Source organism: Myotis nattereri (assembly GCF_964212035.1).
Source record: "Myotis nattereri genome assembly, chromosome: 1".
NCBI lineage: Eukaryota > Metazoa > Chordata > Mammalia > Chiroptera > Vespertilionidae > Myotis > Myotis nattereri.
The window spans coordinates 54,608,126-54,816,423 of NC_138075.1; the positions used below are offsets into that span (position 1 = coordinate 54,608,126).

General features: G+C 40.2%; 1 protein-coding gene across 1 annotated transcript; it reads left to right on the top strand.

Annotated features, from left to right (window-relative positions):
* Positions 1-47,089: 47,089 nt before the first annotated feature.
* On the top strand, positions 47,090-174,981 carry RFX7 (regulatory factor X7; the record flags this gene model as incomplete). Its single annotated transcript, XM_081093154.1, has 9 exons — positions 47,090-47,256; positions 104,470-104,503; positions 136,107-136,189; positions 137,622-137,744; positions 157,965-158,099; positions 159,334-159,406; positions 160,261-160,468; positions 165,026-165,321; positions 166,422-174,981. The coding sequence occupies 9 exons, from the start codon at positions 47,090-47,092 to the stop codon at positions 169,695-169,697; spliced, it is 4,395 nt and encodes a 1,464-aa protein (XP_080949280.1). The 3' UTR covers positions 169,698-174,981.
* Positions 174,982-208,298: the final 33,317 nt, after the last annotated feature.

The following is a 208,298-nucleotide window of genomic DNA, read 5'->3' on the forward strand; positions in this document are numbered from 1 at the left end:
TTCCTCATATTCAGTTTCACTTGTTCAAATCACTTTGCATCTAAGAATCATAGATCTCCATCCCTCTCCATGCGGTATTTTCCCTTGTATCATCAAGTGCTGGTTGTACAACACTTGCTAAGAATGCTCTACAATTTTCTCCAGAATTTACTTTTATACTTCTGACACCCATTCTGCAAGTTTTATTTTTAATATATTTTATTGATTTTTTACAGAGAGGAAGGGAGAGGGATAGAGAGTTAGAAACATCGATGAGAGAGGAACATCGATTCAGCTGCCTCCTACACACCCCCTACTGGGGATGTGCCCGCAACCAAGGTACATGACCTTGACCAGAATCAAACCTGGGACCCTTAGGTCCGCAGGCCAATGCTCTATCCACTGAGCCAAACCAGTTAGGGCCCATTCTACAAGTTTCTATATGAATGTTCAAGCAGTGATAATCACATTGCTTCTGCCAGTTATCTGACTGTGACTATAAATGCCTTCTGACTTCAGATATTTTAAACTGTGAAGAAAAACAAGGACATCTTAGTATTGAAATGTGGTAGAAGCAAGTAAGTTTTAAATACTGGTGAAATGAAACCTTTTATCATAATGCAATAATCTATCTCCAATAATGAATTCTGGTTTGTCAGTTTTATCTGATATAAATATAACTAACGTGGAATTTTTTAATTCATTGCCCTGGTCTATCTTTTCCCCATCTCTTTACTTTTGGAGATCGGACCTGCTTTGACAATTCAAGGGTTCTAAAGAGTCCATGCTGGTGTTCAGCTGAATCCACAATGCTTGGTGGGAGGAAGGGGGATAGTACCTCACAGAGCAGCAGCAGTACCTTTAAAGTAAGATGTGTTTGTAAGTACCAGAGAGACCGCTCTAGGGACTCCCAAAAATATTTGAAGGATACTGCAGAAGTGAGTAATGTCCTCTGTAAGTACAGATTGCGAAAGCAAGCAACATCTGAGTATTAATGTAAGAATGATTCCTATCTCTGGTCCCAACTGCCATAACTCAGGATAAAAACGTGTGAAGTATAGAAGAAACGTGTTTAAAGGCCAGGCCAGATACCACTAAAATGTTATCCTTGGTTATCTATCACAAATGATTTTTAAAATCTGTATGTCCTAATCCACTGCGAAGAATGCATATTACTTTTGTAACACTTAGAATGCTAAAAATAAAATGAAATCAACATGAGGCTACCCATCTGAAACACAACGGAAAGATTAGGCAACAGGCAGCCTGAGAAAAGGCCTCCGGGAGGATATTTACGGTAAAGAAGAAGAAATGGAAGCCATGTTACAAGGGAATGAGTGGGAGTCAACTACTACAACAATATGTTTGAGGAATTTGGTGCCAAATTATGGTGGCATATTTCTTTCGCCTCAGTCCATGTCCAAAAGTCTGAGGCTGAGGCCTAACCGGCTAACCGGCTGCATGTTGGTTTCTTTATGTGTCACTTTAAATTTTTACCACATTATCGCTTTTTGTTAGATTTCGTTTTCAATAAGTCATTTAAAATGGCAATTTTAATCATGGGTGCTAATCTCTTTTAATAATTATTTGATTCCTTTTACATTAATGTAACTTTAAAAGGAGCTATTATCCCCAACTCAGGAAGCTGTAAGTTGTCATTTTCAAAAATGCTTCTTTTTGTACTGGTATGATTTTATATTTCCCCAAATAGTTTTATAGAGAGATCAGAAATTAGGTAATGGTTGTTATTTTCATTTATTGTTTTACTTAAAAATATCCAAAGCTAAACATTTCTTTGAGGCATCTGTGGGAAGTAACTATTCATTTTTCACCATGGTTGTCATGAAGGGGAATAGCCAGAACCCAAAACAAGAGTATATGCATTAGTATAATTACACCAAGCAAATGCAAACAATATAATAAATCAAATGTACATTAAAATGTATAAAGTAGTTATAAGTGGATAAAAAGAAAACAAGGCCAGTCCAGTCAGGACAATAAGAGGATTATGAAACCAACTTAATTTATCTCTTGGTGTAAGTTTAGTTGAAAAACTTTAACTCTATTTTCAGCTTCAGTTATCAAAGAACTTGTAACAAATTCACATAGTTTCTCTTCACCTATAAAAAAAGCTACTGTTATTAAAATATGGGTTACCTCTTCAATATTTTTTATAAATGTTATAGATGCCTAAGTAAAACCCATATCTTTACTGAAATGACTTACTTTAGAATTATTACCAGAAAATATTAAGTTCTAAGAAACAGACTAGTCTAATGGTATAGAAATTCAACTTCCTACAAGAGCCATGCTGAATACATAAAATGAATAGTTAAGAAAAAATTTTCCATCTCTCTGCTGCCCCTAAACATGTTTATACAATCTATTTCGGGAGGGAGGGATGATTTCTGGATGTTCTTCTTCAACAGACTGACAATTGGCAGCAAACAGCAAGACTCATTCACACCCCTTATTCTTTGCTATGTATTTTTCAGCAGCTGTTCATGACCTTCAAACATTGTGTAATTAATGTCAGGTGAGGTCAGGCAAGAGCGTGTTAAATCCTTCCTGACCAGAAGCAGAGTATTAGCTGTAATTATTAAAAAATCTCCTAACTATGACAATGTTTATGGACAATAATTATTAGATCTGGTGGCAAAGCTGCACCATACTTTGATCTGTCATCCCCCAAATGACAAAGGTCTCCTCACGTCCTGCCTTGATAATACCAATTTTCTGGTGTTTTTCAGATAATCCTTGTCTACCTATTAAATGACTAAAAGAATCAACTATAAGTCAAGTCATGGCTGACACACATCTCTCACAGTGCCTTTTTTGAATAAGGAAGAACTCTGTGAAAGCAATGGTTTTGATTACTTCTACTATAAATGGAAATTGCAAAGTCAAAACTAGTTTTCTATCATTGAATTCTACAAATATTTGAACATTTTTATATAAATTTATATACAATACAGAATCTCAGGCAACACCCCAGACCAGGGTGGGCAAACTTTTTGACTCGAGGGCCACAATGGGTTCTTAAACTGGACCGGAGGGCCGGAACAAAAGCATGGATGGAGTGTTTGTGTGAACTAATACATGTTAACACTGCTGCTGGTGAAGGAGCGGAGGGGAGAGCAGGAGAACCCTCCACTCTTTCGGCTCCATGGGCCAGATAGAACAGCCGAACGGGCCGGATCCGGCCCGCGGGCTGTAGTTTGCCCACGGCTGCCCCAGACCTCCCGAATAGAATCTGCATTTTTAACAAGGTCCTCAGGAGATAGGACTGCGTGTTAAAGTTTGAGGAGCACTGCCCTGGGCTTTGTAAGATTGTAAGAAATATTCTCATGTTATTTCAATTAATGAGCATCTACTGTTGATATACAGTTGGCCATTCAGTAGAAGGAAAGAAAATTGTCTCAATAACCATACAACCAGGCAATGGAGAACTGGGGTATCCTTATGGCAACAACATTCTCGCAATCTTCGCAATCTTCTTTCTTATATCTTACCAACAATAGTAGACTTGCACTGCTCCCAATTCTAGTGCTCTGCTTCTCAGTAACTATCTTTATTGTTACTCTTCCTGTCACTAACATTGAAATAGCCCTTTCACAGCAGGTGTCTCATTCAAACTCTCTAAAAGAAGCCTCCATTGGTATTGGCCAGTATTGGGCATCAGGGAACCACTCTTACCCAAGGTTCTCATAATAGGCTCATTCACCTGTTTACAGGTCGTTTGTTACCTTTGGGTCTAATCAACTATAGTCACTGTATTGAGATACTATAAACCCAAGCATGGCCAGCTATGCTTAAGGGCTGCTTCTGGTCTATTTGTTCAGAACACGGCTGTAAGCAGGTTAAGTCCCCAAATATTTTGCCCTATATCACGAGGATCTAAATATTTGTTCATCAGCTTTACATAAGAGTAGGGAAGAACTTACTTTAGGTAGTTTAGATAATGAGCTGAGTTGGAGAGAAGATGGAGAGGAGAAAATGATTCAAAGATAGTTACAAATGTATTTTTCAAGCACTAATATAGTATGAAGTTATGAAACAGAGCTAAATCTTTATAAACTGACTGAATATCTTATTTTAAAGTTTGGGTGGAGTAACTAAAATTTTCCTGAAAAGTTTGTTTTTTAGTCTTAAAGCAATACATTTCTTTTTTATAAATTAAATTTAATTTTTTCTATCACCTTTTATCCCCTCTGTCCTCTACTCCCCCGACCCATCCCCCTCCACATCTGCAATCACCACACTGTTGTTCATGTTCATGAATTCTTTCTCTTTATTTTTAACTTTTTTGCTCAATCCCTCCACACACACCCCCACCACACTCCACTCCCAACCCCCAGGGCTATCTGACAGCTCACTATCTATAAGTCTGTCTCTATTTTGTAAAGCAATGTCTTTCTTTCTTTCTTTCTTTCTTTCTTTCTTTCTTTCTTTCTTTCTTTCTTTCTTCCTTCCTTCCTTCCTTCCTTCCTTCCTTCCTTCCTTTCTTTCTTCCTTCCTTCCTTCCTTCCTTCCTTTCTTTTTATTGCTTAAAGTATTACAAAGGGTCTTACATATGTGTCCTTTTAGCAACGTATTTCTAATGTGACAAATATATTTGCCACTTTCCAGTAACCTGATATAAAGCATCACGTGGTAAGAACACTGAAAACAGAGACAATAAACAAGAATAGAAGTGCTATCACCACTGCATTGTCAAAAGAAGAATAAATTATTTAAATAGGTTTATACTAATGAAAGACACAAGGCAAAGTTTGAAATAGAAATGCAGCAATTAACATTTGGGTGTGCCTTTAACACCTCATCACTCAACACTTTCCAGCTCACTCCTGCCTGGGATTCCCTTTAAACCTACACATGCTAACTTCCTGGAAATGAAGTTTATTGCCCCAAGTATTGAAGTTGCACCTTTTTTATTTTATTTCATCTTTATTGTTGAAAGTATTACAGTCCCCTCCACCCCCGTTGACCCCTTCCATCCCACTTGCACCCCCTCCCCAGGCCTTCACCACACTACTGTTTGTCCATGGGCCATGCATATCTTCTATATATATATAAAAGCCAAGTGACCTGAATGACCAAAACGACTGAAACGGTCGCTATGATAGGCACTGCAGCTGGCCAACTGACTGGATCAGGAGCAGGGCTGGCTGGGCAACCTCCTGCAGCCCCTCCCCCTGGCCAGCCTGGCCCTGATGGCCCCGATTGGGGTGGGCTGGGCCTCTAGTATGCATATAAGTTCATTGATTAATCTCTTTCTGCCTCTTCCCCCTTCCCTCTGAAATACATTGTCTATTGCATACTTTAATGTCTCTGGATCTATTTTGTACATTTGATTCCACATATAAGTGAGATCATGTGATACCTGTCTCTGACTGACTCATTTCCCTTAGCATAATACTCTCTAGGTCCCTCCATGCTGTCTCAAAGGGTAAGAGATCCATCTTTTTTACTGCTTCATAGTATTACATGGTGTAAATGTACCACAGCTTTTTTATCCACTCATCTACTAATGGGCACTTAGGCTGTTTCCAGATCTTAGCTATTGTAAACAATGCTGCTATGAACATAGGGGTGCATATATTCCTTCTTCTTTTTTGTTTTCTTTTTTTGATTTCTTTTTTATTATTATTTGTTTTAATTAAATCTTTATTGTTCAGATTATTCCATTTGTTCCTCTTTTTTCCCCCCATAACTACCCTCCTCCCAGTTCCCGCCCCACCCTCCGCCCTCACTCCCCACCCACTGTCCTCATCCATAGGTGCACGATTTTTGTCCAGTCTCTTCCTGCATCTCCCACACCCCTTTCCCCCCCAAGAATAGTCAGTCCATTCCCTTTCTATGTCCCTGATTCTATTATGATCACCAGATTATTTATTCACTTGATTCTTAGATTCACTTGTTGATAGATGCATGTTTGTTGTTCATAATTGGTGTCTTTACCTTTTTCTTCTTCTTCCTCTTCTTAAAGGATACCTTTCAGCATTTCATATAATACTGGTTTGGTGGTGATGAACTCCTTTAGCTTTTCCTTATCTGTGAAGCTCTTTATCTGACCTTCAGTTCTGAATGATAGCTTTGCTGGATAAAGTAATCTTGGTTGTAGGTTCTTGGTATTCATCACTTTGAATATTTCTTGCCATTCCCTTCTGGCCTGCAAAGTTTCTGTTGAGAAATCAGCTGACAGTCGTATGGGTTTTCCCTTGTAGGTGACTGACTGTTTTTCTCTTGCTGCTTTTAAGATTCTCTCTTTGTCTTTTGCTCTTGGCATTTTAATTATGATGTGTCTTGGTGTGGTCCTCTTTGGATTCCTTTTGTTTGGGGTTCTCTGTGCTTCCTGGACCTGTAAGTCTATTTCTTTCACCAGGTGGGGGAAGTTTTCTGTCATTATTTCTTCAACTAGGTTTTCAATATCTTGCTCTCTCTCATCTTCTGGCACCCCTATAATTCTGATGTTGGTATGCTTGAAGCTGTCCCAGAGGCTCCTTACACTATCTTCGTATTTTCGGATTCTTTTTGCATTTTGCTTTTCTGGTTGGGTGTTTTTTGCTTCTTCGCATTTCAAATCTTTGCCTTGATTCTTGCGCTCCTCTGGTCTGCTGTTGGGAGTCTGTATAGTATTCATTATTTCAGTCCTTGTATGCTTAATTTCTAGTTGGTTCTTTATCATAACATCGAGGGTCTCATTAGATTTCTTGAGGATCTCACTACATTTATCGGCGGCTTCTAGACAGTTCTTAAGAGACCTTAAAAGTGTGGTTCTGAACTCAATATCCTCCATTGACAGTTTTGTCCTGTTTCTTTGTCTCCGCATTTTTTATGCTTTCTGGGTGCACCCCCTAGTGGTCTTTGTGCGCAGTATTGTTGTAGTTAAGCCTTGATTGTTGTCGGCAATACCGGGGGTGATTTGACCTCCAGGCTAACTGGCTATGAGAGTCGGCTGTGTCTGCAGTGGGAGAGCTTCTGTGCTGGATCTCTAGGGTGGTGCTAATCTAGCGTTTGCCTGAGGCTATCCGGCAAATGGCTCTGCGCAGGGCTTGGGTGGGGCGGGTCCCCGGGGATCTACAGGGCGGGCCGGAGCAAGCAGTTATGGCTGCTCTCAGTTCCGTCCCCAGGGGCTCTGCCTTACAGAGTCCCAGCAACTGCTGCAAACCTCGGAGAGAAAGCTGCCTTTGAGTTCCGACCGAAGCCAGACAGTCCCGCTTCTCCTGTTTGAGTCTGGGTCCCTAGAGACTTGCCCGGATCTGGAGCTCAGAGTCTGAAACTCCCTCCCGATTGAAAACAACAACCGCGCCCTCCGCCTCCAGCCCGCTCCGCGTGCACTCCGCACCTGAGTATTTCACTTCAGCACTGCGCCTCCTCTGAGTCTGGGTATGATATTCTCTTTCCTCCTAGTTGTAGAATTTCCACTCAGCCAGCCTTCCTGTGGTTCTGGATGATATCCGTTCCGTCTTTTAGTTGTTTTTTGAAGTGGTTGTTTGAGGCAGCAATCTCCAGCCTTAACCTATGCCACCATCTTGGTTTCTCCTCCCTGATGTTGATTTCTTATGCCCATATATTCCTTCTGATTGGTGTTTCAGGCTTCTTATGATATATTCCTAGAAGTGGGAATAGCAGTTCCATACTTAATTTTTTGAGGAAACTCCACACTGTTTTCCATAGTGGTTGTACCAGTCTGCATTCCCACCAACAGTGTACTAGGGTTTCTTTTTCTTCACATCTTCACCAGCATTTGTTGTTTGTTTATTTATTGATGGTAGCCATTCTAGCAGGTGTGAGGTGATACCTCATTGTTGTTTTAATTTGCAGCTCTCTAATAATTAGTAACATTGAGCCATTTCATAAGTCTCTTGGCCATTTGTACTATAGATTCAATGCAATCCTTATTAAAATACCAATGGCATATTTCACAGATGAGGAACAAATATTCCAAAAATTCATATGGAACCATAAAAAGACCCTGAATAGCCACAGCAATCTTAAGAAAGAAGAACAAAATTGGAGGGATCACAAACAGCCTGATACTGGCACAAGAACAGGCATATAGATCAGTGGGATAGAACACAGAACACAGAAATCAACCCAAGCCATTATGCTCAATATTTGACAATAGAGGCAAGAGCATACAATGGAGTAAAGACAGTCTCTTCAATAAATGGTTTTGGAAAAATTGGACAGGTCCATGCAAAAAAATGAAACTAGACCACCAACAAACACCACACACAAGAATAAACCAAAAAGACTTAAACGTAAGCCACGAAACCATAGAAATCCTAGAAGAAAACATAGGCCGCAAAACATCAGACACCTCACGTAGCAGAATTTTCAAGAGATACATCACCCAAGGCAAGCAGAACAAAGGAAAAAATAAACAAATGGAACTACATCAAACTACAAAGCTTCTGCACAGGAAAAAAAAACCAGCATCAAAATCAAAAGGGGACCCACTGTATGGGAGAACATATTTGCCAATAATATATCCGATAAGGGGTTCATTTCCAAAAGAAAGACAAACAACCCAATTAAAAAAAATGGGGAGAGGATCTGAATAGACATTTCTCCAATGAAGTTGCTTCTTTTTCAATCTTGTTCACTTTAGAATAGCTGTAAGCTGTTTACAGCGATAACTTCAGACGAAGAGGTTCAGTATGTACTTCTTATGCATCCTCTCCAACTCATCAAAGTACTAAGGAAGATGTCAATAATATCAAAGTGCCTTGTTAGCAAAGTTACATACTGAGACTTAAAGAAACCAAAAGGAAGCATTTTGTATACCTGATCTTGGTACCTTAGTTGAAATACTATTTTGAATGAAAGAAACACACAATGCCAAATAAAATAGCAGTTCTTTCTTTCACACATAGGATATTATTTTTTTAAATATATTTTATTGATTTTTTACAGAGAGGAAGGGAGAGAGATAGAGAGTTAGAAACATCGATGAGAGAGAAACATCGATCAGCCGCCTCCTGCACATCTCCTACTGGGGATGTGCCCGCAACCCAAGTACATGCCCTTGACCGGAATCGAACCCAGGACCCTTCAGTCCGCAGGCCAACGCTCTATCCACTGAGCCAAACCGGCTTCGGCCACACATAGGATATTATTAACCAAAGCTTTATGACTACATTTAAAATGATTTCATGAAACTAGAAACTTTTAAAAAAACTTTATTGTTGAAAATATTACAAATGTCCCCCACCCCCACCCCACATCCTGCTTCTGCCCCTGTCCCCAGAAACCAGAAACTTTTTGAGCTCAATATTTGGCAACTGCTAAGTCTGATTGCTTAAGACATTTGATGAAACTAGAGTTGATAACCTCTAGCTAGGCCTAAGTTTTTGTCTAATTTTTTTGCCTAGCTAGAGACCTAAAGATCTGTCAAGGGTTATCCTGCTGTCCCTTCATTCTTCTCCATTCAAAACAATGTTACACAATAGGCAGATACCACCACTTTGACTGCAATCCAACTTTTGTGCCCTTTTACTCCCCTGCTTGTGACAATTTTTTTATGTTCAAATGGAACTACACACCCTGACATTTTGGGGGCAAATCCAGACTCTTTTGCCTACAATCAGAAATCTTCTCTACAGGAGGGTGGAGCTCTGAGCCTCTTTCAGTTCCTTTTTGGGCTGAAAGGTTCAACAGTGATGGTATCCTATCATAACTCCGTATCTCATTTGAGACAGGTTTACCAGGCAGACCTTCCTTTGCCTTTACTGCAGACAATAAACAGCAGCCTGGCATATGTTTCCGATAAAGTTACTCTGGATCCGTGATGTCCTGCTTATTACTATAATGTGAAATTTATCTTTCTTAGAAAGATACACAAAATGTGGATAAGACTTACTCAGAAATCATGGTTAACAAGCACAAATTACTTTCACTTTCTTTTTAAGAGGGAGGGAAAAATTATTGTATCCTAAATGTCTGGGATTTGGTAGCCTATGAAGGGAAAAATGACCAAGGGTCTCCTGAAACAGTGACTCTCAGTGAAGCTATGGACCTGTTTTATAGTTGTTCTTCTTCCTTTTTATACCCACTCTACTGCCACGTGTGTCACAAACACTTTCTTTAAATATTCATCATGTGTCACATTGCAACCTGGTCCTGGCCTCAGGTAGCTATCAGTTAACTGACTATCATGTAAACCCTTACCTGTCCCACAGGTTTTCTCATTTTAGTTAGAGGCCTTTTAAAGACAAGTGTGTGTGTATGTGTGTGTGTGTGTGTGTGTGTGAGAGAGAGAGAGAGAGAGAGAGAGAGAGAGAGAGAGAGAGAGATTTTGTGATTATGGCAAAAATATTTAGCCTATGGACTGATCTTATAGTAGACACTAGAGCAGTGATGGCAAACCTTTTGAGCTCAGCGTGTCAGCATTTTGAAAAACCCTAACTTAACTCTGGTGCTGTGTCACATACAGAAATTTTTTGATATTTGCAACCATAGTAAAACAAAGACTTATATTTTTGATATTTATTTTATATATTTAAATGCCATTTAACAAAGAAAAATCAACCAAAAAAAGAGTTCATTTTTTTGTCATAGGTTCACCATCACTGCACTAGAGATATAGAGATAAATACATTAGGGTCCCTGAATTTAAGTTCTCATAATCAGTTGGAAAAGAAATATATACACAATAAGCACATTTGACACAAGATCCTATGAAAGCCCAGAGGAGAAACACCTAACCAACACCCTGGGTAGCTAATTAACTTTCAACTTTTTTTGAGGAAGTAATGTCTTAGCTCATTCTTGACGAATGAACAGATGTCCTTTTAGTTAAAAAGAGAGGAAGGGGGCTCAGATTCTGGTACAACTGAGCAATCTATTGGACCAACCCTTTTGCAGTTAACAAGTTTAAACTCTGGGCACAATAAAAAATAAAGACACTGGAGGGTGACCAAAAGCAGTTAATTTATGGTAGTAAAATTATACTTCAGCGAAGGTAATGACATGGAATGAGTTTCCCATCTTAATAGATTTTACCCTGAGGTCAAGCTGTCATTGGCACAGCACAGGGTGGCTAACACTCTGATAAAGAAATTCCATAGTCTTCCACGAAGGAAGAACCAGAGAGCAGAGTTTGGAGCAACTGAAAAAGAGCACGATAGAGGGAGCGCCCATGTATAAACGCTGCCTGAAGCGCTAGCTGGCCACCGGATCACATTCGCATGAACAGATTTTGAGCTGATTTGTTGTTGTTGGATGGGGTAACAGATAAACAAACAAATTAATAAATGAATAAGGATGATTTTCCAGTGCCAGTTTCTGTAAAGCAGTTTCTTCCAGCCTTGTTTTCTGCTTCCTCAGAAATCCCTATACTCCTGATCGTCCCATTGCTACTCCTGTGTTACACTCAACTCCATTGCCTCACATTTCGTGAAGTTCCTCGAACGTCTGTATTCTTTCCAAAAGGTCTGAAATTCTCAGAATGTAGCCATACCAGCAGTGGAAATGTTTTGGGAATCTGGAAATCAAGCAGCCTCTACAAATATTAACAGCTTGATAACTTGAAGACGTCATGCCATGACTACTCAAATTTTGGAGGCTACACCCCTTCTGGAATCACTCATTTTCTTCTGAAAGCACCTGTGTTCCCCTTAGTATCAAGTCTCTGAAGGCTTCATTTGGTAGTTCTTCAGGCTCGAGATCATTGTGTTCTATTTGGATCACAGCCTACGTAAAATGAGTAATCAGGATAGTGCCCGATCATTTCTACGGAAAGCTCCCTGTACACCAGCTCTAAAACACTGACACATTAATTTCAGAATAGCATAGCAAAGTGTCTGAGCCAGGAGCACAGATCTCTAGCACAGAGACTCCAAACTACACTAGAAAAGTATTCTCCTTCTGCATCTGCACCCTTGAGTTAAATGGAGGAATAAAGAAAAGTCTTTTCTTTAAATTGTTTTAAATGCTTAGATTTGCATACTGTTTCATATTTTTCTTCACGGAGGAAATTAGATAGATGAGGAAGGAAACAAAGGTGAGAAGTCTGTCATTGGAAAGGAATATTAAAGGATGGAAAAACAGAACAAACTTGTCAGTTCTTTAAACAATTAAAATGATTGAAATAATTATAGCCAATTATTTCTGAATTATCTAGCTATGACTTATACTCAAATCTTTATGACCTTTTTTCCTCCCTTCAATTTTATCTAAGGCATGGCATCTGAATTTCATATGCCCCTTCGACAAGCATTATCCCCTTCACCACACCATCTAGTGTGAATTATAAGAATATCATTTTGGCCTCTGTTCATCCCTCACACACATGTGGCAAAACCTTGATTCTAGATTAATTAAGCCCTCTGCCTTTTTAATTCATACACCTGGGCTTCTGAACATTGCTAAACAAAATCATATAGCCAGGAAAAATTCTTAGTCTCCAACTTCAGCTAGGCTGCAAGTTGCCTAGCAGCAATTCTACATGTACTACAATATCTACTTAAGGCCCAAGTGAATAAGGAATCCTAAGTTATTAAATATACGATGAGCCAGAGATGGTGTTGTGGCCAGGCAATAGAACAAACCTTTCCCTCTCACTCAATCCTTCCATACTCAAACCATTTCATACTATCACCATTTCTGCACAGTGCAATCAATGGCTTTCTTGCTTTCATACTTGCCCCCAAATGTCTATTGTCTACATAGCAACCAAAAGTGCAAATCACACCAGTTAACTCCCCTGCTTACTCTTGATGGCTTCCTAACATACTTAACTAAACCCACTTCTTATTAAGGCCTTCCAGACTCCACGTGATCTGGCTGCTCCACACCACTTGCCTAATCCTCTCCCTCCACACTGGTAGTCTTGCTGATTATCAAGGTTAAAGCATGTGCCCACCATCCCTGTTGCCCTTGCTATTCCCCCTGATTAAAACACACTTCCTTAGAGTTTGTGATGGTTCACTCCCTCACTTCATTCAGGGCTCTCTATTCATATGTCACCTTTCTCTACCTTCATACCTAACCTCTTTCTTACTCCACTAGCCTGAATGTCAGTACTTCAAGTCCTATTAACTACCATATAAAGAAATTTTTGATGCTTCAAGTTACATTCTTCCATGTTCTATTTTTACAGTGCCATATGCTCTACAACATGCCTACACCTGGAAAGGTGGATATATCTTTGTGTCAGCAGAAAGATATAAAGTAATAGTCTAGAATGGCAAGGGCGGGGGGAAGGAGAGTGTTCATCTGGTTTTACCCATTTTAGGCTTGGGATTCTTTTATTTCTTTAATTTTTATTTATTTATTTTTATATTTACACACAGTAAGACCCACTCTTTGTGATGTACATTTCTATGAAGTTGGACATATGCTTGGAGTCATGTACCAACACCCATAATCAAGACATAAAGCAGTTTTATCACTCTCCATAATTCCCTCATTGTAGGTCCTTTGGAGTCAACAACTTCTCCTACCCTCCCTCCAATACCTACAGCCACTTAGATGTTTTCCATCCCTATATTTTTAGAATTTTGACTGTAAGCAGTATCCAAGGTCTAGCAAGTCCTAATATCTTCAGGAATTATTCAAATCAGTTCTTGATAACAAAATAATTAGTTGAATGTGACTAAATATGGATATAGTTAATAAACTACATATGACCTTTCATAGGAATATAGATTCTCAGGGCAAAACCTAAACTGGAGTGGTTAGAAGAATAATTTCTGCCCTGCTTTGGCTTAACTCATGTTCTTCCTCTCCTATTTCATCAAAGTTTTGCTAATTCCCTTCCTGATATCTGATCCTACCCTTCATACAGTCACCTCTTTAGGTAATACCCTTAATACTGATGGCAGTATTTTCTTTCTTTGAATTTACAAACACCCCTTTTAAGCACAGAATGAATTGCTGAAGATGACTTTCAGGTGACTTTTGCAAAATGCCAGCTGCCTATTCAGTTCCTGCCACTCCCTGCCCCTTTCCACCTGAGTCTGTGCCCCTGGCTCAGGCAGAGTCGCTTCTTAGCTTGAGTGTTCCATGCTCTGCCTTGGCTCTCTGGTTGGCCACATTTGTGTTTTGCATCAGGCCTCTAGTTAAAATATAAATTAAAATATATCTAGTTCTTATTCCAGTGTGTAGGCTTAATCATTTCCAGCACATCTACCATTAGTTTCATAAAAATCTTGAGTTAAATAGGCCTTAACTCCGCTGTGGGGGCCCTACCTGAGTTTTACCTGAAACTGAAGGTTGAAGCGCCCGTTTTTAACTTCCAGCCTGGTTACTGCAGTCCTGGAGTCTTCTTGTTTGACCATGTCACACCCACTCATCATTCACACCCATTGGGAACTTTGACCCATGAATTCATAGAGGGATTGGGTTTCCCAGGAGTAGGAAATAAGAAGTAGGAATAACAAGAAAGCCCACACGTTAGCTTCTGTGACTTCTGTACCTACATCAACACCAGGGGTTACCATGTTTGGCAGGCTGTGATTGCAAAGTAGCTGAACATCCATTGATAAGTCACAAATCTGCCTGAGCTTTGTCCATGCATATTAGAGGGGCTGCAGTGGGTCCTAGCTCTGAGTTCACCTTGGAGGCCCCTTCATTTCCTAGATCCAGCCACTGCTTCCCACAAGATCTCTGAAGGAGATATATGCCCAAGCAACAAGGGCAAAAGAAGACCAAGCAGCACTTTAGTCTTAGACTAGTAGTACCATTGACCTGGCTTGCCAGGATAGTACTGGTTGTCCAGGAGTAATTATTAATAGCACCTTTTTTGCTCTCAAAACGTATCATTTTTTATTATAAATTTTCTGGCTACTCTAAGTAGATACAGCACACACACACACACACACACACACACACAACATATAACTCACCCCCTCCCCATCTGGAGGGAATATGGAGCCATTAGAAATTAGACAGACGGAAATAAAAGGGGGATATAGAGCCAAAGAAAGGACCAAATCATTCCTATTATTGACAAGTACAATTGGCAGCCAGAATTTTGTAATGCCTTTTGGAGTGGAAACAACATACCCATAAAGGCAATTCTCAGAGTAAAATTTGACTTTTCACAAATACAGGGACTAATGGAAGGCACTGAAACTAGAGAGTAACATCCCCCAAAAGAAGTGTGGCCAAGCAGGAAGGAGATGCAGCAAACCATGCAGAATGAACTAGAGACTGATCCCTTAGCCAAAATGGCTGAAGATATCAGATGCCATTATATGGCAAAGGCTCTTATCTTGAGCTCTGTGGATAGGCTTGGGGTCTATGTCAACTTGCAAATATTAACAACTAAAACTTCTCGTGTATATAAAAATTTCTAGCAGGTCTATCCATGATTTTCATCAGATTCCCAAAGAGTTCCAAAAAGTTAAGGACTATTGTTTTATGTTTTCAGTTCTGGTATAGATCCTATATAATAAAGAGCTAATATGCTAATTAAACCAGACAGCAAAACAACCTTCCAGAAGGACCTTCCAGAATGACTAGTAGGTAGAGGGCAGGGCCGCAAGGCAATTGGGGCTCCAAGGGCCTAGCTCCTTGCATGAATTTCTTGCATCAGGCCTCTAGTTAAAATATAAATTAAAATATATCTAGTTCTTATTCCAGTGTGTAGGCTTAATCATTTCCAGCACATCTACCACTAGTTTCATAAAAATCTTGAGTTAAATAGGCCTTAACTCAGCTGTGGGGGCCCTACCTGAGTTTTACATCAATTCCAGCACTCAGTGGAGAAAACCAGATAAACAACATTGTTAGCAAAATGTTCTCTTAGCTTATTTCTGTCTAGACACTTTGTACAATACAGAAGCCCTTGGTAATTCTATGCTTTGTAGGATAACATAGAGACACTTTTGCAAGTAAAATACCATATCAGATAAAGATGAGAGAGATATGTCATGTGTAAGAAAATAGACTGGTTCTGCAATGCCATTTGAGGACACTTTTTTTTTCCTTTTGACTTTTGGTTTAGTTTATTCCTCTGTGTACTGCAACTATGTGCCAATTAAGCTCAGATGTGATTGGTTTATATGGTTCTTACTTGTAATAAAATACCAAGTTGTAGACAGCTCTACCTCTACCCTTAAGTATCTGGATGCCCTTTTGAAAATCATCTAACTTCTCTGGGGCTGGGGTCCCTTATCTCCAGGCATGAATGAGAACATTGGATTTTATTAGATGTTATCGAAAGTTCCTTCCAGGTTGGTAGTTTTATGGCTTTGTATTTCTAGGAATGCACCTGTGTTTATCATTCTTAAGTTGATGCAACACACTCCTGAGGAGGAGAGGCACTTTATGTTCATTCAGGATGACAAAAAGTAAATAAAAGAAAAAAACATTGATTGAGCACTTTTGGCAGCTGGGAAGAATGCCTCTTATGGAAGCCTTCCTTCGCCCAACTCTTCTCCCTCCTCCTGAAAAAGACTGATTGGTCAGATTCCAGGTGTCTCTTTGGACCATTTACCATAGTAGATGGGACCATCATGCACCAAATATCTGTGTCTGTGTGTGTATGAGGGGGTGGGGGAAGAGAGAAAGGGAGAGGGAGAGGGAGAGGGAGAGGGAGAGAGAGAGAGAGAGAGAGAGAGAGATACCCCCCCGCCCCCCCCCCACACACACACACACGAATGCAGCATGAATTCTCTATTCCTTCTTATACCTCCAAGGCCGATCTAGCTTGCTCCTTTGTTTCATCTTTCCCACCCTACAAAAACAAATAGAAAACTAAACCAAGTTCCACTCCTCAGTGGGAGGGATGCTGGCCTTCCTGCCCTCTATTGTCTCCTGGGCACTGAAGTGCTCCTTGCAGGTCTCCCCTCCAGCTGGCCTCCTCTTTCTGGAACATGAAGAGGTCCTGATATTCAGAGATGGGACACATGCCCCTTTTGAGAGCACCAAACATGGCATGTAGCAGGGGGAGGGGCATGTGGGGTTAGAGGTCCAAGTAGGGTTATTCTATAAATCTGATAATCCTACACTAGTTATATACAATATTCTCTTGAGGCAAAAGAATCACTTCCTGGTTACAGTCAGAACTGAAAATTGAACGGAATTATGAGACCTTCATGTCATCCCCAGCCCTAGCCCAGCAGTAGCCACATTATAAGGATTATTATTTAATTACACATGAGCCCTTTTTATTCTGACATTTGTGATGGCCCTGAAGAATGATTACCCCGACCGAAGAATGATTAACCCCCTTTACTTTATGGCTCTTAGGTCATCTTAGGTGATGTCACCGGAAGTTCAAAATCCAATATGTTTCACCCTAGAAGTATAAAATCTCACAATTTATTCCAGAAAAGTGACTTTTGGTATGTGTCATGCCACACAACATCCATATCCACTTAGTCACTTAGTACTGCTTAAAGACCAATTTCCGCATCGGTAACAAGAAACTTTGGTTGTTGTTGTTAATCCCCATTAGAGGACATTTTCCCATTGATTTTTAGAGAGAGTGGAAGGGAGGGGAAGAGACAAAGAGAGAGAAACATCAATTGGTTGCCTCCTGACCTGCAACGAAGGTACATGCCCTTGACCAGAACCCAACCCGTGGACCTTCAGTCTGCAGAACTACGCTCTATCCGCGCAACCAAACCAGCTGGGGTGATAACAGAAACTTTTGTTGACAGAAGTAGATTGGAAACGGAGAATAAAAGCAGGGTGGCACTCCTGGGGATATAATATACAGCCTGGTGACTGCAAATAAAAATACTTTATTGTATGTTTGAAAGTTGCTAAGAGAGTAGATCTTAAAAAGTTCTCATCATAAAAAAATATTGTAACTGTGTGTGGTTACACCTGAAATTAATACTATGATGTCCTATGTCAACTATGTCACAATGGAAAAAAATAATAAATTTTAAAAAACATATAGGAGCAAATAAAAAATATCCGTTCCCATGAAAATTGAAATCTTGAACTTCATTTATACTCTAGGCTTCTCCTCCACACATCTGGCACAGATTTGCTGCACCCAGAGAAGCCAAAAGTCAGGAGAGGGAATATGATTCACTTCTCTCCCCTTTCATTGCATTTCTACTGCGTCTCCCCCAACTTTATAAATCTCTAAGGCTGGAGTGCGGAGAGGAGAGGAAAGCAGGCAGGAAACTTACTTACTAGTAACTGATGCCGATACTGGCGGCTCTTGGCCACTTTAGACTCGGCAGATATTTACATCTGGCTCTTTCTCTCCTGGAGGATGTTTGGGTTATTTTCAAAGCCTACCATCATCACCACCACTGCTGGGTATCTGGAATTCATCTCTGTTCTAGCTGGTCATTTGTGATTTGTTCCACACGCTTGAGGTCTATGGGGGGGTCCGCTTTTGGGCCTCCTGTACATAGGCTTCCTCTTGAGCAGGAACTAAGAGAACCCCAGGCTAACTTTCCCTCACATTATCTATCCAAATCTGATCGTTGGGGAACATCACAACTCTAGCTGTGACAAACTCTGAAAGGGCAGCTACATCCCAAGCTATAGCCAATGGCCACTTCCTCTAAGGTCAGCTCTCATTCTTTAGAGTTTTCAGGTATAATTCTGACACCAGTCTTCTGTGTCCCATAAACTGCAGGAATCACAAACTCTTTAAGCGGTTTCCCTAAGTTCTTCTTTCTTGCTTAAGGTAAAACAGAAGCACACACAACCTCAGCTCTTGCCACCATAGTGGTATAATCATACTTATAATTTACATAAAAGTATGCATGTATACATTAAAATTTTAAAATAAAAAACAAATAAGATAAGGCACTTAAGGAGCCAACTACAGTGCTGGGAAGATAATAACCGCTAAAAGAATATTAGCTATTATTGCTAAATATCAGTTTTCCTGAAGAGATCATCTATATGATTGTTAAGAAATGGGGAAAAAGTCGTCTTTTAAAAGCCTAGCTAGCTACACACCAGTAAGTCAATTCCCTTTATTAAATTATGATTAAGAATATTAAGGACTATCCCCTATGTCTTAAATTTTTGCAGCAGAGATGGTCTGACATAGTCAAGGGAGGTCAGCACATTTGCAGAGGCAAAGGAAGTTTTACCAAAATATGAGCCGCTATGAAAGAAAAATTAAACATACCTGGAACAGCATTTTGAAAATGGTTAGCATTAAAAACAAAACAGCTGAAACTGGTTTGGCTCAGTGGATAGAGCGTCGGCCTGCGGACTGAAAGGTCCCAGGTTCGATTCCGGTCAAGGGCATGTGCCTGGGTTGCGGGCACATCCCCAGTGGGAGATGTGCAGGAGGTGGCTGATCTATGTTTCTCACTCATGGATGTTTCTAACTCTTTATCCTTCTCCCTTCCTCTCTGTAAAAAAATCAATAAGATATATTTAAAAAAACACACACACACACACAAAGAAAAAGCTAGAAGACACCAGGGGAGCAAGTCAATAGAGCAATTTTTGGTGCCATCTAAATACTTTTCTATAAACAAGGTAGACTATAAATAGAAGTTGCAAAAGCCGTAATTGTTCCCTGCAGATCACACAATCGGCATAGAAGAAGCCATTTGGTGGCATATTAAAACAGCTGAAATGACCAGATTTCTGTGTTGTTGCTCATGCCGTTCAGGCCCAATCAGAGATATTCATGCTTTCAGTATCCATCATTCATTCAAAAAATATGCACCTACTATGTGCAAAATGTTTTCCTAGAGCCTGTGATGAATATTAACCACTGTGACACAATCACTGGCCTCAAGGCATCCCAGTCTAGTTGTAAAAGGTAAACAAAGCCTGATGTCTTTCAGTTTAGAAATGTTGTGGAAAACTATGCTAGGTAGGTAGACTGTTAGGTCCTTGTCATTAGGAGGAACATCTGCTGTTACTGTTAAATGCCATACATTTTCAAATCCAAGATGTCTGTTTTCAAGTTTGTTACTGTTGGGTAGTAGATAAAAGATGCATATGGTAAAAAAAAAAAAAATTATTCAAATAATATGAGTATTTGTTTTAAAATATCATGTATATATTCATTTCTTATATACCAGGACACGAGAAATACCCAATTTTTGAAGACACTAGTTTTTACTTTGTTAACTTATTACTTTATTTCCTCCTCCAGTTTACCTCTCCCCACAGCCTGTAATATGCAGAACTTGGTAGGTATATTGTAAGCAAGCATAATGCTCTGCCAGATGTCATTCCCTGTTTTCTTTACAGAATTTCTGAAGTATTTTCTGTAAATATTTTTTTCGCGATATAATCTATCTTCCTTTTTTTGTTGTTTCCTCCATTTCTTTCTTTCCTGAAAAAAAGCCTAATCACATAACCCGATAGGGATCTAAAAATCCTTATTTCAGCACCTTCTAATCTGCTACTGAATTCTTCCCAGACCCATGATTTAACATCTGTGTTCAATATTCTAACCTACCAGAGGAATGGAGCACAGCTTAACTTGCTTCTTTCAACCTGGGAGAGCAACTAAAAAAAAAAAAAAAAAAAAGAATTGAATTTGTTAGCTTTCTGATTTAAAATTTTTATAATGTAGCTTCATTATGAATTCCCTAGATTTCAGAGTCACCCATATTCAAATTTAAGCACAAAACCACCCCAAAGACAAATATAAATTACTCTTGGATTACTCAACCTCTGCTTCTCCTGATACAATTGAGTTGATGTTGTATTTTACACAGTTAAAAATGGCTAATGATTAGCTTTTTATATAACTTTGAGATATTGTAGCCCAAAGAGAAAGAGTACAGACTTGTTAATAATTATTTTTAATGCTATATTTAAAATAACTTTAAAATTGGGTCATACTGAGTGATTCTTGAAAAATCCCCAGCTAATTTTAATGCCCCAGCTTTAAATAATACTAAAACACAATGGCTTCATCTTGAAAATTTGACAACCAAATTGATACTAATTAAAACAATGTGTGCAATTTTCCTGGAGTTCTAAAACAAAATGGAATTTGAAACTCAGTTACAAACTAGAATGACTATCACAAAATTAGATAATTAGAAAATTTCAAAAGAAGCACACATGTAATACAGCAGAGAGCAGGTAAATCTGCAAAGCATTATATGAAACATAATTTATGTGAATTTTAAAAAAGATATAATAGCTGAGTGCACTTAGCAGAGATGATGCTTGTATGAGCGTCACCCTGAGACATACTGGGACCTGAATACAGATGGGACAGGAAGAGAAACTGATCCAATTATAGAGTTGAGTCACAGGGGCAGCAAGCTAGTGTTCAAATGGCAAATTCACCACTGATTTAGACTGGCATTGAAACGTAGTTCATTCCAGTGGGAAAGGGTATAGAGGCTAGAAAATAATGAAATCAGGAGAGGCAATGATTTTGGATTTCAGGAGCAGCAATCTCACAAAGCTTTGGGTTTATGGAGCACAGGATTCGGCCCCTCAATTCACATGAATTTGGCTCATTGCTCCTGTTCCAAAGAAGGAGCTTGAATTCTGAACAGTTGACTGAGAAAAAAATCCATCCCAATTGCCTGGGATCACACACAGGGGTGAAGAGAGGCTTCAGCTTTGGGGCATATGAGAAGCCAAGCCACTCCCCAGGCATGCAAAACCCAAGACTAATCCAACAGTCCATCAGCTCTTGTTTGAATCTGATAAAATAGTGCCTCTTAGGTACAAAGATAAAAGCAATGGCTGCAAGATGGCCAGGACCCTGATGAGGCTGAGGTCATGCCTTCCAAAGAGCAGGGCCAGAGAAGGCAGACACCTATGAGTTCAGTCCTCAGGAAGTTATTCATGATGTAGAGAGAACTGAGTACTCAGAAAAGAAATGATTTGTACTTGGATAGAATTCAAAAGAGAGTGCTTCTTTTTTAAAAAAAAAAATATATATTTTTATTGATTTTTTACAGAAAGAAAGGGAGACGGATAGAGAGTTAGAAACATTGATGAGAAAGAAACATCGATCAGCTGCCTCCTGCACACCTCCTACTGGGAATGTGCCTGCAACCAAGGTACATGCCCTTGACCGGAATCGAACCTGGGACCCTTCAGTCTGCAGGCCGATGCTCTATCCACTGAGCCAAACCGGTTAGGGCAAGAGAGTGCTTCTTAATCAGTATATCCAGTTAGGACAAGAGTGGTGCCTCCTTCAGGATACTTGGTGAATTAATTTTTTAAACCCAAAATGTTATGAGAGCTAATAATAACTACATTTACTGAGCATCTCTACTGAGCCAAGCACTTTTCATTAATTATCTATAATGCTCTCAACAAACTATAAGGTAGTTAGACTTATAGCTATTTTACAGGTGAGGGAAACAAAGACTCTGGTACAGTAAATGGTCCTCAGGCACTCAGTTAATTAAGTGTAAAACTGGGTCTGCTTTCAGTAAATCAGCAGAGGGAAATAGATTAACATCTATATTAATAAAATGGTAATATGCAAATTGGTCACAATGCCCTCACAGTCATGACTGGATATGTTAATTAGTCACAACCAGTATGCAAACTTACCACCGCAATAATAAGAGAGGGATATGCTAATTAGCCCCAATATGCTAATTAGTCACGACCAGTATGCAAATTGAACATCACTCCAACACACAAGATGGCTGCCCCCATGCAGCCACAAGATGGCAGCCACAAGATGGTCAGCAGGGGAGGGCAGTTAGGGGTGAACAGGCCTGCAGTGGAGGGCAGTTGGGGGCAACTGAGCCTGCAGGGGAGAGCCTCTGGGGGGGACCAGGCCTGCAGGGGAGGGCAGTTGGGGACAACCAGGCCAGCAGGGGAGGGCAGTTGTGGGCGACCAGGCTGGCAGGGGAACAGTTAGGCGTCAATCAGGCTGGCAGGGGAGTGGTTAGGGGGCAATCAAGCTGACAGGGGAGTGGTTAGGGGGCAATCAGGCTGGCAGGGGAGTGGTTAGGGGCAATCAGGCAGGCAGGCAGGCAGGCGAGCAGTTGGGAGCCAACAGTCCTGGATTGTGAGAGGGATGTCCGACTGCCCATTTAGGCTTGATCCCACAGGGATCGGACCTAAACAGGCATTTGGTTATCCCTCGAGGGGTCCAAGATTGGAGAGGGTGCAGGCTGGGCTGAGGGACACCTCCCCCCCAGTGCACGAATTTCATGCACCAGGCCTCTAGTTAGTTTGAACCAAAAACTCATTTACATATATATTAAAACTCACTTTAATAGATGTACTAGTACATGTAGTACTATGAAATACAGGCTTCACTACTGTGATGTTCTAATGTTCACTGGTCCTTTTTCATTCAGATACTAGTGCTTTCTTTAGATAATGTCTACCCTGTTCAATTTCTTCCTTATTTTCTTTTGTATCCAACTTTTTTTTTTTAATATATTTTATTGATTTTTTACAGAGAGGAAGGGAGAGAGATAGAGAGTCAGAAACATCGATGAGAGAGAAACATCGATCAGCTGCCTCCTGCACACTTCCCACTGAGGATGTGCCCACAACAAAGGTACATGCCCTTGACTGGAATCGAACCTGGGAACCCTCAGTCCGCAGGCCGACGCTCTATCCACTGAGCCAAATCGGTTACAGCGTGTATCCAACTCTTTACTCCCACAACTAGTCTATAGACAGACATATTATCCCAGTTCCTACATTAATCCTAAGCAAAGTAGAACTTGTGTTTAAACTCTGATGGTATTCAAATTTTAACCTACATTTCCTCCATGTCTTTGGGTCACACCCAAACGATTCCATGGAGCCTCCACCCAGCTGCTCTCAGGGACCTGACATCAACTAATACTTAATGATGGGAAAAGCTAAGGAATGAGGTAATATTATTAGCTAGAATAAATACAAATTTAGATGAAAATGACATCGACTCCTTAAAATAATAAAGGAGGTGTTATGGATGTCATACTGCATCTATTTACAAAGAAGTCTTATTACAAAGGAATATTTATAATTAAAATCTACTGTTCATTGGAAACTCCCTATCTAACTAATTTTATTTCTATATAAAACTGCTGGTTACCTCATTTTCCAAATGAAATAATTGATTATAGTGATAGTTTCATATTTATAAGAATATCATATATTTTGAACTATATTCCTTTATAGATATTCTAGCCTTATACAATAATTCATTTTTCCTGTACTTAAAGTAAAATAAATTTCTGACTTTGGTCTCTCTTTTCAGATTCCAATCTTATATTTTTCTTGGCTCTTTGTTGGACAGATTTAGGTCCACAGTTGTATTTCCCATTATTATATTATCTACCTTATCAGAGGAGAATTTTTCCTCAGGGCTGGTATGTATCTTTAGAAATCTCTTTCTTTTTATTAGATTCCACACAAAAAAAGTCCAAACTCACGTTATTGTAACCACTACCATTAATTTGATTTGGTGGTTTTCTTGATACTTTTCACAGAAAATCATTTCCTCCTCAGAAATCTTGTCTTCTTGAAAATTGTGTAATATCTTCTGAAGAATAGTTTCCAAAGAAATTTTGGAGTTTTGCAACATTCTCTAACCAAATGCTAAAAAAAATCCAACCTGATATAAAAGTTCTGTAAGTTCAGAGGTGGGACAGACTGGGATCCATGCTTGAGATGAAATGAGGAAAATATTTCAGGAAAACAAGAAGAACTGAAAAAACTCAAGATGTGTTCAGAGGATTGGGGAACTAGTTTATATGGAGGGTTTGGAGAATGAGACGTGAGAGTTAAACCTGAAACAGGAATGTGGAGGACTTACTAGTACACGCCAAGCTAAGAATTAAGATTATTTTTCTGGAGTTAAATGCAAGTCTTAGCTGGTATTTAGAAAGCGAATTGACATTATCAAAGATTTATTTTGGGAAGATGTGTGATGGCATGAAGCAGAACTATTAGAGGGAAAACTAATGACAGAAAAATGTTTCAAGTAATTCAAGCATGGGGAAAATAAGGCCTCATGCTCACCAGAGCAAAAATAGAAATGATAGATGGGAAACCCATTTCAAAACACAGGGCTTGTTTGGATGTGCCTGAAAAAGTTAAACATAGAATTGCCATATGACCCAGCAGTTTCACTCCTAGGTATGTACTCAAAAGAATTGAAAACAGGCATTCAAACAAAACCTTGTATACAGATGTTCATAGTAGCACCAAAAGGTGGAACCAATTCAATTGTTCAAATAATGAATGGATAAACAAAATGTGGCATAGTCATATGATTTAAGTCCCCATTGCTTTAAGAATATTATTTGGCAAATAAAAGGAATGAAGTACTGATACATACTTCACAGGTGAGCCTTGAAGACATTATGCTAAGTAAAATAAGCCCTATGCAGAAAGGCCAACATTGTATGATTTTATGTATTTGAAATATCCAGGATAGCCAAATCCGTTGAAACACAAAGCAAATTAGTGGTTGTTAGGGATTGGGGAAAGGAGAAGATGAAGGGTGACTCAAGGATACAGAGTTTCTCTTCAGAATGATGAAAACGTTCTGGAACTAGATAGTAATAATGGTTGCACATCTCTAAATGTACTTACTAGTAATGCCACTGAATTATACATTTTTAAATGGCTGCCCTAGCTGGCCAGTGTTGCACAGTGGTTAGAGTGCCGGCCTGTGCATCAAAGGGTTGCAGCTTTGATTCCTGGTCAAGGGCACATACCTGGGTTGTGAGTTTGCTCCCCAACCCCAGTCAGGGCATGCGTGGGAGGTAACCAATCGATGTGTCTCTCTGGCATTGATGTTTCTCTCTCTCTCTCTCTCTCTCTCTCTCTCTCTCTCTCTCTCTCTCTCTCTCTCCACTCTCTCCCTCCCTTCTACTCCCTCTCTGAAAAGCAATGGGGAAAAAATATCCTCAGGTAAGGATTAACAAAAAAACCAAATAAAATGGTTAAATTTAAAAATTTTATGTTATGTGTATTTTGCCACACACCCACAAAAAGAAACAAACAAACCAATAAAAAACAGGACTTGCCTCTGATTGGAAATATTAGGGAGAAGGGGGAGTCAAGATATTAGCATTTAAAGTATGGTTGATTAAGATACTGATGACACCATTAATTGAAAGAAGGAAATTAATTAGGGAGCTTATTTGGGTGGAAACTATGTTGTAGTCCCCTCCCTGTATGGCAAGAGGGGCAGTCATAGAACATTAGACTTCTTTGGCTGACTTATTTAATGTGGGTATTTAATCCTTGCAGCCTATTGAAAATCATGAAGGAGGAGACTTCCACCTCAATGCTACTGCCTCACCCACTGTGCGGGATGCACCATCCAGATCTACCTTCTTGGAAGGAGTGAAAGTGCTGGCAAAGTGCTGTCAGGCAGGCTGTAGCTGTCCGCACTTACGAGGTGTGCCTCCGCTACTGAGAGCACCTAGCCCAAGGTCATGCCCTTCCCAGGGCAGCCCATGGACAATGACTCATTAACAAGGACATATAAAGGCTCTGCTGTTGGATTATTTAGCTCCAGAGCTCCTCCCAAGGGTCCATCAAGACTGCTGTTTGGGCTTTCAAGGCTGTCATTTGTGCCTGCAACAAGGCTCAACTTTTCCCTCTGCCTAATCCTGTTTCTTACCCCTACCTTCCACAAGTATTGATCACAATGGCATTCCCTAATAAACACCCTGCACCCTAAATTCCAATTCAGTGTGCTTCCCAGAAAGTCCGACCTGCAACCTTTGGCACCAGGAGTGGTCTAAGAAAACAGATAAGATGGGGATTTTTTTTTTTTAGGGCACATGGATTATTTTTTATTTTTTTTATCATTTTATTTTATTTTATTTTTTATTTATTTTTTTTAAATTGTTTTATTGCTTAAAGTCTTACAAAGGGTATTACATATGTCTCCTTTTTTCCCCCACCCTTGACAATCCCCTGGCCTCCCCTACCCCCCCCCAGTGTCATATGTCCATTGGTAATGCTTATATGCATGCATACAAGTCCTTCGGTTGATCTCTTACCCCCCGCCCCGGGCCCCCCACCCTCCCAGGCCTTCCCGCTGTAGTTTGACAGTCTGTTCGATGCTGCTCTGCCTCTGTATCTATTTTTGTTCATAAGTTTATAATGGTCTTTATTATCCATGAATGAGTGAGATCATGTGGTATTTTTCCTTCATTGACTGGCTTATTTCACTAAGCATAATGCTCTCCAGTTCCATCCATGCTGTTGCAAATGGTAAGAGTTCCTTCCTTTTTAGAGCAGCATAGTATTCCATCGTGTAGATGTACCACAGTTTTCTAATCCATTCATCTACTGATGGGCACTTAGGCTGTTTCCAGATCTTAGCTATGGTGAACTGTGCTGCTATGAACATAGGGGTGCATATATCCTTTCTGATTGGTGTTTCTGGTTTCTTGGGATATATTCCTAGAAGTGGGATCACAGGGTCAAATGGGAGTTCCATTTTTAGTTTTTTGAGGAAACTCCATACTGTCTTCCATAGTGGCTGCACCAGTCTGCATTCCCACCAGCAGTGCACGAGTGTTCCTTTTTCTCCACATCCTCTCCAGCGAAAATTTCCCTTCTTCAGCCTACTCTATTTCCTTCTGTACAGTCTACCTCCCCATTTTCTTAGCATCTGCCTTCTTCCCTACAGAACTCACTAACTCCTAACCCCCACCCCTCTTGGGACCGATGTACATCCATTGCATGAGCAAAATCTACCTGATCCCACCTCTGTATCACCTTTATGGAATTTGGTGTGCCATGAGTAAACTTTTTTACTCTCTGACCCAGGAGTTTTGTGTCTTCTGCCAGCATCCTGGAAACTGTGTAAGGCTGACTTTTAGCATGTGAGTATGGCTCAACAGATCCTTTACTGCTCTTGACAGTTTTGTTTTGTCCCACGGAAAGTGGAGGAAAGAAGAGGAGTCGGAAGTGTCCATTCCAGCTGTGGCTGGGCTTCTTCTAAGTAATCATCATCAAGCGCCCATCTACCTTGAAGTTTAATTTTCTTTAACACAATCTCTCTACACAAAAAGTACATAATTCTATTGGTATTACTCTGCTTTTATTTATTGCAAACTTGGGCTGTATGTTAAAAGAACATAATATCCTCCTTGACCTGGGTTAAATTACAAAGCATTCAGACATTAAGTAACCATAAGGGAAACTCTGCTCATATTGCTTTTCCCTATTCCTGAGTTTCTCCCCTGATTAAAGGAAGGAGAGTATAGAGGTAATTGTCTCCACTGGCACTGCCTCAGTGGGAATACTAGTGTTATAGTTATATATATATATATATATATATATATATATATATATATATATATATGCCAATTTTGAAGTGATAATCAAATACCTAACTACAAATTTCCAGTACTCACTTAGATGGAACTTGGGGAAAATGTCAGAAACCAGAGATAAAGATGTAGCAATTTGAATGTCAATCACAAGCTTGGCTAAGATACATTGCTTATTATTGTTATTATTATTATTATTATTATTATTGGTCTACATTTCAATTTACTTTCTGATCCTGACTTACTTTCTAACTCCATCCCATTGGGCTGACTGGAAAATTGACCTCAGCCATTCTTGGGGATCCACGTCTCCCTGGGTTGTGCCATAATTTCAGGGTTTTATACAGTGCCAGGGCACGGAGGGGACTCCCCCTGGGAGTTCATTGTCCCATCTCCATGTCCCTTCAGTTCTAGAAGCTCTCTGCTTTTTTGTGCCAGTTTAGAGCCTGGGAATCTACATTCCATCTGTCTAGATGTTCCAAGGGCATTTCTCTCTGGCTTCTTCTTTCCTCTCTGCTGTCTCTCTGGTGGCTCTAGTTGAAAGGAGTACCCCAAATGTCTAAGCACTGGGCCCCACAGATCTTGTCATTCCTACCCTCAATCCAACAGGATATCCTTTTAGTCTGAGGTAGATCTTTGTTCTTTCCTGTTTCTTCTGAGATATGCCATTTATGCCTGGGAATTTTATTCTCCTTTTCTTTTAACTTCCCCTTGAAGTTTTCCTAAGGACTTACACTTTGGGATTGCAAAAGCCAAGGAGACGTGTGGGCTATTTCTGCTCTCCCTTCTGCTGCATACCGCCTTCGAGGCAATGATCACAGAGCTCCATGCTTGAATGGGAAGTAAGAAGGGGAAATTCAGAGATGAAAACCCCATAGATTCATATCTCAAAATAGCTTCCAGCCACATAGATTTGATCATAAGCTAAATAAAGATGAAGCCATGAAAATTAAAGCAATATTTTTTATTTTATTTCATCAAATCCATTGGTCTATCATGCACTTTAAATCACACTTCTGCCATTAAACTTGTCAAACTATTTCAAACCATGGTGAATTCATTTCCTTTTGAACTCACAAGAAGAATATTGCTATTTTCATTCTTTTGGCAATAATCATAGGCAATCTCGGGACTAATCTTGCTCTTCAAATATTTTGATGTTTTTGTCCATATTTATTTTTAATTACAAAACTAATATGTGTTCATTTTAAAGAATGTGTTTGGGAGCTTAATTTTATATCATGTCAGGTAAGTATTTGCATTAATGCTCTTACTGAAAACACCAAAAAATGTTGAATAAAGTAGTTGTTTTAATTAAGAGCACTGAAGAACTGACAAGATCATAAAAAAACTACCAATCCAAAATCCAAGGAAAAGCCAAAATCCAGAAAGAGAAGTCACAACACCAAAGCCACTCTTTGGCCTGAGGGTTTTTATCATTCCTGGAAAACTTGAATTTGGTTTTGGCAAACCTGCAGGGTGTTGGGGACACATGTCAAATCCCAAGTGGGAGGTGGGGTGTCTCGTAGGAAATTTACCCAAATTAAACTGAGGCCCCAAAAGGCTATACTCTCAGGGTACAGATAAAACAAGTACATCTGCTCTCCACCTACTTCCAGGGGACTATAAAAACATTGTTTCGATGCTGATAGGGGGAGGAGGAGGAGGAGGAAGAGGAGGAGGAGGAGGAGGAGGAGGAGGAGGAGGAGGAGGAGAAAAAGAAGAAATTAAAAACTTCTCTAAGAATTTGTGATTACACAGCGTATCCTTCCACAAACGTGAGCCTGGATTTACTAGTATAACACCTAGTCCAGAAAAATACTCTCTGGAGAAGCTACTGTGGCAGGCTGAATCACCCCTCCTCCCCCCAAAACAAAAGATGTCCACGTTCAAACCTGTCACCTGTGAATATGTTACCTTACTTGGGGAAAGGGACATTGCAGATGTAATTAAGAATCTTGAGATGGGGAGAGTATCCCAGGTTATCCAGGTGGGCCCAATGGAATCACAGGTTCTTATTCGAGGGAGGCAGGAGGATCAAAGGCAGGAGTCAGTCATGGTAACTGAAGCAGATGCAAAGAAAGGGCCATGAGCCAAAGAATGCAGGCAGCCTCTAGAAACTGAGAAAAGAAAGGAAACGGTTCTGGTAGATTAAAAGCGCACATTGTTGCTTTCTCTTTCTCACTGTTTGTTTAGCATTTTTGCAATTTTATGAATAAGAAGGGTTAGTAATATCTTTTTTATGATTTGAGAGAAGTATCTTAGAATGAGAGAACATCAATATTTAAAGGGTAGGTAATCTCTAAATATGGCAGAAATGCCTTTTGTTATAAATGAAAAACAATTGATATTCTCATACATAAAAGCAGTGTCCTGTGAATTTGATTAGCATGAACCCATATCATCTCATCATCCCTGAGTGAATCAAATTCCTCAACCTGTAGTTCTTAGGAGTGGGTACTGTTTAGGGGAAGAGGTATAAATTGTAATAGCCAAAAAACTGACTGCAAGCAGTTAGCCACAGCAACTCTCACTACAAATTCCTAGGTCAAAGACCGTATTTTCAAGTGTAAAAAAATATTATCTAATTACTTTATTATATAGATACTATAGATTTCTTTTGCTTTCCAGTTATTTATTTATTTTTATCAGAGAGAGAGAGAGAGAGAGAGAGAGAGAGAGAGAGAGAGAGAAATATTGATCTGTTGCCTCCAGCACACACTCCAATCAGGGATTGAACTCAAAGCCTGGGCATGTGCCCTGACCAGGAACTGAACCCACAACCTTTTGGTGCATGGGACAGCGCTCCAAACAACTGAGCCACACTGGCCAGGACACTTTTCAGTTATTTTGACTACTGAGTGTTTGAACCTATATGCTAACCTCTGTTAACGAATACAGTTTAGGGAATTGTCTTTTCATTTGCCTTAAAAGGATTCTATTTTTCTCTTTTCCATTCTATGACACAAACATATTTTAAGGCATATCAGGCATTTAAAAGCCCATATATTCAGAAATACCAGCACTTTTACAATGTTCAAGGTAATATGCAAGCAACTCATGTCACTCAACCTCTTCAATACAATATTTCTAACACACACACACACACACACACACACACACACACACACACACACAATAATCTGGAGTACCTCTCAACTCAAAAGGAAGGATCTTAAACCCATTAAGTCCTTCCTAAGCTATAAATGCCAACTTTGCTTGGGTTTCTTGTTTAATTCACTTACTGATGCCCGAACACTAATCTTTGGTTGAAGTTACTTTAGTAGATCTATGTCAGGCATTAGTTATTCATCTGGCTTTAAAATAACATTGGTTTTTCTAATTAATGCTCACTTTTAGGAATAAAATCTAGGTTGAGAATTTAAATGATTCAGCCAGGGACTGACAGATGTGGAAATTATTCCCAGCTCCAATGACTGTTATGTCCCTCTTTAGATAACTTTCTTCAAGACATCAATTCTCTGAAATTAAAAATATCCTGTTGGAGTTATGTTCTCTTGTATCTTTGTGTGGATGAGATTTCCTTTTCTTATAAATCTGTTTGAAAATGAATAGAATAGGCATAAGCTTGCCTTTATTTGTAGCAACCACATTCATACATTATTTTACTTGGCTCGTGTGATTTATTCCTTACGCACAGAAATTATATCTGCCATTACCCCTCCAATCTTTGCCTTTGGATAGAATGTTCAAAAGATAGGGGGAGGGTTATCCCTCTGGTAAAATTATCCTGCATGAGAATATATATATTTTTCAAGGTTTACACAATGTGAGAGTTTAACAATTAAATAAATTTCATCTTCATTTCCCTGACACCAAAGTCTCTTCCCACAAGACCAGCTAAAGTTGTTAGCAAGAATGGTAGGGGAGCCGGGCTGGCGTGGCTCAGTGGTTGAGCATTGACCTATGAACAAGGATGTCATGGTGCAATGTCCTGGTCAGGGCACATGCCCGTATTGTGGGCTCAGTCCTCCAGCAGGGGTTTGCAGGAAGCAGCTGATCAATGATTCTTTCTCATCATTGATATTTCTCTCTCTCTCCCTCTCCCTTCCTGTCTGAAATCAATAAAAATATATTAAAGAAAAGAGAATCATAGGGGGAAAATGTCTCCAAATTATCACTCCATCCTTATAGTCATACCACATCTTCTACTGTTGTGCCCAGATTTCAAAGTTCCCAAGACCTCCAGGGAGCCAGTCAGTCCGATGCAAAAGCAAAGAGTCATTTATTTTCAAACCTAGGTTTGGCTCCCCTGCCACACTCACCGATGCAACGGTAAGCTCCAGTGGCCGAGAGAGCGAGGCCTGATGGGACAGGAGGTTTTAAAGGGGGGTGGAGTGAGGGCAGGAGAGGGGACTGTGGGTCCCGCCGATTGGCCAGGCGCGAGTCAGTCTTAGTGATGGCGTGTACTTCCCTTGATTATTATTGGTCAGTCCAGAGAAATCCTGGGTGTGGCTAGCAGCGGCGTCTTCCGGGAAGAAGCACATGGCACCCTCCCAAAATGGAGGACCCAAGGCAAGATGGAGGGCGCACGTGGCTCTGTCCCAAGATGGAGGACCCAAGGCAAGATGGAGGGCGCAGTCCTTGCCCAGCTCCTGCTGCTGCCGCTCGAACTCGCCACAAGTCAGGATGGCCCTCCTGCATAGCACCTGCAGCTGGCCCGCAGGCAGACTGGGACTCCAGCGCGTCTGGGCGGCACAGGCCCAGCAAACGGGGTGCGGCCGGTGGAGCGGCCCAGCCCCGGAGGAGCGGCATCCGCCCGGAGCAGGCCCGGCCATGGGGCCGGTGCACTGCAGCATGGCTGCCTCCCGGAGCTAGGGCACGCGCCCCAGTCCGCTGCCGCCGCTGCACCGGGCCGGTCCGGGGGGGCAGCAGGCGGGTGGCAGCCTGCGCCGGGCTCCCGCCGTTGGTCAGGGAGCCAACGCCCCCCCCCCCCGCCCCATGGGGCCCGGTGGCCGGCCCACGCAGGCCCCGGTCCCCCTGACCGGGCCCCGAGGGCCGCATGGACCCTCAGCCCCAGCGCGGGCAAACGGGGAGCCGACCATGGGGGGGAGGGAGGAAAGAGCCAAGCGGTGAGGCCCTCCGCTCCCATGACCTCCCCCGTGGTCGGTCGCCGCCCGGCCCCCACCCCTCGGCCCGCTGCCGCTGGCCACCACGCAGCCGGTCCGGACACCAGGATCCGCTCCGGGGAGGCCAGGCCCCACGGCGGGCGCGGAGGGATCCCAGAGCCAGCGGCCAGACTCCTCCTCCCGCACCGCCCGGAGAGGCGGGCGGCGCGCCTTTCACTACTTTACTGTACAAAAACTTAATATTTCTGAGATGTTTGCTTAATATAATTCTGTTAAGAGAAATGTTGTGACATTTGAAACTAAGGCAACAAGATGAGTACATATCTTTTAAGAGTAACACCAAAGCACTAATGGCTCTATCCAATAATTACTTAACTAAGTACAAGATTTTACTTATGCTTGACTTAGTATTTACTCTTGATTAAGTACTATGTTCTGTGAAATTTGGTTTTAACTTTAGATTCCTTTCTTGAAGTAAAGGTAAACCCAATAGTTATAGTTTCCTCTGTTACTGGTAAGACATGCACAGGGTTTCCCCCTCCCCATAAATTTATATATGGGGAGCATTATCTCAATCCCCTGAGAATTTGCTTCCCAGAAATTGTCAGTATGGCTCAAATAAACTCACAAAAATTCTCTTTTTTTTTTAAACTTTTTTTAAAAAAATATATTTTATTGATTTTTTACAGAGAAGAAGGGAGAGAGATAAAGAGTTAGAAACATCGATGAGAGAGAAACATCGATCAGCTGCCTCCTGCACACCTCCCACTGGGGATGTGCCCACAACCCAGGTACATGCCCTTGACCGGAATCGAACCTGGGACCCTTCAGTCCGCAGGCCGACGCTCTATCCACTGAGCCAAACCGGTTTCGGCAGACAAGAATTCTTAAAAAAAAAAAATTATATATGTGTGTGTGTGTGTGTTATGACACCAGCTAATGGGCCGACCAGCTGGTAGTTATGATGCGCACTGGCCACCAGGGGGCAGATGCTCAACGCAGGAGGGGAAACCACAAGCATGGAATATTGAACAGACTGATGAATCTCAGAGGGAATGGGGGAGGGGGGAGGGAAGGAAGAAATTAACCAAAGATTTTAAATGCCTACTAGAGGCCCCGTGGGTCCCTCGGCCTGGCCTGCGGGGATCGGGCCAAAACCACTCTTCGACATTCCCCAAGAGGTCTTGGATTGTGAGAGGGCGCAGGCCAGGCCGAGGGACCCCACTGGTAAATGAATCCACACACTGGGCCTCATATATACATTGAGCGGCCAGATTATTATGAACACCTGATGTTTGTAGGCAAATTAGCTGTACACTGCATCATATGGGATATGGAAGCCGAAGGCCTGTTCGAACACCTTTGCTGTCTGCAGTTACCAAGATAAAACGTCTCCAATTCGCACAGGAACACAAGGATTGGACAGTCAAGCATTGGGAAAAAGTCATGTGGTCCGATGAATCATGTTTCCAGTTGCATCATGCAGATGGCAGAGTAATAATTTGGCGGAAATAGCATGAAAGCATGGATCCCACATGCATGAGTACAGCCCTTCCAGCTGGTGGGGGCAGTGTTATGGTTTGGGGCATGTTTTCCTGGCATGATTCGTGTGGAACAACGTCTGAATAGCACAACATACCTAAGTATCGTTGCTGATCAAGTTCATCCTATCATGTTGATGGAGTATCCCAATGGAGATGGCTTCTTCCAACAAGACAATGCGCCATGCCACGGTGCTCGTGTTGTGCAGGAGTGGTTTCAAGAACATGAGGGAGATTTTACCTTGCTTAGGTGGCCCCCACAAACACCAGATCTCAATCCAATTCAGCATTTGTGGGACGAAGTTAATAGAGCCATCAGGCAGCTGGTTCCACAACCATCAAATCTCACAGAACTGGGCAGTGCTATTCATCAGGCATGGTTTCAGATTCCTTGCATCACTTTTCAACATCTTGTGGAGTCAATGCCAAGAATAATCGTTGCAGTATTGAAGGCAAAAGGTGGCCCAACGAAGTACTGATGGGATGGTCATAATAATCTGGCCACCCAGTATATATATATATATATATATATATATATATATATATATATATCCCACGTTCCAAGGCTGTTAACTCGTGTTGTTTACCCGTATCTTCAGAAAAAAATCACTTCTACTGTCGTGGTAAACAACCTGCTTCCATATTTATAATGGTCTGGCCCAGTGGTCGGCAAACTCATTAGTCAACAGAGCCAAATATCAACAGTACAACGATTGAAATTTCTTTTGAGAGCCAAATTTTTTAAACTTAGACTATATAGGTAGGTACACTGTTATTAACTTAATTAGGGTACTCCTAAGGCTTAGGAAGAGCCACACTCAAGGTGCCAAAGAGCCACATGTGGCTTGCGAGCCGCAGTTTGCTGACCACGGGTCTGGCCCTCTAGCAACTTCAGCATGAAATTATAGCTGATTTGCCTACAAATGTCAGGTGGTCACAATAATCTGGCCACTCAGTGTATATATGTTATGGGTAGAGTTTAACAGATGGTATAAGGCCAATGTTCCAAGTGAAACAATTAGAAAAAAATGAATGTGACAAAAATAATATTTTTTAATGCATCAGAGTGATGTGGAGACAAAAAGGACTGGATAATATTCCAGAGAGGAGAGAACCTTTTCTAATAAGTTTATTCTGGCAAGCAATTTTCTTTCCTGAGAAAATTGGCTAATTCTGGCCTTGGATTAAGGATTGGATTTATGGCAGATAAAGGGACTTCTAACATGGGTGAAAGAAAGCAGGTGGATCTTTGGGTAGTTGCAGAGGCTGGCATGACAGATTGGAAATTTGAGGAGCCCATACAAATGCTAATCAAAAGAAAGCTAGCTGAAGTGGCAATATTAATATCAGAAGACTGGACTTCAGAACAGGAATACTTCCTGGGATAAAGAGGAAAATTACATAATGACAAAGAGATCAATTAACCAAGAATACACACACACACAAAAGTGCACATGTACTAACAACAGATCTTCAGAATACCTGAAGCAAAATATGGTAGAGTTGAAAAAATAAAGACAAATTCGAAATTATGGGTGGCAATTTCAACATGCTTCTCTCTGTGATTAGTAAAACAATTGCATCAAGGCCTGTCCCGGTAGCTCAGTTGGTTGAAGTGTCATCCCCGTACACCAAGGTTGTGTATTTGATCCCCAGTCATATATAAGAATCAACCAATGAATGCATCAGTAAGTGGAATAGCCCTAGCTGGCTTGGCTCATGGACTGAAGGGTCCCAGGTTCGATTCTGAGTCAAGGCACATGTCGGTGGTGTTGTGGGCTCAATCCCCAGTAGGGGGCATGCAGGAGGCAGCTAATCAATGATTCTCTCTCATCATTGATCTCTCTCTCTCTCTCTCTCTCTCTCTCCCTCTTCCATCCTCTCTGAAATCAATAAAAGTATATATTAAAAAAAGAAAACTAAAAGTGATAGACTGGAAGAAAAATATTTGAAAAACACATCTGTAGAGTGAGATGATAATGAAAGCAAGCTCTCAGGATTACTGTAATAATAAAATGAGATAATCCATGTAGATCATTTAGTACAATGCTGATTAAAAGAAATGTTTAATAAATTTTAGGTATTGCTATTTCTAAATAACTGAAATTTTATTTCAAATTTCTATTAAAGTTATTCAAAGTTAATGATATTTAAAGGAGTGTTTTTTAATTTCTAAGTTTATAAAAATTGTATATCTTTGTTTAGTCCAAATTTTATTGCAGTGTGATTAAAGAATGTGACAGGAATGATTTCTTTTCTGGGAATTTATTAACGTTTTCTTTGTTTTTTAGCAGCTAGTTCATGTTGCATGTATGTTTGAAGAGATTGTGCATTCACTGTTTATTGCATAAAAGTCCTTTACACCTATTCAATCACGCTTCCTTTTATTTTAAGTAATATTTTAAATCCTTACTTGACAATATGTTTATTGATTTTAGAGAGAGGAAGGGAGGGGGAGTGGGAGAGAGAGAAACATCTATGTGAGAAACATTGATTGGTTGCCTCTAGTATGCACCTCAACAGGGAGGAAACCCATAACCTAGGTATGTACCCTCACTGGGAATTGAACCTACAACCTTTTGGTGTATGGGATGACAGTCAACCAACTAAGCCATACCAGCTATGGCCAATCAAGCTTCTTTATTGTGTTATTCAAATCCTCTCTGCCCATATTTTTTTTTCTACCTGATCTGACAATTTCTGAGATATTTTGAAGTCTTCCAGAATGGTTTGTATTTTATTTTTATCTTTATTGTTGAAAATTTTACAGATGCCCCCCTTTTTTTCTCTTGATTGACCCCTTCTAGTCAGCAGCTGCCCCCTGCTCCAGGCCTTCACCACACTATTGTCTGTGCCCATGGGTTATGCAGCTATGCATATACATTCTTTGGTTAATCTCTTCCTACCTACCCACCCACCCATCTCTGAGATTTGACAGTCTATTTCATGCTTGTATGTCTCTGAATCTATTTTGTTCATCAGTTTATTTTGTTCTCAATGTTCCACATATGAATGAGATCACGTGATACTTGTCTTTCCCTAACTGGCTTATTTCACTTAGCATAACACTCTCCAGGGCACTCTATGCTGTCTCAAAGGGTAAAAGATCCTTCTTCTTTTTTTTTTTTTTTTAAATATATTTTATTGATTTTTTACAGAGAGGAAGGGAGAGGGATAGAGAGTTAGAAACATCAATGAGAGAGAAACATCGATCAGCTGCCTCCTGCACATTCCCCACTGGGTATGGCCCGCAACCAAGGTACATGCCCCTGACCGGAATCGAACCTGGGACCCTTGAGTCTGCAGGCCGACGCTCTATCCACTGAGCCAAACCTGTTAGGGCGATCCTTCTTTTTTATAGCTGCATAATATTCCATGGTGTAAATGTACCACAGTTTTTTTATCCACTCATCTGCTGATGGGCATTTGGGCTATTTTCATATTTTAGTTATTGTAAATTGTGCTGCTATGAACATGCAAAAAAATGAAACTAGACCACCAACTTATACCATATACAAGAATAAACTCCAAATAGGTAAAAGACTTAAATGTAAGTTGTGAAATCATAAAAATCCTAGAAGAAACCATAGGCAGCAACATTTCAGACATCTCTTGTAGCAATATGTTTGCCGATACATCTCCTATGGCAAGGGAAACAAAGGAGAGACTAAACAAATGGGATTACATTAAAATGAAAAACTTCTGCACAGCAAAAGAAACTATCAACAAAATGAAAAAGGAGCCCACTGTATGGGAGAACATATTTGTCGATGATATATCTCATAAAGGGTTAACATCCAAAATATAGAAGGAACTCATACAATTTAACTAAAGAAAGACAAACGATCCAATTAAAAAATGGGCAAAGGACCAAAATAGATACTTCTCCAAAGGGGATATAGAGATGGCCAAGAGACATATGAAAAAATGCTCAATGTCACTAATAATCAGAGATGCAAATTAAAACCACAATGAGATATCACCTCATACCTGCTCATGGGAGGACAACCAATCGATGTGTCTCTCTCACATCCATGTCTCTCTCTTTCTCTCTCTCAACCTTCCCCATCCCTTCCACACTCTCGATAAATCAATGAAAAAAATATCCTCAGGTGAGGATTAACAAAACAAAACAAAAAAAGAAAGAAAGAAACTGAAACACAGAGAGGTGAAGAACTGGCCTGAGACTATAAAATTGGCAAGTGGTAAGGCTGGGATTTGAATCCTGGATTTATCTAAGCTCTGAAGCCCAGGGGATTTCCCTGAGAGTGAACCTCAAGCCTGGCCGACCCAAGAGTGTGGATCTGAATTCAGATGAGAAACTGGAGGCTGAAGGGAGATCATAGCAGACTCTTCTCCTTAAAAGGAGTAGCTACAGTACCTTTAACACTGGAGAATTGTAGCACCAGATGTCAAGCTGAACAAAGTCAGCTGCTTGGGAAATTTCTGTAGACCAATGGAGACGTGTATTTTAACTATGAATTAACTAAGTTCTCAGCTCCTGCACTATTATTATGGATAAGCTATTGAGTTTTCTTATTAACCCCTTTTGCTTTTTCTTACATTTTGCCTTTTCCCCCCTTGGCCCAAATAATTCCATAACTCCATTCCATAAACAAGTTATTGTTTGGCTTCTTTATGGTAGCGACTATGCTATATGTTGGAGATACATAGAACAGTACCAGGAGCCAGGGGTGGGAAGGGTAGATACAAGAATCTACAAGTATCATATAACGAGATAGTGTCTGACAGAAGACTATGGAAGTACTATAGGACCACAGAAAGGAGACAGCTAGCTCAACCAGGTAGGTAGGTGTGGAGTGGGGAAAGGATGAGAGGAGACTTCTGAAAGGATGCAATTCTTGACATATGATTGAGCCCTTCAGATGATAAGGACCATAACTAAATGGGCAAGACTTTTCTGGAGGAAGAGAGATTCACGCTATAAAGTAAGGGAGCAGTGAAAGCCTCCTCCTGAGGGTCTGAGAACATAAATCAGTTACTAGAACTGCATTGGAACCTAAATGACCTCTAGTTCCCGAGTTCTCTTCAAGTCTATGAAGTCACTGTATGCATGTTTCTGGATTTCTGGGTGGTTACTCTGGATTTCCCAGAATAAGACCTGGCCAATGATCTGTTCTTACTGTGTCCCCTTCACTCTGGAGCGCCATCAGAAAAATCTACCCAGCTCCAATAGGCTATTGCTCCTACCATTACTAAGCAGCTACCCTGTCTTCTGTAAGCCTTTTCAGCTTTTCTTCTCGCAGTTTCTGCTTACTCATTGCCTCTGCTGGATCCTGTTGTCTAACGGTTTCTGAGATCTGCCTTCTCTGTGTGTCAACTACTGTTCTTACTGCCAACTGCCTAACCCTTTCTCTTTATCATATTTACATTCTCCAAGAAAGAAATCATTTTGTTAATTAATTATTAACCTCTTCTTTGGGCAAAACGAGAGGGGGGGGGGGAGAGAGAGAGAGAGAGAGAGAGAGAGAGAGAGAGAGAGAGAGAAAGAAAGAGAGAGAATGTGACAGAAACATCAATTGATCAGTTGCCTTCTGTATGCACCCTGACCGGGGATCAAACCTGCAATCTGAGCACGTACCCTGACCAGAAATCGAACCCGAGACCTTTTGGTGAACCAGAGGACACTCCAAGCAACTGAGCCACACTGGTCAGGGCTCCAGTTTGGGGAATTTTTTTTTTCCTCTGCAATTTTACCTACCCACACCCCCACTTCCTTCTCTCTCTCTCTCTTTCTCTCTCTCTCCCTTCTTCCCTCCCTCCTTCTCTTTCTCCCTTCCTTCCTCTCTCTTTCTTTTCTTTCTTTCTTTCTTCCTTCCTTTCTTTCTTTCTTTCTTTCTTTCTTTCTTTCTTTCTTTCTTTCTTCCTTTCTCTTCTTTCTTTCTTCTTTCTTTCTTTCTTTCTTTCTTTCTTTCTTTCTTTCTTTCTTTCTTTCTTTCTTTCTTTCTTCTCTCTCTCTCTTCCTCTCTCTCTCTCCCCTCTCCCTCCCTCCCTCTTTCTCTCTTTTTCTTTCTTTCTTTCCCTTGCTCCCCAGATCCTCTTATCTCCTTAATCTCCTGGCAAAATCTCAAGGAGCAAGGAACCTGGAAGGCAGATTGCTGGGCACAACTCCAGGGATAATACTGACATCGCATTCTAAGGAGCTGAAGTCCAGGAGGTTTATTTAAAATGTGACTGGTGCCTGCTGGAGTTGTCTAAGGGAGAGGCCCTGTCAGACAATTTCTTTATGCCTGGGAATGCTCCCTTGAAGCCTTTTTGGAATGAATGGGAGGGAGAATATAAGAACATAAACCAAATTACTAATCCAATAAATTATCCTGTCACATACTTATTTTTTTATTTGTCCCCTGTATTTGTACTTCACTTTAAAAGAGATATATCAGCTGATATGTCTAGTGTTCCAATTAGGTTGCGAACATCTTGAAGATTAGAACACTACTGTGTTTACCACTTATTTTTAAATCTTTCTGAGGTCGCAGCAGGATAATTTGTACACAATAGGTACTAATAAGTGCCTTGAAATGAACTGAGGAATAACAGAATTTGACTAGGCTCTACCAGTTCAGACTGACTGCACTGGTGCTGACTTCCTCATTGTAGGGCTCGAGGGCCTTTTCCTTGTCACGTTTAGAGTTAGGCAAATATGCTTTTGCTTTACCTGCTTCTGTTCACAGCAGCTGCTGGCCTGAATTTCCGAGATATCGAATTTGTATTTGGGACCTTTCTAGCCGTAAGTCAAAATAAACACTTCTTTTAAAATTCAGACAGATGATATTAACTTGAACCTTCTTTAATAAAAGGAGAATTGTGGGTCACAACACAAACATGTATGTGGTTCTAACAACAGTGGAAAATTTCTAAGTGAAATCAAAGCAGTACCTGGCATTCATTTTCATAATATCTTTCACTTGAAGAGCCAAGTACATTGTGAGAACTTTATCCCGTTAAACCTCAGAGATAAGTAAAGGGACCTGAATGAATGGCTTGTATAGAAAGGGCCACACAGCCAGGTAGTGACAATGTTGTAAACAGCCTGCTGCCTTGCCTAGTTAGGCTACTTTGCCTGAACATACCACTGTTTCTTTGTGTTGTTTTAATATATTTTTATTGATTTCAGAGAGGAAGGGAGAGGGAGAGAGAGCTAGAAATGTCAATGATGAGAGAGAATCATTGATTGGCTGCCTCCTGCATGCCCCACACTGGGGATTGAGCCCCCAACCCCAGGCATTTGCCCTTAACCGGAATGGAACCCTGGACTCTTCAGTCCACAGGCCAATGCTCTATCCACAGAGCCCCACTGGCTGAGGCCCTCTTCTGAAATCTTACTTTCTCTTTTATTGGCCCTCTCCCCCATTCTCTCTCCTCACCCCTTCTAAAGCTATTAAAATAATGAAGACAAAATCATATTACAGCATTGAAACTTAATATATCAGCCCTTCTAGGAATACATGCATTTTGAAAACCACCAGCTTAGACCAAAGAAATTAACCATTACTTTCTGGTATGAAGAAATATTTTTTTGAAGGTGGAAAGCCTTCCTTCCTCATTCCCTCATTAGTAATAATAACATGCTGGTGATTACATATTCCTCTTTCAGCTCCTAGGAAAAGTTTTCAATAATAAAAAAAAAAAAAGCAGAGGAAGTAATGATGAAGGGGAAAGAGAAGGATAAAACATTTTGTTTTTATTTTTAAGGGGAAAAACAGGAGAATAGAGTAAAACCTTATCTTTTCTGTATCTGTAAATGACCATAATCTGTGAAAATGAAATATACACTTTAAGCACTTAACCAATATGTATCACTGACAAAACCTATTTTAGGCCAAATCTTTTGTCAGAACAATCATCACTAATAACGTAGAGTAAGTCTGTAAAATGGTCTCTCTCCCCTCCTTTCCCTCTCCTATACGCTTCATTAAGGATCTGAGCACAGAGCTAACACTGGGCCATGCATCACTCACACGTCCCATGTGACCTGTCACGACTTCACGCCAGTGCTCATGCTGCTCTTGACCTGAAATTCTCTTCCCTCAGTGCTCTGCCAAATGAACTTCTGTTCACCCAAGGAGACCCAGTTCAAATGCTAGCCAAGAGGCCTTCTCAAACAGCTCCTTTATCCTAAGCTGGACCAATATCTCCCTCCACTATGTCTCCATAGCATTAGTAGACACAATTCTGTTTTAGAGCTCACCATCTTGTATAATAAATATATATTCATGTGTCTCTCTGCTCCGAAGAATGTAACCTCCTACAAGTAGGGATCAGGTCTCTCTCTTTCTTGTTTTATATTTTCTGTGCCCAATACTATTATGCATGTTAACTGAAGGATACACGTATATGCTATAGTCTGGACAGCATAAAAAGTTTACAGTTTCATAAAGGAGACAAGGTTTACAGACATAGGAGAGGTATAATGTATTGGGCTAAGAAAATTAGATAACTACTGAATTCAACAAACATTTACTAAACACCTAGGAGTAAAGAACTATGCATGAGGGCTACTTAGGATAAATACATAGTCACTGCCTTTGAGGTGCTCACAACCCATCCACCTTATAGATTGCCTTTATAGGTATGTGTGCAGCACTCCTGTGGTTTAGATATCAGTTTCCATGTTGTTCCTCATAACAACCCTGTGAGGTAGGTCATTATTTTCCTTTTTATGGAGATGTAAACAGATGGTTAGCATTCCCAAGTCTTCTGACTCCAAGACCGAAGTCTTCCTTCCCCACTACATCAGTGTTTCTCAAAATTTTCCATTTCTGATACACTTTTACAGGGAGGATAGACTTATACTCCCCAGGGTTGGGAAATATAAGCTCAAAATCTAATGTCTAATCTTAAAATTCATGCTTACTATAATATTTTCCATTATTTCTCACTGAGTCAAACTGAAGGTCTGAGAAAAATAAATCCCGTTGGTTCTGGGTCCTTGAAGGACCTTAGTACAAAGTTTCAATACCAGAGGGTGGCACTTACAATTTCAGAAGCACAGGGCTACGCTGCTACCTTTACTCAGGGTGTCTGGGTTTGGCTGAGTCCCAACACAAGATTGTGTCATTTCATTATGCTTTCTTTATGTTTCCAGTGGCATAATTGTATTTGCAGCCATCTCTGTAGACTGTAACAAAATGTACATTCCTCTCCCAGGTATTAAGTGAGCAGTGGGGGCTGTCCCTTTCCTCCCTGCGAGGGTTCTCATTCTGGCAATAAGATCTCTTCAGTCCAAACTGCCACCCCTCTCATTGCCAATCGAACCTGAAGGAGTCCCAGATGTCTCCTTCAACTACCTGCTGCTGGTCCTTGCAGGCCCCAAAGGCTAAACAATCCCCTTTTTTCAGCACTGCCGCTAGAGGGCAGCCCAGGGTTGCAGCTATGCTGAGCCCTCTAGTGGCTGCCGGGGTGACATGGTTCTTTCATGGAACCCATAAAAAACTCAAAAGTTGTACTCAGGAAGCCAGCCTAAGTGACACCCGGTAGCGAACTTTTAAAAAAAGTCTTGGTTCTCAGCTTCGTTTTTTTTTAAGGCCAGGTCTCAGATACATTACCTTTCTTGGATGAATCCCCCACTCCCTAGGATCTCCCCTTCCCAGGGTACGGCAATGTAGAGCCATCATTCTCTCTGGGCCAGGTAAAAAACTAGAATCTGAGAGACTTGGCAACTGTCCCCAGTGCCCTTTGACTTCCTTCATCTCCCCCACGAATATAGAGCTTACACATACATTCAAGATTTCTCGGTATAACCATCGCTTGCAGGTTCTGCAATTAGACTTGCAGGCTTCAGCTCCTGGCTCTTTCATTTACTAATAGGGTAACTTTAATAATGCTCTTTAACCTAAGCTTCTGTTTCATCTGTAAAATATGGAGACTAGCACCTGCCATATACAGTTTGGGGAGGAATAACTACGATAATGTATGAAAAGTGCTAGGTCTGGCACACTGAAAGGGCTCATCATGAGCTATTTTTATTCTTCGAAGCTTCTGTCTAGTGCACAGCAGGTCTATCAACTTGGTACAGAAAAATACTATCTTTACCTAGGACTCAGGGTACATATGCAAATGAATTCATAAACAACCTTTATTTCCCTAAAGTGGCCACCACGCTACAGGTTATGGAAAAGGGGGCCTGTTTGTGTGAAACAGTGCACAGGGTATTCAGGGTGCAAAGGAATCCAAGAGGCCTGGAATCTGCATGGAGGAGCTGTGTTTTGCACACAGGTGTCCTCCCCGACTCTCCCCCCGCACCCCAACCCCACCATGTGCAAGCATTCAGGGTGAATCTGGGAGTGGCGTCCAAGTGCACAGTGGTGCAAAAGTAAGAGGGTTTCCGGCCAAGGAAGGGAACGGAGCTCTCCAAAGGCCAGGAACGCAAGCCAATCAGATGCCCCGCCCACCCGGAGTCGAAAAGGTGGCAGAGCCTCATGGCCCAAAGTCCAAGCACACAGCAGGGAAAGTGGCCAGGGAATCTTGTCAGGTAGAGAGACCTGATAGAAACTGTCAAAAAAAAAAAAAAAGTGAAAAGCTGAAAAGCTCAGAACACCCACGGGCCCAGAGAAAGGTCAGTGTGAGCGCAGCAGCTGTTGCATCTGGTGCCAGGGGCCCTGGCTGTCGTCTTCTACACCCAGGCAGCGGAGGCCTCCCTGATCAGCCCCACCTAGGAAAGCCAAATCTGCGCTTAAAGGGGACTGGCTTGTTTCTGGTCGGGAATCTTGCTCTTGGTGGGCAAAGCTCTCTCTTACATATGCATGGGGGGCGGGGGGGAAGGGGGCAGAGAGTGCCACCGCGGGTTCCACTGGCTCCAAAGGAAGGGGCTGGCGGCCGCAGCCCGAGCCTCCATGTTGAGAGAACCACGCGCGCTTCTTTGCAGAGGCAGGCGGGGGCCTTGGCTGCCGGGGACCCTGACAAGCCGCGACTTGAGCTGTGCCTTCGAGCCTGGGTTGGCTTGAGAGCGGCACCGGGGAGGGCGGGCGATCCCGGCACGGGGGTGCGACGGGAGGCGAGGGGAACAGCATGGGCGAAGGCACGAAGGAAGAATGAATCTGCTGCGCGTGGAGAATGGCATGGAGACTCCCCTGATTGGCGCGGGGAGCGCCGGCGGGGGGATGGCGGCCGCGGTGATTGGACGGCTGAAGTGGGGCCAGATTTGGAGGGCTTCGCGTGCCGGCCGAGGAGCACGCAGCCCCGCGCCCGGCCGGCGCTTTCCGCTCCCGGCCGCATCCCCTACGAGGTGGTTAATCCCAACGGGTGTTTGCCTTCGGGGGCTTCGGAGAAGCCAGCGGCGTACGCGCTTACCTGCCCCGGTTCTCCTCACCGGCCCCGGGAGAAAGCCATCCTCCCGGGTGGAGGGGCGGGGAAGGGGGTCATGCGGATGCATTTGACTTTCCTGGCTTTGAAGATGGGGGAAAAGAAATCCCATTTCCACGCCAAACATTAAAGTCGGTTTCTCCTCTCCCTCCTCCTCCTCCTCCCTCGGGCCCTCTTTCTCTCGCCAGCACCACCCCCACGTTTTCCTGCCCCCTCCACCCGCGCGGCCAGTGGCCTCCTCGCCCGGCGGCGGCGGCGCGCGTTCCGGGCCCGCCTGGCCCGCGCCCGCCCTCCGCCCCCCGGGCGCCCCCCTCCCAGCCCCCCGCGCCCGCGCCCGGTCACCCGCACACGCGGGTCCACGCCCCCCCGCCCCCCGCCCGGCCGAGCGGCCGGTGTTTTGCCGTCTGCGCCGGGCCGCAGTGCGGCTGCGCGCACGGGCTGCCTCCGGGCTGGCAGCGCAGCGGCGGCCGCGCGGCGGCGGGGCCGGGAGCGAGCGGCGGCGGCGGCGGCGGCTTGGGGAGTGGCGTGGAGCGGAGCCTGGGGCTGCAGCCGCGCGTGGCTCCCGGAGGAGGAAGCCCCAGGGGCAGGAAAGGAAGGCCGGGCCGTGAAGTCCCTGAGCAACCATTCTCCTTGGACCGGGGGGAGCCTCGCCCCCCCGACCTCGTCTTCTGACGCCCCCTCCTCACCCCCCCTAGCCGCGGCCGCTGACGAGAGGAGGCGGCGGCGGGGGGCTGAGGGGCGCCGCCATGCCTCTCCCGCGGTGAGGCGCCCCAGCCGTCAGGAGCTCCTCGGTCTCCCCGGTGATGTCCCCCAGGCGGCAGGCGAAAGCGACTCACTCGAGCCCTGGGGTAAAGGCCTAGCTTATCCAGCTTCCTTCCTCCTCCTCCTCCTCCTCCTCCTCCTCCTCCTCCTCCTCCTCCTCCTCCTCCTCTCCCCCTTCGACCTCCCCTCCCCGCCTCTCCCCTCACCCTTCCCCGCGCCCCCATCTCCCCTGCCTCCCTCCCACCCTCCAGCAGCGATGGCAGAGGAACAACAACAGCCGCCGCCGCCGCCGCCGCAGCCCGATGCCCATCAGCAGCCTCCCCCCAGCACCCCCAGCCCGGGGGTGGCTCTGCCAGCCCTGGTGCCGGGGCTGCCAGGGACAGAGGCCAGCGCGCTGCAACACGAGATCAAGAACTCCATCTGGTAAGAGGATCCACCATCGCGGGGTGCAGCAGCCCGGGCACATTTCTGCTGCAAAGGGGGTGGGGGCGGCGGCGGCGGGCGGGCGGGGAGCGGCGGGCGCCCTCGCTGAACGTGGGGGTCCAGGGTCAGATGCATATTCATGGGGCCTCGGGAGGGTGGGAGACGCGCCTCGGCCCCGGGTCTGCCGAGCCCCCCCAGGCGTGCACCCCCTCCTCCGCGGGGAGGGCAGATAAACAAATTATTTGTGGTTTTCACTTGAATACGGGTCGGAATTAAGTCATCTGGCGGGATGATAGCGTGAATTTGGGACCGAGGGATGGGAGATGTGTTTACTCCTTGCTGCAGTCGTACGGGGAGGAAGAAGTGTATGGTGAATTTTCACCAAACAGACACCGTGCGTAAGAAGATTCATAGGCAGCACGAAGCCCAACGTGCCTCTTCCTTTCAGTTGGTGTAGCTGCTGTTTCTGAATGTTTTTGCTTTCTTTATTCAGAGATTCAGTTTCTCTCCCAGGGAGTTCATTCTTTGCATTGATTGTCAAGAAAGGGCTTCTTTAGGATAAGGTATTTTTTAAAGGTGGTAGTTTACACTGTAAAATGTTGTGGGTTTTTTTTTTTAATTTAAAAAGATATCTTTAATTTAAAATAAATGTTTTACCAGCTCGTGTGTGTTTTTTAGAAACCATAGATAAAATACCCTTTGCTGTTCCTTGTACGAGAATGTCCAATGTTTCCGCATTAGATTAAACTCTGAAAGACTGGTGCCAGCCTTTTAATAAGTACACCGAGTTAAGTCTGTCCTTCTAGAGCCATTGCAAATATTCTTTGAACATGAACTTGCATTTTTTAAAACTGACATTTTTTTAAAAAGTGTAGTGCTGTTTTAAAAATGGAAAGCAATATTTGGAATTCGGTTTCAGAGACTACTTTTAATAGAACTTTTAAAATAGAATTGTGGTATAAAAAAGCTCTGATTTAAAAAATGAAATCTTGCACGTCCATCATTGAATATGACTACTAAAATATCAAAACTCCTTTTATATTGCAATTTAAAAAGAAATGTATCGTAAAATAACTGACATTGCAGTACAATATTTACACTTTTGAAAACAGTGACAATTTCTAAAATACAAAATTAAGGTTTGTTATATAGTAATTTCCATTATTTTCTTGGTGTATATCCATATTGTCATGATGCTAATATGAAGTAGGTCAGTGCAGGCTTTAATAGTTTTATACTAGCAGTAGTGGGCAGCTGAGTGATGCTTTCAGTTTTAATTTTAAAATGAAGTTTAAATGTTTTAAAGGTAATTTTTTAGACTTTGACAGTAGTCATGTTGTGGCAACTTGAATAGGTCAGGAAAATAGTAATGTGTGTATACTGTATGAGTGAGTGTGTGTGTGACAGGGAGAGGGAGAGGAAGAGAGGGGAGAGAGAGAGAGAGAGAGAGAGAGAGAGAGAGAGAGAGAGAAGGCTTTATTCTTCAATGGTGATACCCTCAGCTCCCTATTGAGGCTGTAATTTAAAGGAAAAGATGGGTAAGCTTCTGCTCACCAGAAACCAGAATGCCCCCCATTCCCGTTAAGTAACTTGATGTAACTTAAGTGTCCCTGAAATCATCATTAAATTGAATAAGCACTTTGTTTTTTTTCATTCAGATAAGGGGCACCCAAATTAAAAAAGACTAAAATCTTTTAAGAAAGACATATTTAAAAAGTTGAATTAGTGATGTATATTTTGACTTATTATGAGAGCAATAGGGGAAAAGGAACCTTCATTTTATAGTATTTTAAAAATAAGAGTAAGTTGTATAAATAACTGACTGAAGTGTTTGAATAATAATGATCGTGGAGTGCTCTTTTTGGTAAATCATGTGATTTAATAATTCTTTCACTGATAATTTATGTTTACACATCCATTACAATTTAACTCCACTGACTTTAATGTGAGAAAACTTATCCTGAAGCAGAGTGCACTTTAGGTTTTGATACTTGCTCTGGAAAAATAATGGCCAACAAAGACTTTAATTTGCAAATGTACAATTTTAATCTTTATTTTTAAATTATAATGGCACACTTACTGGCATTTAATTTTCAACTTTAGAAATCCTATTTGCAAAAATTGCTCCTTTATAATATATTTAAAACTTCGGAAAAACATTAGTGATCGTAAACAACATTAGGGGATATATTTAATATATAGTCTCATGTCCGATGTTCCGCAAGACTGGATTTATAGATTCATCAAGTAATATATAAAGACATTTAAAAGTGAAATACCTTCAATACCATCTATGAAATAGGGTGTCCCAAAAAAAGTATATGAACTTTAATAGCAGATAGCTCAATTTTGAAAATGAAATTTCCTTTAATAAACACTGCCTTTATAATTATTCAAAGTGTATGTATATATTTTTTGGGATACCATATACATATATACCATGTATATATATATATGTTAAATTAAAATCTCTTTTAATAGATAAGATTGCAATTCTTTAGGCGTCTCATTTTACATTTCTTTCTTTTTAAAAAAATATATTTCATTGATTTTTTGTAGAGAGGAAGGGAGAGGGATAGAAAGTTTAGAAACATCGATGAGAGAGAAACATGGATCAGCTGCCTCCTGCACACCTCCTACTGGGGATGTGCCCACAACCAAGGTACATGCCCTTGGCCAGAATCTAACCTGGGACCTTTCAGTCCACAGGCCGAAGCTTTATCCACTGAGCCAAACCGGTTAGGGTTCATTTTACATTTCTTGAAGTAACAATGCCTTCTTATCAATTTTTTTTATCACCTGATAATATTCTGAGAGATTATCAGTTTTGTTGCTTCCTATATCAATCTTTGGTAACATTACTAAGGAGAATTTTAAATTACATTAAACAGAAATAGCTGAACATTACTAATGACAGTTTAAAATCACATTAAGTAGAAATTGTTAAATGAGTTTTGCATTTAAGGTTGATCCCAGAGTATATTGGACTTGCAGATCACAAACATGTCTGTACTTGTTCTCCTATTCTGCAAATATAAATATAGTATGCGATGTCGGCCTTTAGCTGGACAATAGAGTTATTTATTATCTCAGTTCATAATTACTTATTTTTGTTTGTTAAACTAAAGTGATGTTTGTCAAAAGTATGTCCATGATAATTTCAAGCATCAAATTAGCCTTTGAAAAAGATTAAGTGGATGGTACGTAATGGGATCAGAAATTATATTTCTTAAGAATTGGAAATATGTATTTTAAAGATAGTTCTAGAAAATAAAGCTGCTACTAACTTGATAGTGGTGTTATATTTGTTTAATATATTTATGACTATCTTTAAATGAAGTCCAAGTTAACAAGCCGGCATGTACCTTTCTTGACCTTCCTCATTCCCAATCCATAGACTCCAGGTTGCTTATACTACTCACTTGAAAGGGAATTTATTTGCAGAAGTGTGTTTAATACTGAATATACTGTAAGAAATGTTACATATATTTTCTAAGCAATAGAATTATAATATAAACTTTTCATAAAAAAAGAAAACTAGTAACCTGTCTCCTTTTCGTAAATGAGTATTCATAGTGACAGCCTAAAACAAAGCCGCAACCTAATCCCTCTGCAAACTGCTTTTACTTACATCGCACCCCTCCTTAGTTATCTAAAAAAAGAAGACCAAGGCAAGTTTTTCTTTCCTCTTATCTCCAAGTGTCTTAATCGGTGTTGTTTTTTTTCTATTTAGCTTAAACAAGCAAAAATTTACTAAGTGTTTTTCTTTGTGTTTTTGAAGCAGGTTTTACTTGAAACCCTGATAGAATAAAATTGCCGTGGAAAAAATAGAATAGAAAAAATTATATTTGCATTCTATTCTGCCTGTTTGTGGTTATTTTTAAGAATAATCATACCTACATGGGCAGGAGCGATTAACATACTTGCAGTTAGGCTACAATGTGTAGACTACAAACCTTTTCCTAGAAATTCAAAAGAATCCCCGATGTTTTATTGTAGATAATGTTCTAATACTGTATTTACTCAACAAACAAATTCAGGGATTCTTAAAAGAATTAGTGGTTATTAACCATTGTTTTTATTTATGTAACTTTATTTTCAAGTAAGGCCTTGTAAACCACTTCTTAAAACAGTCTTAGAAGTTGTGTCATTGCTTTACCCACTTCATAAGAGTGAAATTGAATGACAGGTAAACTGTAAGATTCCTTTGATTCATTATCAGACCTGGAAGCATTGCAGGGACCAGAGCTCCTTGTCTTTATTCAGTCTTGTGAGTCATATAGATTTCCGAATCTGGCACATTTTAGATTTACAACTATAATCAAAGTAGAATTATATATGTGGACCATTAGGGATGTTATCTAAATTCTAATTTAATCCCACATTGAGCAATTTTGTTTAACTTTCTTATTTCTCAGTTACAGTGAGCAAAGTATGGTGATCCTAAGGTTTACATAGTGATTCCATATTAGTCCTGATTTCTGTCCCCTGTCTTAGAACTTAGTAGTTTTGTCCTTGGTTCTGGGTCAGGCAGTTTATTAACTCTGTCTGAAGAACAGTTATATTTTCTTCAACTGCAGTGGGAAACATTTACTGTAAAGCTCCTAACTGTGAAGTTTACGTTAACCGTAGCCCATGACCTTCATTTTACTTTAAAGTTAGAGGCTGACTAGTACATCCACTGGCTTTCATATATTTTCCATTAATTGGTTGACATGCTATCTGCCCTGAGTTCAGTCTGTCTTACATACCAAGCACACCAAAAACTTAAGGTGCTTTTTGCTTGTCTATATTGAGGCCAGCTGTGATGGTTGCATCCCAACACTAAGTGTTTCTGATTCCAGAAAGAAGGCAGTTCCTGTTCTCCTCTATGATTTGAAACTGATGAAATTGTCTGCTCTATTGACCAGAAAGGCAAGTTAAGCAATTTCAAGCCCCTTGACTTTCTGGCCTTGTTTAGCTTAGGCAACGTGTATGTGTTTGTGTGTTTATGTATGTTTGCATAAATAATTGACCAATTTGCTTTCCCCATTGGGAGTTGTCTTTAATGATGTTATGTACAGAACTGATTTAGTTTCTATATCACTATTATTTTTTGGTTGTATTGGGGGAAATGAGCTTCACAGTGATAGAAAAAACAGAAGTGTCTCATTTGTTGTGAAACATGCTTTGAATAAAAACTTATGTCTAGTCACGTTTTTATATTAGAAAAATAATGTTGCACATTTAAAAGTGTTCAAATGAAAGTAATTAAAATGAAATGTTGACATTTGCTCAAATTTGAGCACTTTGTGCAAGATCATTGTGTAAGTACTCGCCTGAGTACCTGCTATATATGAAGTACTATGCTAGAAACTGGCATTTGAGGAATGTCCATTTACTTGTAATATTAACCTAAGCAAAAATGTGCAATAAAATATCTCTTTTATTCAGTTAGGGGACCAGGGAAGGAGGTGACAAGTGCAAGAGTGTTAATTGTGGGAAAAATAGACCTTAGTTTCCTTGTCTAGAAAATGAAAGGTTCAATTAGATGACCTTGCAAGTTCCTGTAGGTTAAATTATGACTCTTGTTACTAAATTAATATTGACAACAATAAGAAAGCATACCATAAGCACAGTGAAAACTAACAGCATTAACTAATCATAGGCAATCAGCAGAACATTTTCACTGAACGGATTATTAGGATTTGTCAGCCTTCCCTGGGGTTTTAGCTCTGGAAGACTATCTGAAGGTGTTATTCACTTATTGTTACCTTGTGTAAGAGTTCTTTTTTGTGAAATTCAGTCTGCAAATATTTACTGGGCATGTATTTCATTTAAAGTTAGGAGTTGTTGCTGATTATACAAAAATAATGTATGTAAAGCTATGTGGTATCCCTGTTGTTGGGAAGTATAATAGTTGTTAGTTGAGAGATTGCACTGGGGGGTGGGGGTGGTATTTGTGTGCTTGATTTGTTTATAAACTGGTGCTCAATTCTTATAAACACCTCATACAGGAACTTTTTTCTATAGTAATGATTTAATATTTTTCAGGCAGTGGTGAATATTATATTGTAAATTTGGTTATGTAAATAAGAAAGGTGTGTATTCTTTTCAGAATAATTCAGGCTAGGGTGGACGTTTTAATGTGTAGTTGTGACAGAATATTCTTTAAGAACAAGACAATGAGATGGTTACTACTCCATATCGCCCACAAAACTAGACCACTCTTATCCAGTGCCTCCCTTTCCATCAGTCTTTCTATATCTAGTTTCTTTCTCTTCTGCTTTCTCAAGGGTTGTAAGAGTTCAGGTTAAAGATGAGCATCATGGAGCAGTAGGAAGAAGAATCTTCCTGCCTTGGGCAGGATAGTAAATAAGGAACAATAAGCTCTGAAGTCTAATGCACTTGATTGCTGACTATGAGATTAAGATAGTTAACACTTAACTTTAACCCACATGAAAAAAAAGTAAAATGAATAATTTTTTTTCTTGATGCATTTACTTTTTTTCTGTTTCATGGCTATGTGCCTCCAATTTATAAGAGGAAATAGAAAACAACAAGGCTTGGTTAATTATGCACACAGTACCTCTATCAGGCATCTATTAAGGTAACTCCTATATACATTACAAAACATTGTGTGGGAGGTGGCATTTTGTACTTGTCATATCATAAACTGAAAGCACAGAGATATTTGCTACCTGAATCTCTTATTTGGTTTTTGAATTCAAAGAGTGAGAGGTCAGAATGACAGATTGCAGTCTGTCATGTCTTAGAATTTTGGAAAATAAGAATCCATATGCTGTGAAATACCATCTCCTGCAAATAGCCTTATCTAATATGTGTGTGTGTGTGTGTGTGTGTGTGTATATTTTAAACAGAATTTATTCATAATCTGGGTTTGGATAGCAAGGGTTCATGTGGCAAAAGGTACTTTCTTGCTCATTCCAACAAAGGATTAGCAAATTCACTTGAATTTGAATGCTAAATCTGATTAATTAGTGATGCTTACCAAGGGCATAGGAATAGGAAGTGGTGGTAGTACATATGTACTATAATTATCTACCCCTTGCTTTCTGAAATCTGTAATTTTTAGAATTTGAGTTCTATTATAGGTACAACATCAGAACTATTGGTTATCTTAGAGGGTATTAGTCCCTAGGGCTATGTGTTTACATTTTTCTACTTGTATTTTTTTCTTTTTCTTTTTTTATGACTTTCCTACTTTGGTCACCTGATACTGCCAAGTAGCTATAGGATGAGAATAGGGAGATTACTGTATGAAGTGGGTACTTCAGTTTGCACTATTCATAACCCTTTTTCTTTGCTTTAATTATCTTGTATCTCTAATTATGTGCTGGTCTCTTTACCTGCTACCTTAAAAACCTTTCTCTTTTTTTCTACTGATATAAGTGTCTAACTTGAAGATCCAGTTCATGTGCTACCCTTCAATGAAACTTTTTCCAACTCGCAGGGAACAATGACCTGAGTTGTAGAAATTAATTTTTTTTCTAGTAGTTTAGACTGGCCTTATCTGAGATTAGTCTATTTTAGCGAATTTTTACTGAATTAATGAAACATGTAAACATTTCTAATATGTAAAGTTCATAGGAATTCAGAGACTGTATATGCCTGAAACAAAGCAATCACTACATAATAAGTAATTTATAATATGACAATAAAATATTGTGGCGTAGCCAAGAATTTGCCATTGTTTTTTTGCAGTATATATGAAATTTTAAAAATTTAATTAGATAAATTAAAGTTTGGAGTAAAGTTGGTGCTTTTGGGAAATTTATTTGAATAAGATGCTTTAGTTGATGTGACTCACTTGCCTAATTTGATTGCAGTCATTAGATTTATGCAATGTGATCTAAAAAATTAACTGTCAGATTAGTAATCCCTTTTTCTGAAGGAGGAGATATTAGCAAGGAGTGTGTGGCCAAATTCTGTACACATACATTTTAAAGAAGTGAGAAGGTCAAAAACGAATCCTGAGTTTACAGAAGATAGTGGTCAAGATAGTGGAATTTCTACCAGTATCAATCCTTTTACCTAAATTTTAATGTACATACAAAGGTAGAAGAATGAATGTAAAGTAATAATGGAGAAGAAAAAAAAGTTGGGGGTGGGTGGGAACTCGGGCAGAGGACCAGGAGCAATCTCTAGCAGTCTAAGCAGTCTTGGAAGAGGACTGTGTACCCTGAATTGACTCTAAGTGACGGACGGCACTTCATGAAGAGTATTAGAATATTTGGTGAGGTGTCCTCTCATTCAGCCCATATCTCCTGTATCTTGGCACCTATCGATGTACTTTTCCATTATCAGAGGCAGTTTATTTTCCCCTTTTGGATTCATCTCTTTCCATGTATTTATGGAATTTATTCTAACATATACCCTGTTTCTGTCAGCATTATCAAATTGTTTTTTCCCATTGGCTGCTTTTCCTGTTACTTTGTACATTCTTACGACGTCCTTAAAGCAGCAGCAAACAACCTTGGAGAAAAGGTTTTGCAGTAAACAAAGAGTTGATCTCTCAATGACCTAAAGAGTTCATTCATAGTCCTAAGAAAAAAATGTCATTAGGTAAGTGAATGAATAATGTAAATACTCATTTTGTAAGATGACATATAAACAGTTAAAATGCAAAAATCATTACTGTCAGTGATAAAAAAATAAAGCAGAAAACTACTATTTTTAAAAAATATGTTTTTATTGATTTTTAGAGAGAGGGGAGGAATAGAGAGATAGACACATCAGATGAGAGCTACATCATCAATCAGCTGTCTTCTGCACACCCCCTACTGGGGATTAAGCCAGCAACCAGGGCATATGCCCTGACTGGAATCAAACCAGTGACCGCTTGGTTCATGGGCAGACATTCAACCACTGACCCACAGTGGTTGCCGGGCAGAAGACTATTTTTGACCACTAAGAAAAAGATTGAACTATAGTAACCATTCGCTAGCTGATCTTGTCCAGGGTTTTGCTGTTTTCCATATTCCTTTCTCTCCCCTCCAGTCTCTCAATTTCTATCCTGTTGTACAATATGTAAGCCCACTCATATTTTTGGTGGAATAGTTGTGAACATACATCTTACAAGCGTTAACTGTATTTGCACTTAGGTGGTAGAACAATGTATGATATTTTTCGCCCTACTTTATTATATTTTCCAAATGTTTTTGAATGAGCGAGTGTTATTTTTAGTTTGGAAAAATACCCAAACAAGTAAAATAATGCCCTTTGTCTATCCTGCTGCTTTTCCTTTTAGCTGACGTCTGTCCACCAGGCTTCCACCCCCACACACTGATAGATCTCTCTGCTCTTGTCCCTTTTAATTCTTGCAGCCTGGCTTCCTGCTTTTCTTGCCAACTCAGTGGCCCTTTTCCAGTCTTTATCTTTCATTATGACTCTAACTTTTCTTGTCATTATGATTTCTTTGCACTTTTGAAATTCCCATTCATTCCTTTTTCAGAGCTGCCTTTGTATCAGTTACTCTGCCTGGCATTGGGGATTCCATGAGCAAGAATGTGAAATCCTGTTTCATGGACCTTACCTCTGATTGATTGACATTTTATTTTTCCTGCTCCCTTCTCAGTGGTTCTCAACCTTCCTAATGCTGCGACCCTTTAATACAGTTCCTCATGTTGTGGTGACCCCCAAATTATTTTATGTGGTGACCATAAAATTATTTTCGTTGCTGCTTCATAACTGTAATTTTGCTACTGTTATGAATCGTAATGTAAATATCTGATGTGCTATATGTGTTTTCCAATGGTCGCGACCCACAGGTTGAGAACCGCTGCTTTAGATGCTCTTTAATTGTGAATATCCAGACACTTATTTCTCAACCATCTATTGTTTTTCTCTTTTCACTTTGCTAAAATCAAGAAATAATTGGGCTGGGCTTGGCCAGTGTACTTAGTTGGAGTGTTGTCTGTGCACTAAAAGGTCGCAGGTTTGATTCCCTGTCAGGAGGGCACATACCCAGGTTGCAGGTTCAATCCCCATCAGGGTGCACGTGGGAGGCAATTGATGGATCGATGTTTCACTCTTATATCAATATTTCTCTCTTTCTCAAATCAATAAAGTCATGTCCTTGGGTGAGGATTAAAAAAAAAGAAGAAGGAATAGATGGGCTGAACAGACAACTCTACCATATCTACTCATTCATTCACCAGAATACAGGGAGCTACCACTATTATATTAAACTTGGCATTTTCTTTCTTTCTTTTTTTTTCTTTAAATATATTTTATTGATTTCTTACAGAGAGGAAGGGAGAGGGATAGAGAGCCAGAAACATCCATGACAGAGAAACATGGATCAGCTGCCTCCTGCACGCCCCCCACTGGGGATGTGCCCGCAACCAAGGTACATGCCCTTGACCGGAATCGAACCCGGGACCCTTGAGTCCGCAGGCCGACGCTCTATCCACTGAGCCAAACCGGTTCTGGCTAAACTTGGCATTTTCGTAGTAACCCTTCTGTGCCATGGTGCTTTGCGACCTCAATTTGCTTTCATTTCCAGTTCTACCTTTGGTAGTAGATATCACTGTTCCTTCAGGCCGTCAGACTCGCAGTCATGATTTCGTATTTGATTTTTCTCTCATTCCCATGCCCAGTATTTTAACAAGTTGCCAAGTTTGCATTGTCACTTGAGTTCCTCCTTACTTTCCTACTTATACTCCAGGACCATAATTCAGTGCTTTACCGTTTCATTCCTGGATTATTATAGCAGCAACATAGCTGCCCTCTGCTCCCCAAGCCCCACTGAACTATGCTGTATATTGCTGCCAGAATAAATCTAAAATATCCTTTTTCATGTAGTCCCCTTCTAAAAAACATACAACTTCACCTTACCCACCATGTCATGTCTAAAGATTTTCGTCAGGTTTCAATGTGGGGGTAATCTAGCCTAATACAATCAATCCAACCCTATTTCTTGCTGTAAACCAACATTTAACTCCACTTCAGTCGAGTGGACACTTCACTGTCTGCCTTTTATTTTGTGGTTCTGCTTTTATTCCTGCTTTATATTTTTGTGGAATCTCCACTTCCCTGTCTCCAAAACCTACTTAATCATATTTTAACCGTTTTAAGTCATAGCTCAAATTACAGCACTTTAAACATTCTTTAGCTACTCTAGTCCAAATTGGCCTTTTCTTGATCTCATGTATAGTGAGTTCTGTACAATTAAGCACTTAAGCACTTTTAATATTTTTTAGTATGCTGTTGTTGTTTTCTTTGTCAATTTATATTTTTCAATTACAGTTGACATATAAGATTATATTAGTTTTATTATTTTTTTAAATATATTTTATTGATTTTTTACAGAGAGGAAGGGAGAGGGATAGAGAGTTAGAAACATTGATGAGAGAGAAACATCAATTCAGCTGCCTCCTGCACATTCCCCACTGGGGATGTGCTTGCAACCAAGGTATATGCCCCTGACTGGAATCGAGCCCGGGACCATTCAGTCCACAGGCCGACGCTCTATTCACTGGGCCAAACCAGTTAGGGCTATATTAGTTTTAAGTATACACTTGTGGAGGTGGATGGGTGGTGCTCTGATGTGTTCTGAAGCTGTCCACCAGTTGCACTAGCTAAGGGGCTTCCCAGGAGGTGCAGGCTATGGTCAGCTACTACTTGTGTTCTGCCTGGGGCTACCTAGCATGAGCTACAAAGCAATCTGCAGATGACTGCTACTTCTGCTGGGCTTAGAGGTGCTCAGGAGAGGTCAAGCTGCAAACCAAGGCTGGCTGCCGCTAGTCGGGCCTGGGTCAATTTAGCAAGAGATATGGTGAATGCCGAGGCCAGATGCTTGTTCAAGAGATTTTAGGAAAATCTGAAGCTTGAGCCAAGACAGGCCATTCATAAGAAAAGGAGTCAGCAAGCTTTCTCTGCAAAGGACCAGATAGTAAATATTTTTGGCTTAAATATTTTTTGCTTTGGAGGACATAGGGTCTCTGTTGTATCAAGAAAGTAGCCAGGGACAATATATGAAGGAATGGATATGGCCAGATTTGTTCCACTGCTGGCAGGATTTGGCTCTTAGGCAGCAGTTAATGGACTCCTATATCCCATCACTGGGAAAACTGCTCAAAGAATACAAATAATCATTTCAATTTTCACTCCCTTTTATTGACAAACAGTAGATGATAGTCATCTGCTTAATATTACTTATATTGTAATTCTCCCTTGGATAAACCCAGGATGATGTGAAAGCATATTAGAATGCAAACTGAGTGAGGAATACTCTTAACTCATCTCCCAGTGATGATGATAAAGTATATTGACTTTTGGTTTCTGGCCTGACACATAAAAAGCTTGGGAGGCCTCACTCCTGTCAGTACTAGGAAAAAAGCTGAACAAACTCAAAATCAACAACTCTTCATAAATGCATCAGAGAATTGAGGTCACAGGGCCCTGGAAAACAGAGGCAGACAGGCAAATAGAGAGAATCACAGCTTACAGATAGATGGCAGAAGCCCAGGAGTAGAAGCCCAAAGCTAAAGCCACTATACATAGTAGCACTGTAAACTATAATTTGCTGGAGGCTTAGTGTGAGCTAGCTTGAGAATGTCCTGCTTTTAGGGAAATCCCCACATCTTCCTGAGTTTTGCCCCCAGAAGCCCTACCAGGTTCTCCCTGTGAGATGTGAGAAAAATCTCTTATTTTCTACATGGGGGGAGGAGGGGTGAGAGAGGTAGTGGGAAGAGGCAAAAAGTAACCATCCTATATAATAAAAGGGCTATATGCAAATCGACCGAATGGTGGAATGACCGGTTGCTATGATGCACTCTGAACACCAAGGGGCAGACTCTCAACGCAGGAGCTCCCCCCTGGTGGTCAGTGCGCTCCCACAAGGGGAGCACCGCTCAGCCAGAGGCTGGGCTCACGGCTGGAGAGGACAGCAGTGGTGGTGGCAGGAGCCTCTCCCACCTCTGTGGCAGCACAAAGGATGTCCGACTGATGGCTTAGGCCTGGGAGCAGGTCTAAGCCGTCAGTCGGACATCCCCCGAGGGCTCCCGGACTGCGAGAGGGGACAGGTCGGGCTGAGGGACTCCCGGAATTCACGATTTTCGTGCACTGGGCCTGTAGTTTTTAAATAACCTAGAGCTCTCTCTTCTCTTTAACTAGGCCTGCCTTAAGGGAACCTGTTTTACCACAGTCTAACCAACTGGAGGTTGGGAAATACCCAATTCCAGGCCTCTCTAATCTTCCATGTGGGGCAAGGGAATCACAAGACAATAGCATCCCTCACCCTCACTTTATCATCACATTAGTAGGTATAATAATAGGATAACTGATGAAACAACCATAAACCTCAGACTAAGCTTTAATATGAAACAGAAACTATGGACATTGGCTTTTGTTTTGGGCTTGATGAAGACAAGATTGGACTTTTTCCATGGTGGAATGGATGGAGATGGGAAATTGGAAACCCAGGAATGGCAGCCTTTTATTTCCATCCAAATAAATCTTGCCACATCACAGTCTTCCGTGCATGGGTCTGTGAAGTGCTTTTCTCGTGGAAGAACATGATTTCCACTGACATTGCTAGTATACCTGTTTTGCAAGAAATGTTAGAAGTTCTATAGAGAAGGAAACTGACATAGGTCAGAAACTCAGATCTATAGAAAGAAGAGTGAGGCCTGGCTGGTATGGCTCAGTTGGGTGAGCATCTTCCCTGCACCAGGAGGTTGCTGGTTTGATTTCAGTCAAGGGACATACCTGGGTTGCAGGCTCAATCCCCAGTAGGGGGCGTGCAGGAGACAGCCCATCCACATTACTCCCTCTCCTTGATGTCTCTATCTCTCACTTCCTTTCCCTTCCCCTCTCTGAAGTCAATAAAAACATATTTTTTAAAAAATAACGAAGAGTAAAAAGGAATAAATGAAGATAAAATCTTTATGTTTACTTGCTCTAACAGATAAGTTTGTTTTTTGTGATTATAGCTTATGGATAAGTGAAATGAATGATAGCAGTGTTATAAGGGATCAGGGGAGGAATTGAGCATAATCTTAAAAGGTACTTGCACTAACTGTGAAGCAGTATAGTGTTTGAAAAGTGGAGTTGGATTAGTTATAAGAGAACATTGAAAACTCTAGAGTAAGTAACCCCTAAAATAATTTTATTATTTTTATTTTTTTAATAATTAGTTTTATTTTATTATATTTTATTAATTTTTTACAGAGAGGATGCGAGAGGGATAGAGAGTTAGAAACATCGATGAGAAAGAAACATAGATCAGCTGCCTCCTGCACACTCCCTACTGGGGATGTGCCCACAACCAAGGTACATGCCCTTGACTGGAATCAAACCTGGGACCCTGGAGTCTGCAGACTGACACTCTACCCACTGAGCCAAACCGGTTAGGGCCTAAAATAATTTTAAAAGGAAGTATAATTAATATGTCAAGAGACCAGAGAAAAAAGAATCATATAAAATGTAGAATAAAATCAGAGAAGGCAGAAATAGAAGACAAAAAGAAAAAAGAAAGAAAGAAAGGAAGAAAGAAAAAGGACAATGAATAGAACTTAATTACAAATATGGTATATATTAATCACTTTAAATGTGAATGTTCTAAATATACCAATTTAAAGACAGATACTATCTAAATAGATTAAAAAACACGCAAGACCCAACTATATGTTGTCTACACGTATATCATTCACAGACTTTGGTACTTCATCATTTAGTAACCAATTATTTATAACATACTTCAGAACATTTGCTATAAGGGTTGCAAGCAAATAGTGAGGTACTTAAATTATAAAGAACTCAAGGGAAAATGGCCATATTTTGTGCCCAGTTTAGTATATAAATTATATAATTTCCTTCATTTAGAATTAATTTTACAAGTAATTATTTAGCACTTCTTATGTAGATTCTGTTTTTTTAAAAAACTGCGTGAATAATGTACATACCATTAAATTTGCCTGTTTTAAGCATGTACTTCAGTGATTTTTAGTTATGCATTCATTACCATGATCTGATTTTAGAATGTTTTGATTTCTTTTTAAAGCATTTGAAAAGTGAATTATAGTGACTGACTGGATTGATTAGAAGTGGAAAGGTTATTTAATTGTAGCATTGAAGGTTCAAAGGCAATAGGAGAGGTAGAGTTTTTGTTTTACTAGTATATGTGGATGAGACTTAACAATAGGACATGGGTTTCTAGAAACTTAAAAGATGAAGTTGCTCTTGGTTTTTTGGTGTTTTTTTCTCTCTCTGAGGTCTTTCCTGAAGTCTTTTTATCCTCTGTGGATCAGGCTTTCATTACTTTAGATGTGACAAAAAGCTCTCTTCTATTTAGATACTTACTACTAAAAGAATTAATTAAATGCTGCTTTGAGCTTCATTATAACTGGTCAAATACTTGTGTGAGTCTTATTCCTGTGGCGCACATTATTTTCAGACATTTCTACTTCACGTATTTGTAATTATAGAGCACAATGTGAACTGTCACTTTTCTGTAATATTTGAATACAGTGAGTTGATTGTACTTTCTTTAATTTTCTCTTTAAGATGGGTAGAAAATTTCTCTGCCAAGCATGAACACTTAACAAAATAGAGTTACTTTATTTTAAAAACCGTGCATATGTGACAGTTTTAAAGAAAAATAATCAGAATCACAAAGAGGTAGTCCAATGCAGTGGTATACTGGTAAGTCATTGTAATACATTCTGAAATTAGTTGCCTGGGTTTGCTACCCAAATCACATAATCTTTTGATGTTGTTTCCTTTTTTCAGTAAAATAGAAATAGAAATAGTGCCTATCTCATAAGGTTGTAGTGAAGATTAAATGAGATAATTCATATAAAACATTTAGTATAAAATCTGGCATATGGTAAGTGTTCAATAAACATTGGCTGTTATTTTTTAACCACAATAAAATTCAAAGAACTTACCATCTGTTTATAAGATTATATGATTATTTCTGAATCTTATTACTCTATTACTGTGCCTATAATAGAGGGAACCATGATGATATTTGAAGAAAGAGTTTTTCCAGGCTGAAGAAATAGCAAATGCAAAGGTAGTGAGAAGGCCTCTCCAGGACGCCAATTGGCAAAAGTATGATGGAGTGTAACTAATCTTAGAGGTAGTGGAGGGGCAGATTTGTGTAGGGCCTTGCAGGTCTAATAAGCACTGAGATTTAGGCTTTATTCTGAGATGAGAGCCATTGGAAGGCTCTGAGCATAGGAGTAACATGACCCAACTGGTGATTTAAAAAGCTCAGGTGTGACTCAGTGGTTGAGTGTGGACCCATGAACCAAGAAGTCATCAGTTTGATTCCTTGTCAGGGCATATGCCCAGGGTTTGGGCTCCATCCCCAGAAGGGGGGTGCAGGAGGTAGCCGATAGATGTATCAATGTTTCTATCTCTTTATCCCTCTCCCTTCCTCTCTCTCTAAAAAATCAGTAAAAACCTTTTTTTGTTTTTTAAAGGCTCAGTAGGCTGTTGCTATGTTGAAAAGAGACTATAGAGGAGCCAGGGCAGAAACAGGGAGAACAGGTTATGATAGGTTACTGACATTTTACATTAGGGGTATGTGTGTGTGTAAAAGACGAAATAAATACTTCGAAATAGTGGTCTCAGGGTGTTGCAGTTAGCTTGAGTGATTTCATTTTCTTTATACTGTTCTTTTATAAATAATTTAACTTAAGTATTTTTATAAGCATAAACAATTTATAATTTTCTTTAAATAGAGCTGTAATAAAAAATTATGCAACATATTAGACTCTGATTAGAGGGACATATTTGCATATTAAGTACAGTATCATAAGTGCTATTACTAAATTTGCAAGATTTGCCTTCAAAGAGACCAAATGTTCATAATCTGTCTATTGGAATATAGTGACGTATTAGCAATTTGGAATAAATAACCTAACTAAATTAGTAAAAAGTGAGAATTAGATTGTAAAACATCCTATATAAAAAGCTAATATGCACATCGACCAAACGGTGGAATGACGGGTCACTATGACGCACACTGACTGCCAGGGGGCAGACGCTCAACGCAGGAGCTGCCCCCTGGTGGTTAGTGCGCTCCCACAGGGGGAGCACTGCTTAGCCAGAAACTGGGCTCACGGCTGGCGAGCACAGCAGTGGTGGTGGGAGCCTCTCCCACCTCTGCAGCAGCTTAAGGATGTCTGACTGTAGGGAAAGGGCCTAAGCCAGCCGTGGGCAAACTACGGCCTGTGGGCCGGATCCGGCCCGTTTGAAATGGATAAAACTAAAAAAAAAATAGACCGTACCCTTTTATGTAATGATGTTTACTTTGAATTTATATTAGTTCACACATACACTCCATCCATGCTTTTGTTCTGGCCCTCCAGTCCAGTTTAAGAACCCATTGTAGCCCTCGAGTCAAAAAGTTTGCCCACCCCTGGGCCCTAAGCCATCAGACATCCCCCGAGGACTCCCGGACTGCAAGAGGGTGCAGGCTGGGCTGAGGGACACCCTCCCCCGAGTGCACGAATTTCATGCACCGAGCCTCTAGTTTTACATATAATGCAATTATTTTAAATAACTGGAATGAAACTATGGATTAACAGTAGAGGTTCTATTTTTATTTTTATTTTTTTGTTAATCCTCACTAGAGGATATTTTTTCCATTGATTAGAAAGAGTGGAGGGAGGGGGAGAGAGCGACAGATAGAGACAGACAGGCATCGATGTGAGAGACAAATCAAATGGTTGCCTCTCCACATGTCCTGGGGTCAGGGATGGATCAAACCTGCAACCCAGATATGAGCCCTTGTCTGGTAATCGAACCCATGACCCTCTGGTGTGTGGGCCAACGCTCTAACCCAGCCGCGGGCAAACTACGGCCCACGGGCCGGATCCGGCCTGTTTGAAATGAATAAAACTAAAAAAAAAAATAGACCGTACCCTTTTATGTAATGATGTTTATTTGGAATTTATATTAGTTCACACGAACACTCCATCCATGCTTTTGTTCCGGCCCTCCGGTCCAGTTTAAGAACCCATTGTGGCCCTCGAGTCAAAAAGTTTGCCCACCCCTGCTCTAACCACTGGCCAGGGCTGAGGTTCTATTTTAAAGACATGCAAATGATTATCATTATAACAATCTAGTAGCCTTATTACTACTGATTTCCTCTAGCAGTGGAGTTTTGTAAATAAATGTTTTTGAACTCGAACTCTTGTTTAAATAATTGCATACTCTTTGTTTAAGTAATTTAGATAATGGTTTCAGACTCTAGTATTCGATTCTGGGATCTCTAATTGGCTTTATTCCTACCTTCTTTCACCTGCTGTTCTTTAGTCTGGCCCACACTCTGCCAACACTGACACCCATCCCACCCCCAGTAAATTTCTACTTGTCCTTCAGGGTGCAATCTGTTAACTACAAAAGGAAGGAGTCTTTCCTGAATCTTTAAGGTAAAGTAGGTCCTTAATCACTCTTCTCCTAGGCTCTAATTCTTGTTTCTATGCATTACAATGCTAATCAGTTGTTTGCATAATTTCTTAGTCTCTTCTGTTAGAATGTCAGTACCTTAAAGACTGGGGTTGTGTCTCTTTCACAGGTATTTTTCCAGTGCAGAATGAGTGCATGAATGCATAAGCTAACTCAGTAACTAGCATGCTTTTAGACTTCATTTGGGGATCTGATACAGTTTTCCTCCTCCAACTTTCCACTGTCCACCCCACCCCCTGCTGCTCCCCATGTAGTGTTTTAAGTTATAAGTTACAGTGTAGAAGTTATAAATAAAAATAGCAAACTTGTTTTTACCATTAAAAATCTTAAGTTTTTGCCCTAGCTGTTTTGGCTCAGTGGATAGAGCGTTGGCCTGCAGACTGAAGGATCTCGGGTTCCATTCCCATCAAGGGCACATGGCCAGGTTGCAAGCTTGATCCCCAGTAGGGGGCGTGCAGGAGGAAGCCGATCAATGATTTTCTCTCATCATTGATGTTTCTGTCTCTCTCCCTCTCTCTTCCTCTCTGAAATCAATAAAAATATATATTTTAAAAATCTTAAGTTTTCTTGATATATATCATTTTCAACAGTATAAAAGTATAACTTATTGTACATTTTTGTTTACAGATAACCTTTTTAAGTGTTTAATTTAGTGTTAAAATATATAGACAATATTACAAAATAAACCATTTTATCAGGATTCAAATTAGTATGTATAATCCCAAGTTGGGTATTTTTTAGTTTAAAGTGTGAAATATTTTTTCTGAAACTTATCTACATGTTCCCTTTTTCCCTAGTATGGTAGATTTTCCTGGTATATGTTGTATACTGCCTTATAATATAATGTTTTATTGTAAAAAAGTGCTCTTTATAGAGATTTGTTAAATTTCATTATAAGGGCATGAGAGGGCGGGATAGGGGGTAAGGTGGGGATAAGGACACATGTAATAACTTAATCAATCAATAAATAAATGCTCCATCAATTTAAAAAAATTTCATTATAATTTCTCACTGGGGACATAGAGGAGGAGAGAAAACAATGTTGTGGAGTCAATGCTACACTTTTTTATTTTTAACCTCGGAAGTTATAACACGTCTGATTTGTGTAGCTTGACTTCTTACTGAAAAGAAAGTATGAGGGAAGGTCTGACATATTGACAACCTATATACTTAGCTGTGATCCTTAAGGCTTACTTTGGGGTGATGTGGTTTCTTTCTCAAAGGCCATTCCCAGAGAATTCAAGATTAACTACACACTTAATTTTTTTTTTAAATACATATATTTTATTGATTTTCTACTGAGAGGGAGGGAGAGAGATAGTTAGAAACATCGATGAGAGAGAAACATCAATCAACCGCCTCCTGCACATCTCCCACTGGGGATGTGCCCGCAACCAGGCACATGCCCCTGACCAGAACCGAACCCGGGACCCTTCAGTCCCCAGGCCGATGCTCTACCCACCAAGCCAAACCGGCCTTGGCTACACACTTAATTTTTATGTCTGTTTCAGTTCGTTAAAAAAGTCTTTCTTACCAACTCCCCCACCCCACCCCCCCCCAGAGAGGGGGGCAAAATCCCCAGGATGTTCAGAGTTTTTCTTGTTTATTTGTTTGTTTGTTTTTAACAAAACAGAGAAAAACTCCAGAGTTTCTCCAATATAAAACAGATTTGTTGGTCAAGGAACCCTTACCAAGGTAATGTTTGAATAAAGACCTGAATTATGGAGTAAAACATGTGGGCATCTGTAATGCATTTATTGGTGGGAACTAAATATCCAATAAAAAGAGAATGCTTATTATTTTAATACTAGAGGCCCGGCACATGAACTATATGCGTGGATACGGTCCCTAGGCCTAGCCTGCGATCAGGGCCATCTTCCCTGGCTGCCAGCAGCCGGCCCGACCCCCACTGCCACCCATGTGGGTTTCCAGTTTGCCATCAGGTGATCAGAACCTGACGGCTGAGGGGAGGGACTGAGAGGCCGGCTGTACCCACCGGCTCGCTGGCCCCACACCACCTCGGGTCACCCTCTGTGTGTGGGGCAGCCAGCAGGGTGGGGACCTTGGCCTGGCTCTGCCCGCATCTCCCACCACCCACCCCCGCATCCCCATTCACCATCGGGCGATGGGAGTCTGCTGGCCGGGGAAAGAAACTGAGAGGTGGTCAGTGCACCTCATAGTGACTGTTCGAGCTGTTGTTCTGGTCGTTCTGCCGTTATGGTTGCTGGGCTTTTATTATGTAGGATTACTATTAAGATTCTGTTATATAGCCATAAAGATCCTCTGCCATATAATATAATATGACTTGGGAAAATGCTTGCCTTGCAGTATTAAATGGGAAAAGCAAAATATAAAACTAATTTCACCTACATTTTTTTTTTAAGGAATAGTTTATTGAATTTTAGAGAGGAAGAGAGAGGGAGAAAGAAATATAGATGTGAGAACACAACATTGATTGGCTGCCTGCTGCAAGCCACCTACTGGGGAGTCATACCTACAATCCAGACATGTGCCCTTGACCAGGAATTGAACCAGCAACCTCCTGGTGCATAGGTTGACACCCAGTCAACTGAGTCACAATGACCAGGGCCACCCTAATTTTTAAAAATATTTTTATATGCATGTATATATGTAAATAGAACCAGAGGAAAAACACCGCAAATTAGCAGAAGTTGTATATGGGATGGGGGTCTTGGTTTAAATGTTTAAAAATTATCTTTATTTCTCAATTTTCTTAATGAGTATATACTAAGATAACTTTTTAAAGTACTTAAAATTAATTTTTATATATTTTAACTACTAGATTCTGCCATAATGGAGCAATAGGTTTTGAGCTTATCCTTTCTCCATAATCAACTATAAAACTGGAAAAAATATGTGAAGCAACTGGAACTTTTCTTAGCATTAGAAAGCAAATTATTGGGCTGTGATATTTTGTTGTGGTTTTACATTTTGTTTAGTTTTGAAACAAATAGGTTTTATGTTATTTTTGCAGCATGCAGGTTCCACTCTCCGTGTTTAATATAAAGTGTAGAATAGAGGAGTTTTTGTGTTTATAGAGGTATATTTTATATATATAGTAGAGGTTTTTAAAATGAGAATTGATAGGTAATTCATTCAGCAAATATTGTTTGCTCACTTACTATGAAAAACACAATTTAGTTCTGACAGTATGTTGGCAAATTAGTCTAACTATCCCTAACATTACTCCCTTTCTTCTTATTATCTGTTAACCCCCTTCACCCATTTCCCCTATACTCCCACCCCATGCCTCTGACAATCACCAATATGTTTTCTATGTTTGGGTTTTTTGTTTGTTTGTTTTTAAGGTTGCACATATAAGAGAGATAATAACATTTTTTGCTTTCTCTGACTTATCTAACATAGCACAATACCATCCAGTGCATGCATGTTGTCGCAAGTGGCAAGATTTCATTCTTTTTTATGGCTGAAAAATATTCCATCATATATATCACAATTTCTTTATCCATTCATCCATTGAAGGATATTTAGATGGTTTTCACATCTTGGGTATTGTAAATAATGCTGCAATGAACATGGGGGTGCTCATATCGTTTGAATTAGTGTTTCTGTTTTCTTTGGATAAATACCAAAAAGTGGGATTACTGGGTCATATGGTAGTTCTATTTTTAATTTTTTTGAGGAACCTCCATACTGTTTTTCATAGTTGCTGAACCAATTTACATTTTCACCAATGGTGCATAAGGGTTTCCTTTTCTTCACATACTTACCAGCATTTATTATCTTTTGTCTTTTTTATATCAGCCATTCTGACAGGTGTGAGGTGCTATCTACTAGTAATTGTGGTTTTAATTTGCATTTCTCTGAGGATTAATAACATTGAGCATCTTTTCATGTACCTGTTGACCACCTGTGTGTCTTCTTGGAAAAAATCCCTATTCAGATTTTCAGCCCATTTTTTAATCGGATTGTTTGTGGTTTTTAGTAAGGGCTCTGACTCTTAATAAGTAAAGGAAAACTCAAGAGGTGAACTCCCTCTGGCTTTTCAGACTGCAGCTCTGGGAAGTAGAGCCCAAACAAAAACCAAAAATCTAGTAGGATGGAGGAAATAGTGATTGGAGTACATGACTGCTGAAGCAGGTGGGCTTTGGGTTTCTAGAAAGGAGGGAGATGCTTTCAGAAATCTCCTCAGGGGTCCTTGATTGTTTGGTTAAATACTGAACTCCACATGTGCAAGTCTTTTTTCAGGAACAACTATATATTGTTGCCTGAAAGTCAACAGGAGATTCTGGAGGTCACACAGTGCTAAGAGACAGAATTTCAACCAGCCAGATTAGAAAGTCCTTGCTGAGCACCTTAAGCATTAGTTGAGACCTCAGAAAGTCATATTTTAGGACTAAGGCTAATCTACCCATAAATAAGAGCTATTCTAGACACATTCTAACAAAGCCCAAAACTAACCTTCACATTTATCGGTTGAACTGGCAGTGAATTAACTTAATGCCAGAACAAAACCGACTTTGAAGGACTTCCAGACCTTCAACAACATAATACCTACAATGTTCAGCTAAATAAAATATCATTAGACATATGAAGAATCAGGAAAGTGCACTCATTCAGAGGGAAAAAAAAAACCAAAACAAAAACAAAACAATCAATTGGAACAGACCCAGAGATGACAAAGATGTGGGTTTAGCAGGCAGATATTTAAATTTTTTCTCTGGTAAATATGTTCAGGGATTTAAAAGAAAAGACGGGCATGAGCATGCACAGATAGGGAATTTCAGTAGAAATGGAAATTTAAATAAGAATCAAATAGAAAAAATCTAGAACAGAAAAATTCATTATCTGAAATGCACAGTTGACTGTATACGTTTAATGGAAAATTGGAATATGAGAGGGGTAGAACATATGTGTAAATGTAGTCCCAGAAAGAGAAGAGAGATTGGAGCAGAAGACTATTTAAAGATACAACAGTTGAAAGATTTTCAAATTTGATTAATACCCATAAAGCTGTGGAGGTCATCAAACCCAAAGCACAATAAACACAAAAGGAGGGCTTCAGTTCAAGAGGGCAGAGTACCAGTAAGTAAACTCTGTGCTTGCTTCCTCCCATGACCACATCAAAATTAGAACTAAAGTATAGAACAAACATCATAGAGAACCGCTTGAAGTTTAACTGAACAGAAATCCTATAACTAAGGATATACACAAGAAGCAACATAGAGATTAGTAGGAGTTATGGAGACACAGAATAGGCTGGTTCTACACCCATGTATGGTGGTTAAAAATCAGTAGGGTTATCTCAGCTGCAGAGGTCCCCCTGAGGAGCGAGGGGTCCCAACCCCATATCAGGCTCCCCAGCCCAGGATTTCAGTGCTAGGAAGAGAAGTAGTCCCCATAACTTCTGTCTGAAAACCAGTGGAGATTGTGGCTGAGTGAGACGGAAGGCTGCTGGAGTCCTAGGTGTTACTTTTCAGTTGTTCTTTTTCAATCCTCACCTGAGGGGAGATATGTGTGTGTGTGTATTTTTCCCTAATTTCTTTTAGAGAGAGTGGGAGGAAGAAAGAGAGAGAAACATCGATGTGAGAGAGACACATCAATTGCTTGCCTCCAGTATATGTGTGACCTGGGGGCAGGGAGCAAACCTGCAACCCAGGTACATTCTCTTGACTGGGATCGAACCGGTGACCCTTTGGTGCACAGGCTGATGCTCTAACCACTGTGCACACTAGCCAAAGCCCAGGCATTACTTTTTATTAGTAATTTTAAGTTTTTAAAAATAATTATTTTTTTAAAGTATTACATATGTCCCCAATTCTCCCCCATTGACCAACTCCAGCCTGCCCCCCCGACCCTGCCCCAGACCTTTACCACCCTATTGTCTGTGTCCATTGGTTATGCATATATGCATACAAGATCTTTGGTTGATTACCTCACACCCACCCACTCTGCCCCCGGCCTTCCCTCCGAGATTCTGCACTCTGTTCCATGCTTCCAGGCTTTTTAAAATTGCAAAGGTTAGAGACAGAGATAATCTTAAAAAGCCACAAGAGAAAGACAGCTCATTATCTACAAGTGAGCTCCTATAAGACTCTCATCTGATTTCTCAACAGAAGCTTTGCAGGCTAGAAGGGAGTAGTGATGAAATATTCAGAGTGATGAAAAGCAAGAACCCAGCTAAGCTATCGTTTAGAATTGAAGGATAGATAATTTCCCCAAAAAGATAAAGCTAAAGGAGTTCATCACCACCAAATCAGTATTACAAGAAATGTTAAAGGGACTTGAAGAAGAAGAAGAAGAGGAAAGAGAAGAAGGAAACTTAAAATATGAATAAAAATAATAACTACATTATCTATCAACAATTACTTTAAATGTAAATGGATTAAATACTCCAATCAAAAGTCCTAGGGTGGTTGAATGGATAAGAAAACAAGACCCTTAGGTATGCTGTCTACAAGAGACACTTCAGATCAAAAGACACACATAGACTGAAAGTAAAGGGATGGAAACATATTTCTTGAAAGTGGAAATGGAGAAGAAAAACAAAAAACTGGAGTAGTAGTACTTACACCAGACAAACTAATCTTTAAAACAAAAGCTATAATGAGACAAAGAAGGGCCCCACTTATGGGTATTTATCTGAAGAAACCCAAAACACTAATTCAGAAAGACATATGCACCTGTATGTTCATTGAAGCGTTATTTACAATACCCAAGATATAGAAGCAAACTAAGTATCCATCAATAGATGAGTGGATAAAGGAGAAGTGGTACATATATACAATGGAATATGACTCAGTCATAAAAAAGAATGAAATCTTGCCAACTGCAACTACATAGATGGGCAAGGAGGTATTTTAGTAAATAAAATAAGACAGAGAAAGACAAATATCATATGATTTCACTTATATGTGGAATCTAAAAAAACAAAATAAACGAACAAACAAACTCATAGACACAGAGAACAAACTAATGGTTGCCAGATAGAATGCGGCTTGGGGGATGTGGAGAAAAGGGTAAAGTGAGCCCCAGCCAGTTTTGCTCAGTGGATAGAGCATCAGCCCAAGGACTGAAGAGTCCTGAGTTTGATTCTGGTCAAAGGCACATACCTCAGTTACAGGCTGGATCCCCAGCCCTGGTTGGTGTATATGGAGGAGGCAACCAGTTGATGTGTCTCTCTCACATCAATGTTTCTGTCTCCCAGTCCCTTCCACTCACTCTAGAAATCAATGGAAAAATATCCTCAGTTGAGGATTAATAACAAAAAAAAAGGGTGAAGTGATTAAGAAGTATAAATTGAAACAAGTCACGGGGATATAAGTACAGAATAGGGATTATCCTATATAATAAAAGGCTAATATGCAAATTGTCCCCTCAACTGGGAGTTCAACCAGGAGTTCAACTGGGAGCTTGACCAGGGGTCGGGGCCAGCTGGCCAACCACCGTGGCCCCTACCCCTGGCTGGCACCGCCCCTGATTGCGGCCTCCCCACCCCCACCCCGCCCAAATTCATGCATTGGGCCTCTAATAGTCAATAATATCAAAATAACTATGTTTGGTGCCAGGTTGATATTAGACTTATCAGGGGGGTTTGTAAATTATATAAATGTCCAATCACTGTGCTATACATCTGAAACTAATATAATATCAAATGTCAACTGTAATTGAAAAAAAGTTTTTAATTGGTAAAAAATTAAAAAATAAATACAAAGGATGGTATACTAATGCATCTCAAGTCAAATTTCTGAAAAACAAGCATAAAGAGAACATCTTAAAAGTAGCAAGAAGTTGGGGAAAGACATATTGCATTACACATAGGGGAACAGTAATAAGAATGAACATGGACTTCTCATAAAAATAACAGAGACTGAAGATAAAGGAGTATATTCTTTAAAGTGCTGAAATAAATAACCAGGAATTATAAACCCAGCAGGATATTTATTAGCATTATAAGCAAATAAGACATTTGCAGATGAGCAAAAGCTAAGAATTCGTCACTATTGGACTTCACAGAAATAATACTAAAGAAGTCCTTCAGGCTAAGGGAAACACCAGTCAGAAACTCAGTTCTAAATGAAGAAATGGAGAAGGCCAGAACCGATGTTTATATTGGTAAATAATATTTTTTCTTGTTTTTTATTTTCTATGAAAATTCTATAAAACATTGCCTTCTTAAAACAAAAATTGATTGTGCATTTATAACATACAAGTAAAAAACATGCACAATAGCATGGAGGATAGTAGGAAGGCAGGTTGAATTGCATTGTTGTAATATGATGAAATCATATAATACTAACTAAACGTAGACTATGATAGGTTAAGGATATGTATTGCAAATCCCTAAAGCAGTCACTAAGCAAAGTGGTTTGGCTAAAAAGCCAATAGAAGTGACAAAATGGAATATTTAAAAAAATACCAGATGAAGCAAGGCAACCATATTAATATGTACCTTAAATGTAAATGTACTAAACACTTCAGTTATAAGGCAGAGATTTTCATACTGGATAAAAATGCAAGGCCCAGTTATATATTATCTATAGGAGACACACTTTAAAGATACAGATTAAATATGAAGGGAAGGAAAAAAATGCTAATTATGAGAAAACTGGAATGACTCCATTAATATCAAACAAAATATCTTAAGACCAAGTGTATTACCAGTGATAGAAAGGGACATTTCATGATGATAAAAGAGCCAATTCATCTAAAAGACAAAATCTTGAATATGTATTTGTGCCATACAAGGGAACTTTACTAAGCATCACACAAGACCTGATTAAACTAAAGGAAGAAATAAAAGTAAATATTGTAGTCTTACCAGTTAATAACTGAAGAATTATTACATTTTAGCTTTTTATAATAAACTGCCATATGTTGTCAACCTCTTTTTCTTGGTGTCATCCTGGTCACTAAGTTTTGGAGGGGAACTAAGTTTCTTCACTCATTTACGTTTGTTCATTCAATTTTAATATGCATTAACTCTAATTGTGCAAGTAGGTCTTTCTGTTATCTGGTATTGGTAGTGAGAATATAGGTTTGTCATAACAGACATAGATTTTCTGGTTCTTATCTTCTAGATTTGTATTTCTTTGTACCTCGCTTTATAATTAAGGTATATAAAATACTATGTATTGGAACTCAATACAGGATAGCATTATTATCTGAGAGAGTTTTTTATTTTATTTTATTATATATATATTTCATTTTATTTTATTTTTTTTATATGGCAGTTATTAGAGCCTTCTTGTTGCTCACTGCACATACTGTAAAACTTGGGTCTCTGCTTCCTTCCTAAATGGAGAATAACTATACTTTTCTTTGTTATCCCTCCTTCCTTTTGGATGCTATAGATCTATAAACCAAGCTTACTGTGTTTTTCAAGTCTCCCGGTTCATAAGTCTAGCAGTATATGGCTCCAGCTGTGGTTTTCCAAATAGGCTATTCACAGCTTAGAGACACTGTGCTTCTTCTGTTTTGGATTTAAGACCTAGGAGACTAATGATGTGGACAATAGTCATTAGTCAGTGAATTGTTGAAGGACTTATTGTTTAGGACTCCTCTTTTAGAGAAGGTAGAAGGAAAGATTAGTTCAAATCTCAGTCATAAAGAGGAAAGCAGGAACAAGGAATTTGGACCTTTTTAATATGTGAATAATTGAATCTGAGGATTAAACTCTGTGCTATTGTTCATCCTATATAACAAAAGGCTAATATGCAGATTGACCAAATGGTGGACTGACTGGTCACTATGATGCGCACTGACCACCAGGGGCAGACGCTTAACACAGGAGCTGCCCCCTGGTGGTCAGTGTGCTCCCACAGATGGAGCACCGCTCAGCCAGAAGCCCTGAGCCGGGCTCATGGCTGGTGAGCACAGCGATGGTGGTGGGAGCCACTCCCACCTTTGCAGCAGCACTAAGCCATCAGTTGGACATCCTCCAAGGGCTCCTGGACTGCGAGAGGGCACAGACCAGGCTGAAGGACACACACCACCCCCGCCACCACCCCATGCACGAATTTCGTGCACCGGGCCTCTAGTGTTTTAATAGTAATTGGTGCTGGCTCATTGCTGGAGAAATAATAAAAATGAAGGAAAAACTATGACAAATTGGTTTGGCTGAGTAAAAGAATATTGATCACGTCATTTACATGAGCTTTTTAGCATTCGTGCCTGAATACTTTGCCACAAAAAACAATTATGCATATCATTATATTTGTATCAAATTAAAGTTATAATCAAATAAATTTCACATATCATGCAGTTCAGTTAATGTATCCTCAGACATCCTAACTGGTACTCAAATTATATGGATATATGGACATTGGCGCATAATTTAAAATGTTTAGTGTGAAAAATAAAATATTTGTTTTAAAATAGTTCATGGATCATTCACTTGTGCCATCAAGAGGAAGCAATCACACAAATCCAGAGTATGTAACACCCTGAACTCATCTGTCCTGGGCTCTTCTGAAAGTAAATAACAGGGGGAGAAGGTGGGAGGACTGTTCTAGACAAAAGATACAGGAGCCACTTATAATTCATGAATCTGATTTGATCTGTTCTGGGATAAAAGCTCTATAAGGCATTCTTGAGATAATTAGGGAAAATGTGAATGTGAACAACATGAAATATTGTGGAATCATTCCTGGGGAAACCAGCTATTTATCATGAGGACTCTGAAGCCCATGGTGAGACCTATGGATGAGGAACAGCCTGTGAATGGGCCACCCAAAGTAGATACTGCAGTCCCTGCTGCCATCCTCACTGAAACCTCATGAGAAACCCCCTTAGGCAGAACCCACCCACTAAGCCACTCCCAAGTTTCTGACACACAGAAATGGTTAGATAACAAACGTTTGTTTAAACCACTAAGTTTTTAGGTAATTTAATACACAGCAATAACTAATATATACTCCTCATTTTATGAAGCTGTTATAATCTTGGCACCCAAACCAGATAGAATATAAAAATGGCCTTTAATTCTACTATCCAACTCAAACATAAGAACAGAAAAGTAAAAAAAAAAAAAAAAAATTAGAAAATTGGAGCCAGAAATGTATAAAAAAGGTAATCTTAGCTAGCTTGAGTTTATTACTGAGTTCAAGGTTAGTCCATTAGAAAATTTATTCATATAATTTACCACTTTAACAGGTAAAAGATGAAAAATTATTGATTATCTGAATTGATGCAGGAGAAGAACTTTAATAACATTCAATGATAAAACTCTTAGAAAGCTAGGAATAGAACTTCCTTAACCTGATAAAGGATACATACCTATTAGTGAAAAAGACATAAAACACCCTTTTAAAGTTAGAACCAAAATGGGGATGCTTTTTATTACTATACCCACATTTTACAAAGTTCTTAACACATTCAGAAATAAGGAAAAGTAAAATAAAATAAGTAAAAGGAATAATTATTGTAGGTTAATAGATATGGTAAACTCATTCTGCATAAAAATTATTGAAATTAAGATAATCTGGCAACAGTCATTTGCATTTGTATATACAATGATAATTTTATGTAAACTATAAACTGTAATTTATTGATTTGAGAGTAAGAGAAACATTAATTTATTAGTTCACTTATTTATGTATTTATTGGTTGCTTCTTGAATGTGCCCTGCCTGGAGATGGAGCTCACAGCTTTGGTGTATTGGGGTAATGCTCTAACCAACTGAGCCCTGCCAGGACTTGTAAATAAATCTTAAATAGAGATGTGCAAGCCTTTATTTTTAGAAGATTTTAGGACCTTATTGAAATACTTAAAATAATTTAAATCTAAATAAATGGAGAAACATAACAGGCTCATTGAAATAAAGACTACCATAAATACTTTTAAATTTCTTAAGGAGGTCGACAGAGTCAGTGCAGTTTTAATTGAAATAGTGTTTTTCAGTACACCACACAATCGGATTTTAAGCTTTTCGTGGAAGAGAAAATGGTCTAGAATAGCCAAATACTCTTAAATGAAGAAGGGCAAAGTTTAAAAACTTACAATACCAAATGCTAAGACATTACAGTTATAACTACAGTGGTAATAGCACAGGATTCCAGTTTCTCCATATACTTACCAACACTTGTTTTATTTTTTTGATGGTAGCTGTTCTACTGACTCAAGGTGGTATCTCATTTTTTAATCTATGGACGTCCATTTTTTGAAAATCTATCTTTCCTTTGTGAAATTGCTTTTGTACCTTTGTCAAAAGTCAATGGATCTGGTGCTCTGTTCTGTTCCACTGACCTGGGTGTCTGTCACTCTGCCAATGCCATGAAAATGTCAGCTTCATAACATGAATTGGGAGGTTTTCTCACCTCTTGTGTTTTCTGGAAAAGATTGTGCAGAATTGGAGTTCTTAAACGTTTGGTAGAATTCTTTAGCATTTCTGGGCATTTCTACTTATTGTAAAGTGTTCTTAATTTTGTGTCAATGTAATGAAAGTGAAAGGATAAGTCACAAACTGAGAGGAGATAGTTGCAGCACAACTGAAAGGTTAGTATTTAAAATAATATAAAGACATCTAAAGAATTTAAGAATTTAAGTAACCTTAAATTACTAAGAAAGGCAAAAAATTGGGCAAAAAGCATAACCAGGCATTTCATAAAAAGGAAACATGGTAATAGAAAAGAATACAGCAGCACTAGAACTTGGTTTGTTGTTAGTGCTCAGGGGAAGACAAATTGAGACAACCTTTTCATGCCTGCCAGATTGACAAAAATTAAATGTCTCCTACTACTGGCAGCTAAAACTATCTGTCCTGAATATTTGGTTAAGCATCATCTTCATTTTATGTTTTCTCTCCTTTGATCATGCAGGGGGAGCATTTAATCCAGATTAGGGATTTGGAAAGATCACAGAATACTTCTTGGTGTGTTTTCTTTTTTTTACCCTCCACAAACTAGAAAAATCTCCCTCTTTTGGGAATATAACTCTTTTTTACTCATATTGTTTTAATTGATAAGTTAAACAATAACTTATAAGTTTTTTATACATGACTGTTGTAGATGTTTCTGTGTACATTAATTATTCTCGTTGCTTGGTTACTTATTTAACTTCGTGTTGTGAAGTTCACCAAGTTTGTAAACATGCCTAGTTTCAACTGCAGCAGTTTTAGAATCAGTTTAACCACTCCATTTGATTTTATAACATTTCTTTTTTAGTTTATAGGAGCATAGGGCAAAATAAGATGTTTTTGATAGGGTTTTAATTAAATTATTTTTTATTTTATAGCCATAATTGTTTGAATGCAGGAATAGGGTGAATATTATAGCTTGACAGACAGACCTTTTATATTTGACCAAATTAAAAAGGTGTTCCTGATCATTTAGTCCTTAGAATTTGTGTTAGAATGTTAGGAACTAGATCCTCAAAGCTAGCCCAGCAATATACTTTTTTCTTAAAGCCCTTACCAGTAAAGCATTTTTCCCTGGGGTTATGGGAGTAGTCTTATCTATACTTCTAGATCATTATTTTCCAACTTGGGATACTAGTTCAAGATGATCTATGAAAACAGTTCTGCATTAAATGAGTTGGAAAATGCTGCATACTATAAATCTTTTTCTAACCCACCCTAAAATGGGCAGAGTCCCTGATATCGAATTAAGGTCTATAAATAGTTCTATAGGGATGGGGGAACCTAGAATATGTTTAATTTTATTTAACTCCAAAATTCCTAGATTTACTTGAATATCGGCTACTTTTCCCATGGGATACCTATTTATATTGGGAGGAACAGGCCTCACTAAAAGAGCTGTAGTCACTAATGTATGCGTGCTAATTTTGCAGTTCTTTATTCCAGATGGGTGGCTTCTAACATTTTCATATACCTTTATACTAGACAACTGTCTTCTGCCTGTTTTATGCTATAATCCCTTACTGACTACAACATATAAATGCTTTATCATCTTTGCCTGTGATTTTTGGCTGTAAGTGAAGGACACTAGCTCTGACTTCTTGTGGGTGGAGGGAAGGGAGATACCAGATACTGATCACTTTACTGTTCTAGTAAAATCTAGAAAGGACTTACTCTGCATGTATCATGATTGAAGGCAGTCTACCCAAGAGATTGATAGTTTGATATACTTTTTAAGGAGTAAGTCCTATAATTAATAACTGATAATTAATAACTGATAACCTGTTTTGTCTCTGTATGCTTGTCTCTAAGTCAGTTATCAAACTTTCTTACATTCCTTTAAGTATAGCCCATGAGATGTACTGTGCCATAGACCTGTATTGTCAGTACACCAGCCACTAGCTCCTTGTGGCTGTGACTAAACATATTGAGATGTTTAAAATACATACTGATTTCAAAGACTGGGTATGAAGAAAGGATCTAAAATATTTCATTGTTATTATATTGATTACATAGTGAAGTGGTAATATTTTTGATGTATTAATAACATTGCAATTAATTTCATTGTTTTTTATTACTTAATGTGACTACTAGATAATATAAGGTTACTTATGTGTCTTAAATTATATTTTTGTTGGAGGGTGAGACTGTAGACACTATTCCCATAAACTGACAGTTCTTGGAGACGGAACCTCATTATTTAGGTTTTTGTAAAGCTTTCTTCCCCAGGAAAGATCTCTGTTTTTGTTTATGTTTTGAAAACTTTTGGCCTAAGATTAAATGATTATATCCCATAGTGTCTTTGAAGTATCCCAAGAAGAGATTATTACCAAACCTTCCTATGTGGAATTATACTTTAGACACAGGAAGAAAGATGGGAAATCTAGACCTTTCATGCTATGTCATTGATAAATTATTTTACCTATTTCCATTGATAACTCTAATATCTTTTTAAAATATATTATTTTATTGATTTTAGGTTGGAAAGGAGAGGGAGAGAGAGATAGAAACATCAATGATGAGAGAGAATCACTGATCGGTTGCCTCCTGCACAGATGCCCCACAATGGGGATTGAGCCTGCAACCTGGGCATTTGCCCTGCCTGACCAGGAATTGAACTGTGATCTCCTGATTCATAGGTCAACTCTCAACCACTGAGCCACACCTGTCGGGCAACTTTTCTACCTTTAAAATATATTAGTTTTGCCCTAACTAGTTTGGCTCAGCGGATAGAGCGTTGGCCTGCGGACTCAAGGGTCCCAGGTTCGATTCCGGTCAAGGGCATGTACCTTGGTTACAGGCACGTCCCCAGTGGGGAGTATGCAGGAGGCAGCTGATCGATGTCATTGATGTTTCTAACTCTCTATCCCTCTCCCTTCCTCTCTGTAAAAAAAATCAATAAAATATATATTTTTAAAATATATCAGTTTTGGTATCTTCCTCTCTAAAGCATTGTTTATACCTTGAGTAATCTTTGAACTCCTTAGATAGCCTTCTACTCTATAGATTGGAGTGTTTTTAGATCAGGCTTCCTGCTTTTGTTTCTTTTAGTGCTTTGGGGGAGATAATTTTAATATTAACTATGACACTGGTTTTCATGTTTGTTGCCTTATATTATAACAAAAATCCTATGATTCTTGGATTAAATGGAAGACAATAGGACATCAAACTTGGCAGCTTCGTTTTTTTTGGAATAGCTATCGGGATATTGAACCTTCCCTATACTGTCCAAATAAAATCTAGGAAAAAGTAGTAAGTCATGTCTCAAGAGTAAAGGCAGTATACACAAGGGTCATTTTTAACTTCAAATTATTCTTTTTTATTATTAATCCTCCCTGGAGGACATTTTCCCCATTGATTTTTAGAGAGTGTGGAAGGGAAGGAGGGAGGGAGGGAGGGAGGGGAGAGAAAAAAAAAGAAACAAACAAACATGTGAGAGAGACAAATGAATTGGTTGTCTCTGAATGCACCCCGACTGGGGCTGGGGATTGAACCTGCAACTTTTTGGTGCGTGAGCCGATGCTCTAACCAACCAGGACAACTTTGAATTATTCTTGTAGCAGTTTACATGAGATATTAACATAGTTTCTAATCCGCGTATCAAGCATCATTGCCTGAGTCTGCCATCTTAGAGGAAATTTCATTTAACTTTGGTCCTCTATAGCCATTCCCTCTTTGGTTTCCTTCCTTGTTTAGGAGAATCTCAGTTAAGTGTCTAATAATAAATACCATAGTTTGGTTTAATGCTTTTCAGTTTAAAAAGACAACATATTGCTGCAAGTATATTGATGGCACATAAGGTACATCCTGAGAAAATAGGTCAATTACCTTTATTCCCATGTTTTGTTTTCTAATTTAAAGATCTGCCTTCTGCCCTAGCTGGTTTGACTTAGTAGATAGAGCGTCAGCCTGCGGACCGAAGAGTCCCAGGTTTTATTCTGGTCAAGGGCACATGCCAGTGGGGGTCCTACAGGAGGCAGCCAATCAATGATTCTCTCTCATCATTGATGTTTCTATCTATCTATCCCTCTTCCTTCCTCTCTGAAATCAATAAAAAGATATTTAAAAAATAATGAACTGTTTTATCTCTGACTCAGCTTTCTCATAACGTACTTAAGAAGATACTAAGCTGCATGCCTGTGTAATTCTTTTTCTGGAACTATGCAGTAGGGGAAGAAGAGTAATTTTCCCCACAGGGCTGTCCACATTATTCTCTCTTGCTCTGTGTTTTAGTTTGCTTTTAAAAGTTTCATATGTTTATTATAAAAATTCAAACAACAGCAAAAAGTGTAAAATGTTGTTTAAAGTATGAAAAGAGTAAAACCTCAAAATCTCATCTTCCTATAGATGGTCTCTATATACATGCACCCACCTCATTTTTCATTTCATTATTTTTTGGGGCACTGTTACCTGTTTTATGCACCAGGTAAATTTGCCTGTATTAGGAACCTGAGGCTGCCTCTTCGGATTAGCACTAGAGGGCATTGAAGCCCAGCAAAGAGTGTAAGACTTGGAAAGTAGCCAAAACCTTTATCTTGCTCACTTACTGGCAATACCTAATGTTTTTTGGAGAAGGAAGTTCGAAACTAATGAGACCAGAGCACAATTTATTTTTTTCTTAATTAAAAACCCAGTGAAAAATAGAAGCATTAGTATCAGGTAGAATAGTAGCAGTGGTATTAGATAATGGGGCCAAATAAAAATCAGTGTATGATCTTGAACAAGTCACTTAACCTTTTTGATTCTCAGTTTCCTTACTGTAAATGAAAGGTTTAGACTAGATTTAGTTTCACTTAACATTTACTAAGAATCTATTACTTCCTCGATATTGCCATATGACCATTATAGAAACCATCTTGTTTAATTTTCACAAAAACTTTGGAGCAGATGTCATATACCTGAAGAAGAAAACATTGCAGGCATAGAGTAGTGGCAAAATTAGAATTCTTCCTTTTACAAACAATGTTTTTTTCTTGCTGTATTTACCATGGTGTTTCTTACTAGATAAATTTAGATAAATTGAAAGGTTCTTTTTAACTTTCAAACGTTTGTATGAGAAAAATGCCTTTATAGTATTTGACTGTACATTTGAATCTTATTGACTCTGAATTTTTATTTTATTTATTTATTTAGTTAGTTAGTTTTTAAATTTTGTTTTATTGCTTAAAGTATTACAAAGAGTATTACATATGTCTCCTTTTTTTTCCGCCTTGACGTTCTCCTGGCCTCCCCTCCCCCCCCAGTGTCTTGTGTCCATTGGTTATGCTTATATGCATACATACAAGTCCTTCGGTTGATCTCTTTTCCGCCCCCCAAACCTCCCCACCCTTCCCGCTGTAGTTTGACAGTCTGTTCTATGCTACTCTGCCTCTGTATCTATTTTTGTTCATCAGTTTATAATGGTCTTTATTATCCATAAATGAGTGAGATCATGTGGTATTTTTCTTTCATTGACTGGCTTATTTCACTTAGCGTAATGCTCTCCAGTTCCGTCCATGCTGTTGCAAATGGTAAGAATTCCTTCTTTTTTTACAGCAGCATAGTATTCCATTGTGTAGATGTACCTCAGTTTTCTAATCCATTCATCTGCTGATAGGCACTTAGGCTGTTTCCAAATCTTAGCTATAGTGAATTGTGCTGCTATGAACATAGGAATGCATATATCCTTTCTGATTGGTGTTTCTGGTTTCTTGGGATATATTCCTAGAAGTGGGATCACAGGGTCAAATGGGAGTTCCATTTTTAGTTTTTTGAGGAAACTCCATACTGTCTTCCATAGTGGCTGCACCAGTCTGCATTCCCACCAGCAGTGCACGAGTGTTCCCTTTTCTCTGCATCCTCTCCAGCACTTGTCGTTTGTTGATTTGTTGATGATAACCTTTCTGACAGGTGTGAGATGATACCTCATTGTTTTGATTTGCAACTCTCAAATGATTAGTGACTTTGAGCATGTTTTCATGTCTCTTGGCTTTCTGAATGTCCTCTTTTGAAAAGTGTCTGTTTAGTTCCTTTGCCCATTTTTTTATTGGATTGTTTATCTTCCTTTTGTTAAGTTGTATGAGTCCCCTATAAATGTTGGAGATTAAACCCTTATCAGTGAAAACATTGGCAGATATGTTCTACCATGCAGTGGGCTTTCTAGTTGTTTTGTTGATGGTTTCTTTTCTGTGCAGAAGCTTTTTATTTTGATTTAATCCCATTTGTTTATTTTCTCTTTAGTTTCCAATGTCCTAGGAGATGTATCGGTGAAGAAATTGCTTCGGCATATGTCTGAGATTTTGTTGCCTTTGGATTCCTCTAGTATTTTTATGGTTTCCCATCCTACATTTAAGTCCTTTATCCATTTTGAGTTTATTTTTGTGTATGGTGTAAGTTGGTGGTCTAGTTTCACTTTTTTGCATGTATCTGTCTAATTTTCCCAGCACCATTTATTGAAGAGACTTTCTTGACTCCATTGCATGTTCTTGCCTCCTTTGTCAAATATTAATTGAGCATATTGGTTCGGGTCGATTTCTGGGTTCTCTATTTGATTCCATTGATTTATATGTCTGTTCTTGTGCCAGTACCAGGCAGTTTTGAGAACAGTGGCTTTGTAATACAGCTTGATATCTGGTATTGAGATCCCACCCACTTTGTTCTTCTTTCTCAAGATTGCTACAGCTATTTGGGGTATTTTTTTATTCCAGATGAATTTTTGGAGAGTTCGTTCTAGGTCTGTGAACTATGTCGTTGGTATTTTAATGGGGAGTGCATTGAATTTATAGATTGCTTTGGGTAGTATGGACATTTTAATGATGTTGATTCTACCAATCCATGAACATGGTATGTTCTTCCATCTGTTTATGTCTTCCTCTATCTCTTTTTTCAGCGTCCTGTAGTTTTCTGAGTAGAGGTCTTTTACCTCTTTAGTTAAGTTTATTCCTAGGTATCTTAATTTTTTTGGTGTGATGGTAAACGGGACTACTTTTTTACGCTCTCTTTCTGTAAGTTGATTATTGGTATATGGAAATACCATAGATTTCTTGGCATGAATTTTTTATCCTACTACATTGCCAAATTCATTTATTAAGTCTAATCGTTTTTTGACGGAGTCTTTAGGGTTTTTTATGTACAATATCATGTCATCCGCGAATAAGGACAGTTTTGCTTCTTCATTTCCAATTTGGATGCCTTTTATTTCTTCTTCTTGTCTAATCACAATGGCTAATACTTCCAGTACTATGTCGAACAGGAGTGGTGAGAGTGGGCATCCCTGTCTTGTTCCTGTTTTTAGGGGGAATGGTTTTAGTTTTTGCCCATTGAGTATGATGTTGGCTGTGGGTTTGTCATATATGGCTTTTATTATGTTGAGGTATGATCCTTCTATTCCCACTATGCTGAGAATTTTTATCAAAAATGGGTTTTGGATTTTGTCAAATGCTTTTTTTGCATCAATTGATATGACTATGTGGTTTTTTTCTTTCAATTTGTTTTTGTGATGTATTACGTTTACTGATTTGTGGATATTGTACCATCCTTGCATCCCTGGGATAAATCCTACTTGGTCATGGTGTATGATCTTTCTGATGTACTGCTGGATCCGATTTGCTAGGATTTTATTGAGGATTTTGGCATCTGTGTTCATGAGGGATATTGGCCTGTAATTCTCTTTCATTGTATTGTCTTTATCTGGTTTTGGTATTAGGGTGATGCTAGCTTCATAGAATGAGCTTGGAAGTGTTCCTTCCTCTCGAATTTTTTGGAATAGTGTGAGGAGGATAGGTTTTAGTTCTTCCTTGAATGTTTGGTGAAACTCCCCTGTGAAGCTGTCGGCTTTTGTTTGCTGGAAGCTTTTTGATGACTGCTTCAATTTCCTCCATAGTTATTGGTCTATTGAGATTTTTAGAATCTTCCTGATTAAGTTTTGGAAAGTTGTATTTTTCTAGGAATATGTCCATTTCCTCCAGGTTGTCTAGTTTGTTGGAGTAGAATTGTTCATAGTATTTTCTAACAATCCGTTGTATTTCTGTGTGGTCTTTTGTTATTTCTCCTCTTTCATTTCTGTTTTTGTTTATTTGGGTCCTCTCTCTTTGTTTCTTGGTGAGCCTGGCTAGAGGTTCATCAATCTTGTTTATCCTTTCAAAGAACCAGCTTTTGGTTTTGTTGATCTTTTGTATTTTTTTTTTGGTCTCTATGTCGTTTATCTCCGCTCTGATCTTTATTATTTCCTTCCTTCTGCTTTCACTGAGCTTTTCTTGTTGCTCTCTTTCTAACTCTTTTAGTTGTAGGGTTAGGTAATTTATTATCATTGTTTCTTGTTTCTTGAAGTAGGCTTGTAGAGCTATGAACCTCCCTCTCAAGACTGCTTTTGCTGTGTCCCATAGGTTTTGGATTATTGTGTTTTCATTGTCATTTGTTGCCATGATGTTTTTTATTTCTTCTTTGATCTCTCTGGTGACCCAGTCATTGTTTCATAGCATGCTGTTTGGTCTCCATGTGTTTGATTTTTTTGGATTGTTTTTATTGTAATTGATTTCTAGTTTTATGCCACTGTGATCTGAGAAGATGCTTGATATGATTTTTGTCTTCTTGAATTTGAAAAGACTTTGCCTGTGACCCAATATATGGTCTATCTTTGAAAATTACCCATGTGCGCTTGAGAAGAATGTATATTCTGTGGCTTTGGGGTGAAATGTTCTGAAGATGTCAATTAATTCCATGTCATCTAGTGAATCATTTTGGATTGATGTTTCTTTGCTGATTTTTTGTTTAGAGGATTTGGCCAATGGTGATAGTGGGGTATTAAAGTCCCCTACTGTGATTGTATTGCTGTCAATCTCTCCCTTGATCTCCTCCAGAAGCTTTTTTTATGTATTTGGGTGCTCCTATATTGGGTGTGTATATGTTTACCAGAGTTAGATTGCTCACTTTAGTATTATGAAGTGGCCTTCCTTATCTCTTTTTATGTCCTTCACTTTGAGATCTAATTTGTCAGATATAAGTATTGCTACCCCAGCTTTTTTTTCGTTTCCATTCGCCTGAAAAACCTTTTTTCATCCCTTCACCATCAGTCTGTGTGCGTCTTTTTTTCTGAGGTGGGTTTCCTGTAGACAGCAGATATATGGGTCATGTTTTCTTATCCACTCAGTTACCCTATGTCTTTTGATTGGGGCATTTAATCCATTCACATTTAAAGTTATTATTGATAGATACTTGTTTGTCGCCATTTTTATTCTTTACCCCTGTGTTCCTTCTTCGTTTCCTTTTTTTTTTTTTTTTACAGCAGACCCTTTAGCATTTCTTGCATTGCTGGTTTGGTGGTAATAAACTCCCGTAACCCTTTTTTGTCTGTGAAGCTCCTGATTTCACCCTCAATTTTGAGTGATAGTCTTACTGGGTACAGTATTCTTGAATTCAGACCCTTCCTTTGCATGACTTTGTATATTTCATTCCATTCTCTTCTTGCCTGATGTGTTTCTGTTGAGAAATCAGTTGCTATTCTGATGGGGGATCCTTTGTAGGTAACTTTCTGACTCTCTCTGGCCACTTTTAAGATTCTCACTTTGTTATTGGTGTTTGTCAATTTAATTATAATGTGCCTTGGCGTCCGTCTTTTGGAGTTCATTTTGTTTTGGACTCTGTGAGCTTCTTGGATTTGTGTGAGTTTTTTCTTCACTATCAGGGAAGTTTTCTGTCATTATTTCTTCAAACAGGTTTTCTATTCCTTGCTCAGTATCCTCTCCTTATGGCACCCCTATTATGCGGATGTTGTTTCGTTTCGTTTTGTCCCAGAGTTCTCTTAGGCCAGCTGTGGGCAAACTACGGCCCACGGGCCACATCCGGCCCGTTTGAAATGAATAAAACTAAAAAAAAAAAAAAAGACCGTACCCTTTTATGTAATGATGTTTACTTTGAATTTATATTAGTTCACACAAACACTCCATCCATGCTTTTGTTCTGGCCCTCCAGTCCAGTTTAAGAACCCATTGTAGCCCTCGAGTCAAAAAGTTTGCCCACCCCTGTCTTAGGCTCTCCTGCTTTTAATTTTTTTTTCTAGAAGCTGCTCTGCTTAGGTATTTTTTCCTGGCTTGTCTTCTAGCTCACTGATGCGGTCCTCTGCTTCTTCTAGTCTACTGTTGATGCTTTCTATTGAGTTCTTTGTAGCAGTGATGTCATTTTTCATTTCTTCTTGGTTCTTTATTTCTTCTTGGTTCTTACACATATTGTTGAATTTGTCTTCCATTCTTTTCATCCACCTTATGACCATGTCTCTGAATTCTTTCTCTGACAGGTTGCTTGCCTCCATTTCATTTACTTCCTTTACTGGTGATGCCTGTTTTTCTTTCATATGCGGGCTGTTTCTTTGATCTCTCTTCTCCAGGTGTTTGGTTATGTAGTTCTCTCTCTGCTGCGTTGATTTAAAGGCACAAAATACAACACAACAAGGCACAACGCACATGGCAATGAACACAAATGTATTCATGATACTAATAACCCCAAATAAAGGTGACCACCAGAGAAAAGAGAATTAGGGGGTAAGGAAGAAAGAAAAAAATAGAAAAAGGAAAAAAAAAGAGTGCAATATTGAAATTGGGAAAAGGAAAAAGTAAGAGAGAAAAGAAAGAGAATGAAATAGAAGAGGGGAAGAAACTATTTATATGGGGAGAAAACTTCAATAGAACAGCCACTAATCCCAACAAATTCCAGCAACAGATACCTAGAGATGATTGCAAACTACAAACAACAACTAATATCAGAGGCTATAAATAACCGAAAAAAAAACAAAACACAAAAAAAAAAGAAAAAGAAAATCAATCTCACAAACAAGCATTAAAAAAACCCCAATATAATCAACAATCAAGCAAACAACAAAATGACAGAGAGAGAAAAAAAAATTTGGATAGTGAAGAAAGAGAAGAGAGAGGTGTAGATGTATTTAGAGCAGGGGGTTGGAAATTAGATATATAAGTAGGGTGAAATTTTAACGGGGTAAAAAGAAGGAATAGGGAAAATCTAAAGCAGGAATAGGGTAAGAGAAACAGGACAACAAAAGGGGAAAAGTGAGGAAGAGAGTTTTGGCATAAAGGTAAAGTTGAGATAGAGTAAAATGATGCTAAGGAAAAATGAAAATAGAATGTAGAACACTAATCCCAAAATAAAGAGAAAATAAAATGACACTTTAAAAAAAAAAAAGGTAAAATGGTAGTAGTAATAATACTGGTTAAAAATAAAAATGTACTAATTGAAAAGATAAAATCAGGTGATAAAAAAAAATTTAGTTTCTTAAGTGAAAGGTGAAAAAACTAAAAATGTGCAGTAGTGAAGGTTCTTTACTTCTTCTACTCTTCTGTTTGGCATGCCTTAGTCCTGCCAGGTATTCAGGAGAGTGTTGAAGTTCCCTTGATACACTGTTCCTCCGTATTGTAAACCACAGTCCTGATTTTAAAGCAGGCAGTATTTCTTTGTTTCCCAGTCTGCCTTTATTTGTGTTTACAGAAGAGTCAGTTCGCAGTTCAGCCCCTGGTTGGCAGTGTTTCTGGATTGACCTCCTCGGCTACAAGTCCTCTCTAGCCAGTATTTAGTTTTCATTTTCCCTATCGCACTTAATACTGGTTTGGGAGAGTCGACTGCCCCAGAGCTGGTTCCTTGGTCGTCACTCCCCGCTCTGATTCCCAGGTTCCACAAAAACAACTTTCCCCTGCAGTCTCTGTGAGTTACCCCAACTGGGCGATCTTACGTATTGGGTTTAAAAATCAAAAGCAAAGATTTAAGAAGAAGAAAAACAAAAGCCAGAGTGCGCAATTCACCCAAAGTCTCTTCCGCACGTCCTCTCTCCTCTGGCACTAAGCAGCCAGCACACTGGCAAAATCCGAGGCTGCCTTTTTGCACCCAGTCCAGCTATGGGCTGATTTTTAGAGTTCCCTTCTGCCAGCAGCCCTGTGGATCCCTTCCACACTCGCGGATCATGCTGGACCCAACGGCCGCGGACTTCCCCTGCGCACGAGTTCCTCTCTCCAACCTGAATTACAAACCACACCTTTATCTAGGCAAAATCTGACCTTTCCGTGAAGAGGAGCAGGGTTTGTCTGAGTCCAAGTATTTGCGCTGCTTGAGATCCGGTGTTCCTAGGTTTGTAGCTAGACCCTGGGTGCCATGGTTGCAGGGTCTCTACATGTATACACTTTTGATACAAGATGGCATGGTCTCCGCCACTGAGCCGGCGCTCCGGGAGAGATTTCAGCAGCAGTGGAGGCTGCCCGGTTAGGGGAACCCGATCCAGCAGTCTCCAACAGTCCCCTGGAGTATAGCTACCGCTCACCCACAAATTTACACTCTCGGTACATCCACACACTCTCCTTTCGTTCTCTCACTCTCACACTGTTGCAGTCTGCCTTCCCTTCAGCAGCCATCTTCTCTGGATCTCTAAATATATTTGAATTTTTATTATCAATCTGAAAATCTGTTTGCATTGGAAAAAAAAATGGGCAAGTAGATTGAGACCAAAGAGAACAGCAAAATTTGTTTACTAGTACTACCCTGCTTCCCCAAAGTACAGATTTTCACAGTCCTTTTAGAGCAAATTTTAATGGCAAGATTCAGCATTTGGAGTAACCAACAATCGGTGGCTGTTCAGAAAACATGATTAACAGTAACTCAGTAGACATTGGTTGTAGTTGGTGAATCCATAATTCATAGTTTTTATATAGTCTTAGAGAGTTTAAGTTCTTCATATTTTTAATTAACATGAGAAGTTTTTAGGTCTCAAACTAGTCTCTTAGCTGTAGGACCTACATGGTTGATGTGCTTTTCTTTTCTTCTTCTTTAAGAATCTTTATTGTTGAAAGTATTACATTAGTTCTCCCCCCCCCCTCCCCGCCACCCTCCATTAACCTCTTCCAGCCCACTTCCATCCTCCCCACCCCACCCCCAGGCTCTCACTACCCCATTGTCTGTGTCCATGGGTCATACATACTAGTGTATCCATACAAGTTCATTGGTTGATCTCTTCCAACCCACCCTCCCCTCCCTTCCCTCTGAGATTCAATGGTCTGTTCATGCTTCTGTGACTCTGGGTCTATTTTTGATCATCAGTTTATTTGGTTCATTAGATTCCACATATGAGTGAGAGCATGTGACACTTATCTTTCTCTGACTGCCTTATTTTGCTCAGCGTAATACTCTCCAGGTCCATCCCTATTATTGCAAATGGTAAGAGTCCTTTTTTGTTGCTGTGTAGTATTCCATTGTGTAAATGTACCATAGTTTTTTTTTTTATCCACTCATCTGCTGATGGGCACTTAGGCTGTTTCCAAGTCTTGGCTATCTTAAATTGTGCTGCTATGAACATAGAGATGTGTATATTCTTTCTGTTGAGTGTTTCAGGTTTCTTAAGTTATAGTCCTAGAAGTGGGATGATTGGGTCAAATGGGAGTTCTATTTTTAATTTTTGAGGAAACTCCATACTGTTTTCCACAGTGGCTGCACCAGTCTGCATTCCCACCAGCAGTGCACAAGGGTTCCCTTTTCTCCACATCCTTACCAACACTCGTGGTTGGTTGATTTGTTGATGGTCGCCATTCTGAAAGGTGTGAGGTGATAACTCATTGTCGTTTTGTTTTGCATCTCTTGGATGATTAGTAACTTTGAGCATTTTTTCATATGCCTCTTGGCTTTCTGTATGTCCATTTTGGAGAAGTGTCTATTAAGACCCTTTGCCCATTTTTTAATTGGATTGTTTATCTTCCTTCTGTTAAATTGTATGCGTTCCCTATTCGTTTTGGAGATTAACCCCTTATCTGATGTGTTGTTGGCAACTATGCTCTCCCATGTAGTGGGCTCTCTTGTTATTTGGATGATGCTTTCTTTTGCAGTTCAGAAGCTTGATGTGCTTTTCTTTTGACCAGGATCTGCTAAGAACTACCCCCTTTCTCAGCTTTTTTGTCCCTTTCTCAGTTTTTAATTTTGAAAAATGTTAATTATATACAAAAGGAGAAAAAATACGGTGAACCCTCATGTCCTTATTATTCAGCTTCAACCACTAGTCTCTTATCTAATCTTATTTATATATAGCTCCCCCATTGTTTTGAAGGAAATCCCAGACATCATATAATTTCATATAAAAAAAGTTATGTGATTAACCCACCCAAAAAAATCATAGGAATTCCTTAATACACACTTAATATTAGCAAGCATACAGTCAGTGCTCAAATTTCTGTCTCAATTTTTGTTTTCTTTAAAGTTTGTTTGAATCAGTACTCATATATTGCTATTGGTTAATATCTCTTAATCTATAGATCTTTTAAATTTTTTATTATAATTTTAAATTTATTTTTTATTGTTTACTAGAGGCCCGGTGCACGAATTTGTGCATGGGTGGGGTCCCTCAGGGTGGCCTGTGGAGATTGGGCTCCAGCCTCGCAACCCCAGCTTGCGCCTCCAGCCTTGCAGCCCTGCAGCCCCACTTGGCACCCCGCCTTGGCCTGGTGCCACCCCCTCACCTGCTCCACCATCCCACCTGCGGGGCAACCGATGGGGACTGGGCCCCCCGCCCGGCTCCCTCAGTGCTTTGGAGCCAGGCGGCAGCCCTGCCCCCCATTGCCACTGCTGGTCACCATCTGCAGGGTGATCAATCAGAGCTGGGCTTCCCGCCTGGCTCCCTCAGTGCCTGGGAGCCGGGTGGCGGCCCTGCCTCCCACTGCTGCTTGTCTCCGTCTGCGGGAGGATTGATCGGGGCTGGACCTCCCACCCGGCTCCTTCAGCGCCTGGGAGCCGGGCGGCGACCCCAGCCCCTGCCGCCAGTGCTGGTTGTCGTCTGCTGGGCCATTGGCAGGGTGATCAGGCCCCTGCTTGCACCTGCCTTGACCTAGCGCCATCCACTCACCTGCTCTACCATCCTGCCATGGGCCTGCACTCATTGGGACCTGCTAATGGCGCCCGCGTCGCTGATGCCCACCATGTTCTGCGCCAACCCCTGGTGGTCAGTGCACATCATAGCAAGCGGTCGAACTCCTGATTGAACAACTGCCTGAGGGGACAATTTCCATATTAGGTTTTCATTATATAGGATGATTTTATTTACTTTTAGCTTGAGAGGAAGGGAGAGAGAGAGAAAAACATGAACGTGAAAGAAACATTGTTCAGTTGCCTCCTGCATGTGCCCCGACCAGGGATTAAACCTGAAATCTGGGTGTATGCCCTGACCGGGAATCGAATTCACTACCTTTCCGTGCACGGGAGGACATTCCAACCAACTTAGCCACATCAGCCAGGGCAGATCTGAATTATTTTTATGACAACATACTAAATAAATGAATCAAAATGCTCAGGAGGGGGATTCGGGTTAGTTTCTGTGGCTTGTTTTTGGTTTGTTTTTATAGTTTTCTGGCGACCCTTTGTAGTCTTTATAGAATTAGTCACTATTGCTATAGTTATTTTTAACAATTGTACAATTTTGCTCTCATTTCAGCAAACTAAAAGTGAATGTGTCCCATTTGTTACAGATAAAGTATAAGGTAAAAATATGTTTTAGGCCCTGACCGGTTTGGCTCAGTGGATAGAGCATCGGCCTGCAGACTGAAGGATCCCAGGTTTGATTCCAGTCAAGGGCATGTATCTTGGTTGCGGGCACATCCCCAGTGGAGGGTGTGCAGAAGGCAGCTGATCGATGTTTCTAACTCTCTATTCCTCTCCCTTCCTCTCTGTAAAAAATCAATAAAATATATTTTTAAAAAAATATGTTTTAGTATACAAAAAGGATCTGAAGTCAATAGTATTTATTTATGGGCGAGTTTGATTTTTTTTCCTGGTAAGGCTAGAATGTAAGAGCTTTTTACATTAGGTATATTGCATTGTACCTCAGATTTTTTTGTGGGTGAAGTCTAGTATCTAGTGTCACACATCTCTATTTCTGCAACACAAGAACTTTGAATCAAATACAGGGTGTCCCAAAAAGATGTATACACACTTTAACAGCTAATAACTCACTTAATTTTCACTCTTTTTCAGGTTTAACTGATTTGAAATAATGGGTGAAGCCAGACTAAGTTTTGAACAAAGAAAATTTATCCTCAAGTGCCACTAGACTTTTTTTATGGGGACACAAAAGATAAAGTTTACAGCACAAAACCAGCAACAGTCCACAAATTGAAGGCATACAAATAAATGATGCTTGATGTTTGTGATTCCATTGCTTCACATTATCAGTTGTGCCTGGACCGGAACGGTCATCAGTTTAAAAACAGGCACGGACAACAGAAATTACTCATTTTTGTAGACTCTTTTAAATTTTGAAAATGAACTGTATGTTAATAAACACTGACTTTATACTAGTAATCATTCAAAATGTGTATATCCTGTATCTAGGGATTATGAGTCACTCTGAATCCAGACTTTAGGACTCCAAATAAATGTGGAAATAGTATTGAACTTTTGGATCTAGGCCAAGCCTGGTGCTAGAAGGGATGAGTGGGAGTGTCTTAGAATTATATTATCTGCGACAAACAGATAATTTATAAACAATTTGTTGAAACAGGGAGATAGGTTCTGAAATGTTCCTTTAGGCATACTGTTACTTACAATGTATTATATACTATGTTTGGCTCAAGACTTAAATTATTTAATTGTATCATGTTTAACTCTGAAAAGGGGGAAATATTACCTGGTATTTTGGTGTAGTGTTTCTGTGAGGTAAATTAAACTAAATGGTGTTTTCTGTTTGGTTTGATTTTTGTTGTTGTTTTTAAACATATGCTTCCTAAATTTACTATCTTGTTTAGGCCCACTTATTAAAAATGTTTTCCTCCAACTTCACTGTGTAATTTGATTTATCTCTCTTCCTTAAATTGTTCTGTGCTCTCCTTATTGGTGTGTTTCCCCCTTTTTCATAAGATTGAGGTTTACTTTATAATATTGTGGTGATTTGACTTGATATGTAAAAGCTTGAACTGAAAGATTTAGAAGATGAGTGATTAGTATGATCAAAGGGTGGGAAGTGGATTTGGAAGGGCAAACAAAATAGCTAGCCCAATAGTTTTAATTTCTAAGACATCAATTTTTGGCTCTCTGAAAGTTGCATATATGTATATTTCTATATTAATAAAAGGGTAATATGCTAATTAGACCGGACACCTCCCGGACATCCTTCTGGACATCCTTCCAGACAAAGCCACGGTGGCGGTGGACAAGGCAGAGGTGGTTAAGGGCGACCAGACTGGCAGGGGAGGGCAGTTAGGGGCAACCAGGCAGGCAGGCAGAGTGGTTAGGGGTGATCAGGCAGGCACGTGAGCAGTTAGGAACCAGTGGTCCTGGATTGCAAGAGGGCTGTCGGACATCCCCTGAGGGGTCCTGGAATGGAGAGGGTGCAGGCCTGGCTAAGGGACTCCCCCATGCACAAATTTCGTGCACCGGGCCTCTAAAATACATCATATATATATATATATATATATATATATATATGTATGTATGTATATATATGTGTGTGTGTGTATATATATATATACACACACACATACACATACACACATATGTATACACATATATATGTATGTGTGTGTGTGTGTATATATATATATATATATATATATATATATATATATATATATTTATTTTTTTTATCCAGTTTTTGTGTTTACTTTTGTGAGGATTTAACTTTTCTTCTTCTTCAAAGTAGGGATTTCATACCCCCCTTTTAGGAGAATGCTCTGTCTTAACACATTGTGTACCGCATAGAAATCTCTAAGACATACGCCAGGGACCGCACGTTTTTGGGCAAACTGCACATTATTTAAATCATCATAATGCACTTTAGGTGTTGTTTTTCAATAATTATAACATTTTTATTTACATAAACAATTAAACAATTAAAGTTCCTAGTACTTTTTTAACGTATGGTACTGTGTGAAACATTTTCCTCTATGAAGAGGGACCAAACAAAATTTACGCATCTAGATTCCCTCCTTTTTCCATGGGCGTGAAAAACGAGAACACTCGTGAGCGGTCCTTAACAGATGGCGCACGAAACACGAGAAAACTCCTGAACAGTACAAAATGTGTCACTTGTATACCCATCTGAATATGTTTAAGAGAGAGGCACAACAAGCTAATAGGCAGCTCTTTGCACATGGATGGGGCTTCTGTTTTCTGATTCAGTAGGTCTTGGGTGAGGCCCACAAATTTGCTTGTCTAACTAGTCCCAGGTAATGCTAATCCAGGAACCTTACCCACTTTGTTGGGGAATGCTCTTGAGATTCACATCTATGGAAAAATGGACAGGAAAAGAGCAGAGAGAAAGTTAAGCTGCAGTGCTGGAGAGTTCTGAAGCTGGAATGACCCTTCAGAGTTGCCCCAAGTTGGAACAAAGAGCTGGGCCTTTGAAACCCCATTGATCAGCCACTGGATGTGGGCTGTCTCTGGAAGAAGGTGTGAAGTTTTTTTCAGCATAGGCAATCCCCATAGGGGCTGACAGCTGATGGCATTCTGCTGAAAGCACTTCCAGCGGCTGGAGGACAAACCCCTTCTTTCCTGAAAAGGGGAAATGGGGCAGTATATTACAAGGCCATACATGCTCTTTCCTAGCTAACCCCTTACCCCATCCTAGGACAGCCATTGTTTCTAATTTTTCTTTCATCATAGATTAATTTTGCCTGTTCTAGAACTTTATATAAATGGAATTGTACATAATAGATTTTTCTTGCTAGTGTCTTTGGCTCAGTATAATGTACACTAGATTCATTTATGTTCTGTGTATCAGAGATTTTTTTTAATTGCTCAGTATTCCATTCTATGAATATATCATTTTTATTCATTTTTATATTGACTTGTGTTGGATTGTTTCCAGTTTGGGATTAAAGATTAAAGATTCTGTTCATAAACAAATCTGTTTTGGGGGTCACACAGTGTTATCATTTCTTTTGCATAAAAACATAGGAATAGAATTGCTGTGTTATAGGATAGGTTTATATTTATTTTTTAATTGCTTTTGAGAGAGAAACATTGATTTGTTGATCTATTTATTTATACATTCATTGGGTGGTTCTTGTATGTTCCCTGACCTGGGATTGAACGCGCAACCTTGGCGAACTGGAACAAGACTCTAACCAAATGTACTACCCGGCCAGTCCCTAAGTCAGTGATGGCGAACCTTTTGAGCTTGGCGTGTCAGCATTTTGAAAAACCCTAACTTAATTCTGGTGCCGTGTCACATATAGAAATTTTTTGATATTTGCAACCATAGTAAAACAAAGACTTATATATTTTTTCTTTTTATTAAATCTTTATTGTTCAGATTATTGCATTTGTTCCTCTTTTTTCCCCCAATAACTTCCCTCCTCCCAGTTTCCACCCCACCCTCCGCCCTAACTCCCCACCCACTGTCATCATCCATAGGTACACGATTTTTGTCCAGTCTCTTCCTGCATCTCCCACACCCCTCCGCCCCCCCCCCCCAAGAATAGTCAGTCCATTCCCTTTCTATGTCCTTGATTCTGTTATAATCACAAGTTCGTTCTGTTCATCAGATTATTTATTGACTTGATTCTTAGATTCACTTGTTGATAGATGCGTCTTTGTTGTTCATAATTTGTATCTTTACCTTTTTCTTCTTCCTCTTCTTAAAGGATACCTTTCAGCATTTCATATAATACTGGTTTGGTGGTGATGAACTCCTTTAGCTTTTCCTTATCTGTGAAGCTCTTTATCTGACCTTCAGTTCTGAATGATAGCTTTGCTGGATAAAGTAATCTTGGTTGAAGGTTCTTGGTATTCATCACTTTGAATATTTCTTGCCACTCCCTTCTGGCTTGCCAAGTTGCTGTTGAGAAATCAGCTGACAGTCATATGGGTATTCCCTTGTAGGTAACTGAGTTTCTTTCTCTTGCTGCTTTTAAGATTCTCTCTTTGTCTTTTGCTCTTGGCATTTTAATTATGATGTGTCTTGGTGTGGTCCTCTTTGGATTCCTTTTGTTCGGGGTTCTCTGCACTTCCTGGACTTGTAAGTCTATTTCTTTCACCCGGTAGGGGAAGTTTTCTTTCATTATTTCTTGAAATAGTTTTTCAATATCTTGCTCTCTCTCATCTTCTGGCACCCCTATAATTCTGATGTTGGTACGCTTGAAGCTGTCCCAGAGGCTCCTTACACTATCTTCGTATTTTCGGATTCTTTTTTCATTTTGCTTTTCCGGTTGGGTGTTTTTTGCTTCTTCGTATTTTAAATCTTTGACTTGATTCTTGCGCTCCTCTGGTCTGCTGTTGGGAGACTGTATAATATTCTTTATTTCAGTCAGTGTATGCTTAATTTCTAGTTGGTTCTTTATCACAACATCAAGGGTCTCATTAGATTTCTTGAGGATCTCACTATACTTATCGGCGGTCTCACCAGTCTTTTCGAAGGCCTTACTAAGTTTATCGGCGGCTTCTAGACAGTTCTTGAGAGACCTTAAAAGTGTGATTTTGAACTCTATATCCTCTATTTCTGTCATTTGTGTCCTGTTTCTTTGTCTCCGCATTTTTTATGCTTTCTTGGTGCACCTCCTTGTGGTCTTTGTGTGCAGTCTTGTTGTAGTTAAGCCTTGATTGTTGTAGGTAACACTGGGGGGGATTTGACCTCCAAGCCAACTGGCTGTGAGAATCAGCTGTGTCTGCAGTGGGAGAACTTCTGTCCTCTAGGGAGGTGCTAATCTAGTCTTTGCCTAAGGCTATCCTGCAAATGCCTCTGTGCAAGGCTTGGGCAGGGCGGGTCCCAGGGGATCAACAGGGCGGGCGGGCGGAGGGAGCAGTATGGCTGCTCTCAGTCCTGTCACCAGAGGCTCTGCCTCTCAGAGTGCCAGCAACCACTGCAAACCTCGGAGAGAAAGCTGCCCTCGAGTTCCGACCGATGCCAGACAGTCCCCCTTCTCCCGTTTGAGTCTGGGTCCCCAGAGACTCGCCCGGAACTGGAGCTCAGAGCCTGAGACTCCCTCCGGATTGAAACAGACAACCGCGCCCTCAGCCGCCAGCCCGCTCTGCACGCACCTCCGCACCTTTGTATTTTCCGCATTGCGCCTCCTCTGAGTCTCGGTATGCTTTTCTCTTTCCTTCTAGTTGTAGAATTTCCCCTCAGCCAGCCTTCCTGTGGTTCTGGGTGATGTCCGTTCCGTCTTTTAGTTGTATTTTTGAAGTGGTTGTGCGAGGCAGCAATCTCCGGTGTTTACCTATGCTGCCATCTTGGTTTCTCCCTTCTTACATTTTTGATACTTATTTTATATATTTAAATGCCATTTAACAAAGAAAAATCAGCCAAAAAAATGAGTTCATAGGTGTCATAGGTTTGCCATCACTGCCCTAAGTACTAAACTTTTCCAAAGCAATTTCACCTTTTACATTTCCACCAGAAATGTATACATCAAACATTTCTTTGATTACTAATAATGCTGAACATCTTTTCATGTTTTTATTGGAAATGTGTACATCCTCTTTTTGTGAATTATCTATTCTGGAACATTTGTGCATACTTTCTTTATGAGTTAAATATTCCAGTTGTTTTCTCATTAATTAATGAGTTACCTGTCTTTATTATTGAGTTGTGTCAACCTATGGTCATTGGCATCAATTTAACACCAACAGGAGTCCCCAGTTTGGGGTGTGGTGAAGAAGGAAACTATTCAGTGTGATATAGCACATCTGTGAGAACAACATTGAGCTATAGAACAACTCACTCATGTCAAAACTCAATATGAAGCAGCAGTCTCTGAAACAGCATGTCAGTGGAATGGCTTTGGGTCCAGGCCCCTCTCTGGCTTGACAGTTATGCTCTGCTCTGCCTGCTGTTCTCCACTCTGGTCTCTTGAGACATCTTTGGAGTTTCAACTTCTGTGTTTCAGCTCCAGCTGGGGAACTTCAGTCTTCAGTGGAAAGAGAAAGTACTCTCTGTGCCAGAAGGGAGCTGACTTATATGGACAGAGGTCCCCATCCTTGATCCCTGATTGGTTCATCTCATGCAAAGAGGACTCCAAATCCTTGCAGTTTGATTGGTCCAAAAAGCACTGTCCTTATTGGTCAGAATGTAGCCTCACTGATTGGTTCGTGAAAATGTTCATGGGTAATATAGCTATGCAGCTCTGATTGGCCAGAGAAAACCTCAGTACTGTTGGTTAAAATACTATTCCCAGAACTCCTTTATAAGGGCTGGCTCAGATGGCAGGAAGACAGTGTGGAAGCCTGGCAGCTTAGTGCATGCCTCTCCCTGAAGTGTGGTTTGTATGAGAGGTGTCTGTTTAGGAAAGGCTACTAGACTCTGCTTTTAAATTTGAGCCCAGTTTACCACCAGGCATCCTTATTGGTAGGCTGTCTTCTTAGGATCCACAATTGTATGAATTCATTTAATATTCTGGGTATAAGTCTTTTAGCAGATATACTAGAGGCCCGGTGCACGAACTCGTGCACGGGTGGGGTCCCTCGGCCTGGCAGGTGACCAGGGCTTCTTGCCCAGCCCCCATCTGGGCCAATCGGGGCCGGCCGCCCGGGGAGGTGGGGGGTAGGGCCCACGGGAGGTTGGCCGGCCAGGGGGGAGGGGCCGCAGGAGGTTCTAATAGGGCGATTGGGGTCGGATGGCCGAGGGAGGGGCCGCAGAGGTTGACCAGCCACGGGAGGTTGGCTGTGGGAACACACTGACCACCAGAGGGCAGCTCCTGCATTGAGTGTCTGCCCCCTGGTGGTCATTGCGTGTCATAGCGACTGGTCTACCAGTCGTTCCAGTTGTTCAGTCATAACAGTCTTAACGGTTGCTTGGGCTTTTATATATATACTAGGGGCCTGGTGCACGAAATTCGTGCACTGGGTGTGGGGGGGGGGGCGGAGAGTGTCCCTCAGCCCAGCCTGCCCCCTCTCACATACTGGGAGCCCTCAGGCGTTGACCCCCATCACCCTCCAATCGCCTGATCGGCCCCTTGCCCAGGCCTGACGCCTCCGCCAGAGGTGTCAGGCTTGGACAGGGGACCCCCATCTCCCCCCCGATCACTGGCTCTGGCCCCCGCCCAGGCCTGAGGCCTCTGGCCCAGGAATCATGCCTGGGCAGGGGACCCCCATCTCCCTCTGATCGCTTGCTCCACCCCCCACCCAAGCCTGACGCCTCTGACCCAGGCTTCAGGCCTGGGCAAGGGGACCATCATATCCCCCCAATCCCCGGCTCCGCCCCCCACCCAGGCCTGATGCCTCAGCCAGAGGAGTTGACCCTCATCACCCTCCGATCACCAATCACCGGATCGGCCCCTTGACCAGGCCTGAGGCCTCCGGCAGAAGTGTCAGGCCTGGGCAGGGGACCCCCAGCTCCCCGCGGTTGCAGGCTCCGCCCCTGCCCAGGCCTAACGCCTCTGGCCTAGGCGTCCGGCCCAGGCAGCGGGGACCTGCAGTGGCAGCGGGGGGCGCCGCGATCGTGGGCTTCGCTTTAGGCCCAGGCAAGGGACCCCTAGCTCCCGGGACTGCCAGCTTCGACCATGCCCAGCTCCCATCGCTGGCTCCACCCCTACTTCCTGCTATCACTGGCCAGGGCGGCAAAGGCGCCTGATTCTCCGATCATGGCTGGGGGGCAGGGCAAAGGCGGCCCCAGGGCCGCCTTTGCCCTGCCCCCCAGCTCTTAGCTCCCCCCTGGGTTTCCGATCACTGTCAGTGGCAGGGGGCTTCTTCCTGCTTTCCCTTTCACCTCCCTGCATTGTGCCTACATATGCAAATTAGCCGCCATCTTGTTGGCAGTTAACTGCCAATCTTAGTTGGCAGTTAATTTGCATATAGCCCTGATTAGCCAATGAAAACGGTATCGCCGTACGCCAATTACCATTTTTCTCTTTTATTAGTGTAGATAGATGTTTTGCAAATATTTTCTTTTGGTTAGTGATTTGTTTTCTAATGATGTCTTGATGAATAGAAGTTGATTTTCATTTTGATGATGGCTAATTTATTTTTTTTAAATGCTATTGCTTCTGTACCCTAAGACACTTTTGTATAGTCTCAGGTCATGATATTCTCTAATTACTTCATAGTTTGAGCTCTTGTGGTTAATTTTATGATCCAACTAAGAATTTTCTATAGAATGAGGTATATTCATCTGTTTATAGATATATCCAGATATTCTATCAGCCTTTGTTGAAAGGATTTTCCTTTATGCCTTGAAATGCTTTGGTACCTCTTTTGCAAATCAGTTGAGTAAATAGAAGTTAGCTGTCATTCATATAACCTTTTCACTGCATATAATGTCACTTTAGTCTGGCTGCCTTAAGATTTGTGTTTTCATTCCTTTAACTGTGATGCAACTTTGTGTGATTTTCTTTTTAATGATCCTTCTTGGAGTTTGCTGAGCTTTTTGGATATCTAAGTTTGCATGTTTCATGAAATTTGAGGAAATTTTGGTTATATATCAGATATTTTTCAGTCTCATTATCTCTCCTCTCCAGTTGTACATAAGTATGTATCACTTGTTGTACTACGAATCTCTGAAGGTCTGTTTATTATTTTGAAATCTTTCTCTTCCTTAGATTCAGTAAGATGTTTTGATATTTTTTTCCGTTTAATGACCTTTTTTCTGCTTTATCTGATTTTCTGTTAAGATAACTGAATGTATTTTATTCATTTCAGATATACTCTTATTTTCTAGAATTTCCATTTAGTGTTGTTTTTTCCCCATAGCTTCCATTTCTTGGCTGAGATTTCTCCCATGCATACATTTAACATGATTATATTTTACTTTAAATACTTGAACATATTTATAATACCTCCTTTGAAGTCCTTGTCTGCTAATTCTGACATCTAGATCATTTATGATTTGGTTTCTATGGGCTGTTTTTGTTTTTCTTTGACTCTAGGTCCCTTTTTTCTATTCATTCTGGTAGATTTTGCTTGTGTAATGCACATTATGGGAAATATATTGTAGACTTTGGATTTTGTTAATTTTCTCTGATGAATCTTATTTTTTGTTGTTGCTGTTGTTCTGGTAGACAGTTAACATGGTTAGCTTCAACCTCCTAACATTATTAACCTCTCCTGTGATTAGGCAGTAACGGAAGGCTCAACTCAGATCTCTTACCTTTTTGCTGGAAACCTTGGAGTCTTCTCTAAATGAAGGTTATTCAAATATTTGGGCATAGGTTATACAGAAATTTTGAGGCACCTTCCTTTCTGGGATTTCATCTCTCACTTTACAGTGGCTCTGGCAGCCCAAGTCTTTGTCCTCTGGCTCCTCTGCTGGCAAGACGCAGATTGCTGCTTCAATCCTGAGTGATCACTGCTTTGTGGGCAGATCAGTGCCCTCAGACAACAGCCTTATAAATACAAATCTTACCCGGTTCCTTTCTTTTAAGGATTCCCTCTAGTTGCTTTCTGCTTTTGTTCACTCTCTTTCACCTTAGCGTTTGTTTTTATATTTTGTCCACAGTACATAATTGCCATGTGTGGGAAAGTTACTCCAATATAACTTAATTATGTCATTTTCCAAAGTAGAACATTGCAGTATTGAAGCATTATTTTATTTTGATTCATTCAAAGCATCCAATATTCAAAGTGTAAAGTTTTGAGGTTATTGGTTGCATTAACTGAAATGGGATTTAAATGCTAATTTTTATTTACTCTATAGCTATATGCAAAGGCACTTTTTAAAAAACATTTATTTGGCTCTAAACATTTATGGAAGATAATTTGGTTGGTAACATCTTTTAAAATTATATAAACTACTGTATATCTAGACTTCATGCTTTCATTGCATTTTTACTTTAATTATTATATGAAAAAATCCAAATGACAGTTCAATTACTTTATACTGGCTTTATTTGTATTATGTATTCATAGTTCACTTATATATAGTAGCTCACTTAAATTTATGTATACTGGCTTCGTTCGTGTTATTTATTTCTAAATATACCTTTTTCCTCCAATTGATTACCATATTAATCTTTGCTATTATTTTTATGGCCAGGGAATCCTTTCCTGGTATGTGTTGTATATGTATGTGTATATGTGTATACACATGAGATGGGGTGGGAGAGAGAATCTACTTTTTAACAAGTTTTTAGAATTTTAGATAATATTATACCATTATGGCTTTTAAATACTAAACAAATTATTGTCCAGAATAGCAGACATACAGTAAAAATTATAATTCAGTGTAAACTGTGTCCTATATCTAAGTATAGTACATTTGCACTTTTACATATCATTGAAAACTTGTTTATTCAGAGCATCTGTTAAAGTGATATTGTGTAATAACAACAGGTTGTCTGTAGCAATGAATTCAGAAAACATTCTGATCATGTTTTGGGATTCACTATAGCACAGTGAATGGTAAATAGATGTGTGTGTGTGTGTGTGAGTGTGTGTGTGTGTGTGTGTGTGTGAAAAATGCAGTTTTAGTATGTAATGCCTGATCTTAATAAGGAGTTTTTACTTATTTTTTTTTTCATAGTAGGGAAGACTACCGTATCATTCTTATTAATCTAACTTTCTTTTTCTTTCAGCAAAACTGTACAATCTAAAGTGGACTGCATTTTGGTAAGTAAAATAACTAATCTTAAGATTCTATTTTGTAATAAGGCTTTTAATTTAAAATATATTGTTCCTGAGTCAATATTTATTTTAAATCTAACCCAATTTTAGTGAATACAGCTTGACATTTAATTACAGCCTATGTGGCTATAAGCTATCTATTTCCCTATATTTCATCAATAATTAAGTCACAATCTGAGGTAATTGTATACTTTTGAAACATACTAAAGATCATGTAAACATTTAATAAAGTGGATGTTTATTTTTCTGTTCTAATAATTCTAGAGAATTTGTTTAAAGATAAGATTTAACATGTTTGATAGGTTAGTTTTGTTGTGATAGCATATTTTGTCATATTTCGGTTGCTAGATTTGGGGAATTAATCCCACAATAATAGTTTAAATTTAGGTTGTAGTTACAGAGCTCTAACAATTTGTTTAAATGAAAGCTTTTTAAAAATGTTTCATGGGACCCTGGCCAGTGGCTTGGTTGGTTGGAGCATTATCCCACACACCAAAACGTGGTGGGTTCAATTCCTGGTCAGGGCACATACCTAAGTTGCAGATATGATCTTTAGTCGGGGCACATATGATAGACAACTGATAGATGTTCCTCTCTTACATTGATGATGTTTCTCTCTCTCTTAAAATCAGTAAAACATATCCTCAGGTGAGGATTAAATAAAATAAAATGCTTCATGGGTTAGTTTTTTGTTGCTATAATATACATTTCATGTTTGGATTGTTGGTCATTAGGAATTAAAGCCACCATAATAATAGTTTAAATTTAGATTGTATTTTTAGTTCCTGATATCTTCTCATAAACATGTAAGGGAAGCAGCATGCAGCTACTAAGGCTACTGGAATAGAACTGACTTCTTTCATGAAATTTCTGCTGATGGAATACTCCCTAGGTTCTATAATATTCAATGACTACACTGTTAGATTCCCTCAAGTGTCATTATAGTTAGTCCTCTTGCTCTACTTGGGACAGAACTTTCTTATTCAGATTTGGGTCTTCTTATGAGCTAACTTTTTTTTGTGGAGAAGGGAGGTTGTTTAGTACCTGGTGTTAAAATAGTACTTGATACCTTATGATATTACTAGAGGCCCGGTGCACAAAATCGTGCATGGAGTTGGGGGGGGGGGGTCTCCTCAGCCCAACCTGCACCCTCTTCAATCCAGGACCCCTCGGGGGATGTCCGACTGCCGGTTTAGGCCCGATCCTCACAGTTTAGGCCCGATCTTGAGGATCGGGCCTAAACTGGCAGTCGGATATCCCTCTCACAATCCAGGACCGATGGGTCCTAACTGCTCACCTGCCTGCCTGCCTGATCACCCATAACTGCCGCCCCCCCTGCCGGCCTGATCGCCCCCAACTGACCTCCCCACCAACCTGGTCGCCCCCAACTGCTCCCCCTCCGCCTGGTCGCCCCTAACTGCCCAGCCATACCCTGCCAGCCTGGTTGCCCCCAACTGCCCCCCTCTGCCGGCCTGGTTGCCCCTAACTGCCCCCCTGCTGGCCTAGTCGCCCCCAACTCCCCTCTGCCGGATCGGTCGCCCCCAACTGCCCCCACCCTGCTGGCTTAATCACTACTCACTGCCCCCCCCCCCCCCGCTGGCCTGTTCACCCCTAACTGCCCCTCCCTCCACCCGCCGGCTTGGATGCCCCTCATGGACCCCCCCAGACCCCCGCCCGCCAGCCTGGTCGCCTACGTGGCCTGTTTGGTCGTCTGTTCGGATGTGATGGCCCCTGGTTCTTTATATATATACTAGAGGCCCGGTGCACAAAAACTTGTGCACTCTGGGGGGAGGGGGGGTACCTCAGCCAGGCCTGTGCCCTCTCGCAGTCTGGGACCCCTTGGGAGATAACGACCTGATGGCTTAGGCCTGCTCCCGGGTGGCAGAGGGTAGGCCCAATCCCTAGGTGCAGCCCCTGGTCGGGCTCAAAGCAGGGCCGATGGGGAGTTGGGGCGCCGCCCTCTATCACCCACAGAGCAGGGCCGATAAGGGGGTTGGGGCGCCGCCACTGTCACACTCAGGGCAGGGCCGATGGGGAGGTTATGGCTCTACCCCATCACAAACAGAGCAGGGCCCGTGGGGGGGGGAGGGTTGGGGCGCCGCACCCTGTCACACACAGAGCCGCAGGGCGATCAGGGGTTGGGGAGCTCTCCCCTATCAGGCACAGAGCATGGCTGATCAGGGGTTTGGGGTGCCTTCCCCTGTCACGAACAGAGCAGGGCAGATAGGGAGGTTTTGGACCCGCCCCCTGTCACACACAGAGCCACAGGGCGATCAGGGGGTTCGGGTGCTGCCCCCTGTCACGGTGATCCTGGTGCCGGGAGGCCTTGCGGCTCCAGTGATCCTGGTGCTGGGAGGCATATTACCCTTTTACTATATAGGATAGAGGCATGGTGCACGGGTGGGGGATGGCTGGTTTGCCCTGAAGGGTGTCCTGGATCAGGGTGGGGCTCCCCACTGGGGTGCCTGGCCAGTCTGGGTGAGGGGCTGAGGGCTGTTTTCAGGCTGGTGGGTGACTGAAGCTCCCAACCGCTCCTTTTTTTCCTTTTTTTTTGTATTCTGGGCCAGCTTTAGCTCTGAGGCTTGACTCCAGCTCTTAGGCCTCTGCTGCTGAAAGCAGGTATCTGTTTTGTTTGGGTTCTATAATCGAAACACTGTTTGAACTCCAGCTCTGAGATTCTGGCTGGCTGAAAACAGGTTTCTGTGGTTTTGTTTAGCTTCTATATTTGTAACAATGTTTCAAACTGCAAGCTCAGAGGCCGGCAGCGGCAGGCGGGGAACGTTGGAGTCCTCCGTCACTGAAGCAAGCAAGCCTCATGTTAGTTTCAAGCTGCCTGGCTGCCGGCTGCCATCTTGGCTTGCAGTTAATTTGCATATCGCCCTGATTAGCCAATGGGAAGGGTAGCGGATGTATGGCTAATTACCATGTTTCTCTTTTATTAGTGTAGATAGATTAGGTTACTAGAGGCCCGGTGCACAAAATACGTGCACTCAGGGGCGGGGGTAGGTCTCTCAGCCTGGCCTGTGCCCTCGCAGTCCTGGAGCCTTCAGGGGATGTCCGAATGATGGCTTAGTCATCCCTGGGGGAGCAGGCCTAAGCCAGTAGTCAGACATCCTTAGCATTGCCACAGAGGCAGGAGAGGCTCCTACCACTGCCGCTGCGCTTGCCAGCTGTGAGCCCGGCATCTGGCTGAGCGGCGCTCCCCCCGTGAAAGTGCACTGACCACCAGGGGCAGCTCCTGCGTTGACTGTCTGCCCCCTGGTGGTTAGTGCACATCATAGCAACCGGTCATTCTGCCATTCAGTCTATTTTCATATTAGCCTTTTATTATTTAGGATTAGGTTCTAGGTAGGTGAATGATTATTAAGTTCAGAGGGAAAAATGTATCTTGATCAGCTCTGTGCTTTTTTAGCCTAATAGTTGAGAAAGTGGACTTTATGGGGATGTTTTCCCCTTTCACTTACTCGTTTTTATATTTATTTACTTATTTACTTATTTATTTATTTAATTTTTGCCTCACAATAACCCTTGGAAGTAGGTAATCTTGTTACCTCCCTTTTACAAATGATGAAATTGGTGCTTTTGCATTTACTTTAAAAATCATTGTTGAATACCACATCTTGGCCGATGCTAGATATAAGAGATACAAAGTAAGATACTCCCTTGCTCTCATGAAATTCAGTCTGACCCTGGCCGGGCTGCTTAGTTGGTTGGAGTGTCGACCTGTGCACCAAAAGGTTGTGGTTCGATTTTCCATCAGGGCACATACCTAAGTTGCGGGTTCTGTTCCTGGTCAGGGTGCATATCGAAGGCAACCAATCAATGTTTCTGTATCCACATCAGTGTTTCTCTCTCCCTCCCTCCCCTTTCCCCTTTCTGTCTCTCTAAAGTCAATAAAAGCATATCCTCCAATGATGATAAAAAAGAAAAGAAAGGAAATTCAGTCTATCAGAATATATTCAAGAGTGCTATTAAGACTTTTGAAGGTGGTGACTGGGATATTGATTGAGATCAGAGTGAATTTATAGGTAAATTCAGGGACTGTTGATATTTTAATGACAAGTCTTCTAATCCATGAATGTTATATAGCTCCATATTAGTTGGTTCTTCTATAATTTCAGCAGTGACTTGTAATTTTCTGTATATAGGTTTTGTATATATTTTACTTAAATTATTTTGCTTAAAATAAGTATTTCAAGATGTTGGATGCTGTCAGGAATGGCACTTAAAAAGGTTTTGTTATCCAGTGTTTTATTGCTAATATTTACATTGATCTAGTAGTCTGTGAAGTTATTAAGTTCCCATATTAGATCTAGTAGCTTATATGGAAAGTCCTTTGGATTTTCTACCTACTTAATCATATTGCACATGAAAATCATTCCAACCTAAATGTCTTTTTATTTTTCTCACCTTGTTGTACTGCTAGGACCTCCAGGACAATGTTGAAAAGAAATGGTGAGAGTGGATTTCCTTCCCTGTTGTTAATCTTAGGGGGAAACCATTCTTTCATTCACCTTACAGTATGACATTAGCATCATCTTTTTCGTGGATGCTCTTTTCAAGTTGAGCATGTTCCCTTCTATTCCTTTTTTGCTGAGGGGAGTTTATCATAAATACTTGTTGGATTTTATCAAATTATTTTTCTGCACTTATCAAAATAATCACATGGTACTACTCTTGTATGTTATTAATGTGGTAAACTACACTGATTTTTTAAAAATAAACCATCCTTACATTCCTGTGATAAACATACGTTGCATTATACATTTAAATATTGCTACATTGGATTTGCTATTTTTTTAAAGACTCGTCTGTGTTAATTAGGGCTTTTGATTTGCTGTTTTCTTATAAAGTCTTTTTCTGTTTTTGGATATCTGGGTAATGCTGGAGTTATGTAATGAATTTGGAAGTGTTTTTCCATTTTCTATTTTCTGAAGGAATTATTTAAAATTAATTATATTTCTTCTTTACTGAGAGATTTCACTAGTGAAATCACCTGTGAGAAAGAATTTATAAGGCTATTAACTTCTATTCTTAATGCAGTTTTGATATTTGTGTCTTTCAAGGAATTTGTTGATTTTTGCAGTATTATTAAATTTGGTGGTGTAACATTGATAATATTACCTTATTGCCCTTTACTAGCTGTAGGATCTGTAGCAGTTATCTCTTATTCCTGATAATGGCCATTTGTATCTCCTTTTTTTTTTTTTTCTTCATCAGTTTAGCTCCAGGTGTAATAATTTTATTGATCTTCCCTTATAAATCAAGTTTTGGCTTCACTGATTTTTCTCTCTTGTTTTTTTCAGGTTTCCATTTTGTTTCTTTCCTAGTATGAATTGTTTCTTCTGCTGACTCCTATTTTAACTCCCAAGTTTTCTAATAAGAAAACTTCAAACATTTTTCTTTTCTATTAAAGCATTTAAAGCTATAAATTTAATGCTCTGAGCACTGGTTTAGCTTCTTCCCATACATTTTATGCTGTGTTTTCATTATTTAATTAAATTTGTTTGCTATTTTCCATTTTGGTTTATTCTTGTACCCATCGAATACTTAGATGTATGTTGGTCAATTTCTAAATGAGTATTTATTGAAACTTGTTTATGGTATATCTTAGCGTTTATTTCATATCTATTTGAAAAGAATGTGTATTTTACTGTTATTGAATGAAATGTTCTTTACATATCAGGTCCAGTTACTGTTTTTTAAAGACGGTATTTATCCTGATTTTCTTTGTTCTTGTTATTTCTATTACTGAGAGGGATGCTAAAATCTCTCACTTGTTATTGTGAATTCTTTTTTCTCTCTGATCCTGTTAGGTTTTGCTTCAGGTATTGAAGCTGCTATTAGAAGCATAATTATTAAGGTTTGTTATGTTTGATTTATTAATTGATTCTTTTATTATGGTATTTTCATTTTTATCTCTGGTAATATTCTGTGCAGTGCTTATTTGCATGGTATATCTTTTTCCATCCTTTTACTTTTAAGCAATCTGGGTCTTTACAATTAAAGTGTTCTGTTGTTACATCATATAATTGTGTCTTTCTTATTTAGTCTGACAAGCTTTGTGCTGTGATTACCTGTATGGTTGATATATGTATATAATTTTGATGTTGATTTCCTTGCTGTGGAAAAGGTCTTTAATTTCCCTTTATTTACAAAAAGTATTTTCCACTAAAACTATTTCAAACTTCTTTAACTACAGCTTCTAAAACCACCTCTTCTTCCATTGTCAGCAGATAATCTTACCTTCCATTTCTCTGAGAAAAGTAGGTATTCCACAAAATCAACACTGTTTCTTATTCCCAATTCGATAGTTGCTTATTTCTGTACCTGTTGTCTTCCTTCCCTTTTTGCCCAACAGAAGAAATATTTTTCTGCCTGTCTTACAGTTAATCTCTTTCTGTGTAGGCGCTAGATTTTGTCTCTTTGAGAATGCACTTCATTTATTCTCTTTCTCTTGTTTTTTTTTTTATCCTCTCATTTTCTACTTGCCTTTTCTTCTTAATAGTTAAATGTTTAATATTTTCCCCATCTATAATAAAAACATTTCCTGCAGCCCTTCTAGCTACCACCCTGTCTTGTTTCTTTCTTTTTAAAAAGAAAGTCAAAGTTAGGTAAAAATGTTGATTAAATTCAGATTCATGCTTCACTTTCCATTCAGTCTTCAACACCAGTAACAAGTCTTCTAGTAACTACCCCTTTGAAACTGTGTCTATCAAAGATACCATAGCCTCTTATTGCTAAACGTAATAGATGACCTCAGTCCCTAACTGACAATCATCTTTCAGTTAGCTCTCTTGATCATCCCCTTACTCCCCTGGTTCAAGTACATTCTAATTGTTTTAATTCCTTAGCTGCCACATTGTCCTGGTTTTCCGATTACATCTTAGGCTGTTCATTTCCACTTTTCCTTTAAGGCCCCCGCTCCTTTATTTAAGTCCTCTGCATTCTATATTTGCCCTTGGTGATCTTACCTACTTTGATGGTTTCAGTTAATCTCAATATACTGATGATTCCTAATTATACATCCCCAACTAGACCCATGTATCCATATCCATCTATTTTTTAAAAATAGATTTTAGAGAAAGAGGAAGAGAGAAGGAGGGGAGGGGAGGGGAGGGAGGGAAAGAAAAAAAGAAAAACATGGATCAGTTGCCTCCTACACATACCCTGACAGGATTGAATGTGGGTATGTGCCCTGACTGGGAATCAAACCCCATGACCTTTTGGTGTACAACAGCCGTGGGCAAACTACGGCCCGCGGGCCCGATCCGGCCCGTTTGAAATGAATAAAACTAAAAAAAAAAAGACCGTACCCTTTTATGTAATGATGTTTACTTTGAATTTATATTAGTTCACACAAACACTCCATCCATGCTTTTGTTCCGGCCCTCCGGTCTAGTTTAAGAACCCATTGTGGCCCTCGAGTCAAAAAGTTTGCCCACCCCTGGATGACACTTCAACCAACTGATCCATGCTGGCCAGGACTATCAATCTATTTGTTATTTGACTAATTTTACCAGGATGCCTCATAAGTACTTGAAACTCAACTTTTTAAAAGCCAGTCTCATTGTATCATACTCCAAATTCTGAACCTATCTTTGTTAGTTTCCTATTGCTGCTATATCAAAACACCATAAACTTCATGGCTTAAAACAATTCAAATTTATTATCTTTTAGTTCTGTAGGTCAGCAGTCTGACACAGGTCTCACTAGGATAAAATGAAGGTATCAGCAGGGCTATGTTCTTTTTGTAGGCTCCAGGAGAAAATCTGTTTCCTTGCCTTTTGTAGCTTTTAGTAGCTGCAGCTTCAAAGCCAGCAGTTGGCTTCTGGAGTCTATATTGCATCACTCTGAAATCTCCCCTCAAACTCTCTCTTATCTGGACATTGATGATTATGGTAGGCTACTGGATAATTCAGGATAATCTTCCATCTCAAGGTCCTTAATTTATATCTACAAAGTCTCTTTGTCATGTAAAATAACAGATTCACAGCTTCTGGGGATTAGAGGATTAGGATGTGAACTTCTTGGGAGAGCCCTTATTCTTTACCATACTATATTATGGTACTCACTCATATAACCTAAAAACCTAGTGCTTGTTTTTCACTTCATCCTCTTCCTCACCCTACCTCACATTTAGTCATTCACCAAGTCCTATCAATTCTGCCTCCTTAATTGCTCCATCTCTGTCCATCCCTACTACCACTGCACTAATTCAGTTCACCACACTTGTTGGAATTATTACTACAGCTGTTTTTCTGCTTCTAGTTTCTCCACTTTCACTTCATTCTTCACAGTAAAATCACAGTTATTTGTATAAAATGTGAATCTGTTTATCTTATACCCTTGCTTATGACCGTTTACTGGCTCCTCATTGTTCTATCTTAAGGCACTGAAGACCCTTCATCCTGAGGCCTTACTTGTATAACATCATCTTTCTCCACTCCCTCCATGGGCTGTCAGCAAGCTGTTATAGAGAACCGTTGTAGAGTTAGAGAAGAGACTGTATATGCTTAGTCTAGAACAGCATTGTCAATTAGAACATTCTGTGGTGGTAGAAATGTTCTCTATGTGCACTATTCAATATTGTAGCCACTAATCAGATGTAGCAATTGAGCTCTTTAAATGTGGCGAGCATGAGGAACTGAACTTTTATTTCATTTTAATTCATTTGAAGTTAAATACCCACATGTGGGTTGTGGCGACCATTTTGGATAGTGCTGATCTAGAACAGTGGTTCTCAACTGGAGGCAGTTTTGCCTCTCAGGGGACATTTGTCACTATCTAGAGACATTTTTGGTTTTCACTATTAGCATCAAGTGGGTAGAGGATAAGGGTGCTGTTTAAACATCCTGTAAAACACAGGACATCGCCCCACAACAGACTTAACCCACAATTCTCAGTAGCGCTGAAGTGGAAAACTCTGGTCTAGTGGTCTAGACTCGCCCACCCCCACTCCTTTTTTTTTTTTTTTTTTTTTTTTGGCTATACCTAGTTATATTTTAATATTTTAGGATTCATCTTAGCCCTAACCGGTTTGGCTCAGTAGATAGAGCTTTGGCCTGCAGACCAAAGGGTTCCAGATTCAATTTCCTGGTCCAGGACATGTACCTAGGTTCCAGGCTCCTCCCTGGCCCAGGCCCTGGTTAGGGGTGTGCAAGAGGCCACCGATTGATGTGTTTCTCTGTGTCTCTCCCTCTCTCTTCCACTCTCTCCTAACCCCTAGAGTGCCAGAAAACGGATCGCGCTCCTCCTGTCTTTCGCCAAAAGTGCTGGGAGCGCTATCGCGCTCCTCCTGCAGTGTCACTGTTAGATGCTAGTAGTTCACTCTTTATTGACAGATGGTACCTAAGTGCAGATTACTTATGATGCTGAATGTTGGTAGTTCTAAAATTGACCACTGGTATTTATCTGCCTAATTTTTTACAGGTACTACGATTTTATGAAGTTTTACTCAGATTTTGTAGCCCTAAAGCTTCGAAATGGCGTCCAGTTCTAAGTCTGCTTTTATTAGTGATGATGATATTGCTAAATATGTCAATTCTTGCTGTGAAGATGACGATTTTGTGGAAGATATTGGAGAAGGGTGTTCCTCTATTTTAACATTATACGTTTTGTTCAAATTTTTTTCTACTAGTATTTTATAATACAATCAGCAAACAATATATGTCAAAGATGAAAACAAATGTAGTAAAATTTTCCTTAAGTTTTTGAATATGTAACTTCATTTACTTGTGATTCATAATTTTTTCCCTAAACTGCTGTAAAATCAGCAAAAATGCCTTGGCAATTTTAGCATAGTTCCTAGGATATTGGTTGGCACTCAAAGGGTTAAAAATCAATGGAAAAATATCTTTGGGTGAGGATTGGGGGAGGGGGGGTAAAGATTCATCTTAGATATCATCCTCTCTGGAAAACTCTGTGATTTCTCAGGTCTGAATTTGATACATCTTCTGTCCCATAATATCCTGTGCTTACCTTTCTTTTGTGTTATGTAGTCACTTCTATGATAATTATAATTTCGTTTTTATTTGTTCTTGGCTTCTTATGTGTAGGAACCTATTCATTGGATTATGCCAGAGGCACATGAGGATGATCAATAAATATTTGTTAAGTGTATGAATGAGTATAAACGAATGAATCAATTATTAAACATATTGCAGTTTAAAATATTAAGAAGTGTTGCCACCTTCAGTTTAGGCCTTGTAGAAACCATACATTTGCTAACATATTGGGATTTATTTTTTGGAATTCACAGTTTGACAGAAAGAATGGAACTTGTCACATCCTCTAGAGCAGTGGTTCTCAACCTTGGCTGCACATTAGAATCACCTGGGAATCTTTTTAAAATCCTGATTTCTGGGCCTCATCCTCCGGAAATTCTGTTTCTTTGTTATGGGGTGAGGCCACCACATTAGTAACAAAGAAACAGAATTTCTAGAGGATGAGGCCCAGAAATCAGGATTTTAAAAAAGATTCCCAGGTGATTCTAATGTGCAGCCAAGGTTGAGAACCACTGCTTTAGAGAGAAAGACCTGTTTTTTCCCCTAGCATCCTTCCCTTTTCTCAGCTTAAGAATGCCACTTCCTTTCCCTATTAAGAGATAACCATCCTAAATCACCCACTCTCATGCCAAGTACAGATGGAGAGCTAAAACTTTATTGTGTAGATTCAGGGAGGATTTAAGCAAGTGAAGTGGAACATACAGGCCAGAAACTAAGGGAAACTGATCAGCAGTTTAGCAGAATGGCTCAGAGCTAAGGCTGTGGATGAAAGAGACCTGAGTTTGAATCTTTGCCCCTGCCATTATTACTGTGGTTGATTCTGGACAGTTTTAACCAAATTTCTGTAAGTAAGTAAATAAATAAATAATAAATAAATAAATAAATAAATAAATAAATAAATAAATAAAGTAATAGTGCAGTGATGGCGAACCTTTTGAGCTCGGCATGTCAGCATTTTGAAAAACCCTAACTTAACTCTGGTGCCGTGTCACATATAGAAATTTTTTGATATTTGCAACCATAGTAAAACAAAGACTTATATTTTTGATATTTATTTTATATATTTAAATGCCATTTAACAAAGAAAAATCAACCAAAAAAATGAGTTCGTGACATAGGTTCGCCATCACTGTAATAGTGCCTAACCTACTGAGTTGCTGTGAATACGTATTAAGTGAAATAACTAGTGTAAATACAGTGCCTGATACATAGTAAGTATACAGGGCAGCTTCATTTGAGGGCATTGTATGTATGTGTGATTGGATAAGTGTGAATCTAATTGACTTAATTGCTACAAATTTATGTTTCTAGAAGTTTAACTTTAGTCAAGGGTCACATTTTATATTCATCACAGAACTTACCACTTAAAAATGAATGTTCACTATATGGAACCACTGAGAGTATTGAATCCCTCAAACATAGGAAGTAGAAGATAGAGAAGGGAATCACTTGGCTAAAACCATCCAGGAAGCCAGAAGGTGCATATTGTAGAACAGATACCAGTATCAACACTCCATACTCCCTCCCCCTCCTTCTTTTCAATTTGGCTCAAAAATCTTTTCAGAAAGCTTCTTTTATCTACTAGGAATGCATTCAACTGCAGATAAAAGAAAACTTCAGCTATTGGTGGTTTAAAGAAGTAAGAGTTCATGTCATCCAAATGTCCGAAGTGCGGCATTCAGGAAGTGGTGTAATAACCAAGCGTTGCCACCAAGAGTCCTGTGCTCTTTCTTTTTTGCTATGTCACTTCTGTCCTGTTGCATCATTGATGGCTGCTGCACGTCCCCTCCTTTGGTCCAGAAAGAAGGAAGAAGGGCAAAGGGCTTTCTTCTAGGGAAGCTCTGTCAATATTTTCAGGATACTTGCTTTTATTTTGAAAACCCACTTCAGGAATTCAGAGTAATAACCTCTAGAGTAGTGATTTTCAACTGGTGTCCTCCAAGAATTTTTAAAAACTGCAATACTTGACTATTTAGTCAGGAGCACTGGATCTCTTTTCCCTTAGAACAGTGGTTCTCAACCTTCCTAATGCCGCAACCCTTTAATACAGTTCCTCGTGTTGTGGTGACCCCCAACCATAAAATTATTTTCGTTGCTACTTCATAACTGTAATTTTGCTACTGTAAACAATATGTAATTATATATGTGTTTTCCGATGGTCTTAGGCGACCCCTGTGAAAGGGCCATTCGACCCCCAAAGGGGTCGCGACCCACAGGTGGAGAACCGCTGCCTTAGAATGTCAAATTTAAAAAATGACAACAGCCAAAACAATAGCCGACCAGTGTGAATGAAACAAAAGTATACCTTTTTTTTTTGGGTCAGATCAGCAAAAAAATATGGTTTTTTTGTATGTGTGTGCTGCAGAATTTTAGTAATTAGTTTATGTGTGCCATTGGATGAAAATGGTTGAAAATCGCTCTTCTAGAGTAATGTCACTTGGGCACCCCTAGCTGCAAGAGAAACTAGGACATAGAGTATTTTGTTTTCTACCCTATTTATCAGAGCAAGATACAAGAGCTGGTTAACAATATGCATGAGTCCAACCTATATGCTATACCTGCTTTCATGCCCCTGCTTTTATGCACCCCCCTAAAAAGTTCTGTACCCCTGTTAAAGTTTTTGCCATATAGTATGCTAATCACCAGATTCATTTTTCTTCTCCAAATATCTTTTGGAAAGAAGGACAGTGTTTTATGGCTTTGTATCTCCAGTGCTTTTCACAGTGTCTGGTATATGGAAGACACTCAGTAAATAATTGAATGATTATTCACAAGTAGTAATTATAAAAAAGAATGTATAATATGCACATAATGTCCTCTAAACAAAGTTTCTTTGCATTCTTTGTTGTGATTATTATTAGCATTTATTGAGTATTTATTACCATGTGCCAGACATTACATATTTCACCATTTAGTTCTCATAATTTGCCTATGAGGTTAATCTGTTATCATCTTCATTTTACAGATGAAGAAACAGGCTCAGACATGTTAAGTAACTTACCCAAGGTCATAAAACTTGCTAATTGGTAGGATTAGGCTTTTAATCCAGACCCCAGAGCCCAGGCTTTTAAAAACTATGATATACTATGTTGTTTTTTCAAATGTCTTCAATATGAGCTTACCTGTGAATTCTTTAAATTTTACTTTATTTAATAATCAAGAAAATGTTTCTGAAATTAATTTTCCATCTTTAAAATTGACCTGAAATTAAAAAAATTAAAAGTTGGCTTTAGCTTACTGAATTTGAATATCAGTAATTTTAAATGCAGTCTGTTTTTTGCAAGCAGGTTGTTTGAATGCCATTTTTAAAACTTACAGTATGCTCAGTAAAAATAGCTCAGTAGTTTTAGTTATTCAAATTATTACAGTTGTGAAGACTATGGTACTATGAAATATGCTAAAAGTGAAAATATAAAATTGTACCTATGGTTTTTTTAAATACATATTTTTATTGATTTTTGAAAATAAGGGAGAGGGAGAGAGAGATAGAAACATCAGTGATGAGAGAGAATCATTAAATTGGCTGCCTCCTGCATGCCCCCTACTGGGGATGGAGCCGGCAACCCAGGCATGTGCCCTTGACAAGAATCTAACCTGGGACCCTCTGAGCCAGACCAGCTAGGGCTATGGTATTTTTAAAGTCTAGCACCTTGCCTGCTTATCATTAAAGACAAGTGAAAATATTTGTAGCATAATTGTAAATAAAAAAATTTTTTGTTAATGTTTTGATGCTTTTGCAATAAAACAGTTTATTTTAGTTAATTTTAATAATAACCAACATGTCTTAAATTTCTTGAGTTGTAACAATTTTAGATCTATAATATTCTACATTTATAAAGCTGATCCAATTATATTTCTCATAACCAATGTATTAGTCAAGGTAAAACCTTACACTTGACATGTTCAACATTAGAGGATTAACTAGACCCTAGCAGAGTTTGAAAGCTGCTCAATTCATATTAACTGTCTTTATATCTTAGTTCAGTTAAATTGGTCTTACTTGATTGATAGCCATAGCAAGGCCTAAAAGTGAGAGAAATAATACTGAACGTTTGGTGTAGAAAACGTTTGGTGAGAGTCAACCACAGGAGGATGGGAAATAATAGTTCATGTTTCCCAAAATGTGGTTGTTGGAAGAGTAATTTCATAGGATGTTAATGTTATGCAAAAAAAGGTTTCAGAAGTCAAATATGTTTTATGAACTCTGGAACAAAAGCTATTACTAATATGCTGCTGTATATCATGAGTCTTAGAAAGTATTCAGTGTGTTCCAAACTTTTCCCCCTCTTATAACTGGTGATCTAGGGCCTACTGTTTGTGAAGTGATGGGTAAAATCCGTAGGGCAAGTTTCTAGAACAGAGAAATGATTTCTCACATGTTACCATTCAGAACTATCAGGTGAACTTTCTGTTTCTATTACTGTGTTTTAGGTTTGTATACCACCAGGAAACAATCTTCCCACCAGTTTGGATATCCAGATCCCGTAAATTGATTAGTTTTGCTTTGGGGTTATTAGAAGTAATAATAGTTAAAAGGAGTAGGGCAAAGGGAAATGGCCATGTATTTTGATTTCCGTTAGGAATGGCTAATGCGAACAGTAAATAAGTTTCTACTTGTCAGGAAATCAGTTGAAAGCAAGAAGAAAAATATTCCTGTTTGATGAACTAGTCCCGTGGTCGGCAAACTGCAGCTCTCGAGCCGCATGCGGCTCTATGGCCCCTTGAGTGTGACTCTTCCTAAGCCTTAGGAGTACCCTAATTAAGTTAATAACAGTGTACCTACCTATATAGCCTAAGTTTAAAAAATTTGGCTCTCAAAAGAAATTTCAGTCGTTGTACTGTTGATATTTGGCTCTGTTGACTAATGAGTTTGCCGACCACTGGACTAGTCCATTCAGCAGCAATCCTCCTAAGATTATAAAAGTAAGAGTAGACAATCTTTGTTTACTTTTTCTCCCCATTAGCTGGAGAAATAAAAGGCTTAAATCCAGGAATAGGGGAGGCTGTGTATTTTAAATCCATTAAGTTAATATTTTAAACCTCCCAGGAAAAGTTTATTCTGCCTATTTTTAGAGCTCCGTAAGTGACCAATGTTCTAAGAGAGGACTCTTACATATTGCCAGCTACTTCTAGGTTTTAAAAAATGCAGTATTGGCCCTTTTTGGCGACTGAGCCTAATCTAATAAAACTATTGCTTTGCAGAGAATGCTGTATTTTGCACCTGGAAAGTCAAGTAAACTCACCTGGGCAAAAATTGAAAATGTCCACTGAGTTTCTTGTCATAGCTGAGTGTATGGGCTTCCTGGCTTGTCAGCTCTGCTGGGATAGAGTTTATTCGTGAGAGTTGACCAAAGGAGGACTTTCTAGGATTATCATTAGGAGAGGGAAGTTAAAAGTGATGTGAGATTGCCAGAATGCCAGTTCCTTTTGGAGGTCTAAAGAAACTTGAAACTAGGTGACAGAGGCCATCATTCAGATTATTCAATAGTGAGATAGGTTCCCTCTAAGGGAAAACTCTCAATAGGGTCCTCTTGCAAAGGAATACAGTAGGAAACTCGAAAGGTTGAACTTGTGTTGAATCTGTAGTCAGTGTATCTGGTAGGTCCTGAATACTGATTTAAGTAATCTTTAGGGCCTATGCTTTCTACCTCCTACCCCCACTGGAATAGTTTGTCCTCCCTAAGGAGGTAAACAAAAATTAACAGCCTAAGCCAGGGGTGGGCAAACTTTTTGACTCGAGGGCCACAATGGGTTCTTAAACTGGACCGGAGGGCCGGAACAAAAGCATGGATGGAGTGTTTGTGTGAACTAATATAAATTCAAAGTAAACATCATTACATAAAAGGGTACGGTCTTTTTTAGTTTTATTCATTTCAAACAGGCTGGATCGGGCCCGCGGGCCGTAGTTTGCCCACGGCTGGCCTAAGCTATGTTCTATAAAAATTTTTCTTCTTTAGAGGCCACCCAAGCCTGTTATTAGATAAACCTTAAGAACCAACTTTCTGGGCACACAAGTTGTCCATTACAGATGTAAAGGCTGAAAAGGAAATCACAACAGAGGTACTAACTAGCCCCTCTGAAAAATCCTGGTAAGCATAGTAATAAGCTAGTAGAAACAGGTAAGGGGAAAGCAGGGCAAGCAGTCTATCTGTAGAGAGTCTGTTCCTTTATCTTGGATATCTATGTGGAAGTTCATATCAGGAATGCTGCAATAATGAATATTCCCTGGGCATAACCTTTCTAGTATCATTTCATCTTGGTTTGTGGCAACTTATTCATATGGCTTGCTCTGAATCTTATAAGTATATTTCAGAGATCCTGGATCCTAAAACATATGGTTGCTCAGATATGGACTGAATGACAATATCAAGCAGGCTTGGTCCAGCTAATCAAGTAGCCTACTGCTTATGGCCTTGGAAGAACTCATTCCTTGACCCTGTAAACCAGAGGAGCTATACTGGAGACCACAGACTAGATTTAAAATTTCAAATTGGTTGGCATATTTCAGTATTAAAATTTCAAAATTTGAGAGTTCACAGAAAAAATTAGGTGTCTGGTTTCTCTTGAAAACCTAGGACACAGAGTTCTGTCTACATGACCACAGTACAAGCTATTCCTTTAACACATGACATACACTCTCCAATCTTCTCAGTCCCTGACATGCGTTTAGCTCCTCCACGTAGATATTTCTGCTACCTACAGCCTACGTTAGTCATTTGCATTATCTGCCTGGCCATTGAGCTTGTGACCTCTGTGTTTGATTGCTTTGGGGTAGGTTCTTCTGAGAGCCACAGGGTTGGAGAGCTATCACAGTATTCGTAAGGACAGAGAGAGAGAAGAAAGCTTCTGTTTTTGTCTCTTTGTAGGTGGCTTCTCTTTACTGTCAGTTCTTGCCCTGCTGGCTTTACAACAGCCAGTCAATAGGAAGCCAAAGTAGAAGAAAGAATAGCAACTCTCTTGAGTCTTTCACGGTGCAAAACATTTTTATCTTTTTACTTCCATGAAACCTTTCTTGATAACTCTTGTTTAAATTATATCCCCTTCCAACACTTTTTCTTTCTTTCTTTCTTTCTTTTTTTAAATGTTTTTATTGATTTCGGAGACAGAGGAAGGAAGAGGGAGAGGGAGAGAGAAACATCCATGTGAAAGTGAGAGGGAAACGTCGATCGGCTGCCTCCTGCACACCCCCTACCAGGGATTCAGCCCAAAACCCAAATGTGCCCTGACCAGGAATCAAACTGGTGACCTTTCAGTGCGTGGGAGGATGCTCAACCAACTGAGCCACACTGACCAGGGCCCAACACTTTTTCTTCATAGCATTTATCATCACGTAACATATTTTTTATGAGAACCAGACTAGTATTATTGGAATGGAACTTTCTAAGATAGATTACACACTCTCAGAAATAAATGTGAGTAACTCACTCAAGGAATAATTCTTAACAAGAGGCACCCCTCCCAGATCTTTTCTGCCCTCCCAGATCTATAATGTGTCTTTGAGGCATGTATAATGTGTATACAACTTGAAAAGACTTCCTCCCTTTTTTCCTTATGGGAGAAAGCATGCTTTCTCACCTCAGATCCTTGCTGTAATGAATGCTAAGTGATGACCAATGTCAACTTAATGACCCAGACTTAATTGAAATTAAAAATGTTGTTTGGGATGGCTAATTAAAATTTATTATGCCTCAAAAAGGACTTATTGTTGAATAGAAGACAGGGTTTATCTTGTGGTGGGGCACAGGGGTTACTGTTAGTAAAGACCTATCTCAGAATCTCATGTCTCCCCTTCAGTTACTTGCGGAGAAAAAATGGATGACTTTCAAAAGAAAGAGGTATAGAATTTACTTGGAGGGGATTGGACTTGACAAGTGAACCAGATTTAAATAGCTGGTTTTGTTTTGTTTTGTTTTTTTGAGTGTCACAAAAAGTAATAATCTGTATAAGGCCATGCCATTTGGAGGGTATTTTAAAACTCCTTTTATAATACATTAAGCAGATGAGGTTTTTTATCTTTAGTATGGGAGGACACCACAGGGTGTGGCAAAGTAAGTTTACAGTCGTGAGTACATGAAACAGTTTATTATTGTATTACTATTTATTATTATTTTTCATACAACTGTAAACCTATCTTTGCCACACCCTGTATAGATAATACTTTTGTTTTATTTTTTTCTCCTTGCTAATTTTTCTGTTTCATAATTATAAAAAATACTGTAACCATTGTCAGCTAGCTTTCAAATTCATTTTATTGTCTCAAAGAAGAGTAGGAAAGGATACAATGGAAATCTCTCACCATTACCTGAAAGAAACTCAATTTTCATTAATACTGTATTCAGAGATTGGCATAATAAATAAGCATTTGCTCTGGTAGACAACAAATTCATTCTTACAGTATTCTAGTTTTTCTGTCTCTTTAATGTAAGTCATTTCAGACTTACAGGAAAGTAGACTAAGAGAGAAAGAAGGAAAGGTTTACTGGGAGCAGAGACAGGAATTAAAGAACGGACTTTTCCTCTCTGTGGCCTACACCTTTGTTGAGATTGTAGCTTTATAATTTTGAAGAATTGATTAGAAATTCAATTTTTTGGAAGCATGGTAGTAGCTGGGCTCTCATCTTTTCTTTCCATGCTGAAAGTTAAAAACTGACTAGAATGATCCAACCTCCTTCTCTCTACCACCCCATCCCTATCCCCAACCACTGGTGCATAGTGTCTTCTCAGGCAGCATACAGAAACATAGATAATCACCAGAATAATCCAGAGAAATATTACATGATCAAAAAGGATGGTCACTTTTTGTAGAATTTAACTATGGACAGAGTCTTCTCCCTATTTCACAGGGACACAAATCTATGGGTATTTGAGCCCTCTGCCTGTTAAACCATAGTACCTTGCTCTGTTAGTATTTTAGCAATATGCTCTTGTCTCAACATTTTATTTGGTCATTAGTCATTTGGGCACTTATGTAGCCATGAAACTTATTACCTTGTTGTTCATTATTTCAGTTTCACAGATTCAACTTCCTTTTTTATTAGTAAGCCCTGGGGAGAGGAGGGATCAAACCGTATTTTGGAACACATTCATAAAAATAACCACTGTTTAAGTACAATTAATGTCTTGGCCATTCTTTAACTTTTTTAAAAAATACATATAATTAAATCCATTCTCAATTTTAGGTGCAGAACCTTTCCAATATACACAGAATTTACTCAGAAATATCTTACATATCTACCTTGGAGTGTGAATTTTTCAGTGCTTATATTGCAGTCCCTTAGTGCTCCTTGAAATTAGAATTCCTCTAGGCTTGGTTGTAGTTCAGGCAAGTTGAAAAGGGTTTTTGTTATTTTTTTTTCCAGATGGTTGTGAATTCTGTAGGTTACCCAGCGGAATTAGTAAAAAGAAAGTGAGAAACAGATTTTGAGTTTTGCTGAAGTTTACTTATCAGCCTTGCTATGCCCTAGTAACGGATGTCTTTTAAATGAACTCAGATCACATTCCTTATTTCAGAAGATTTTGAACAATTAAAACCATTTTCATTTTACATCTGATTTAGTAGGTTTATACAGTAAATCCTCACAATAATACAAGTACCGTAACAATTACTCTTTGCATTTGATTTATATTTTTTGAACTGAGAATAGAAAAAACAGTTTCCCCTTATAGTTTTACTAGGGGCCCACTGCACGAATTCGTGCACCTTGAAAGGAACTGTGGGCGGCGAGGCTACGGTAGGCACAGGGTCAGGTCTCGGCCCATCCTCTGTGCCCTGCCCGGCCCCTCCCGCCCCAGCTCCCCCACTCTCTCCCCCGCCCCCAGTCCCCGGTCTGCTGGCAGCCCCACTCCTGCCGCCACCGCTCCCACGCGCTGACAGCGCCTTCCCTGCTTGCATCCACTGAAGGCTTGGAGCCATTGGGGCTGGCGCCAGCAGTGGGTGTGAGCAGAGTGGGCACCATCAGTGGCTGCGAGCGGCAGCTGCTGCCCCAATCACCCCTCAGGAGCAGGGGGAGGTGGAGAAGTCCTCAGGGGCAATCAGGGCCGCAGCCACTGCTCGCACCTGCTGATGGTGCCAAGCGATTGGGACCAGCACTGGGCACTGGCAGCGGGTGCAAGCAGCGGATTTGGCACCGGCTGCAGGTGTGAGCGGGGCCCATCGCCAGCAGCAGGTGCAAGAGGCAGCTGCTGGCCCAGATCTCCCCTCAGGAGCAGGGAGAGGTGGAGGTGGAGAAGCCCTTAGGGGCGATTGGGGCCGGCAGACACAGCTTGCACCCACTGGCAGCACTGAGCGATTGGGGCCAGCGCTGGCAATGGGTGCGAGTGCTGGGCAGGACCGCGGTGTGCGGTAGCAAATAATTTTCAGTAACCATGAGAGGCTTGCTCTGATGACAGCAACCAGCGCCCCACCTTGGTCTGGTGCCCCCACTCACCTGCTCCACCATCCCACCACAGCTGACGCCCACCATGTTCCACAAATGCCACCTGGTGGTCAGCGTACGTCATAGTGACCGGTTGTTTGGTTGTTCCAGTTGTTCCTCCGTTTGGTCTATTTGCATATTAGCTTTTTATTATATAGGACTAGAGGCCAGGTGCACAAAAATTTGTGCACTTGGGGGGGAGGAGGAGGTTGCTCAGCCCGGCCCGTGCCCTCTCGCAGTCTGGGACCCATCGGGAGATAACGACCTGCTGGCTTAGGCCCGCTCCCGGGTGGCAGAGGGCAGGCCTAATCCCTAGGTGCAGCCCCTGGTCAGGCTCAGAGCAGGGCCGAATGGGGAGTTGGGGCGCCGCCCTCTGTCATGCACAGAGCAGGGCGAATTGGGAGATTGCGATGCCACCCTCAGTCACGCTCAGGGTAGGGCCGATTGGGGGGTTGGGGCACCGCCCCCTGTCACACTCAAGGCAGGGTCTATGGGGAGGTTGTGGCACCACCCCCTGTCACGCACAGAGCAGGGCCCATCAGGGGGGTTGGGGCTCCATACCCTGTCACGCACAGAGCAGGGTCAATCAGGGGGTTGGGGAGCTCCCCCCTGTCACTCAGAGAGTAGGGCTGATAGGGGAGTTGGGGCACCGCCCCCTGTCACACACAGAGCCGCAGGGCAATCGGGGTTTGGGCGCTGCCCCCTGTCACGCTGATCCCGGTGCCAGGAGGCCTCGCGACTCTGCTGATCCTGGTGCTGGGAGGCATATTACCCTTATACTATATAGGATAGAGGCCTGGTGCATGGGTGGGGGCTGGCTGGTTTGTCCTGGATCAGGGTGGGGGTCCCCACTGGGGTGCCTGGCCAGCCTGGATGAGGGGATGATGGCTGTTTGCAGCTGGTCACACACCCTTCAGGGTGGGGGTCCCCACTGGGGTACCTGGCCAGTCTGGGTGAGGGGCTGAGGGCTGTTTTCAGGCTGGCGGGTGACTGAAGCTCCCAACTGCTCCTTTTTTTCTTTTTCTTTTAATTCTGGGCCAGCTTTAGCTCTGACTCCAGCTCTTAGGCCTCTGCTACTGAAAGCAGGTATCTGGTTTGTTTGGGTTCTATAATCGAAACACTGTATCAACTCCAGCTCTGAGATCCCGGCTGGCTGAAAGCAGGTTTCTGGGGTTTTGTTTAGCTTCTATATTTGTAACAATGTTTCAAACTGCAAGCTCAGAGGCCAGCAAGGCAGGCGGGGAGCGTTGGTTTCCTCCGTCACTGAAGCAAGCAAGCCTCATGTTAGTTTCAAGCTGCCTGGCTGCTGGCCGCCATCTTGGCTGGCAGTTAATTTGCATATCGCCCTGATTTGCCAATGGGAAGGGTAGCGGACATACGCTAATTACCATGTTTCTCTTTTATTAGATAGCATAGTAGATAGCTCTCAAAAAAAAATCTCTCTCTCTCTCTCTCTCTCACACACACACACACACACACTCACACACACACACACCATATAGCTCTCATAACAAGTGAGGAAATTGAAAATTAAGAATTCTAAACAAAAAGCATTGACAGACAGAGTCCTCATACCTTGACCTTTTCTCCATCTTCCTTATTCAGTCATGTGGAAGCACAGCTTTCACAACTGCTGGGGCCTGAGAGAGTATATATATATATATATATATATATATCAGGCATGTGGATTGTTTCTGTAAATTAAAGAAAGGCTATAGGGTAAGGTTAGATTTTCCCCTTCTGGTCCTTCAGTCCTGGGCACTGGTGAAGAAAGAGGCCTTTTAGTAACTATGCTCCTGAATTAGTGCCCCCTGAGGGGAAAGATAATTAGCATTTTTTTCACATTTTATTTTGTAGTTTACAAAATCAAGGGCAGACAAAGTCAAATGTGATTATACTACCAGTGGATACATTTTCCCTCCAGACATGGTAGCTTAACTGAAAAAAACAAACTGGAGAATTTCGGCTTCTGGATTTTAAGCTGACTGTTCTAAATACAAATTTAAATTAAAAATTTTTTAAAAACCTTTTTTTGATACCAGTTTGAAAAGTAACGAATAAAGATCTAATTATGATACCTGTTGGTCATCTTCCATCGAAACTCAGCCATTGTCAACCTGGGCATCTTCGAAAGGAGTGTATGCATCTCAACAGGAGAGTTTCTGCTGCTTCTGGAAATAACCAGTACACCTTGGATGTAATGTCACTGTCAAGAGTTTGCATGGAAACTTCTCTATTAAGTCTTTGATTTCTATAGTCTTTGTAAGCATCAGCCCTTCCCCAATTTTATGACCTTGAAGAAAAAGAACTTAACACTTTAGGCAAGTGTCATACAGGAAATACATCACTGCAAAGAAATTTATGTCAAACAGGAGAAATCCTTTTTTATTAACATTTGAGAAATTGATTCAAGATGGTCTCGAAAAACGGGAGCAGATCTCCACTCATACTGTGCCAGTGAAAAGTGGGAACATATTTCCTTACCATCTGCTTGAAGGTCTTCAAGTTTTAGTAATAAGACATAAAAAATTCTTGCTGGTTCTCTCCCATCCGTCTGGTATGTATTGACAGTTCAGACACAGATGTCTTACACAGACAAACAGAAACACTAAAAATTAACTCTTTTTAAAACATAAAATATTGTTTTAGGTATTGTTTTCATGACAGAAGACAACATGTGGAAAGTTACATATTTTGTTCCCAGTTCAACCTGGGAAAAGCTTTTATTTCTGACCTATTCTGCTTAGATTGATTCCTTTTCTCTCTAGGAGCCCAATTATTAGAAATATTTTCTAACTTGCATTTAATTAATGGCTCAGGAGGAAATTTGAATTATTTTACTCTCACCCCGAGGAAAGTCAGTGCTAGTGGAACGTTGTCTTCAGAACTATAGCCAAGTCTGATGCTCAGTAAAAATCTAGGAGCCTTGCTCTTAATGATGTAGCTCCCAAGTTAGTAGAGGCCACCAGGCTAAATATTTCCTAAATTTCTTTAAATACTTGCTTTTTCAAATAAAAGATTCTATACTTGTTGATAGAATTGAATTATAAACCCTCCTGCCAAATTTGATTTTAAGCAAATCTATAATTCAGAATGTTTATGTAATAATAATAATAATAATATCTGTCATGCATTTATTTTAGAAATTGCTTTTAATACTCCCAAATTCACCATTTACCACTGTTTTACATATTTGAAAATTAATAATCAGTTTGAATGGCTTGCTTAATGTCACAAACTAGTGAGTGGCAAATCTGGGATCAGATACAGGACTTCTGATTCTGTATACTATACCTTACCGTTGTCCTACTGCTTTAAGTAGATTAGACTTAAAGGGTCAATCAAGCTCAAGTAGCAGCTGCTTCATTCATCTATAATATATAATAGAGGTCCTTTATTTTTGTTAGCTGTTAATTTATCGATAGGATACATGCCTCTTAACCTCAGATTTATAAAAGTTTCATCAAAGCTGCTTGATTACTCTGCTAATCAGCTACTGGGTAATATTCTTATATGAAAAGTTTCTATGACATAAGTTCAAGAAGAGTCAGTGAATCATTTAGATGGGGCATGAAAAATTAGAAGAGAATCAGTGAATTATTCAATAAATTATATTGGGACAATTAAACTAGCCTTGTGGAAAACTTTTTATTAGATCCCTCCCTTCTTTATATCTTAAGTTCCAGAGAAATTAAAGACCTAAAAACCTAAATGTGAAAAACAAAGCTTTAAAAAGCAAACATTGGATATCTTTATGGCATTGGGATAGGGGAGGATTTCAAATCAGGATGCAAAAATCACAGTTTATAAATGAAAAGATTGATATATTTGCCTGGAAATTATCACATGACTCCAAAACAAAATGAAAAAATAAGCTACACCTAGGGGAAGATATTAGCAGCACTTATAGCTAGTAGAGGATTAATATACAAACTACAGAATAAATATTCTCATATATTTTTTTTAATCCCACTTTTAAATGTGCAGTGATTATTTAGATGTGGTCCTATGACCAGCATCCCTGGGGACTTGTTAGAAATCCAGGTTCTCAGGCCCTCACTTTTGACCTACTGAATCAGAACCTCTAGAACTCTGGAGGTACAGTCCTACAATCTTTATTTTTTTATTTTATTTTTTTTAGTCCCACAATCGTTAAACAAGCTCCCCAGGTGTTTCTGATGCATGATAAAATTTGACAGCTGTTGTATTAAACTCAAATGATAAATAATATGAAAAGATACTCAACTCAGTTTGATCATCAATCAGAAAATGTGAAATAAAACAATGAGATACTTTGGGTAATTGTATCCATGAGATTAGCTAAATTTTTTTTTTTTTAAATGTTGGCTTTATTTTATTTTTTATATATTTTATTGATTTTTTACAGAGAGGAAGGGAGAGAGATAGAGAGTTAGAAACATCAATGAGAGAGAATCATCGATCAGCTGCCTCCTGCACATCTCCTACTGGGGATATGCCCGCAACCCAGGTACATGCCCTTGACCGGAATCGAACCTGGGACCTCTCAGTCCGCAGGCCGACGCTCTATCCACTGAGCCAAACCGGTTTCGGCGAGATTAGCTAAATTTAAATCTTAAATTTTCATAAGGATGTAGGGAAATTGTAGCATTGCTGTAGGAAATATAAATTGGCATAACAGTTTTGGGGAGTAATTTGGAAAAACCCAATAAAATTGATGATGTATATCCTTTATGACCAAGTACTTCTTTTAGGTATCATAGAAAACACTTGCACAGGGACATTGCAGTCACAAATAAGGATTTTCATTGCAGTAATATTTGAAATAGTGAGATTTTATAATAACTAATTACTTACTAGAGAAATGAATAAACTGGTTTCAATCCATATAACATCTATACTAATAAAAGCCTATGTAGTCATCACGCTATCACGCCCTGATGCCCTCGTGCCCTCATGTCGTAACAATCCATCACCAGGAAACGGTGCGCAGCGGGTGCGGGGCGGGTCGGTGGGGAGCTGTGGGGGCAGGTCCCGCGATGCCAGGGCTGGGACCCCCGCTCCAGCCTACCTCTTTGGGGAGATCGATTGTGGGGCTCTGGCATTGTGAGAGGGCACAGGCCAGGCTAGGGAACTCCCCCTGCCCCTCCACCCTACCCCCTTGAGTGCACGAATTTCATGCATCGGGCCTCTAATTATTGAATAAATCTGTTTAAAAATCAAAGAATTCTGAACTAAATGTGGCAAAAGTTTGCATCCTTTAAATATGGATAGTGATACATGTGCTTCTACTTTGTAGACTTCCTTTTAAATACTTTAACATTTTACATTTTAAGTGGAGTATTAAAATAATAAAAGCATTCCCATCTGGCTCTGTTTATCTTTCAGGATTTTCTCTCAAAAGGTGATTGAGTTTAGAGGAACCTTGATTTTCAGTCTAGTTGAGCGGGGAGGTATATCCAGACACTGAAAAACATTTTTAAAACAATCAGTAAATGTGAGTTTATTGAATATAAATTCCTGAGTAATTGCTATGGCCCAAAGTAGAGGGACAAACAGGAATATTGTAGGATCATGTGTAAAAAAGTTACTAGAGTTTAATTTTTCACTAGTATTTTTATTAATAGTAGTAAAGTAAAAGTGGAAGAGAGCATGAAGGTTGTTCTGTGTTCTAAACTGGTATTTCCCGACTATTTTTAGGTCATGCCTATTTTGATAAACATGAATATCATATATTCTTGTTTAATATAATTTCAAAATAAGTTAAATATTCTAAAAATGAATGAATGAAAGCTTTTCTTAATTACAGAGAGGAGCCCTTTTCTTCTCCCCACATTTTTATCTGCATATATAAAAGGGATTTTTAGTGGGTTAGGCTATGCTGCATAACAAAATAGGCCTGAAATATCAATGGCCTAATCACAAAATTTTATTTTCATTCACATTATGTGTACTGCACAAGTCATTGGAAGCCCCTGCTCTACATAGTTCCTCAGGAACTTTATTGACAGACACATGGCTTCAAAAGCGGGGGAAAGGATAGAGGTGACACATCTATTCTTAACTATGTAAGCTAAGAAATCATATACATCACTTTAGCTCAGTTCAGGGCCCTGAGCTAACTGTAAAGGAAGCTGAGAAATGTAGGTGAGCAGATGGTGTTATAGGTGGAAGTGGAGTTCTTGCGATGTCATTGATACAGAATTTTTGGACTGGAACCGGATTCTTTGTCCACAGGAATCAAAGAATGAATCCACGAACAGAAAGTGGTATAGCAAAGGTGGAGATTTATTGAAGAACAAGTACAGACTCCCACGTGGGGAGAGGGAAAGAGTCCCACAGAATGGACTCCCAAGTAGGGAGGGGGAAAGGGTCCCACAGACTTCCTGTTTCCATGGTTTATAAAGGCTGCAGTTCCTGTGTCCTGATATCCCCTCTGATTGGTCAATATTCCCCATTGAATCGGTTACTATAGTGATTCCTGAGGCCCTCCTCCCTCATAGTCCTTCCTTTCCTCCAGGCTTTCTTCTCTTTATTTTGTAAATGTAGACCTTTCTTGGCTACTTCCAGTTCCCTTGTCTTATGGAAATATACCTGTTGCTGCTTCCTTGTCTTATGTAAATGCAACTGTTGTTGCTCCCTTGTCTTATGGAGATGTAACTGCACCTGGCTTCCTTGTGTTATGGAAATGTACCTTCTCCCAGTCTGTAGCCCTGTGTCTTTCCACGGACCCCAATTCTAAAAAATCCCTAAGCCTGCCTATATTTCCCTAAAATTCCTGCTTCATCTTGAGGAAAAGAATTTCCTGAGACTCACATGAGAGGATGAGTAATATTTATTCGGGTGGAAATAAACCCATGAGTTTCCAATGTCCCATTTCTTTCCATCTCCCCAGGGAAGAAGTTTAGTCTTGTCTTCAGCAGGGCCAGAATAAAGGCCACTGCCCATAGTTTCTGCTCCATATTAAAGTCCAGTCCAGCATCCTGCGTGTGGCATGTGGCTGCTAAGGCCTCACGTGTGGTCAATGAGCAAGAGAGAATAAGAGAGAGGGAACTCTATGGATTTTAACCAGAGCTTCTTCAAACTAACCAATTAACTTCCCAAGATTTCATGCCCTTCTAGCCAGTCCATTGTTCCCCAGGCTAGACTGACAGGCAAGCACCTCTCCTTTGCCACTCCCACTTCTGCTCATGGGCCTATCTCCCCTTTCTCTCCCCAACAATCTAGTACCAGATTGGGGGAGGGAGGGGTGTTAATCCTCTTGGAGGAACAATGCTGGGTGAAGCTGTAGCTTCCTGGCAAAGCTTCCCAGGTGACCATGCTTACAATGTCTGACTTTCCTTTATGAACATTAACTTGCTAATTACGACGATAACAATGGGATATTTGATGAACACTGTTTGTATCCCAGGTAGCTCCATGCTACTGGTCTTTGTGTAAATATTCTTCATCAGCCAAAACTTTAGAAGAGAATGAGATTGAGTGGTAGAATTCCAACACCAAACTTCACCTCGAACCTCTAAAAGTAATTCGATTTTGTTTATCTTGCATTGTACCTTTATGTTCCTCTGGATCACATGATATCTAAGTGAATATAGAATCAGATAGTTAGACACAAGCTTTTCTGTCTAGAATGAGAAAGATTAAAGTATGTCTAGGTCATTGGCAACATTAAGTCTATAGCACTGCTTTGGGGGTTTTTTGTGTTTTTTTAAATTTTGTTTTATTGCTTAAAGTATTACAGAGAGTATTACATATGTCTCCTTTATTCCCCCCCCCCTTGACATTCCCCCAGGCTCTCCTGCCCCCCAGTGTCTTGTGTCCATTGATTATGCTTATATGCATGCATGCAAGTCCTTCGGTTGATCTCTTACCCTCCCCAGGCTTCCCGCTGTAGTTCGACAGTCTGTTCAATGCTGCTCTGCCTCTGTATCTATTTTTGTTCATCAGTTTATAATGGTCTTTATTATCCATAAATGAGTGAGATCATGTGGTGTTTTTCCTTCATTGACTGGCTTATTTCACTTAGCATAATGCTCTCCAGTTCCATCCATGCTGTTGCAAATGGTAAGAATTCTTTCTTTTTTACAGCAGCGTAGTATTCCATTGTGTAGATGTACCTCAGTTTTCTAATCCATTCATCTGCTGTTGGGCACTTAGGCTGTTTCCAAATCTTAGCTATGGTAAATTGTGCTGCTATGAACATAGGAATGCATATATCCTTTCTGATTGGTGCCTCTGGTTTTTGGGATATATTCCTAGAAGTGGGATCACTGGGTCAAATGGGAGTTCCATTTTTAACTTTTTGAGGAAACTCCATACTGTCTTCCATACTGGCTGCACCAGTCTGCATTCCCACCAGCAGTGCACGAGTGTTCGCTTTTCTCCGCATCCTCTCCAGCACTTGTCGTTTGCACTGCTTTGATTTTATAGGCAGAGGTTCAAAAAGTTTCATAAATATATGCTTATGTGAATGGTGTGATGACACAGGACTGCTTGCTTATTTGGAGTATTATTAATTATCATCATACTGTGCATTATATCTCCACGGCTTGCTTATTGCATAACTGGAAATGTGTACCTTTTATATCCCTTTACCCATTTCACCTCCCCCGACCTCAGGCCACCACCAATCTGTTCTCTGTATCCATTTAGATCCTTGTGTAGGGGGTAGAGATTGGGGGAACTTGTTTGTTTTCTTTGGTTGGTGGTGGTGGTTGTTGTTTAGATTCCACCTGTAAGGGAGAGCATGTAATATTTATCTATTTCTGTCTGATTTACTTCACTTGGCATAATACCTCCAAGGTTCATCCATGCTCTCATACATGGAACGATTTTGTTCTTTTTTATGGCTGAATGATAGTCCATTGTGTGTGTGTGTGTGTGTGTGTGTATCTCACATTTTCTTTATTCAGAAAATGATGTTTTGTATTACATTTTCTCAAACTTTGCCCATAATGATATTTAAAGGGTTTTTTTGTAACATAACCTACTTTGGATTTAATATGATAGGCATTGTTAGCATTAAGTGGTTGATGTTAATAATATTCAATAGAAAGTATCTTAGGAACTATATTTAAGACAGATTATAAGTGGGGAGAGGTTAGTGGCAGGGAAACCAGCTAGTTAGGCATTTTAATAATTTGAGAATCATTTTAAGTTCCTTAAGGGCAAGGATAATTGTTGTGTTGTTCATCTATGTATTTCCATCCTTTGTGTATGTTGTGATGTGCCATATAAGTTTATTGTCACTATAAATCATTTGTGGAACATGGCAGAAACTAAACTGAATAAAGGAACAAATGAATTCTCCTTTATTGTTAATAGAAAGACAACTAATGACATAGACTAATGTGGGTAGCTGGGAAAATAAAGAGACTGGGAGAATATGCGGGAAAGAATTAAGAGGGATAAATAAAGGATTAAAGTGAAATGCACCAAGAAGAATAAAGAAGAAGAATAAAGTTAAGCAGATTCCGAAACACTGAACACTGGGGGACTGGAGAACAGACAGTATTAAGTAACAATTGGGGAAAGGAAATGTCAGTGTGTTTTCCTTTTTTTTTTTAAGGGGAGAGTTGTAAGGATGTTGCTGGTAAATCTATTAGGTATTAGAGTGAAAGCTAATTGGAAAATGTTCCATCGATAGTGGAATGAAAAAAAAAGAGGATTTAGAAGTTATTTACACATAATTGATAGATTAAATTATTTTTTGGACAAATTCTAAAATTAAGCTATTTTGTGGATGAATTCTGATGAGAATAAGAATAGACTAAGTTATATGATTTTAAGCTTTTCTCAAAAAAAAACAATGGATCTGTGTTTAAGCTGTGTTTTATTATGTAAGAATAAATTCTGCTACCAGGAATTTGAATAATGTGCCCACATTTCCATTTGCAATACAATTAATTGCACTATCAAAATTTCACTATGATATTTTTATTGTAATAGTATTAGTAGCACATTTAAAGCTTTTATTCTGTGGCAGACTCAGTTGGGAAAGAAAGCTATATGGTCCTGTAGGTAGCAGAAATTACTTTAAAGGGTACATTTATAGACAAAATGACCTAGTTACAGAACAGTAGCTATAGAGCAGCGGTTCTCAACATGTGGGTCGCGACCCCTTTGCGGGTCGAACAACCCTTTCACAGAGGTCGCCTAAGACCATCAGAAAACACATATATAATTACATATTGTTTTTGTGATTAGTCATTATGCTTTAATTATGTTCAATTTGTAACAATGAAAATACATCCTGCATATCAGATATTTACATTATGATTCATAACAGTAGCAAAATTACAGTTATGAAGTAGCAACGAAAATAATTTTATGGTTGGGGGTCACTACAACATGAGGAACTGTATTAAAGGGTCGCGGCATTAGGAAGGTTGAGAACCACTGCTATAGAGAATCATGTAAGTTGGTTCTCCAAGTAGCAGCCACTATTGCAAGTAGAGAATTAATTAACATCTGCATAGTGCAGAAAGGGTTGTTAGCTGTACTTCAGTATTTTTAAACTCTGTTCCATCCACAGGTGATAGCATGTTCTGGGTTTTTGAGAATTAGGAAAGGATCCTAGAAATTATCTCATCTATTTTATAGTTGTAAGGCTAGGCTAAGAACTAATAATAAATATTCTCTTGACTCCCAGTCTAATACTTTTCATTCTTTAAATGTGATTAAAAGTGCTAAACTTTGTCTATGATTTTATTTAGACCTAGAGCAGTGGTTCTCAACCTTCTTGCTCTTTAAATACAGTTCCTTATGTTGTGACCCAATCATAAAATTACTTTCGTTGCTACTTCATAACTGTAATGTTCTACTGTTGTGAATCGTAATGTAAATATCTGATATGCAGGATGGTCTTAGGCGACCCCTGTGAAAGGGTCGTTCAACCGCCAAAGGGGTCGCGACCCACAGGTTGAGAACCGCTGACCTATAGTATGACCATTAGTAGGAAAGTTCCATTTTCTCTTACTTTTTACATGCAATAAACTTATCCAACATCTTAACTGTATTATTTTAATGATGAGGGGAAAAAAAGACTAGATTTTGTTTTCTTTGGCAGGTGATTCATTCAATCTGGTTTAAATTTAGATAGTATTTTATTTTTAAAGAGATGTTAATAAATTTTAAGAGAAACAGTGTTTTAAAATGAGCTTTCTTTTCAATCCTTTGTAAACAGCAAGAAGTTGAGAAGTTTACAGACCTAGAGAAACTCTACCTCTACCTTCAGCTGCCTTCTGGTCTCAGCAATGGAGAGAAAAGGTATGTCTGCTTGTCTTTGCATAACCTACAGTATTTATAGGACATCCTTGAGGTATAAGTGTGGTGTGGGTGTGTGTTTTGGTTGTTATTGTTTACACTATTCCTAAAATCATCAGGAAGCAGAGTGGCAAACAGTTGATCTTTTTAGTTCTGAATCATATATGGTTAAGTGTTTACTTACCGTTTTTGCTAATTCATTTGTGTTCCTGGGTAAATGCTGTGAAATGCAGTTTTGGTTGTGTTTTATAAATAGATTTTTATGCAGTACATAGGGATTGTGAAAATTGAAAAGAATACCAAAGAATAAGTATGTAAGTTTGTGAGCAATAAAGTAACTGTAAGAATTTTTTAGGTACTGTCAGGTGAGCATATCACAGAATATTAAAAAGAAAAAAGTCAATTGCCTATAGGAAGCATGAATTTCTGATAAATGTAAGATGTTTTAAGTGTGTGGGGGTATTACTATATTTTCATATAAACATATTGTCACATCTAGAAAATTTAGAGTCATTGGTGGTTCATGCATTCTGTTCTTAAAGTTCCTATACCCTTTTAAAATATTTCTCAGAAATAATTTTATTCACATAATTTATACAAAGAAAATTCTGTTACTTTAAAATTGTGTGTAAAAATAAAAGGAATGAAAACTTTGTTGCTTGTACCTCATTTTCCTTGGACCAAATTTTATAACTATTTTAATTATTTTCTGTCCTAGAAAATTGCGCAGTATCTTCTTTAGAATTAAATAAATTGTTATAGTTAGTTAGCTGAGATGGATGTCAGAATCAATAGAGGAGCTTAATCTATCTTAGGTGTTCATTTCATGAAATTAGTTTATAAATACACTGCCGTATAATGAAAACTTACAATATTTAGTGGTGGTGCTAGCCTGGAGAGGGGACCTAGTTATAGGAAGGAATGTAGGGGATATATGTCCTTTTAAGATCACTCTGGTGTGAGTTATATTCTGGAGCATAGAGGGCTTTAGTAAGACTTCAGGGTAGTTACTTGAGAATGCTAAACAAATAGGAAGTAAACAATTGCTTCCACAACTTCTGTTTTAAAAGTTTGATGATTTGGTAAGTTTATGCAAATAAACAGGCAAGTAAGTGAGCAACTATCCAATTAGAGATAATTTTGGCCAAAACAAATACTTCATGTTGCCAATGCTCCATCACCTATGCCACTTTAAAAATGGTGAAGTGGGCTGGAACCGGATATTAACTTTAGTCCAACACTAGCTGCAGAAAATGGTCCACAACCACAGGAGGATGACTTATATATAGATAGCTGGGCATCCACTGCGTGTCCTGAGTTAGGTTTGGTCATTTGTAGTGTGTTTACACACAATTATTTAGTGGAACATTATCTCAAAAATTCTCAATGAATTACTGTCTAGTTCGGCTAAAACGTGTTTTTGTTTTATGATTAGTGATCAGAATGCCATGTCATCAAGTCGGGCACAACAAAAGCATGCCTTTTTCTGGATTCGAAATACTCTAGAGGAACATCCTGAGACTTCACTGCCCAAACAGGAAGTCTATGATGAGTACAAGTAAGTATTATGTATATGTGTCAGGCATGCTGATGTATTAAAGAGCTTAAGTACTCTAGCTGGCTACAATGATTTATCATTGGTGAATATCACAATGGTATATAGAGTTTAACTTATAAATCGCTGATATTCCTTCCATTTCTAAATTTCTCTGGTGGCATATGAACAAAGGACAGGATTACTAAATAAAAGGATTTCTCTAGAGTTCATCTAGATGACTGGAGGCCTATTTGAGGTTAAGGGACAGTGGCATGGGATTGCTGAATAAAAGCATTTCTGTAGAATTCTTAAAGATAACAGGAGGGGTATGTCTAGAGTTAGAAGGAAAGTGGAAGGCAGTAAAAAAAAGTCAGTGCATATGGAAAAACTAAAACGTGTTTTTTTTATTTACAAATTTTATAAACCCAAACCTTTTATGTGTTTTTAATTTTTTTGTTAATCTTCACCTGAGGACATTTTTTAAATTGATTTTTAGAGAGAGTGGAAGAGAGAGACATTGATGTGAGAGAGACACATCGATTGGTTGCCTCATGCATGTGCCCCAACTGGGGCCAGGTATTGAGCCTGCAACCCAGGTACATGCCCTTGACCGGGAATTGAACCTTCAAGCTTTCAGCAGGCTGTGTGGAGCGACCAGGCCAGCACGGGTGGGGGGGTGGGCAGTTGGGGGTGACCAGGCAAGCAGGGGGGCATTGAGAGGCAACCAGGCCAGCGGGGGGTGGGGGAGTTATGGGCGATCAGGTCGCCAGGCCGAGGCGGACATCCCCCGAGGTATCCCGGATTGGAGAGAGTGCAGGCTGGGCTGAGGGGACTCTCCCCACCCCCCACCCCTGTGCATGAATTTTGTGCACTGGGCCTCTAGTAAATGTATAAAAAAGAAAACCAGCACCAGTAATCTCACTACCTAAAAATAAACATTTTGGTTTACTTATTTTTATTTGTTTCTAACACCTTTTCTTCATGTATATATTCCTGCTATTGTTTAAATTTGTCTCCACTATATACACAATTCTCTGAATGGAGGAACAGTTGCAAATAACATTGCAGTGAACATTCTTGACCCTATAATTTAATATAGATTATCAGAATTGGGGTGCTAGTTTAGCAAGAACCTTTATATATTAAGAATATTAACTATTAAAATATAAATTTTTAGGATTGCTATTTATTATTTAATTTTAATTTTTTATAAGTAGTTTGATCTGTCTACTTTTTTTACAGCTTGTACCATTCATTGTTATGCTTACAACTTCCTCATGCCATTAGTAGCTAAATACATGCATTTTTCTTGGATATTTATTTAATTTTTTACATACAACCCTTTAGTCTATCTAGTATTTATTTTGGTAAATGCCAAAAGATAATGGACTCATTTTAATTTTTTTCTGAATGATTAACTAATTATCCAAACTTTATTTATTGAATTTATTTTTCTTTTAACACTAATCTAATCTAATAAAAGAGAAACATGGTAATTGGTGTACGACTGCTACCCTTCCCATTGGCTAATCAGGGAGATATGCAAATTAACTGTCAGCCAAGATGGCGGCCTGCAGCCAGGCAGCTTGAAACTAACATGAGGCTTGCTTGCTTCAGTGACGGAGGATTCCAACATTCCTCGCCTGCCTTGCCGGCCTCTGAGCCTGCAGTTTAAGAAACATTGTAACATATAGAAGCTAAAAAAAACCCCAGAAACCAGCTTTCAGCGAGCTAGGATCTCAGAGCTGGAGTCAGAGCTGGAGTTATACATTGTTTCGATTACCTACTTTCAGCAGCGGAGGCCTAAGAGCTGGAGTCAGAGCTAAAGCTGGCCCAGAATTAAAAAGAAAAAAAAAGAAAAAAGGAGCGGTTGGGAGCTTCCGTCACCCGCCAGCCTGAAAACAGCCCTCAGCCCCTCACCCAGACTGGCCAGGCACCCCAGTGGGGACCCCAACCCTGAAGGGTGTGTGACCAGCTGCAAACAGCCCTCAGCCCCTCACCCAGGCTGGCCAGGCACCCCAGTGGGGACCCCAACCCTGAAGGGTGTGTGACCAGCTGCAAACAGCCATTATCCCCTCACCCAGGCTGGCCAAGCACCCCAGTGGGGACCCCCACCCTGATCCAGAACACCCTTCAGGGCAAACCAGCCAGCCCCACCTATGCACCAGGCCTCTATCCTATATAGTAAAAGGGTAATATGCCTCCCAGCACCGGGATCAGCGGAGCCGAGAGGCCTCCCGGCACCAGGATCAGCATGACGGGGCAGTGCCCAAACCCCCTGATCGCCCTGTGGCTCTGTGTGTGACAGGGGGTGGGGCCACAACCTCCCTATCCACCCTGCTCTGTTCGTGACAGGGGAAGGCGCCCCAACCTCCTGATCAGCCCTGCTCTGTGCCTGATACGGGGGAACACCCCAACCTCTGATCGCCCTGCGGCTCTGTGTGTGACAGGTTGCGGCGCCCCAACCCCCTGATCGGCCCTGCTCTGTGTGTGACAGGGTACGGCGCCCTCAACCCCCCCCTACCACCACGGGCCCTGCTCTGTGTGTGACGGGGTAGAGCCATAACCTCCCCATCGGCTCTGCCCTGAGTGTGAGAGTGGTGGCGCCCCAACCCCATGATCAGCCCTGCTCTGTGGGTGATAGAGGGCGGCGCCACAACCCCCACCCCCCCACGGGCCCTGCTCTGTGTGTGATGGGGTAGAGCCATAACCTCCCCATCAGCCCTGCCCTGAGTGTGAGAGTGGTGGCATCCCAATCCCCTGATCGGCCCTGCTCTATGGGTGATAGAGGGTGGCGCCCCAACCCCCTGATCCGCCCTGCTCTGTGTGTGACAGGGGGCGGTGCCCCAACTCCCCTATTGGCCCTACTCTCTGAGTGACGGGGGAGCTCCTCAACCCCCGATGGGCCCTGCTCTGTGCGTGACAGGGGGTGGCGCCGCAACCTCCCCATCAACCCTGCCTTGAGTGTAACAGGGGGCGGTGCCCCAACCCCCCAATCAGCCCTACCCTGAGCGTGACTGAGGGTGGCATCGCAACTCCCCATTCGGCCCTGCTCTGAGCCCAACCAGGGGCTGCACCTAGGGATTGGGCCTGCCCTCTGCCACCCAGGAGCAGGCCTAAGCCAGCAGGTCGTTATCTCCCGAGGAGTCCCAGACTGCGAGAGGGCACAGGCCAGGCTGAGGGGCCTCCCCTTCCCCCTGAGTGCACAAATTTTTGTGCACCAGACCTCTAGTCTATAATATAACTCATACATTACTATAGTCTCCTGGACTGAATTATCTTCCTTTGCATTTGTCATTCTGTTTCAGTACCATACCATTTTAAAGTATTTTAGCTATTAATTTTTTTAAAAGATAGTAGGATCAGTCTTCCATCATTACTCCTCTTTTTCAAAAATTTCCTTGGTTTTTACACCAATTTTTAATTTTCACACCAATTTTTTTCATATGAAGTTTGGAATCTTTTTTTTTTTTTTTTTTTTACTTTAAAAAAGGAAACGTCAAATGAATTATGTGAAAATTTATTTCAGAAAAATTACCTTTACAGCTAGGACTATATTTCTCTCATATATATATATTTCAGATAGGGAGAAGGAGCTATAAACATCAATGATGAGAGAGAATGATTGATTGGCTGCCTCCTGCATGTCCCACACCAGGGATCGAGCCCACAACCTGGGCATGTGCCCTGACCTGGAATCAAACGCTGACCTCCTGGTTCATAGGTCGACACTCAACCACTGAGCCATGCCAGGCAGGCTAGCATTGAATTGTTTGTTTTGTTTTTCTATTTTTAATTTTATTTTATTATTTAAAGTATTACACATAGTAGTACATATGTCTCCTTTTTTTCCCCATTGACCTTCCCCAGCCTCCCCTACCCCCAAACCCCACACATGCCCTCCTCCCCTTCCCCCAGTGTCTTGTGTCCATTGGTTATAGCATTGAACTTCTTAATAGTAAAACTGAAAAATAGAAGATAATGTAGGACTATGTTTCTTAACTTAAATCTTTCTTATGCCCTTTAGTAAACTTTGAGGCTTTTTCCCTTCAGTCAGGTTCACTTATTTTTTCTTAAATATATTCCTTGTTAATTTTTACATGTTACTTAAGTTATTTATACTATGAAAAATGTATTTTCCTATTGGTTTGTTTTGGTTTATAGGATATCTGTAGAGTTCTGTTATTTATGTTGCAAATTTTATATTTACTGAACTTCACATAATCTTAATTTTTCAGTTCTTTTGACTCTTCTGGGCAGAGTTTATTCTGTATATCTTCCTCATTCTCTTTATTATGTTTAATAGATTTTCCTTCTGATTTTAAATAATAGCAGTGTTAGGCATCATTTGCTCTTACAGTTCTTTGATGTTAAAGATTTATCATTTCTAGTTGACTAAGACTTTAACTTATGAGACATGAATATTAAAATTCATCAAATGCTTTTTGAATATCTATTGACATTGTTATGTGGTGCTTCTTCTTTGACCTCATGATATGATATATTATATAAAGATAGTCCCCAATGTGAACCCTTCTTTTATTCACTAGAATGATTGTCCTGTTCATATCAAGATCTGTAATCTTTCAGTATTCTTTTAGTTTCTGTTTTCAAGTATATCATGTAGGATCTTTGTATCTCCACCCATAAGGGAAATTAGTGTGTAATTTTCATTTTTTGTGCTTTGTCAGGTTTTGATATCAGGGTTAGACCAGCTTCATATATGAATTGAAACTCCCTAATTTTCTGTACTCTGGAACAGTTTTTACAAATGGGACTTACTTGTTCTTAAAAGTTTTAAAGAACTCACCTATAAAACCATCTAGGCCTGGAGTCTAAGTTTGAGGTAATTCTTCAAAAATTTTTGTAGTGTTCTTCTAGTTAGATTTATACTTCAATAGTCAATTTTGGTCATTTGTTTTTCCTGGAATTAATTCAGATTTTCAAATGTATTAGTATAGCATTACATATATTAGTCTCTCATAAACTGAATATCTTCTTTATCTGTTACATCCTTTTTCATAGTTCTAGTCTTATATACAGAATATATAGGGTGGGGCAAGAGTAGGTTTACAGTTGTGAGTACACAAAACAGAATTTATTCTTGTATTATTTATTAATGTATTATTTTCCATAAGAAAAACTGTGAACCTACTTTTGCCCCATCCTGTGTGTGTTTGTGTGTGTGTGTGTATTTGCCCATTCTTTTATTTTTTATCTTTTGTATCATTATTTTTAGGCAGTTTACATTATTATGTTTCTAAAGGTTTAATCTAAAATTGTCCATGGTCTTGAAATCTGGCCAATAGAAGAAGCTGGTGGAATGGAATGAACCTATTAGAAACTCTGGGGTATGCAAACACATAGCAACAGAGGCAGTAGCAACCACACTCTTGCTGCATGATGGAGAAACACAAGCATTAATCTTAAATGGATTTCTTATTAAGTAATATATAATCTGTTTGAACATTCTTGAAAATCTGTTTGCTTTCATTCTGGATAGAATCACAAATGTTCAGATTTGTAAACTTGACAACTTTGGCTCTAGTCTTTCCTGGCACAACTGTTCTCTCTCCAATCCTTTTTTTCTTAATCTGTTTAATGTTTTAATGAATACGATTATTTTCGATTTTTAGTGATGTGTAATCATTAATATTGTATGTGTGATATTTTTGTGCTTACAACCTAAGTTTGTATTTTCTGTTCTGTTAATCAATGTAAATTAAACCCTTAGGACATCCTCAAAGGTAGAAATAGATTCTAGAAACATGTTTGTTTTAAGAGCTTTAAAATAGTGAACATTTCATGACTTAAATGACATGTAACTGTTTATACCTATTTAAAATCTAGATCAGGCCTAAGCATATGTGTATAATTTATAAATTTCTCAAGTGTAAAATATATTATTTAATATCATAGCATCTGTATAAAGTTTAGGAAAAACTAAACTAAAAGTGATCAATTTTAGTCCCCCACAAATTTGCCAGCAAATGAGTCACTTCCACATCACAGTCTTAAAGAATACGATTCAAATTATGTATTGATAAAAACCTCAGTTTATTACATGTCATAGATTAAGGCAATTATTTACAGATAGACAAAACTATAAATATTAGTTTTGCTTTTTAGATTTTATCTTGAAATATAAATCACATAATATTCACTTTAAAAAAAAAATCTTTATTGTTGAAAGTATTACATATGTCCCCTTTTTTCACCCATTGGACCCTTATAGCCCGTCCCCACTCTAGACCTCAACTTCCCTATTTTTTGTCTGTGTCCATGGTTATGCATATATGCATACAAGTTCTTTGGTTAATCTCTTCCCACCCACCTACTCCCTCTGAGATTCAAAGTCTGTTCCATGCTTCTATGCTTCTGGATCTGTTTTGTTCATCAGTTTATTTTGTTACTTAGATTCCACATATGAGTGAGATCTTGTGATACTTGTCTTTCTCTGACTGACTTATTTCACTTAGCATAATACTCTCCAGGTCCCTCCATGCTGTCTCAAAGGGTAAAAGATCCTTCTTTTTTACTGCTGCATAGTATCCCATGGTGTAAATGTACCACAGTTTTTTTGTCCACTCATCTACTGATGGACACTCGGGCTGTTTCTAGATCTTAGCCATTGTAAATTGTGCTACTTTGAACATAGGAGTACATACTTTCTTTCTGATTGGTATTTCTGGTTTCTTAGGATATATTCCTGGAAGTGGGATTGCTGGGTCAAATGGCAGTTCCATATTTAGTTTTTTGAGGAAACTCCATACTATTTTCCACAGTGGCTGCACCAGTCTGCATTCCCACCAGAAGTGTATAAGGGTTCCTTTTTTTCCACATCCAGCATTTGTCATTTGTTGATTTGTTGATGGTAGCCATTCAGACAGGTGTGAGGTGGTACCTCATTGTCATTTTAATTTGCATCTCTCTAATGATCAGTGACCTTGAGCATTTTTTCATGTGTCTCTTTGCCATCTGTATGTCCCCGTTGGAGAAGTGTCTATTTAGGTCCTTTGCCCATTTTGTAATTGGTTTGTTTGTCTTCCTTTTATTAAGTTGTATGAGTTCCTTATATATTTTGGATACTAACCCTTTATCAGATGTATCATTGCCAAATGTGTTCTCCCATGCAGTGGGCTTTCTTGTTTTGTTGATGGTTTCTTTTGCTGTGCAGAAGCTTTTTATTTTGATGTAGTCCCATTTGTTTATTTTCTCCTTAGTTGCCTTTGACCTAGGTCAGTGGTCGGCAAACTGCGGCTCACGAGCCACATGCGGCTCTTTGGCCCCTTGAGTGTGGCTCTTCCACAAAATACCATGTGCGGGCATGCATGTACAGTGCAACTGAAACTTTGTGGCTCATGCACAGAGGTCGGTATTTTGTGGAAGAGCCACACTCAAGGGGCCAAAGAGCCGCATGTGGCTCGTGAGCCGCAGTTTGCCGACCACTGACCTAGGATATGTATCCGCAAATATATTGCTGCAAGCGATGTCTGAGATTTTGCTGCCTATGGTTTCTTCTAGGATTTTTATGGTTTCATGACTTACATTTAAGTATTTTGTCCATTTTGAGTTTGTTTTTGTGTATGGTATAAGTTGGTGATCTAGTTTCATTTTTTTGCATGTATCTGACCAATTTTCCCAGCACCATTTATTGAAGAGACTGTCTTGACTCCATTGTATGCTCATGCCTCCTTTGTCAAATATTAGAGTGTAATGGCTTGGGTCGATTTCTGGGGTCTCTGTTCTATTGATCCATATGCCTGTTCTTGTGCCAATACCAGGCTGTTTTGATTATAGTGGCTTTGTGTTATTACTTGATATCTGGTATTGTGATCCCTCCAACTTTGTTCTTCTTTCTCAAGATTGCTGCGGCTATTCAGGGTTCTCTTTGGGTTCCATATAAATGTTTGGAGTATTTGTTCTAGATCTGTGAAATATGTCATTGGTAATTTAATAGGGATTGCATTGAATCTATAGATTGCTTTGGGTAGTATGGAAATTGTAATGATGTTAATTCTACCGATCCATGTACATGGTATATTCTACCACTTGTTTATATCTTCCTCTATCTCTTTTTTCAATGTCCTATAGTTTTCCATGTACAAGTCTTTTACCTCCTTGGTTAAGTTTATTCCTAAGTATCTTAATTTTTTTGTTGCAATGGAAAGTGGGATTGTTCATTTATTTTTTTCACTTTTAAATTGTACAAGTTAGTTATTTTTCAGTGTATTTACAAAGTCTGGTATCAAACACCACAATGGCAAAGTATTTTTATTCCCCCAAATCCCATATATTTTGATCATATTTTATTATAAATATATTCTGCCTATCCCTATCTTTTAATTGGGGAGTTTAATTCATTTACATTTGCCATTGTGCTATTTGTTTTCTATAAAATGTCTTATGTTTCTTTTTATTCCTTAGTTTGCCCATTTCTGACTTCTTTTGTGTTAAATAGGTATTTTCTATTGAACCATTTTAATTCTCTTGTTTCTTCTATGTATATTTTAAAAATCATTTTCTATAGTTGTTCTGGAGATTACAGTTAACATCTTAATTTATAAAGAACTAGTTTGGATTATGCCAACTTAACTTTAAAAATATGTATGTGTGTGTGTTTGTATGTGTGTGTGTTTAAAAGTATGTGTGTGTGTATTAATTTCTGTTCTCTTCCCCATCCCCATTCATTTTTATGCATTGTGTACTTATTAACACAGATTTATATTTGGTGCTTTATGCAGTAGTCACTTAGATCAGATAGGAGTAAAGGGGTTATAAGAAAAAAGTACATTTAAACTGTATTGTTATATTTACCTATGAAGTTACCATTACTGGTGTTTATTTTATTTGTTCATGTGGATTTGAGTTACTGTTTGGTGTCCTGTCATTTAAGCCTGAATAACTGCCTCTAGTATTTCCTGTAGGATTGGTTTGCTAGTGATGAATTCTTTTATTTTTTTGTCTGGCGATTGAAGTCTCTACTTGGTTAGCTTAGTGAGCAGCTATTGATTGGATGGAGATTTCCTTAAACACCTTGAACCAATTAAATTTCCCAGGCTTTGTCAAAGGTTATGGGGGTAGAGGGCACTATAAACAGTTAATCAATTGAAAGCCTTTCCTTTGCCTTCACATCCTGCTTTTGGGGAGCCTCAAGTTTAGCCAGAGGTGAGAGCTTAGTTTTCTCAGGTCTTGAAATGCAGCAGCTGTTTACATGTGCATGGCCTTCTAGATTCTCAGGAATGTGTCGAAGTTTGTCAAAGCTTTCATGGAAATCTTATTTCCCAGCTTTTTCTTTTAAGTTTTTGGTTAGTCTGTTGTTTGCTCCGACTATTATTCACTGTCTTACACAGCTAAAAAGTTGAGACACTTGCCTGTAATTCTTTCTTTTAAAAAAAAATATTTTTATTGATTACAGAGAGAGAGAGAGAGAGAGAGAGAGAGAGAGAGAGAGAGAGAGAGAAACATCAGTGATGAGAGAGAATCATCATCGACTGCTTTGTGCACACCCCCTACTGGGGATCAAGCCTGCAACTCTGGGATGTGCCCTTGACTGGAATCGAACCCAGGACCCTTCATTCCACAGGCTGCCACTCTATCCACTGAACCAAGCAGGCGGCTAGTGCTGTAATTCTTTTCTAACTTCTCCAACCCATCCTTCCACCCGCAAGGGAGAAAGTATTTTACAATCAGCAAGCTCCCAAGACAGGTCAAATAACATTCTGTAGGTGGAGTTTTCTATAGAATCCATCTCACAAGACAAATAATGAAAGTTCTTTGGGATAAGGCTTTGAGAACACCCCACAACTGTATTATGTTTATTCTAGTGGCCACGAGGCTGAACCAGAAATACGGGCTATTGCTTTTCTTTTTCTTTTTTTCTTTTTTTAAATATATTTTATTGATTTTTTACAGAGAGGAAGGTAGAGGGATAGAGAGTTAGAAACATCGATGAGAGAAACATCGATCAGCTGCCTCCTGCACATCTCCCACTGGGGATGTGCCCGCAACCCAGGTACATGCCCTTGACCGGAATCGAACCCTGGACCCTTCAGTCCGCAGGCCGACGCTCTATCCACTGAGCCAAACCGGTTTTGGCAAGGGCTGTTACTTTTCAGTGCTACTGCTGGAGAATGGGGGAATCCCTAGGGCAAGTTAAAATGGTACAAAGCTATTTTTATTGAAAAACAGGTATTTTCCTTGCATAAATACTACCTAGTTTTCTGCAAGCCTTGGGTTAATTTCCAGAGTTCCTTTTTTTAAAATTAAAGAGTATTTCTAATAAAAGAGCAAATAGAAGGTCAGTAAATAAAATGGAAAAAAAATAATGTGCATACAGATAACCCAATAAACTCAATAAGCATGCTTGATTAATGGGCAGATATTGGGCATTTCACCTAACACATAGAGAATATATCTTTTTCAAGCACATTTGTTGAAACATTTACCAAAAAATTACCTTGGACTAGGCTACAAAAGAAGGCTAAATACTTATTAAAAAATGTATATCATGTAGATCACATTTTGTGATTACAACAAATTAAATAAATTTGAAAACTTAGATACAGTGAGATTTTGCTAGAAAAAAATTGTTTACATTGAGACAGTATCTATATACCAGTTGACTATACACAGTGCTTTTCTTTCTCAAATGATATCTAACAGTGAAATCTTAAATTTTTTTTTAATTTAAATTCTTTATTGTTGAAAGTATTACATATGTCTCCTTTATTCCCCCATTGACCTCTCCCCAGCTGCTCCCAGCCCTCAGCACATGCCCTCACCCCCCTACTGTCTTTGTCCATTGGTTATGCTTACATGCATGCATACAAGTCCTTTGGTTGATCTCTTACCCCCACCCCTTCACCCTCCCCTACCTTCCCTCTGAGGTGTGATGGCCTGTTCAATGTTTCTATGTCTCTGGATCTTTTTTTGTTCATCAGTTGATATTGTTCATTATATTCCACAAATGAGTGAGATCATGTGATACTTATCCTTCTCTGACTGTCTTATTTCACTTAGCATAAAGCTCTCCAGCTCCATCCATGTTGTTGCGAATGGTTAGTAGTTCTTTTTTATAGCAGTGTAATATTCCATTGTGCAGATATACAATAGTTTTTTAATCCACTCATCTGCTGATGGGCACTTAGGCTGTTTCCAAATCTTAGCTATTGTAAATTGTGCTGCTATGAACATAGGGGGGGCATATGTCCTTTCTGATTGGTGTTTCTGGTTTCTTGGGATATATTCCTAGAAGTGGAATTACTGGGTCAAATAGGAGTTCCATTTTTAATTTTTTAAGGAAACTCCATACTGTTCTCCACAGCGGCTGCACCAGTCTGCATTTCCACCAGTAGTGTACGAGGGTTCCTTTTTCTCCACATCCTCGCCAGCACTTGTTTGTTGATGATAGCCATTCTGACAGATGTGAGATGGTCCCTCATTGTTTTAATTTGCATCTCTCAGATGATTAGTGACTTTGAGCATTTTTTTCATATGTCTCTTGGCCTTCTATATGTCCACTTTCAAGAAGTGTCTACTTCGGTCCTTTGCCCATTTTTTATTAGATTATTAATCTTCCTTTGCCCATTTTTTATTAGATTATTAATCTTCCTTTTGTTAAGTTGTATGAGTTCCCTATAAGTTTTGGAGATTAAACCCTTATCAGATGTCGCATTGGCAAATATGTTTTCCCATGCAGTGGGCTTTCTTGTTGTTTTGTTGATGGTTTCTTTTGCTGTGAAGAAGCTTTTTATTTTGATGTAGTCCCATTTGTTTATTTTCTCCTTAATTTCCATTGTCCTAGGAGCTGTATCAGTAAAGATATTGCTACAACATATGTTTGATATTTTGCTGCCTATGGAGTCTACTAAGATTTTTATGGTTTCCCATCTTACGTTTAAGTCCTGTATCCATTTTGAGTTCATTTTTGTGTATGGTGTAAGTTGGTATTCTACTTTCATTTTTTTGCATGTATCTCTCCAATTTTCCCAACACCATTTATTGAAGAGACTGTCTTGATTCCATTGTATGCTCGTACCTCTTTTGTCAAATATTAATTGAGCATAATGGCTTGGGTTGATTTCTGGGCTCTCTGTTTTGTCCCGTTGGTCTATATGTCTGTTCTTGTACCAGTACCAGGCACTTTTGAGAACAGTGGCTTTGTAATATAGCTTGATATCTAGTATTGTGATCCCTCCAAATTTGTTCTTCTTTCTCAAGATTGCTGCTGCTACTCAGATTTTTTCCCCCCATATGAGTTTTTGGAGAGTTTGTTCTAGGTCTATGAAATATGCCATTGGTATTTTAATAGGGATTGCATTGAATCTATAGATTACTTGAGGTAGTATGGACATTTTAATGATGTTGATTCTACCAATCCATGAACATGGTATATTCTTCCATTTGTTTATGTCTTTCTCTATCTCTTTTTTCAACGTCCTGTAGTTTTCCCAGTACAGGTCTTTAACCCCCTTAGTTAAGTTTATTCCTAGGTATAATAATTTTTTTTGTTACAATGGTAAATGGGGTTGTTTTTTTAGTTTCTTAGGTTGATATTGGCCCACTTTTTCAGTTTTTTCATTGTTTTTATAGAGATTAATAAAACATGGGGAAGGAGAATAAAAATGTTGAGATTTAGAATGCAATCAAGCTTAACTTGCTACCAACTTAATATAGACAGTTATAGATATAAATTGTTATATGTAAGCCATTTGGTAATCACAAAGCATGAACCTATAGTAAATACATAAAAGATAAAGCAACCCACATCACACCACTAAAGGATGTTATCAAAGCATAAGGGAAGGGAGCAAGAGAAGAAGAAACAGAGCAACTACTGAAACATCATAAAACAACTAAAAAGGCATTAAGTTCATACCTAGTAATGATTACTCTAAATGTAAATGAGCTAAATTCTTCAATCTGACAATGTAGAGGGACTGAAAAGAATAAAGATAAAAGACCTATTTATATGCTGTCTACAAGGAGACTCGCTTTAAATGTAAGGACACACAGAGACTGAAAGTGAAGGAATGGAAAAAGGAAACCAAAAGGAAGTTGGGGTAGCTATTCTCGTATCCACCAAAATTAGCTTTAAAACAAAATCTCTAATAAGAGACGAAGGTGTTATATAATAATAAAGAGGTCTATCCATCAAGAGGATATAACAGTTGTAAGCATATACTCAAATAGGAGCACCTAAATATATAAAGCAAATATTAATAAATTTAAAGGAAGAAATAGACAACAATACAATAATGGTAGAGCACTGTAATACTGCAACTTACATCAGTGGATTGATCATTCAGACAGAAAAATCAATGAGGAAACATCAGCCTTAAACATGTTAGACCACATGGACTTAACAGATATATACAGAACATTCCATCCAAAAGCAACAGAATATATATTCTTTCAAGTGCACATGGATCATTTTTCCGGATAGATCATATATTAGGCCACGGAATAAGTCTTAATAAATTTAATAGAATTGAAATTATGCCAAGCATGTTTTCCAACCACAGTGGTATAAACTAGAAATCAATTATAAAAGAAAAACTGGAAAATTCACAAGTATGTGGAGATTAAACAATGTGCTATTGAATAACCAATGAGTTAAAGATGAAATCAACAGATAAATTAAAAATTAACTTGAGCCCTAGCTGGTTTGGCTCAGTGGATAGAGGAATGAAAGGTCCAGGGTTCAATTCCAGGCAAGGGCACATGCCCAGGTTGCAGGCTCGATCTTCATTAGCAGTGTGCAGGAGGCAGCCAATCAATGATTCTCTCTCATCATTGATTTTTTTCTCTCTCTCCCTCTCCCTTACTCTCTGAAATCAGTAAATATATATATATTTTTTAAATTAACTTGAGACAAACAAAAATCTTATATAATAAAGCAGTAATATGCAAATTGACCATCACTCCAACACACAAGATGGCCACCCCCATGTGGTCAAAGATGGCTGCCCCCATGTGGACAAAAGATAGCCTGCAGGGGAGGGCAGTTGGTAGCAACCAGGCTTGCAGGAGAGGGCAGTTGGGGGCGGTCAGGCCTGCAGGGGAGGGTAGTTAGGGGTGACCAGGCCAGCAGAGGAGGGCAGTTGGGGGCAGTCAGGCCTGCAGGGGAGAACAGGGGCAACCAGGCCATCGGGGGGGGGGGCAGTTAGAGGTGACCAGGCCAGCAGGGGAGGGCAGTTGGGGGTGACCAGGCCGGAAGGGGAGGGCAGTTAGGGGAGATCAGGCCGGCAGGGGAGCAGTTAGGTGTCAATCAGACTGGCAGGGGAATGGTTAGGGGGTGATCAAGCTGGCAGGCAGAAGCAGTTAGGGGCAATCAGGTAGGCAGGTGAGTGGTTGGGAGCCAGCAGCCCTGGATTGTGAGAGGGATGTCCGGCTGCCCATTTAAGCCCGATCCTTGGGCCTAAACGGGCAGTCCGACATCCCTCAAGGGGTCCCAGATTGGAGAGGGTGCAGACTGGGCTGAGGGACACACCTCCCTCCCCCGCCCCATGCCCATATTTCGTGCACCGGGCCTCTAGTGTAGATATAACATACCAAAATTTATGGGATGCAGCAAAAGCAGTTCCAAGAAGCAAGTTCATAGTGATAAATACCTATCTCAAGAAACAAGAATATATAATGGGGTAAGAACAGTCTCTTCAATAAATAGTGTTGAGAAAACTAGACTGCCACATGCAAATAAATGAAAATTGACAAGTCTCCTACATCATACCCAAAAATCAACTCAAAATGCATTAAAGACCTGAACATAAGAGCTGAAACCATAGAACTCCTAGAAGAAAACAGGCAGTAAGGTTTTTCCAGTGATTTTTTTAAAAAATATTTTTATTGATTTTTATAGAGAAAGGAAAGGACAAAGAGAAACATGGATGTGACAGCACAACATCGATTAGTTGCCTCCTGCACAACCCCCACCTGGGATTGAGCCAGCAACCCGGGCATGTACCCTGACCGGGAATCAAACTGGCAACCTTTAGGTGCACAGATGATACTCCAACTAACTGAGCTACACTGGTCAGGGCTTGGCAATGATTTTTTTCAATGTGACACCAAAAGTAAAAGCAAAAATAAACAAGTGGCACTACATCAAACTTAAAAGTTTTGCATAGCAAAGTAATCCATCCACAAAATAAAAAGGGAGAAAATATTTGCAAATCATATATCTGATAAGGGGTTAATACTTAGCAAAACATATGAAGAACTCATTCAACTCAACAGCAAAAAAAATTTCTTTTTAATTAAAAAATAGGAATCTCTGAATAGACATTTTTCTAAAGAAATACAGATAGATGGCCAGATGTCTTGTAAGGTGCTGAACAAGACATTAATCATTAGGGAAATTTAAATAAAAACCACATTAAGCTGTAATATAACTTTAAGTATGCCGTAGTTAAAATGACAAGCAACTTTAAAGAAACACACAAAAAGACCAAAAACCCCCAAGAAACAAAATGCAAAACCCCACCAAACCCAAAAAACCAATGCCCACTGGCTCCTATGACAGGGGAATTTAAATAAAAGCCACAGTGAGATAATTGCCTCAGGCTTGTTAGAATGACCATTATCAAAAGGACAACAAATAGCCCAGCCAGTGTTGCTCAGTGGTTGAGCATTGACCCATGAACCAGGAGGTCACGGTTCAATTCCTGGTCAAGGGCAAGTACCTAGGATGCGGGTTCGCTCCCTGCTCCTGGTCGGGGCTTGTGCTGGAGGCAACCAGTCGATGTGTATCTCTCACACAATGTTTCTCTCTCTCACTCTCTCTCTCCGCCCCCCAGCCTCCCTTCCTCTTTCTCTAAAAAGCAATGGAAAAAATATCCTCATGTGAAGATTAACAAAAAAGGGGGGGGGGGGCGGGGAATAAGAATTCAGATGAAATTGGATAAGTTCTGTTTGACAAGCATATTGGTCACTTTGACACTTAATTTTGCCAATCTTATACCTATCACATCCACCAAATTTAAAAAAATGTTGGTATCCTATCTAATAAAAGAGAAACATGGTAATTGGTGTACGACCGCTACCCTTCCCATTGGCTAATCAGGGCGATATGCAAATTAACTGCCAGCCAAGATGGCGGCCGGCAGCCAGGCAGCTTGAAACTAACATGAGGCTTGCTTGCTTCAGTGACGGAGGACTCCAACGTTCCCCGCCTGCCTTGCCGGCCTCTGAGCTGCAATTCTAAGCAACTATGTTACAAATATAGAAGCTAAACAAAACCCCAGAAACCTGCTTTAGTCGCCAGGCTTCAGCCAGCAGGATCGCAACATTATTTCAAATACACAAGGTAAACAAAGGCCAGAAACCTGCTTTCAGCAGCAGAGGCCTAAGAGCTGGAGCCTCAGAGCTAAAGCTGGCCCAGCATTTTAAAAAAAAGAAAAAAAGGAGCGGTTGGGAGCTTCAGTCACCCGCCAGCCTGAAAACAGCCCTCAGCCCCTCACCCAGACTGGCCAGGCACCCCAGTGGGGACCCCCACCCTGAAGGGTGTGTGACCAGCTGCAAACAGCCATCATCCTCTCACCCAGGCTGGCCAGGCACCCCAGTGGGGACCCCCACCCTGATCCAGGACACCCTTCAGGGCAAACCAGCCGGCCCCCACACGTGCACCAGGCCTCTATCCTATATAGTAAAAGGGTAATATGCCTCCCAGCACCGGGATCAGCGGAGCCGCAAGGCCTCCTGGCACCTGGGTCAGCGTGACAGGGGGCAGCGCCCAAACCCCCTGATCGCTCTGTGGCTCTGTGTGTGACAGGGGGTGGGGCCACAACCTCCCTATCGGCCCTGCTCTGTTCGTGACGGGGGAAGGCGCCCCAACCCCCTGATCAGCCCTGCTCTGTGCCTGATAGGGGGGAGCTCCCCAACCCCCTAATTGCCCTGCGGCTCTGTGTGTGACAGGCTGCGGTGCCCCAACCCCCTGATCGGCCCTGCTCTGTGTGTGACAGGTTGCGGCGCCCCAAGCCCCCGCCCCCAACAGGCCCTGCTCTGTGTGTGACGGGGTAGAGCCATAACCTCCCCATCGGCCCTGCCCTGAGTGTGAGAGTGGCGGCGCCCCAACCCCCTGATCCGCCCTGCTCTGTGTGTGATAGGGGGCGGTGCCCCAACTCCCCTATTGGCCCTACTCTGTGAGTGACATGGGGGAGCTCCCCAACCCCCTAATCGGCCCTGCTCTGTGCGTGACAGGGGGGAGCTCCCCAACCCCCTGATGGGCCCTGCTCTGTGCATGACAGGGGGAGTTCCCCAACCCCCTGATCGACCCTGCTCTGTGTGTGACAGGGTACGGAGCCTCAACCCCCCTGATGGGCCCTGCTCTGTGAGTGACAGGGGGCAGCTCCCCAACCCCCTGATTGGCCCTGCTCTGTGTGTGACAGGGGGTGGCGCCGCAACCTCCCCATCAACCCTGCCTTGAGTGTAACAGGGAGCGGTGCCCCAACCCCCCAATCAGCCCTACCCTGAGCGTGACTGAGGGTGGCATCGCAACCTCCCGATCCGCCTTGCTCTGTGCATGACAGGGGCTGCGCCCCAACTCCCCAATCGGCCCTGCTCTGAGCCCGACCAGGGGCTGCACCTAGGGATTGGGCCTGCCCTCTGCCACCCAGGAGCAGGCCTAAGCTTCAGGTCATTATCTCCCTAGGGGTCCCAGACTGCGAGAGGGCACAGGCCGGGCTGAGGGACCCCGCCTCCCCCTTGAGTGCACAAATTTTTGTGCATCGGGCCTCTAGTTCTATATATATATATAAGCCTAAGCAACCAGCTGACCAGCCAATAGCTGTGACATGCAGTGACCACCAGGGGGCAGATGCTCAACATGGGAGCTGCTGAGCTGTGGTGACTTGGTAGCTGAGGTTCTCAAATAATGCACCCATAACCAGAGAGGAGGGAGCCTGATTCCAGGGTGTGTCACCTGAGACCTTCTCTCTCACAATCCGGGACCCCTCAGGGGATGTTGGAGAGATGGTTTCAGCCCAGTCCCCGCAGGCCAGGCCAAGGGACCCCACCAGTGCAAAAATCCGTGTACCAGGCCTTTAGTACTGATATAATGAAAAAACATCATAATCTAAACACAGAGAATAAGAACGAATATACTCTATCTCTCACTAGGCTCATTGCCCTGCTTCTCTTTATTTGGTATCCATTTTTTCGGCCCATCTGCTCATGCTGTCATAGGTGCCAGTGGGCATTGGTTTTCTGGTTTTGGTGGGGTTTTGTATTTTGTTTCTTGGGGTTTTTTTGGTCTTTTTGTGTGTTTCTTTAAAGTTGCTTGTCATTTTAATTATGGCATACTTAAAGTTACATTACAGCTTAATGTGACTCTTAAATCTTGTTCGTAGTGATGAGAATAAAATGGTGAACCAGATATACAGGGTGGGTAAAAGCAGGTTTGCAGTTGTGAGTACACGAAACAGAGTTTATTCTTGTATCATTATTTATTAATTATTGTATTACTTATTTATATTACAACAATAAACCTACTTTTGCCCACCCCTGAATCTGGCCACTGCCCTGAGTGAGGAGACAAGAAAATTTGCTGTTAGATAGTTATAAGGCATAAGAAAGAGAAAAAAGTGTACACTGATAGGAAATGTGGTTAGGGTTTGGCCAGAGGGCATTGCTTTAGATAGGATAGCCAGAAGAGATCCTTTCAAAATTATAACATTTAAGCTGGAACTTGAAGGATAAGAAAAATAATGGTCCAGGTAGAGGAAGCAACATGTGTCTGGTTCGTTAAAGGAGCTTCATTCACATTTTCTTTCTGTGCTGGTTTAAGCCTTAAAGATGACTGATCTAACTTGGTACCATAATGGTTATGACTTAATACAGTTCAGCACCCAAGAGTAGTCACCCCTTCAAGTTATACCTTAAATCTTGATCCCTGAGCCGGAATATTGCATTTAGTCTCAATTATCTGATGTATCTAAATACTTCTGTAGAGGGAACTCTAATATGTGTTAGCTCCTCTCCCTTCCTGCTTGTCAACATTATTGGGAATGTGTTTGCTGGGCATCTCTTCCCCTCCCCACCACCAGAGGAACAGGTTTTGGTGTGGAGATAGGTAGGGCATAATCAAAAAAAATACCCTTGTCTCCAGACCTACCCCTTTTCTCTCTATTAAGATTCTCAGGGGTCCCTGCCTCCTCCTGAGGATCTCCCAGTTCAACTGCTTGTGTTCAGGTCACTTCAGGAATGTTGCCAAGATACTTATTCTGCCATCCATAAGAACTCAAGTCAATTTCAATTAATTTGCCCTGTCCACGAGGCCTTCCCGTTGTTTTCCTTTGTTTCTTCATCCGAATCTCTCTGACTCTTCACCACATGTCTTCATCAAGAAGTTGCTCTGGTTGATGCTAAAAAGTGGGGGGGGGGGGGGAGGCGGGGGGGGCGCGGCACGGGGAGGTGGAGTGAGGGGGTGACTTGATTGAAGTACTTGAGAATGCCTCTGATTTCCTCTGACGTTTCTCAGGTAGTGGTTCTCCCAATGGCCAGCAGTTGTGAGGAAGGCTTTGGTAGCCAGAACATGATGTGGCCTTGGCCTGCTGCTGAACTGGTAGAGGAGGGTTTGTTCTTCTACCCATGGCTGGCACCTTTAGAGAGTAACAGGACACATGGTTCCAGGAGTAATTAATTAAGACATAGTTTGTTTCCCTAGTCTCAATTGAAGTTACTGCCTTACAAAGTACTTTTTTCCTGGCAATAATAAGAATGGTAGGAGTGAGGACCTTTGGAACTTCTCTCTGTGGCTTCATTTTTTCTCTTATGGGTAAAATGACTGTTAGTATAGATGACCTCTAAGGTCCCTTTTAGTTCTAATATATCATGTTTCTATTTTAAAACATGTAGTAGTTTTGTCTCTAATATTTGGCATACATGTGTTTATATTGGAAATTGTCCCAGTATGTGAGCCTGATACATATGTGGAAATTTGTAGCCCTACTGTTTGAGCTGGATACACTCATTTCAGAATGCTGGGTTATACCACCAGTATCTCTTACTGAAAGCTTGGATGCTGTTGAAAGCAGCAGTACTGAATACCCTGAGAATAAATAATCTAACCAACCCGAGTTATCTCCAGAGAAGGATGACCATATATTGGTGAAAATTGTGGTGAATCTCTTGAAAATGTGTTTTTCAGTTTGTCAAACGCATCAAATTGTGTTGCAATAGCACTGTGCTGTGTAATTCTGAGTTCTGTTGCTTTCTAACTGGCCCCTCCTTGTTTTGCAGGAGTTATTGTGACAATCTTGGTTACCATCCACTAAGTGCTGCTGACTTTGGAAAGATCATGAAAAACGTCTTTCCAAACATGAAGGCACGTCGTCTGGGCACAAGAGGCAAATCGAAATATCCTTTACCAGAATGGTTTTTTATAATCTCTGTAAGTTCCCACTTATTACAGAGCATCTCCTGTTGTGTTTCAATGACCAACTATAATTAGAAATAAATTTGAATCTATAAGTACAAACAACTCAAAAGAACTTAGTAGAATAATTGCAAATATTATTTTCCCAGCTATTTACCAAACTGTAAGAGAGATAAATAATGGTCATTAAGTTTATGATAGATTTCACCTTACTCGGTCATTGTAATGTGTCTGATCTTTTCTTCAATAGTGAGAATGACCGAGGCATGCCACAGTACAGCAATTATAAATTATCAATAAAAGTGCAGAAAGGTGTTAGCTTACCTTCACTCCCTCCTCTCATTTAGAAGCATAGGATCTCCTTTGCAAAATATATAACATTAAAAAAAAATGTCTTAGGGAACTTACACTGGAAGACTACAGCTCTCTTTATTTTTCAGCCAACTGTTTAAAGCGAGGTCCCTCTTGTGATGGAGAAATACTTAGGAGCAAACAGAAATAAGGAAGTGAAAATTAAGGATTTATTAAAGTTCTCCCTACTCTTGGAAGAAGGTAGAGGGTCTCTGTATCATATTAGAAGTCCTTCATCTCTCTCTGCTCGGCTCCTGGCCTTTTTCACAGCATAAAAATTCACTGCTATGGAAGAGAGGAGAGGAAGGGGAAGGTGGAAGGCTGCTTTTCTAAAGTGGTTCCAGGTGTTCTTTAACCACTTGTTACATGACCTGCCCTTGTTTTCTGAGTACAAACAAAAACATCTTGATGTGTCTTTGGCATGTTGCAGGTGATAATCCTGTGTGTTTCAGTGGAAAAAGGGAAATGAAAAGGTTAAAGCCCTTGTGACAGTCAGAGTTGTTTCTGTCCCGGTGCCCTGGGCTGAAGTTTCCTTTCTCAGTTCCAGGTTTCCATCTGGGTATTTCTTTCCTTCTGACCTGTTTGTTACTGGTGGCTGACACAGCTTATTAGAAACATTTATTCATTAAATTTATAACAGATGAGAATTATTTTGTTTTATTTAAGACAGTAACATTCTGCAGACTATTCCCATTTCAAAGGAGTAAAAATCCCGAGTTTATAATATTAAAGTTTTTCTTACTGAAAACTCAAAGTAGATGTTATTTCATTATGATTTTATTTTCATTTCATATATGGTTACTTTTCAAGTGCTAATTATATAAGCAGTTCATTTAATTTGGAATACTTGAGACCTTAACTGTTCATTACATATTGCTACAGTGGACTAAGAAAAAAAGCTTTTGTTCATATGCCAACACTGCCCAATCTTGACTTTCACAAAACTGGAGATGGGGTAAGAATTCTGCCTTCTCTTTTTAATAAGTTGAATTGTACCTTAAAATCAACATTGAAATGCATACTGCATAGTCTCATTTAGATAAAACCAGGGACCAGGAACTCTGTCTTTTACAGAATAAGTGAGAAAAAAAGTCAAAAGTGACTGAAAAATGTTAGTGTATATGACTTAAGTCAACATGACTTCTGAAATTAGGGAGAGCAAGATAGATCTAAACTTACTGATATGTAAATATATCTAAAATATATGTATTGTCAGGAGGAGAATTATTACATTTTAGTAATATGTGTATTATAAATGTTTTCAGAATAGGAAATATGACTACTGGTATAGTTTTATTGATATCAGAATAGGTTTTATAAACATCAGAATATCTGTTAGTCTTCATATATGCTTACAAGCATTTTAAAAATTATATATTTTTATTGATTTTAGAGAGAGGAAGGAAGAGAGAGAAACATCAATGATGAGAGAGAACCATTGATCAGCTGCCTCCTGCAGGTCCCTTAAGGGGATTGAGCCTAAAATCCGGGCATATACCCTGACCTAGAATTGAACCGTGACCTTCTGGTTCATGAGTTGATGGTCAACCACTGAGCCACCCCGGTGGGGTTTACTGGTAACAAGCATTTAAATGTTATATTCACAAGCTGCTTATGGCTGTGTGCCAGTGGGTACAGGCATAGGCCCTTTACCTACAAGACTGATATGCCTGCCGACAGGTCACTTCATGATTCTTTCACCTGACGGACTTAGATCTTCTAATTAAGAATACTTATCTTTAATGTGCTTCAGTTTAATTACTCTGAACTTTCTCCTAAAAGTTAACGTTTTCTTTTCCTTTTGTTTAGTTGGAAGCTGCTGAACCTTCTGGGCAACTTCAAAATATTGACGAGGAAGTCATTTCTTCTGCTTGCCGTCTTGTGTGCGAGTGGGCCCAGAAAGTGTTAAGCCAGCCATTTGACACAGTCTTGGAATTAGCCCGCTTCCTTGTAAAAAGTCATTATATTGGCACCAAGTCAATGGCAGCTCTAACTGTAATGGCTGCAGCACCACCAGGTACAAAATTATTCTTAACAAGGCAAAACTGACAGAGGTGTTACTGTCTTTGGAGTGGGTAGCAAAAAAAGTTTAGCTAAAGAACTGTTTGTCTTTTTAGTATTCATGAGTTCACTCTTACTTCACTTAACACTAAATTCATATGGGTTTGTTGAGCCAACAAAAATAGTAATAACAACAGTCCTTCTATTTTAAAGCATAAAGCTATAGTTATTTATATTGCTCTTCTGAGATATGAGACTTTTAAGATTTCCCACTTGATAATTAACTTTTCCATTGCTGTTTTAAAATTTAAAGAGTACATATATGTACTTTTAAGTATATATGTGTACCTAAATTAGTAAATATTAGATAAGATTAAATTTTAAAATTACTTGAAAGACAACTATCCCAGAAACTAATGCTTATTAAAAAAAAACTGATCTCTGGACAATGTGAGAGATGCCTTAGTCTCACAAAAAATAAACTATATTTCTGATCATAAATTCCTAACTGGGCAGGTCATGGTGGGTATTCATGCTCCAGGCCTATAACTTCTTTAGTAAATGGTTTTAAGTCAGATCTAGGTCATCTAGGTTAACACACCTTTGAAATAGTTGAAGTAATACCTTGGACGGGGGTATTAACCCTCAAGAGAGCACGTAATCTTGTTAATGGTCCTATAATGCAGTCTCTACCTTGCTTTCTCCCACCTCCATGCAGTTCCCTCCTTAATTTCACATGCATAAAAGAAGCTGCAGAACTGTTATTCTCCCAGAGTAATTTGCTCCCCTGCATATGTGGTCAGTTTGGCTCAAATAAACTCAAAAATCAAAAAAATAAACTGTTTGAAACATTACTATAAAATAATAAGAATGGTTTTTAATATGCAAATGAGCATTCTCATTCAAATAGAAATTTTAGAATTGATAGTTTTAGGAATTGACAATATCAGAATAAATTACTTCTTCCTAAATTAATGGTTATGTAAATATCAGATTAAAATTTTTAAGTGTCTCATTTCAGTCATACCTTATAAGCCTAAAAATGAGTGAGTAATTTATGATATCACTCTAGGAAATTATAATTTCCAGGGGGGAAAAAATGTTAACATGAAACTTGTTTTCCAGAGATGATTCTTCTGATTGTTTATTGTAAACTAGTGGCCTGGTGCACGAAATTCATGCAGGGGCCAGGGGTTGTCCCTCAGCCCGGCCTGCACCCTCTCCAATCTGGGATCCCACAGGGATAGGGCCTAAACCGACAGTTGGACATCCCTCTCACAATCTGGGACCACTGGCTCCTAACCGCTCATCTGCCTGCGTGCCTGCCTGATCACCCCTAACCACTCTGCCTGCCAGCCTGATCGCCCCCCCCCTTTCTGGCCTGATCATCCCTAACTGCCCCCCCTTGCCAGCCTGATTGCCCCCAGCTGCCCCCCCTGCCGGCCTGATCGCCCCCAACTGCCCACTCCTGCCAGCCTGATCACCCCCAACTGCCCCCCCCTTGCCGACCTGCTCGCCCCCAACTGCCCCCACCCCCCACCAGCCTGCTTGCCTCCAGCTGCCCCCCATCCCCCCGTCAGCCTGCTTACCCCCAACTTCCCCCTTCCCCCTGCTGCCTGCTCACCTCTAACCTCCTCTGCCTCGGTCCTACCACCAAGGCTTTGTCCGGAAGTCTCCCGGTCTAATTAGCATATTGCCCTTTTATTAGTATAGACTAGAGGCCTGGTGCACAAAAATTTGTGCACTCAAGGGGGAGGAGGGGTCCCTCAGCCCGGCCTGTGCCCTCTCGCAGTCTGGGACTCCTCGGGAGATAACGACCTGCTGGCTTAGGCCTGCTCCTGGGTGGCAGAGGGCAGGCCCAATCCCTAGGTGCAGCCCCTGGTTGGGCTCAGAGCAGGGCCGACTGGGGAGTTGGGGCGCCGCCCCATCATGCACAGAGCAGGGCGGATCGGGAGGTTGTGATGCCACCCTCAGTCACGCTCAGGGTAGGGCCAATTGGGGGGTTGGGCACCGTCCCCTGTCACACTCAAGGCACGGTCGATGGGGAGGTTGTGGCTCTACCCCGTCCGTCACACACAGAGCAGGGCCAGTGGGGGGGGGGGGTTGGGGAGCTCCCCCCTATCAGGCACAGAGCAGGGCTGCTCAGGGGGTTGGGGCCCCGCCCCCTGTCACACACAAAGCCGCAGGGCAATCAGGGGGTTTGGGCGCTGCCCCCTGTCACACTGATCCCGGTGCCGGGAGGCATATTACCCCTTTATTTTCCTATATAGGGTAGAGGCCTGGTGCATGGGTGGGGCCAGCTGGTTTTCCCTGAAGGGTGTCCTGGATCAGGGTGGTGGTCCCCACTGGGGTGCCTGGACAGTCTGAGTGAGGGGCTGAGGGCTGTTTTCAGGCTGGGAGTGACTGAAGTTCCCAACCGCTCCTTTTTTTCTTTTTTTTTCTTTTTTTATTCTGGGCCAGCTTTACTTCGAGGCTTGGCTCCAGCTCTTAGGCCCCCGCGGCTGAAAGTAGGTTTCTGGCCTTTGCTTACAATGTTGCGAATCTGCTGGCTGAAGTCCGGCGGTATTTGTTACAATGTTTGTTAAACTGCCCGCTCAGAGGCCTGCAGCCGCAGGCGGGGAACGTTGGTTTCCTCCGTCACTGAGGCAAGCAAGCCTCATGTTAGTTTCAAGCTGCCTGGCTGCCGGCCGCCATCTTGGCTGACAGTTAATTTGCATATCTCGCTGATTAGCCAATGAAAAGGGTAGCGGTCGTATGCCAATTACCATGTTTCTCTTTTATTAGTGTAGATATCTTTAAATTTACAAAAGATTTATCTCAGCCAGAATTATAGTTTCTAAAATAACTTCACTCTTTTATCTTAATCATTTTAATACTGATATTTTTCATTCAGTTTATACTTTTCAGAAGCTTTAAAGTTCTGTGGGGTGTGTGTGTGTGTGTGTGTGTGTGTGTGTGTGTGTGTGATTGTTTTTTCCTTTCAACTTATGGTCAATTGAGGACCACTTCAGCAAAATAATATCTTACTAGAGCCTTGTCATAATTTTTTCTGTTTGCATATACTTGCAATTGGGCAGGAGAATGCTTGGGCAGCCTTGTCTAGCTAGACATCTTGCATGTGCCACCTCATTTGTTCTCCCAGTGGTTCTAACACCTTTGGTAGAATTCACCTTATCCTTTGAAGGTGAATTTGGTTTTTTATAAATTTAGTCTGCATATTATATAGAACAGGTTGTGTTACAAATGTTCTTTTGTGAGTCAGCTGCTTGGAACTCATTCCTGTCCAGAAACCCTGGCAGGAGGGATAAGACAGCTTTGAGCCTTTGGCAGGGACTTTCAAGGATGCAGGTGTCCAGAAGCCAGAGCTGAGACTTGGGGCCAGGAGGGAGCCATGCAATTTGAGCTAAATTTGAAGAGAAAAAAATAGTACTTAGGTGATAAAGAGGGGTGCGGGGTCAGAAGATGAGTGATTATTGAGGAGTGGAAGAGAGCTCACAGTCACATCTTTCTCTCCTTCCTGTCTCCCCCTCCTCAAGTTGTTGTTAACAAAACAATGAAAAGCAGAAATTGGGCTGGGAAAGGAATGGCAAGGTGTACCAGCAGGATGGTGTTGTCTTCTCATTTCCTTCCTACTGTTTTTTACCAGCCACAGCTTACTTTCTAATGACCCTAATGCCACACTGTAAATGTGAAATGAGCTTTTAAAAAAATTGTGTTATATGATCAATTTTTCTGAAAATGTGTCTCTTGCCTATTTCATCATTCCTTTTTCTCAGTGTTGATCTTCACTACTGCAGTAAAAGGTTTTCTCCATGACACTTTTTCAAAATATCTTAACCTCAGTTTTATTAAGAACCTGTTTAATTTCTAATAGGTCCTACTGAAATAATTAATTATACAGTAGCAGTTAAAATAGTAGTAGTATCATTTTTCAGAATTTCTGGTAGAATTAAAAGCTTCCCCATACAATTTTTTTCTAAGATATGGATAGTTTCAGCAAATATTTATTGAGTGCCCCTTATGGGCTGAATGTTAAAATCATAAAAATTCATGAATTTCTATTAGAGAAGGAGAGAGGAAAATTTCTGACATCTACTGATAAAATATAAAACATGCTCTCTTGGCATTTATTTATCTTAGCTTCTGCACATTTATAACATAGCTCCTACTCTTCAAAATCTTGATCTGTTATTGTTGGTTGAATTGAACGAACCATATTTTAAGGTGTCCCACTAAAACCGTATTAACAAATGTTTATAAATTGGAAGTCTAATACTTATGCTTTATAAAAAAATTTTGAGTTAAAATTTGCTGGGTTTTGTTGCTTTGTCCAGTAGAGCGGTCCATACTCAAAGAAATTTCAGAGGGAAGGTGAGTGATTAGGTGGGAAGAGATCAACCAAAGAACTTATATGCATATATGCATAACCCATGGGCACAGACAATAGGGTGGTGAAGGCTTTCAACAATAAAGATTTTTTAAATAAAAATAAAATTAAAAAAAGAAAATGAGCTGTAACTGCCTTTTATGAAAGAGAGTATTTATTGTAACTCTCCTTTTTGTTTATTTTCAGGAATTAAAGGAATTACACAGCCTTCTGCTTTTATACCTACAGCTGAAAGTAATTCCTTTCAGCCTCAAGTGAAGACTTTGCCATCACCTATAGATGCTAAGCAGCAATTGCAACGGAAAATTCAGAAGAAGCAGCAAGAACAGAAACTACAATCCCCTTTGCCAGGAGAATCCTCAGCAAAAAAATCGGAAGGCACGACAACCAGTGGAGTGACTAGTCTTTCCAATGGAAACCCTGCGATCCTCTCTCCTCAGCCTATTGGTATCGTTGTGGCAGCTGTCCCTAGTCCCATTCCGGTAATATCATTAAAGTGATTGGTCTTTGGGGATGGTGGGAAATCAGTCATTTAATTAAAAGTGGCACATGAGAAGGAGTCAGGTATAGAAGATTCAGTTATAAACTGATTTTGTGACCACAGATAGATTCAGCTTTACTTGGTTGCCTTTCATTCAGAATATACCTTGTTGATTACAAAATGAGCTATAACATGAACATAAGTAAGAATACAAAGGTCCAAGATTTATAAAATATGTAAGAGATAAGTCATTTTCAGAGTTGTTTCATCTCTAAGCCAGGACGATGCAATTGCAAACTTTTTTTGGTTTAAACTGTTTTTTCTTTTTAACATTCAGATAGAGCAAAATTTAATGTGTGTTGATGATACTTTAACATAATCCTAGCTCTGTGGCTTGCTGGACATAGGATCTTGGGCAAGTCCCTTAGCTACTTAGCTACTGTTTCCTTATCAACAAATAGAAGTTATGTTCTCCTTTCCTGTCTCACACAACTGAGGCTATTCTGAAGGAGGTTTTAAAAATAAGAGTGCATCTTGCTAATAAAACAAGGTGGTATTTTATGTTATAGATGATATTATAAAGGAGATATTTCTTTTTGTTGTTGTTGTTATCATTGTTGTCATTAATGCATGAACTACCTAGTAACCAAATTCTTGCACTATTCTCTGTAGAGCAAACTTGAAGAGACATTAGTTTTATCTGAAACCTGCCCACAGTGGTTTAGTTACTAATGTCCAAGACAGACCATTTATAAGTCTGTCTCCTGTGAGTGAGTCATCTTCTGGGCACAGACTCCAGTAGATAACCTTTATAGTCATGTGTTTCTTCAAGATTTTATCTCTTCCTATAATCTCCTTAAAAATCATTGTTTTAGCAAATATTCATTATCTTAATGTTCTTATATATTGTATGTTGTAACTATATTGTGCTTATGTTACATTCATTAGAATATCTAGAAGAACTCTCATCTAATGTAGGAACTGTCTTTTTTTCTTTTTAGCATAACATACATAATACTTTAATACTGTATAAATATGTGATTTATTGTTCATATCCTAGACTTGTTAAATCTGATTTTTTTGTTTTTCACTTTTTAATAGGTCCAAAGGACCAGGCAGTTGGTAACATCACCAAGTCCAATGAGTTCTTCTGATGGCAAAGTTCTTCCTCTCAATGTACAAGTGGTCACTCAGCACATGCAGTCTGTGAAACAGGCACCAAAGACTCCTCAGAATGTCCCAGCCAGTCCTGGCGGGGATCGTTCTGCCCGGAACCGCTACCCTCAGATCTTACCTAAACCAGCCAACACCAGTGCACTCACCATTCGCTCGCCAACTACTGTTCTCTTTACTAGCAGTCCCATCAAAACTGCTGTTGTACCCACTTCACACATGAGTTCTCTAAATGTGGTGAAAATGACAGCAATATCCCTCACACCCAGTAGTAGTAGTGCCCCTCTTAAACATTCTGCCTCAGTAAACAGTGCTACAGGAACAACAGAAGAATCAAAGACCTTTCCACAGATCAAGAATGGTTCTGTTGTTTCACTTCAGTCTCCTGGATCCAAGACCAGCGGTGCCGGGGGAACGTCTGCTGTGGAAGTCAAAATGGAACCGGAAATATCATCAGATGAGCATCCTGTACAGTGCCAAGAGAATGCTGATGGTACTAAAGCTCCTAAAACAACGCCTAGCGCCCTTTCGGGACAGAAAAGTAATTCAGATGGAGTAGTGCAAAAACCTTCACCTGAAGGTGTCACCGAAATAAAAGCAACTAAGGTCTGTGACCAGAGGACCAAATGTAAGAGTCGCTGTAATGAAATTCCACCAGGCACTTCGACAGGCAATAATCAAAGCACTATCACTCTCTCCGTTGCCACTCAGAACTTAACATTCACCAGCACCAGCTCACCATCTAATGGTGACTCAATAAATAAAGACCCTAAATTATGCACTAAAAGTCCAAGAAAGCGACTGTCTTCTACATTGCAAGAATCCCAGGTGCCTCCTGTAAAGAAACCAATTGTGGAACAGCTTTCTGCAGTTATCATAGAAGGTCAGAAACCAGGCAGTGTTAAGAAGGACCAAAAGGTTCCACATTCAGGGAAAGCAGAAAGCTCAGCAGCAGGTGCTCCAATTCCTAGCATGGTATCAATAAATGTCAACTCACACATGATGGCAAACCCATCCTTGAATTCTTCTGCCCTTATCACTGGTGATTCAGCTTTGGAACAGCAAACACCATCATCATCTCCAGATATAAAAGTAAAACTTGAAGAGAGTATCTTTCTCTTGGACAGTGATTCAAAAACAGATGGCAGCTTTAATCCAAACGAATGGCAACAGATCACTAAGGATTCTGGGTTTGTGTCTGCTGCCTGTGAACAACAGCAGGATATCAGTGTTATGACAATTCCTGAGCACTCTGATATCAATGACTTAGAGAAATCTGTCTGGGAACTAGAAGGAATGCCGCAGGACACATACACCCCGCAGCTACATAGCCAGCTACAAGAATCTTCTCTGAATCAAATACAAGCACAGTCTTCAGATCAGTTACCGCTACAGTCTGAACTGAAAGAGTTTGAGCCTTCTGTTTCCCAAACAAATGAAAGCTACTTTCCTTTTGATGATGAACTTACACAAGATAGCATTGTGGAGGAGCTGGTGCTTATGGAGCAGCAAATGTCAATGAACAATTCTCATTCTTACGGTAACTGTTTGGGAATGACCCTTCAGAATCAGTCGGTAACTCCAGGAGCTCCAATGTCATCTCACGCCTCCAGCACCCACTTCTACCATCCAATCCATAGCAATGGCACTCCGATCCACACCCCCACCCCCACCCCCACTCCTACTCCAACCCCTACCCCAACCCCAACCCCAACCTCTGAAATGATTGCTGGATCTCAGAGTCTGTCACGGGAGAGCCCTTGTTCCAGGCTAGCCCAGACCACACCTGTGGATAGTGCTTTAGGAAGTAGCCGACATACACCCATCGGCACTCCACATTCTAACTGCAGCAGTAGTGTCCCTCCCAGCCCTGTTGAATGCAGGAATCCATTTGCATTTACCCCTATAAGCTCCAGTATGGCATATCATGATGCCAGCATTGTCTCAAGTAGTCCTGTGAAACCGATGCAAAGACCCATGGCCACACACCCTGACAAAACCAAGCTTGAATGGATGAATAATGGGTATAGTGGGGTTGGTAATTCATCAGTTTCTGGCCACGGCATCCTCCCAAGCTATCAGGAGCTAGTGGAAGACCGTTTCAGGAAACCTCATGCTTTTGCTGTGCCTGGGCAGTCTTATCAGTCCCAATCCAGACATCATGACACTCATTTTGGTCGTTTGACTCCTGTCTCTCCTGTGCAGCATCAAGGTGCCACTGCAAATAACACCAACAAACAGGAGGGTTTCGCAGTCCCTGCCCCTCTCGATAATAAAGGAACTAATTCATCTGCCAGCAGCAACTTCAGATGCCGGAGTGTGAGCCCTGCTGTTCATCGCCAACGTAATCTTAGTGGAAGCACCCTCTATCCAGTATCTAATATCCCCCGCTCTAATGTGACCCCCTTTGGAAGTCCCGTCACCCCAGAAGTTCATGTTTTCACAAATGTTCACACAGACGCATGTGCCAACAACATAGCTCAAAGAAGTCAGTCAGTTCCATTGACAGTCATGATGCAGACAGCCTTCCCGAACGCTCTTCAGAAGCAAACAAACAGTAAAAAAATAACCAGTGTTCTGTTGAGTAAACTGGATTCTGAAAATGATGATGCAATGAGAGGTTTGGGCATGAACAACCTGCCCTCCAATTACACAGCTCGGATGAATCTCACTCAGATTTTGGAAACTTCCACTGTTTTTCCTAGTGCCAATCCTCAGAATATGATCGATTCCAGCACTTCTGTCTATGAATTCCAAACACCATCTTACCTCACCAAAAGTAATAGCACCGATCAGATCAGTTTTTCTCCTGGAGATAATCAAGCACAATCAGAAATCGGAGAGCAACAGTTAGATTTCAACAGCACTGTTAAAGACCTGTTGAGTGGCGACGGCTTGCAAACCAACCAGCAGCTGGTAGGTCAGGTGGCCTCTGATCTCACGAGCACTACATCTGATTTCTCTAGTGATATCAGGTTGTCTTCTGAGCTCTCAGGCAGCATCAATGATTTGAACACGTTGGACCCAAATCTACTGTTCGATCCAGGTCGTCAGCAGGGACAAGATGATGAAGCTACACTGGAAGAATTAAAGAATGACCCATTATTTCAACAAATCTGCAGTGAATCCATGAGCTCTATGACTTCGTCAGGTTTTGAATGGATAGACAGCAAGGACCATCCTACTGTTGAAATGTTGGGTTAAATTGTGTTTTATAATATGTAGCACACTGTATCTAAAGACATATGTATTGTATTTGTCTTAATGGAAGTGCCTCCCGCAGCAGAAACACTTACTATTAATTGTGACATTTTCAAAGTTTGCTGCAGAAGTGGTTTCTTCTTCAATAGGAAATGGTTAGACTCGCCTCAGTTCTTAAAAAGTTTCTGAAAAGACAGTAGGCTGTAGAAGAACAAGTATTAGGTCTTAAATTTTATAATGTTCCCCATTTTAATCACATTGTTTGCTAGTAAACATTTGACTAACCAGCTTTTACAAGAGCAGTCTAGAGCTTTATTTTGTATAAGTTCATTTTAATTCATCGGTTGATCTGCACAGAATTTAGAGGAAACCATTGATTTTAGACATAAGCTTTTTGTTGTTGTTGGCATTATCTTTTAGATATGAAATCATAGGTAAGGTGAATTGTAGGCAAGAAGTTCTTCCTCGAAACAGGGATAATATTCAGGTTATTTTAAGTATTTAGGCTTGAAGCATAGAGCTACTGTAGAATGAGAAATCTCTATAGGACTTTCTGGGGCTTCAGTACCATTTGCACCTGCAATGAAGGGCTTCAATAGGAAAAATATAACGAAAAATTCAATATTAATTTAAGGAAAGCAAAAGCTGCACTATAATTTTTCAAAGGAAAAACTAGTAGCCATTTATGTTTGTGACCTTGCATTAATCTTATTTTTAAAAGTTGATTTTAATACGGAGCCAACATACATACACATACAGACACACAAAACAGATAACTCCAAGCATTGTAATTTAATAGAATAAATACAAGCGTTTTAAAAAATTATTTTGTTTATTTGGTAACTGAGGCAGGGGAATTGAGAAGGGCAATAAAGCATTTTCTTAGTTTCGTTACAATGGCTGCATGCACATATTAAAATTCTATTTAAGATTTATTTTGAACTTTTAATTATAATATTCTTAAGTCCTCAACGTAGTAACTGACTCCATCACTCCTCCTGAATGTGGTAATACAGTTTGATCATGAGACCTCTTTGAGAACAAGCAGGAGGGAGGTAACATAAAAACCTGAACAAAAACGTTTCACCACCTTAGGTCTGAAGCCACAAACCTTTATATTTGTGATAAAACAAAGGGGGATATCAATATTACTTGAAGAAGAGGAGCATTTTATTACTTGCTTAATTTATTTATTGTGATAACCACAATTGCAAAATAAGCACTCAGGATTTGTTTTAAAATGTTTCTCTCCATGGCTCCCATTTTGTTTTTCGAATAATTGTTTATGAATTTCATGTTGACACCAATCTGCTCACTAGTTGACAGTTCCATTTAACTGTTTTCAAGATTACTTTGAGAAAGATTTAGACATTGCCATTAGGTTTCTAAACTAACATTAAACCATTGCTATGCTACCTTGAACCCAGCTAAGTTTTCCTTTACCTCAATTAGTTAGCCAATCAGAAGACTACAATCAGTGACTGTTTAACAATTGTAATGAAGGGTTTAATTTAATGAGGTTTCATTGTTCACTAAATTTGCAAGGTAGGGTATTAATATATTTTGATAAATAAATGGTGCTAGGGTTGGCTCACAGGTTTATATATCGTTATGTCCTAGTTATTGGCATTTGTGTATGTTTGCTGTTACCTTGATTTAATGATCTGTTAGATTTTTTTTTTCTTGATGCTAGTTATTTCTTCACTGTACATTGAGACACAGCACTACTGCACACCAAAGTATGCAATACCCAAAGGAAACTGTGTGATTTCTTGTAACAAATGATGGGAGCCTTTCTCTATGAGATACTCTGAAAAGGAGACTTTGAGGCCATTCTAATCCCATGTTTACATTATTAGCTTCCTACTAATATAAAAATAATGGAAAATTTTTTGATAAAAAAAAAATAAAAACTGGAGGATTTTTAACCCCTGTACAGTATTGCAGCAAACACTTTAAATTTGGTTGAATTCGTCCAGCAAACTTTCTGGGGTTCATATATTGCACTAAATTTGTTGAACCTGTGGTAGGCACATCTCTTAGGATAAATGCAACCAATACAGTCCACAGATTAAACTTTTTAAATGTGTTTCATTATGAAAAGACAAAATGTCATCAAAGTGACAGATAAAATTGTCTTATGTAGCAATGTGCATTGATCTCAATGAGATATTTCTATTTCTTATTCTCTTACATGAGAATATTACAGCAGGAAGAATTAAGTTTAGTTTGCTTCACCATGTTAATACATGATCACAAATGTGCATGAGTGTTATTGACTTATCTTGTACAGTACTAGGTATTCCTGTAACCACTTTTTTTTTTCTTGGCTGTATTGAAACTGGTTCAGTGTTAACCAGACAAGCATAGTTATTCACAAGTTATTTACTTTTTTATGTTTACTAATTCTGCTTAGTTATTGTTGAATATGTTCTTTTTTTCAGGTTATTTTCATTGTTTTGATGTTTAAAACATTTTGCATACTGTTTATCATGATAAGACTTCATGAAGTAAATAATTTGCATATAATTGCAATAAGCACTGACTTTTGAACTGAAAAGAAGGAAAGTGTTTTGTGCAGTGCATCTGAGGTTCATATAAGAGTCTTGTACTATAATGTGCTTAACTACATCATAAATGACAAAAACAAGCCCTGTTTCATGTTTCATTTAGTGCAAAGTCAGATTTCCCCAAAGTTTTGTTGTCTGTTGTACCTGCTAAAACTACAGTAGTTGAATATTGCAGTAGCATTTCAGTTCTCTTTTTTTATTGAAAGTGCTCAAAAATTGTTTTTTAAATGTTTTCAAAATCAATTAAAAAACATTTTATATTAAACTGACTGGATCCTAAGGTGATTTACGGATCTATTTTATATAGGCAGCATGCCGTTTTATAAACAGACCTGATGCCGTTCTTCCTTCGAGCTCATGAAATTAAGGGAAATGAATAAAAATCAGTATGAGGCACAACACTGCTGCTGATCTCTCTGCTATTCACCCAGCGGATACACCACACTCACTCACCAGAACGCTGCTGTTCACTTAGGATTTATTACCAAGGAATGGCACATGGCATATAGTTTTATGGTGTCCAAAAACAAAATATTTTCTTTTGCTCATCCATATAATGTTTGCTTTAAAGTGTTTTCCTATGGAGCTTTGAAAAGAAAAATAATGGGGGGAAATGGAGACGATTTTTAAAGCACAGCTGTATTCAAAAGTAATTTAGGCAAACCAGAAATACAAAGTGGTAAGTACTGAATTTGCAAATCACAACCTGAGTTGTAGGTCTAGAAACAGGAAAGAGTAGCCAGAAATTTCAACTCCTACAGAGTAATGAAACCAGGGTCAGGATGGAGTCTCCTCTTGAGACGGATGAAGCAACATAACTTGTTACAGGGACTGTGACATATTGTAGCCAGGGCCTCAGCCAAACAGCCTGCTTGTCTGTAGGTCTGTGATAGCCCTTCTGCCACCACAGGACTGGGGCCCTGAGTGGACGGGTGGTGGAAGCAGTTATAAGGGAAAGGAGAGAAGAGGGATTCAGAAGGAGGAGGTGAAAAGCAGGAAGACTCCCGCACAGATGAGCCTCAAACCAAAATTCTGAAGTACTTGAAGAAAATGAAACCAATCCTAAGAATGACAATCAGCAATCTCTCAAGTTAAAAATAATAAACTACTTAGATGTTAATTTAAAATAAATATTTTAGAATTATCAGTGACATAATGGAAAAGAAAAGTTTACTCAAGAACAGATAAGAACCAATGGTTATAAGTATGAAAATCAGGGGTGGGGGGTTGTAGATCACTTGAGGTGCTTTTGGTTGCTAGTAAGAAAACCTAACACTGGCTAAAACCATAAGGACAGTTATTTTTAGCTTAAGAATTTTGGAAGAGCCCTGACTGGTTTGGCTCAGTGGATAGAGCGTCGGCCTGCGGACTCAAGGGTCCCCGGTTCGATTCCAGTCAAGGGCATGTACCTTGGTTGCAGGCACATCCCCAGTGGGGGGTATACAGGAGGCAGCTGATCGATGTTTCTCATCGATGTTTCTAACTCTCTATCCCTCTCCCTTCCTCTCTGTAAAAAAATCAATAAAATATATTTTTAAAAATTTTTTTTTGGAAGAACCAAATGCTGTATTTCTGTTCTATCATCTTCAACTTTGTTTTTCTGCGTCTGTTGCCTCGTGGTCAGGATGGCTACCACAGCTCCAAATACTACTTTTTATACATTCCAAACAAGGTGTTAACGGGCAGCTCTCAAGCTTTTATCAGAAAGGAAAAAATCCTAGAATCTCCTATCCCACCCTCCAACCCCCATTTAGTCTTATTTAACAAAACAAGGTCAATAGCCCACCCTAAAGCCAATTAGCTTAGATTCTTGATTCTGTATTGTGGAGGGCTCATTTCCTTGCGTTCCAATGGACAACAGTGTGATGATTATGAGGTGGGGTGTGTGATGGGGGATAAATGGGTGATAGGAGACCTGGCTGGGGGGGGGTGAACACAATACAGTGTAAGATGATGTGTTACAGAATTGTGCACCTGAACCCTGTATAATTTTATTAACCAGTGTCACCCCAATACAATAAAAATAAAATGAGTTCCATAACGTAGGGAAGATACTAGGGACTTAAAATCTTGTGCCTACCTTTGAGTGATGCTCAGTTTGTAAATAACTAATTACATATTCTTAAAAGAAGTGCCGCCCGGCCAGCATGTCCCAGTGGTTGAGCATCAACCTATGAACCAGGAGATCATGGTTCAATTCCCGGTCAGGGCACATGCCCAGGTTGTGGGGGCTCGATCCCTAGCGGAGGCCGTGCAAAAGGCAGCCAACCAATGAATCTCTTTCATTGATGTTTCTCTCTCCCTCTCCCTCTCTGAAATCAATAAAAATAAATTTTTTAAGAAAAGTGCCAAGTAGAAGTATATGTAATATGCTATGTAGTAAAAAAAAAAAAAAAAAAGGTGAGAATTTACACCGAGGAACCAAGAACAGGACAAAAGAAAGTTCTTAGGAAGGACTACATTTAGAAGTAGACTGTTTGCTGGTGTGAAGTGTGAACTGGTATTCTGCATTCCCTCTCTGAGTTGAAAAATAAACCCTAATTGCCTCAGCACCTGTCACCATAATAGACAACCAAAATTTTGATTTTGTTACATCTATAAAGTAGAGGTTTATTTTGGTGTACATTGCTATAAGTGTGTTTTTAATAATTTGAATTAACAAATTTGTGGATGGGCTTATCCATAGTATATAATGGGAAATTTTTGAAATGTATATGACCAGCTGTGGAACTATAATCGGCTTATAAGGGTAGAAAGTAGGGGGTTGAGGGGGACTAAAAACCCTACAAGTTTCCAAAATCGGTTTTATATATAGTACTTAATTTTGGAGAGAAGGGAAAATGTATCATGAGAATGGTATTACTATATATGTAATATTTCCTTGCACTAGACACTATTAAATGCTTGGCTCATATTCTCATTTCCTCATTGTATCAATTCTGAAAGAATATTAGTTTTCAGATGAAAAAATTTTAGCTCAGAGATTAACTGGTAGGGGTAAAAGCTAATAACGGGAAGAGCTGGGATAAATTCGCTCCCAAACCCTAGTGTTTAACCATCATGCAAGACTGAAGATACTTGTTCAGGCTACAAATTTGATTTCGGTGGCTTTGAAATTTCCATTCTGGTTTAAAACTTATGATCAAGTTTGATTGTATGGGGATTTTATTTCTCTTTAACCTCTAATTCCTATATCTCTTATGCTTTCTTTTAATTTTTGTTGCTTTGGGATTTGACCTATATTTTATAATTTTTCTCTAAATTATTCAAGTTCTCCCTCCCCCCACCTCCCATGGAAGTACATGACATAACATTGGAAGTCAAGGGAGAAATAAGATTTAAATACAATATTTTGTTTTATAGCTTATTAAGCACATTTCTTACATGTATACTTAATCACATTTTATTGAATATGATTAAGTACACATATAGGTTAATAAAATTATATAGGTTTAAAATGTACAATTCTATAATACATCATCCATTTTGTGTGTGTTCATCTCCCCAAGTCATGTCTCTTTCCATCACCTGCCCCATTTCCCCTCTCCTGCCTCCCCCACCCCCATTTCACCTCTCCTACCTCCCCCGCACCCATTTTCCTCTGATAATGACCATTGTTGTCTATGGGTGTGTTTTTGTGTTTGTTTTTCTTTGCTTAATCCCTTCACCTTTTCCACACAGCCCTCTACCCTTTCCACTCTGACAGCTATAAGTCTGTTTCTATTTTGTTAGTTTATTTTGTTCATTGGATTCCACATAGAAGTGAATTTATATTTTTAAACCGCTTTTGAATTTTCACCAGGAAATAAAAAATTGGTTGTTTGTTGGACAAATAATGTGCCAGGTGCTAGAGAAGACACCTACCATTTTGAAATTTTGCAAGATAATGAGGAAGATGCAATGAGGTCGCTGTAGCAGAGCCTGCTGTTGGCCACTAGTAGCTTTCTCCTAGCCACCTGCAAGATAGACTACCTTCTCCAGCTTCCCTGTAGTTACGTGGAGCCACTTACCAAGTAGCCAACAGAGGTCATCAAAAGGTTTGTGTACAAGTTTTTTGCTTCCTTCCTCCCTGTAGGCTGGGCTGGGATGCACGCGTGATGCCTTAGAACTCTGATAGGCTATCTTGGACTTTGAGGCAAAGCCACGTGCTGAGGATGATGGAGTGACTATATAGAATGAGCCTGAGGCCCTGATGACTGAGGGAAGCTGCCCTACTAGTCCCAACCGTTTGCCTCTGGGTGTGTTTTACATGAGAGAAACTAATTTCTGGTTTAAGTCATAATTGCTCAATGCAAATTCAAATTACTTTTTTATCATTTAAAATATTTTAATGAGAACATTCCTCACCATCTTTAAATAAAAAAGATGCACACTTTTTAATCTGAAACAGCTCTGGCATTCGGACTGAATTGCCTCCTGGTCCACGGGCCTTGGACACCACCTCACTACTGACTCCCCAGTGCTCTGGAGGCAGGGGTGAGCCATGGCCTCCTCTGTCGGAAGTCCTTGCAGCAAGCTCAAGGGTTTGATTCTTATCAGATGTTTAACCACTTTTAGTTTCTGCATTCACTGAAGGATGCTCTTATGAACTTGAGGAGTATGAACTTTTTCTAATCCAAGCATCTTTATCCCATTTTTCCCCCCAAAATGGTTGTCTTTGTATTTTTCATTCTGCTTCCAGGATATGAGAGTGCTGTGGATCCCATATTTTCGTGATCTGCAGGTGAAGGCTGAAACGCTTCATCTGGGATTCTTGACTTGGTAAATTTATGATGAATCCAATCTGTACAAATGGAGACTCCACACCTTTTGTCACAGTTTGTAGTCTACCTGGCAGGCTCTGAACTATTGAGTGCAAACTCCTGGCCCTGAGCGTGGTGACTGTGCTCCGGACAGGCAGCGGTTGCTAAATGCTGTTCAGTCTGTACTTACCACTGACAGGAAGCTGAGCCTCGGAGACACCACCAAGTGCTACACACAAACTCCGCCCACAAATTTATATTCTAACCAGCCTAGCCTCCAGAGGTTTTAAACAGTTATGAGGTATGTTAGATTAGCATGAGGATCATCAAACAACCATGGATTCCCCATCATGGGACATGGCATCTCTTTTTTATTGTGATTGATAAATGGGAGCATCTTAGAATACTCTGAGTTAGCACAGCATTTGAATATTGTTCCCCAAGATGTCCCCAAAAAAGATAAAGGTAAAATTAGGTGGATTATAAGCTGCTTAAACAACTAAAGAAAATTAATGAATGAAATTGAAAGGCAATATAGGCATTTTAGTTATTTGGTGTCAGAACTGGGTTTAAGTCTCAACTGCCAGTTAAACCATGACCCTGGGTAAATTAGAGAGATTATAACCATCTGATCCATCTGGAGAGCATCTTCTAGGGTTGGGCCACATGGTTCAGAACCATATTTTTGCCAACATCTTGAATAAAGATACAAAAAATTGCTGCAGCAAATATTGTGGATTGATTTGCTCAATTTCATCCCAGCCTCTTCCTGGTATGCAGAGCCTGGGAAGCCAAAACTATTTTTTAGACTTCCCCACAGCAGAGTTCTGGATATGAATTACATTCCCTCTACTTGATGCATTCTTTTTTTTTTTTCTTTTTCTTTTCTTTTTTTTTTAAAATATATTTTACTGATTTTTCACAGAGAGGAAGGGAGATAGAGAGTTTGAAACATCGATGAGAGAGAAACATCGATCAGCTGCCTCCTGCACATCTCCTACTGGGGATATGCCCGCAACCCAGGTACATGCCCCCGACCGGAATCGAACCTGGGACCTTTCAGTCCGCAGGCCGACGCTCTATCCACTGAGCCAAACCGGTCTCAGCGAATTCTTGAAAGATTTGGAGGATGAAAATGAAGCAGAAGTGGTCCTCCTACCTACTCCCTTTGGATGACTTTCTTGCAAGCAAGGTCCTCATGACGAAGCTTAACAGCCCAGTGTCCTAGGGCCCATTCTTGAGATTCTTAGGTTCTAAGGTTCATGTTCCAGTGCCAGGTCACCAGTTCTGTGAATGGCAAGATGCGTTCGAGTGGTGGCAGTGATGGGAGCAGCAACAGTATCAGAAACTTTCTGGTCTGGCTTCCTGATCTCCAGTGGTTCCAGGTATGAACTCATGCTGCTGATGGTTGACCCTACCATATCATTCTGAGAGTTATTTCTAGGGGCCTGGTCTAAAACTTGTTCTCCCATTTATGCATAAGCTCCTAATTCCCTGTATTAAGTCTTTTTCAGCTTAAAATGCCTAGAAAATGCATTTCTTACATTTAACTCTGATTCATAGCCTAGAGGCTAGGAGTCAAGAACATCTGAGAGCTAGACCTGATTCTGTCATTCTTTTCCCCTTTCTGTGCTTTATTAAGAAAAATGATCCATGTCCGGGTTACTTCCCAGAATCTTGTGAAGTTACATGAGATATGACAATATTTTGTAAACCCTAAGTATACACTATTATGGTTGTTCTAAATGCTTACATGAAAGGACAGATATATGCTCTGAAAATGTAAATAAAATACAACTATAGACAATGGAGAGAATATATGCAAACACTTTTTTAAATTTTTTGCATTTTGTATATTTTTAACTTTTCAATAATATTGGTGGTGTTAGAATAGGTGATTTTGCTGAAACTGTTGTATATATAATGCAAACTATACAAAGGGTAGCTGTGTGATGTTCTAATTCTATGGTTCTATGGTTCCTGCCTTTCCTATATGAGCTGTGTCCCTGAATAACCAAATAACATAATGGCGGGGGGGGGGGGGGGGGGTGGGCCTCTGTGGCTCTATATAGAAATATTCTAGCTAATAAATGAGGAAGGAGTGATAAAATTGGACTATCATCATTTTTCAACCCATAATGAACTGACTCAATCCAGACAATAGGCATTGATAGCTACCAACATCATAAAAAGAAGCTAACAGACATGTGTCTCATAACAAAGGAACACAACTCACAATGAAGTAGTCTTGCCTCCAAAACTTATACTGAAATCTAATCAAGTCTCTCTATCCAATTACCAATATACGCAAAGTACATAGATCACAAAATAGCGTGTCATGGGGATGCAATCAGTAAAATCCAGAGTCTGGGAAACTCTACTGATCAAGCAGTCAAATTTTTTTAACAAATACGTTTAAGGGGCAGAGAGCAATGGAAGGGGAACCTGTAGAGTAAAAGGGACTTTTAAAAAGTCTATTAAAGTTCATATTAAAATTTAAAAATACAAATAAAGAAAGTAAAGTATAATGCTTAGGGATGCACAAATAGGTGATAAAACATAAAGAAAAGCAAAGAAATGATTGCCATAAAAATCATAGTAAGTGGACACAGAGGGCTTCTTGGATGGCTGCCGAAGGGTGGGTTACAAAAGTTTGCTTACAATAATTTATTAATGTATTTATTTTATGTGGCTTTCTGTATCTTATATTTTTCAGTTAAGTAGTATGTTGAAGATTGACAATTATAAGAAAATTTGCTGGTGTGGCTCAGAGGTTGAGTCTCGACCTATGAACCAGGAGGTTCAATTCCCAGTCAGGGCACATGCCCGGGTGGTGAGTGTGCAGGAGACAGCTGACCAATGATTCTCTTTCATCATTGATGTTTCTCTCTATCCCTCTCCCTTCCTCTCTGAAAACAGTAAAAAAAAAAAAAAAAAAAAATTAAAAAGAAAGAAAATTTGCCTTTCCTATATCCACTATATTTAGGATAACCAAATATCCATACTTGATACAGGAAATTTTTCTTTAGTAAAAAATTCCAGGTAATAAATGTGGAAAGAGGGATAAAATGACCAAATCAATACTTTACAATCCCTATTGATAAATAATCCAGGCAAAGATCAATAGATGAAATCGATAGGTAGGAGATGGATAAGAAATTGTATAGTGGAAGAATCAGGTCGTTGCCACCTTAACCCACTGATCAGTCTTGGCACTACTACCGATAAACATGGGACAAGCAGACACGGGTAACTTCCGTATACAAGAAATGCAGGAGATAGAGGAGCAAGTTAAATAATACCACAGGGACACAACCAGACCAGTCTGGACTCGAGAACATTCTCAAGGACAACTTGAGAATGGTTTTCTCAAGTCAGTGGCATAAAGAAGTGGGGTGAGGAGGGCTGCCATAGGTTAAAATAGACTTAAGGGCCATAAAAACCACATGCCATGTGTGGCCTTGTTTAGAACATGATTCAAACAAATCAGCAGAAAAAAGATGTTTTTGAGATAATTGGGGAAATTTGAATACGGGCTGGGTATTAGTCAATCGCAAGGAATCATTAGGCATAATAACAGCATTTCGCTTGTAAGAAAATCTCAATACTATTTAGAGATGCACACTAAAATGTGTAGAAGTGAAAACATAGGATGTCTGGGATTTACTTTAAAATACTTTGGTAAAAGACAAAGGAAAGCGATAAAATCTTGGTAATTATTTAGTCTGGGTATGAGTTTATATAGATTTTTTTTTTTTTAAATCTATATATGTTTGAACATTTTTTTTATTTTAAATGGCTTTGTGATTCCCTGTTCTAGTAAATAAGATCGTTAAAATATATTATTTAGCTTGAGCTTGTTTGGCTCAGTGGATAGAGCATCGGCCTGCAGACCAAAGGGTCCCGGGTTCGATTCCAGTCAAGGGCACATACCTTGGTTGCAGGCTCCTCCCTAGGGCTCATGCAGAAGGCAACCAGTCGATGTGTTTCTCTCACATCTGTCTTTCCCTCTCTCTCTCGCACGGTCACCAAAAACCAATGGAAAAATATCCTCGGGTGAGGATTAACAAAAATAAATAAATAAAAGATATATATGTATATTACTTAAACGCCAAGCTCCTTTGGATGGTATTGATGGCATTACACACTCAGCTTCAAGGCCCATGAGCTGAAAAGAAGGCAGGGACAGCTTCCCTAAGAGAAAATCAGGGCTGTTTCCAAAAGAAGGGGAATCCAAGCCAGGCAAAAAAAAAAAAACCCAGAACAGATGTCCACTATTGTTCCCACAAAACTTTCTGAGCTTCATTTTACAAAATGAATTGAGACAAATAGAACCACTTGTTGTTTCCTGAACAAAGCACACACTCTGATGCCTCTGTCTTGCTCAGGATGTTCTCCTTTTTTTCTTTCTTTCTTTTTTTAATGAATCATACTTAAAGTCTACCTCAACCATCACCTGAGGGGGAAGCCTTTGCCCCTGCCTGTAAAATAAGAAGACTCCTGTGGCCTCTATGATAGTATTCTTTATACTTTGTATGTACAAGCATGTATGTGTCCATATCCCCACTAAATTGGAAGCTCCTTAAAGGCCCCGCCCCTTTCATTGTATGCCTCAAAGCACCAAGTCCAGTGTCTTGTCTATGGCAGGGGCACTCTCCTAGTTTGCTGAATTGAATTGCCACTAATGCTTTCAAATAGAGTTTCTCAAGAAGGCACAAAATATTAAGCTAAGAAATCGTCATCCTTCATCAGAGCAATAAATAGAACATTTTATTATCTAATATCTCTTGCCTATTTGAAGCCATTGGAGTAAATCTTAGATATAAATTGTCTATAGCCAGGATGCCTGCTTTGAGATTGGTAGGAGGAGACTGAGATGTGTTTGCATTTTGAAATACGTTGATTTCTTTGCCAACTTCAGCAGATGGCCTCCCTGACTGCTTGTAACAAAAATTTTAACTGATTTGACAAAAGCCTTATGGTCTTTCTGGTTGGATGCCAAATATTTGCATTGAACAAACCTTTGATTAAGCTACTATTTTATTGTGTGAGTTTGTAAATGGAAACATTCTCTTCCAATAAAAATATAATCTTTTTATATTTCTATGTTTAATTTGGTGATGAGTTGACTGTGGTCTTTGCAAAATTATGCTATATTAATATATATTTTTTCAATTAAAAAGTCCTTTTGTAAAGAACTCTTGAGTTAGGCATGTGTTTGCATTTGCAAATCAGAAGTGCTTCTTTTTCTTGTCTGCGTGAGGTGGTCCTAAATAGGGGAAGTGGGCTTCACCACAGGAAGGGAGGGAGCAGAAGGCTAACATTTCTTGAGCACTGGGGTAGATACCTTCATTTAACTGTTCCAAAAAGCTAAGGTCAATTTGAGGCTTTGAATATAATCACAAAGTGAGGGCGAGTCCCTCCTACTTCTCAAAGATCTGCTGTCCACCCGCAGGAAACTCCACTTCTCTGGAGGCCCTCACTGTAACCTTCCTACGTTTGCCCCTCTGCAGTGGTCTACATGTTTTTATCTCATCACTTATTTACTGATTCCTGGGTCCTGAGAACTGATATCTTAGAGAAGTTAGGTCACCCTCCCTCCTTGCTCAGATGGAAAAACAGGGTTTGGAAGTCTAGACCAGTCCCCACACTGCCTGGCTGTGGCCCAGCACTTTTTCCGCTACAAATTCAGGGCCTCCCTGAGAAGGCACAGGGGAGGTGAGATGAGATGAAGCAACCACATGTACAGTTTCCTGTGACTCGTAGCTGCAAGCACCCTGAACTGCTAGGCCTCTCCTCCTGCTGGCTGCTTCCCTCCACACTGCGCTTCTGCGTCTTGGCCTTTCTCCAACCACCTTTGTAACAGGACAGCTTTACATGAAGTGTCCGTGTGTGTTGTGGGTGAGGACAGATCCCAGGGAAGAGACTTCCATGAAAACAAATTCATATTTGGTTCCTTTTCTCTATTCTAGAGGCAGAGATGCCCAAGCAAGGTGGTCTTCCTGCACAGATGTGCCTGGTTATATATTGGGCGTCTTCTGGAGAAGGGCGACATCGCGCTCTGCCTGGAAACATGCCACCTGGCCGTCTGCCCAGGTCGCCTGCATCATCCGTTCCATGGCTCATTTCACGAGGAAGCTTTGTCACTGGATGATTTTGGCTCCATGGTCCTGATTCCTTCAATGAATGCCCAGGATGTGGCATTCAACCTTGTAATGGTTTTCTTCTAGTTCTGGGTGGAGATTATCAGATAATGCATTAAAGCTAGGCTGTTCCTGAGCCCTTTAAGTCTTCAGGCTGCTTGATACCAGGGACAAAGACATATTTTTTCTATTCCCCCAAATGAACACTCATATGAAAGATATGTAATAATTAAAACTCCCTTATTAATTGAATTCTGCCAAGAGATGAGCAACTCCCCAGATGGATATCAGAGCCAGGCAAAGCGGCTGTCAGCTTGAGGAAGGCATCTGTTGGAGCAAACTCCTGCTCTCCCTGGCTTCTTGATCCAGGCAAAAGACACAAAAAGTTGTTGCATTGGATACCTGCCTTGAGCTCTAGATCAAGGCAAAATGCCAAGGCTTACATGAGCTTTTGCTCCCGTTTTTCCTACCGTGAGCTCTCATTAGCAGACAGCAAGTAGGAGAGCACGCTTTCAAAACTGAAAGGAAGTCAATAGGGGAATGATTTGCTTTACAGAAATCTGTTCTGCATGCAAGGTTCCGGGAATATCTTAAAATGTGGTCCATTACAGGTTAAATGCAACATCTAAATAAACCTCAGATCATCTAGCCCAGTGGTCGGCAAACCGCGGCTCGTGAGCCACATGCGGCTCTTTGGCCCCTTGAGTGTGGCTCTTCCACAAAATACCACGTACAGGCGTGCACTACAGTGCGATTGAAACTTCGTCGCCCATGCGCAGAAGTTGGTTTTGGGCCTGGGCGAGTCTATTTTGAAGAAGTGGCCCCGAAGAGGCGGATGGATGTCGGTTGGTCGGCCAGGCACAGGCGTCCGCGGGATACACAGCGGGGAGAGGCGCGTGTGCGATTCATGCAGGAGTTGAGTGAGCCAGTCAGTCAGCAGTCTAATTGTGCAGTGGTTAGTGCTAGTCGCGTTTGCAAGTCGCGCGTGGGTGATAAAAGTACATACTCGAAGCATAAAGTTACCTGTATTTTTCCAACCAGCTACAAATCCTACAGGTATTTTTGTCATCAATTTAAGAATTGTAATCCTTTTGTGTTGGTGGCTTTAATATTATAAAATGAAACATTTTGACATGGCTACAAAGAAGAAGCAAAGAAAAACAGAAGACGAAAACTGTGAATTTAAAGTTGAATGGACCGAGACTTTCACATTTATTCAAAACTTAAATGGCCTTCCGACCTGTCTTATTTCTCAGGAAAAATTGGCGCATAACAAGAAATCAAATTTGACACTTTACAACTAAACACATGTCATTTAGTACTAAATATCCTGTCGGTGATGCAAGGAAGAAAGCAGTTGAAGATCTTCAGAAGAGTCAAGAAAAATCAAGTTCTGTATTTAATTACTGGATGCAATCTTCCAACGATGTTAATATTGCAAGTTTTATGGTTAGTCAAGAGATTGCTAAGAGAGGAAAACCATATACAGATGACGCATACATAAAAAATTGTTTTATAAATGCATCCGAAGAGCTATTTCGGGATTTTAAGAACAAAGCAGATATTCTAAAAAAAATTAAAGAGTTACCATTGTCTGCTAAAACAGTGAAAGATAGAACAGTCAAAATGTTAGAATACAACCAACCAGCAAGTTGAAGATCTTAAATTGGTTTCAGCTTTGTCAATAGCAGTTGACGAGTCTTGTGACATAAATGATACAGCACAAGTTTCACTTTTTGTACGATTTATTTCATCTGCAGGTCCTAAAGAAGAACTTTTAGGATTATTGCTACTCAAAGGTCAAACACGTGGAGAGGATATAGCAAATGCTGTAATTGAGTGCATTGAAAACATCATATTCCACTCGATAAAATTGTTTCAATTTCAACAGACGGGTCGAAAAGTATGACCAGTGTAAGAAACAGGTTTGTCACTATTTTGAAAGAAAAAAATTAATCACGAGATACTTACTTACCATTGCATCATTCATCAAGAAGCGCTTTGTGCACAGATATTTCCAGAAGAAATTTGCAAAGTTATGGATTTGGTGATTAAGATTATCAACTCCATTATAGCTAAAGCTCTTAATCATCGCCAATTTAAATAATTTTTATTTGAAATGGAGAGTGAGTACGCAGATCTGCTGCGTAACAAGGTACATTGGTTATCAAGAGGAAACGTTTTGAAACGTTTCGCTTCCTTATTAACAGAAATTAAAGCATTTCTCCTTGAGAAGGGTGCTCACTATCCAGAACTAATGAACGATCAGCGGATCCAAAAATTTTATTTCATGGTAGACGTTACGTCTCATCTAAATCAGCTTAATTGTAAACTACAGGGGAAAGGAAACACAGTTTTTTCGATGTTAGAAGAAGTTATTTCATTTGAAAACAAATTACCTCTTTTTGCTCAAGATTTTGAAAGAGAAACTTTGATTCACTTTCCACGCCTGTTGAAACATTGCCAAGAAAATAATTCTAATATTGACATTTGCTATTTCAAAACAACACTTTTCAATATGGGGGAAGCTTTTCTCAACAGGTTTCAGGAATTCAGAAACAGCAAAGCGACGTTAGCCTTTGTTAAAAAACCTCTTAATGCTACTGTAACAGAATTAAATTTTTCTCCCTTTAATACTGACATTGGCAACTTTGAAATGCAATTGCTGGATTTATAAAACAAAGAACTGTGGAGCTTGAAATTTGAAAGTCTTTGTGCTGATATAGAAATATTGGAGAAAAACAAATGTGAGCTTAGTTCACAGCACAGTGGTCTGCTTTGAAAGACCTGGAGAAGGAAGCTATGTTGATTTTTAATACCTGGAATAGTATTCCTGACTCATATAATCAACTGAAAAACTAGCGTTTGCTGTTCTTCCCTTATTTGGGCCTACATATTTATGCGAACAATCATTTTCAAGCATGAACCTTATCAAGAGTAAATTGAGAAGTCGTCTTATTGATGAGAACCTGGAATCATGCCTAAAATTAAAAACAACAACATACAAACCTGACTTACCCAAACTTTCCAAGGAGATGCAAGGCCATTGTCACATTAGTGTTTGTCAGTCATTGTTATGATTTAATTTTATGGATATTGTAAGGTAAATTGTAAGGAATTTAATTTTATCAATAAGTAATATCGTTATTAAGTATGATATCGAGTTTTATTCAACGTACCTATAGTTTAACTAAGACTTAAAACTTTAAGTAAAGTTTATTAAGTTAATATTAGGGAACGTTGTGGAGTGAAAGAAGATGTAGTGTCGAGGATTGAGAAAGGTATGTTGAGATGGTTTGGACATATAGAGAGGATGAATGAAAGAGATAGACGAAACAAGTATACAAGACGAGTGTGGATGGGAGAGTTGGAAGGGGTCGACCTCAGCGAACGTACCTCGATCAGATTGAGGGTGTTTTTAGCAAAGGCCAGTTTTTTTGTTTTGTTTTGTTTTGTTTTAAATATATTTTATTGATTTTTTACAGAGAGGATGGGAGAGGGATAGAGAGTTAGAAACATCGATCAGAGAGAAACATCGACCAGCTGCCTCCTGCACATCTCCTACTGGGGATGTGCCCGCAACCAAGGTACATGTCCTTGACCAGAATCGAACCTGGGACCTTTCAGTCCACAGGCAGACGCTCCATCCAGTGAGCCAAACCAGTTAGGGCAGCAAAGGCCAGTTTAGGAGTACCCTAATTAAGTTAATAATAATGTACCTACCTATATAGTTTAAGTTTAAAAAATTTGGCTCTCAAAAGAAATTTCACTCGTTGTACTGTTGATATTTGGCTCTGTTGACTAATGAGTTTGCCGACCACTGATCTAGCCAATGACATGTCTAGATGATCTTTAAAATGCTTCCCTTTCATCATATATGCATAGAATTATCTTTCTAAAAGAAGTAGGGAAAATGGGAATGTTAATAAACTAGAGGCCCAGTGCACTGATTCATGCACTGGTGGAGTCTCTAGGCGTAGCCTACAGGGATCAGGCCAAAACCGGCAGTCCAACGCCACCTGCCGCTCCTCGTCCTGGCCCCGCTCTGCCTGCCGCCACTGCCGCTCTGTAGGCTTGCTGCAGCTCTGCTGTGGTCTCCGGGCTGCTGAAGCCAGTTGTGAGCCCTGAGTCTCCCACCCCTTAGTCAGCTGAGCAATGCTCCCACTGTGGGAGAACACTGACCACCAGGGAGAAGCTCCTGCATTGAGCGTCTGCCCCCTGGTGGTAAGTTTGCATCATACTGACCAGTCGACCGGTTGTTCGGTCGCTTAGGCTTTTATATATATAGACTAGAGGCCCAGTACACAAAATTCATGCACTGGTGTGTGTGTCCCTCAGCTCAGCCTGCACCCTCTCCAATCTGGAACCCCTCGAAGGATGTCCGACTGCCCATTTAGGCCCGATCCCACTGGGCAGTCAGACATCCTTCTCACAATTCAGGACTACTGGCTCCCAACCGCTTGCCTGCCTGCCAGCCGGATCACCCCCTAACCACTCCCCTGCTGGCCTGATCAATGCCTAACTGTTCCCCTGCCAGCCCAATTGCCTCCAACTGCCCTCCCCTGCAGACCTGGTCCCCCCCAACTGCCCTCCCCTGCAGACCTGGACACCCCCAAACTGCCCTCCCCTGCAGGCCTGGGTTTCCCCCCAACTGCCCTCCCCTGCAGACCTGGTCCCCTCCAACTGCCCTCCCCTGCAGGCCTGGGTCCCCCCAACTGCCCTCCCTTTTAGGCCTGGTCTCTCCCAACTGCCGTCCCCTGCAGGCCATCTTGTGTGTACATGGGGGTGGCCATCGTGTGTTGGAGTGATGGTCAATTTGCATATTACTCTTTTATTAGGATTAGTTCATAGTTGTGAAAATGTTTTACAATATTTCTAATGTTCAATCCCTTATTAATTTGCATGTAACTTTAAAACTTTTTATCAGGGAAATTTCAAACAAATATATAAGTTAAGAGAACAGTACAATGAACCCTCATGTACCTTTAACTCAACTTAAATAAGTTTCAATTCACAGTCAGTCTCATTGCATCTGTACCCCAACCCATTTCCCCTTGCCCTCCAGAGTATTTTGAATCTCAGATATATCATTTATTTTAAATATTTCAACAAGCTGTAACCAAAGTTCTCAAAAAAGACTGTTTAGATCACTCCTGATTTTTAGTAGTCAGCAGTTGCCTAAAATTTTGATAGATTTTGTAAAAATAAGCACACATTTGTTATAAATTTCTTTACACTAAGATTTAGGTACTTCATTATACATTCAGAAAAACTTATTAACTGCTTATTATACATTCAGCTTATTTGGAGTATGAGATTTATTGGGATGATCACTCTGTAACTATATAATGTCTAATCACTGGGGTGTACATTTGAAACTAATATAATATTATATGTCAACTATAATCGAAAAATAGAAAATGACTTAAAACTGAAAAAAATGCAATAAGAGAGATTTATGTCTTCTTGAGAAGTAACACAGTGCATGCCTTCATATAGATTAAAGCTGAAGCAATCTGTAGTATCAATGAGGTACTTTGGGAGAGAGTATCAAAATTAAGTTAGATTAAAGCAAAAATTGCATGCAGTTTTTCAGTTTTACCACTAGGTGGAGAACTCATCTTCTCACCAATATGAGCGCGACCCAATCTCCATTGCCTGCTTTGAGGAAAGCTTCATGCTAGGGGCTGCAGATGATCAAAATTAAGATGCAGAAGATGCCTTAAATGCCCCTGTAGTCTAGTGGGGGAAAGACAAGACCTCAATAATCTATATTTCAAAGCAGACTATAAATATCAAAATACAGACAAGAAGTTCTATGGAAAATAAAAGGAAAGAATAACTCCAAAAAGTTAGAAGTTTTTTGGATGAGGTAGTACAGTGTTTGAGTTTTGAAGTTCAAGTAGCATTTCAGCAGGCCGGGTTGAAGAGTGCTGCATAAACCCACACAGAGGCAGAAAGGCATGTAACGTGTCCGTGGAACACCAAACAGTACGGTTTTCTTAGCGGGGATAAGACAATATGTAGTTTAGAACTATATTGCTTTAAATGTGGAGAGGAAGAGATTATAACTAATTCAATCAGTGATGTGGGAGTTGGACAGGGGGGATGGGAGGGGTGGTTTCTTTGAGGCTCCAATCAATGATCCAGGCTCTTCTCTTCCAAATTCCTTCCTCAGGCAGAGTCAGGACTCCCTCTTCCCCTTCAAGGGCACATACCTCAGTTGCAGGCTCAAACCTCTCCCCCTCCCCCCGGGCCCCCACCAACATGTGTGAGAAGCAACCAATGGATGTGTCTCTCACTCATCACTGTTTTTCTCTTTCTCCCCTCTTCCTCCCTCCCCTCCACTCTCTCTGTTAAACACACACACACACACATACACACACACACACACACACACACACACTAAACAAATGAAAAAATATCCTTAGGTGAGGATTTTAAAAAATATCTATTGAAGTAAGAATATAATGAATGCAACATTTTATTTTTATTTTGGGAGGAGAGAGAGAAACATCGGTTGGTTGCCTCCCACATGTGCCCTGTAGGCCCCGACCAGGAATGGAACCCATCATCTTTCAGTGCACGGGATGACACTCCAATCAACGGAGCCACACTGGCCAGGGGGTCGTGAGCTACTTTGAAATATCTTAATGTGTTTTTATTCTTGTACTTCTTTGACCACAACTTGCCCTCTAATTTTTAGCCTGTTTGCATTAGGAAAGATTAGGATTTTAACAGCAGGAATGCACAGCATCATTATTTAACCCTCGAAGCCCATTTCAAAAGCAAGAGTCTTAAAAACCAGGGGTATATTTAGGATCTAACCAGGAAAACAGAACTTAAAAAAGAGGAAACATAATGTAGGTAACTGGATTCGCAAAAGATGAGAAGACAGCGTGGATGGTGAGGTCACCCAGAGATGAACACCAGAAAGACTGGAGAGGCAGAGGGAGGGGACTGTTAGTGCAGGAAGCTGGGCCTACAGGGAATAGAGATACCGCTGAGACAGAGAGAAATGCTGGCTTCTCCCTTCACACACAGTGGCTGAACCAGCCAGAGCGAGCTGCTGTCGCGGCCTGCAGGCGTCAGCAGCAAACCAGAGCGTGGGCAGCAGCAGGACAGAAAGGACGGGGACGAAGGAGCCAAGTCTGTGCACCATCTACAAAGGCCAGCCATTTGCGATAGAACAGGGTTTTGTTCTGCGTTGCTTTGTTCTCAACGTCTAAAACATTCTCTTTAAATCTCTAGATCCAGAGGATGGGAGGCTAAGTTTAGCATTTTGTTTGTTTTTTGTTTTGTTTTTATTAATCTTCACCTGAGGATATCTTTCCATTGATTTTTAGGGAGAGTGGAAGAGAGAGGGAAAGACAGAGAGAAACATTGATGTGAGAGAAACACATCGACTGGCTGCCTCCTCATGAGTCCTGGGGAGGAACCTGCAACCAAGGTATGTGCTCTTGACTGGAATCGAACCCGGGGCCCTTGGTCCGCAGGCCAACGCTCTATCCACTGAGCCAAACCAGCTAGGGCTAGAGTTTTTAATATAAATCACAGAGTATAGGACATGAGCTCATGGTAATTTCCCGTCACACAAAAAGGCAAGCAAAGCCTCCCTGGCTTGGAAGGAGAAGCTTGGAGCAGAGGCTGAGGGCAGGATTCTCCGGCTGCATGAATGGGGACAGGTGACGACAGAGCCTCAAGCCTGGGATTCCTAGAGAAGGGGTTTGGGCATTATTTTTTGTCCGAGAATTTGGGAGGACGCCGTCTTAAAGAATGCCCCACACCAACACGGGAGCGACAATAGAGTAGCAGTGGTGGGGTGGGGTGTTGAGACACAGAAACAGCCTGTGATTATCGTTTTCCATGGGTTTTCTGGGATTACGTGATTCCTGGACAAGATCCAGAGCAGACACCTTGAGCGGGAGGCCCAGGCAAGCACCATGTGCATCCAAGCAGGTGACGGCTAGTGGTGCACGCAGCAGAGACTAAGCCACCTCAGCTGCACAAGGTGTCGCCTCAGGCCAGAAGGTGCAGGGGTCAGCAGATCTGTGGGTGGGCCAGGCACGCCTCTCCACAACACGATGCTGGCTGCTGGCCACCTGCCACCTGTACTCAGAGCACAGCCCTGGGGTCAAAAGGTAGGAAGGTTACAAATAGAGTTTGACTCTGAAATAACTACATTTGAATCCCAAGTTGGTTAGTAGGGGGGAAAAATAATTATCCTCTGCCCTTCGAAGTTCTTAGCTGAGGAACTTATAACAAAAGACAGCTCGACAAGAAAAACATGAACAGAAGTTTATTAACATGTATCATGCATATAACGCATGGGAGACCCCAGAGGTGAGTATCAAAGGTTGGGAGAGAACTTTAGAATATGTAGTGTCTTAGCAAAGGAACCATAAATTTTAGAGAAATAACAAGACAAAGGAAAAGGAGCTGAGTCTCCATGGGTGGTGGGAAACTAATGGGAGATAGAGGCCGGGCAGTCATGGTTGATATATAGATTCTACTGGAGCCATGTCTGGGTTGGTTAACTTCTGTCCTTCCTGGTAGAGAGGGGCAGTGGGACACCTTTGTAAATGTATGTCCTGCTTTTTGGCAAATAGCAGGAGCTTTTCTTTCTTTTTCTTTTTTTAAGGAAACTGTTTCATAGACAAATAGAATTTTAAAATATTTTAATTGAGGTATGATTGACATAACATATTAGTTTTGGATGTACAACATAACGATTTGATATTTGTACACATTGCAAAGTGATCACCACAATGAATCCAGTCAACATCCATCACCACACATGATTACAAATTTTTTTTCTTGTGGTGAGAACTTTCATGATCCACTCTCCTAGCAACTTTCAAATAAGCAATACAGTATTAACTGTCATCACCAGGCTGTACATTGCATCCTCCGTGACTTTTCTTGTATCTGTTTCTTCTCAATAGCCTTTTGCTCAAAATAATCCTTATCTCAAAGTGGCATATTTGGGGGTGGCAAATTCTGCTACTCTTCATTTAATTTTCCAAAAGAGATAGATGAGTTTTTAAATTAGACATATCTGAGTTACCTTGAAGGGGCAGGATGAGCTGTTGAATTTGTAGAAATGACAGCTTGCTTCTATTTTTTGTTGACAAATAAAAAAACTTACAGTTCGCCCAGCCAGCATGGCTCAGTGGTTGAGCATCGACCTAAAACCAGGAGGTCATAGTTCGATTCCAGGTCAGGGCACATGCCCAGGTTGGGGGCTTGATCCTCAGTGTGGGTTGTGCAGGAGGCAGCTGATCAACGATTCTCTCTCATCATTGATGTCTCTCTCTCTCTCTCTCTCTCTCTCTCTCTCTCTCTCTCTCTCTCTCCCTCTCCCTTCCTCTCTGAAATCAATAAAAGTATATTTAAGAAAAACAACACAAAAACAAACTTACATTTCTTTCCACCTGAACCTAAACTTTAAACCTATTTCATGTGCATGGTTTCTGGCAACTGCGCCTGCTCTGAATTTAAACACAAACCACACACACACACACTCACACACAAATCTTTCTCTCTCTCTCTCTCTCTCTCACACACACACACACACACACACGCACACACACTACTTTTCAGCCCTTCGATGGCCTTTGTTCTAGTTACTAGGCTTTACCCTGGAGTAATAAATGCCATTCTAATGGGTGGAGAATCATTGAGCAACAAGTGTCATTTTTGGAAAGAAAGCAAATCTTGGTTAAACATTTCCAAGTATCACCCAAAATTCCAAATTCATTTCTTCTCCAAATGAATTATCCTTTGTCACCACAAAGACACTCTCTAGATGTCTCCACTTCTAAGAAGCCCTCTGTGTAGAATCTGTTTTTCTCTCTCTTTGCAAGCCCTCTAACTTTACCTTAGGTGGCCTTGGTCTTAAGCAAAATCCTCACAGCCATCCCTCGTCAGGCTTCCCTTCACTCTCCTACTGACCCCACCTCTAATGAAGCTTCGGCCAAGATCAGAGCCTCCCCTGATGGGGGATGAGCTTCGGGTGGCATTAGATGGGCCTGGAGTGGAGGAGTGCAGGTTGTGCACTGCTCAGCCCTAGGGCACCACTCTTATCCTACACGCATGCATCACACCACCGCCCACCTGTCAGCTCTCCTCACTGCCCTCTGTCCCTGCCACTAAGTGCAGAGCCTCTGGCCCAGTTTCACAGAAGCATCTCCTCTGCTGCAAGCGCTGGAGGAATTGCGGTTTGGAGTGTGGGTGGCAACTTGGGAACCTGCCTGTTACTTGACTTTCAAACAATCCACCTGCTTTTGCTCATTTCTCTCTCTCTCTCTCTCTCTCTCTCTCTCTCTCTCTCTCTCTCTCACACACACACACACACACACACACACACACTCACACACCTCACCCTCTGTCTGGTGAGGTCCTCGGCACTTCTAATTCCTGAGCATTTCCAAGGTTCTATGGCTAATTCCACTCACTTCCCACTCTTTAAATCCTGAAAAGGTGAGGGGGAAATATTAGGTGGGGGCCCCCTCAAGACAATCTTAAGATACTAAGCAAGCTGAAACAATTGTAGGAAAATAAAATTCTAATATAATTAAAAGAAAGCTCCAGATTCAAGGTTAAAAAATGGATGAACAGAGAGCACTGAGTTCACTGAGATGGCAATATCCCCGTGTCATAGCCACAGTGGCCGTGGTCTTCCCAAGAGTGCAGCTTCCTGGGAGATGGACACGGCCTGAGTGACGGAAGCAGAGACCCTCAGATGTAAGTGTCCTCTTCAGAGACGCGTCTGACAGGGCTCAAACCCTGATGGAAATAGAATCCACCAGCTTTCAGTGTATGGGGCAACACTTCAACCTACGGAGCCACACCAGTGGCTTGAACATGCGGCTTCTAAAGTAGAAGATGTATATCCTTGATGAACGTATATATTCCATCTCATTCTCTCTTTCTCCAGAACATAAGTCCATAGAGCACGGTGCTATATTGAGTTAGTCAGCAAAGCCAGTCTTTTTGACTTGGGCTTAGATAACTATATTTTCTCTAAATACATACTTTACTGTTGTCAGTCTTGAAAAACTGGGTTGGATGGAAGCTGCTCTTCATATTCAGAAGCCATTCCGGGCCAGTTTTTCATTTCTTACTCTGTACCGTTAGCCTATACTGCCTTTTGCTCTTTGCCGGGAGCTGGTCCATGCTTGCTGTTTCAAGGGACCTGGCATATATGGCATACTGTTCTTAATATGTTTGCTCACCTTCTAGGCACTATGTGTTTTAACCAAGGTCTCTGAGAAAGGTTGTTTCCCCAGGTAGGGATTTTCCCCTGAAGTTAGGGAGGGAATAAAACCTCTTAACTAAGTGCCAGGTGGGTAATTAATCACTTTAACTATGAACAATCATGCTTAAGCTACATAATCTTTACTCCCTGGAATGGAGATAAGAAACGCCCTAACCTTTGAAATAGAGATTGATAGGATTGGAATCAACTGGTATAAATACAGATGTAAGAAGACAGAATGAAGAGAGACAGAAATTGGCACAGAACCTACACAGAACGTTCTCTAGAGACAGAAGAACTTCGCTGGAGAGAACATGGCAAAAGAACCTGGACAGAACCTGGCTGGAGAACCTAGCGAGGGAACATGGCTACAGAACCTGGCTGGAGAACCTGGAGAACCTGGCTGGAGAACCTAGCAAGAGACCATGGACACAGAACCTGGCTGGAGATCCTAAACAGAACTTCGCTGGAGATCCAGACCAGAACTTGGCTGGAGATCCTGGCTAGGCTGCTGATCAACTGAACGCTGTCTCCGTGTCATTCCTTCTTTGCCGACTCCGTCCACACCTTTGGGGACCCCTGGACCCGCTGGGGTTGGACCCCAGCAGCTCTTTCAAATGGAGATAATTTGATCAACTGATACTTCACAAGGGAGCCAAGAAGACTCGTTGGGGAAAGGATCGTTTCCTCAATAAGCGGTTCTGGGAAGACTGGATAACCACATGCAGAGAAATGAAATTGGACCCCTTTCTTATACTACTCACAAAAAGCACCTCAAAATGGGTTAAAGATTTTATGTAAGACCCCAAAGTATCAAACTCCCAGGAGGAAAACATAGGGAAAAGCTCCTTGACATTGGTTTTGGCAAGTACCTTTTGGAAGTGACTCCAAAATTACAAACAAAAAAAGTGTTGGCTAGAACAAACAGTACACTTTTGGGGCAACCTTGAGCTTTCTCAGGCAGCGACGTTAAGGGGGACCAAGATCATCCTAGGGATGAGGCCTTGAGCTGTTAGAGACCATGTTAGTTACGTCTTTTAATGTGGGGGGAGGGTAGTGAAAAAAAAAATCATTTGTGCTGAGAATCTTAGTTTGTATAGGCCAAGGTTGAGAAGAGGGCTCAATGGGTCCTAGCTAGAATTTGGTCAAGGAGAGAATCTTTATCACTCTCCACCTATCAGGAGCACATCATCCTTGAATCTTTAACTAAAAGAAAAAAACTTGCATGCTGTTTTCCCACCTTATTCCAGCAAAAGCATTTCTTCCTTCTGAACTAATAGCATCTATTATAGTACTTCTCATATAGAAAATTATTGCCGTACCTCTTAGCAAATTTCATCATCTTATTTCATTATGCACCTGCTCATGCATTTGTCTTGGCTACCCAATTAGGTCACAATTTCCTGTAGGAACATCGGGCTAATGTCTCTGACATCTTTTTACAGTTAAAGGTTCTGTGCAGTGCTTGGTTTAACTGGAAGGGACCAATCCATCTTCATTCATTCCAAAACTTTTTAATGGGTACTCACTATATGCATATCATTTTTCCAAGTTTAGTAACATCCAGGCTCAACTTTTATTCTTGGCTCTCTCATTTCCCCATCAGATTCCTACAACATACTAGAGAACTCAAATACATGTTTTCTTTGCAGGTTTAAAAAAATCTAACCTCATAGAACCTGGTCTGTAAGACAAGATTAGGTATGTGTCAGCTATTACACAAGTTAGATGTTCATTATTAAAGAGCTCCTCACAGTTAAACAATCACAGGCTCACATGTACTACATATTAAGGAGCACTAACCACAGTGAAACCCCACTCACACTCAGGAGGTAACTATAATCAGAAAGCCAAGGATATGCAGAAGCTGGAAACTTACACACTGCTGGCAGAAATGTAAAACAGTAAAACCACTTTGGAAAACAGTTGGACAGTTTCTCAAATGTTTAAACATATAGTTACTATTGACCTAGCAAGTTCACCCCTAGGCATGTGTTCAATAGAAATGAAAACCTATGTCCACATAAAAGTTGGTACAAAGCAGCATTATTCATAATAGCCCAAAAGTAAAAACAACCAAAAATTCTACCAAATGGTGAATGGATAAACAAAATGTGGTATGTCCATACAGTGGGATACTCATCAACAATTAAAAAGGAATGAAGTGCTGATACATGGCTAAATCTAGAAAATGTTATGCTCAACGATAGAAGCCAGACATAAAAGGCTGCATATTGTATGATTACATTTATATGCAACGTCCAGAATAGACAAATTCATAGATAGAAAGCTGGTGAACGTTTGCTGAGGCTGGGGTTTAGGGGCTTGGAGTGTGTGTGTGTGTGATGACTGAAGGGCATGATTTTTTTTGAAGTCCTAAAAATGTCCTAAAATTATAGTGATAATTGTACATATCTGTAAATATACTAAACACTTGAATGGTTAAAAAAAAGAAAAGAAAAAAATAAAGAAAAAAGAAAAATAGGCAAAAAAAGTGGGACTACATCAAACTAAAAGTCTTCTGCACAATAATACAACAAAAAAATGATCAGCAAACTAAAAAGGCAGCCTACAGAATGAGAGAAAATATTTGCAAACCATCTATGTGATAAGAAGTTAATATCCAAAACATATAAGGAACTCATACAACTCAATAGCAAAAAAACAAAAACAAAACAACAACAAAAATCCAAAACCCATTAAAACCAAATGGGCAAAGGATTTGAAGAGACATTTTTCCAAAGAAGACATATGATTGGCCAACACGTACATGAAAAGATGCTCGACATCACTAAGATGCTTGATATCGCACTATGATTTGGATTTGCACATCAGGGAAATGCAAATCCAAATCATAGTGAGATATCACCTCACACCTGTTAGAATGGCTATTATCTAAAAAACAAGAGGTGAGTGTTGGAGAGGCTGTGAAGAAAGGAATCCTTGTGCACTATTTTTGGGAGTGCAAAGCAAAGGTTTGGTTCCTATTCTCTTTTTACTTAAATTAGTTTGAGTTGGAAGAAGAATCTCATGAGCTTCTGCTGGAAGGCTTTACCAAAGGAGTGACTTTTAAGTTGAATTCAGACAGATGAGTAGTATTTATTTTTATTTATTTATGTATTTATTTATTTACAAAACAGAACAAATTATTTTATTTTATTAAAAATTTTCAGTTTATAACCAAAATATACAACCACTACATTTAAAATCAGGATGAGTAGTATTTAAATGGGAAAGGGATGGAGAATAAAAGTCTAGCAGTGGTTCTCAACCTGTGGGTCGCGACCCCTTTGGCGGTCGAACGACCCTTTCACAGGGGTCGCCTAAGACCATCCTGCATATCAGATATTTACATTACGATCCATAAGAGTAGCAACATTACAGTTATGAAGTAGCAACGAAAATAATTTTATGGTTGGGTCACAATATGAGAAACTGTATTTAAAGGGCCAGAAGGTTGAGAACCACTGGTCTAGGGCAAGGAAATAAATAGCCTGAGCAAAGACCTTCGAGGGAGAAGGAACAAAAAGCATGTTGATGATTTCAAAGAAGGCCAATGTGGGTGGATTATAAGAAGTGAGGGTTAAGGGTAGTGCAAGAATTTGAAGAAGGTAGAAAATATACAGAGTGAATATTCTTGGTCCCTACCAATGATCCATTTGCCAAACCTCTTTCCTCATTGACCTCCAATTTTGTTCCGGTACCAGCGCTTATCCACAGACTTTGCGTCTCACAGGAAGATCCTTGGCTCACAAAGTACAGACAGGTCAAGGTAAGCTAATCGTGGTAATCCTGCCGCTGGCCAGCAAATGGCTTAGGGATGGGAATGTGTCCCAATGTGGCAAATGATATTTGCGTTATTGAAACCGTTTAGGAAAGTTCTTCCTTCTATGTGAGTGATAGTGATGGAAAGTCAATCTCGCTCATCCATATTGAATGAAGGCAAAGAACCCTGTTGCCTCACTTGCTGCTGGCAGGCATTGTGTGACCTTGAGAGGAGTCAGCCTGAGAACAAAACCTAAACATTAGAGGAGGATGGAGCTAAGGGAACTGCAAGAAAACAGGGCAAGAGCCCTGATCATACTGTACCTGAAGCCTGACTACGTCTAGACTTCTAGGTATGTGAGCCAAATTCATTGTTTAAGCCTTGGCGTTGGTTTTCGGTTATATGGAGCAGAGAGCCTCTTAACTGAAACAACACATGTCCAGGTATAGGCCCCTGAATGATAAGTCTAATATGGAATCAACTGGACAGAGGACTGGGAGTTCTAGTGAGAAAATCATAAGAAGACAATCTAGTTTGGTGTGGTATGGAGCTGACGTAAGAAATGTCCAAACCTGTGGAGAATTTTTACTTGTAGAGTTTATTTGAGCCAAACTGATGACATATGCTGGGGGAACAAGATCTCAAACATTCCAAAGATTAACAGTTTTGCAGCTTTTATGCATTTGAAATTAAGGAGGGAATGTACATGGAGGTGGGAGGAAGCAAGGCAGGGAGGGGATTGGTTACAGGATAGTTGACAAGATAATGTGCTTTCTTGAGGGTTAATACCCCCTTAGAGAGGTATTGCTTCTGGTATTTCAAAGGTGTGTTAACCTAAATGCACAAGAACAATGGACAGGCTGGCTTAAAACCTTTACTAAAGAAGTTATAGGCCTGGGCATGACTACCCACCATGACCTGCCTACTTAGGAATTTATGATCAGATTACCCTATGAGGTTACTTCCTATAGACCCCCCCTTTTTTGTCCGCACTGGTGTTTTTACTCCCCTTTTGTTGTTGCCTACCTTTAGTAAGGTCTTGTATAAACCGTATGCTAGTTGGATTTTCCTTGCCCATGAGACTGTGCTGAGAGTGCCTTGAACCAGATTCCAGGTTCCTCCGGATACCTTTGAATTCTAGATGTACTCATGTCCCTATGCCCTCTGCTGGCAGTGGTTCCGTTTATGGATCATTTCACTCTCCAGTGTATGTCGAGCTGTATGCTATTTGTTAAACATCATACCAACTGTTATGTGAAACACAACTCCTTTATCTGAAACACACACACACACACACACACACACACACACGACATTTATGTGTTTAGTAACCGTGATTCAATCCTTTGAGGGGGCAGATATGAGGCTTACATTGTAAAAATGCAAACAGCTTTGAAGATTGTTAAACACTCTTAAAGGGTGTGTGGCCCATGGATTATCCCCCGCTACCTATTTTCCTGCTGGTTCTTGCCATCCTTTTCCTTTCTTTCCTCAACCCCAGCACTTACCGAGTATTCCAGTCACTCCAATTTTTTTTTGTCTCTAAAATACAGAACAATTCAACTCTTCAATCTCAAATTTAGCTGTAGGCTCACTTTGCATATCCAGGTATTCAGCAGAACAAAAGGGACTTTATTATAACATAATCCACCCTCTTTGAAGAGACTTGTCCTTCTAAATTAGCAAATTTATTATTTATTTATTCATAATTTTTCTTTATTGTTGAAAGTATTGACTCCTTCTAGCCTACCCCCGCCCCCAGCCCCAGACCTTCACCACACTATCTTGTGTGCCCGTGGGTTATGCATATATGCAAATATGTTCTTTGGTTAATTTTAAACATTCCTGTTGGAACATTCCAGTCTTCTCATTTGCACTAGGGAATATTAAGGATTGGTTAATCATGTTTAGGTCCGTGTGCTCATGAAAGGTAATTGGCAAGAGATCCCCCAAATCTAGCTGCTTTTGCTCTTGTGGATGCTACACTTTCAATTCTGGTGTTAGATCTGGATTTTATTATTGCCATTAAGTTAGATGGCATTCCCTTACAGTACAGATGCCAGTTATATAAACTTCTTGTAGCCAAACATTCCAAGGCATTCAATTAGGCATCTATCATTCATAAGAAGATTTTTTTTGGCCACATTACTTACAAGGCACTTGCCTTTAAAAACAAATTTACTATTTACCTCAAGAATAAAACCAGCATTTTCCCTGGCAACTTAAGTTGGATCTCAGTAAGAAATCAAGTGTCTTGGGAGGAAGGGGAAAGGAATTTATTATAATGATCCAGAGAATTAAAACACACACACACACACACACACACACACACACACACACACCTGTTCTTGGGAAGGAGAGAAACGAGAACAGCTCTGGAAGCTCTGGGGACCCCCGAGGGGGGAACTCATTGACCATCTTTTAGGCGCCAGCCTTGGGGTGACTTGGCTCTAACTGCATTCCATCTGTTTGTCTCTGCTAGAGATTTTATTTTATAAACCGTTTAGATGGAAATATAACATATAAAGTGCACAGATCTTCAGTGTACAGTTCACCAGGTGAACACGCTCACGTAACTAGCACACAGATCAATGTCCCTATCAATGCCTCCTCCCAGTTGTTACCCTTCGGAGGTATCCGTATTCTGATTTTATCACACAGATTTGTTTTGCCTACTTTTGAGCTTTATTTAAATGGGATACGTAATGTCTGGCTTCTTTTGCTCAAGATTGTGCCTGTGAAATGTATCCTTATCGATGCCTAGAACAGTAGCTTGCTCTTGTTGCTGTAGAGTATTCTATGAAGATTATTTTCCTGACAGACATTTGGATTGTTTCCAATTTGAATGTTATAAACAAAGCTACAAATGGATGCTCTTGCACATGTCTTTTGGTTCACATATGTTTTCATTCTTAAGAGTGGGATTCCTGGGTCATCAATAAGCATATACTCAGATTTAGCAAATATTGCCAAACAGCTTTTCAAAGAAGCTGTGCCAATTTACATTCCCACCAGTAGAGGATTAGGGTTCCAATCACTCCACATCCTTGCCAATGCTTGGCAGTGTCATTTAAAAATTTGTATCCTTTCTGGTCAATGAGCAGTGTTATCTCATTGTGTGCAATTCCTTGTGGACTAATGATATTGAGCACCTTTTCATATGTTCATCGAATAATTAGATCTCCTCCTTTGTGAAATGTCTGTTTAAGTATTTAAAAACTTTGTGACGTATTTAAGTATTTTATTGGGTTGCCTGTATTTTTAAAATTGTTTATTTTATTGAAGTCTTTGTTAGATTCCACACCTACCACTTAAGTTCCCAGGAGACTTTGATTGGCCTAGCTTGGACCACATCCTCACCCTTTGGTCAGGGTTGTGGGAACGTGTGACTGGCATTCTTTCAGAATGATAGAAACTGACAGTGAAGGAAGCTTTCCAAAGGAGGACCCATTGAGCAGTCAAGTGGTTTTCATTTAAATACTCAGCCTCTCCTCTGGCCAGTGTGGCTTATTGGTTTCCTGTGCATTGAAAGGTTGCCGACTGGATCCCCAGTCAGGGGCTACCTGGACTCCATCCCCGGTAGGGGGCGTGCATGAGGCAGCCAATTGATGTTTCTCACGTGAATGTTTCTCCCTCTCCTTCTCCTTTCTCTATAAAAATCAATTTTTAAAAATCTTAAAAAAAAAACACCCTCATCCTTTGCTGCTTCTTTTTAACTGACAGTGTCTGGGAGCCATCCTGAGCCAGCATTTCGATTCCTCATTTGACCAGAAATGTTAAGCTATCCCATAAAGCCCTCTGGTTCTTAGTAATTCTAAAATCATTTTCTTGCAATATTATCATCACATAAGAATCAGAAGTAATTTTAAATATTTATCTTTTCGTTCTTACACCAAATCTGATATAATTTGTATTTCTTATTAAAACCTTGTATTAATCCAGCACTGCATACTTAACAATATTCTCATTCATTGTCTCACTTATGTTCTCACTAATTCTTTGTAGTATAAAATGTAGATTAAAATTTCTTCTTTAAAAAAATTAATACATTATAGATAGACAAGGCTAAAGTCCCTGTTGGCCAAATCCCCAAATCCCAGTGAACCCCTCCCTAGAAGTAACCCTTGTTATAAGCTTGATATGCACAGTTCCACTTGCATAGGAAAAAGTATACATTGTTCTGCGACTTGTTTTTATAATTTCAACACTTGGTCTTATAATCTACAGTGTTGCATATTCCTCTAACTTATATAGTACATTTATATTTATGAAAATATAGGGAATGAACATACCATAATTTATTTAAGCTATTCCCTTATTGATATTAATTTGGTTGTTTAGATTTCACGTTATTTCCTATGAATTTTTCACACAATAAGGAAAATATTTTCATACATAAGACAGATCCAAAAAGCTCAATATAGAACAAGCGGGGGGGGGGGACACATTACTTTTGCCGTCAGTATTTTTGCATTTATTCTTCAATAAACGTTCTTGTCCTCCAGCATCAGTTAGCACACGCAACGAGAGATGTGCCCTGCTGTTCTAAGATTCTGTGATTCTCTAAGAATTTCCAATAACAGATGCCAGGTTGTGTTCTGTACTTTTACTGTTCACTAGACAGAAATAGGGTTTTAACTTCAAAAAACATCTCCTTAGAAGTGATTTTATTTTTGGCCTCAAAAATGAGTCAAGAGAAGAAGGAAGACACCAAATGCAATGAATTTATTTACCAAATTACTTGCAAATTATCTATTTGCACTTGCGTCTCTTCAACCAAAAGCTAAACAAGTTCGGGCAGGCAGACTAAGACCTTTAGCTTAATTTGTAAGTGGTTACTGGCAAAACCCTCAAGCCATTTTATTACTCACCATCTTTTGATAACAAAACTGGGATATTAATGTTCACTAGAAATTCTAACTTGGAAAACAGTTTACTCAATGGCTTAGGCAGTTGAGGCCATTTGTAACTTAGAAATGATGCCTTTGTTTCAGAAATGTGGCGTGTAGAGCAAGAAGACAAAATTACACCCACAGGCACACATACACAAACCACATTACCTATAGGATCATTTTTACTGTTTAAATAAAATATTGAGCTTCTAATTGTTTGCCAATTTGTCTTCTTGGCCTTATCTGAAGGTAATGTTATTTTTATTCACACATTTGAATTGTTTTCAAGTAACAGTGTAGAAGTCCTCATTTGTAAGACCTTTATATATTATAATAAAATAGAAGCAATTTCTTAAATATTTAAGTCAAAATCATTTTTTATGGATAGATTTTTTACTTCAGATTTAAGAATAGTTAGAGTAAAAGAACCCATAAGTACAATGTCTTTTACTCTCTCAGGAAATAATATAAAATATTTTGCAATTCAAATAGTTATCATTCTATCTTTTTAATAATTCAGACAGGTATTTAAAATTCTAAATGCCATTCATTTTAGGTAGAAGTTCAACAACTCATTGTAGAAAGATTATACAATTGTAGTAATAATATTTTTTCTAACCCCTCTATTTGATTTTATCATTCAAAAATGGTTAATAATTACAATTGAATGTTCTTTTGAAGTCTATTTTAAATTTGGGAGTGAAAACAAGCAACAGCATTTTCTCAAAGTTTTGAGCTATAGAGCATTAATGGTATAGATACAGTTTATCTATTGTATAATTGAGTAGTCATGAGCAATAAGAGAACAACATTAAACCCATAAATATCAAAATTTCATGAGGTAAAAATATGAGTGTCGCATTTCCCTCCATTGCTAGGAAATATCATCTTTTATTCATTTAATAGGTAACTGTTGACTGGGTTCTACGGTAAGTTAATACACACAATTCCTATATTCAAGGAACCCACAGATTAATTCAGAGAGTGCTACAAGTCAATTTATAACACAACTAGAGGCCTGGTGCACAAAATTCGTGCACAGGGGGTTGTCCCTCAGCCCATCCTGCACCCTCTCCAATCTGGGACCCCTCAGGGGATGTCTGACTGCCGGTTTAGGCCCCATCCTTAGTCAGACATCCCTCTCCCAATCTGGGACCCCTGGCTCCTAACTGCTCACCTGCCTGCCTGGTCACCCCCGAACTGGTCCCCTGCCAGCCTGATCACCCCTAACTGCCTCTGCTTCAGCTCCCGCCACCTTGGCTCCAGCTTTGTCCAGAAAGAAGTCAGACGTTCGGAAGATGTCCAGTTGACCCGGTCTAATTAGCATATTACCCTTTTATTAGTATAGATTGTTAGGTATTGTAAAAGAGGTATGAATAATTTTTTGAAAGACATCAAATTCATTTTTTTAAAGGTAAGATGGAGGGCTATGATACAAAACAACTAAGTCTGTCTGGGGGAATAGTGAGAAACTTCAGGGAGCAGGTGGCATCTGAGGTGGACCTGGCCAGGTAGCTGTTGGTTAGAGCACAGAGAGGTAAGGCCACATGCCAAGGAATGCCAACAGCTGCCAGGGCTGGAAGAGGCAAGAAAGAGATTCTCCTCTAGAGCCTTCAGAGGAAGTGCAGCTCTGCCAACACATAGATTTTGGATGTCTGGCCTCCAGAACTGAGAAAATGAATTTATGTTTAAGCCACCCAGTTTGTGGTAAATTGTTACAGCAGCTCTAGGAAATGAAAACACTCAGATTTTCCATAACTCTCTGGACTGGCAGGAGAACAGATAGAGTGGTGAGTAAAAAATGCAAGTCACTTTGTGATTCAATTTATATAAAGTTCAAAGAAGCAAAAATGAACAGTGTGTTATTTAGGAATACATATACATTGGATGAAACAATAAAAAAAACACAAGGAAATGATAAACAGAATTCAGGAGGAAAGGGGATGGAATAGAAGGGCATGAAGGAAACCCAAAAGTTGTTGGTAATATTCTTTTTCTTATAGTGGGTGTTCATTTCATTGTTAGACATGTTTTATGTTGTCTAATGTGGTAGTCACTAACCACAGTGACTATTTACATTTAAATTAACTATAAAATTTCTTATTTGCACTAGCCACATTTCAGGTGCTCAATAGCCAGGTGAGCTAGTGGCTGCCAACAGCCAGGTGAGCTACTGGCTGCCATATTGACAGTGGAGATAGGTAAGATTTCCCTCATTGCAGAAAGTTTTATTAGACAGTTCTGATCACAGTGACTATCTCCAAGAAGAGGATCCGAGCCTTTTATAGCACTTGAGTTTTCCCTCAAGGTTGGAGAATGGCAGAACCCCCAGTTAGATTTGTGGAATTCACAGGCAGAGGTGACCTATGTCCTGGCACAGTCTTACGTGGAAACCTTTGCAGAAGTACCCACCATGTCTATACCACACACTGAGTGGACTGGAAGCAATACTGCAGAGTGATGCAAAGGCTGTGTACCGAGAGCCGGCTGCAGATAGGCCCTAAGTCTCTGCAATCACAGAATGATGCAGAAGGGCCAAGGGCAGAAAAGAGAGGTCACAGAATCAGTAGCTGCCTGCTTAATTCGTTATGATTTTGGGTTCAGACAGAAGGAATAAGAAGTCATGAGTAAAATCAGTGGCATTTGGAATTATCTTCAGTATTATAGCAGCTGATGCTTTACTTTATAAACCCCTGGAACTTGGGTTATTTTATTATGGGCTTCAGGATATATGTCTATACTAGAGGCCCAGTGCACGAAATTCGTGCACTGGCCAGGGTGGGGGGGTGTTGTCCCTCAGTCCAGCCTGTACCCTCTCCAATCAGGGACATCCCTCTCACAATCAGGGACTGCTGGCTCCCAACTGCCTGCCTGCCTGATTGCCCCTAACCGCTTCTGCCTGCCAGCCTGATCACGCCCTAACCACTCACCTGCCAGCCTGATCAACGCCTAACTGCACCCCTGCCGGCCCGATCGCCCACAACTGCCCTCCCCTGCCGGCCATCTTGTGGTGGCCACCTTGTGATGACATGGGGCAGCCATCTTGTGACTACATGGGTGTGGCCATCTTTGTGCGAAGGTGTGACAGTCAGTTTGCATATTACCTTTTTATTATATAGGATACTCCTATCCACTCATTAAAAATTTTAGTAGCACTAATGCAATAGTGACATGAATATTCTACTTAAAATTAATTATAAAAAGGTGTATCAGAGCCCTGGCCAGGTGGCTCAGTTGGTTGGAGTGTCATCTGGTACATCAAAAGGCTGTGGGTTCAATTTCAGTCAGGGCACACACCTAGGGTGTTGATTTCACCCCCAGTCATGGTGAATACGGGAGGCAACCTGTCGATGTTTCTCTCTCACATTAATGTCTCTCTCTCTCCCTCTAAAAACCAATTTTTAAAAAACATATCCTCAGGTAAGAATGAAAAAAAAGTGTATCAGAGAAAGAGAGGTTAGGGAAAAGTATTATTCCTAAAGTAAAAGGATATATTGAATATTTTCAGATTATTTTACTACTGATCCACTAAAAAATAGTTATGTTTACAAAACAAAGGAATTAATGTTATGATGGCTTTTTAAAAATAGATGAGTATATATATATCCCACGTTCAAAGGCTGTTAAATCGCGTTGTTTACCCATACCTTCAGAAAAAAATCACTTCTACTGTCGTGGTAAACAACCTGCTTCCCTATTTATAATGGTCTGGCCCTCTAGCAACTTCAGCGCGAAATTATAGCTGATTTGCCTACAAACGTCAGGTGGTCATAATAATCTGGCCACTCAGTGTATAATCTTATTGATTTCACAGAGGAAGGGAGAGGGAGAGAGAAACATCAATGATGAGAGAGAATCATTGATGGGCTGCCTCCTGCATGCCCCCTACTGGGGATTGAGCCCACAGCCCAGGCATGTGCCCTTGACAGGAATTGAACCTGGGATCCTTCAGTCCACTCTATCCACTGAGCCAAACCAGCTAGGGCTATGATGGCTTTTTAAATTTAGTTAAGCCAACAACTCCTGACCATTCTGGAATTTTGCACTTGTTTATTAATTGCCACCTCGTTTCTCCTGCAATACAGATGATTAAATTTGGATTGTGTATTGATAGCATTCTGATACATCATATAAATGCAGTGGGCCCTGCTAAACATAATGAAAGTATGACAAAATCTTATATAACAAACCAATAATGTGGGCTACAGTCTTGTTCCCACCTTTCAGCACTTTAAACAGTTTATTCTGAATTTCTTAAAGAAACTTTAAATTAGATTTTTGAGATTCTAGAGTTCTGCAAATTTCTACAACTGCAGAAAAATGACAATATTACTTCTGACAATGAGTGTTTATAATTTCCCCCTTTCTTTATGGGTCCTTTTATGGTGAGGGGTCCTCCTGTGATTGTGGAACCATAAAACCCATTAGACAGGCCCTAAAATCACATAACTGTCCCATAGCACAGGGGGTCCTGCTCATTTTATTTGTCCTCCTTCTCTCTCCCTTCCAGTGGTGCTGCAGGTCAAGGCTTAGCTCCGCGGGTTTACATGATGAGCCTGGAGGCTGGGTGTGGCAGGCTTTAAAGATAGGCCATGAGGCAGAAAACACCTTGTGAACTGGCACTTGTGAACTGGCACAGTGCTTACAAATCACAGGGGGAGAATGTCAGTTCCTGAGTCAACCCTTTCAGGCTTCCCCATTTGCTGTCACGCTCAGGCTGGACTTTGCCTGGAGCTCCCAAGGTCCAGCTTCCGTTGGGATCACAGCCTTGACCCACAAAGCATTTTATTTATTTATTTATTTATTTATTTATTTATTTTTATTTATTTATTTTTTTATATTTATTTATATCTATTTATTGAGAGAGAGAGAGAGAGAGAGAGAGAGAGAGAGAGAGAGAGAGAAAGAGAAAGAGAGAGACCTTATTTATATATTCATTGGTTGCTTCTTGTATATGCCCGGACCGGGAATTGAACCCACAACCTTGCATATAGGGACCACGACGCTCTAACAAACTGAGCTCCCCGGCCAGGGCGAAGCCCGTGATGTTCAGCTTGTGGCGAGGCTGGGAGAAGCACTCCTGACCCAGGTGTCCGCGAGAGGCGAGTCCGGGCGGATCTCGGGGGACTGGCTGCTGAGGAAAACCGCAGCTTTGTTTCCCAGGGGAAGGGCGGCCGGTCGCCAGGCCTCCAGCGCCCGCTTGGCGCAGAGCCGGGGGGCATACGACGCCT